At 50.0% G+C, this 261689-nt stretch overlaps 9 protein-coding genes and 1 long non-coding RNA gene across 23 annotated transcripts; 7 read left to right on the top strand and 3 right to left on the bottom strand.

Annotated features, from left to right (window-relative positions):
• The first annotated feature begins 3103 nt into the window (after positions 1 to 3103).
• On the top strand, positions 3104 to 41665 carry LOC115612529 (mucosa-associated lymphoid tissue lymphoma translocation protein 1-like). 8 transcript variants are annotated; one of them, XR_003993061.1, is made up of 14 exons: positions 3104 to 3319; positions 3598 to 3716; positions 4937 to 5090; positions 5737 to 5915; positions 7479 to 7575; positions 9246 to 9641; positions 10449 to 10652; positions 16322 to 16499; positions 20030 to 20104; positions 20729 to 20856; positions 21095 to 21226; positions 21372 to 21523; positions 22280 to 22447; positions 28130 to 28207. XR_003993061.1 is itself a non-coding variant. In XM_030496829.1 (14 exons), exons 1-14 carry the CDS (start codon positions 3310 to 3312, stop codon positions 30101 to 30103), a joined length of 2313 nt encoding a protein of 770 aa, XP_030352689.1. In that variant the 5' UTR covers positions 3106 to 3309; the 3' UTR covers positions 30104 to 32844. The 8 variants fall into 8 exon arrangements, 6 of the variants coding, with proteins under 6 accessions (XP_030352693.1, XP_030352692.1, XP_030352689.1 ...); XR_003993060.1 differs by having other exon boundaries at positions 21372 to 21592; XM_030496829.1 differs by lacking the exon at positions 22280 to 22447 and adding an exon at positions 29741 to 32844 and having other exon boundaries at positions 3106 to 3319; positions 28130 to 28255.
• Positions 41666 to 50902: 9237 nt separating this feature from the next.
• ZNF592 (zinc finger protein 592) lies at positions 50903 to 89991 on the top strand. 5 transcript variants are annotated; one of them, XM_030496822.1, is made up of 11 exons: positions 50930 to 51031; positions 51978 to 52089; positions 54358 to 54569; positions 55044 to 57367; positions 72240 to 72418; positions 77072 to 77248; positions 79102 to 79261; positions 82147 to 82425; positions 83815 to 83927; positions 87413 to 87548; positions 88889 to 89991. In XM_030496822.1, the coding sequence occupies exons 3-11, from the start codon at positions 54536 to 54538 to the stop codon at positions 89405 to 89407; spliced, it is 3921 nt and encodes a 1306-aa protein (XP_030352682.1). In that variant the 5' UTR covers positions 50930 to 51031; positions 51978 to 52089; positions 54358 to 54535; the 3' UTR covers positions 89408 to 89991. The 5 variants fall into 5 exon arrangements, with proteins under 5 accessions (XP_030352683.1, XP_030352682.1, XP_030352684.1 ...); XM_030496823.1 differs by lacking the exon at positions 54358 to 54569 and having other exon boundaries at positions 50903 to 51031; XM_030496824.1 differs by lacking the exon at positions 87413 to 87548 and having other exon boundaries at positions 88889 to 89382.
• Positions 89992 to 90916: 925 nt separating this feature from the next.
• Positions 90917 to 98383, top strand: SEC11A (SEC11 homolog A, signal peptidase complex subunit). 3 transcript variants are annotated; one of them, XM_030496835.1, is made up of 6 exons: positions 90917 to 91045; positions 91150 to 91259; positions 93168 to 93317; positions 97035 to 97154; positions 97699 to 97756; positions 97919 to 98383. In XM_030496835.1, the coding sequence occupies exons 1-6, from the start codon at positions 90995 to 90997 to the stop codon at positions 97967 to 97969; spliced, it is 540 nt and encodes a 179-aa protein (XP_030352695.1). In that variant the 5' UTR covers positions 90917 to 90994; the 3' UTR covers positions 97970 to 98383. The 3 variants fall into 3 exon arrangements, with proteins under 3 accessions (XP_030352695.1, XP_030352697.1, XP_030352696.1); XM_030496836.1 differs by having other exon boundaries at positions 90939 to 91045; positions 91162 to 91259; XM_030496837.1 differs by lacking the exon at positions 97699 to 97756 and having other exon boundaries at positions 90937 to 91045.
• A 12103-nt stretch (positions 98384 to 110486) lies between these two features.
• NMB (neuromedin B) lies at positions 110487 to 114908 on the top strand. The gene is made up of 3 exons (XM_030497462.1): positions 110487 to 110670; positions 111138 to 111340; positions 114627 to 114908. The coding sequence occupies exons 1-3, from the start codon at positions 110535 to 110537 to the stop codon at positions 114672 to 114674; spliced, it is 387 nt and encodes a 128-aa protein (XP_030353322.1). The 5' UTR covers positions 110487 to 110534; the 3' UTR covers positions 114675 to 114908.
• A 10991-nt stretch (positions 114909 to 125899) lies between these two features.
• Positions 125900 to 131318, top strand: LOC115613059 (dual oxidase maturation factor 1-like). Its single transcript, XM_030498082.1, has 6 exons — positions 125900 to 126055; positions 126943 to 127000; positions 127566 to 127700; positions 127853 to 128066; positions 129346 to 129560; positions 131104 to 131318. The coding sequence occupies exons 1-6, from the start codon at positions 125909 to 125911 to the stop codon at positions 131316 to 131318; spliced, it is 984 nt and encodes a 327-aa protein (XP_030353942.1). The 5' UTR covers positions 125900 to 125908.
• Positions 131319 to 135631: 4313 nt separating this feature from the next.
• DUOXA2 (dual oxidase maturation factor 2) lies at positions 135632 to 140296 on the bottom strand. Its single transcript, XM_030497793.1, has 6 exons — positions 140150 to 140296; positions 139968 to 140025; positions 137991 to 138125; positions 137610 to 137823; positions 136281 to 136495; positions 135632 to 135831 (listed from the first exon to the last, which is right to left on the bottom strand). The coding sequence occupies exons 1-6, from the start codon at positions 140294 to 140296 to the stop codon at positions 135632 to 135634; spliced, it is 969 nt and encodes a 322-aa protein (XP_030353653.1).
• Positions 140297 to 143346: 3050 nt separating this feature from the next.
• On the top strand, positions 143347 to 167284 carry LOC115612850 (dual oxidase 2-like). The gene is made up of 34 exons (XM_030497649.1): positions 143347 to 143375; positions 146718 to 146809; positions 147492 to 147575; positions 149117 to 149281; positions 150620 to 150807; positions 152075 to 152276; positions 152869 to 153035; positions 153589 to 153649; positions 153776 to 153872; positions 154040 to 154127; positions 154478 to 154586; positions 154917 to 155080; positions 155524 to 155690; positions 155882 to 156000; positions 156944 to 157081; positions 157383 to 157496; positions 158129 to 158331; positions 158586 to 158771; positions 159169 to 159394; positions 160366 to 160459; positions 160698 to 160873; positions 161126 to 161195; positions 161642 to 161737; positions 162587 to 162765; positions 163624 to 163854; positions 164085 to 164184; positions 164295 to 164344; positions 164460 to 164587; positions 164801 to 164954; positions 165437 to 165669; positions 165823 to 165981; positions 166141 to 166296; positions 166381 to 166509; positions 166957 to 167284. The coding sequence occupies exons 2-34, from the start codon at positions 146746 to 146748 to the stop codon at positions 167077 to 167079; spliced, it is 4620 nt and encodes a 1539-aa protein (XP_030353509.1). The 5' UTR covers positions 143347 to 143375; positions 146718 to 146745; the 3' UTR covers positions 167080 to 167284.
• A 1655-nt stretch (positions 167285 to 168939) lies between these two features.
• Positions 168940 to 191760, bottom strand: SORD (sorbitol dehydrogenase). The gene is made up of 9 exons (XM_030497650.2): positions 191515 to 191760; positions 187002 to 187035; positions 186110 to 186274; positions 182814 to 182973; positions 180129 to 180247; positions 179587 to 179652; positions 172643 to 172818; positions 171723 to 171844; positions 168940 to 170147 (listed from the first exon to the last, which is right to left on the bottom strand). The coding sequence occupies exons 1-9, from the start codon at positions 191572 to 191574 to the stop codon at positions 169982 to 169984; spliced, it is 1068 nt and encodes a 355-aa protein (XP_030353510.1). The 5' UTR covers positions 191575 to 191760; the 3' UTR covers positions 168940 to 169981.
• Positions 191761 to 193856: 2096 nt separating this feature from the next.
• LOC115612849 lies at positions 193857 to 219606 on the top strand. The gene is made up of 6 exons (XR_003993180.1): positions 193857 to 193869; positions 197858 to 197861; positions 209369 to 209456; positions 210896 to 210900; positions 218005 to 218009; positions 219596 to 219606. It is a non-coding gene; the product is annotated as an uncharacterized LOC115612849 (long non-coding RNA).
• On the bottom strand, positions 218901 to 246967 carry RBPMS2 (RNA binding protein, mRNA processing factor 2). Its single transcript, XM_030497647.1, has 8 exons — positions 246624 to 246967; positions 234104 to 234181; positions 233381 to 233419; positions 232735 to 232797; positions 231028 to 231178; positions 230245 to 230393; positions 219611 to 219680; positions 218901 to 219334 (listed from the first exon to the last, which is right to left on the bottom strand). Exons 1-7 carry the CDS (start codon positions 246681 to 246683, stop codon positions 219618 to 219620), a joined length of 603 nt encoding a protein of 200 aa, XP_030353507.1. The 5' UTR covers positions 246684 to 246967; the 3' UTR covers positions 218901 to 219334; positions 219611 to 219617.
• Between the last annotated feature and the right edge of the window lie 14722 nt (positions 246968 to 261689).

Raw genomic sequence — 261689 nt, 5'->3', positions numbered from 1 at the left:
ATAGACGTTAGGAAAAGAAATTGCCCCATGAGGGGGTTCAGAGAATACAACAGGGTCCCAGAGAGGTAAGTGATCTTTATCCTGGGAAACAACCAGCTGTGGATGGGACAAGGTGCCAAGCAACCAATCGATGCCCTGCTCGGAGTGGGAGGCTGGACCAGAGACCTCCAGAGGCCCCTTCCCACCCCAGCCACATGATGGTTCTTTGCCTCACCTCAGTAGTAGAGGGAAACCTGGATGTTGAGTGAAGGTTTACCTTGGCTATGGTGAGATGAAGCCTGCTGTGGTGTTTGATCCTACCCTCACATGCACGGTGGATGTATTTTTTCCTGGCCTTTCAGGCTCTGAATGCTTCTTGTGCCCATCGCCTGTTGCCCTGCTGAGACGTCAGCTTCCTCCTGCAGCATCTGCTCTCCTGTCGTTTGTTCACAGAGAGTGACAGTGCCCTCTGCTCTCATCTCCATTTGGAAATGTGTTCTCTCATCATTTAGTTTTTGAAGCCTAAGACAGAGTCAGCCACAAGGCTTCAATCCCTGTTAGCAAAGCTTTCCTCCTCTGCCTGCAAATCCAGCACTGACTCACAGCGAGAGTGGCAGATGTTTTCTCACTCCTTTCACACAACATATCCTTCCCTTTCCACCCTGCATGCATACACAAGTTCCTCCCTTTCTAATATCACAGGCTTCTTCCTGCTCTCCAACATGATGTGCGCAAGTTCTCCCCTCCCGGTTCTTCACCAAATATTCAAGCAGACTGTGCCAGTGCAGGGCTCTTACAGAGGACGAGCATGACAGATCTTTTGTCTGGATATTTGATGGAGGATGCTCTTTCCAAAGCCTAGAGAAATAGTCTATAGGGAAAGCAGCAACGTTCAGCTATTTGAAGACATGCTGCATCAACCAGAAGTGTCATCTTTAGCTCTGGGAAAGTGCCAGGGTTAATTTCATGATCATTTTATTAGCTACCTGCACTGCATTTATAATAACTCTGCATGACAGGCATGACTCGGAGCTACTGGCACATACTCAGGTAGAACCTTCATTTGCAATATGTTTATTTTAAATCTGCAAGGGTGTATTTCCAAATGCCTGGCTGGACCCTCTAGAAATCAAGAAAATGAGGATCTGTGTGATCTCAGAGACATCTGGGGATGTAAGCACAACGAAAGGCCCTACAAGACTATGCTAAGCATCATCTTCCCTGTATTCAGGAAAGAAAAGGACTAGTCTCTGTAGGAGCAGGGATTGCTTTGGATTGTGTTAGATGTAGCACATTTTCCTACCTTTGAGAGAGCACAGTGTGACCACCCCACCCTGCACAGAGGAAAGGATGTGGAGGGGAAAGGATGTAGAGGGAGAAAATCCTTCCTCCATCTACCAGTTGGGTTTGGCTTTTTCCTACCCTCTTCTTTCCCATCCCTTTTAAGAGGAAAGCAGCAGGTAGAGGCTCATCCCTCAGCCTTGCTTAGTCACTCTGACCCTATGGCATGGCTCAGCTCTGCCCTACGGAACCCTGTGGAGTTGATCCATGATTGCTCTCAGCCATGACTGCTTCTCCCTGCCATCTCACAGAACTGCCTGCACCTTTCCACACTGCCACTGAAGACACTTGGGAGAGGCATCCCTGATGGCCTTGCTTTTCCTTGGTCATACCGCATCATAGCCACTGCTGCAGCCCTAGCAGGGGGAAATATCAGCAGGAGAGCAAGAGTGTCTCTTACACCTTCTAGTCCAGATGGTCTGTGGTCCCCCTGGTGCTGAAGTCCTGGTCCCACCACTCCTGGCACCATGGGGACCTGCTGCCCAGGACCATTGGCTTGGGGAGAAGCCAGCCTGGTGGGAATTTGTCTGCCCTGGGGCTGGGAACCCATCAGTGGGGCACCCCCAAGTCCTGAGCACAGACGTGCTTCATCCCAATTGGCTTTGTGTCACACTTCCTCCCCAGTCACTTTGAAGTTCTTTGGGAATGACAAGCAGTCACTCCCTGATCACCTCCGTGTCCTCTTCATTTCTAGCTCCTTTCCACATGGTCATAGAATCACAGAATCACAGAATGATTTGAGCTTGAAGGGACCTTAAAGCTCATCCAGTTCCAACCCCCTGCCACGGGCAGGGACACCTTCCACTAGAGCAGGTTGCTCCAAGCCCCTGTGTCCAACCTGGCCTTGAACACTGCCAGGGATGATGGGGCAGCCACAGCTTCTCGGGGCAGCCACAGCTTCTCTGGGCAGCCTGTGCCAGCACCTCAGCAGCCTCACAGGGAAGAACTTCTGCCTAAGAAGTCATCCCAATCTCCCCTCTGGCAGGTTAAAGCCATTCCCCTTGTCCTGTCCCTACAGGCCCTTATCCAAAGCCCCTCTCCAGATTTCCTGTGTGACCACTTCAGGTACTGGTCCTCCCATCTCTCCAAAAGTTATGAGTTTTGGTTTAATGAGTTTGACCTTACTTGCCCTAACTTTGGAAATGAAAGTCACAGTTGCAGCAGTAACAAGTCCTGGTGCTCACTGCCGCGTCGTTTCCCCTGTGGGACCAGGCCATCCCCAGCCGCCCCCGTTCTGCCCCGTCCCAGAGGGGCTTGTGCAACCCCCAGGCGGTCTGGCCCAGAGCCGCGTCCCCTGAGCCCCTCGTGATGCCCGGCCCAGCTGGCAGGGATTTCTCAGAAGCAGCCCAGCGGCGTTTCCATCTGCCCGTCGGAGGAGAGCTGCGGCTCCACCATGAGTCTTGGGGCTGCAGCCCCCAGGGGGAGAGGTGAGGACACCCGCAGGGAGTGGGGGCGAGGAGCGCCGTGGGGAGGAGGTGGGGACACTCGTGAGAATGGGGAGAAGGTCACCAGAGGAAAGGGGGCGAGGATCCCCGTGGGGAGGGTTGAGGACACCCGCGCCGGGGGAGGTGCGGGCGGGCAGCCGTGGTGCCAAGCGAGCGGAGCCTCCTGCAGCATTCCCGGTCGAGGGGACAGGGCACGGACGGGCCGTGCTGGGAGGCAGCCCCGGCGTCGTTCGGCACCGCCCCCCGCGGTTCCGCTGTGGGAGCGGGGCGGGCCCAGCAGCGCGGAAGTGCGGGGCCGGCGGTGCCTTCGTCGGCGGCGGGTGAGTGTGGGGCTGGGGTCTTGCCCCGCGCGGGGTGCCCGGTGAGCCGAAGCCCGCAGCCCGGCCCGCTCGGAGGCCACCGTGTCCGACCGCTGCCGCGCCGGGTGAGCGGCCCCGCCGCCGGGCCCGAACCGCCCCCCGAGCGGCCCCTAACCCGCCCGCCGTGGGTGCCGCCGCTGCCACTTCGCCGGGAGCGGAGCCGCTGAGGAGCCGCCGGTGAAGCGATGCAGGAAGGTGAGCGGCTCCCTGGGAGCCAGCGGGCAGCGCGGCCTGAGCAGTGGCCCCCTTTGCCCTGCAGCGCGAAAGGGGCCCCCCTTGCATTTGGGCCTGGGAGATGACCCAAAAGAGCCCCGTGACATTCCCAGGGCACGGGAGGCCGAGCATCCCTGGTTTTCCAAATGTCCCGTCGCCCTGGAGTGGGTGCTGGGACCCCTCTTGCAGCCCATAGTGGTGGGAGGAAGTCTCTGACGAATGCCGGGTTGTTTCCACCTCCACATACTGTTTCTCCACAGCCATTGTGATCACGGAGCAGCCGGTGTCCGTCTCCGTCCCCTTGGGATACTCTTTCATGCTGCGGTGCAGAGCCGAGGGACAGACGTCGCTGCAGTACCAATGGTTTTGTCAGCACCAGGTAATGACAGGAACAGAGGTGGCCCTGGCGTGGCACCAGCCTGGGTCTCTGCCCACAGTGATGGAACTGGCCCTCTGTGGGCTGACCTGGTGAGAACAAGGAGGCTACAAGGAGAGGGGGAAAGGATGCATGTCCATGACAAGGGCCTCTGCGGCTCATAGTATCATAGAATCATCAAATGCTTTGGGTTGAAGGGACCTTAAAGCACATCCAGTTCCAACCACGGGCAGGGACACCTTCCAGTAGAGCAGGTTGCTCCAAGCCCTGTCCAAGCTGGCCTTGAACACTGCCAGGGATGGGGCAACCACAGCTTCTCTGGGCACCCTGTTCCAGCATCTCAGCACCCTCACAGGGAAGAACTTCTAAGAGCTCATCTTAATCTCCCCTCTGGCAGGTTAAAGCCATTCCTCCTTATCCTGTCCCTACAGGCCCTTATCCAAAGCCTCTCTCCAGGTTTCTTGTAGCCCCATTAGGCACTGGGAGCTGCTGTTAAGTTCTCCCCTTCAGGAGCCTTCTCTTCTCCAGGCTGAACCAGCCAAACTCTCTCAGCCTGTCTCCAGAGCAGAGCTGCTCCAGCCCTCGCAGCATCTCCGTGGCCTCCTCTGGGCTCACTCCAGCAGCTCCACGTCCCTCTTGTGCTGTCGTCCCAGAGCTGGATCAGGACTGGAGGGGGGGGGTCTCCCCAGAGCGCAGCAGAGGGGCAGGATCCCCTCCCTGACCTGCTGCTGATGCTCTGGGGGTGCAGCCCAGCATGAGCACACAGGTTATGGGGAGCTTCTCCTCACCTAACACCTTCAAGTTCTCCTCAGGACTGTTCTCAGTCGAGTCTCTGCCCAGCCTGTGTTTGTGCTGGGGATTGCCCCGACCCAGGGGCAGGACTCTGCACTTAGCCTTGTTGAACTTCGTGAGGTTCACATGGGCCCACCTCTTAAGTCTGTTCGGGTCTCTCTGCATCCCATCCCTTCCCTCCAGCGTGTCAACAGCTTGGTGTCGTCAGCAAACTTGCTGAGCATGCGCTCAATCCCACTGTCCATGTTGCTGACAAAGAAGTTAAACAGCGCTGGGTGGGGTGTGCATTGAAAAAGCTCCGTCTCTCACATCCCTGTGGCTAGAGGAGGGGAGGATTTCCACTTTTCCTGGTCTTACAAGGTGCCTGCTCGTGCCTTCTGCTACCAGCAATGAAGGGGACTTGCTGCCCACCACCCGTGTTTTCCCTTTAGTCTGTCTGCCGCCAGATTCCTGGTGCCACCAAGCAAGATTTGCCCATCACTGCACAGCAGTCCCAACTCTACACCTGCAGAATCAACGACCTCTACAAAAATTCCATCTTCTCTGACTGGGTGAAGGTGGAGGTCCATCACTGTGTTGCCAGAGGTATGAGCATGTCTTGTAGCTTTTCCACATTTTATGCTTTGCCCACCCTTGCAGCAGTGATCCTATGCAGTTCCTGGGGCAGTGTGTCCTCCCAGCTCAAAAATCACAATAAAAAAGCATTGCTTCAGCGACATGAGCCTGCAAGCCTAACCCAGACCTCTGTGTCCATTCTCTGGGTGGTTCGGTTCCTTGTCATGGTCTTCATAACCTCGGCTGTAGGTACCTGATCCTCTTTCCTAGAGTTATACTGGATGTTTGACTGTTCGTGTTGGGCAGAGGGACTGGACAAGGCAGTGTGGCTATTTCAAAGCTGAGCAAAAATAACACCAGGTGTGGTTGATCTCAGCACGTTGACTTCGTGCCACTGGCAGGAAAGGGCGAGCATCAGGTTTGGGAAGCCGGAGGCAGGGTTTTGGTGTGTCATTTACTATTATGGGTGTCGCTCTCCAGGATTCCCTGCTCCCAAAGCAGAAAGGTGCAGTGGTGATGCTGCAGTCACAGCCATCCTGTGGGACAGCACCTCTTGGAGTGGGTGGAAAAGCTTGCTTTTCTGGCAGTGCACACAGGTTCTTGTACAGGGAGAAAAAATGACCCTTATTTTCTGTCTTTGCGGAGGGAGGACCAGTTCTGTGTTGCTGCTTCACAGGACTGCCCCCTCGGCTCTGGCAAGGAGAACCAGTCATCATCCTCAACCCCACTGAGCAGCAAGTGGAGATGGGGAAGCCGCTACAGCTGCAGTGTGCTGCCATGGGGGTCCCAGCCCCCAGCTACCAGTGGTACCAGAATGGAAACCTGCTGGAACACCAGAAGAAAAAAAAACTCTGGGTAATGTTGCCTTGGGATAGTTCAAACACTTTGGCTGCTGAGGTGGGTGATAGCTCGTTGCTGGATGGTGGGCATGGGAGAGCCTCAGAAGCCTTGGAGAGACTGTTGAAAATTGTGTCATTGTCATCCTGGACATGACAGTGTCAGTCCTTAAGCCTGGCTCGTATCTCCCTGGCAAGCTCAGGCGTGTTTTGATCTGTGTGATAGGTGGATGCTAGCAGAAAGCAGTGTCTGGTTGCCTGTCCTCCCAGTCTCTCCAGCCCTTTATAAGCAGCCTCATGCTCAGCAGTTTTCCCTGCTCCTCCTGTGGGAGAGCACTCCATGTATCACCCCACGTGCTTTGATAGCTGACTGAAGGACTCCAGGTGAAGAGAGAATCCGTTTTATGGGCTTCTTTCAAAGCTGCGGATGTTTCTCTAAGAAGTAACCGATTCATAGCTATGTCAAGGGCTCTTGGCACGTGTCTCGTTACTTTTTGCAACAGTGGCACATGAACAGCTATTGTATGTCAGCGCAGGGACTGTGGACTGATGATGCTGCAGGAGTGCTGCCTGCCTGCAGGAGAGCTAGAAGGAAAAGTGGTTAGTCCTCACAGAAAAGAGTCAGGGCCACAGCAAAAGGTGTGGCTTTATTTTGGGTTACTGGCTGAATGCAACAGTGCTGTCTTCTTGAAGCAAGAAAGGCAGATTTCCTTGTGGACCATCACGGGAAGGGTAATGAAGACAAGAGATCCAATCTCTTCTCAGGAGTAATAGGTGATATTAGGGGACAGTGGCCTCAGATTGCACTTTTCCCAGGCAAGTTCAGGCTGGGGATTAGAAAGAGGTTCTTCATTTGGAGGTGGGTGGTGCTGCTTCCGCCAGAAAGGCAACAAGATGTCTGTCCTTAGAGGTTTTCAGTACTTGACTAGAGAAAGTCATGGCCAACCTGACCCAGTGGTGGCTTTCTGAGTAGGAGCCTGAGCTGGAGAACCACAGAGGTCCTCACCAGCCAGTACTGCTCCAATTCTTGTCCCATGTCAAGAGAGATGCATAAGAGTTGAAAACTTGCCAGAAGAGAGCTATGATCAGAAATCTAGAAAATGTCACCCAAGAGGAAAACCAGGCAACCTTCTGATTTTGGCCACACACCATCCTCCCAATGTGGCTCCTAGGGCAGAGTATGGCTATGACACAGGGTTTTGGGGCTGCTGAAGAAAGAAGGGAAAGCAATTGGGCAAGAGGATTCTTGCACTCTAGAAGCTGGGGTCAGCAGCAGACCTTAGCGTAGAATCATAGAATGGTTTGTGTTGGAAAGGACCTTAAGATTGGCTAGTTCCAACACCCCTGCAATGGGCAGGGACACCTCTCAGTTTGCTCAAGACCCTGTCCAACCTGCCCTTGAATACCTCTGCGGCCATTGAACTTCCTAGAAAAGACAGAAGTCATGGGAAACCTTAGCTTTGTGAGGCAAGGAATGAAGAATAAAGACTTCATTCCAGGAACACAGGTGCCTTTGGCAGATACCATCAGGGGCTGTAAACTTTCACAATAAATAATGTGATTTAACTTTTGATCTGTCTAGATCTCCCATGCAAAGGTCAGTGACTCCGGCACATACCTCTGCTGTGCCTCCAATAGCCGTGGCGAGCACTGGACCAATGCAGTGGATATTCACATAGGTGAGCAGAGCCAACCCACGTGTGTTTTGCTGCAAATCACCTTCTAGCATGAAAAGTAATTGGAGGGCAGAAAGGAATTTAGTGGTCTCGCCTGGAAGCGCTGAGCTGGTGAACAGGGAGCCCAGTGGTGGCGTGTTACACTGTAGCTCAATCAGTGCAGGGGGAAGCTGGGCTCCAGGGCATGGGATTAGGGGAAGTAGGATGTGTGGCTCTGACACTTGCGTCTTCCCCTGGCTTGGATGGATCTTGCATGCTTTTATTAACATAAAGAAAGACCACAGGTTTAAAATACCTCTTCTGCAGGGAGACGAAGGTGTGACACTTCAGAGTAGAGAAGCAACACGCTTTGCAGAACTGGAGTGTCCTGGCAGTGCTGTGGCAGCTGTCAGGGGAAGAGCCTGCAGAGTGCAGTTTCGCACCCTGGATATACTGGATGCGATGATCTCAGCAGAGCTGCACAAGCCCTGCTGAGCAGCAGGCACAGGCATCCGTCACACCATGATAAATAGGATTCTTTGATAACAGGGTTCAGACGCAGTGAGGGAAGCAGCGTCTGTAACAGAAAAAACCCAAAAGCCAGTGATCCATGGTGTGGGATGCTCCTGGGTCCTGCAGTCTGTCACAGACCTCCCACCTGAGGGCAGGTTGAGCACTCTCGGATTCCTATGTAGTTTTCTTGCCTTGCCAAGGTGCTGGTTTAGTAGTTTCTCGGCCAAATTGCAGCAGGCTCCTAAGCTAAAACTCATTTACAGCCTTTCTGACATGAAGTGATGCACTTAGATACATAAAGATGGAGAGGATGGTGTTGTTCTGGGGAGGTTCAGGTCCTTTGGGCTCACAGCCCGGGCCTGATGCTGCATGCACTAACAGGGAAAAGATGGGTCCCCAGAGCCTCAGGCATGCTCCACCTTCGGTGTGTTGCAGCTGCTTTGGCCCTCTGCCTTTGCCCTGCTGCGAGACAGAAATAGCATGGGCTAGCTTTTCTGGCTCTTTACTCCATCTGGAGATTTTTCTATGCCATAAGCTTCTCATCCTTGCCTTTTAGGCTGGCTTTAAAATTGCTCCAGAGTGTAAATTGGCCCTGTATAGCCAGAGAGTACACTCCCTGCTTCCTCACAGATGGCAAAACAGCATCCAGGGAGGATAGACAGTGAGAAGGGTGCACTGGATTGGGATGGGTTCAAGATGCTACAGCTGGGTAGCTTTACCATGCAACAGTTGGCTCTGTCAGAGGCAGGAAAGGATGAATGGCTTTCCAGGCAACTCTGGTGCATTAGCGATACTGGTTTGGGTACTAAACTCTTCCAGACCCGAGTTTTAGGCAATTAAAAATATGCCCTTGATTTCTTCTTTTTGAGCTGTAGAACTTTAGGGTTTTCTCCTGGGCTGGATTATTTTTTGAAATTTAAATAGGAAAAGCTGGAGCTGTTGGGTAATGATGATTTCAAGAGACTGGGCAAGGAAACTTGTGGAGGTCATGAAAGTGAGTCACATTTAGGGTGGCTTTTCTGAGCCAGAACTGCTAAAAGGCAAGGAAAGGCTCTGGGAATTTTATCTCAATCAAAAGCAAACAGGTGGCTTCCTCTGCACTGGCTGCTCATGGGGAGAACTCTCTGTTTTGAAGCTTATGCTGAGCTTGAGTTGTTGTGTTGCCTTTGCTTTTGCTGCAGTGAGGGAGTGGGCAAGCCACCTCAGGAAGCACGGCAGCCCAGGCAGAGCTGGTGTAAGTAGTGCAGACCTGCTGATGGGTTCAAGCTCCTCCATGCTGCTCTCTTTCCTCTGGCCTGCCCCTTCTCCAAGCTTTGCTTCCCAGCTGCTCAAGATTTCACACATCAGGCAGGATTCCATACATCCTTCTGAAATCACCAGACCAATGTCTTTAAGGTTAGCAATCAGGCCTGAGGAGTGTTGCTTGTGTGGATGCTTGTGCTGTATGATCCAGCTTTGCATTGCTGGAGGATGTTGGAGCAGGTTTCAGGCTTGTGGGAGCTGGCACTGGGTTGCTGGGTACAGGCTTATCATTTCTTCTTCTTTTCCAGGTACATGTCACTCTGAAAAGTTTTTTGGTGAGTCCTGTCATCTTTTCTTCCTGAGCAATTGTTCCCTTAGTTAAAAGTCAGGCTCTAGGGTAGAAGGGAGGACAAGGCATAGGAGTGCTTTTCCTGCAGAGATCACTTCAAGCCTCTATGCCCACATTGTCATGGGCTCTGTGCTTTTGGGATCAGAACTGCAAGGCACAGGATGAGTCCCATCCCAAGCCCTGCTCAGTCTCCACAAGTGGAGTAAGATTATTCCTAATGAGTAATCCAGTCTTCACATCTATGCCTACCAAAGTGAGTTTAAAAGTGTTCACATGACACCTTTTCCCTTCCTTGCAATACCTCTTGGAGCAGGGAAAAGCTCCTTGCTCCCACTGCTACTGAGTGCCATAAATTTTTTTTTTCCTACAGTGGAAGGTGGGGATAAAATGAAAGCAAGGAGCCTGGGATTTCTTGCCTTCAGCCTCGGGAGGGGGAAAGGAACTCTTACCCTGGCTCTGCATCTGGGCACCACTGGCATGCAAGACCTGTGGTCATGGTAGGGTAGGTGCTGAATAGCCTCAGTAGTGTGGATCCTGCTGCACTCCTGGGATTTTGGTTGTCAAGTGAAAACTTTCCAAGTCTTTCTTTCAAAATGATGGTTTGTGTATTTTGTGAAAGTGTTCAGAAAGCCAAAGGCTTTCTGCAGGGTGCTTCAGGCTTGTAGCAACATAGGGGCTATCCTTCCTGCCTAGATGTAAGAAAAGATTTCTCTTATCCTGACTCCAACAGAAGGAGGTTAGACCTTGCCTCCTGCTGAGTGTTTACAGCTTTGTCACTTGGTATTTCTTTTAGCTACAGGCAAGATAGCACTTTTAGTGGGCAACAACCACTACCAGCATCATCCCAACCTCATGGCTCCCGTCACGGATGTGTTTGAGCTGAGCCTCCTTCTGGAGCAGCTGGGCTTCCAGGTTGTCTCCCTTCTGGATCTGAACAAGACTGAAATGGAGGCAGCAGTCAGTCGGTTCCTGGAGCTTCTCGGGAAAGGAGTCTATGGTAAGACAAAGCCAGCCCAGTGCCTGCCAGTGCTGAGCAGGCAGCAGCTGATGTGCAGGCAGCAGCGGTTGAGGACAGGGAGGAACAGGTATTTGGCAATTTTCTGAACAGCTGTTGAATTAAAGAAGAAGAAATTGAACTTTCCTTTGGGGGATATGGGGGTAAGGGAGACCTGCAGCACAGTCTGCAGTGATGCCAGGCTTTTAGGGAATCCAGAGCTTCTGATGATGAATGGGAGAAGTGTCGTGGTTTAAGCCCAGCCGGTAACTCACTCCCCCGCTTCTTCCTCTCCCCGCTCCCGGAGGGATGCGGAGGAGAATCTAAAGATTTTGCCTTAGATGATAAAATCGAGATTAACTATCAACTGCCCCCACCACTCTCCTTTGTGAGAGGGGGAGCTCCTTTTGAGTGGTGACTGCTACAGCTGACAATGATTTCCCTGTTTCTCCTTCCTGATGGTCTCATTTGGGCCTCTGACCACCTTTTTTTCAGAAGAGCATTCCCAGCTGCAGATGGCTTTGAGGTTGGGCTCTGAGCTTATAGCACGCTGTTCTCAGCAGGAAGCGTTCCTCAAACAGGAAACCAACTAGCAGATCTTGTGAGTCTTAAAGCAGGTGTTCAGATTTGGTGGTGAAAGTAGCTTCTTCGGTGTTTCTGAGGTTCTCTCAACCTGACAGATACCCTGAAAACACCTTGCAGGTGTGGGGTTGTTTTTGCTTCCAAACTGACATGCAAGGCTTATCTTCACCGCCTTCCCAGTTGCATGGCATAGCAGGGCACTAAGTGAAAGTTAGTATGGGACAATTCCAGCCCCATGCTCAGCAGGAGGTTTGGAGGTTTTGCAGTGGACAAGGACGCAGCCCTGAGTGAAGTGCTGCAAAGCCACCTTGTTCCGGGAAGCACTGACTCACCCCAGGAGGCTGAGCTGGTGGGGAAGGGCAGAACATGGTTGTCACCACTCCAGCTGAGCACATCACCTGATGACAACATATTTCTATGACTTAACTTGCAGCTTCCTCTTGTGGTTGCTCTCTGAAATCCATTTGTACCTTGGGCTTTACCTCCTCTCCCAGGCCAGAGACATCCCTGGCGGGCTTCTCTGCTTTTCCCATGGCACTGCCATTCCTACTCTCTACTCATGTTCCATGAGGACTGAATAGCATTTTATCCATGGCGCTTTGCTTGTTTTCATAAGCATTGGACAGAAAAACTATTTGGAAATGGCAAACCTTTCATGCTGTCATGCCCTATTTAAACTTCTAGTGCTTTTCTGCATTTGTGGCCACTGAACCTTCCTGGAAAACTGATTTTGTCCGCTGGCAGGAAAAACACTAACAGCTGGGTTAGTGAACCTTGAAGCCTCAAGTGTTTGCTAGGCATAGCCTGCAAGTGGTTTTCTTTGGATGGTGGTTTTCTTTACAGCTTTCTAAGCTGAATGGTCTTCTATTATTTGGAGGCAGTGAACCCCAGCGCAGGCTCATCCAGCAGCATGATTGAATTGAGGAGTCTTGCTGTAATTGGTGGCATCCAGACTTAATGGTGGGGCATTGGGTCAGTCTGCCTGCTGGTTGCCCCTGGGTTTCTCCATCTGAAGTGTAGTGCCTCTCACTGTGATGCTTTTTCCAGCGTTTCTTCAGCTGTTTTCCTTCCATAAAATGTAAAGAACCAGGTGAAGTACAAATCACTTAAATTAACTTGTCTTATTAATAAAAACACACATTAGGAAAAAGCAAACGGCTCCTAAGCTCTATGTATTTTTCAAAGCACTAACTCCAGGATAAACGTCAAGAACTGACTGAGAGGTTTAGGGTTCACGTACTCGTATGCAGGACAGATCGTGGTGAGAGAGCAGCTTCAGAAACAACCTAGGCAGCCTGTTAAAACTAAGAAGCCCCCCAGGGGCACATGTGATAGCCAGTCCTGAATGTCCGTGTATGTATGTTGGACAAGCACCCGCACAGAGGCATTCCAGTGCTTCTACCAGTTTTTATTTGTTCAAGGAACCTGGAGGTGCCATCTGCTGTGTAGCAACCACCAAAGCTGAAGTGAGGAGAGCTTTGTTCAGACATTCAAGTGAAGCAGGGAGCTGGGAGGAGAGGGCTGACTGGTGAAAGACTGTCACTGGGCTGAAGTGAGAGGCTCTGGTCTAACACAGACGCCTCTCAGCATGCTCAAAGAGTGAGGCTGGCTGTCTTCTGAGATTTAACTCCAGCTGGGGCATTCATACATCTTTTTGCTGGAGCAAATCAGAAGAGAGGACATAGCCACATGGATTAGTGTTTGAGCATGGTGCTTGTTGTTACTTCTAGAGTTTTATTTAGCTTCAGGATGCTGATAAGAGCTGAAGATGTGCCTGTCCTTCCTAGAATGGCAGGGCCCTCTGGATGGCTGTCCTCCCTTGCGTGTCCTTACTGACCTGTTTGTGGTTTACACTTGCACACGGGTTGGTGAGAAGGGACTTTGGAGTCATCAGCACAAGGTCAGGGTTGGTTGTAGCTCTCCTTATCAGGTCAAGACTTCGAGGCATGGAGCCCTCCGTTTATCCACGTGCCTGTCCCAGGCTGCACCACTCTCCAGGGAGGTCTTTCCTCCTGTCAAACATGACCCTCCAAGGGTTGGTGCTCATTGTCCCATGTTGTTTGGTCAACTCTGACAGGAGAGTTGAGCTTTGTTGTCTCTGTAACTGCTCCTCCAGGAGCTGTTAGACCTTCCTCTGCCTCCACGTCTCCAGCCCAGCCCAGCTCCTTCCCCTTCTCCTCACAGGCCCTGGACCCCAACATCTTGGGAGCCTCTGCTGGCCTTTTTCCAGCTTCTCCTTTTCAAGACTCCTCTTGAACTGAAGTCCCTAAAACTGGACACAGGATCTAAGAAGCATCTACCTGGGGCCAAAGAGAGTGGTGACAGCTTCTCTGGCGATCCTGCATCTGCTAGCATAGCCCTGGCCCCAGTCAACACTGGCTCATCTTCAGCATGAAGATGGTGTCCACTGTGACTCCAGGCCCTTATCTATAGGCTTGCTGCTCAAGCAGTACTCAGCCCCAGCCAAATGCTCCCTGGATTTATCTGCCTCAGTGCAGGATTTTGTCATTATTATTGAACCTGTTCTTGGATTTCTCAAGCCCAGACCAAAAGCTGGTTTAGTTTTCAGGCACAGGAATATTGTTTAGCTGTGCGTTTAAGGTGATCCACAGGCTTCTCTAACTCACTGTATGGACATAGTGGCTCGTCTGACTGGTTTTCCTCCAAATCTCCTCTTGGAAGTGCTGCAGAGGATTTTTGAAGGCCTCAAACATTGAGCGATCTAATCATGCAGCCTTCAGGCAAACAAGGAATCCCCCTGGATGTTATTTTGAGGTCCTAAAAAGTCCCAAGTCAAAGAAGTGCAATGAGAGAAGAAAGCTGTGAGTGAAATACTAGGAATATGCTGTCATGCCTTAATTAATCTGCATGCTGACACTTCCTGTTTTATACGTAGTGCCTGGAGCTTCCCCTTTTTAATTTAGTACTTGGAAGCTTGTCCCTGATCAGCAGATTTGACCCACGAGATGTGCGAAGAGCATTGAAATATTAGCATGGAATAAAAAAACCTTTCCTTCTCTAGGCCAATCATTGACTTTCCTGTTCAGAAGGAGAGATGAGGTCCAGGAGAGGTTTGCAGAGTTGCTCAGCTGATGTGAAACTCATGTCTTGATTTGAATGTGAATCTTTGTGGTTTATGTAGTGTGGGGAGCACTTGGCAGTACGTTCAGGGTGCACAACAAGGCTTCAAAAGTTACAAGGTTTAATGATTGATCATTCTTTGTGGGTTTTTCAATAATATGTTTTTTTTTACCAAGTATCAGTGATGCTGCCTGGTAATGGATGTCATCACCTCCCTTGCACGTACATACACCTCCCTTGCTCGATAACTTGAGGGGCCAAACCTGAAGTGCCTGCATCTGATTTTTGCAGAAGAGTTCCTGTTTTATACTTTTATAGTCTCAGGAGGGGTTTTTGTGACTTTGATTTGCAAGCTCTGAAAATATAAAACTTCTGCAAATCAGAGCCCGCTCCTTCTGGCTGGTGATCCACAAGAAGAGGAACCCAAACCCTGTGGGCACCTGTTAAGACAGCCATTTGAGTAACTTTCCATCATCCCCTGAGAATAGAAACCAAAGATGACTTGAGGCCTTTTTTACTATACGGTCATGCTTTCCATCCTCCATGCAATGAGATCATGCTTTCAGTCATTCAGCTCCTGCCCCATTCACTGCATCCCTTGCAGCGTCAAAGATCAAAGCGAGTGTCCTGTGAACTACCAAGACAGGAATTGTGGAGGGAAAAGAGAGGAGAGGTTACTCGGTGAAGTTTGGGCTTTGGCAGCAAATCTGACTGAGGAATTTCTCCTGAGGAATTTGCCTCTTAGCCACTTGTTCCCATTTCTGACCTCTCATTCTTCACTGTCCCTCAGTTGTGGTAGTTTGCGTCGCCTCACAGAGCTATTTTTAACCTGTTTCAGTTCCCCAGGTTGGCTTTCACCAGCATCCCCAAGCAGTGGCGTCAGTGCTGTGAAGGGGTAGTTGGCCACTAGACAGCTTCCTTTCAAGAGGCTGTAGCCCATACAGGAATCCCTGTGCAGCAGGAAAGCCCTTCGCCAAACACATGGGTTGGAGAGAAGCACCAGCTTGGACTGTGCCAAGCTCCTCAGTGCTGGCTTTCCAAGCTGGATGTGCCCGTGTTGCCATCTCTTGTGAAGGTAGAAACCTTTTTGAAGTGTCACGTGCTTAAGAGTAAAACTCACAACCAAAATTCTTGTTGCGTATTGGTCTTTCCACCAATACCTGGATAAATCTGACTCCTCATCAGCCTTATAGGGCTGGTATCCGGTCTGAGGTTGTTGAAGCATGTGGTCCATGTGTTCTGGACATCTGGAGAATACATCTCTGTCTAATTTTTCACCAGCTTATAATATAGGTGAGTAAATACAGGCAGACCTTTGAAATTTGGAGAGTGTTTCCCATCACCTAATCCATTGCTAGTCTCTTTTCCAAAACTAGGAAGCTGACAAATGTCTTATTTAAAAGGCTGTTAATGTATATTTCATAATGATAAAATACTTTGTTATTCTATGATTCTTGCCAAGAGATGATGATTAACCAAGACTTTGTACAAAGGTGGCATTCAGCCTGGCATTCTTGAGAACATGAAGTTCTCTTCAGTCCACACCTTTCTGATGATTATCAGTGGGGGAATTACCAATCAAAGTTCACCTTTTGAAGGAAAAAACTTCCTACCATCCTCAAACTTACTATTATCCTTCCCCATTTACTGCATTTCTCCTCCTATTTGGATTCTTTCTTTGGTTTTCCCCCCAGTGCTACCTAGATACTGAGTTTGGGTGTTGTAGCACAAATGGATATGGAAAGGAGTAAACCCAGTGACTTTGGGGTCTCATGACAGATGGTGCTGAAGACCACAAGTGCAGGAGAGCCTCTCAGGGCTGCTTCTATCTCTGCTGAAGGGAACAGACTAGGAAAAGTCAAAATTGTGAGGCCAGCGCAGGTCCAGTTTCATAGGAGCACTCTGCAGCAGTATCCATTCAGGACAGGAGATGGGACATGGCTGTGCAGAGCTGGTTACAGACCTGCAGGTTCACACCATGGCTCATCCTCTCCTCTGCTTCTTATCAGCTATATTCTACTATGCTGGGCACGGGTATGAACATCTGGGGAGGAACTACATGGTCCCAGTTGATGCTCCACAGCCCTACGCCCCTGAGAACTGCATCAGTGTGCAGAGGATCCTCCAGAGGATGCAGCAGCAGCAGACGGCCTTGAATCTCATCCTGCTGGACACCTGCAGGAAATGGTAGGGTGTTTTTCCCCCTTCCTCACCTGCAATGGGCAGAGCATGGCATTGTGAGGGGTCAGGGAAGACAGTCCCCACTTCAGCATGGGCTTCTACACAACCGCATGGGATGATCCCTTGGATTGCTGGGACCACATCCTCTGTTGTGCTACTGACCACAGTTTATCGGGCTGTAAAATCAGCAAGACTGTCAGGTCTTGCAGGATGTCCTGGGAAGACCAGTCTTTCCAGATGCAGAAAGCATCAGATGTTGCCTGAGAGAAAGGGGTGGAGACCCTCCTATGATTTTGGGGGGTGAAAAAGCAAATACAGGCAAGTCGTCTAAAGCCTGTGGAGGGATGGGTCTACCCTTACACAAATTGTTGGCTGAAACTTAGCATAGCGTTTGGCTTTTTGTGCTTCAACCCCCTGCACTGAACCACCCGACCTGGCAGGCTGTAACAGCATCTTGTTGACCTCATGCTTTCATGGTGCATGTTGCCCACATGCTCAGGCTCTCTTCTCCTGGCTCCGTTTAAGTTAACATCTCAGTGAAAAGAGTGCAACATGATGGGGTAAATATTTTAAGCCATGGTACTTGGTTTTTACTGGCCTTACATGCTTCTGAAGTGCGCATGTTGTAACGTGGGACCCAGGCTGCTGCATTTTTCCTCTGAGATCAGCATTTTTCCTCTGTCTGTGGGAAGTTCATCATCCTCCCTTGGCCACCAGATCTCTACCCTGCAGCTTCTGGACTGCAGGAAATTACTACTTGTCCATTTTCAGCAGACGTAGGTGGACTATTCCAGTAGAAGCTGTTATTAGTCCACTTATTTCAGTTTCCTGAGGCAGATTTACAAGTCAGAAAAGACCTGGAGATCAAATGCAGAAGTTTCTCTCTTCCTTCTGTGATTCCTGCACTAAGAACCATAAAGATGACAGGGATTTTTATACCATTGCCCGAAAAGAGCTGCCAGCCCCTGGAAAGTTGTGAAATATTAGATGCCTTTTAGCTGGAGAGGTGGGAATGCTCACTTTGAATAGCTTACACGCTGGCTGCGCTGGGACTCACCCTGCTGCCACAGCTCTGAGTTGCCATTGTCACTGGAGGTTGATGTCCTTTTATATCTGCCCTGAAAGCTCCACAGTGAAGCATCCCCTTTCTCCCTTCTTGCTCGCCACTGCTGCTGAGAGCGTGTTGCTTCCCTGCACTATCAAGTGCCACCGTGGCACACATAGCAGCAACTTGCTGCTCTCCCCAGCATGATACCAGGCAGGGGATGTCTTGCAGCCAAGCAGGAGCACTTAGCTTTCCTGGATGCACTGGTGGAGCTGGGCTAGTATGCCTCTGGGATGCTGGTAGCCAATGTGAGGGCAGTGTGTGATGGAGAGGCGGTGTGGTGACACGGAGGCTGCACAGGGCTTGCTAACACAAACAGCGACCATCTATGAAATAGCTTTTGAGCTCATGTCTCTTTTCTTGGTGTTGCCAGTGGTTTCTGTGCTCAGTGGAGCCTTAATGGCATGTTGGGAAAAGGATGCAGTGTGAGATCTGCTGTGACATTTAGGCATTGTTGTGTGGCTGTTTTTCCTCCTCTAAGCTTCATACTTCTTCCCTCCCCTTCCCCACAGCAAGCACAGCACCCAGTGCAGTAGGTGTTATTGCCAGGCTCATGGTGATTGCTGTAAAAGCTCTTTCCTGAGCTCATTTTTCTTGGGAAGTTGCTATTTCAGCTCAGTGAAGCATTTGGATTTCATAGCTGCATGTGTTTACACCGCTCTGTAAAACAAGGCTCCTGGGGCCTCCTTTTCCAAAGCCCTTTTAGTTGGACTGGTGCTGCAAGTCTGTTGACAGTCCACTCAGCTGTGCATGAACTGGGAGGAGCTGTGTCTGTGCTAAGAGGATCTCACCCAGAATATCTCTCCATCCCATATGTTGGCATCAGAAATGCCAAGGCGATGAGAAACACATCCCCCTTTGCCAAGTCGTAGCAGATGGTCAGCTTCAGCAGAGGAGGAACTAGGAACATGGAGCCTGTGTGTAGCCTCATACATTTATATGCTGATTTTGGGTGGATGCGATTGCCTCTTCTAGGAATTCCCCGATTTACGAGGGTTTCTAGCATAGGCCACTTAGGACAGAAGGAGGACACCATTTCCTATCTGGGATGCAGATCAGAAACAGATTGCATGGGATGCGCTGTGTAACCGAGACCGGTTTTGGATCTGGAGCAGGAGGGACGCTGCCACCTTCTCCGCTGTCAGGGTTACAGTCTGGAAATGCCACTACTGAAGCTCGCTTTTTGCTGGATGGGATCGCAGCCAGCATTTCTGCTGCAGGCACTAGCTGGCCTCGCTGGAGCCATGGGTGCCTGCTGGTGCCATCACAAAAGGTTTGCATCAGCTCGTGCCAGCAGCTTTGCGTAGATGTCCTCAACATGGGAACAACAGGAGCTCAGCTTATTTTGGGATCCCATGATCCTTGGACCTGGAATCCCAGATTTCTGCATTCATTTAGGAGCAGCTGAGGAGCAGATAAATCTCTCTGCTCAGTGTTCATATTTAGAAGCATATCTCCTTTCCCACATTTTCTCTTCTGATCATCTTTAGAGAACTTACACAAGCCAGATGAATGCTGCCATTAAACATCACCAGACTGCACCACCAGAACTGGTAACTTGCTGACTGCTGGCAACACAACCATCCCTTCTGCTCGCCTTAGCATGGCAGCTTCAGCCCCAGGAAACTGTGCTGGAATTGAATAACAGAGAATAATGCCACCTCTGTGCCTGGCTCTTATCCTCGTGTGACTGGGAACAGTTCCAAGTTACTGGTGTAAACTGGAGGCAGCCAGTCCCCATTCTGTTCAGTCTGGCTGCAGTCAGGTGGGCAAGGCTTGTCCATTACATGCAACCATAATATCTTTTTTGGTGGAAACCAGAACCATCATCCACATCTACCTCATTTTGGAAATAACAAGGTCTGTGCTCATTGAGCTGCATCTAGACGAGTGTTCCGGAGCCAAGTTTGGGTTTTGAGACCTGGGTGTGCATCCTGATCCCATCACTCAGTGAGATCTGGAGGTGCACCAGCCGTAGTGTGCTTTGGTTTTCTGGGGCAGAAGGTGTGTGCATGGTCTGGAAGAGAACTGTGGGGCACCCCAGACCCCCAGGACAGGTGGTTGAGCTGTAGCCATGCAATGTGCACACCTCTGACTTCTTTATGGACAGTTGTCCCTTGGGCAACAGTGAACCTCTGTGTTCTCTGCACTGTTGTGCTGCCTGGGCTTGTTACAAACCAGCCTCAGGAAGGAGGAGGCATGGTTGTACCCACAGCCCAGGCTCGCTTGCTGGGCAGGGAGCAGCTCACCAGTGCAGATAGGTCAAAGCTGACCCTATCTACTCACTTCCCCATGGTTTGTGTTCTCTGTGGGTTGATCTTATTGCCATCTGTAGGAGATGGACTTGGTGGAGCTTAGGGGCTCTGTCCGCTCCAGGCACATGCTGATGGATGTCCTTGACACTGACTAGTGCCTTTGTCTCCTCTTCCAGGTACAACTCAGAGTGTGCCCTTTCACAGGTACAGCCACTGGAGCCCTGGGGCAACACTGTTTATGGATATGCCACGTAAGTAGTGGCAAATGTAGTTTGGCAAGCCCACGCCATGACACAGGACCAAATGCTGGCACAGCCACATCTTCTCACATCCTTTCATGCATGATGGCTTTGAATACTTGAGAGGGCTTTTCTGATGTTTCCTCTGGCTCTCACCTTCCACCTCTAGCATTTGCTGTTCAGCCAATTCTATCCTTCTTCCTGTCATCACTAGTGGCAGCCTGTGCATCAGTTACAGGTTATGCATGAAGGTGGCATCAGCTCCTGACATCTGTCCTTGCAGGCCTGAGTCTGATGCCCAAGGTGCATGTGCTATGAGGAGATCACCTAAAGCCTCTTGAGGTGATCAGTGTTGCTTACTGCTCTAGTGCTAGTTCTGCTGGCTTTTCAACTACTGTCACTTGCCTAGGTTGGCAAAAGAGGCTTTACTGTCCTCTCCCGTCCCTGTCCACTGCTTTTTTTCCATCCTGTGTCCTTCCCACCCTCTCCTGGGCCAAAACCAAGCACTTCGTGTCATTGCTTGAGAAGCCAAGTTAGAATCAGCCAACAGAATCTGGATGGAGTCAGCAAGCCCTGCCTCACGCTAGGGCTTTATGCCCCTTGCAGAAATGTGAGGACAATTCCTTACTCTTCCAGGAGTGAAGATGCAGAAGCCTATGAGTTGCAGGATGGGGAGTTCAGCTCTGGGATCTTCATGAAATACCTGAAGAAACATATTCTGCAAGAGAAGAAGGTTACACATATGCTGGAGGATGTGCTAGAAGGTAAGGGATGAGCTAGAAACCATTTGCTTCATTAGCACAGGTGAGAACTGATAGCAGTCACCCCATCCCAGCCAGCCAGCCAGTCATCCTTCCCTAAAAAAACAAATCACAGGCCATGTCCCATGCAGGCTTTTAGTAAACTGGCAGCAGGACGAATATGATAATGTAAGGTATGAAAGCTGCTGAGATAAATAAAGAACCTGGAGTGACCTTTGCGCTTAAAAACTCTCTTCCCCAGACATCGGCCAGGATCCCTTGGTTACTGGGAAGCAGGTGATGGAGATCAAACACACTCTGAAGGAAGCCCGGTCCCTGACGGATCCTATCTGTCCCTTGGGAGCAGGGGCCAAGCGCTGGGGACACGGCCATGGTAAGCCATGCATGGTGCAGGGAGGGCTACCAGGTAGGGGGGAAGAGAGTGTTGGGGGTCCCTGTGCCCCTCAGGGACACTGGTCTGCATGGAGTTGTTGGCAGGATGCTCCAAGGAACTGACCCATCTCGTCTTTCCCTTCCAGAGCTGCTGAGCAGACTGGTGACCTTCCCCTGCGGGGCACGGGTGGAGCTGCGCTTCCACCGGCTCTTCTCCAACCTGATCTATGTGTGTGCCAAGCTGCAGCACTCCCCGGCCCACATCGCAGATACCCGCCTCCTGCTCTGCCAGCCCACCGTGAGTCCTCCCTTCCCTGGATTCCCAACGGGCTCCTTTCCCCAGAGTGGAGTTGGGAGGGTGGCAAAGGTGAGCTCAAGGGGTCCTGAGGGCTGGGAAAGGCTGAACCCCCATGGAAACGAATCCCCTCCTCTGCTACCTCTGATGCAAATAATCCTCTCTGCAAACACCTTTTTGAGTGCTCCTTCCATGCATTAGTGCCCTGCAGACTGCCTGCCTTGCTCCTAATGCATCACAAAAAGGATTTTGTGGCAGTTTTGATGCCTTTAACCAGTTACCCTTGGACTGGTTTCTGGCCTGCCCAATGAAATTATTGCCTTTAATCTGATTGAGGTGAAGAGCCTTTCTGTTTTCTGTGTTTGGAAGCAGATCTGGCTTTTTGTATCATAGAACCACAGACTGGTTTGGGTTGGAAGAGACCTTAAAGCCCATCCAGTTCCAACCCCCTGCCATGGGCAGGGACACATTCCACTAGAGCAGGTTGCTCCAAGCCCCTGTGTCCAACCTGGCCTTGAACACTGCCAGGGATGGGGCAGCCACAGCTTCTCTTCTTCTCTTCTGAATCATGCCTTCTTAGCCCACTGTGCAACAATATATTTCTTCCCCGTTGAGCTGTACCAGCTTCCTTGCACCCCTTCTCACACCTTTCCTAACAGACCACGTACCCAGTGTGGTTTTTTCTGGTGTTCTCCATGCCACCTCTAAGGATTTAATTTGTTGCTCCTTTTTGCTAACCATATTTCTCCTTTTCTGTAGTGCTTTTGCTGAAGCATAGTGTGACTGTGGTGGATTTTTTGGCCCTTGTTGCTCATGGAGGGACCTTGCCCCTAAGTACTTTGTGGTCACTGATTCAGCGCAGTGAGTCCAGCAGGAGGTTTGGAGCCTGATCCTGCCCATTACGGAGCCAGAGCATCGTTTTCTGTTGTGAGCACCCTAACCATGCATGAAAACCGTGTGTGTGTGTGCGCACGTGTCTGCATGTGTTTGTGTGCATCCACCCCACAACAGCAATAGTCAGGAAAGGGACACCCAGCTGCTTGCTCCTGCATCCGGAGCTGCCTCAAGACATGCTCCAGGCTTGGGGAAGAGTAGCTGGAAAGCTGCTTGGTGGAAAAGGACCTGGGGGTGCTGGTTGATGGAGCTGAACATGAGCAGCTTGTGCCCAGGCAGCCAAGAAGCCACCAGCATCCTGGCCTGGCTCAGCACCAGTGTGGCAGCAGGGCCAGGGCAGTGATTGTCCCCCTGCACTGGGCACTGGTGAGGCCACACCTCAAATCCTGTGTCAGTTCTGGGCCCCTCACTACAAGAGAGACATTGAGGTGCTGGAGCGGGGCCAGAGAAGGGCACCGGAGCTGGTGCAGGGCCTGGAGCACAAGTGTGACGAGGAACGGCTGAGGGACCTGGGGGGGTATAGCCTGGAGAGGAGAAGGCTCAGGGGGACCTTATCGCTCTCTCCAACTGCCTGAAAGGAGGATGTAGTGATGTAGGGTCGGTCTCTTCTCCCAAGTAATGAGTGATAGGACCAGAGGAAACGGCCTCAAGCTGCGCAAGGGGAGGTTTAGACGGGAGATGAGGAACAATTTCTTCCCCAGAGGGAGCTCAGGCATTGAAACAGGCTGCCCAGGGCAGTGCTGGAGCGACCGTCACTGCAAGTGTTCACACACCGTGTAGACAAGGCCCTCAGTGCCATGGGTTAGTGATGGCCTTGGCAGTGCCAGGGAAATGGTTGGACTTGATGATCTTAAAGGTCTTTTCCAACCTCGTTGATTCTATGATTCTAAGAGGGATTGGCGAGACCAAAAAGGGACCCCAATATAGGCATGGCAGTAGGATCCTGTCACAGACTGACTGGAGAAAACCCCAGTGTTGGACCTGTTTTGTTCGTGATCCCAAGAGTGAAATTAGGATGCAAATGAGGTCAAGTACCACAATCAATCAGTTGGTTTATTACAAAAAGACAATTATTATAAAAAAGGAAATTACTGTAAAAAAAAGGAGATAGTGATGGGACAGATCAGAAAAAGATAGAAATGAAGCAAGAATTCAGGGTGCAGAGAGTGACCACCGTGGATCCAACACTGTCCCGGGGGTCCATAGTCAGTATCGGAGCAGAGTGTCCTCAAGAGTCCGTAGTAGTTGTCGGAGGTGGGTGTCCTCATGGAGGTGTCCTTGTGGAGTTGTCCTCATGAAGGGTGTCTGCACAGAGGATGTCCCAAGGAGGGTGTCCTCGTGGCGATGTCTTTCCTGACTATTACCTTTTCCCCCTTTTATTATGAGTTGGGGGGAGTACCTCTGTTCTTAATGTCACGTTCCTGGTGGACTAGTTTTCGCTGGCCTTGCAGCCAGCTGTTCAACTGCACGTGTCTGTGGCAATTCTTGGGATAATGGGCAGCAATTCCTCACACCAATCCTGAGATAATAGATGGAAGAATCTTATCTCAGCTCCTCCCACCCATCTCTCAGGCAATCGACATTGGGGTCTTACCTCAAGTCCTCCCACCCATCTCTGAGACAATGGTCGGTGGAATCCCGTCTCAGCTTCTCATACTAATCTTTGAGACAATGGACGGTGGAGTTTGATTTCAGTTCATTCTCTCACAGATCCCCATCTCTATCCCACCGCACAGCGGTGCTGGCTCATACTGACCTCCAGTGGTGTCTGCTGACGTGGCAGCGCATCCTCCCAATGCAGTGAATTGCAATTCACAGCAAGGGCACCCACTGTCACCTGTGGGACCACAGGGAGATGCACGGGCATCTGCAAGAGGGCGCCTGGCTTCTGTCAGGATCTGGACAAGCTGTCTGTATCCTCACTGTGCCAGCCCTCCTCAAGGGTGCTAAGGGGAGTTGGGGGGCTGAGCCACACTTGCAAGGCTGAGATGCAGGAGCTGGAGGCTGAAGGCAAACAAAACCAGGCTAGATCTGAGGTACATGTTGTAATCCCTGGCAATGAACCCAGGGAGCTGTTTGTTTGAGGAAATTGTAGTTTTCCCATCATTTGCCACATTCTGCTTATCAAAGTGAGTTAAGCAGAGAGCCTGGGCTTGCTCTAGGTCTTGTCAGAGATAATGATAATGACATTTTATAGAATTGATCTATTTTCTTTAGTTGCCCAATGGCAGTGTTCTATCCCATTCTGTGTCTTGCCCGGCTTGCATTTTTACTTGACAAGCACTGTCTTCAGAGAGAGAGGCTGCTCTGGGACATGCACACAAGGGAATGATGCTGAGCCAAGATGTTCCCATTTCTTTGCTTTGTACTGTTTAACTGCTTTTGTACTGTTTAAAACTGCTTGGTTTTTAAACTTTTATGTTGGATCTCCTCGTTTTTTAGTCACTTGATCTGGAGCTGTTTGACCTAATGGCCTCTCCAGTCATGCTTCCCCCAATTTATTTAGAATATGTGAAACTCTGGGCCAGCCAAAACTCTGGCCTTGCCAGTTCCTGGGCATTCTCTTCATTAAAGAACACATTCCACTGTGGGGAAATGTTTATAAATAGTTATGAATTATGAAATAAATGTTTATAAATAATTATGAATTGGCTAAATAATTAATTTAGAAAATCCTTTTCTCCATTTCCTAAATCCTGCACAGCCAGAAATGATAAAGGAGACTAATGGAAGAGAAGACTTACCTGCATGGACTGAAATTAGATTGTAGAAGTCATTGGCACAGGAGGCTATTGAGGCTGGGAATATGGTAGAGGGCAGATACTTGTGGATAATGAGTTGCTGGCACCTGCTTTGAATCTCACGTCAGGGCTTTAATTGACCCCTCGAGATTAGGTTGCTCCTTGCCCAGGTGAATGTCTTGAAGGTGTTTCTATGGGACATGGCCCTCCAGAGGCAAGACGCCAAGGAGAGCCGGTGAACTTTCAAAAGTCCACCTGGTGAACAAGGAGTCAAGCGAAGGTGCCAGGAGGCCTATGTGGCCTTGTTGGGGGCTCTAACTGAGCTCATATGTGAAAAGGAGGTGTACAAGAGGTGGAAGCAAGGGCAGGTGGTGGAGGAGGACTATAGAGACATGGCTCAAGCACATAGGCATGGGATTAGGGAAGCCAAAGCCCACCTGGAACTGAATCTGGTGGCAACAGGAACAGCTTCTACAAGTACATCAGCAGCAAAGGGAAAGCAAAAGAAAGTATGGGCCCACTGCTAAATGGGTCAGGGTATTTTGGATGTTCAGTGCTTCATCCCACTCAGGGAGGTTCTGTGCTGCAGAGCATCTAAACTTCCTGACGCTGCTTGGCTTTTCATGGTTTAACTTGGGATAGGATATTGTTCTGTCTGCGCTAGTCATGTCTGTAATACAGCAGGCATTTCTTAGGCTGAAAAAAAAGGGTGGTCCAACCTCAAGGGGCTCAAAATTGCGGAGCAATAAACAGATGTCTGGGAGAAGAGTCCAGTGCATTAGCACAGACCTGAGTATCCCGGTCCTGCAAGTTGAAACCCAACTGCGATGTTAATCACTGAAGATTCACAGTGTCTGCAAAGGCTGCTAGCACAATTGCAAAAGCAGGCTCTTAGAGGGCATCTGATCCAGAGCACATCTGTGCCTGCAAGGAAAAAAAGGGAGCATCACAAGCTGATGGGTCCCTGGAGGAGCCACTCTTGGAGAGGTCACAGGAGTGGGGATGCCCCAGGGGAAGGCAGGACTGCAGAAGTCAACAGACACATGGGAAATAGCAATGAGGCAGCTACAGAAAAGGTTGAAGGAGGGTGCTTACAGCATCATTATGTATGGGGATGAGAAGGGAATAGTGGTGGGGTGACTATGAGGAGGGCTTCTGGCCATGGATGATTCTCCTTCTAGTGATTAGGTTGTTATGGGTATTACAAGTCTAGCAGGGTTCAAAAATAACTTTGTCACCTTCATAGGAGTCCACGAAAGCTATTGAAAGCACAGATACCACCTTTGACTCAAAGTCACTGATTTTCCCATGGCAGGAGGCTGGCATGGTAGGTTCACGTGGGCAGGGCTGGCAGAATGCATATCCCATCTCTCCTGAAGCATGGGCTGGAGAATGGATCTGGCTGGACACAGCAGGGCCACTCCACTCCTTTTTGCAGTCCTCCTGCCAAAGCGCTGCAGTAGTGGTATCCAGGCTGATCCGGTTTGTGCCTCTCTCTGGTCTCCAGGTTTAGTTTAACCTGGCTGTTGGGCTCAGCATAGCGGTGATGGCATCAAGGTAGCTGGGAGCCAGGTGCCTGATGCAACGAGGCAGGGAAGGAGGGACCAGGAGAGGGCAGTGGTCACTTGCAGAAGTTGCTGTGCTCCTGTTTCAGGCACAGTTCAGGCTGGTGGAAGGAACAGCGAGGCTCCCTGGCAAGGAGAGCTGCTCCATCCCCATGTGAGCTGTGTTCTCCTCTCATTGGCAAACCTACCTCCCTTTCTGCCAGCTCCATTCACTGCCCTGATCTTCCTAAGCTCCCTCCAGTTTATATTTCTATTAATGGGTTGCCAAGTGCAGAGATGGGATTTGGCTTTGCTTTGTACAGAGATAAATGGTATTTCTTCAGCCTGCCTCCAGTGCAATTTTGATCAGCAATGGTGTTTACTCCTGTTCAGAAAGCCTTGCAAGCAGGGAGGGACCCTGATGCTGCAGATCCCAGCCAGCATTTGGGATCCAACATTTTACTTTCTACCCCCCATATTCTCCTGGCCAAAAAAAAGTGCTTTGACCACTTGAAGGCAGTAGTTCAGGGAAGGTCTGTAAAGGCTTCTCTAACCTCTGCCCCCCTGCAGTGTTCTAACTGCCTCCTTCATCATTATGCCCAGTGCAACTTCTCCTGCCAGCAGCAAGAACATTTTGCCAGGGTTGAACCCTCCTTGTGCACCACCAGCTTTGTCTGTGGCTGCAGGGAGCCTGACCAGGCTGCTCAGCTCCCGCACCCAAAGCCAGGCCAGGACATCCTAGTGCTGGCCAAGCCAGGGCAGCAGGATCACACTGTGTTAGTTGCCAGAGCCAGCTGCAAGAGGTAAGCGCCTTCTCATGGAGGGGGCTGGTGGACTGTGGGCTGCCGCCCGTCCTGGAGGGCTCAAATCCAAATGTTGTTTCATAAGGCCCTTATTCCCTTGTCCCTTCTTGTGCTATTAGCAGCTCCAATATATGATCATTACTGAAGATAATCCCATAGAGATCGGGCTGTTTTGGATTATTTTGAGTAATTCCTCAAGAATTGTCAGTTCTGTAGCTGGTGGGGGGCTAACTCAGCACCCAGTACAACTCTGCTTCCTCCAGCTATGTGTTTGGAAAACTTTTTCCCTCCTCCAGTTATGATACTGGCTGTTGCTGCTATTTTCTCTGCTGGAAATCCTATTATTACCACAATTTTCCCAGTAAATGCACTCATGGGATATTTAGTTAGGTCTTCCCACTGATATGCACAAGGCGGGTGTGTAAAAGCTCTGCATTTCTGTTGCTTGCACTCTGTAGTACTTCCATGAGGGTATGCAACATTTCCACCAGCCAAAGTGCCAAGGGCACAGGCCAGCCCTGGGCACTGTTGTGTGCAGAGAAGCAGCATGTTTGATGGGCAGTTGTACCTCCATGCCCAGGCTGATGCTGAAACTTCCTTATGTTTCTTCTTGTTTTCCTGACACAGGAGATGGACAGTGTGGCCATCCCAAAAGAGAGCCACTGGGACCAAGTCAAGTCTCTGCTCACCTCTGTGTACAAGTGGGAGGAGCTGGACTGTGTCTTCCAGCTCTATGGACTACAGAAAATTCAGGTAGAGAGCTGCCAGGTGCAAATATCTGTGGTTCTCCTGCACTCTCACATAGCTTGTACTCCCCATCCCCACTAACTTGAGCTGGATGTGCCCCTCTGTGTGTCTCATGACTCCGTGTGGCATGCCTCTGTTAGTGCGACATCCAGACCAATGTTACAGGGGCTTGTTCATCTTCAAGGCACAAAACCCATCTTCTTTCCCTTGGTTCGCTCTGTTTTTCTGTGCTGCCCAGCCACGGAGGCTGTTCTTTGCCTGTATCAACCATGGGGAGATCAGACTAGCCCAAATCTTTTGGATGAAGGATGTCTCACTAGGCTGTGTGCTTGCTCACGGGCTGGCCAGGATCTCAAGCAGTGGGAGGGATTATCCCCTGCTATTGGGGTGACACTACCATGCCTGACCCAAGCTATGCTGGTTTGGCACACTTCAGAAGACCCTCAAACTATTTAAAGTCCATGAGAGAAGCAGAATTGCTAGACCCCTGGCTTGTCTCTTACAGCAGATTATCTCTCCCCAAATAGCAGTGAGCACCTTGTTTCTCATCTGATTTCTTTTTTCCCTCTAACACCCATGCAGTGGATCTTGCCAGCTGCTCATCTGCTCTGCTCCATGCAGACTCCCACCAAACATTGCTCTTGAGCTGCTGCCTGGATCTGCCTACAACGAGCTCCATTTGCTGAGTGCATGACATGCCTCAGCATATGGCAGCTCTTTCAGTCCTTGATTGTTCCTGGAGCTCTTTTCTGAACCCTTCCCAAGCATTCAGCATTGCTTTTAAGTGCAGACGGGAGACCTGGACCACGCATTGCCTGCCAAAATCTTCTTGCTCTATTGTACATCTGCCTGCTTTGTACAGCCAGGCATCTCAGGCACAGCCCCATGCTCGAGTTCACAGTCAGGGGTTTGGCTGCCACAAATATGATTATTTTCTGATTTCTTCACCATCTTGTATAAAAATCTAAAATAGTCCTAGGCTGCAAACAGATCCCTGTGGAGCACTGCTGTTTAAAACCATTGGCTTTTACTGTGCAATATGTGTTTAAGTGGTTCTGTCCCTTCCGTTGCATCCTTTCCTCTCGCATGTGCAGCAGTCCTGTGCCATGGCCAGGACAGATGTCGTGCCATTCTTTGCATGGGTGCAGTCCCCCTCCAATCCTGCTCCCTGTGCCAGCATCTCAGAAGTGATGCTCTCAGTGACAGCGCCCTGACAGGGCTGATGAGATCTCCAGTGAGGTGGCCTGATTTCAGGAGAAGTTCTGAAATCAAGGAACCGTGGCCGAGGCCCACAAACATCATGAGTGTATGTAACAGCTCGTTTTCTCTGGCAGTAGCATTGCTCCATCATGCCACAGCATGGGGCTGTGAGCCTGCAGACCAGCCAGCCAAGTTCGGCATTTCGGTTGACAGTAGCAGCAGCAATGAAAAAGCTCTGCTTTCAGGTCTTAGTCTCCGACTCACGTTGCGACATTTGCTCTCCTCTTCCAGACAGATGTGGTCCTGCAGTTGGATTTGCATTATACCCAGCTGAGCACGAAGCAGAAGATTTGTGAAAGCCTGAAGACAACCCTCCAGAAATCTCTGCTAGGACAGTTTTTCAGCCAGATTAATTACTCCCAGCCAAATTACCGGAGAGCTCCTGCCTGTGAAGGTGGTGTGTGCCTCTGGGACGCGGCAGCGCTGAGCACGGACCTGAAGGGGCAAGAATCAATGAGGACAGGCTTTGGCCACAGCTTGCCCAGTAGCAACCCCTCCAACTCCAGCAGTGAGCCAGAGGAGAATGACGAGAGCGACCTGAGTGAGCTCTGCTCAGCTTTGCTGCAGGCTGGCCCAAGGCGGGACTACCCCTGACCCCATGGGCTGACATGCCCAGCCTTGGGAACTGCTATTTTTAATAGAGGCAACAGTTATTTGAGTGCTAAATACATCAGAATCCATCAAAGGGAGAATTCCAGTCTCGGCAACCACCCTGTCCAAATGAGGCCAAGGCTGCTTTTTTGGAAAGTTTTCTCCCATCTGCATGCTGTGGCGTGTGGGCCCTGAAGCCCACTGGAAATAACTCCATCCCATGGGAGAGGTAGGGATCAGCAAGGAGTCGTTGTCGTGTCTAATGGAGGACAGGGCCACCCCATCAGTCATAACATTGCCAGGAAAAACACGTTGCTTAAAGGGCACCGCCTGATGCTTTCTGTGAATTGGGCTTTGCCTGAAAGACAACGTGACAGCATTAAATGTGATGAGGAACCATAAACACCTGTGGAGAGCAGTGATGCAGCCTCAAAACCCATCTACAGCTGCTGGCTCTCATCGCACTCATGCAGGGGACACAAGGCTTGACCAAGGGAAGCAGATGGGAACTGTGTGAACATACAAGCTCTCCCTTGCGGTTGCAGTGTGATTTTCTTTCCTTGCAAGTCCTGCTTGTGCCAAAGCAGGTTTAAAGTTATGCATTTATGTATTTCTCAAGAATGTATTTATACTTGGGGCAAGACAATTGCTTTCCAGGAAAAGGAAGGTCAGATGTTCCATCAAGTGTGTGTTCACAATGGAGGCTGGTTTTCCATCAGTAGCAGCCACTAGGCAGGTACATGTGTCCCTTCTAGCATAGTACACAGGGGCATTAAAGGGTCTTATGTCCTGTGCAGTCCTGAGTTCCTCTCAGATGCAGAATTTCCTCCATGTGAGAGATGGAAAAGATCAGGATGGAGGAGGAAGAACCTTAAAAAAAGTTATTATTAGTGCAAGATTTTTTTTCTAAATGCCTGTCTGTGCATTCACTGTGGGCAAGCTCATGCACTGCGTTTCGTGGAGAACCAGCTGTCTAGAGAGACCCATGGGTGAGCAGGGCCCAAAAGACAACCCAAGTGAGCACAGTCCCCTCCCTGCCTGCTTCTCTAATATTTGTTTGATAAAGGTTACACCATAGGTCCAGGTGATTGCTCAGCAAGGGCCTGGGAGGATGGTCAAATAGTTCAGCAGGGACCAATGGCCCCATGATCTCCATCTCAGGCACAGCTACAGGTTGGGCGGAGAAGTGATTCAGAGCAGCCTTGCACAGAAGGACTTGGGGCTGTTGGTCGATGAGAAACTGAATGTGAGCCAGCTGCAGTGTGCGCATGAGCCCAGAAACCACCCATGTGCTGGGCTGCATCAATAGAAGCATGATCAGCAGGTCAAAGGAGGTGATCCTGCCCCTCTACTCTGCTCTCATGAGGCCCCACTTGAAGCACTGTGTGTAGTTCTGGTGTCCTCAACACAAGAAGGACATGGAGCTGTTGGAACAAGTCTAGATGAGGCCATGAGGATGATCAGGGGCTGAAGCACCTCCCGTATGAAGACAGGCTGAGAAAGTTGGGGCTGTTCAGCCTGGAGAAGAGAAGCTGCGTGGAGACCTCAGAGCAGCCTTCCGATATCTAAAGTGGGCTACAAGGATGCTGGAGAGGGACTCTTCATCAGGGGCTGTAGCGATAGGACAAGGGGTGATGGGTTTAAACTTAAACAGGGGAAGTTCAGGTTAGATATAAGGAAGAAGTTCTTCCCTGTGAGGGTGGTGAGGTGCTGGCACAGGTTGCCCAGAGAAGTGGTAAATACTCCATCCCTGGCAGTGTTCAAGGCCAGGTCAGACAGAGCCTTGGGCAACATGTTCTAGTGTATGGTGTCCCTGCCCATGGCAGGGGGTTTGGAACTGGATGATCTTAAGGTCTTTTCCAGCCCAAACTATTCTATGATTCTATGATCCTAAGAGGACAGTTCACTCTGGACTGGAGAAGGTGCTAATGAACTGATCTGGGAGTTGGACTAGATCTCCAGAAGTCTCTTCCAACTCTAATGATTCTGTGATCTGGCAGGGTGCTGGACTAGAGACTGCCAGAGGTCTCTTTTTTTCTGGCTGTTGTGGTCCTCTGAAAGAAAGACTTGAAGACTTCTAGAGAGGTCAGGGATGGTGGAGTGGTGAGACCGTCCAAGCTCTGTCTTCTGTCTTGGTCTAAAAGGGTGGTGTAGAGAGCATTTTCTAAGTTGTGGTTCTCCAGCAGTGAAGATACTTGCATCTCCATCTATGGCGTCTGTTGCATCATGAAAAAATAGGAAATGTTGTTTCCACATAAACCATCCTGCAAGTGCTGGAAACCTGTCCAAAGAGAACAGGGGAGGCTTTTACTCTCTTCACAGTGAGTAGAGCCAAGGGTAAGAAGAGGGGCCCCATCTGGCTAAAGTCTAGAAAGTCTCCTAGGAGAAAATGTAAAAAACAATGAATAATTGACAGGATGTATTTTAAATAAGATGGTTTGAGAGGGAAGCTAAACCAGAAAATTATGAATTAATAGAAGGGAGAACCAAAGATCAACTCAACACCAGCAGAAACTTAAGATAGGTCACTGAGAATGTCTATGCAGGCATTTAGGAGCTGTGATTCTCATTGCCTCTACGAGGATTATACACACCCTTCTATACTGTTGGGGCAAAACGTGTTTCTGGCTCACCTAGTCATGGCAAATGACACCTTGTGTGAATGTTAATCTCATTCAAAGTGAGGCTGTTTATTTTTTTCTGAATAAAACACTACTGGTGTTTTTGGATGCAGAAAAGCTTCATGTGGCTCCGAGTGAACTGTCTTTGTTTTATCCTCTGATTGCCGTAATTGCCAGGGTGTGACTTTAATATTGACCTACTGGGTTCTTGTGTTTTGAACTTACCTTCTAGGCTCTTATATGTTTCTTTTTTTAGGTAACTGCATATTGAAGTTGGGATTTAGAAGGTGGATCAAGTGACACCAGATAGAATGAAATAATGTCAGGTGAAACATGTAGCTAAAATGTCAGGATTTATTGTGAATTATCCATCTCCTTTGTAAAGTGGGGCTTTCGGGTGGCTGGGTGAGGCTTAGAGGCCTTCTGTCCCAGTGCCAACCATAGGACTTGTCCCTGTCACCAGCTCTTCTGCTCCTTCAATGAGACCCTGCAGCCAAGCCCAGGGCTACCACCACGTTTCCATGCACCTCAGTCAGTTATAACCAAGAATGTAAGCACCTGCAAAGCTGAATTGCAAAAGTGGAGTTTGAATCCTGAGCATCTGGCCGTGGCAGCCTGCTGCCCTACTGCCAGCTGGGTTCATTGTAGGAGGGGGTGAAGCTGTGTCTGCCTTCATCCACCTTACGTGTGAAATCTGAACTCCCCCATGGTGGTATAACTGTTTAGTGCCGGTCAATTTTCAACTGAATATATGCTTTCATACCCCAGCATCGAGGCTGGGTGACTCATCCAAGATTACTGTGCCTCTCTTGATCACATCCTTCCAGATCTGCATCTGTAGTCCTTGGAGGCCATAAGCTCCTTGTGGCCAGCCTGAAGAGTAGGAAGGAGAGAGCACCCATCTCCATGCAATGCACCAGCATTTCATACTCTGCTTACAGCATGCCCGTGGCTGAGTAGTCCCAACAGCCTCTGCCCACTCAATGCTTAATTCGTCTTGTCATTGCTGCTCCTTCCATCCACCCTGGCTCCTGGACAATGCTGTTTTACCCTCACATCTGTGTGACCTGACCTCACCTCTTGCTGCCGCATCTCTGTCTCTTGCCCTCTGCCATGACACTCACCTGCAGCAAGCAGCCATTCTTCTCACTGTTTCCCTTTCCCACCTGACAGAGTGTATCGTGCCCACCTTGCGGTGTCATTTCAAGGTTATCCCTCCCTCCCTGTCGATTTTGAGTACATTTCCATGCCTTTTCATACACTGAAGTAGCAGGTGATATCTCCAAACTTAAAAGCCTGGAAATCTGATGCTATTCCATTGCATTTCTTTGCAGGGACATAGCCTGCAAAGATCCTATGTCTGGACAATGCCTAGTCTTCATACTACCTTTAGTAAGAAAACCAGTCCATTACTTAGTGTGATTCTCCCAGGAGGACTACAAGACCCATTAAATGCTGGGACTCCTTCATTAGATGCATAACTGCAGGCAAAGTGGCACCAAGAAATCAGCTCTAATTCACATTCTCTCTCTGCCTCCATACCTCCACTTATCCATTCATAGCCACAGCCATTACCATCCACTCCCCACTGTTTCTGTGCCACTCTGTGCCCAGAGGCTACAAACAGCATTTAGAAGCATTTATGCAGGCAATACAGTTGCTTTTCCTATGTTTTCTTTGAGAAGCACCAAGTGAATCAAAGCTTTAAAACATTCATTAATCTCTGATGAAAACAGCAACACCGAGATCATTTTATTTTTAGATAGCTGCCCTTTTTTTCTTCTCTGCTAATGCAGATGTACTGAAGGGAAGGACCTTGCTCAGCAGCCTGATGTGCTCTTCTATGGAGTTCGGTTGGGATGAAGTTCTCAGATCTTTTGTTGATGTTTGGCAGTTCCTGACAAAACAAGGCAAGTGTGCCCAAAAGGAGTGAGAAAACAAGACAGTCAGAAGCAGGGACATGCCAATTCTGTCTGGGTTTTATTTAGTTTCTGGAAAATCACTGGCACAGCATGCAGTCAAGAAGCACGTTACATGCGCACTGGCGTATACACCCAAGCCTGGCACCCTTCTGTTGGCAGCAGATTCATTAAGGTTTGTTCTCAGTTGGCTATTTTATGACCAAAGCAAGGAAAGGGGAGATTGGTCTTGGACCAGCCACTCATCAGCCTCAACCAGAGAGAGAGATAAGTGTGAGGCAGGTCTTTCTGCACCTGAAGAATCGGTCATACAAGTAAACCAGCAAGCTAGGGATAAGAAGGCAGCAGAAGCAATGGGTTCATGTCTCAGGCCATGGAAGGACACAGCTATGGAGGTAGCTGACACCAAATCACGTCCTCATGCCATGAGGATCTTCCTGGCACCTTTGGGTAGCTGAGGCATCTGCATGTCACTGTGAGTGTTTCAGACACCACTGAGGCATTGCTGCCGTGTGCTGTTCCCAAGTATGCAAGAAGTAGCATAGAGGCAGGGCAGAAGATGGGAAGTTTCTTGGTTTGTACAGCCTCTCACTAGGCACTGAGCCATCCCTGCTGGCTCTGGACAACAGCTGTCTCCTACTGGACTCAACACAGGTGCTGATACAGAACAGAAGGGCTGGGGCCTGCTGGTGGGTACCTGTGAACATTTCCATCCTCTGTAGTGGGAAGACATATTTTCTTCCTTACCTATCTAGAGTGTGCAACAGAGGGACAAGTGCCTCCGCCATCTCCTGGGTTGTCTCTCACCATAGTCATATTAGTGAGTTCAGATACAATAAACTTTCATCCCAGCTGTACTAGCAGCCATTTAGTTCTGTTGCTTATGTAGTAAAAAACAGTGATATTCAGGTGTTTGGTGACATGCTTATAGTGGGGTTAGCCCAACAGACTAGGATGATTAGCAAGCTGTGCTATAAACTGGGGAGGTTGCAAAAAAGTGGGGGGCATGTATGGTGTCAGCATGAAGTGAAGGTAATAAGCATACCTCATAGAGTGGTAAGTGTTGTGCGTATAAGACTACTGGATGCTGTGTGATTTTAGTGGGGTGGCCTCAACAGAGCTGAAAATGCCTCCTCTGTGCAAAGCAGCAGCTTGTCATTTGCTCTCGGGGTTACGCTGCCTACTGCACAGGTCTGGTTGCTGTTAGGGCTGAGGGAGCCCCCCAGAGGTGTCTCCTCTCCTTGAGCAAAATTAGGGAAAGCCCTAGATGGGGTCACAAAATGTCTCTGCTGCAGCAGAGTGACAGCACACGTGGGGCACTGGCTAAAGCACAGTTTCACTGAAGGAGTTGTTTCTGGGGATTAAAAGTCAGTATGGGGGAATGTTGAGCCTTTTCACTGACTAGCTCACTTGTCTCCAGCTTTTTGGAACATATCTCCCTCACACAAGAGTGAATTGGAATTTACTCTTTAGAAACTGGTAGGTTCAGTTTACGCTTGGTAGAGATTTTCCATAATAACCACTACAGAACTTGCCAGATCATTTCCTACTTTGCATTACGGGGCAGAGCTAGTGGTGCTGTCTACTAAATACACTTGCTTGACACCTACCGCTACAGCTGCTGTTTGCTGTTGTGTACGGCTGTCAGAGTGATGAACTGAAATGTTCTGTGCCATGGGACAACCTCAGGCTGTTTTCTGGCCTTTCCGACCACAGAAGTATTTGAAAGTTTGTAACCTTGAGAATTTTCTTTCTTTTTTTTTCCCAGGACAGCAGGGTCTGCAGAGCTTCCTCGTATACCAACCTAGTTTAGCTGGGCCTGGGTGGCCCCTTATGGCAAGGGTGTGTGCAGTATTGTAGAACATACAGAGGGACATACAGGGAGACTGCAAGACTTAATAACGCTGTTTTGGTCCTCCCTCTCTGGTAGCTTCTCATACAGGCAGGAGAGATCCTGAAGGCATTAGGTGGCCACTCCTTCCCAGGGAAGGAAGGAGCTTCCCAAAGGGCAGGTTGTCATGTTCTTTAGCAGTTATGTTACCTTTCCTGTAGGCAATGATTGGATAGGGTGATCTCTTGAACTGACCTCAGAGAGGAATTGCTTTTTTTCTAAAATGCGCTCATTAGGTCATTAGCTGAGGATCGCTTCTGAAACACCAGGTTGTGGCTATCTACTTCCTATAAGCATAACAAGACCTTACACCAGACAGCAACTGAAGGTTTCAAGGCCAGGTTGGACAGGGCCTTGGGCAACATGGTCTAGCGGAAGGCGTCCCTGCCCATGGCAGGGGGTTGGAACTAGATGATCTTAAGGTCCTTTCCAACCCAAACCATTCTATATTTCTATGATTCTATAAGTTACCAGACTCAGGACTAGTAAGGAGGTCTTGAATCGTTAAATCCAGGCAGTGCTATCAAAGGCAGTGTGTCACAGATGGCCTTTATCCATCATGCTTTGCACATGGAGACACCCACGGCTGTCCTCTCTCCTAACGCTGGCAGTCGTCCTGCTTCAAACAGGAGGTTGGATTAGGTCCCTTCCAGCCAGCGCTTCTGTAATTTTGCTACCAGAATACATGCCCAAAAGAGTAGATGTGTTCAGAGTGATTCTGAAGAGCAAATTGGGGGATGCAAGACTCTTTCAGTGAAATATCCCTGCTCCCTGTCCAAAGAGCAAACAAGGACATTGGCTCAGCTCAGCTTGTTCCAAATTTATGGCAGGCCTAGAAAACAAGGGAAAGGTGGGAAAACAGTTCTGTGAGATGGTTCAGATTCAGTTCTTCCAGGCTTCCCCAACAGCAGATTGCTTAGGAATGAAACCAGGAGAATAGTTTTAAATGAAAGGAGTGAGGGAAGCCATTCACTGCAAAGACAATAAACCTGAGATTACCATAGTAAAAAGGAGATAAGCACCACTGATGTGCGCTCAGGCAAGCTATCCCTCTGCAGAGAGTGGGGTGCCTCTTTGGAAAGCAAAGACAGAAGCCAGTTTGGTGTCATGGTGAAGTCTTCAGACTAGGATCTTATTAATAGTGAGAAATTATTGATAGCACAGCCTTTTCATATGGTCCCAGAGTTCTCTCCCCTATCAAAGATTATTTCAACGACTGTTTTGCCATTGTTACTAATCACTTGAAATTAGTCTATGACATCATGTGGCAGTGAAGAGAGAAGCATATCATGAAACAAATGAGAATCCTTGAAGTGCTTGGCGTTGCTTCTTATCTTCACAGTTTGGATAACCTTTTGCATAATGATCAACAATTTCAAGTATATTGGTCATATCAGCTCCTCAAAGAGATTGAAGACACTCTTTGAAATCATAGACCAGACTTCATACACATGAGAAGAACTGACGTGGTGTCACACAATGATGAAGAGCTAATGTCTGTTTGATAAAGCTGTCTTCACTGAGTTGGATTTTCTTGCAGTGTGTCAGGAATAGTTGGCGAGACAGATGAGTTATTAAGTGGTAAAAATAAACAGACGGAAGAGACAAGTGAGAGATTTCAGCTCTGGCTTTCCAGAATGTTTCAGCACAGAATAACCTCCTAATTTACATTCCCTGTAGAGATAAAAAACAGGAGATACCCAAGTGTTGCATGGTCACAGCTCCTGCGCAGCAGTGGGGCACCCACCATAAGGCTGGACCGCAAGTTTCTGGAGCCAACAGCTTGTCCCTACCTGGCCACAGGGCCCATGAGATGGGGCAGTTTGTGGACCTGAAGAAGGGATGTTGGTCCCAATCTGCTGCTACTCTGCAGGCAAAGTCATCATTGTGGACACCATCAATGCATGTCCATGTGTGTGCTGACTGCCTTGGTTCCCCATGGGCATCATGACCTATTTTTGAGAACCCAGCCTCTACACCCTTCCTCTTTTCTCACTTGCACTCCCCCATCCACAGTGATCTCGTCTCCTCAGCTTTCTTTTTGTCTCACCCCTTCCCAGTGTGGAGGCTGCAGCAGTTTGGCCAGGGCTGTGCCAGCACCCTGCCCCAGCAGGGGAAGGACAGAGGATGACAAGCAGGCTGAAGGTTTTTCATCCACTGGACTGCAGCAGCTCGAGTGTCAGCTTCTGAAGAGGTGTGAGGGTGAAACAGTGTCAAGTGGCAATGTTGTGAGCTTGAAGGAGCATCTAGGGTCCTTACCACAGCAGGGCGCAACAGAAAGTCCTCTTGCCTGTAGAGTCGATAGAAAAGGGGTGTTGCTCCCAGACCTGGCTCTTGCCTAGCCGCTGGATGATACATTACTGGAAAAGTAGAGGGTATCTTCTGCTGTGTCACTCCCACCTGCTGCCTTATTCTTCTGTGTGGCTTAATATCAATTATAAAATATTAAATCAGAAAAATACCTTTGACCTTTCTGGATGATAAGAAAAGACATTGTTCTTCCTCCTAAAATGCCATTATTTTCACTGGAAATGCTAATGGGATTATGTAAAGGTTATTTCAGCCTCCTCTCAAGCCTGGAGATGTGGCAAAACAATCATGATGCCCTTTGTTTATGCCTTTTTAATGACTGCTCTTATCTCCAGGTATCTGAGGCCTCTGCATTTTCTCAGGTGCTCACTTGTGGAGTCCTTGGGCTGCTTTTTGGGGGAAACTTCCTGGGGAATATAAATGTGCCTGTGCTGTCATATTTGAGATCTGGAAGTGAGCTGATGTGGTGAAGAGATCTGGGACTCTGGCAAGGATGTGATGTGTATGTCTTTATACCTGTAGGGATGTGCCCTTGTGCATTCTGCAGTATGAGCAGCAGGGAGCTCACGTGGGTTGAACATGTTCCTGTGGTGGGTCTGCACAGCACCCACCTGCACTGGTGGGTGCTCCAGTGCACCTCTGAGGTTCTGTCTTCTGGTTTCCTTTCTTCGAGGCATCTGTGTGTGGGCCAGTGCAGGATGCATGCATGAATGCATGCTGCTCTCATGATGAGCAAGTGGCATGGTGTGGTCCCTATTTGCAGCCTCTGGTCTAGACGGACCTTCACTGCATGCGCAGAAGTGATGGGCTGAGTAAGAAGCATAGTTCATGAGCCAAAGAAAACTACATAAATAACCATGACGGTCCACATGCTCTGTTCTCTGGGAAGGTGCTTCCAAAAGCATGTTTTCCTCTAATTTTTGGTTGTTATTGGGTTTTTGCCCAGGCCTTTCATTTTTACTAAGTCATTCCCTTGTGTCCCAAAACAGCCCCAGTGTTTTGCAGGGGGCTTGTGATGGCCTGATAACCTTTCTGCTTTCCAGAAAAAAGAAGTGCAACAAGATAGACTGTTGTATCTTCTAACATCAGAAACACCGTAAAGAACTGGTTCTCAGTGGGGAACGGCTCCACATCCCCACCTCCATGTGAACTGATAAATACAATTTTTTCAATTGGTACTGTCGTGAGCATTGGGATCACAGACATCCTATGCACCAGAATCACAGAGTCACGGGATGGTTTGGGTTGGGAGGGACCTTAAGGCTCATCCAGCTCCAACTGCCTGCCACAGGCATGGACACCTTCCACTAGAGCAGGTTGCTCTAAGTCCTGTCCAACCTGGCCTTGAACACTGCCAGGGATGGGGCAGCCACAGCTTCTCTGGGAAACCTTTTCCCATGTCTCACCACTCTCGTAAAAAATTTCTTTATATCCAATCTCAATCTCCCCTATTTCAGTTTAAAGCCATCACCCCTTTTCTAGTCATTACAGTTCCAGGTAAAAAAGTCTTTCTCTATCTTCTTTATAAGCTCCATTTATATATTGAAAAGATGCATTAAGAGTGGCCTGAGCGAGTGAGGAGTCTTGGTTTGACCAGGAGGTTGGCCTGCACATCTCTTGGGCCCATCCACCCTAAGTCCTTCTAGGAGTCTATAACAATTGCTGTGAAATTCTGTTTAGCTTCAGTCTTCTGCCTTTTCACGCTCTCCTAAAGTTTGTTTTTCATGAGGAAAAGATAAAACCAGAAACGCGGCCAACACAAGGACACTCCTCCCTGCTGAAGCTTCACATTGTCCTCGGTCATGCACCCAGTTGGTGGCACAGGAGGAGGATGTGTTCAGATACCCCCTGGGGCTGCACGAAGAGTGGGATGGATATTCACATTTTTTTTAAAAAAATTCTTTTATGAACCTGGGGGAGGGAAATGGTATCTGGGAGTGATTCTTTAAAGCACAGCTTGACTGTGTGAATAGATTGAGTAATTTGAGAGGAACAAGAGGTAGTTCCTGGAGGGCAGAGGGGCAAGGAAGCTAGTGCAGCAGGTATGACATCTTTCACAGCTAATAGAGAGAGAAAAAGATAAGACAGTTGTCACTGCCTGTTGAATGCAAAAGCATTTAGCAAAGAGGATGGGCAGAGAAAGGTGGTGCATCCCTGATGTTTGGTGGAGATGTGAATTACAAATCCTGTTACTGAAAGTTGTAATTCTCTTTTTTGAAATTACTTTGTAGGTCTCCCTGGAGGATCATACCTCAGAGGTCAGAGACAGTTCAGAGCAGCTGCTTTAGGAGGACAGTATCTCACTGCGGATGGGGGGTTTCTCATGCACATTGGCTATGCAAATACATACAGTAGCTTTAGTTTTCACTTCTAGTTTCAGCGAGACCATTTGAATCCCCCCAGACAGAAGGATTTCATAGTGTGAGATGCACACAGTATAGTTTGATCACACTGTGACAGGCAGTGCTCTCGGCCATGTCTGCAGGACAGGATTCGCGTGTGGTGCTCTAGCTTGGCGTGCTCCCTGCGAATTTGTTTTGATGATCATTTTGGTAGCGTTTGAAGGGTGAAGAGGGAAAAGACTTCAGAGGATGGTGGCTTTTCCTATGTAAGTGGCATTTGTGTAATGTTTTTCTGGAGAGCTCCCAGACAAAGGTGGTATGGAATGAGCAGTGGAGGTTCAACAAGGGAGCTTGTCTTTACCCCCTGCAACAGTATCTGCTGGTCTAATGAGATTTATGCTCTCTATCTACAGCCCTTGCCAAATTATATCATAGAATCATAGAATGGTTAGAGTTGGAAGGGCAGGGACACCTTCCACAATAGACTTGAACACTGCCAGGGATGGGGCAGCCACAGCTTCTCTGGGCACGCTGTGCCAGCGCCTCAGCACCCTCACAGGGAAGAACTTCTGCCTAAGAGCTCATCTCAGTCTCCTCTCTGGCAGGTTAAAGCCATTCCCCCTTGTCCTGTCCCTACAGGCCCTTATCCAAAGCCCCTCTCCAAGTTTAGACACTGGAGCTCCTTTAGACACTGGAGCTGCTCCCCTTAAGGAGCCTTCTCTTCTCCAGGCTGAACCAGCCCAGCTCTCTCAGCCTGTCTCCAGAGCAGAGCTGCTCCAGCCCTCAGAATCATCTTTGTGGCCTCCTCTGGACTCACACAAGCAGGTCCATATCCCTTTTGTATTGGGGGCCCCAGAGTCCCTGTGTCTATCAGGCTTTGAAGTTCCTCAGGTGATGGATGCTTATCACTCGGTGAGACAAAGCAAGAGGCTATCTAATGCTCTTCCCTTTGACATCAGCCCAGTCAACCCACCTGAACTCCCCCAGCAGGAAATTAGGAAACATGTCACAAACCCCCAGCACATCAGCAAACTCCAGTGGTTTCCTTCAGGCAATTCAAGTGGCTGGATCAAAAGGAGTATCTCTGACACACAAGGTCCCTGCACAGTTGTCAGAAATGCAGCAGCTCTTCCTGAAGTACTTGTGTGATATGCATCCATCTCTGCTGGCCCTGGCTCTGCAGGCCCTGGCTCCAAAGTCAGGGTCTCAGCCTGTCTGTAGGGCAATTCGTCACTCCCTGCTCCTGCTCCCTATCCTGGGAAGGCTGGTGGCCACTGAAGAGAAATGCAGAAGCCTTGGTCTGAAAAAAGCCCACCATCCACCCCAGACCCACAGCACCATGCTTTGAGTGCAAATGTGTTTCAGGCATGATGTGCAGGTGCTGATCCTGAACATGGGATCTACAAGATAAAACCCTCTTAGGAAAGCACCTTGAAGGTTTTGTAGGTGATGGCAATAGCAGTGGCATTAGAGAGCAGCATGCTGATGCTCAGAAAAGATTCTGTCCAGCTTGGGCAGCATTGCCCTGGGGAAAAGGAATACAGGGATGAAACAGAGGTTCACCAGAAACCCCTTCAGCCCAGTACATTACCTCTGGCAATGTGACATGGCAAGATGCTCCAGCAGAAGATGAGAAACCTGCTGCCTCCCACACAGGCCAATTCCTCTACTGCTCATTTCCTTCCTACCTCAAAGCTGTAGGTTATAATTTTACGCTGTCTACTCCATCATAATTTTATTCTTTGTCTTCATCAATGCTTTAACGAGCCCTACTCAGCCGTTTCACAGGAGGAGGTTTTTTAATCCCCAATGCAATAAGGCTGCTTATTCATTCCTGGCTCCCCTCCACTATTTTCTCTCACAGGAAACGCTTCTGCTCCCCTGTAGGCTGCAATAAGAGCGCTCAGCACATTTCTGCTGCACCGGGATGAGTCAATATGAGTTCAACCTTTGGAAAATTGTTTCGTGAAGGCCAGAGACATTTGTTTGTCCTTTACTTAAACGTCTTTCACTGACACATCAGAGCAACCACAGACCATCGTTTAGGATCTTGAGTGACAGCACAGCGTAACTGAGGGCCCAGTGAATGTCTAACAGGATAAAAAAGAACATGAAAATACCCTAATGTCCACAGTTAATGGGGTCAAAGGAGGCCTCCTATGGAAAACTTCATTTTCAGATGACTTTTGGCTGCTAGTACAGTGCTTTCTTATCATCACAGTCCCTAGTGATTTTAAGGCATAAAAAGATTTTTCTCCGTAACAAATCTTACAATTGTTTTTGGTTTGTTGTTGTTTGGGGTTTTTTTCCTGAAAAGCCTGTTTGTCACAGTCCCTTATAGTTTCCTCTCTTTCTTCACCTTTCTCTCAAAGCTTGTTTTGAACAAAAAAGTACTCAGCATCCTGCAGCTCTTATGAGATGCTGTGTCCTGATACACGGTGCTATTTTTTCCTTTCTCCGCACCCCAGTCATCTTTATGGAAAAGTAATCATGTGAGATAGATAGCTTCTGCTGTTAAACAAAACCTTAAAAAGTGCCTTTTGGTGCCAGGACCCTGCCATATTTTGTTGACTTGTAGCCCAAATTTGCCAACAAGATGTAAGCCTAAGAAACCTCTGCTGTGCAGCCCCTTCCAAAGGAGGCAGGAGCTGGGAGGCAGACAGTTCCATGGGCTGCTGACAGCACTGCAGTTCCATGTCACTGTACAGGCTGCAATTCCTCGGTTACAGCCTGACTCTGTGTTCAGGAGCTTGCTCTTTGTGCTCTTTGTTCCAGGGACATAGGAGTGTGAAGGCAACTTATCAAAGGCAGAGCAGAGACCAGCTCTGCCCGCTCAGTCTTATAATGCAGCAAAAGCCTCCAGGACACACATGACACACCACCAGTTGTCCCAGCTAAAGCCAGGTTTTAATTTAAGGACAAAGCAAGGTGAGAGAGGAAGGAAAGATATGGTGTGTAACTTCCCAAAGTCCCTCTTCCTCTAGGGATAAAAACCCCAAAAGTCTGGAGGAGAAAGAAGAGAAAGTAATTGGCAAGGAAAGATCAATTTTTAGGAAATAGATTTTGCATCTAAAACTGCTCCTCAGAAAGCACTAAGAGATCTTGCTGAAGGCTGTGACCTCTCCAGGGGAGTAATTACTGCTGCTTAACACCAGCCTTCACCTCCAGCTTTTTCTCAGTAAGGTCTATAGAGGGGCATCGAACTATGTCCTATGTGGCACTAGTATTGGCTGCCCCAAGCTGAAATGGCTCTGCCCATGGCCCCTCATTGGGGAAGATGATGCAGAAACTAAAGGTGATACAGGAACTAAAGGCAATGTGGAAATGAGAGACAATGAGAGGCAGAAGAGATGCAGGAGGGAGAAGGATGCAGGAGGCACAGGAGATGCAGGAGGGAGAGGTGATATAGGAGGCAGAGGTAATGCAGAAGGCAGAGGTAAAGCAAGAGGAAAAGGAAATGCAAGAGAGGCGACGCAAGAGGCAGGGGCAATGCTGGAGGCAGAGGCGATGCAGGAGGCAGAGGCGATGCAGAAGGCAGAGGCAGACATGCGCCAAGCAGCAGAAGCAGAGGAGTGAGGAAGAAAGCAAGATATGCGGCAGCTGCAGTGATTTGTCTGCAATTATCCCACTGCTACACGAACATGGGGTAAGTGAGCAGATGTGGGGCCTCTGCCCTCATGTATGAAATAATGGACACAGAGATGAAGGTAAGACATTTACGTTACTAAAATACAAACCAGAATGAAAATTCAGCAGTTTTTCTGAGACACTGATCTTTCCTTTGATTGAGAGCTTGGTGGAAGGACTAACCAGGGAGAGAGGGACAGCAGAGTGCCCTGGAGCACACCTCCAGACACATTGGGGCACCACAGAAGTGAAAACCAGCTTCTAATACAATTGCATGAGCCAAACTGCATTCTGTGTTGCTAGGGGACTGAACAGCCCTCCTGGTGTTGTGAAAGGGTGATACGGATGCGGCCCACTTCCCAGAAAGTAGTGTCAAGCTCTGAGCCGTGGCCTCGCGGTCCATCACGTTGTGGGTTTTCCTGGGAGAAGCATGAAATGCACTGAATGAGTTGCACAGCAGCTTAGTATTTCCTGATATGATGGAGACTATCCTGGCAAAGGGAACAGTCTGGTTTAATATGTGCTCTTAAATAACTGTGTGATAACAAATACTTGGAGACTAATGAACAGAATTCATAAACTTTTCCAGGTTCAGCTGTGTTTTCCTACTATTGTGCTGAGAGGCAAAATAGTAACGCACAATTCTGAAAACGAAAATGCACTGAGTTTTTAAGTTTCAGATGAGTGAAAAGGTTTTGTTAATATTTTCTGGGGGAAAAAGAAAGAGAAGAAACTATGACAGGGTGGAGATCAAACATGGAGGGGTTTTGCCTCATCTCTGGGATTCCTTGGAACTCACAATATTTGGAAAGCAACAAATAAAATCCTCTGGTTGCTAGCTGTCCTCTTGTCCCTAGCTATGCAGAAATGCCTCTGCTCCAGATTGGGTAGAGTTTAAAATCTGGCCATGCTCCTCAGTGCAGGCCGTGGGATAAAGCCTCAACATGTACCACTCTGCCTCAGGCTGGAACTGTCCTGCATGCAGCCCAACTGCAGATTAAATTGCTCAGATGCCTCACAGGCCCTGGCGACCTTTCACTGTGCCCAGGGGAGGATCAGCAAGTCTCCTGTGTGCACCTGAGAACATGCCTGAGGTCACTGCAACATCAAGAAGCACAAAGATGGGTGCTCACATATGTATAGGCGATGGCGCAGTCAGTGGGGCTGTGCACCAGAAGCCCTCATTTTGGAGCTATTTTATTCTTACTGAAATGAGGTTCTGTATATTATTTCAGTTTTAGCATTTTAAATATGAAAACTCTCTAGCCACTGAATGGTGCCAGAAGTGTCAGATTCGCTTTAGGATTATCAATGTATTTTCACAGAAAGCAAAAAGGCCTACACCTCATTTTGGGGCTACATTGCACTTAATCCTTGTTTGACACCTGGAAACATACTCATACATTCTAAATCCTAATTGTCTCTCCTAGCTGTATGAGATAATTTGCATGCACTGCAATTTCATCTACTCATCTGTTCTTTCCTACCTTACCTTCAAACATGGCCATATTGACTGCTTGTTCCTCTTGTTGGAAGAAAGAATAGTTTATTATAACCAAAGGCTATTGTAACGTACAGAGTCAAGCTCTGCTTCCCCAGCAGATGCATCTCAAGAGGGTAAGGATGAAGCGAAAGGGCACACTGTTAAGGTTTCTGGGGAAGAAAACCTAACAGAAAACCCTTTTCATCTGTTTGATGTAAAGATTTTACTGTTACTTGGAGAAACTGATTGAAGAAAAGGCTTTATGCAGAAAGCCCAGTCTTGGGACTGAGCCTGCCTATGCTGGACTGCCCTGTTACTGTTCAGGGCGTTGGTTAAACTCCAGGATTACACAATGGCTACCACCAAGCCCACAACATCCTGCGTGCCCCTCAGCTGTGCCTGCAACATGGACTGACCTTGCACTGGCATCTGCATTACTCTCTCTCTTTTCACAAACATGCAAAGCAATTTCTCAGCAATCTTGGTGAGGCTTTTCGAGATACAACTGCACCGAAATTGCTTGGAGGGTGCTACAGGCAGTTTAGGACAGAGAACTCTTACAAAATTATTCTTCTTGAGGCTTTCTCAAGCTTTGATTAAACTTTCTAGCAAAGTTCAGGACAGTTTCCTGGAGTAACCTGGGCTGTGGCTTGATGCCACTGGTCTTTCTGCTCCAGCAGCTTTCCATCTGGCTGGTTCCCACCTGGTAGCCAACTACCCCAGTCTTCGCCCACACAACCGTTTATGGGGCTATGCGCAAGCTAATGTGTGAACTCGTAAGTTTAATTTCTTCCCTAAAGAGGTGTATAAAGCCTGGATCAATTCTCTCTGGTTCACAGAGAGACTACTATCCCATGGGGCAACTGGAGGCATAAAGGCAAGATCAACTCAAGCCAGTCTTTCACCTTAGGAAACATGTGGGGAAACCACGGTGTGCCCCAGCCCCCCTAGTGAATCCAGCACTCACGTGCAGAGCACTGCAAGCAGTTGCATCAGTGCTACTCAGGCGGAGTAATATGAAGCCCAGGGCTTTGCACTGTCTCTGCTGTCAGCACAGAGGATTGCGCAAAGGGTCCTTGCTTGCCCAGGCCTTGGAGCATGTCCATACTGCACCAGAGCCTGCAGTTCTCATGGGTGAAGAAAACTGGCTGTCTGGAAGTTATCCTCCAAGCTTTCTAGTCGAGTAGTAAAACGGGTTTGCTATTGCGCTAGCGCAAGGCAATATGGGAAACGTGCATCCTTGCCATTTCAGCAGGCTTTGACTACAACCTCCCCATCAGAAATCAGTCCATCTCAGCACGTCTCCAACTCCATTAAATGGGAATCAGAAGAATGGCAGGGCATGAAACAGTTCTTCTCTGACAGGATTTTGCCAAATTAGGGTTCTTATTCCTATTCTCATCCTTGCTGGGATACTCGCTTTGTTCTCTTTGATTTGATGCAGGAATTTAAGGTCAGGTGTCCATCGCTGCAAGCGAGTACCACGGCCACTGACTACAAGCTGCCTTAAGCATGGAATGAAGGAAAGCCTTTTTCATGTTCATGGTGGATCAGTCATTGTGCAGAGGGCTCTTTGTTGAAGAGATGTGTTGGCTCATCATCATGTGTGTCCAGAAGCAAAAAGGGAGGGGGGAAAATCTGTTCAGAGGGCATGCCCTGGGCTTCAGGGACACCAAAAAGCCGGAGTGAAAGGAGTAAATGGTTTAAAATGTATACAGATGACATCCCTGTAATTAATTACCCTGATTTAAGTTATACTGATTTTTTTTTTTTTTTTTTTTTTGTAGATAACGCCAAAGGCTATGCTGTTATCTTAGAGGAATGTTGGCGTCTGGAGATTCATTCTCACTCTGCCAACAATAAACTTTCCCCGGAGTTTCTGAAACATTAATTATAGTTTTATAACACGCAAGTTTTGCAACCAGCTCAAGGTAATTCTCTGTAACACCGAGCTCTGACAGAAACAAATTAATCGCTGATTTGAAAGCTGACAGTTGCCTAGGCATGAGTGCTCAGGACTTTATTATGTTTGTTGTGTGTAAATAAAATGCGTCTCACCGTAGCTGCCAGCCTGCCTGCCTACATCACTCTCTGACACAGCTAGCACCTGGGAAGAAGCAGTTTCCCCCAGCTAAGAAGCAAGTACCAACAACCCCAAGCAGGAGGAGAAATGAAAAGTGAAGATCTTGGATGCAGCTGGACATCACTTGAGAGTATTTCATCCAGGGGCTTTCCTCACTGAGGTGTCACCAGGACACAGGGGTTCCCACCACTGCAGCCTTGACATGTCCCAAGCGCTTTGTAACCACGTCTCCTTTAGATCCAAAGCTTCTGTCTCTTCCACATCAAATCCTTTAGCTCAGATGATGAAACAAGCCTAAAGGGACAAATTTAAATCTCAAAAAAAGGGAGGAATATTTTTTTATTTCCAGATTTGTGAAGTCACCACATTGGACTAAAAATAAATAAATAAATTTAAAAAGTGATTTTTAGATCATACAGAAGAATATAGATTCTCCGTAGTCCTTTTTGTGTATCTAGTGTCTTGAGGAGGGGAATTTAGCTACGCAGCCACTCTAGGGCTGCCTCTCCTCCTTGGCCATCTGGGATGGAGCTAAATTCCCATTGGCATTATATTTCTTAATTAGCACAATCCTTCAAATTACAGTGGCTTTCCTGCAAGCCACAACTTGTTCAGGACTGCAGCAGTTCTTTATAAATTGTGTAAGAAACGTCAGCTCTCTTAATAGATACAACCTACAGTTCCTGAAACAGCTTTTCATGGAGGGGTGCTGAAAATACAGGTAGCAGTTGCAATACTGGAATTGTTTTCTCTTGACTTCCTTTGCCTTTCTGTTGGTCTTGAGGCAGTCACCTCCAAAAGAAGAAAGGTGATGACACCAATTCCGAAATGAAGTGAAGCTATGAGTGTCAATAAAAGAACCCAAGAAATGTTTTTCGCATGGGACTGATCACAAGGAAAAAAAGAATTATTTAACTCAATGAGAAACAAATGCATTTTGAACAATGCTGCATGTCCCGTGCCAGGTGTACATAGTAAAAATGTCATGTTACAGGAAAGACAAACTCAGGAAATACTCATCTTTTCTTACAATGGGTGACATATTCACACCTGAACACAAAATACTTCACAGCATCACAGAGTGACCGAGGTGGGAAGACACCTCCACAGGTCAACTGGTCCAACCTCAAGCAAGGTCACCAGCTTGCCCAGGAAATCTAGATGCCTTTTGAAAGCCTCTGACCATGGAGACTTGCAACCTCCCTGGGCAACTTGTGCCAGCGCTTGGTCACGCTCACAGTGAAAAAGTGTTCCTGGTGTTCTGAGGAAACTGGCTGTGTTTCAGTTTGTGCCCATTGCTTCTGGTCCTGGCTCTGGTCACCACTAAAGACAGTCTTCAGCTTTGTAGTCTCCCTTCAGCTATCTACACACATTGGTAAGATTCCTGTCCCCCCCAGCCTCCTCTTCCCAGGATGAGCTGTCCCAGTGCTCACAGCCTTGCCTCACACATGAGGTTCCTTCTTCACCTTAGGCACCTTCTTTTGGACTCTCCAGTCTCCCTCACAGCGGTGAGCCCAGCACAGGACACAGTGCTCCAGGGGTGTCCTTGCCATCGCTTCCAAAGCCACCAACTGTGGAATATGTGAAGCACAAACTGCTACAATTTTTTTGTTTGTTTGTTTTTTTAACTGTAGGACTTGCTAGTGCGTGCCTGGGAATTTCATCATCTGAGGAAGAGGCTGAGCAATTAGCATCGATGGTCAATAAATACTAACAGCCTATGCCAGCTCGTAAGATGGGGCAAAAATCCAACCCTGTTGCACATTTGTGAACAGGAAGTGATTAATCCGGGAGACTTTACAACAGTATTCCAATACCTAAAGGGGGCTGTCAAGAAACGTAGAGAGGGGCTTTGGACAAGGGTGTGTACGGACAGGACAAGGGGGAATGGCTTTAACCTGCCAGAGGGGAGACTGAGATGAGCCCTTAGGCAGAAGCTCTTCCCTGTGACTGTGCTGAGGCGCTGGCACAGGGTGCCCGGAGAAGCTGTGGCTGCCCCATCCCTGGCAGTGTTCAAGGCCAGGTTGGACACAGGGGCTTGGATCAACCTGCTCTAGTGGAAGGTGTCCCTGCCCATGGCAGGGGGTTGGAACTGGGTGAGCTTTAAGATCCCTTCTAACCGAACCAGTCTGGGATTGTATGATTCTACGAATTCCAGGTCAATTCGCCTAATTCTAATTGTAAGCAAAATCACATCGGTGTTGATGCAGGGTACCGTGAGGAAGGAGATAAAAGACGAGGGGAGGTGACTGGCAGCTGATGCCTTTCTAGAAGACACGTTTTGGTGAGAAAACGTTGAAAATGGAGAAGGGCGGTCCCTCGGAGGCGTGAGGAGCCCGCGGGGCGGCCCCCGGCAGGGCCTCCCTCAAGGGAGCTGGGCACCGAGACCGCTGGCGGGGCTGCGCCGCGCTCCCGCCCCGGGTGACAGAGGCCGCGGCCGGGCCCTGCGGGACAGGGAGGCCGAGGCGGGGACAGCCGGTGGCGCCGCGGGCCCGGCGCGGGAGGCGGTCCGCCGTGCCCCGGCCCGGCCCCGCCCCGCTCCCGGCCCCGCCCGCCGCCGTCGCCGCCATGTTGCGGCCGTTGGTGCCGGGTGCGGGGTGAGGCCTGCGTGGGGCCCTGGCGGTGGCGGGGCCCTCAGAGGAGCCGTCAGCGTGGGTGAGTGCCGCCCGCCCGGGCTCGGCCGTGCCGGGGCCCGCCCCTCCCGCTCGCCCTCCGCCCTCCCCGCGCCCTCGCGCCGGCCAGCCGGGCGGGTGCTGCCGCCCCGCGGGCAGGGCGGGCGGCCCCGCCGCCGGCAGACCGAGCCCTGCGCGCCCGCCTGCCCGCCGCACCGGCTCTTCCGGCCCGCGGGGCGCCCGCCGCCTTCTCCGCACCCCGCGGCCCCCAGCTCCGCCGGCGCCTCCGATCACGGCTCCGACTGCCGGCCCCGGCCCCCGCGGCGGTGCGGCGCGGCCCGGCCCGGCGGCGCTGGGACAAACTAACTTCGGCGGGGTTCGCCCACGTGCGGCCGGGGCCGCGGGGCCGCGCCGGGTGTCAGCGCCGGGGGGAGCGGGCGGTGGCCGGGGAGGCCCCGGGCCTTTGTTTCGGGTGGGTCGCGCGTGGGGACGACGGCGGCGGCGCTGCCACAGGCGGTGACCCCGAGCCCCGAACCCGCTCGTACCAGTCATCCCGTACAGGGCTCCTGCAACTTCAGTGGGTGTTGCAGCACCGGGGCCCGTTTGGAGCCTCCGGTTTAACCTCCCTCCCACCAGCTGCGGTTCCCCATTCCTGTACCCTCCCCACGGCCCTGACAGCCCGTGGGCGGCCGCTGCCTTCGTCTGCTTTGCCTGTTGCCAGTTGGCATGTACTGCTCGCGCTTCCTCAGGCCCTGCTCCTGCCATCCCTGCCTTCCCAGAGGATTCCCTGGCAGGCAAGCCCTCTCCACCTCCCTTCTGCATCCCTCCAGGAGGTGCCTGCCTCTTCTGGGCTGGTGAGAGCAGCCCTTGGCCGATGTTTTCCCATGTACCTCACTGCTGTCTTGCAGATTTACCAATATTTACTGTTAACGTTACTTTCCTGTATTATTTAACCTTGGTGTAATTGCATTTTCATGCTTTCCTTTTAGGTGGCAATCTTGAACCTCCTTCTTGAGCAGCATGGTACGCGCTGGTTTGAAAGCTCCAGAGGAGCTACTGCAGAGCTTTGAAAAGCCCCAGGAATAGCACTGCTAGCGAAAGGTTTGTACGGTGCATGTGTGGGATGCTGGTCCTGTGGTGCCTCTGTCTGGCTGCAATGTTGAAGCTTAGCCACAGCCCTGGGGTTGTACAAACTGCCTCAAGCAAGTTCACAGGGGTTTTTTTGGTGGCTTGGAGGCTTCTAGGTTCCATGCCCCTTGGAGAAATGTGCTATAGCAAGATTGGCTTTGCACACTGAAATATACATGTTCTACTCTGTAAATCCTTCTTTGCTCATTTTATTCACCTCTTCTGTTGCTTTGCAAATCTCAACCTCCATGTTTTCATAGGTAAGCAGAGAAAGAAAATTGGATTTCAAGCTTGGGTTTGAAGGCAAGTCCTTTGCACAAGAAGGATGGAGGTCTTTATTTTCATCTTTCCTCACAAAATAGTTTGCAGGAGGCTTTGACATAATTTCCTTTAATATGCTTCTGTTTGTTATCTGCGAACAAAATGGTGTTTAGTCAAAATTTTAAATTTGTTTCACTTAAAAGTCGCTTTTGTCAGCAAGGTACCTACTTGGTCTTCTCTAGAATCTGAGTCCAGTTTTGCTTTGAGAATTGTAGCTTCATGTGTGACACGTTTAAGATGCAGTTTTGAGTTGAAATACTTGAGTAGAGACTCGTGCTCTCATAATAGCAGAATGTAAGCTAGTCTTTCATAGGACTCAAAGAAAGCTTCTGAAAATGCACCATTTCTTCCAAGAAAAGCATATTTTGTAATGTTGCAGATATCTCAGGTTTATTTTGTCTGGTATTTTAAAATAGTGCTGTGTCCAAAGATGTGGATAGGTGGAAAAGTCAAGAGCGATTGGCAAGCTCCCTTTTCTCTATATAAAACCTGAGCATTACAGGTTATGGATGAAATGTCTTCCTTGTGGAAGGGTTTGTGTGCCAGAAATTTTGGGAGCTCAGTGGTGCCTTGCTCTCTCCCAGCTGGCACAAGTTTTCCCACTAAAGGAAGGAGAAAGTTTTAGGTCAACATTCTTTGCCAACTGCAGTAATCTGTGATGTTTCAGAAGTCTTTATCAAGTGCTGGTGATGTGAAGCATACGGGTAATCTTCTGGTAATGTAACGCACAGCCAAGCTACCTTGCTTGGGGATGCGATTGTAAAGCGCTGCACAGCCCTCTGTGGACATTCCTATTTGTAGTTTAATTTAAGAACAAGAACAAGTTTAAGCTAAACCACAGCGAGCCACTCTTAAGCCAAGTAAATGTCCACAGAGTGTTTTGCAGTAGATTAACCAAAGCAACACCTTTGAGGCTTGTCTGGAGGCATGGCTAAACTAAAGCTCTAAGACCATTGTGTCCTCTTGTTCCAAGCTGAAGTGTTTTCTCCTGGCCCAGCTCTGTAGAGTGTTCCCCATACCTGCAGTTTTAATGTGACACTTCACAAACTTTTAAACCCAGTTGTAAATGATGAAAGCAGCCTTAAATCAGTGGCCTTTATCAGACAGCTCCTTTTTCTCCCTCCGCTTTGTCCCAGGGTCCTTCTTTCTACCTGCCCTTCTCCTCCCAGCTCTGCCCCTTTCTCTTTGGCTCTTGCCACTCTCTGTCTCCCTCACTTGCCACTGGCTTTGGCAGTGCTGATGCAGCCCAGGTCAAGTGAGCATGTCAGGACTTACCTTGCCTGTGGGTGCTCTTTGCCAAGCAGGAGTTGGTGCTCTGCTTGCTCAGTTGATACTCTTTGGGGCTTTTTTTTCACCCTCCACTGCATACAGCATACGTCAGTTCACATAAATTAGGGGTTTAAATGGAACATGTATTAAAAGGATGTCTTATTAAGTATTTGGGAAGTCTGTATATTACCCCAACTTGAAAATATTTTGATTAAACGGGAAAACCACTATCCCTGACAGTAATGAACACAAATGTTCAAGTAATTCTGTGCTGTCAGTTTTCATTATGCATCTCATCAGAGCTTCATTATTGCTGTCAGAGGTCGCTGTGGTGAGTGTCTAAGTCCCCACTAACCTTCTGGAGGGCTTACAAAGAGAGAGCTGGCTGGGAACACCATTTCCTGTTATGATTTGGATATGATCCTTTATTCTGTCTTTGGGCAGTTTTGCCTCACATCCTTACTTAATTAAGGATTGCCCCTGTTTCAGATAAATCCTGGTTCCTTTACCATGCTTTAAGCTGCTGTATTGAAATATTTACTGAAGACTTTTCTTCTATTGTACAAATTGTTCTGGGTGGGAGTCATCTCACTTTTCTGGCCTATTTCTCTTGGGCCACCTGTTTACTGCTGCCTTTTTTCCTTGAAGCAGGACTGAATTCTTCAGAGAATCTGTTGAGAAATCAGCAGTGATTGTTGCCTATTACCTCTGAAAAAGCCCCAGCCAAACGAAAAAGAAACCCAGCACTGATGTACTTCTGGATCTTTTCTGTGGAGGCTCATGGCAGTGGCTGTTTTTGGAGTAGAGCTGCATCTGACAGGTTGAAAAAATGTCCCCTGCACGAGCTTGGTGTCATTTAAAAAGTCATGTTTGAACGAGCTCTGTTCTCGGGGACTCACCATGTTGCTTGAAGCACCAGGAGCAGCTCTGCTCACAGTCCAGAGGGGGCAGGTTGTGTTGCAGGACAGGCTCCTGCTACTTGTCGCCTGCCCTGCCAGATCGAGCAGGATGAGACCTGAGCTTTTGCTGATCCTCCATGTGCAGCAAGGGCAGGAGAGGTTCCTTCTCAGCAATACCCTACAAATGGCACTTCTGTTTTGAAAGCTGTGTTGAAAAAGCTGGGCTAATATCTTTGTGTATAAACAGTCAATCTTGGAATAGTTAAAATGGAAATTGAAGTGTCTGCTGCAGATGTTTCTAGCCTTTGTACCTGCTGTGTTAGCGTTTTGGGCAGTTGTGGGTTTTGTCACGTAAGATATTTATGCGAATGAGTCTTACAAAGTCTGTCCTTGGGGAAAGATGTACCTGACGAAGTATTTTTTTGCCTTTAATTGTAGCTTTCATCATGGGGGACATGAAAACCCCAGATTTTGATGACCTCTTGGCTGCTTTTGACATCCCTGATCCGACAAGCCTTGATACCAAGGAGACGATCCCACCAGCTGGGGAGGAGAATGAGAATCACCTGAAGTCATCAGGAATCTGCATCGATGAGAACGTGTCCTTATCCCACTCTTTGCCTCCCTCTGATGCTCCTGTTGTGAGTGTGATAGTGAAGAACACGAGTCGTCAGGAGTCCTTTGAAGCAGAAAAGGAGGGGAATCACCTCGGGACTGGTCTGCTACACAATGGGTTTCGTGGGTCCGATCTGCCATCAGAGGCTCACACTTTAGTCCATAATTATGGCAAGTTTGAGTCAACTTTTATAAATGGCGACAGCTCGAGAAGTTATTCTGATAAACTGGAGCAGTCCAAGTCAGAGCCTTTGCCAACATTTAGTCAGTTTAGCCCAATTTCCAGCCCTGAACCAGAGGATGCATTCAAAGAGAATAGCATTGGTGATAAACCCAAACATGCCCAAACACCGTATTTTCCACCACCTTCAATGTATATACCAACAGGAGCTTCAGTACTAGATCATCTTAGAAAGGTGCCAGAGCCTGAATTAAGCATGTTTGATCAATACTGTAAAAAGGAACAAAAGATGGAAATCCACTGCCAGCCAATGAATAGGCTGGAAATGAGCAGGAGAGAACAAGACAAAGCATCAGAGAGGTTTGTGGAGTCAAGCAAGGAGTTGGTAGATACCAATAGCTTTCTTGGAGAAGGCTTGGTGTTTGGAGACCTCCCTTACAATAATTTAGGAGAAAGTAAGGGGTCCGTGCCCGAGCTGAACATGTCTTCATCAGTACCACCTCGCCAGAGGTTAAAGCCAACTCATTCAAAGTTGTCATCCTGCGTGGCAGCGTTAGTAGCTCTTCAGGCCAAAAAAGTTGCATGTATTCCAAAAGGCGAGCAACCAAATCTTACCAAGGAACCTGGTCCTTTTAAAGATGGGATGAAGGGTAGTCCAAAAATGCCCAAGTCGCCAAAGAGTCCCCGAAGCCCCTTAGAGGTGGTAAGGAAGGCCAGCAAGCAGCCCGAGAGTCCTCGAAGCGTGTGCAGCGATAGTAGTGGGAAAGGCTCTCCTTCCTTGGGAGCCGGCTCTCCGCCAGCTATTCCCAAGGTTAGAATAAAGACTATCAAGACATCTTCTGGTGAAATTAAAAGAACTGTAACAAGAATTTTGCCAGAAAACAATGAGTTGGGCAAATCTTCAGAAGAGTCGCCTGTGGAAACCTCATCTGCCGAAGAGTTTATTAAATCTTTCCCATCCCCTGACACTAGTGCAGTTATGGAAAGTGAGGCCAGCAAGAACTCAACCAAAAATGGGGCTACTGTGGCTATCCAGCTCTCAAGCATAACAAGTCCTTATGCAGACGGTATGAAAACAGATACTGCTGCAAACAGCATGTGTGCTGTGTCCTTATCTCCACTGCCAAACTGCGGCAGTGGTGCCATAAAAGTAGGTGTTAAGAGGCAGCAGCAGGGTATCGTGATGCAGCCATCTAGTGTCGCCACCTCCAGCCTTCTTCCCAAAGCCGTGCACTTGGCAAATCTCAACTTGGTCCCACATAGTGTTGCTGCTTCTGTTACGGCAAAGTCATCCACACAGAGGCGAAGTCAGCCCCAGGTGACACAGGTGTCTGTGCCTCTAGTGCATCAAGTCAAGAAAGCTGCTCCTGTCATCGTGGAAGCTTTTAATAAAGTACTACACAGTGCCAATCCGGTGCCGATATATACTCCAAACCTTAGTCCTCCAGCTGACACCAGTATTAATTTACCTGCCTCTGGGTATTGTTGCCTGGAATGTGGGGACTCATTTGCCTTAGAGAAAAGCCTGACTCAACACTATAGTAGACGAAGTGTTCATATCGAAGTCATGTGCACTCAGTGTTCAACTATGCTACTTTTTTTTAATAAGTGTAGCTTGCTTAAACATGCCAGAGATCATAAGAGCAAAGGATTTATCATGCAGTGTTCTCAGCTGCTAATGAAACCGATTTCCTTAGACCAAATGTTTTCACCTTCTCCTGTGAGCTCTTCAGCCTCTCTGGCTCCTCAGACTTTGCACTCACCCTCTCCTTCGTGTAAGCCCAGTGCTGCCTCAGGAGGTGGGGTAGGAATTTCTGCTAACACTCAGCCAGCCTTGCCTCTCTATACGGACCCATTGAGACTAATCCGTCATGGACTTAAGTGTTTAGAGTGTAACAAGCAGGCGCAGGATTATGTTGCTTTAGCAGCTCATTACCAGAGAACCTCAGAAGATAATGAGAGACTGGTAAGTCATTTTAATGTTATTAGTTAAATCTCTCTGAGTTTAAAGAGATTGTCCTCTCAGCGAAAAATAGGCATCGTAGTGGCAAATGAGTCGCTTTGCCTAAAAATGCTTGTGGAGAGGATTTGGGATACGCATGAGCCCAGGCATGTGCGTATGAAGAGCTTTCAGTGTTGCTCGCTTGTCTTCTTTTTACCCTTTGCCAGCAAAAAGAGGGTAGTAAGAAGGCAGTGGAGATCGCTGGCATCAAAGGAAGGTGTTGGAGATCAAAGATCACTTGGATGAGGCATGCAAGAGTGGTGTAGGGGAGGACCAGCAGAGAGTTACCTGAGGTTTTTGTGCTGCAAGCATGGCTGGAGGAGTTCTGACACAATTTAATTTTACCTTTCCTAGAACTTGTGCCAGAATCTTCTGTGTAACACTTTGAACACTGGGTGCTGTTTTCTCTGTTACTGAGGTAAAGCGTATATCAGGACAGGACTGGCTGAGAGGCAAGAGGTGCAGTGTGTAGGGTAGAAGGTTGGTTTTGGCTATTTTTGCCCTTCGGGTGGGAGAGAGACAAGTCATGTTTCTAAAGGAGGGCTCAAGAGTCTTATTAGTGGCTTCCTGCCTTGCTCCAGTGCTGCCTTGCTTGGGTCTCCATCACCTTTGCGGACCTCCCTCATGGGTGCAGATGCAGGGTCCGAATCCTCTTTGAAACTCCAGCCTAAGTTTCTACTGATTTAGAGGAGGAGGTGCTCTTTGTTCTGTACCAACACCATACACAGTGTTTGTTTCCCATTTTGGAAGATAGGGTCAATCCTGTTTAAATATAAGCCAACTTCAAGTTGATCAGGAGGAGGAATCCTTTCTCCTTATCTCTTTAGATGAGGTGAAAGCTTTCCATGTTGGTGTGGCTGCCAGCAGAGCTGGCAGGCTCCCAGTGCAGTCTCCTCCACAAGCTCCGCAAACAAGGACTCTATGCCAACATGAGACGTTTGAGGAGATGACTGCCAGTCTCTGACATGGCCATTGTAGTACTTGCATACTCCAGAGCTTCCCTTTGCTTGTTAAATGGCTTGCAGGAGTATTGAGGTAGCTGGTGGTCGTGTTCAGATTCTTCATTATCTTTCTCTTAAATTCAGCAGCAGCAAAAAAATCCCAAAACAAACCCAAACGAAAATCTTAAGGCTGTATATTTTTTATGTTGTAAAAAATGGTGAGGCCAGAAGGCATCAGCGTGGCCACATAACTGCGTTCTGAGCCCGAGGCAGAGCAGCGAGCACTGTGCTCTGTCAACACCCAAACTTACTCTTCAACTGTAATGCAGTTTCAGGAAATGTCAGCAGTCTGGAATGAAAACCTTCAGGTGATGCTAAAATGTTAATTGGTCCCGTTAAAAATGTATTTCCTATTTTTATTGTGGGATTATCAATTCAAGAGCTTCTTAAAGAGAGAAGGAATGTCTGCTAGTAAGTATTTTTAGCTTGTAATCAAATAATTTATTCTGTAACTTAATGAAGAGTTTAAGCCTCTCACTTCAAGTTAGCTCTGCTAGATGGGAGATTATTTTTGTAGTATTTTTCTGAGTAGAGGCATTGACAAACTGGGAAAAGAGGCAACGTTAGGTGTTGTAAAACCATCTTCTCCTCCCTGTTTGATCTTCCTATGCTTATTATGCTCAACGGGATGCATGCATTGCTCTGGGAGTCCTTTTCCGCTGTATCTGCTGTCCTCCAGGCTGCCCGGTGGTCTCCATGCTGTTCCCAGAACATCTGTTTCAGCAAAGCTGTTTCATTTCTAAAGGAAATAAGAGTTTGTACCCGTATGCCTGTAATTGTGTGCCTCCAGATTTAGCAGTAGCTAATGGAAACCATCCCTCTGCCTTCTAGCAGTACCCACAGTATTTGGTGTCACTGGACTAAGAGGTAAAAGGATGGGTAAAATTCAGCAGTCTGCAGTAGATGGGTGCCACGCTCAGCTTCTCTGAGCGGCTTGAGGGAGAAGGTGTGGATTGCCAGGTGTCTCACTTGGGCAGCACACTGCATAACAAGGCATGAGAAGCCAAAGGTTTTGCAGATCAGGGGTGTTAATGAATGTGAGTCTGATATTAGACATGGTGTTAGAGGGACATAGGTAAGGCTGTTGGAGTGTGCATCGCAAGCTCCTGAAACAGGAAAATATGAACTGGCTGAACCCATTCCGAGAAGATACTGTGAATATCCCTGACTCTGCATTAATGAAGCTGATTTCTTGGGTTGCTATGTTTATTTTGGTCAGAAAAATGAAGAATATTGGTAGGAGCTGGAGGTGATCAATGAGTGTTTATAGAACACTTTTTATGTGGTGGAAGTGGTTGAAAACTCTGGTCTCCATCTCTAGAGTGTCAGTGAAATTGTGTTGCTGAGGAAGGCATTGCTGTAACATCTGTATTCAACATAACAAATCTTTTGGTGCCCCCAGTAGTGGATCAGACTTTTATGTCTACGTGGCAGAAGGTCTTGATTTCTGTACTGGTACTTCTAATTAAAAAATGAGGTACCCACTGGTTGTCATGTACCCAGCCATGATCCAGAGCACGCTGCTGTTGCTGGACAATCTGCAATGGTATTAACAGTTGTGGGCAAGCTCAGATGTGAACTGCATCCCTAGATCTCAAGAGACTGTTTAGTATTTATCATGATTTTGCACATTTGAGCAAAAAGCAGTGTGTGTTTCTTCCTTCACACCTGATCTTTTTCTCTAGATTCAAACACTGGTTTAGAAGCAACTGTATGGGGTTTAGGGGAGAGATTGCAGTAATTTCTTAAAGCTAACAAAAAATTGCACTGCTATATTTTGGATTTTTTAAATTTTAATTTCTCACTCAGTCCCAGAATTTAGACACAAGCTCTTTGCCATGCCTTCTCCTTGAGAAAGTATGGAGTATCTTGATATTTTCTATACAAAGCTATGGCTTGATTAATGCCTTTTAAAGAGCTTCAAGAGGTAGCAGGGCAGGTCCCCAAGGTATTATGGCCTAAAGCTTATCTGTGACTATTCAGATGCCTGGTACCAGACTATCCCAAAAAAGAGGAGTCTTGGGAAGGCTAGATGGATGCATAAGGGAAGGAGCATCTTTTGCTGAAGATGAAGGGTCAAAGTGATTTATCTGCAGCACCTGGATTTGTAATAGAAGATGGAGGCCCCTGACCTACGGAAAATAGGTGGATTTTTGATCGATGTTCTTAGAAGCTTTTCTGTTAAATGATCCCAAATCTGGATGATTAACCATGACAGGCATATCTAACGTGACTGTAACTTGAGAAACCGAGCAGATTTTGAAGTGCTCAGTTATAGTGCTTTTAGCTCAAAAACCTTTTTAGACCTAATATGGAATGGGTGCGTCACCTTGTTAAGAAGGAAGGGTTGATCCAGCAGGCTTGATGAAGAAAAGAAATAGCAGGAAAAAGACTTATTTTTCAGTGTGATGTTTTCAGTTATCCAGAAGCTGAAGGACAAGCAAACTGTGGTCAGAGGCAGCAGTGATTGGATCGGAGAGGGGGAGCAGCCTAAGCTGGCTTTGCTCCATGAGAAGACTTATCCTGTGTTGATACTTAAGACTTCTCACTTCAGTTGGCATTTCTTACCACGACTTTGTGAATTCCTTTGACATCTTTACACTTCCCCATAGCTGTTTTAAAGGTGATTGTTGGGTTTTCTGTCTGTTCCAGTTGATGGCTTGGTAAATAACTTGCTATTACATTTTTGAAGGGCCTTGAGTAAAGCCCATATTAATAGGATAGATAAGGGGTAAATGACTTTTCCAGGTGTGTGCAAAATGCGAATGGCATGGCTGGGTCACAGTTATTTTGGAGGAAGGAAGAAAGATATGGATGTGGCAGCAAGGAAAGGAAGAGATTTCGAACAAGTGAATAGAAGAGAAGGAGATGATGCCGTGATTAAGAAGGTGGAGTGGAAAGATGTTCAGAAAAATGATTGAGAGCTTGGCCTTAATACTACATTTTAGACTCATGGTATCTACGTGATTGCAGTTGTTCAAAGTACAGCAGGGGAATCCTACCTGGCTAATTTTTATATTGAATATGTATAAGATGAAGGCAGTTCCTCTCAGCTGAATACCGCAGTGGGATCTCTGTGGCTTACAGTGAGGATACAGGCTTTGAGAATTGTGAGCTAATCCACTTCAGAAATAGAAAGAACTGGATTTAGTGGATGTATGTTTTGAGTGGATCATCTCAAGGGCTCATAGTTACTTTGCCTTTTTTTGGAGACCGGTGAGGCCAGTTTTGCAGTTTTTGCAAGCTTGTGTAGAATGGGGTCTGTTTATTGTTTTTCAATCATAGAACAGCAAGAAGAAAATGGTATGTGAATCTGAGTATCTGATAGGTTGGCTTTTGTTCAAACTAGAAGCTGTGCTTTATGCAGACATTATGCTTGCCCAGATATTCAAAAGGTGGTAGCAGATGTTTGGTGTAACTTCAGGTCTGTTTGGTCTGACTACGGCAGCATTACATTCTAGAGCAAGATTTTTTTGGGGGGAAAGAAAGGGTAATTAAATAGGTGTAGTTAATGCCAAATCAATCTGATACACATCTTCTGTAATTTATTTTTGGAATAGAGAAGTGAGTAGATAGTAATCTCCTTGATGTTCAATGAGTTGGTTGCTGGAGTGCCACATGGGGAACAGCTGTACTGAAGAAGTTGAACCATGAGGAGCCAGGAGGTGGCTGATCTCTTCTCTCAAGGGACGAGTGATAGGACCAGAGGAAATGGCCTCAAGCTGCACCAGGGGAGGTTTAGACTGCTGACCAGAGGGTGGTCAGCACTGGAACAGGCTGCCAGGGCAGTGGTCTAGTCACCATCCCTGGAAGTGTTCACACACTGTGTAGATGAGGCCCTCAGTGACATGGGTTGGTGGTGGCCTTGGCAGTGCTGGGCAGCGGTTGGACTTGACAATCTTAGAGGTCTTTTCCAACCTGATTGATTCAATGATTCTATGAGGGGTTGGAGCAGAACCGGGTAAAAGGGAGGTAACTGCAACTGGGGATGGGTTGCATGTGAGACCTCCCGAGGGATGCTTACAGGATACCTCTGCAGTGAATGTTTGTATTAAGGACCTTGGAGCATGAACATGTGGATAAAATTTGCTGAACCAACAGAGTAAGAAATTATGGAAAATTGGGAATATTTTTCAGGAGGACCTAGATGATCCTGACGACCAAGTAGGAATGGGATGAAGCAACTGAAAAGCAGGGTGCCTTAGTTTGGTCTGAATGACCTGGATGATACTTGTGCAGGGGATTTATGTCAACCTGCAGTACCAGTCCAGGCTGCATTAATACTCCCTGTCACCGGTAGAAATAACCTAGCTGGAGAAAAGTGTATTGTTTTGTTTGTTTAGGATAACCTCACTAGAATAAGTGAGGGAAGAATGACCAGAGAGCTGGAAATAGGATCTCTTGAGGGGAAATAAAAAAAACCTTTGAGTTTAGCTTGGCAAAGACCTGGTAAATTTGGGTGAGTTTCCTTCAGTATTGAAGTGGACACAGTCTTAAGGTGAGGGTTGTGGCACTTTTCCTCCCCCAGAAACTATATCTGAAAATAAGAGCTTCCTGTACTTGCAGGGATCACCCTGGGTAGTTCCTTAGCATTCGGCAGGTTTTTGTAGCTTTTTCAGGGCTGGGCTCAAATTACAGGAGATGAACAAAACCCCTGCAGCTCTTGGTGCCTTCGTCTTAGATGTGCTTTTCCTGATGGAGTGAGAGTGGACACAGAGGACGCTGTGTCTGGTGTGATGTTTATAGAAAAGAGCTTTTTTTAAATTTAGGGGCAACAGTGCTGAAAGAACTGACTGAAATAGATTTACACTGAAAACCAGAGGATGGTTGACAGTCATCAGAGGAGTGAATTCTGGAAGAGGTTTGCAGCAGAAGTAATGAACAAAAGCCACAAACTGGTTTTGAGACAGAGCTTGTTTGTTTTTTTGGCAATGACAGACCAGTGCACAATAACGTGCAAGAATTCAAAGTACTTCTGACTCTCTTGGGCATAATTGTCCATCTACTGGTAACCAGAGATGGTTCATACTTTTTTGTGTGTCTTTTTTGACTTGGCCACCCAAAATCCACCAAAGTAGGTAGGAACTTGAATAAAGTACAAAATGCAAATGAGGGACCACTGAATTCTCTTGCATGTTTTGTGCTTTTGTTCTCCCTGCCCCCCCTTTCTTCTTCTGTCACCTTTTATTTGTCCGATAAGAACTATTCAATGAGTCGTGACATATCCTGTTTATCTACCACCTACACTGGAGTTATTTAAAAGCAATTTTATTGCTGTCTTTTCTTTTTCTTCTTCCTTCCCCCTATTAAATCAATGTTTTATAATTTATTGGCTAAAACTTGCCAGAAGCTAGTAGGACCACGTGCTGCACTGGTAATTTCCCAGTAGCAAAGTAGAAGGAGAAAGACAGCAGCCATATCTTTGCTATTTTTCTCTTTCTTCCCCACCTCTAACTCTCCCCTCCCCATGTTCATGTTTTAATTTAGAAAACAAGAGGACTGAAAATCAACAAAAGTTCCCTTGGCCCCATCAAGCACTGCTTTCTCCCTCTCCCAAAGCAAAGGTGGTTAATGCAGTCCTTGGGTACAAGTGAGGACAGATTTTGGTTTATATGGAGATTTTCCTTCTGGGTTTTGCAGAAGCAAAGGGATGGAGGGTGTTGTGATGAAAGCATGTTGAGGGAACAGAGCTCCAGGCAGGGATTGCTGGGAGCACAGACAAAGAGATGAGTGGCAGGATAGGAGCCAGAGCTTGCACTGAGGCCAAAACAGAGCATGGGGATGAGATGAAGGAGTGGACAGGGAGGAAGAAAACTTGGGTGTGGCTCAATGGTCTGCTTAAATCAGTGTGTGATCACTGCCACACAAGGCGACAGTCCCTCTCCTCCTTCCCTACCCAGGCTTGCTGGCTTGGCCCTGGTGGTCCTACAGCCTCTGGAGGAGTGAGACCAGCTTGGGGGAAGAAGAGAATGAGCATGGGTGCAAGCTGGGGTCCAGGGCATGGCTGAGAGCAAGGAGGAGTGGACAACTGGAGACAAAAGCAGAGTCTGTCTCGGGTAGGGTGGAAGCTGAAGTTGGAAGCCGGTGTCTTCTGGCACTGAGAGGAAAGCTCCTGCTCTCCTCTTCTTCTTCCATGTGGGCATCAATGATGCTGCCAAGGGCAACCTGGAAAATGTCAAGACTGACCGCAGAGCTCTGGGAGCGATGGGCAGGGGATGAAAGCCCAGGTGCAGGCCTGCTCAGTGCTGCGGGAGAAGGAAAAGGGTGCAAGGAGGAGATGATCCTCTGAAGTATCTAATGCTAATGCACACAGCATGGGCAATAAACATGAGGAACTGGAGATCTGTGTGCAGTTGCCAAGACAAGAGCCTGCTCCAGTGCAGGCTTCCCATGGGGTCACAGCCTCCTTCAGGGCACTTCCACTGTGGTCCTTCATGGGTTACAGGGGGACAGCCTGCATCACCATGGTATTCATGATGGTCTTCAGGAGAATCCCTGCTCTGGTGCCTGGAGCACCTCTTCCTTCTTCACCCACTGTAGTGCCTGCTGGGCTGGGCTGTCTCTCACATCTTCTCACTCATTTCTCGCAGGAGTTGCACAGCGTTTTTTACCCTTTCTTAAATATGTTACTACAGAGGCACTGCCCTCATCGGTGATGGGCTCGGCTTTGGTCAGTGGCAGGTGCATCTTGGAGCTGGCTCTGTCCGACATGGGGGCAGCTTCTGGTGTCTTCTCACTGTGAACTAAGAAAATTCTGAATTAAGCTTATTTGATGCAAAATTGCCTAAGATCTGTGATGCTGGTGGCTTTTTTCCATTGCAATTCTACTTTGTTTCCTAAAACTGTCAAGTTTCTAAGTCTACACTGACACTTTAACCAGGGATTTTTCCACATACACAAAAACGTATTTTATGTTTATTGAACAGCATTATTTTCCAGCAAATAAGGTTTTAATTGAATGCCTTATTTTATTGAGGCTTAAGCACCCTGGTGTCCTGGGATGATTTAAATGTGTGTGTGTGTAGGAGTCAGTCTTGGTGAAGGTCTGAGGAGGACACAAGGTTTGGGAGTGTGTTGGACAGTGAGTGAGGTGCAGGAATACAAATGAGGGTGAACAAGGTCGACAAGAGGAGGTGGGATGCACCAGTGAGGCAGAGGATGAAAGGATGAAAGGGGGAGTAAGCTGGACGTAGCAGAAGAGAGGACGGATGGGAGAAGTTTTGGACTGAAGATAGTCTTGTGGTCATGTCCTTTAGGCTGAAGGCCAAGCAGACTCCCTCAGTGGCATTGGCTCCACAGGCTGACGTCTTAAAATAGGCAAATATAACCAAGGAGATAAACTATCTTTGCTGTGCTTGGGTATGACAGCATAAGAGTGTATAGGAGTTAAGGACTGGACTTGACACGTAGTCTGTCACTGAAACTTGAATGCACTGGTTTTAGCTTGTCAGTTGGGTTCTGGATTTTTCTTCTTCAAATTAATAATCTCAAGTTTCTGTTGTAGGTTTTTTTCATCTACAAATTGAACATGCTAATGCAGTGATTCCTGTTCATTTAAAGAGAGTCTGGGGAGGGGTATGGTTTAGTTATTACAATGATAGCAAGAGAAATTCTCTCCTCGCCACTTCTCACATTGATAAAATTTTTTGTAGCAGCGTTGTAACCTGCATGGTTGAACTAAAGCAAGTCAAAAACAATCTTCCAAGCATCTGGATCTTGGCTGTAGTGTGGCCCAGCAAGTCATACTGGTGGGAGGTAGGTAAAGAGAGCACAGAGTTGCAGAGATGAAGGTGTTGAGACTAGCAGTGCTGCCAGAGCCAGCACATCATGCCGCTACATGCTGGAGCATCTACAGTGAAGGATGCAAGTTCCTGGCATTTATCCCAGTGAGGCAGCAAGTGAAGGCTAATGTGAAGTTAAAGGTTAACTTTAAGTAGTTTTTCGCTGCTGTTTTTTTAACAGCAGCAGCATCCTCCTTATCTCCAACTGCCTGCGATCCCTTGGTTGCAGAAGTATCAGCTGCTCCTGCAGCTCTGCCTACAGTGGAAAAATCAAAGCTCACAAAAGGCTGGATTTGGGAAGAACTGGGGCTTTGGGGCAGTGCTGGCAGGGGACTTTTCGTTTGAATATGTAAAGGACAAGCACTCTTTAAAACATTTACATTCCAAAAATATAATTTCTATTCCCGTCTGACTGTTTCACTTTGAGTCCTTAGCATTTTTTTTTCCTTTTAATTCAGAGATCATTAGGCTTATGAATCTTTTACTCTTTCATAACCTTGATCCCATGCCTTAGGGTTGGTGCAGGCCAGTGTTTTTAGCTGAAGCTGCACTGCATGATGATCATATCAAGGAGGACCCTTGTAGTCTGGAGTCATCTCTTAAATAGGCATGAAATTCATCATCACATGACTCTATAACAGCAAAAACACTCTAAACCCAATGTAAAGTTTCTGTGCTTGTGCTGAAGCCATTCCCTTTCCGCTTGTGCATTGCGGAGAAGTGAAAGCGAAGAGTTTCATGCCCCCGAGTTCATTTTTCAGTGGTGCGTTGATAGGGATCATGCCCTTGCTGCTCACAGGCTTTATCTGAGTGAGAAAACTGGCCTCAGGAATTCTGTGGTGATCCCTGCATGTGAGAAGATGGGAGTTGCTCTGTCTTTCTGATCTGATGGCAGTTAGAAGAAAACATGCTCATGAATGGATCAAATTTGATGCCAAGTTATGTGGTCAGTCGTTTCAATGAAACAGAAAGGTTAGTGATGCCACGTCTACACAAGCACTTTGCAGAGCAAAACTGTTAACTATAAATTTCTTGATTTACAAACATGTCTGTGGCCACAGGGTTGGGTTTAACAAATGAACCTTTTTGGAGCAGTGGGTTTTTTTCAACCTTCATTCTATTTCAGTGAGTATTTTAATTTTTTCCCCCTTCTGAAGAAGCTTGCAAGTAAAAATGGGAATAAAATCAAGTATTCTGCCTCGGCTGAGCTTCTGAGCATTTCTCTCTCTGTGAATGTGACTTCTGGAAGAAAAGCCCAAATGAGATGTGGCAGGCAAACCGGAATTAAAGAAAACTTGTAATAAATAACTCTTGATTAAAGTGTAGATTATGGGAGTGTATGAAAAACACAGACATTACACAACTCAAAATCATATCCTGGTAACATGCTTTAGAAATAACTGGCTAATGGATGTCTCAAATTGCTGCCAGACTTCTTTGAGAAGTCATGGAAAACTAGGAGAGAGATAAAAATGTGACATCTGGAACCAAGATACAATTTCTCATAAAAAGCAGAAGAATTGCAAAAGAAAAAGCTGCTCCAGCTCCAAGATGAAACCTTCGGTGGGGGAGCCCACAGACGGCTGCGCGTTTGCCCTGACAAATGCAGCAGCTCTTGGCATGGAGTGGACAAGTGGACCCCATGTCATACTCCTGGGCAGGATTTCTGGCCTCACAACTTCTGCAGGTGTTAAGAAAATGATGACTGTGAGTGTAAAAATGCCAGTTATAATTTTTTACCTCTACTGTACCTTCTTCAGCTCTTCTATCTTCCTTGGTTGATTCAATAGGAAAATACAACCTGCCATTTCATCACCCGGTCACTCAGTGCTGTATGGTCTTTTTGCATTTCTTTGTGGTCAGCCCTTATCTGTAACCTCCTGAGTTACTGGGTTATGATCATCAATCTTTGCCATTTCACTGCTCATTTCCCTTTCCCAGATACTTTGAGACTATTTTAAAGAGCCCAGTTTCCATCAGAACTCCCTGGGGACCTCCCTCCATCAAAGAACCGACTGTTTATTCCTTTCTTCTTGCCACTTATTTATTTAAGCACGAACCTTCCTCTTGTGCTGTGGCAGCTTAGTTTCCTTGAAATCCTTTCATGAAGGGTGTTGCAAAACCATTTTGGAAATCCAGGTAGCCTGACCCACCTGCAGGTCAGATCTTCCTTGCCCACATGATTGCTGATTCATCTGGAGAGCTCAGATAGGTTTGTAAAGCAGGAGGGGAGAAGCTTGCATTGACTTTTCCCAAGTACAGAAGTAATGCTTGTTAAAGATGACAGTTTTCCTTATTCTTACTAATGTACCCTTGTGACTCATCGCTCTTCATTTTGTCTGTTTACTCCCCAACTTCTTGATACTTCCACAAGATGATCTGAACTCGGAGGCTTGGGCTAGTTTTAGTCCCCCCTGCAGAGCATGGTGTCAGCGTGGGAATCCTTCCAGCTTCTTCCCCAGCATCTGCACATGCAAGAAATTCACTTTTTTATCCTCATTGAGTATTGCTTTTTATTCCCATATCGTGTGTACACACTCTCAGGCTTCCTGCTCTTGTGGAGCCTGAAGAAGACAACCTCTAGTTTTGAAGCCTCTAGCTAGTCCCCCAAACTTTTCTGCCCTAAGCTGGCATGGGTTTGGTACCTGATGAGCCTTTCATGTAATGAGGGAGGAGTAGCGAGCTCCCTTTTGCTGGACCTGACCAGGAGCTGCCTCCTTTGCCTCTCCACTTGCTGTGCAGGTAGCTGATGGCATGGACCTGCCCATGCTGTGCCCCATGGGCCACGTATTCCTGCATCCTCCATTGTGTCTTTGTTGTTATATGTGCCATTTGGAAGTAAATTCTAGTGGCTCTTTTCCACATCAGCCCTGGCTGCTGTGTTTAATCATCCTGGGTCTGCCGAGTGGTGCTGCCAAAATGCTGTGTTTCCAAGCACAGGCACCAAACACAACTAAATGAACAGCTTCATGCTCCATCAGCAGAGCTGGCATAATAAACCTTTAATTAAAAGTAATTTATAGAAGAGTATTACCTATGACAGAGTAGTATTTGGAGTTCATTGCCCCTTTGTGCCTTGGTTTGTGGCAGGGTCAGCTTGTGTCTTAAGTCACCCCTTCACTTCAGTTGGGTGGGCACAAGGTAATAGCAGGTGCACAAGCACGGTGCAAAGAGTGTAGGATTCATCTTTTCCACCCCAGCAGCCCATAAGCCAAAAGGACCAAACACCGTGAGATGATTTCCATTCCTCAGCTGAAGCTTGCTTTATGCTGAGTCACACATGGCATTGGTTACTCTTCAGATGCAATGCTCTCACAGGGACACCTCCGAAAATGAGGGAGTTATTCACAATGCCAGGACCACCAGGTCTGCTGCACCCAAACACAAATCACAGAGCAGTGCTGAAGCTCAGATCTCTGAGCTTGATGCTGGTCTGCACATCCCTAGGCAGCAGTGCCCAGGCCTGGAGCCCATTAAATATGGGGTGATTTTGGCACATTTCAGATCCAGCGCAAGCACGCACGGCAGTGAAAATTCAGGTTTTTAGTGTGTGCTGATTGCCAGGGTGTCCCAAAGGCACCCTGGAAGCTGGGGAGGAATAGATGAGCCCCAAACTGTCTCTTTGCAGACTTAAAATCAAAACTAAATTGGCTTTGACAAGGCAGGATCTGGAGAGGAAATGTGTCTCACTAAGCTACAAGGGCAAAGGTGCTTTCAACCTGTGCTTGTGCTGAGTCTACCTTAAATTCTAGGTGGGATCAAAGCGAGAGGAGTCCTGTTTTAACAAGGCCAAGAAGTTAAATTTCCCATTGCAAGTCAATACTCAATTAGAAAAAAGTGCCATAAACCACAATAAAACTGCCCTGAGTGTTATTTTCTTCTTGCAGCTCTTATTCGGAGATTTGAGAGAGCTCTGGAGAATTTAAGGTCCCATTCAGCAACTCAGAGAGATATTATGGGGACTTTTCTATTTCCCATTTTCCTAATTATGCCCATACGTCACCGCTCAGACCATGGCTAAGTAGCGCTGGTTTTTTCTGCTGAAATTAAGGGACTTCTCCAAGCATTTGGGGAAGGGCTGAAATACTCTTCAGTTTATTTCAATTGCATTTGGGTGCACCCCCTTGTAGTGGTAGGACAAGGGGTAATGGCTTCAAACTTAAACAGGGGAAGTTTAGGTTAGATATAAGGAAGAAGTTCTTTACAGTGAGGGTGGTGAAGCACTGGAATGGGTTGCCCAGGGAGGTTGTGGATGCTCCATCTCTGGCGGTGTTCAGGGCCAGGCTGGACAGAGCCTTGGGCCACATGGTTTAGTGTGAGGTGTCCCTGCCCATGGCAGGGGGGTTGGAACTAGATGATCTTAAGGTCCTTTCCAACCCTTACTATTCTATGATTCTATGATTATTTCAATTGCATTTGGGTGCAGGCGTGGGGGTCCTATAATGTGATTTCTTTCACCCATTTCTCTCTTTCCTGGGAGAAACCTTTTCTCTTCTAAACTTCAGTTGTAACATGTCTCAGATCATGTGTCTGAGGCCTGTGATGTGTTTGGCAATTTCTGCAGTTTCCTCCTTCAAGAGCCTGGTTTTTTAATCCCTCCGCTCCCTCCCTCATGAACCTTTTTCAGATTTGTCATAGCTTTGCATTTCATTATAAATGATGCATACTGTTACCTGCAGTGTTTTTGACAGTTCCCTGGTGGATGTTGTATAGTGGAGCATCACAGAGGTGCTGCATGGAATAGCAATGATACAGAAAATGGAGTTGGCCCTTAATCTTTTTTCTTTGTCAGATTTAGGTGCTTCTCTCCCGGGTTTTTGGGACCTGGTTGCCAGCAGTGATGCCTGCAGGACTTGGTTTGGTCCAGCTGCGTAGGCACATGCTACATTAAAAGTTTTGTTTGACCATGTAGGCATACCCTCTGGTACAACTTTTCACCATCTCTGAGCTAATGAGCCCTGTAACCTTCTTTAACCATAGCGGAAGAAATGATGTAGTTGAATTACCTGATGTGATAATCCATAATTAGCTGCTTGCTGTAGTTCATTCTTAAGCAAGAGTTAAGAGCAGAGGAGTAATTTTGAATGGGTTTAAATGACAGAAGAGAGTTTGAGCTCCTAGAAGACTCAAGGCCGGAGGGCTGGTATTTGCTTCAGCTTTACTTCTGCTCCAGCTTTACTCCTGCTTAGGCATCAAGTAATATGCATCCTAGAGAGGATAAGTAGCTGCTCCTGGGCTTTGAATGAATACAGAGGAGTTGAGGCATCTGTGAAAGGGAGCAGAAGTTTGACAGCTGTTGAAACTGGAGTGATAGGTCCACATGAAACACTTTACATGTCAAGTAAATGATGCTTCTTCTGGAAAGCGGTATTGATAGTAAGTGTGGCTCTTGGAAGGGTGGGGAAGAAAGTGGATTTCGTGAGGAGTGCAGAAATAGGGAGAGAAGGAGCCTTTCTTTGCATCATTTCTAGTTATCATGTTTCTGTAAAGGTATCATAGCACATGTAGTTTGTGGTCTTTGAAAGTTCAGATTTCATCTGGTCCAGAGAAATTTTTCAAGAGACACAAGTGTGATTTTGGCGGGGAAGGCTGCTGCGTGTCAGGGCTGTGTTGTGTTCAGCAGTGAGGGTTTGGAGTTGGGGTATAATGGGGTATAATGGCGTGACCTTGGTGCAGGGTGGGGACTTGTTGAGAAATGCGCTTTCCTTCTCAAATGCCTTAACGCAGAAAGGAAAGCAGTGACCAAGCAGAACATCAGCAGAGCTAAAGGTGAAAGATTCTGTTTTCCTTTTTTAGGAGGAAAAAAAGGAAATAAGCCGCAGAGAACATGGCTTAAGAATGGACACTGCCATCGGGAATAGCTAATGTGGAAGTTGTTAGGGTTGTCGTGGATAAAGGTGCTGAAGAGGCTAGCCAAAGAGCTTCGTAGCATTTATGTTTCTACTGGAAGAATGTGCTAGAGCTTCCTCTAAAACCTGAAAGTTTTCTAAGGTGACTTGGGGGGACAGTGACACAAATGAGGGTGACTAACTAATGTAACCTTCCTTTCATCAGACATGTCAAGTGTGCCAGATGATGCTGCCCAACCAGTGCAGTTACTGCGCTCACCAGAGGATCCACGCTCACAAGTCTCCGTACTGCTGCCCGGAGTGCGGCGCCGTCTGCCGCTCTGCCTATTTCCAGACTCACGTCAAGGAGAACTGCCTGCATTACTCCCGCAAAGTGGGATTCAGGTTTGTGCAGCTCCAGAGGGTCTGTGCTGAGATGGCAGGGGGGAATGAGAAACTGGGATTTAGATCTTTGGAAATGTGTTTTCCTTACACCAGAAACAAAAGAGGATGTAGCCAGGGGCTGGCGTGGTTTGCTGCATGATAAAACACATTTCGAAATGGGGAATTACTAAATGGATTTAAGAGGATGTTTCTGAGAGCAGAAATTATTTGGAGGCAGCTTTAAGCTGAAGGAACCTTTTGTTGAATTGAAGTTGCAGACAAGCATCTCAGGATTGATATTTCCAGAAAAAAGATTGCAGATCTTAATCCTCTGCATCTCTTTAAGGTTTGCACTTATATTTATGTAAGTTATAATGGTCCGAGCGATGTGTGCCTGCACAAGAAGGGCATAGATTATTTTCTTGTATGTGCCTACAACTCTCCAAACACTTCTCATGAACTGAGACAAATGGAGGAAGGCTCCCAAGGCTCTGGATGTAGTTGTGTGTATCTGCGTGCATGTGTTGTCTCTTCTCCAACCAAATTGATTGCTTTAATAAAAGACATTTTAATAAAAGACTTTTTCCTACAAGCCTTTCCTTCTTGGCATGTTTAGATCACCTCACCTGCAGCACAGCTCTTAAGACAGAGACAATTTGCCTGGGAGATGAGACTAGGTGACCTTTTAAGATTCCATAAGTTCTGGTTTTTCTCTGATTGCCATTAAATACTTTGAGGTTTAAAATGAATAGGGCAATTTTTGCTCTTGGAGCTGTTCTTTTAAGATGGCTGCAAATTCAGGAAACCTGTGTGGTTTGTTCTGAAATCACACTTAGGTTTTCAAGGGCTTTTTCTTTCAACTGCGAAGACAAGAGACACGTAACAAACTGATTCCGAATTAAATTATATACAGAGAAGGTTTTATTATGTGGGATTTGATTGGAGGGGGCACAGCCCACAACAAAGGATTAATTTCATAGCAAATTAAATGGCTGTGATACTCGGGCTGTTTGAAAATGAGTTAATCTGAGAGAGGGAGGAAAGCTGAAAAATAATGTTTTCCCTGAAATGGAAAAATTGGAATGGAGATGTCAGAAAACTAACCATGGGTTTGGTGCAGTTCTTTGGACTCCACTGGCACCTGAGAATCCCAAATGCAGGCACAACTTCACACTGAGCTGCTTGTGCAGCATCCCCATCCCTGTTGATGCCTCAGTCAATAACGTGTCACAGAGTTATGTTGGCCCGAGCTGCACTATATAGGAAGCTCAGTCTTTTAGCAGTGATCCAGTGCAAGTCCTTTTGCCTCTATCTCTAAGTGATGGGCTTGCAGTGTATAGCAGAGCTTGATCCTGACTCTTAAGTGTATGACCTAGCATTTTTTAAAAACATTATTCATTCCAGATGTATTACAGTAATATCTTTATGATGCTGTCAGCAGCGAGAGCTTCTACAGCAAATTAGCAAATACCTTCTTTCTATTTCAAGGACATTAAAGAAGATCTAAACCAGGACAGAGCTCAAGAATGATACTTAGAGTTTTTAGCTTTACCCAGCTTCTCTAGAAGCTAAATTTCTTTAACTTACCTAGTTTGCATCTGCTGAAGCTCATCTGTGAAAACTGGTTTCACCAGACAGGTAAACTTCTGGCTGTGCCATCCTTGTTATCCTGCCTGTCTCCGCTGTTTTGGAAAAGGTAGAAATAAGCTCTAGTTGCAGAACCATATGTGGATAGTCCGTGGCATCTGCCCTGCGGTCATGTAGTGACTTCATTTCTTTCACTTTTGTTACTTGAAGAGCTGAAAAGTTGAGAGGTTCTTTTAAATCCTTCCCAGGATCAGCTCGATTTTGCTGCTTCTCGCTATATCCTTGTTTTTATTGATTTTCTGATGCATAAGTTTGGTTTGGTTTTATTTTTGTGATCAGTCCTTATTCTGTCTCCTTTTCTCCTAATACCTCAATACATTCAGTGAAGTTTGGAGTAAGACTGTTTAATTTGAGTTTTAGTCATGGCAAGTGATTGCACTGAAAATGAGAAAGACCTTCTGCAGTTAAAAATTAAAATCGCCAATGCTAAATGCTTCTTTTCACTTGGCTCCAAGTGTCACCTCCCCACCTTTCCCAAGCACCTTCTGACTGTCTCCACTGATCTGGGGCTCATTTTCCTGCTTGGTGCCATCTGGAGAGTTGAGAGGCTGGAAGGTGACAGCATAGGAAATGTTCAGAGGGTTAAGACAACATCTTGTAGCGTTATCTTCTCTTGCAGGCTGCTTTCCAGGACTTTTGCACCACCCCTCCTTGCCCTGGGGCTATCCAAGAGTCTTCTCTGGCAAATTATTCTCCCTCTCCTCCTTCCTGGGGAGATGATAGTGGAATTTGCAATTTGTAAAAATTACATGGCAAGCCTCTGACATCCTCCATCCACTTTGTTCTGCTAATTGCTTTACTTTATCAAACTTCGTCCTGCTGGCACTGGAATTCTTGATTACAAAGTGCCTGTTGTTTAAACTTCCATTTACTGTAAATTAAATCAACTTGTAATCATTTGACCTTGAGCTAGTACTTATTTCATCCTTAATTCTAATTGAAGTACTTACCGAAACTAAGTAGAATGCAGAACCATCTATTGCTAGTTCAGGGAGCACTTGTGGAAGAAATCTGTTGGATATTCCTGGATGTTCCAGCCAGACCTTACTGTCAGGATTAGCACTTGTTCTTCCATTTATACTTGTGGAATTTATTCTTCCATAATAACATGGTTCCTGATGTTACTATTCTAGAAAGTCTCTTTCTCCGTCTCACATGAGGATCAGGCTTGAAGGCAGAGCTACCCGGGCAGGATGTTTTCATGCTTCCTCAAAGCTGTTGTCATCGCTTCCCTCTCTAAACTGAAGAACACTGCATTTGTGTGTAGATTTTGGGGGGAGAGGGTTTGGCTCCTTCAGGAGGGCTTCTGCCTAATGATCTTTTGAAGTATAACTTCAAAGCGTGGGCTTGATTCCTAAACACTGTTGGGAGGCTCGTTTGGAGGGAAGGATAATCTAGTGGCTTGTTTGGTTTTGATACAGGCTTGGAGCTCTTCCAGTTGCTCAGTAGCTGGGATCCATCTGCGACGGCAGCATCTGTGCCGCGGCACTGCTGAGCACACAAATGGCAGACCTCAGAACAAGGCAAAAAAGATATTTCTTAAGGCGACTGAACTCCAGGTTTACTGGAGGAAGTTATCCCTTGTGTGTCGCTCACATCCTACAAGCACAAGCATTGGCCCCATGGATTGCCCGGCTGAGCTTCTCCACTGTAATGGTCTGTATGTGCAGTGCTGGCTCAAGCGGAGGTCTGCCACTAGTCATTTTGAGTGACTTTTCTTAGGAGAGGCTGTTCTAGTCCCTGATCAGCATACATGCTCCTGTGGGCATGGTGAACCCCACAGCTGGTGTGGCCAAGGCAGGCGAGGACAGAGTCTGCATCTTCGTGTGCCCTTGTAGTGGTGTGTGGTTGCTCTCAGAGCACAGCAGGCGGGTGGGTTCTTGAGAGGAATATTAGTTAAATACAGTAAGACTGCTGGTGGTTTCCATTCTGGGTGAGTACCAGGCAAGGTCTGTCACAGGGTGCACTGGGAGGAGAGGCAGGCGGGGACCAGTGGCGTGACCCTGGCACTCTGCCTGGCCATGTTTTCAGCAGCCAAGAAGAATCCTTTGGCTCCATGTGCAACCTCTGCTCCTCCTGGAGCATCCACCCAGCTCCCAGCCAAGCACTTCCCAGGCAACACATGTGTCTTAATGATTTTAATGAGTTTAATCAGTTCCTTTGGTGTTTCTGTTACTGTTTTCAGTATCTTTGCTGTTGCTGTCGTAATTTTCTGGTGCATAGTGGAGAACAAGAACCAATTGTACAGGCTTACTGAAGATTTTGTAGCTGAATATCCTTTTTGTTTTGTACTGGGGACTAACTGGTATTTATGCTGAGACCTCATCAGATACTTTTACTTTAGTTCTTCACTTTTATCTGTGGCAGAGTTGGTTTTCACAGATATAGGGCTGGCGTTTTGCTGAACCACATCTTCCTTTATTCTTTCTGGGTCGTTTTAGTTTCTGAAGGCTTATTTTATAGATCTTGTTCACTTGTCACTAACATCTGATAGTGACATCTGCCCAGCCTGTGAATTCCTGTGTCATGGCTTAACCCCAGCCAGCAGCTCAGCCCCATGCAGCCGCTCACTCACCTCTGCCTGGTGGGATGGGCAAAAGAATCGGAAGAGTAAAAGTGAGGAAATTCATGGGTTGAATTAAAGGCAGGTTATTAGGTAAATAAAAGCTGCACACACAAGCAAAGCAAACTGAGGAATTCATTTCCTACTTCCCATTGCAGGCAGGTGTTCACCCATCCCTAGGAAAGTTGGGCTCCATCACAAATAACAGACATCCCTGAATTATCAACACTGTTTTCAACACAAATCCAAAACATAGCCCCATACTAGCTAGTACCAAGAAAATTATCCCAGCCAAAACCAGCAGACCTGTATTCTGTTCCTCCTTGACTCTTCCATGTTGCTATTGAAAGTACTAAACAAGGACCTACCATAGCCTCATGCTTGCCCCTATCTGTGCCACTTTGCGTGTACCTTAGAAGCAGCACTGTGGCTGTAATTTGGTTCTTTCTTTGTGTGTCCCCCAGGTGCATCCATTGTGGAGTTGTCTTCATGACCCTCGCCATGCTGAAAGCGCACATCCACGAGAAACACTGCGAAGTCTTCCACAAATGTTCTTTTTGCCCGATGGCCTTCAAGTCGGCTGACAGCACCACGACTCACATGACCAGCCAGCACCCAGCAGAGCCTCACAAGACTACTCAGTAAGTATTCCGGGTTTATCATTTCCTCTTCTCCCTTGCTGGGTAGCTCCAGGATTCCTTCTTTCCCTCCCAATTTTTTTTTGCTATTTCTGGTTTCTGTCCTCATATGAGAAGATCTGCTGCTTTGTGTGCTGGTGGGGGTCTGTTCCTAACCACAGTGTGCTCTCCTTGGTACAAACATGGTCCCTGGGTAGAAGAGCAGGAATTTAGGCAGAAAAGAGCTGAATATCAAGGAATTATAGAATCATAGAATGGTTTGGGTTTGAAAGGACCTTAAGATCATCCAGTTCCAACCACCTGCCACGGGCAGGGACACCTTCCACTAGACCATGTCATCCTGGCCTTGAACACTGCCAGGGATGGAGCATTTACCACTTTTCTAGACAGCCTGTTCCAGTGCCTCACCACCCTCACAGGGAAGAACTTCTTCCTTATATCTAACCTGAACTTGCCCTGTTTAAGTTTAAACCCATCACCCCTTGTCCTATCGCTACAGTCCCTGATGAAGAGTCCCTCTCCAGCATCCTTGTAGCCCCCTTCAGACACTGGAAGCTGCCCTGAGGTAACCACACAGCTTCTCTTCTCCAGGCTGAACAGCCCCAACTTTCTCAGCCTGTCTCCATACGGGAGGTGCTCCAGCCCCTGATCATCCTCGTGGCCTCCTCTGGACTTGCTCCAACAGCTCCATGTCCTTCTTATGTTGAGGACACCAGAACTACACACAGTGCTTCAAGTGGGGTCTCATGAGAGCAGAGTAGAGGGGCAGGATCGCCTCCTTTGACCTGCCCAGGATACGGTTGATTTCTGGGCTCAAGCACACACTGAAGCCGGCTCACATCCAGTTTCTCATCGACCAACACCCCCAAGTCCTTCTCCACAGGGCTGCTCTGAATCACTTCTCCGCCCAACCTGTAGCTGTGCCTGGGATTGCGCCATCACACCTGGCTTGGTTGAACTTCATGAGGTTGGCATTGGCCACCTCTCCAGCGTGTTCAAGTCCCTGTGGATTCCATCCCTTCCCTCCAGCGTACCCACCGAACCACATAGCTTGGTGTCATCACAAACTTGATGAGGGCGCACTCAATCCCACTGTCCATGTCTCCAGCAAAGATGCTGAACAGGATCAGTCCCAACACCGACTCTGAGGGACACCACTCGTTACCCATCTCCAGTTGGACATTGAGCCGTTGACTACAACTCTCTGTGTGTGGCCATCCAGCCAATTCCTTATCCACCGGCTGGTCCATGCATCAGATTTATGTCTCTCCAATTCAGAGACAAAGATATCTGTAAAAGGAACTTAACTGTCACCTCATTGTCCAGCAGGACCCACAGTGGCATCTCTTGGTAGAGGGCTCCAGAGTAACTGCTGCATCTGGCACGTGAAAGAAAGAGGAGACTTACGCCATGCATCATTGCCCCCAAAAATCACTAGAGAGAAACCTCCTGTGTTTTCTACTCTGTAGTTCTCCCCTCCAAGGCTTGAGCTAGTGCCAAGATTGTGTGCTTTAAGGGAGGAACTATGGAAAGGTGGGATTGAAAGTAATGTGTAGCTAGCTGGTATACTTTGAGTTTGCTCCCATCTGTCTGCACTTACACACACACAGAGTTATGCATATGCATAGAAGTAAACCTATTTTTAGAAAGCTGTGGTATGTGCCTGAGGCATTTTGTTGTTCTTCCCAGTTGAGTTAATGGTTCGGTTGTCCACGTGGGTGTGTGTTGACAATCCATTGAGAGCACAGCCCTTCTCAGAAGCCCATCCCTTTCTGAAGTTGCTGAAATAACTTTCTGCACTATCTTCTTAAAATAACTAGCAAAGAGAGACTGAGTTTACATTTTAATTGTTCCAGGGTGATCTACAAATGCTCTTGTGAGACGGTCTTCAACAAGAAGAAACTGCTCCAAGAGCACTTCCAGCAGAACACCAACAAGTTGTTAGTGGGAGTGTTCAAGTGCCCACAGTGTCAGCTGGTGTATATGCAGAAACAGCAGTTAATGCAGCACGTTAAGGTAGGTAACACCCACCACTTGCTGATAGCAGATCCTCTTATTTGACTTCACAGAGAGTTTATATCAACTGCAAGAGGAAATAGGTTGAAGAAGTGGAAGGTTCTTTAGGAATATATTAGTGGAAAAATAGACTACAATGATTTACAGTATTATCTGGAAACATCAGTGGAGCATTTTGTGTTAGTTGGTAATAATGCAGGCAGTTACTTTCATCTATATGTAATTTAACCTTATGACAAAGGCTCATTTTCTATGCGTACATACCTTTGATTTTTAACTGTTCTATATTAAACCCAAGGAAGTGATTAAGCCAGAGGGGGAGCTTTATTGTTGGTTGGGAGACAGGGAGAAGTATTGTTTGCCCACAGTGTTACTCGATTTATAGAATGAGAGCTGAATCTCCCTCTTCTGGGTGCTCACTAGAGAGTTTTGGCCCTTTGCAGCTGCCTCAGGGAGGCTGCATGGCATTTAACATCCCGCTTCTCTGGCTGCTCCACTCACCTGAGAACAACACCAGACTGCAAAAGGGGAGTGACAGAGGCAGAAGTGGTTGCTCTGAAGGTTTACCAGCCTTCGGGAGGTGGGATCCCCACTTTGTCCATATTGGCACCACTAAGGCTGTTCCAAGAAGATGGTCTGAAATGGATAATTGTGTGCAACCCCAACACCTAGGTGGAAGTGATGGTCTAGAGAGTGCTTTGGACCTGTTCTCCATCAGTAATGGCTCATATTGCAATAAGCACAGCAATTGCCTCACTGTCATTCATCGCTCTTTTACACATATGAAAAAACAGTTACTATCCATTTGGTGGTGGTTCTAGCAGGACGCAGGTGAGGACTTGCAGGTCTGCTTATCCAATGAATGTGCTATGCCACATTTTTCTGTTGTCTCGGTGAGCGTGTTTCTATGTACAGTGTCTAACAACGCTGCTGTGGAAATCCTCTTGGAAGATTTCTTGGTGCCATTCTGAAGCAAGAGCTCGCAAAGTCTTATTGCCCTTTGATTAGAAAAAAAAGTGACATTTTTCTTAATCAGTAACTTGACTTTGTTTATACTTGCACTTGAAAAGCCAGAAGATTGATTAGCTCGCTGCTAAAAGCAAAAACCATTCAAAACTACTTCTTTGCTATCTCCTCCATGCCTTTAACTTGCAAATCTGGAACTGCTTTGCATGCAGTAATGAATTAAAATTTGAAGCCCTCTTGTGAAGTTGATGATACCTAATCTTCCTGTATTATAGCTAGGAAAATAAAGTTGAGATTAAGGCTGGGACCTTCAAAGAGGCATTCAACCCCAATGCTGAAAGACAGGCTTGAGTTGAGGTGCACAACTTGCTGTGGCTCATTTGCAAAGCCCACCCCCAGGGACCTGCCTGCAGCAGTTTGTGCACCAGCACCCTGACATCTCCATACAAAACTTTTGTCTTTTAACTGAGAGGCTGTATTTGGCCATCAGCATGTCTTTGAGATGGTAATTACAGACAGCTTTTTGGCTGTGTCAGGATACTAACTGCACTAACCCATCTCTCCTATCCATCTCCTCTCCTATCGGATCCTGCTCCTTTATGCAATATAGAGTTTATAGGAGGTGCAGTCTAATGTGTGCCTAGATGCAAAATAAAGAATCTGTGTGCCTCCTCATCCTTCCTGGCTTTTCCTTGTTAAAGCGTAAGAGTAGGAGTTAGAAGGTCTGGTTCCTGTTATTGATTCTGCAGAGAAGACAGTTCATTTTTCTGTGCTCCTTTCCACCACTTCCCCGTGGTGTAATAACAGGAGAAATGGAGTGATGGGCACTAATGTACTCTGCTCCGAAATCACTCTTGAGATTTCCAGATGGGGAGAAAGGTGAACTGTTCCTGTTACCCTGGCAATGCTACGGAGCTGCTGTCATTGCCCTGCCATTGCATGACAGAGCTTCTGTGGACATCAGCTGGATCAGGTGCAAAGCACACAGGCTTCTCAGATGAGACACTGTGTTTTGACATTTGTTTGGTGTCTAACTCCCAGAAAGACTTCCAAAGGCCTGGGGCCTTCGTGTGTTGAAACTTTACCCGTTATTAATTACAGTGCACAATTAAACCTCTAAATTATCCTTTTGTGTGAATGAACTGTTCTTGTTCCTAGGGGAGTGTCTTGAGGTTTGTTTGGTATGTTGCTATTTTACTTGCTTTTGCTTTTCCACAGCTCTTCATTTCTGGATTATGTTCCTTATGTTCAATTTTCTTTGTTGAAATAACTTTTGGGGGGATCTTGGCCTGTCGAACAACCAAAGAGCCTGGAGATATGTGCCTTGTAAGGCTCGTTTCTGGCTTTATGCTTGCTTTTATTTGTCAGGAACCAAGATTTGAACTGTGAAAATGTAAATAGCAATAGGTGGTGTGGAATTGAAGAAGGTGGGGTTAGAGAAACTGAGAGGTTGTCTCTTCCTGTCCCTTGAGCAAAGATGAAGCAGCTTTGGAGCCCCCAAGATAACAGCAGATGTTTCATTCAGAGCTTAACAAAGCTCTGTGGTTTTGGAGCTTAGGCTCTTGCAATAATGACAATTAACATTTCTCTTCCATTACATCTTCCCTGTTTAACTGGATTTCCTAGAGCTCATCCAAAATATTCAACAGGCAGCACCAAGGAGCTACTATTGTCATGCAGGGAACATAAATAGAAGCTTCATGTTTCTCTGGAAAAGCTCTTGCTGGGGAAAGCACTGTAGCCAGCTTCAAGGGGAAATTGGAAGATGTGTGGGAGCAAGACATCAAGATACTGTTTTTGGGGGTGGGTGGGCTTAAATTATTAATTTAAACAGTAAATGTTATTTATTTATAAATAAAGATTTATAATACGAATTGCATATAAACGTTATGTGTGATTCCATTATTATTGTCATCTAGGGTGTTCATGGAGTCCCCCAAAATCCTGAGGAGCTCTCAAACTTCCGACAGAAATCTGAGAAGGCACCAAGAAACCAGGTTCATACCCCACCAAAGGAGCTGTCAGTGGCCAACGGGACTTCCCACTCCCCTCTGACGAGGAGAGACATGAGGGTAGAAGGATACAATCCCAAATCCAAGTCCAGGCTGAGAAGAACTGGTTGGACTTGCAAGGAATGTTCTCAGTGGATCCCCGATCGGGAAACCTATGTGTCCCACATGAAGAGAAGTCATGGCAGGGTAAGGACTCAGATGAAACACTCCAGCTAAGGAACAAGATATTTTTAGCAAAGGAGTCTGGTAATCGTTAATATTTGAGGCAAAAAGAAACTGCGAATCGGTTTGCAGCTCACTGAGGAATAAGCTCAGGGTCAGAACAAAGGAAAATTATGTAGCTTATTGTAAGTACATTTTCTGTCCTTGATGGTATACTCTACAACCTGCATACCTCATCCTCTTTGCTGCTCCCCTTCCACTGCATCTCATGGTAGGCCTCCTCTTCCTGTCATCTGGGTAAATGGATAGAACATTGTATCTTCTCCAGTTGCTGGTTCAAGTCTGATCTAAACTGTCTACACTCAAAGTTACAGAAGGACACACAGTTTCCCTACATGTTGTGGTGTTTGGTAGACATCACTACACCTAACTGGGGAAGAGTTACAGACTCATGCAGTGTGCAGAGCTCTATCATTACAAGAACTGTAAATCTCAATTTTGTTGGTTTCATCCAGCTCAAGCCTTGTGTTGCCTTGACCTACTTCTGTCAAGCTAATCTTGCTGACAGAACATAGGCCAAGATGTTGTGTGCAGCCAGATTTCGTAGTACTTTGGCATCAGGACTTCTTGTTTGGTACACTGACTCGGCCCTTCTTGAGCCTGTAGAAATCTGGATCATGGACTTTGACTCCTTTTAGCTTGACTTGGGGACTGGTAGATTGTTCCAGTTGAGAAGTATCAAGACTATGGGGGCAGGGTGAGGATGCTGGATTTTCCTATCTGAATTCTGTAGAAGGAAATTTGTCAAATACTGAAGTTGAATACATATATGTATTTATTAAACAAGTCTAAGAAGATATTAAATGGAATGCATGCAGGTTATATGAAGGACTGGAGGGAAAGGAGGATAGTTTTGGGGCAGAGTTGCGTAGGGGGACGTGGACAGCACACATGGTTAACAAGTGGGACTATGTGACACTCTTCAACCTCTTGCCCTTCTATTATGCTGAATTATGAGGAGAGAGAAGGGTAAGTGAACTTGTACTTCACACTGGGGTCCTGCCTTCTTCTTGGGCAGAAAGGTGCTTCCACTGAATTAATTCTGCAGAGAGGCCTGCAGTGAAATGAGCCCCCAGGAGAAGAAGCTAATGCAATTCCTATTAAAAATAATAAATAAAATAAAAATCAAGCATGTGCTTTAACTAGTCCTGGTTTTCGTAAGATGAGTGCTAGCATTAGCCAACTGTTGGGCTGAGTATAAGTGGGACCCCAAAATCTCAGGGATGTTTATTAGTGGAAGAGGGATTATTTGCACCCGAGGGGTAAGGTCAAGCTGGTAATCATGGGAATGTCAGAATCCAGCCAGTGCCTTCCTCTCCCTGTTATTAAAAGATATTTCTGTTCTTCTGCTAGTCTATGAAGAGATATCCCTGTCGACAGTGTGAACGCTCATTTAATGCCTCCAACAGTCTGCGCAGACACATCCGCAATAATCACGACACAGCAAAGAAAGTTTATACTTGCTGGTACGTATTGGAACACCCCTTTTCATGTTTGTTTTCAACGCCATGCTAAGCCTTCGAGTTTGGAAGCCCTTTTGTAATGGATTGTGTTTGCTCCTATCTGCTCCAGGCTATAAGTTACTGAGGGAGAGTGAGAAGAAGAATATGTTAAACCTGAGAGACTTGGCTAAAATAAGTCCTTGCATAATGCCCTTTGGAAACTTAGGGTAAGGTGTGATTTGAGATCTGCAAGTGCAAAATTCAAATTATATTGGACACCCTTGTGGAACAGCCAATACAATATTAGGCCACTCTTTTGCTGCTTTGTGGTTGATGTGGTCGCTCATCACTCTTGTGCCTTTCCCATGAAAAAGTGGTACAAAAGGTGTGTAAAGTCCTAATGAACATGGGCACTAGATCTTGCCACTGTTGTATACAGGCAGAGCTGATTGCACAAGCTGCAGGGCAATGGAGAATTAAGCCTGCTGGATTTGCTTGGGAAGATGCACCTCAAAGTTGGAAAATGGATTTGGGGACATGAGATGAGCTATGTGAATCAGCAGTGAATGAAAATCATTGCTGGGGAAGATTTTTTAGCCGTGAATAGAGTCTCAGTTCAGGACAAAGCCCAGTGCTTACAAAACTGCCTCTACAACAGCTGTGTTCTCATCTGCTGTTGCAGAATAAGTCATATCTGAGCGACTGTGCAGACTTGCTTCCTGTCTCATTCTGAGGCATCCTTCTGAAAAAAGAATTAAAACACATTTGTGTTGAAGGGAAGTTTGCAGTAATGGAGGTTGGGGGATTTTCTTTATTTAACTTAGATTTTGGCTTAACACAAGCGTTTCTGAAGAGTGTCCTGTCACTTTACTGTACTTAAGTTACTAAAAGCCTGTCTTGAAGAGTACATCCTCATGTGTTTTATTTCTTTGGACTGCCTAGTGAGCCACAATAGCTTTCAGTAAATGGATAAAGTATTGGTATCACCACTGGGGCCTGATAAGAATATATTCCTGATGCATTTTTCAGACAGGACTTCTAAACTTTCCATTTCTTGTAACTGTGCTTTGACTTGGAACCTCTGGAGAAGATGAAATGTTGGCTCCCAGTATGTTTGATTACGTGCCTGATGATCTTTGGAGTTACGTGCACCTGATTTGTATCTTATCTATTCTCTCTGGATCAGTTGTTTTCAAAGTGGAGTGTATCAGAATCAAAATGAACTTAAGGCCTAGCTGGGAAGAAGGATTTGTTTAATGGCCTCGGATGTGTCCGCCTGCTGTCTGCATGTCCAGGCCCTGGAGTCCAGCTTCTCTATTACGTTTCAGAACAATACACAGTTGTGGATGCACAGCTTCACGCAAGGGTCATGTTTACAGCAGAGAAGCCACAGCTGAAAATTCAAGTGAATTGTGGTTGTGTTTAATTCTCAAGCTTGTAGTTGCTCCTTCTCAGAATTTGTTGATGAAGTCTTAATTGGAGAGTGGTTGTGCTCTTTAATCATTGCAGCGGGAGACTTAGTGAAATCACAGCACTCTTCAAATGAAACCTCTTCCTTGAAGTACTTGTGCTGGCATCTCCAACAGCTGCTCTTTGTCTGGATCCGAGGTGTTCTGTTCAGTCTCCCCTTTGGTCCTTCTTAGTTTGTCCAAAGTGCTGTTTTAAAAAGCTCCTCTGTGACTGTTGCTTGGAAATCCTGCCATTTCTTCGAATTCCTCCTCAGCTCCCTTGTGCACTCTGTAAGGCATCACGTCTCTGCTGCTCCTTTTCTTTTGCCTTGGTTGCTGGTGTCTGTTTTCCTTTTTCCCACCAGGCAGTTTGTATCAGTCTCACCTGTTACTCTCTTCAGGACTTCTGATGCTTTAACTTTTTGTCACCCTTTTCTCCTCTCCTGGATTTCCATGAGTAAATGAGTAAAATTTGTCATTGATCCGGCAGTTGAGTATTTTGGTGACTTCAGCGTGCTGTCTGGTAGGTCACCTCCCTCTGGCTTCTAAGATTTCAAGCTGTGATTTCCCCTTCTCCCCCTGCCGTGCTTAGGGCTCTGCCTTCTGTTAAATTCATAGGGAGAAACCAGTGATGGAGGACTTGCTTGAACACCCTCCTGCCACTGGAGTAATTCAGGTTAGGAAAGTATCTTTCCCTGCCCACATGAAAAGAATTCTAAATTAGGACAAATTGCAAAGTATTCTGATGTGTTGTGTATTTTCTTTCATAATTCATTTGGTTATTGTTACAAGAACTTGCTCTCATTTTCCAAGGCTTAAGTACAAACTGTCTGGAATGCTTGATTTTCAACATGTTTATTTTTGATAAATACCACTTAATAACCTCTCATCTTTCCTCCATGAGGAAGAAAAATTCCATCATTATTAAATATTGATTTATCATCTAAGCGGTTCCTGTTAAAACCAGAAGTATTCAGGGAGCACGTCTGCATTTTCACATCATTACTGACTGTCATTTAATTACTGGAAGCTCAGGAGGAATCTTCTTCTCTCCTTTTAAATTATATCTTTGTTGCCCAGAGACACTTCGTCTCCTCGCTGATGCTTTTCATCCTTTGCTGCCTGCATTTCAACTGCAATTTGTGCATTTCAGAGAAGTCCAATGTAACTTGCCTCATTGCTCGGGTTGATGTGTAGCTGATGAACCTTCCCCATGTCACACTGCAGGCAGCAGAAGGGTACAAAGTCAATCTTGGGCTTCACAATTGCTAACAGAGACCTCTGTGTACTTCACCGTGCTGTGGGGGGTGGGGGGGGTGTTACTGTTTCTGCAAGACATGGCACTTACTTCCAGTAGACCTTGGTCATCCCGGAGTCAAGGTGGCGCATCCACTTCACATCTCCTTTTGAAATGGCAGCTCTTGAAATGGCAGCTCTTGAGTCCTACCAAGTTTTAACATGAATAGTTACATACATGATGCATTCCTGAGTGCTTCTGCCTAGCTTATTAATAAAGTTGGAAGTTCAGCAATTTTGTAAGAATTTTCAGTGTGCTATGATACGGATGGTCTTGCGGATGGGATGCTGCAGTGGTGCTTGGGAACACTATGTGCGGAACCCGGTTCTGCTGTCAGCCTCCTCGGTGCTACACAAATCATGAGGTCCCTCTGTGTCTACATCTCTTATCTCAGAGTCGTTCCCCCTCGCTGCGTTTTCCATCTTGATTATTTATCTTGTGTAGTGTGTATCACAGTGAGGCTGATCACCACTAGTCCCTCTATTTACTTAATACTGAACTGTACATAAGATGTGCCCTACTTTCATTCCCATTCATGCTTACTGTGGTAAATTCTAAACTGTTCTAGAGTTCTCTCAGGGGTAATGTTTTATTATGAAACCAGCGATTTGCTGCATATTTTGGTAATCTAATCATACATTACTCTCCAGCATCTCCACTCCAATGATACCTACTGGTTTGGCACATAACAAAGAGCTGTTTGAATGGAACCAAAGAGCTGGGATTTCCTCTTAATAAATTTTCTTCCTTTTTCTATTTCCAAGGTACTGCACAGATGAAAATCAGACATTTCCTCAGCCGTTCATGCTGGAGAATCACATCAGCCTCATGCATGGCATCAAAAACCCAGACTTATCCCAGATGGCCAAAGCAAAAGCTCCAGAGAGAGACACAGCAGAAGTAACTGATATATTTTCATTGAAAAATAAATGTACCTGGCGAGTAGCTGTTCCCTTGGGGTGTTATGTCGAGCCCTCTCATCCACATGGCAGATTTTCTTGTCCTCTTCTTGACTCCATCCAGTTTGCTTCTCTCTGGCAGTGTCAGGATCAGAGCCGAAAGTGCAGTTGAGCTGCAGCAGCACCAGCACGACATATCTTGCATTTTTCAAGATATTCCTGAACGTGTGGCCTTATGTTTTACTGGCCTTTTTGCAATCTGCTTTGTAACCAGGTCTAATTTAGATTGTTATTATCCTTGTTTGACCCTGCTGCTCTGGTCATGAGCCTGCTACATTTTTCCTCTTTCTTCCTTTTTTTTTCTTTCTGCTAGTTACAAAAGATTTTTTTTTTGTCTTTTAAATTACTTATTACTTAGGTCCACTTCTTATGTGAACTGCCTTCCTCCTAAGTAGGACTGTGTAATTTGTTTTCAGCAAGTGTAACTGGTCAGCTGATTGATTTCGGGTGGGTTTGGAGTGGAGGCTTGGCTGATTGAGCTTCTTTGCTCCGTTTACTTTAAAAATAGATGTACCTTTTCCATATCACTGTAATTTATCATTCACCTGATCCCTTGAGGGATCACAGCCAAGACTGACTCCCCTCTGTATTTATGCTGTAAGGAAACCTGGGCTAACCCAAGAATTCACTTCCGTGAGCTGGTGGCTGCTTCCCCAAGCAGAGCCACATGGCTAACCAGGGACAGCCAGAGGCTTCCCATGGCTCCAGCGGGTCTGCAAATACAAGCCTATAAGCTGTATTCTAAACAAAAACTGCTCAGTGCTGCTCGATAAGGAGATAAGAAAATCATGTGAAGGGACATATGCAAGTGTGCCATCCTCGTGGGAAGAGAAGCACGCTGCAGGATGAGGGGATGAGTTAATTAGAGATGCCATGAAGAAAAAGCCTGAGTGGAGGGGAGAATGTTCAGAGTTAAATCTGAGCAGCATTGTCTGGGCTGATGACCATCCCTGTGTTCCTCAGCTGTCCCTGCTTGGTGGGCTCCTCCTTCCCGCACCAAGTTCACATTCTCTTTGTCCATCATGTTCCTGCCTAGGCACCCCTTCCCAGGTCTCCTGTCGCAGGACAGCAGTTGAGATGATGCACATTGGGGTGAGGGGTTTGGGTGCTGGGAGGAAAGGCCATGTGACAGGAGTCCCGTGGCACAGTTTTGTATAGTTTGTTTCAAAATATCGATGTGGATTCACCCATGGGTGTCTTCAGATACGTGTGTGGGATTGAGCACTTGCTCTTCCAGGGGCTTGAGCAATGAAGTAACTTTTTAATCTTACTTTTTTTAAGGCAAAATCTCCAAAGAGGATGGCAATGGATGAGCTGGGTGAGGCAGAGACCACTGCGGGTTCAGGTGTGCCGCCAGCCAAAAAACTGAGAGCAGACTGGAAATGCGCCAAGTGTGGATTCGTGACAGACATCAGCACTGAGTTTCAGGAACACATACCTCGGCACAAGACAGACAGCTCCACCTACCAGTGCTTGTTCTGCGGCTTGTGCTACACCTCTCACATCTCTCTGAACAGACACCTCTTCATTGTTCATAAAGTAAAAGATGAGGAGGAGGAGGAAGAGGAGGAAGAAGAAGAGGAGGAGGAGGAAGATGAAAGGCAGGAGTTAGAAAGGAAGATAGGTGAGAATGGACACGAGGGCTATAATGGTGAGATGAACACTACGGCAGAAGAAGAAAACCTGAAATGCAAAGACTGCAAAAGTGACTCAGCTCTTTGTGAACACAGTCAGACGTGTGGCGTGGAGGGTCCTAATAGCACCTCGCAGAACAATCATTCAAAGTCTCTTAAGACTTAAAAACAAAAAAACCCCTTTTGGTTGGTCAGGGTTTTTTTGTTGGGGGGTTTTTACTCAAAATACAGGGTGGGGATGGGGCAAATCTTTGAAATATTCTGTTGATTTCTTGGAATGGACATTGCTTTCCGTTAACTTCTATTTGTAAGGGAAATTTAAAAAACCCAACCCTGCCATTGCATCCTAAGCACTAACTCTCTGCCAGACCAGAGAGGTGAAAAGGGAAAGCAGGGCAAGAATCCTCGCTGGAGCTTGTCCAACTCCTGAGGATCAAGGAGCACTTTCTGCAGCTGCAGTTTCCTTAAGATGAGCTCTCCTCCAAGTGTGCACTGCCTCAGCCTCTGCCTGGAGCCCGAGCCTTGCCTTCCCTATCGCTTTCTTTCTCCTATTTATGGCTTATTTTTTCTCTTCCCATCCTGTCTTTGTTTTACTCATTTTAACTCATAATGCCGTCTCAGCAAAACACGCTTGTCAGGACCATGCTGGCTGATCCGGGATCTTCTGTGTTACACGGGACGGGTTCAAGCTGTAAGTTGTGCTGATTTTTCTTTAATTGCCAGAATAACAACCCTATTTTCCAAAATGCAGTTTAATGAAATGTCTCAGACCTGAATCATCCTGAAAGAGAATTCTGTAGCCCACATGCTCTCGGGTGAGCACAGCTCAAAGTCACATGTCGTGTTAAGGAGGGCCTTGTCCCCTTGGGGATTTGTTGGCCACATGTCAGTGGAGCTGTGCTGCTGGAAGTTGTCCCCAGGGTGGGAGCAACCAGGCCCGGTGCCTGGTGGCTTTTCCCAGAGGGGAGCTTGGGCAGAGCAGGGTGGCAGGGTGGCACCATCCCAGAAGGGGGAAACACCCCCCCCACACCCCATCCCTGTCCATGGCATCAGTTGGAGCAAAACCGCCCCAGCGCTGCTGACGGTATCGCCTGGTACCAGTGCTCCGCGTCAGCTCGGGCTGAGCTGTGGCTGCAGATGGGGGTCGCAGCCTGCAGCGAGGCTGCCGGTGTTCCATCCATAGCTCTTCTCCCGACACAGCTCAGCATTACTGCCACTTGGTAGACGTGTCCTTCCACGTAGTCATATTGACTCTCCCTCCTCAGCCGTTCCCCCGTCACACGTGCTTTGTGTAGTAGAATTATCTCCTATGCCATTATTTTTTTAATTACTTTGAGCCAGAACCCCACTCATTATTGTTTACTATGATGATGTTTAAATAATTTAAGAACTATTTATCTTATTGCATTCGGATCGCTCACCCTCTCGTCTCAACATGTTTTGATACGAACAGTTTGGACTCTTTGTATTTTTTGATACAGTGTACGTTAGCCTAGGGGATGTTTTACCAGGTAGCCTACGTAGAGCTAAGGATAGCAGGGGGCACCCCCAAGCCACCACGTATCTATTTAACCCGCAGCGGCGTCCGTGCCTTGCTATGATGTTTACTTCGAAGTATCGCAAATAAAATCATCCAAGGGGCCCTGCCTGGCGTCGTTCTTCCCCCTCCGGGGCGGGCCCGGAAGCGGCGGCGAGGCGGGCGGAAGCGGAAGCGGGGCCGGGCGGGCTGGGGCCGCCGCGCTCGGTGCCGGCGATGCTGTCGCTGGACTTTCTGGACGATGTCCGGCGCATGAACAAGCGGCAGGTCCGGACCGGGGCGGGGCGGGGCGTCGGGCGGGGCGGGGGGTGGATCGGGTCTGCCCTGCCCTGCCCGGGCGCGGGGCCTGACCGACACCCCCCCATCTCCAGCTCTACTACCAGGTGCTGAACTTCGGCATGATCGTGTCGTCCGCCCTCATGATATGGAAGGGGCTGATGGTGGTGACGGGCAGCGAGAGCCCCATCGTGGTGGTGCTGAGGTAAACGGGCGGGTCAATGCGGCGCGTTCGGTGGTATCGGTCCGGAGAGGGGGGTGAGGGTCGGAGAGCTGCGGGCCGGCGGCGCTGAGCCCGCCCGAGGGGGTTTTCCTGAGGGATGGGGCAGCGGGAGGCTCCTGTCCCGATCCCGGCTCACAGAGAACTCGCACTGCCGTGTAGCGCGGAGGAACAGCGAGGGAAGAGGAAGCAGGTAAGCATGGCCGGCAGCCTTCAGTGAAACCAGCATCTTATCCTTCTGCTTCTGTCAGCTGCTGCGTTGTACCTTAGCGAGGTGGTCCAGAGGATGGGGAAAGGGAGGAAGGACTTCAAAGAAATACGGTGAGAGCAAAACTCTGGATCGTATCAAACCTCCTGGAGAAATGCTTGGTGGTGTGGGTGAAAGAGCCTTGAAAAAGGAAGGCCTGGAAGCAGAGAAGCTTGGGAGGGTTATCCCTGTATAAACACAGTGTTTGTGGCAGACCCCATCCTCTCATCAAGGGTAACAGCACTTCCCACAGCAGAAGTTGTGGTAGTAGAACATCGCAGCGCACTGGTACCTCCGCAGTGCTGGCCGGTCTTGCTGCATGGGTAGGTGAAGTATCAAATGAGTCTTGGGGAGTGAAAAGGGAGTTGATTTGAGACACCAGGGAATAAAGTTTTACAATGAAAAGGATTTGATGTTTTCTTGAAATGCCTGGTGAGCTTTATTACATTACATCCTTAAAAATACTAACTCATCTTTCGCAGTGGCTTGGTTTTCCCCTGGCCTTCTAGTGAGCTATAGCATGGCCAGAGAAAGGGGAGCCTTAGCTGTACTCTTTTATATAAGGGTTATTGCTCTCTGACTGGATATGTTTTAGGTATTGTACGTTGCCCTCACAGAAGTGCCATGCAGTCAGTACCACCAGTGTTAGGGGTCCCACCCTCCTACTGCCTGGGACAGATTCCTTGGGCAGCCGTCGGCTGCTGATGTGGATATTGCACAGGGCCTGTTCTGTGGCTGCACTGGCCTCTCTGTGTGTTTCTATATTGGTGTTAATCACCACATGCCATTTAGCAAAACTGCCTCCCGAAGGGTCTGTAAGTACAGGGTTGATATTTCATGTTGTTCTTCCAGTGAGTAAGAGAGGGGCTGTTAGGTCACATCCCTTCTTCAGCGATGTGATCTTCTGTTCCAAATAGCAGCTTCTGCGCTGCCTCAAGATAAACCACGAATATACGTGATACTTAAAGTTCATCGTTTTGTTTTGGACTGCATTACTTGTTTGGAATGAAGAAGATTAAGTATTTTGTAACAATTGCCATTTAGAAGACAGGACTAAAATAAATGAATAGCAGTGCCTGAAAGGAGATCATGAAGCAAAGCCATGAATCACAGTAACAAATTTTTAGCACACCCGTCTGTCTGTTCCCGATGGGAACACAGAGCCTGTGTGTGTTCAGAGCTTTGTTAGTGAGGAGGATCTACCTGACTGCAAAAAATAAAACCAAATGAAATAAAAAGATTGGACTTGATGATCCAAAAGGTCTTTTCCAACCTCACTGATTCTCTAATTCTATGAAAAGAAACTTCCCACCACTGTGGAAGCTCTACCAGTGAAGAGCTCAGAAGTCAAGATGCTGCTTGTCATCAGCTTTGCTGTTATGAAGAAAGCAGAAGGGTGTTCCTGTTTGGTGTGATTTTAACACTGGCTGCTGGCAGTGCTCTTTTCCCAGCAAATCTAAACTGCTGGTAGGACGGCAATTTAAAATCTGATTGTCATAGAGGTTCAACACTGCCTGGTCTCCAGGATGGTTTTCTTAGGAGTTCTCTGTTGAGGTTCTTGTGAGATTTTTCTTAAAGGACTGTAATCTCCAAAACCTGATTCTGAGTGTTAAATATGGTTCAATTGCTCCTTTTCTCTTTTTCAGTGGCAGCATGGAGCCTGCGTTTCACAGAGGAGATCTCCTGTTCCTCACAAACCGAATTGAAGATCCAATCAGAGTGGGAGAAATCGTGGTCTTTAGGATAGAAGGAAGGGAAATTCCTATAGTCCATCGTGTCCTGAAAATTCATGAGAAGTATGTTAAGAATTTTGGGGGGTTGTACTGCAGGATGTTTAGCTAAATTATGTTTTTCCTCATCTCCTTGGGTAAATGAATGGGTGTGATGTCAGTAACTGGTATGCAGGTGCTGTAGGAAGCAGCATAGAAGTTTCAGACAGACAAAATCTGCCCTCCTTGGTTTACTTGTAAAGGTAATCCAGCAGAATGCACAAGGTGGGGAGTCTGTGCGAGTAACCTGGACTCCCCATGTCACTTAATGTCTCCTGTGCCATCATTTCCATCCCAAGGTACCACGTGTTGTCACCTATAGGCACAGCTGCACTTACGTGAGTGAAGTGGCTCTTGTTTGTGGAGGTAGAACTTACGGAAGAAGGGTATTCTTGTGTGTGGCGTGCGTTATTTTAAAGCTTGTCTTTGTGGTCCTGGCTTCTGCTGTCATGCAGAGAGAGGGTGTTTCTTTTCTTCTCTGTAGAAAGTCCGGTGGTGTTACACTCGCAGTCTCTATGCGCTGGGCTGTCCATGTCTGGTTCATTCTCTGAACATCTGTCAGGTTGCATGCCTGAGGGAATGAAGCACACTCACTCTGGTTGACTGCTGAAAAGGGCTTAATTTTTCAAGCAAGGCTTCCTCAGCAGCCACAAGCCTTTCTGTTTTGCTGGATGCTATGACTGCTTCAGGCCAGTCTGTGGGGATACAAGCCTTCCCTGTGAGGCATTTGAGCAAAAACTAAATCTTGCACTGAATCCCTGGTTCTTCAAGCCAGCTTGGAGAGGGCAGCAGTTGGATGGGGTCCCAGTATCTGTTTCTGCAGAGTAAAAGCGTGCTGCAAGATGAATGAACTGGAACTATACCAGCACTTGGATATCTGTTCCTAGGTTAAGGGAATCACTTGAATCATGTGTAAAGGTGGCATTTGATGACTGCTCCAGTCAAGTGAGGTTGAGGGGATAGAGAAGGGTCCCTTCCCCCAAGCATTTGTGGCAGCCACAGCTGTTGAGGCACGCAGATCGTTTGTCTGGCCCAACGACAAGGTCAGCCAGGTTCATGCACACAAATAGTCCAGCTGAAATCCTGGCTATGAGAGGGTGGCACCTCTCCCAGTAGACAGAGCAGTCTGTGCTGTTCAGATTTATTCTGTACCCAAATCTTTTAACAATGTCAGTTTTCAAAGTACCACTTTAATACCAGTAATTCAAAAATAAGGTCAGTATAGTTGGTAAATCTGTAATGTAATGTTGCACGTGCACTTTTTGTGATGTCTTGGGAACTCTTAAGTGAAATGCTACTTTCCTCCTCCCCTATTGCATGCTAAAGGCTCGGCTGGGCTCCAGTGCTGCTTGGGCTCATTATTGAGGAGGCAACAAAGTTCAAGGTCTTCTCTCTCCACTCTCAGCCACTGTTTGGGAAGGAGAAGCAGAAATGTGCATTTTGTGTGTCAGTTCGTCTCCAGATGTTACCCACCCTACACTTTTTGCTTGGCTCTATCTCAGCACTATTAAGGTATCCAGGGCTTTTTTTATTTTAAGTAATAGGACCATAGTGCCAGTCCTCGATTCTCTGAAGTAAAACCATTCTCCAGTATTTTAGATTTCATTTAAATAAAACAACCAAATACAAACCTGAACTTTACGTTAGGAAAGACAAACTGAAAAATCCCTACTGCAACCTGAAGCCAGGCAGAAGCCAGGAGAGCTGAAGGCAGGGCTTGGCTATCAGTTGTTTTTTTCACTATTTAAAGAATGTTTTTCTGGTGCCAGATTGGAGTTCAGGAGTATCCTCTGAATGGATGGAGTTCCCCATTTGTTCCTGTAGTTATGGACTGAATATGAAAACTGTGAAAAGTCTCTGTGAAAGCTGACAAGACTGTCAAGCTGAGGGAGAATAGAAACCCTGTTCTCTGTGATCTTCTGGTGTTTTGGGCTCCAGTTCACATGAGTACTGTCTCAGGGAGAAAACGTGTTTTCCTTGCTGGTCTTTTTTTCTGTGTTCAGACTGAAATTGAATTCATTCTTTATCACTAAACACAGTCTGTGGTCAAAACTTACTTGCTGGTTTTGGTGCAGGACAGCCAGAGCAGATTTCATTCACCTTTCAGACAGAGCAACTGGGCTGTGGGCTTCTTGTGCTAGTGCGTGATAGAGCATTTAATCTACTTAGTAAGATGGTGTGTGCCTACACCATCAGTCTGCATAGATAACTGTGTTATCTGCACATTTGGATATCTTCTTTTTCCAGACTGTATCTCAAAGTCTAGAGTTTGGTGTCCCCACACAGGGAGACAAATGTGCTTTGAAGAAAGATCTGTTCTTCCCCCCCCTTTTTTTCCTTTCAAGCTTCTCCTGTTGAGTAACACATGCTGCTATTCAGGCATGATGAAAACAGCATGAGCTCAGACGACCTTCTGCATGCTTTCCTGTGTTGCATTTGATCTCTCATTTCTGTGAGTAAGCCGACAGAATCAAGCAAGGAGAATGCTCCTGCTCAGCATCTGCTTCCAGATGCCACAGGGACATGACAGCGGTCACTGAACCCCGAGCAATGGCACAAGCTGCTGCTTAGAAGCCAGCAGGGCTGATTGCCCAGCATGCTGAATGGAAATGACTGGGAAGGATGCACAACGTGGTGTGTAGAGCTAGAGCATAACAGCAGCTGTTTCCAAGTCAAAGCAAAGGTTCATCTGCTCCAGGATCCTGGTTTTGGCAAGTTAACTAATTAATCTCAGGATGAATTAAAGACTAGAGAGAGTATTTAGTGATAGTTTCCCTGCTTTAGCACATTATGATTTCAAGCACAAAGTCACAGTTCATTATTAATGGCCTCTTTCACTTTTTCGCATGGAGTATCTGGTCACTTTTTGAATTGACACAATTTTTTGGCATCCAAAATATCCTTCCAGTGAGACATTTGCAGTGTTGTTAGTTCTACATAGTTCCTTCTCTGGCTTGTTTTAATCTGTTATCTCTGAGTTTCATTTGATGCCCTCTCAGTCTGGTATTGGAAGAGGCAGTGAAAAGCTGTTTTATTGTTGTTGTCTGTGTCATTTGTATTGGACTACCGTCATATCTCCCATCAGTTCTGTCTTTTCCAGGCTGAAGAGTCCTGGTCTGTTGTTTCTTGTATGGAAGTGGTTCCAGACCTTGTTATCCATTTCTGAGCCTTTGCCAGTTCTTCTCTCCATTTCAAAAAAGGATGTAGGGGGTTCAGAACTGCACAGAGCATTCAAGATGTAGGCACATTGTGAGTTCATGCAGTATCATAATGGTATTGTTTGCTTTGTTTTATCCCCCTTTCCTAATAATTTCTAAGTTTCAGCTTGCTTCTGACCACTACTGTGTAGAACTGTATGCTTTAACCGCAAATCTCATTTTGGGTGGTAATACAGAGCCCAGCACCCAACATTTGTATATGAAGCAAGAGAAGCATCAACATGAGAGAGGTCAAAAGCAAAGAGGTGGTAGCTGCACCTTTGCTAGAAATGGCTCATCCTGCTGGTTCTGTTCTTCAGCTCTGCTAGAAAGCTTGTCTGGGGCCAGAATTCATTCTTTCATTGGCAGTGTTTCTCCAAACTGTGTGCTTTCCACTGCATTTGACAGAGTTTCCCTTTTTCATCTTGCTTGACATGTAGGACATGATTGCTTCTAAAACCTTTGTGTAAGTCTCTATGCGCTCGCTCTAGAACAGCTTTTAATGAGTTATTTTCTCTGACTTACCTGGCTGCCTTTCCTTTGCTAGGCAAAATGGTGACATCAAATTTCTGACAAAGGGAGACAATAACGCTGTTGATGACAGAGGGCTCTACAAACGAGGGCAGCACTGGTTGGAGAAAAAGGATGTAGTAGGACGAGCAAGAGGGTAAGTGAAGTTGAAACAGATGCTGCTTTTTACGCTGCCCTCTCCCAGTGCCATCTGTTAATCCCCCCCTTCCTCTTGAACTCTTCCTGCTGGGTTTATGTGACCTGCCTGAAAGCATTTCAAAAGGTACTGTGGAGAGTTAAAAAACAAAGATAGTTCAGTTCTTGGCTGGGCTTAAATGAAGGTATCAGTCCCTGAACTGCATCCTGAGGTTTTGATGCTGGGTGGACACTGATGCAAAGGCCACACACGCTCAGGCGTGATCAGAATTGCTATCAATATCAGTCTGCAAGGCACAGTCTTTGCAGGCAGGTGAGAGCTGAACAGGGCAGAGGCTAAAACATACTCTGGGGCTGGTTGTCACTTGGCTCCCACTGCCATGGCTTCCCTGCTTGGAAGGAGGAAGTCCTAAGCCTGTTACGCCTGTTGACCATAGCCCTCAGCATACTTAAGTGGCTCTTCCTTTGCTGAAGTACCAGGGCAGTGCTTCTCCAATATGCAGCCATGAATAGTATTTGTTTTAATAAAACCTTTATTCTTGTAGATTTGTGCCCTATATTGGAATAGTGACTATCTTAATGAATGATTATCCAAAATTTAAGGTAAGAGCTCTTTTCATTTTCTGCCTGCTTCTCCCACCCCAGCTAAAATTACTTCATGAGAACTTCACATGTACAAGCAGAACCATTTGCCCTGTATGTTTGCTGCTGTTAACTGCATCTTTAGATGTGAATGTGCGTTCTTGTGTCTTCTTTCTCTTACAGTATGCAGTCCTTTTTTTCCTGGGTCTATTTGTGCTGGTCCATCGAGAGTAGCTTCTTGTACTGAAGTACGAGGTGAAGGTGCCATGGATTTTTTTTAGATGAACGTTTGAAGTAGATGGCGGTCTGATGTGCCGGGAGGAAAAAGAAATCCATGCATTTCAGAGCTTCTTGGGTTTGTTTTGTTTTTTACTGTGTAAGGGCAAATGTTTGTCACAGTATTTCCAATGGTTTGTCACATTTTAGCATTTTTAGTGAATTTTTATATTAAAAATTTAAGCCAAACTGGTCAGTGTTCGTACTTTGAAGCTGAGCTTCCTCTCGAAGTGCCTACAGGACTGCTTCTAAGTCTGTGCCTCCGCTGGGCAAGCATGACCTCTCCCTGTGCTGACTGAACTGTCAAACGCTGAGCTGTGGAGGTGGTGTTCTCTCCAATTCAGAACTGGAATAAAGATTTTGCATCTCGCCCAGTATTAGCCCTGCCACATTCTTCGTTACTGCTCTGCTGAGTGCAGCCTCCTTGCCCGGGGAGGTGCCTAGGCTTTGCCGTTGCAGACTGACTCCTAGAGCTTCGTGAACTAACTTGTCCTGTATTTATAGAGCAATAGCAGCTGCTCCTCATTTCTTCATGGAGAGTAAGCAGTCCTGAGCCATAGATCCATTTGATATTTCTATGTTTCTGTAAATCACACTGAAATAATCTGCTTGAAGGCTGCAAGGTGTTTAGGGCAGAAGATGGCAAAGGATTACTTCATACTGGCATTGCAGCACTAGGTAACAGAAGAATTGAGATGGGAAGTAGCCATAGCTGTTGGCAGGGACAATTTAGTATGATGCAATAATAAAATTTTCTTAGGTTTGGAAACATATTTGAGGTCGCTAATGGTCCCTGCAGCTGGCCACCTCAGGAGCTCACCTGACAGGCACAGAAAGGCTGTGCCCCCACTGCCCTGAGGTCTGAAAGAAGTCACTTGTCACCATGTGCAACAGCTTTTTTCTAGGCTTCTTATTCAGGATGGTGATCCTGCTTGTGTAGATGTGGTGTCACAGGAGAGCCCAGGGAAGAGACTCTGCAGTTAGCAGCTTCAGTCTAAACTTGCGCCACTTGCACTGAGTGGTTGACCATTATAACTCATGTCTGTGGTGTTACACTGCCTAATGAAACCATTTTGCTTCCCCTTTGCCAGGGCAGATCTTCACAAGAGCAGGCAGTGGGAGCACAACCTCCATCCAAGGCTGCCTGGCCCCTCTCCTGCAGTTTACTTTCTGGTTGTCTTGCTAAGACATCTGCTGTGTGTTACTTCAGATGCATTTCACCACATCCTCCATTCCCTCTTCATGACTGCTCCAAGAATCCACAGCAACAGGGATCATTCAGGATGATCACTGCTGCCACGCACACAGCTAGGCTAAAAGCAGTCGGGAAAGGCAAGGACAAAACCCAGCGGGATGTTTGTGGTCTATTTATGTTTCTTGCATATGTACCTCATTAGCCTTGTCCCTCCTAGGGAGGTGAATTGTGCCATTAGTTATGTCCCTGGGACCATTTTGCTTGATGCTCAGGAGCTGGGCTGACCTATGGTATCCCAACATGAGTCGGTTTAACCAGTTAGTTTGTAACCTGGGTAGCATGAAGCAAAAAAGCTTTGGGCCTGTGGCTCTTTGTATAATCGTAACTCAGTAATAAAAAATGGTAATAAAATCCTTCTCTCCCAGTGCTGGAGCTCTGGGAAGAGAATCTGGATACAGTTTCTCCAAAATACTTGGGTCACGGATGGAATGTTTTGTCTTTAAAAGCCAAACCTGGGCAGCAGTGAGGGAACACAAAACCACTCTGAGAGCTGCCGTCATTGTAGAGCACTTTGTTGAGGACTTAGAGCAGCATTTCTGCCTTCACAGGTCACACTCAGGGCAAGTCTCTGTTCCCTACTTTGCCTTTAGCTTAAACTGCTTTTGTGCATAAATTGGTTTTTAACAGGGGCTCACAGAAAGGACTAAGTTGAGCTCTTTTGAAGTCTGCTAATCAACACCTCCCAGTGAAAATGCTGAATGCTGCTGTTGCTGTTCTCCAGGTCCTCTCACTTTCACACCTTTTAGCAAAGATCAGAGCATGCAGAAGCAGTTGTGCTACTGTCAGTGAGTTCATTTAACAAAAAAGTTTAAAATATAATGGATTTATGATTACAGAGCAAGGATTAGCTCCATAACCCTCTCTCCAAAGCAGCTGCTGAATGCCCAGTTCTGAGAGGAGAGAAAAAAAATGGTCATTTTGAGATGTTAGGAAATAGTAATGTCCCCGTCCTGCTCGCAGCAGGGTTACTCTGCAGTGTCACTAGCTACGGGCAGTGGGTGTCAGTGCGGCTGAGGGGACATGCTCATTGCAATGTGGGTGCACACCTGTGCTTGGGCACTTGAAGGAAGGTGCCTTGCCCAGCCCTGCTCTTGTGTGGCGCTTTGTGAAGGAACTGAGCAGGAAGCGCTTAAAAACCGCTTGGCTGAAGAAAAGGGTGGGATGAAGCCTGCTACAGCCCTGCTTCAGCCAGTTGCTCTCTTCTGGGTTTGCAGGCACTTTAAGAACAGAAACAATTGCCCTAAATCAGGGGCTGTGGTGTGAGATTTAGGAATTCATCTTCGTGGCCTGTGTTCAGCCTATTTTCAGCTCAGTGTAGCTGAGAACGTGCTTCTGTGTTACCTGCAGTCGTGAAATGAGGTGTTGGCTCTAATTAAAGTGAGGATAAATAAGCAGTTAATCCACTTGCAGCTTGAGCACCCATCCACCCACCCACACTGCCTCCCACATCCCCAACCACATCCCTGTAACGCCTTTCCTGCTACAGTGGGAAGATAGGGTGCTGGGGATGAGCCTGCACAAGCTGGAACCAAGGACGTGGCGGCAGGATGACAAAGAGTTGCTGCTGGCTCTGTCCCCACCAGACTTATTCTGCTTTGCTGAGCAGAAAAGCTACAGAGCGCGCGGGATCTGGTTCAGCTGGGTGCTAATGCTGAAGTGTTTGGTGAGCGCTGCTGTGCTCCCGCAGAGCCAGGGGGTTTGCTCCTACAACTTGATATATCTTTGGATTTTATTTCAGTTTTATTCTTTTTGGGTTTTTCTGTTAATCTGCCTGGCCAGCTCCAGCAAAGCCTTTGAGACTTAAGGCATTGGAGATGGATGGAGAACTTTGTGTCACAACAGGAATGAGATCTGTTTGTAAAGTATGTGGGTGTTGAAAGGGCTGCTTTATAAAGAAAAAAAAAAAAAAGATGAAATTCTGCCAGGGCCAAGATATTGCCACTGTCTCTGTTGTGGTTACAGCCAAACAGCAGGTTTTCTGGTTGGCAGTTTCATTGCTTAATTACTGTTCAATCACATCTGCAGCTCAGGGCACAGATTCCTGCACGAGCAGGAGCTGTTTCACACAGCAAAGTAATCTGAGCGTTGCTAGAATTTTGTTGGGTGACTCTTTCACATCAAAGCTAAATGCATGAGCAAGAGCGTGGTGGATGGGAGGTGAGCTGTGAGGAGCAATGTGCTGAAAGTTGAAGCTCCTTGGGACAAAGGCTGTCTATATATTTATGATGCTTGAACACACGGTTGTCGGTTAAACAGTAATAAGCATTACTGGAACTGCACTTTGCTTACCAGAGTTTCTAGGGCTTGGATTTGTAAGACGATCAGTTGCATGCTTTCTTCAATGAGAAAATGTAATCTCATAGTGGTTTTCCTGCCCCTAAAATCTGAACAGGACAAACTTATTTTTTTAAGGAGACTCTGCAAGGTGAAGTCTTGTCCGTGCATGGTTAGAAGACCACTTCCTGCTGGAGAAAGGCAGGAATGCAAACGCAGCTCCTAGAATGGGCTCAGCTCACTAGGCAAGAGAAGGAGAGGAGGCTTAGCCAGAGTACATCACTTGTGGTGACTCCTTTGCTGGATCACGGGGAATGCAAAACAGGTTTATGTATCCCAGGCTGAAGACCCACATGATGTCAGTGGCTCAGGGGCTGAATCAGATGAGGAGTGTCCTGGTTCCAGTCCTCAGACTACAAGATGCGCCTGCGTGATGCCACAAAGGCACAGCCCTCACAGTTCCTGTCAGTGTCAGCAGCTTCTGGTGGTAGTTGATGCATAGTAGATGACTGATGTGACCATCTCATCAATGGCTGCTGGGAGAATAGCACCTACATTGTGTTTTGAGCCCCTTGAATAGCTTCCTGCCTCTTTTACCTTCTCCCCTCCCTTGCAATACCTCCATCCCGTTGTCATCCGCACCCAGGTGCTGCCGCTTGCTCATGCATCGGGAAGCTGCAGGTCTCTGCAGAGATGGTTCTGCCAGCCTGATGCATGTTGGATTCAGAAGGGGCACAGTGGCTTTCCTGGCAAACCTGGCTTGTTGGATCTACTTAGCCATAGTTGGTGTCTTCACTGCTGGTTGGTAGTCTGCCCACCCATAAGGAGCTGCTCTTCATGGCAGCAGCTCTTCTGCTGTTGTGTGTTCCTCCCTGCTTCCCCCTCAGCTTCTGTAAAAAACACCAGCTCCTTCAGACACAGTCCTGCTTCCCTGTGGAGCAGGGAATGAGCCTGCCGGGGATGTTGAGCACATTGTTGAGCACATTGTGGGTTGACTCTGTTCCTGCTCATGGGGCAATTCATACACCTGTACAATTCTAGCAGCTCCTGTGAATGCCTGATCTAGTAGAGCTAAACTTTGGGGGAAAACAAGTATCTCCACAGATAGTATCTGTACCCAACAGTGCACCCTTGAGCCCAGAACCCCCCGTGTGCTGGGCTGTGTCCCCAGAGTGTGAGCAGCAGGTCGAGGGAGGGGATTCTCCTCCTCTGCTGTGCTCTGGGGAGACCCCCCCTGCAGTCCTGATCCAGCTCTGGGGCAACAACAACAAAAGGGACGTGGAGCTGTTGGAGCGAGTCCAGAGGCCACGGAGCTGCTGCGAGGGCTGGAGCAGCTCTGCTCTGGAGCCAGGCTGAGAGAGCTGGGCTGGGGCAGCCTGGAGAAGAGAAGGCTCCTGAAGGGGACACCTTAGAGCAGCTCCCAGTGCCTAAAGGGGCTACAAGAAACCTGGAAAGGGGCTTTGGACAAGGGCCTGTAGGGACAGGACAAGGGGGAATGGCTTTAACCTGCCAGAGGGGAGACTGAGATGAGCTCTTAGGCAGAAGTTCTTCCCTGTGAGGGTGCTGAGGCGCTGGCACAGGGTGCCCAGAGAAGCTGTGACTGCCCCATCCCTGGCAGTGTTCAAGGCCAGGTTGGACACAGGGGCTTGGATCAACCTGCTCTAGTGGAAAGTGTCCCTGCCCATGGCAGGGGGTTGGAACTGGATGAGCTTTAAGGTCCCTTCAACCCAAACCAGCCTGGGATTCTATATGTGTTCAAGAACAGTCTAAATAGGGATGGTGTAGAAATGCCTCCTCTGTTATCCAGGATGGAGCAGATTCTCTGTCTCCTGCTCCCTTTGCCCAGCTCCTCATCTCTCAACTTTTTTTGTTCCTTCTGTGTGATAATTTAAAACCACTTAGTGGAGCTCTCACTGCTGCACAGCTTGATACCACCTTTCTTTCCCAGTGTCTCCTTCTCCTGTAGAAACTAACCTTGCAAGGGTTTCAATTTCCAGAGAGACAGAAGTAAAAATAATGTGGAGAATATGAATTTCAATTTAATGTCTCTGAAGCTCAATACACTCGAAGTGGGATGTCACTTCATTTCTGCCACTTAATTCTGGGCTGGGATGCTTCTGAGCTGGTCCTGGATTTGTCTGCAAGGAATGATTTTGTTCGCTAGGTCTTCTTGCAAAGCGGTTATTTGTACAATGTCCAGTGGGTGCGTAGTGAGCGGGAAAACTCAGGAAAAACCACAGCTCATTTACAGCTTAGATGAACACTGAAAAAGTGTTGAAAACAAGATGTGTGAGATTTCAAATTTTATCTTTTATAAACAACAGTTGTTGCCTGTGGATGAATGAATGTAACAGAGGGATTTAATATTTGTAAACAAGAGACAAATGCATCAAAACAGACCCTCTGGCATATGGCAGGACTTTAAATTTGACCTGGCTTTGGAGGACCAGTGAAGAGGCTGAACAACTTAACCACTATGAAGAGATTTATTGGCAACAGGAGCTCTGTAAAGGGACAAATACGGGGGGTTGAGGCTTTGCTCTTTGTATCTGTTTTTTATTAGAGCCATCAGTTTTGAGCATGCATTTGCCTGCCCAGGTGAGTATCTGCAGGGCCTGGGAGTGCCTGTGCTGTGTTCTAGAGCTCTACAGCTCAGTCTCTCCAAGGCTTAACTGGTCACCTCTCTGGGAGATGCTTCAGTCAATGCCAACCTGTCAAAGCAGAATTCAACAGAGAAGAAACAAAATGGACCTTGCTTTAAGACACAGTATCTCCACCTTGGTCTGTTCTGTTTGTCCATTATTAGCTCAGTGTTAGCAAGGTTTTAGATGCATTTGTTTTGCATAGTTATGGAAAGTTCTTTCTTTGCCTGGTGAAATCTTTCTTGATCTTTAGGTACATTTGGAGGATTTGCTAATAGCGCCTGTTTCACAGGTCTGTTACTACTTGTATTAGCCCTACACAGACAACAGTTGCTCTTTGATAAGGAACAGGACACCCCAGGTGTCCTGTGCTGCCATCAGCTCCTGGACACCAGCAGTGGAGGAACCACGCTCTGAAGAGACTCACACCTGAGAGTATTGACCTATTTGCCGTGGTGAGCACCCATTCTGCCAAGCCCACCATAGCACCAAGGGACAGAATGGTGGCTGAGGTGGAGATGCAGGGATCTGAGGGCTATAAACGAGATCTGCGGACTGGAAAGGAGTAGGACTGCTTTAAAGAGTAGACTTGGAGCTTGTTGAAAGAGTTAGGAGGTGTGTGGGCAAGGTGAGCCTACTGAGATTATCCACCTGGATTTCCAGAGGTATTTGGCAAGGTCTCTCAGCAAAGGCTCTTAAAGAAAGGAAGCAGCCATGGAATAGGATGTGAGGCCCTTACAGGGAGAAATCATTTGCTAAAAGTTAAGGAACAAAAGGTAGGAGGCAAAAAGCTGTGTAGCAGAAACCACCAAGGAGCTGTGCAGGGGCTGCCTTCAGCATACTCAACAGTAATCAGCAAATGCAGGCAAATACTGAAGTTTGCCGCTGATACAAAGGGTTGTGTGGATGAAGGCCAACTGTGGAAAGAGACTGGGCAATAAAAAAGATTAAATTCAAATGTACATAAATATAAAATGGTGCACAGGGGGAAAAAACAATTTTAACCCTATTTATAAAACAACGGGTTCTGAGTTAAGTGTTACCATCTGGAACGTCAGGGCTGGAACAGATTGTGCTATGAAAATGTCAGTTCAGTGGTCAGTAGCCATCGAGAAAATAAATCGCGTGCAAGAATTACTAGGAAAAAACAGAGCAAAACAATCACTGCTTCCTCCAGCTGGAGGCAGCTGGGAAAACTAATGGCACAAGCTGAGGATCCCTGGAGCTTTGAGGCTGCTTTGGGTGAGAAGGGACCGTTCCTGCAGGGCGTGGATCAATGCAGGGCTGCAGAGAGGTGGCTGCAGGCTGCTCTCACCCAGCTCCAGAGGGTTAAATCCTACTGGGAGAAGGGATGGTCAGCTCTGTGGAGTATGCTCTGGCACAAGGACATGCCATTTTTCATAAGCCTGGTGTTTTCTGAGTCATCCCTGTCCTTCCCTGGTTCCATTGTGAGGCCCTTACAGGAAGCTGGTGGCCAACAGGCTGACCTCCTGCACCACTTGTTGAAGCCGGAGTGGTGACCTTTGCCAGCAAAATCAATTTCTGCAATAGACTTTGTAATCTCTGTTTTGACAGATAAGCTGGGAAATTCCTTTGGTGGCCGGGAACAGTTGCGGAAGTGAACCGCTGCTGAGCTGGAGAGAACAAGCAGAGGAGGAGCACTGCAGTGACAATTCCTGCCCTGGATGCTGATGGTCTCAGCAGGATCCAGACCAGAGCTGTCACCTCAGCAGGCTCCAGCCTCCTCTACCACCAAAGGCTGTCCCCAGCTGCATGGCTGATGGGTGTTTAGGTGCTGGGGGGAAAGCAAAGGCAGAAAATCTATCACAAGGCTGGTGATCGAGGGTTGGAGATCAGGTTGTGGTGCCTCTCCCGGGCGGGTCCAGGATGCCGGTTACTTTTCCCAGATTAGGAACAACATCACCTACATCAGAGGAAACCTGCTCTCTGTAAGCAAGGCCACTTTTGTTGCTGCCATCTCTCAGGCTCCATTTGCTCCGGCTCAGGGTGACAAGGGAGGGGACAGCTCTCTTGCTTTCCCAGGAATGGAGGAATTTGGACACCGTGCAATCAGCCTGCTCCAGTCCCGTATGACTGAAATGTAGTCCTTATTCCCAGGTGCATGAAAAGACCGTCTGGATCGATCCCACTCATCCACATCTGGCCCAGGGGCTGCTCAGCACTGCAACATGTTCACTGGTAAACTCACTCAGCTATAATGACACCACTGAAGAGGGTGAGCTGTGCTGAGGCTCCTGCTCAGGATCTGTCTGTTCATGTCTGGGGCTGGTTTGCAATGAGGCTGCTGCAGAGGATGAAATCAGTGTTCTCAAAGCCCTGTCTGTATTACAGCCAGGCAGTTTCCTTTAGCACCAATGCTGTTGCTCAGTCCCTTTCACAAGTTGTTTTTTACCATAAAAGCCCCACTGGCTGTTCTGAACTGTGCTCCCACTCCCAGCCTCCATCAAGTCCCTGAGCAGCTATTCCATTGCTCTTCCCAGGCTTGAAATCAGGGTTACGGGCTAGGATCTCCCACACATGCCCCATGTGGCCAAGCCTCCATACTCAGCAATTAATCTGGCATCCTGTCAGGAGCCCCCTGATTTCCTCTTCTCAGCCTTTTCCGAACGTGCCTTGCAGTCCCTCATCAGTACCACAGGGATCAGAAATAACAGTTTCTCCACTCCCACCCTGACAGAGGTAAGGCATGCAGCCTGAAACCACCAGCTGAACAAGAGGGAAGCTGTATGTCAGTTCGCTTGTGTATCTAGTTAAAATGAGATCAGCACAAAAGCCTTCACCCTACTTGAAATGCTGTGCTGACTGCCACTATCCCCTGTCCCTGGAGCTGCCTGCTGCCGTCCAGTTAATCTCCAAGGAGCAATGTGCTGCCCTGCAGAAGCCGGACTTAACCCCTGTCACGCCTTGGTAAGTGCTGTAATTGCCCAGGGCTCTTTTCTCTGTCCTCACTGTAATTGGTATCACTTTATCCCTGGCTTCATTCTACATAATCCTACAGATAACCCATTGTCTCACTTTTTCCTCCTTCTGGCTGCTGGTGTGCATGGACACAACAGCTACAGCAAGCACCAGGACAGACACAGCCCTGACACAGCACTCTGCAGCCGCCTGAGTGAAGCCCTGGCATTTTGGGGAGCAAAGCAGTGGACAAGTTGTTTGCATGTGCAGTGGAGGCAGCAGCTCCAAAGCACTGGTGGAGGAATGCAGCTCAGCTTCCCAGATAACGGCCTTTCCCCAGCCTGAAGAGAAATCAGTCTTCTATGCTGGTGCCGGGCAGTACTAGGCTCCACCTTCACATCCAGCATCCTCTCTGGGCCTCATATCCTCCTCCTCCTGCCCTGACAACATCCCAAGGCCTCTCCAGACACTCCAGATTCCCAACATTTTTGCCACCATGAGTGAATTTAAAAGGTTTGGAAAAAAACGCTTGAGATCATGTCAGTCCATTTCAAGCCATGTTTTATCAGTACATAGCGACAGTGCAGAACATTGGAGGGGGGACATGGGCTTCAAGAGGAAATAGAGCAGTGTGTGTGCACACGTAATGTGCACATGTGTGTGCGTGTGGCATACATGCAGCTGGAGCACTGGCTGCAGCAGCAGCCTGCAAATACCCCTGCCTTCTGCAGAGACTGGGCACTGGGCCCCTGGACATCAGCCTTTGTGTTCCTCCTCTTACCCCCTGTCCAAGGGAATGTGTGCAGCCTGCAGCTACTAGCTGAAAAAGAGACCAACTCCGTGTCAGTTCTGGTTGTGTGTCTAGTTCAACATCAGATCCAGGTGGAACCATGGGCATCATCCCAGGCAGCCCAACCAGACGCAGTGAAACTGTCCCACAAGGCTTGTGAGGATTAATAGGGGACATCAGAGCCCAGGCAGTGGTCACAGCCACCTAGCACCACCAGGACTTAGGGCCTCAGGGCGCCTCCCTCAGCTGACTTGATGGAAGAGATGAAGGTGCCACAATGCAAGCAGGAGGGTCAGGGCTGCAGTGCTACAAGTGCCACATCCGTAGTTGGGCATCATATTCACACACCCCACACAGCGCATGGGGAGCACCCAAAAGGGCCACCTCCTCAGGAGGCGAGCAGAGACTTGGCCCAGCACTGCCCTGCTCAGCAGTACTCCTGCTGAACATGCTCAGGGGAGGAGCGTGGGGAGAAAGTGGAGTGAAATTCCCCGTAGCATCCCAGGCCCTCCAGCACACGTCGACACAAGGTGAGCAGAGGCAGCCACCTCTCTCATGGGTGGCAGACCGAAAAGAAGGCAGCATCTCTTGGTCAGCCATGCCTATCCTCATTGCACGCCTCCCAGTCAGTAAGGGAGCACATGCCAACCAGCCAGGTAGCCACCAAGGGGATACACACACTGTTTGGAAGGATGCACCTCTAACACGGGCGTACTTTTTAATTTTTTCCTCCCCATAGCATTAGAGCTGCGTTTGCAGTCTGGACTCTAACCCCCTGCTCTTGAAGGGGAACGAATCTCCTCCAGCCCTGTTCTCCTGAACACCAGTAAATGCTGAGGACATTGCTAATACATCTTCCCTGTGCCAGTTCCCAAGAGAACTGGGTCACCTCAGGCACAGCCTCCCCCACCAGCCAGCACCTCCTTGCAGAGTTATGAAGCTGGAAACTTGGCAGAAACAGGCAGGGCCCTGAGGACACTGACAGGCTTTAATGGGTCTCATGTGGGGCCTCCACCCCCATTTCAGCTCAGCCCTGGGCCTTTAGTATCTGGTTAACCTGTGTTGTAGAAGCATTGGCCTCCAGCACAGCAGGGCTTGGCTGTGGACCTGTCTGGACTGTGTCTGATCCTGGTTACCCCCACCAGACCTCGTTCTGATTTGCAGCTTTTCCTGGGACCTGTTCATCATCATGAACGTGCTTGATGACCTGGACTTCCTCTGAATGTGGTGACCATCTCTGAGACTGCTCTGCTTGCCTCAGGTCCTGTGGCTGATGAGAGCTGCCTTGCTGGCCATTGCTGGTCCTGGTCAGCCCCCAGTGCTTCAGACCTTCTGCTTCCTGGGAGTGGTCTGTGTATACAACACAAAACAGAGGTAGTTTTAAGACCAGCTTGCTAGGTGAGATTTCTGGGTGCTCTTACACCTCTTTTCTTTACCATTTCAGACACACAGGGTTTTCCCATCAGCAATCCAATCCCTGAGAGCGCCCTACAAGTATGGAATCTGGAAAAGACTGAAAATCCCTGTGGGCTGCAGGCAGGTGACAAGAAGAAACAGCACAACCTGTGTCTTGGGGCCCTTTGATCAAATGCTCCCAGTTTTACATGGATTTCATATCATCTGAGCCCTGGGTATACGCAATCCATGTCCCAGGCCCCCACTATCTCTGTCCCTGGCATGGCTGAGCACAGTTCCATCCATGCTGTTGCTGGGCATGCACGGCTCCATCCCATTAATGGAAAGGGATGAACTGTTCTTCCCTGTGAGGGTGCTGAGGCGCTGGCACAGGCTGCCCAGAGAAGCTGTGGCTGCCCCATCCCTGGCAGTGTTCAAGGCCAGGTTGGACACAGGGGCTTGGATCAACCTGCTCTAGTGGAAGGTGTCCCTGCCCATGGCAGGGGGTTGGAACTGGATGAGCTTTAAGGTCTCTTCCAAACCAAACCATTCTATGATAGTAATTCTATAGTTTTAGAAGTACTACTTTAGTTATAGAAGATCTGATGTCCCTTGCACATCTGACAAACTCCTCTGGCTGTAGAAGACGGAAGGAGGAAGCTCTTCTCTACGGCACCACTTCAAACAGCAGTGGACACGGACAGGGCTGAGGTACTCCAGGCCTCCTTTGCCTCAATCTTCACCAACAAGGTCTGCAGGCAGTGTCCCTGGGTTCAAAGAGAAGCACCAGCAGTAGACAAGGCTCAGGGTGGTTGTTACTGGGAGAGCTTGGCCCATAAAATCTGTGAGCCCGGAGAGGCTGTGTCCAAGTGTGCCATGGGTGCTGGCTGGTATCCTTGTGAGGCCACTTGTAGCACCATGGAGCACTTTGCTGGGCAGAGAAGTGGGAGGTAGCGGGGAACTGGCAGCCTGGGCTGAGAAGGGTGAATCCAGCCTGGCCACCTCCTGCAATGAGACCATGGATTTGCGAGCACGGGCTGAGCAGCGACAGCGTTCACGTCGGCGGTAGGTCTCGCACCGTGTCCGTGGCCGCGGTGGCATGGCTCGGGATGGTGGGGACGAACAGCGACGTGAGGCGGCTGAGGGGGGGACGGGCGGGCTGAGGGGCGCCTCAGGGGCGGGCGGGAGGGCGGGGCCTGTCCCCGCGGTCTATAAGGGCGGGCGGTGGCGGGTCCCGGCGGGGTGGTCATGGCGGTGCTGCGCTGCCTCCTGCTGCTGCTGTGTGGCGCCGCGCTGGGGCGCGCCGTGCACCTCGACTTCGCCGAGCACCGCAGCCAGGCGGCCAAGATCAAGGTCAACCCCCGCGGCAACCTCTGGGCCACAGGTACCGCTGGCGGGGGACACGGACACGCGTGTTGTGGAGCAGCTGAGGGACGCGCGGAGCACGGAGCCCTCCACGCAACCCTGTGCCGCTGCCTGCAGGGAGCCCCCTGCTCCCCTTGGGACCCTGCAGGGCGGAGGGGGATGCTGAGGGGCGTGGGGTGGGCAGGAGAAGACCTGGGCGGGGAAAGGGCAACCTCCTCGCATGTCTCTTGGTGACAGGTCCGGCAGTGCTGCAATCCCAGAGATCCCACGAGGGATCACAGCACAGGAGGGGGAAGTTTCCCCGAAGTCCCATGTGGAATGAGGACCTGGGATTTCTGGGGTTCTACTCACTTTGATGTACTCAGCTAACTCATTAGGTTTGCTCGGTGCTTGTTGCCTTGTGCCAGTGTGAGGTAGTGGATAACAGCTTCTCCAGAGCCTCTGTCGCCCTGTGCTTGTGCAGACACCCAAGTGTGTTTGTTGCAGGTCACTTCATGGGGAAGAAGAGTGTCACGGGCTCCCCGCACCTGGCGCCGGCAGAGGAGCCTGCAGTGCCCATGGTCTTTGGTCCCTCTCTCAGAGCTTTGCTGGAGGACATGATGGAACTGCTTACCCGTGAGCTCCTGAAAATCCTCTTGCAAGAGAGACTTTTGTATGAGAATCAAGGAAAATACGACCTCGCTGACCAGGTGAATACTGACTAAGACGGGGATGCTCAGAACAGGGAGGTGGTGGAGATCTTAATCTGCAACAGCCAGCTTTGCTGGAGATGGGAGCATCTGAGCTGCTAGAGGTGTATTCCCCCCTTTCTACTCCTGTTAACCCTTCTTAAACCACTTCTTAACAGCAGTCATAAAGGGACAGAGAAGCCTCCCTAGGCATGTGCCTAGCTGGGCAGTGGCTAGTAGTCCCAAATGCTTGAGAAGGGTGTGAGGATGAGCAAGAGATCGTGCGGTGGAGCTGTAGCAGTGATCTCTAGCCCAGAGTTTGTTAATAAACTTCTGGGTCTTCCTTGGCCAGATGCAGACGAGGATGGCTGGCCACTGTGGCTATGAAGAAAGGTCCCCTTTTCCAGTCACTGTAGGGACTGGGAAATTCTTCTTCCCCTCTATTTCTTTGGAGAGAGGCCAAGAGAGACACAGCTCCATATGTGAAGGGAAAGGAGTCCATCGTGCAAAGAGGTCTTAGGTTTCTGATACCCCCACCTTGGGTATGTGTTGCTGTGGTCAGGATCCCTCATTACTGAGCAGCACATAGCTCTGTGAGCTTGCCTGGTAGAGGGGAGGTGTGTGTTAGTCGTGCTGCTGCAGAGTGGGACTCGGGGAGCAGGCAGGAGCTCCAGTAGTCCGCTGTGCATCAGCAGATCCTCAGTCTTGGTATGGTTTTTGCCTAACAGCTCACACAATTCCTAATGGAAAACCTGCCCCTGGGAGCAATGCACACACACAGACCCTCACACGAGATGGAATTGCTCAGTCTGTGTGGCGCTGCTGTTGGTCACCTCATGCATGCTTCCCTGATGTCTCGCCTTTTCTAGTCACTGCAGGAAGTAACTGAGCACCTAAAAGGGGTGGAATCCTCTTAAGTGGGTCCTATATGTGTTGCCCCACTGAGCTGCTATACTCGAGGAGCTATTCAGTAACACTGCACACAGGTAAAACTACTTCTGTTATCCACGTGTAGGCAGTGCTGGCTCCTCTTTGCTTTTTTGGGAAGGCACAGCTGGAGCACAGTTGCAGGGTTGTAAGCCTGAGTGGCATTGATTGTTCAAGTGCCTTCTTGACTTGGTTTCAGTAGACTAAGGTAAACCAAGGCTTTCCAAGAGGGATTTCTCCCATCAGGATACAGCTGAGCATGAGCTGAAGACACCCTTAAGATGGTGTGTGCTGTGACTGCTGTGCTGCTGTGGCTTTTGCTGCTTGGATGCAGCTGAAAGGGGAGAGAGGGCTGTGAAGGTCCTGGACCTTTCTCCATCCTCCCTGGAGAGCCTTTGAGGAGAAGGGTATTTGCTGCATTACCTGCCCAAGATGATGGAAGGGCTGGTGGATGTGCCACTCTGCCTTGTCCACTAAGGTGTTTGTGAGCATGTGGTCTGAATTTGGTAGGTGGTCCCTGTGGCTCTCCTCTGTGCATGTAAGTTGCGTGGTCATGGCTCACAGTGCAGATGTGTTTGGGTGGAGGCTGCCTCCAGCACTGGTGGTGTGCCTCAAGGCTGCCAGCTGGATGCTGGTGCCCTCCAGCAGTCACTGCCAGGACTCAAAGGCAGGTCCTGGCCAGGGGTAGCACCCAGCTCTGGACATAAGCCTTTGGCGTGTGTGTGCTGGGTGTCAAAGCTTGTCACTTTGAAATGAAAGTGATTTAATCACTGCCCCGATCCCTCCCTGGTAGGAGATGGGATGCCCTGAACGCATGGCATCACAGCTTAGGTGCCTGATGTGCAACTGGCTCATACCCCTCACCTTCTCCCAGCCTCCTGTTCTCCTTAGCCAGTGCCCTGGTGTGCTCATCCTCTTGGTGGCTATGGAGACCTTATTGGGTGATAGGTCTGGTTCTGCCCTTCTCCTGAGCACCTCACGAAACTCAGCTCCTGCCTTCTTGCTCCTTTCTTCACCACCCATTCCCCAGGGCATCCTTGCTTCTGAGCTGCTGGTTGATATTACAGGACTGCTTCTCCTGATGCTTTGAGTGGTGTCTGTGTTCTACTTTTCTGTGGGACCTTATTTTTCTTGCTTCTGGGGATGACACAGTGCTAGTGCAAACTCCTGCCACCCTGGAAACTTTTCCCCTCAGTGTGACTTGTTGGACACATGGGGTCAGCACACAGCCTGTGCTTGAACTGATCTGTGTGCTGTGTTCACCACCTGCCTGATAAGCTGTTTAATAGCTCTGCTCTGTGAAATTCTCTGTCTGCCCCCAGCTCAGGATCTGTCACTTGCATCTCAACTCGATTTAGAAAAACAAAGATGCTTCTCCCTTCCTTGGGCTCCCCTGGTCAGCAAGGCAGAAATGAATGTGCTCTCCAAGTGCTGCTCTGCTGCTGCAGCACATGGGATCAAAGGAACTTTGACTTTTGTTGAAAAACCCAGTGGGCTTTTCATTTTCTGAGGGTGTCACTGATCATTCACAAGTGGGCTCTTGCATTCTATGGGGTGCTTCTAGGCATGAAATGAACCCCAGGACTTGGTCTTTTTGCATGCTCTTCCTTCACATGGGTTAATCCTGCTTGCTGCCCTTTGGTTTTTTTCTCAAGATGTTTCCCATCCCTTTGTAAGACAGGAGCCCATGTGCTGGTCCATGTTTGTGATGGCAGAAGTCACACAGTGCAGAAGCGGTTTGCAGACCGGGGTTTCCGTTTTGTGCATTCAACCACATGTGGCAGGCAGGGCTCAGCTCTCAATGTGCTGGGGCTTCATGGTGTTCATCCTGTTGCTATGTGTGACCAGGATTTGGCTGGCAGAAGAGGGTTGTCCCTATCCCTTGTCACCTTCTTGGGTGTATGGCAGTATTTCTGTAGGAGACAGGGCGAGACCATGTGTGGAGTGGAATAGCTCCAGGGATGTGGGAAGAGCCCCTTCGCATGAAGGTAGATGCTATGCTGTGCAGCTCTGGGACCTCTGGGCAGTACTCAATCCAAGAAAATCCCTCCATAACAATTCCTTGCTGTGGTTTGTGTCTCTCTGCCTTCTCTGCTGAATTGGGCATTGAGGCTGCTCTTTTTCCTGAAGCCCAACCTCAGTGGGTTGGTGAAGTTTGTTTCTGATGTCCATCAGCTGTGGTCCAGCTGGTGGAGTACAGGATGGGAGGCAGGAACCAGGCTTCTGTCTCCTATCCTTTCCTTCTCATGTGCTGTCCCCAGCCACCCCTGAAAGTGGTCCAGTATGGGACATTTGTCTGATCTTCTGCCCCGTGGTACCCACAGATGATATTGGTGGAAGCAGTGTATGAGTGTTCTCACCCTTGTGCCTTTTCTTGTAGGAGACAGGGCTTTTAACAAAGGTGCTGGAGAAGTATTTTTCAAGCTGAGGAAGTACAGCCGTGGAGGATGAGGTCTGCAGCTTGGCCATGCATGGCACACAGAGGAGAGCATCGTGCTTGTGGGTCACTGTAGCAACATCACTTTTTATTTATTCTCTTTGTAATACTGTTTTTAGTGAGTGCTTGTGTGAAAAGCAGAGCCTCCCTCTATATTGCCTGTGTGTTTTCTGCAATCCTCATGTCTGATGCACCCCTGGGAATAAAACTGGCTCTTTGCACAGACTAGCTCTGACTTTTCTGTGGGTGTGGGAAGGCTTGTGCAGGGAGCATGGGGAGAGGGAGCAGCTCGGTGGGTGATGGAGGGAAGCTCCTGGCAGCCAGGAGAGGGGTGGATTCAGTCCCTGCAGCCTCTGCTCGCTGAAGGAGACCTGAACTGCTGCATGACAAAATTACAAGCTTGATTGAGCTGATGCCACCACTCACTCCTGGAGCATCTTTATAACCCTCTTTGCTGGAAAGATTAGCAGCGTTACAAAAAGCATCTTGGTCATGGTATTGCTGGGATTTCTGATTCAAGCAGTGTCCCTGCCTTGTGGGACCCTGGGGTTTACTAGGGGCTCGTTGGCCTTGGCTTACTCCTTGAACCTTCTGCTGTCCCTCATGTGCTGATCACTAAACACTCAGCCTGTTTATGTGCCTGGTTTGGGATGGCTGCTTGGTACACCTTCACCCTGTGCATGTAATTAAGCACTCACAGGGGCAAAGGTTGAGTTTGGTGGGTAAAACCCAAATGTCTTACGACTCGATTGCTCCAAACATTGCCTTCAAGACCTGGTGCTCCCTATTAAATGCCCCAGTGCTATGGCCCTTCATCCTTCAGGAGAGCAGGACCAAGCTAGGAGGGAGTTTTCCAAGAGGCATGTAATGATGGTTCAGATCATGCCAAGCATGATCAACTCTGACGCCCTGGAGCAGTTGCACAATGGCAGCCCTGAGGGAGAGCATCACCTTGCTACCTCTTGGAGCCCTCCCAGGTTCTTCAACCTGCTGCTGAACAACTGACCTCTAGCACCACAGCAGCCTCTTTTTGTGTCCTTCATGGTCTCTGACCCACCAGCTTTGCTGCAAGAGGTGTCCCACTGTCCTTCTGCAGTCACTTGAGCCCAGGACTGCAGAGCCCGTCCTCCAACCTATGTTGTTTTGCCCAGGCTTGCTATTGTGTGCTGGGGTGTGGGTGGCCCCCCCCCCAGCTTGCCTTTCATTAGCTGTAGCAAAGCCTTGGCTCAAAACTAATTATAAGCAAGAAAAATAATGACATAAAGTATTGTGCTTGACACTGGAGCAGACCAGATGCCCCTCAGCCAGCAGTGTGATGGACTGACAGCCTAATGGCATTCCTGTCCTGCTGTCATGCCACGGGGCCACCAGCTCACATCCCACCCAGGCAAGCTCATGGGAGGGCAAGCAGGTGCCTGACCATCACAGCAGAAACTTGCCATGAGATACCTGAATGAGATCCTCATTCTCCCACCCATCCAGCAAGAGCCTGTCTGTCTGTCCCCCATGTCCCCCCTTCGCTATCTTGTGGGTTGAGCTAAAGATGGGGGGGTCACTGGGTAATTACTGTCATGGGCAAAAGAGACTCAACTTGGGGAATTTCACTTAATTCATTGTCAATGAATATACTATAATTATTTGAGCACTGATTCAGGTTTTTGGAACCAAACAAAAAAACCCCAAGCATTTTCACACCTCTTCTTCCCTTTGCCAGGCTCAACATTGCTGCCAGCACCACTCCCCTTCCTTGGTACCACTGCAGGTTACATGCAATCACCCAGGTGAAGGAATAGGCAATGGCAGGGGGATGCAGTCAGGCCATAGTAGGTTCCTGTCGTGGTTTGAGCCCAGCCGGTAACTCAGAACCACGCAGCCGCTCGCTCACTCCCCTCCTTCTTCCTCCCCCCGCTACCAGAGGGATGGGGAGGAGAATCAGAAGAATGTCCAGAGGGATGGGGAGGAGAATCAGAAGAATGTAACTCCCACGGGTTGAGATAAGAACAGTCCAGTAACTAAGGTGTAATACAAAACCACTACTGCTACCACCAATGATAATAATGATAAGGGAAATAACAAGAGGAGAGGATACAATTGCTCACCACCCGCTGACCGATACCCAGCCCGACCCGAGCAGTGATCTGGGCCTTCCGGGTAACTCCCCCTGGTTTATATACTGGGCATGACGTGCTGTGGTATGGAATACCCCTTTGGCCAGTTTGGGTCAGGTGTCCTGTCTCTGCTTCCTCCCGGCTTCCCCTCCTCCCTGGCAGAGCATGAGACCGAGAAAGTCCTTGCTCAGAATAAACATTACTTAGCAACAACTGAAAACATTGGTGTTATCAGTGTTGTTCCCAGGCTGAAAGTCAAAAACACGGCACTGCACCAGCTACTACGAAGGAGAAAAAATGACTGCTGTAGCTGAACCCAGGACAGTTCCTCTCTGCTGCTCCTTCCTTCTTGCTGATTTCCTGTTCTCCACTGTGACCGCTCAACACACATCTTCATTTGGGGGTGTACCTGCTCTGTCATGGGCTTACCCACAGGCTCCAACATGGATCCTTCATGGGCAGCAGTCCATTCGAGGGGTGCCTGCTTCACCATGGAGTCCTGCTTCATCCTCCTCCTCTGAACTGCTATGTAGATGGCTGGAGCAATGTTACCTCCTGAGCCATGTGTTACTCAGAAGCAAGGTGTCCACACCTGCCTTGGACAACAACCTAGAAGCACAGGATAGCTCAGGCTGGAGAGAACCTCAGCTGAAGTCCAGCCATCTGCTCAAAGCAGGGGTTCAGCTCTGGGGTCAGACCATGTTACTCAGGGCTTTGTCCCATCAGGTCTTGAAACCTCCAGGTATGAAGTCTGGGTGACCTGCTCCACTGCTTAACTGTTCAATGTTACTCCTTCTCCCACACAGTCAAGCAGCCACTCGAGTCCAAACCCACCGATCCCTCTTCAATTTAAATTACAATCTGAGAGGGACAGAACAACTTCTGAGGGATGCCATGGTTTGGCAATTTGCCTGCTCTGCCCTCGCATCTGTCACCACAATGCCCATTGCTCACCAGGTCACACGTGTTCTTTGGGGATTTCCAGGAGCAAAGCTGGGGAAAGGAGCAAATTCTTCAGTTTATTTTTTGCTCGTTTTGGGCTTTTTTTTTTTCCCCAGCTCTGCTGCTGTAGTTCAAGGCCCCTCCGTGCTGCTGCATGGACACCAGAACTTGCTCACAAGAGTTTGCTGTGCTTCTGCACAGCACCAGCAGAGATGCAGCGAGGCCACTGACTCAACTGAGGTAGCACAGAGCACACAGCACAGACCCTCAGCAACAGTGACAGTTCAGAGCATGGATCCGTGCTCCTCGCTGCTCTCCCAGACTTCCCCCGCAGCCTGTGGCCATGGTATGACCCCAGGGGTAGGAAAAGGATGTGAAGTGTCATAATAGAAATGGAGACAAGGCATCTTCACCACATTTGTTTCTGTTTACTTGCCAGACTGCCTCCTGAGGAGGAGCTGGCTCAGAAGGATGTTTGTGAAAGGCCGCTGCCACCACTTGGTGTCATTGCTGTCCCAGGCTTAGTGAAGTTTTCCCTGTCATACTCATTCACAGAGCACTGGTTCTCCGGCTGTGTCCTCAGTAAAGAAGACATCAGGCTCCATGCTGGTGTGCTCCTTCCTCTGAGGTGTCTCGAGACCTCTGTTCCATAGGAGACCAACAAACCAGGCAATGAAGGAGGGCAAGAAAGAGGCAGAAAGGAAATTAGGTTGCTATCAGGAAACAGAACAAAAAGTTCCCTATGTTGCCATGCTCAGGATGATATTCTTACAGCATGTGTGCACCAAATGCTGCTGCTTGAGGCTAGAGAACTGCAAAGCCTTTTTTATGGTCTTTCTTTGCAGCACTTCTTCCTGGCAGACATGAAATGTTAGTCCTCAATGCATGAAAGCAGTTCTAGAGCAGTAGGGACAAAACCAGCCATGGAGCTGGGTGAGAGCCCTCCTGTGACAGGACCTTCGACACAGGGCTCCAAAAACTTACAGAGTGCAGGGAGAGGAGGTCTAACTCAATCTCACTTCAATTTTCTATTAGTTATGATGCAATTTTAACCTTTGCATGGTGCTGAGAACCAGCCAGGAATAAAGTGTTAATATATGAAGTAGTTCTTCAAGCTCATGGTGTATAAATTATAGTGAGCAGGACATTGCACTGGGAAACTACTTTGCACTGGTAATAGCTCCTGTGCCTCCAGAGAAGATGGTGACATAAGCTGAGTCCACCTGCCAGCCCATGGACTCCTTTTACAATGCTGAGGTTGTACCAGGACTGTGGAGATGGCAGAAGTTCTGGGTAATCGATGGTTTTTCAAAAGCACATGCAGGTCAGAACTGCTACACTGAGGTGTTCTCCTGGTGTAGGAAAACAATTCAGGCAAGAGCCCTTCCTGATGCAGTAGGCAGAGGTGGACACAGTAAGACCCCTTCCTACTTCATGTAGGATCTAGAAAGAGTAAGCTTAGAGCATTCCTTTCTTTCCATTTCCAGCTCTCAGTGTGCCCATGGTTGTGGCATCCTCTATCCTCTGCTGTGCCAGGGAAAACTTTGCCTCCAGGATGAAATCTGTACCCATTCCAGGTGTTTTCAAACCAAAACCTGTTGCGCAAACTGGTCCAGGATGGTGGCACTGACCAGGGAGCCACCAGCCTCCAGCACCCCCTCAGGAAGCAGCTCCAACCTGGCCATGCTGCTAGTGTGGAGGGCAGAAACCTGCTCCAGAACTTGGATGCAAACACCATGGGAAGGGAAGGGCTAGGAGAGCTCCCAGCAGGGCAGGAGGGCTCATGGCAACACATATCTGGGACTTGGGCCAAGGTGGACTCTGTTCCTCTTGCCTGAGAAGATCCATGTGACAGTGCTGAACCTCGAAGACCATGTCCTTTCATGAAGGGCCAGCTTCTCAGCTTCCTCACCAGCCATGTGCCCTTTCTCCAGAAGGATGGGAGCAGATGCTCTGAAAGGCTTTAGGGAACCAGCTGGGAGGTCTTTGAGACTATGGTAGGAGGAACAAGGCCACTTAGATTTGTATAAATGTTAGTGGGAGGACCTCTGAATGTCTCTAGTTCAACCTCTCACTTACACCAGGACTGTCACCAACTGTAAGACACTATCCCAAGGAGATGCTTGGTAGGGCAGGACCATTGGGCAGGAAGAGCTCTGCACCCTAAGCCACAAGCCCGTGTGACACCCATAGCTGGTAGAGGACATGCACAGGAGACCTGGCCCAATATCTGTCTTAGACATCTTCCACCACAATGTTTGTCCTCCTGCTTCAAGATTTGCAAGCTCGCCCCAGCAGTGGGGTGTCCAAGTCAAAGTAGAGGGACTCTGAGTTTGTAAGAGGTCCTTGGAGGGCTCTCGACAGCAAGGGTGTCTTGCGAGACCTAAACCAGGTGGAAGGTAGTTCCACAAACCCTACAAAAATGTGTGTTGGTTCCAGCTGGATTGAACTATTTGTTGTACATAAGCTAAGGCAATGTCACCTCTGCTTGCAGGCTACCTTCACTCCATGGATTATTATTTTAATGTTAAGCAAGCAGTGGGTTGTAGTTTATCTGAAACTACCTGACAGGAGGTTGTAGTGAGGTGGGGTTGGTCTCTTCTCCCCAGGAACAAGTGACAGGACAAGAAGAAACAGCCTCAAGCTGCACCAGGGGAGGTTTAGATGGAGATGAGGAACAATTCCTTCCCCAGAGGGTGCTCAGGCATTGGAACAGGCTGCCCAGGGCAGGGCTGGAGTCACCGTCCCTGGAAGTGTTCACACACCGTGTAGACAAGGCCCTCAGTGACATGGGTGGCCTTGGCAATGCTGGGCACGGTTGGACTTGATGATCTTAAAGGTCTTTTCCAACCTGGTTGCTTGCATGATTCTACGATCTTACGATACCTCTGCCCACACACTGCAGAGCAGCTATCGATCCTTTCCACTGGTTTTCAGACCGATGCATTATTCCTTATTGCACCATCTGCTTTTGGCACTTTTGCCTGGATGGAAGAAACAGACACTCAAATGACCTTCTCCCCACAGCCAGGATACAGGGTGCAAAGTGCTTGCCTGTGCTCACACACTGCATTGCAGTCCAAGGTGGGGTAGCATTGCTTTGTGCATTGATTTCAAGGCTGGCAGGGAGACACTGGAGACAGGAGTTCCATGGAAAAATGTGTATCATTTTAATTGGGCCTCTAAGAACAGGGATTACAAGAGAAAGCTTCTCTTGCAGCCTGGGACCAAGCAGTGCATCATCAACAAGCCCTGGCAAAGCCCGGAAAATTTCAACTGATAGTTACGTCAAAGTGGCAGGAATGGCTGTTATGTGTGCGGACAGGTTCCCCAAGCTGGGGTGGCAAAATCTCTCATGAGATATGGCCCAAAGAGTAATGTGCTTCCCAACGCTCATGCTGGGGCAGCAGAGCTCTGTCACAGGAGTGGGGCCCTCAGACTGAGGTTGGGTGGCAATCTGGGAGCTGGCAACCCCATTTGCTCTTTAGTGGAGAGGCAACGTCTCTAACACAGATGCAAGATGGGCAGTGATGCCATCCCCCTCTCCTACATTCTCCCAGAGTATCAGGGCACTTGCTCAGTCTGCTCCCTATATCCCTCTGCTCCAGCAGCTGTTGCAGAGCTTCAATGCCAGGATCAGGGCAGCCTGGAAGGGGCAGGGCACTTGGGGTCTGTGAAACAAGAGAGAAGTGATGGACCTGATGCCCCTCATCCAGGCTGGGCAATCCCAGCAAGGGTACGACACTTGGGAAGGAACAGGAACCAGCCCCAGCACCACATCAGGGTGTCCCTTTCGCTGGCACAGGCATTGGTCTTGGTGCCCATGGGGTCAAACATGGGGTCTCTAGGCAGGCTGGAGACAGATACTCAGAGGGGCAACGGGACAGCCAGGTTTCTGTCCTCTGGGTCTCTGAGCATATGTGGAAAGCTGCAACAGCACTGGCAGGAGCTGAAAGCCTGTTTAGAGCAGGAAGCAAAGATAATCAAGCAGTCCCAAGATGCTCTTCCTGGCATGTACCTCTGAAGGTCCAGGCCATAGGATACTTGTTCCTCTCCTACCTGATGGCTCTTGAAAGGGGCAGAGGGCTGGTCACACAACATGATTTCTGGATGAGGATTCCCTCGAAGTGTTGCTGAAACCTCTCCTGTTTCAATTCCCACTAGGACAACGGGTGGCTCCTGCTGAGCTCTGCATCCATGTCCTGGCAGCCTTCTCTATTGACCTTGACCTTGAGCTGTCTCCATGAGGAGATATGAAACCCAGCTCACTGGGCAGTGTAGTGGGCAGCAACACCTTCCCCTTCTCTCAGAATCTTTAAGTAACTTCCAAGTAGAGCTGGAAAAATAGATCCTTCTTGCAAATGTATCTAGAGCCAAGCCACAGCCACAGCACTGTGAACCCTGCTCCTCCATCTTTCCTCCTGTTCCTCCCTTCAAGCTGTTTCATCATGGGTCATTCAGCTGTTGCAAAGAATCCCAGGCAAGGATCAGCATCCAAGTGTCTGGATGGGACATCGAATGGGCTCCATCAAACAGAGCCTCATCGTGACCCAGCTGCAGCATCTGCCACATCGGGGACCAGGATAGAAGTGCGATGAGGACAGGCAACGGGGCAGGGTGGCACCTGGACATAAACATCATGGCTGTCAAACTGGCACCAATGGGTCAGGCAGAAATCCCCTGAGCAAAGGGTGGCTTCTTGGGGCTCCTGCTCCATCCCCAAAACTGCCTTCCTGCCCAGGCATATCCCCATGCCTTCCCTGCCTTGGTTCCTGGCACCATGAGTGACGGTGGCTGACCCAACACTGCGTGGTTGCTTGTGCAAGAGGTGATTGGTGCTGCTGCCCTTGTCCCCACCTCCCCCAGATGACCTGGATTGGGCGGCTTATCCTTAATTGCCACATCCATCGCTCTCAAACAAGCGAAGCAGAAGCTGCCTGATAAAACCCCAGTTACCATCATGGCATCAGGCTTTCTGTAGGACCTCTTCACAGATGCAGAGTGCTTGGTGAGGGGGAATTCCAGCAATTTTCCCACACTTGCCAGCCCACGACCCCATCAGCACTCCAGGGAAGTGGAGCATCCCACCACCCCTGTCACACACTGTTTCCATCACTGCTGGGGCCAGATAAGGGAAACAGAGAAGCCCACCAGCTCCCCCATTGTCCTTGCACAAAAACGCTGTGTTGCTGGGTACATCCTTTAGAGAAGGAGGGAAACTTCCCCGCTGCACACTTACATTTTTGCCAATAGGGTATCTCCCCAAAAGACATATTTGTGATGCTTGTCTGAACAGCACAAACCTCACAATGCCTCAATCACTTCCCCAGGAAAACCCCATACACCGGTTTGTCCAAGCCAGTGCAGAGCCCATCTCTCTGCTGCCTCTCCCAGATCCAGGGGGTGCAAAGAATGTTGGTCTAGCCCCTGGCCAGACCACTTCTCACCCCATACACCACCTCACATGGTATGTGGGATGAGAATCTCATTAATTAATCTCATCCTGCCAATTATCAAGCATTTCCTCAGTTATCCCTCGCCCTTGCTGGTATTTCCATCTTTTCCAAAGCCCCACATGTGTCCACCCAGCTGTCCCGAGGATCTGTGCTATTTTCTGTGAAGTCCATGTCTTCCTCTGCTTTGCAGATGCTTCCAGAGCTGACACCACTCCGCCAGCATCACCTGCACCAGCAGACACCTCTGCATCATGGCTCTGCACACACATTTCCCAGCCCCAGGCAGGGATTCAGTGTTCAGACTGGGTAGCACTAGCCTGGGACTTGAGGGGAAATAGCAAAGTCTTTGCCCAGAAATGCCTTTATTTCCTGCTAGGCATGAATTAAAACTTGGGTTTACTTCCCCCTGCCAAGCACAGCTTTCCAGGGCACCTAGCCAAGCCTTCTACTGGGATGCACAAAGAAGTACCCAGGGGACTGCAGTAATTGTGCCAGCTTTGGAGGGAAGCCCCAGATGTGGGTCAGGAGAGTGTTTCTGCTGTGCTGGGATCTCTTAGCATCAATGCAACCTGCTGCAGCCAACCAGAATGCCAAAGAATGAGAGCAAGCCCAAAAAGCTTGAATCTTCATGATCTCCACACCATGGCCAAGTGAGTAACTTGAGTATCTTCTGCATAACAGGGCATTTTGACCCTATGGATCACATTGGGATTCCCTCTAGATCTGTGTCTCTCTGCTCGTCCCCTTGGCCAGCCTTGTCCAGTGACTGGCAGGTCAGGCAGGACCTTCCCAGGGAATGTACCAGGGAGATGGAGTCAGGAGCAGGGTCAATAGGGTGACTGTGCAGCCCCAACCAGCTAAATGACCTCAGCTGGAACGCTCCACTGGCCAGTGCAGGTGAGGGCTTTGAAGCTCCTGAGGAGCCTATTAGCACCATGGTCTTCATGCTGTAAGGAACAGCTGGACTTCTCACCACTCTGCAGGAAAAATTGAGAAGAATCAGAGAATCATGGAATGATTTGGGTTGGAAAGGAACTTCAGATCATCCAATTTCCAACCCCCTGCCCATGAGCAGGGATGCCTCACCCTAGACCATGTTGCCCAAGGCTCTGTCCGACCTGGCCTTGAACACTGCCAGGGATGGAACATTCACCACTTTTCTGGACAGCCTGTTCCAGTGCCTCACCACCCCCACAGTAAAGAACTTCTTCCTTATATTTAACCTGAACTTCCCCTGTTTCAGTTTGAACCCATCACCCCTTGTCCTATCACTACAGTCCCTGATGAAGAGTCCCTCTCCAGCATCCTTGTAGCCCCCTTTAGATATTGGAAGGCTGCTGTGAGGTCTCCACGCAGCTTCTCTTCTCTAGGCTGAACAGCCCCAACTTTCTCAGCCTGTCTTCATACGGGAGGTGCTCCAGCCCCTGGTCATCCTCGTGGCCTCCTCTGGACTTGCTCCAACAGCTCCACGTCCTTCTTATGTTGAGGACACCAGAACTGCACACAGACACAGTGCTGCACGTGGGGTCTCATGAAAGCAGAGTAGAGGGGCAGGATTGCCTCCATGACCTGCTGCTCACGCTAAAAACAGAAGGCAAACCCCGCCCGGGATCACTCACCTCAGCCACGCTGCACAGCGTGGAGCCACCCGCATCTCCCTGCCTGCCCTGGGGCTCAGCAGCAGCACCAGGGGCCTGTCAGCTGCGGGTAAAGCTGGATCCAGCCACCTCTGGAGGCGGGCACCGTGAAAACACTGGGAGAAACACCACTGTGACACGCTGGTCTGGCTTCTTGCCCGCAGCCCTGGGTGCAGCGCGAGTGAGCAGGCAGCATCCCGGAGCACACTGAGGCTCCACAAAGCAGCCAACACAGCAGCCAGCCCTCAGAATCGGCGCGGCACAGGTAGGATCAATGCGGGGAAGGGAACCGGGTGTTTCTGAAGCTGCTGCTGGACGGTCCCCACTCTTGAGGGTATGGTGAGCAGCCCTTTCCTAGCAGGGAAGCAAGGAAGAACAAGGAAGAAATGTTGGCCAAGTGCCATGGCGAGAACCCAGGCATGGCTTCCTGAGCAGCATCCCTCTGCCTGCCATGGCACAACACTGCCTCAAGCCAGCTCCTGGGACAGAGGATTGGCACCTTGATGCCAGGGACAGGCAGTTTCTCTGTCCCCTCTGGGTTATTCCTGTTCCTTTGGATGGTGAGGAGTTACCTCCAGCCAGGGCTCAGTGAGGAGCAGCCGATGGGGCGCAGCCTGTGTTTTCGTGGTGATTCACCAAGCGCCCCGAGCACAACACTCACAAGCGGGAGCCAGGTTGCTTGATAAAGAGCTCAACCAGGGAGGGTGGAGGCACAGGCAGGAGGCCGGGGTGGAGAACAGGCAGAGGAGGGGAGCGAAAGGCCCAGCAATGTGTGCAGTCTTGCTGTCCCATCTTGGGGACAATCTGAGCATTGCAGTGCATGTCCCAGTGACTTCAAACCTGTTTTGCTCTGGGACGTGCTCCCCATCCCAGCCCCACAGAGGTGGAGGGCTCCCGTGGGAGATGCCTGAGTGTATGCCCAGATGCGGGACTGCAGTGTGCACAGGCATTGGGGATGCACATGCCAGCAAGTGGGCAGCAGATGGGTCTGTGGAGAAAGCTGGGTGGGGTGGAAGTGGGGAGGTGATTTTCTCCTCAGTGTCTCTCTGGGGTGTCTGTTTCCAGCCCACCCAGGCAGCAGGATGACACTTTGGAATGGCTCCTTCCCCTTCTACCCTGGTGCCAATGCGTGCTTCCCGTTTGACACCACCCAGGCTGTCATTGTCTCCATCTTCCTCTCCCTGTTGGCCACTTTCATCATCATCCTGCCAGGGATCCGTGGCAGGGGGGTAAGTGGAAGGCCAGGGGGAGCTCAGCCCTGTGGTCCCTGCCCTTTGCATCCCACATGCCTCCTCCTTCCCAGACTCAAAAACAGACTCGGGGAGCAAACATGCCCACGCGCTCATGGCCAGGCCTCTGGGATCTCTAACAAGCCATGGGGGTGAGCTCCAGCCCACCCCAACTCAGCATGTACCCCCATGCTAGAGCCACTAAAATCCACAGAAAATTTACAAGGCACCCAGATCTGTGCTTGGCTGGATTTCGCTGTGAGCAAGCCTGAGTGACTTCACAGGAGTGGAAAAATAGGGTGAGGCTTGAAGACCTTGCTCCACTTTTGCCAAAACCTGAGTAAAAGAAGGAGATACTCACTGTGAGTGCCCCAGCACTGCTCATGGGGCTCTGTGTGGCCAACAGACCCTTGCATGCTACACTTGCATGCTTGGCCCTGCAGCGGGGCTGGCCGAGTGACAGCTTGCCCCCATGGAACACACTGTGAACTCACAGCAACTGCTTTTGTCTCCAGCTGTGGCCAGCTGCCAGCATATCCAAACACATGAGATTTGGGGAAATGTGGAAATCCCAGCTCAGGACTATTAAAGGGGGTGTCTCCATTCTCCTTCCCAGAAAGGGGACAGCATGACTTTCTCAAATGGGCTGGTTTTGACTTTTTTGCTCTGCCTGGATCTCCCTGCTGCTTCCCGTACCCAAAGGCAGGGATCCCTCAACTGCATGTGTCCCCGACGCCACCCACTTGCAGAGCCTGTGGGGTGACTCCCCAGGGGAGGGACAAGCCTGTTTCTCACTGTCTGTCATTTCTAAATGACACACTTGGTGCTCAGGTCCGCATGGCACAATCTGACTGAGGCCTGTTCCCCTCCCTGTTCACCCCTTGCAGCGACTCTTCTGGTTCCTGCGGGTGGTGATGGGTCTCTTCGTGGGAGCAGTGGTCCTCAGTGAGTACCAGAGTCCTGGGGGGAAAGCTCAAGGATGCCCAAGACATGGGATGAGGAGCAAGGCAAGGGAGGGTGAACAGAGCAGCCCAGCACCAAGTCCAGCCCACAGGATGAGTTTATGGGGAAGACTGATGCCCATATGTGTCTGGGACCTGGCTCCAGCAAGTTGTGGGAGCTGCAAATACCCATCTGTCTCATCTCTGAAGGCTTGCAGAATGCACAGACCACCTCCAGAGCAGTCACTGGAAGCCTACCACCAACTGCCAAGAGCCACAGACAAATTGGGAGGTGCTTAGATAAGAACCAATTCCTAGACAGTGCCCACACATCAGCCCTATTGCCTATAGCGTTGCGGACTGCACTGGGTCTGGGGAGAAACCAACCCAAGTAGGGATATCAGGGTCATGGGTCTGGGTTGATATTGGGGAAGGACATACAAGGCACCTTGGGGTTGGCTCTTGGGATGGGGTAGATGATGGTCAGGCTATGGTGACCATCGTAGCAGGTGCTTCCAGCACTAGGTGTCTCACCGTCAGACCATAACTAACTTTTGAAGTCTTCACAGCCTTACAGTTCACCAGGGACTGGGAGACCGGCTGGGTGACAGCAAACACCTCCTACAAGTCCTTCAGCCGTGCCCTGGTGAACATGGACATTGGGCTGCACATTGGCCTGGCGGGGGTGAATGTCACGCTGGTGGGTGAGTGTATATCACACCAGGAGAGGATTGGGTGCAAGTCTGGCAGCCATGCACCTGGATAATGGGGCTGTGGGCCCTTGAGCTCCCACACCAGGAAGTCTTGGAGCTGCCTCTAAGGCTGAGAAAGGTCCTTAGTCTTCATCATCTGGCAGGAAACCCAGTGTATCAGCTCAATGAGACCATCAACTACAACGAGCACTTTGCCTGGAGCTTTGATGCAGACTACGATCACAGCTATGATGAAGGCCTGGAGAAGGGGCTCCCCACTCCCATCCTCTACGTGGCGGAGAAGTTCACCTCACAAAGCCCCTGCGGCGTGCACAGGCAGTACCGCATCTCCAGCCACTACGCGTCCCTCACACTGTGGTAATTCAGAGCAAGAGGTCAGCCCTATCTCTGCTCACTGGGGAGGTGGAAAGAACCAGGTAGAACACAGGGAGCTTGATAGAGCCACCCTCTTCCCTGTAAGGCCATGTCAAAGCCTTGGCTGGTCTCTGACGTCCACTGTTCTGCAGAATCAGGGATGCTCATGCTTCCTGGACTGCTTATCTCCCCAGAGTCCTCTTCTGTGTCCTCTGCCCTGATGTGTAAAATTTCAGTTGCAGAAAAATCATTCCTCATTTAAAGGAAAGCAGATGCAATTGTGTAGGGTGCAAAGTCCTCTCCCAAGGAAGATGCAAAGCCCTAATAAGATGAGCTGGGGTTGAGAGGGTTTCCTCTTGCATGCCAACGAGGGCATAAGACTTGCTGGTGGGGAGCAGGAGAGACTGTCCAGAGGGTGCTCAGAGGCTGTCTTGTGGTGGTGAGCTGAGAGCTCTTGTGTGTGTTGTCATCATGGAGTCTCAGAGCATCCCCATGTGTCTCAGAGGTCGTGGGAAAGGCACTGCAGGGAAGAGTGTGTCCTACAATTCTCCCTATAGACGTAGGCTCCAGGTCCCTGCCCACATCTCCTTTTTTATTTCCAAGAAAAACAACTAGCCCTGCCCAAACTTTCCTGCCATTGAGAAGGAACATTTCAAGGCAGGGATGTTGATGTAAACTTATTTTTCATTATTATCCTTGGAATCAGAACAATTTGTTAGGGTCACCTCCCCAGTGAGCTAAAGCCAAACCCCATGCACAGGGCAGGGCTGACAGCTGGGCTCACTCCAGGTGCTGAATCAGATGTGGGCATGGCTCCTTGTGTGGTTCTCCAAACAAAGGTTTCCCTTGTTGCTGTTCTCCCTTTGAACAGGTGAGAACTGCCTGGGAGTGACCACTTGTGGAGGACCACAAGAGTCAGAGAAGGAGAAAGAGGGACCACCAGAGGTTTCTACTCCAGCCCCCTACCCAGAGCAGGGCTCATGTCAAAGCCGTATCAAGGTGCTTAGGGCTTCGTGAACTTCAATCCTGAATGTCCCCAGGCATGGAGACCCTTCTCCAGTACTGTGGTACCTGTCCTGCAGCTCTGCCATTCATGCAGTTATGGAATTGTTTGGGTTGGAAGGGACCTCCTTAGATCAGTCTGTCCAGCCTACCTGCTCAAACAGGACCAGCTAGAGCAGGTTTTCCAAGGCAGTATCCTTCCATTGGGATGTGGAGAGGAGACCCTGAGAACAGTCTCCAAGCATGACACCTTCTGCTTGGTTTTGTGGTCCTTTTGCAGGATGGCCTTTTGCACATGGCTCATTTCCATCCTGTTGTTCTCCATGCCCATCCTGCTCTATGGTGGCTACATGCTTCTGCTCACTGCTGTGCTGATGCTCTTCTCACTGCTCTTCTTCTTCACTGCAAGGAGCACCGCTAAGTGCCCCATCCGTTTTGGCACAGCTTCCTTGAAAACAGACTATGGAGGATCCTTTTGGCTGACATTAGCAACAGGTGAGTGCTCAGCTTGCTCCTGGGGCTTTTGTTCTCCATCCCTGCAGCAATGATGCTCAGTGATACCCCAGCAGCACCTCATCCCTTCTGTCTTCATGGCTGGTTGCAGAAAATTATGTTTGATTTTGTTTTGATTTTGATTTTTTTTTTTTCCGAATGGAATACAAGAATACAAGAATTTAGAATAACATCATCAAGACTGGGATAAAAAAAGCTGAGCAGCCGGGAGACCCTAATGGCCAAAGTTATCTGCATGGAGGTGTGCCCAGAGGAGTGCTGTGAAAGTCAGAACTCAGAGTCAGGGAAAGACCTGGCCTGGAAGGACCCTCGAGGGTCTCTTTCCCAGCCCCTGCTCAGAGCAGGGTTAACCTTAAAGCCATGTCAGCCTTGTTCAGTCTCGTGGTGTTTGTCCACATGGCTAGAGACCCCCTCTGCCTTTCAGGACTTGCCCCACATGGTCCCACTCATGGGCAGCAATTGTTTCCTTTTCTCAAAGTGGAATTTCCCATGTTACAGCTGTGCACTGCCGAGGAGGAGAGTGGCTCTTTGTCAGTAGCAGAAGGTGGCGATTAAGTCCCCCTGAAGGCTCCTCTTTTTCAGGCTAAACAAGCCCAGCTCCTCCAGCCTTTCCCTATACATGGTGGGCTCCAGCCCCAACTCTTTTGGCCATTTGCCCCAGTTCATTGACTTCTTTGGTATCTCTCATGAAGACATATTGTTTAGATCCCATCAGAGGCACTTAGGACTTTATATCAGACCCTTATCATCAGATTCTTACTGAGTCTTCTGTTAGAACTACTGAAATAGAAATTGAGAAAGTTTGTGAAGTTTAGAAGCCAGATAGACTACATCCAAAGAATAAATAATAGAGAAATAATAGAGATAGATAAAGAAATAACTCTTCTTTTCAAGGAATTGTGAAGAAAAAAAATATATTGTCTAGTGCCATATATAGAACCAGAAAAAACATGGACATGTCAGAAGGAGCAGAGCAGTACAGTCTGACAGACACTGAAATGTCTGTTATAATCTCAGCCCTTTCAGATAAAGAAGGAACTTTATGAAAGTAACTTCCAAGTTATCTGGTAGTTGTGTAAAACCAATCACTAGGACACATGAGAATCAGGTCTATGCATTGATTAGTACTAAAGTAGGGCCAGACCATTCTGAGGTCCTTTTGTGGAGGAATCGTGTTTTGTAATTGTCTTTGCCTTTAGTTTCTCCACCTGTTAAAGGGGATAATTTCCTCAGAGACATGGGTTAGTGATGGTCTTGGCAGTGCTGGGGTAATGGTTGGACTTGACAATCTTCAAGGTCTTTTCCAACCTAGTTCATTCTATCGTTCTATTCTATGATTCTCTTTTGTACTGGGGAGCCCAAACTGATGGCAGAGTCCAGATGTGGAGATGGAAGTAACACCTTCCCTTGACCTCCTGGGTGATGCCATGTGCCGTCGGCCTCCAACTGCAGATCCGGGTCTGGATGGGGCTGAGACACAGCAGGAAAGAGGTGCTAATGTGTCTCTCCATGCTGTGCATTGCAGGGCTGCTGTGCCTGCTGCTGGGGCTGGGTGTCATCATCTTCAACTCTGTGCAGCCAGAGAAGCTGAAGCTTGTCTTTAACCTGGACGAGGGAAAGAGAGAAGAAGAGGAAGGGTGGGACAAGCCCTACCTGCCCGCTGAGCCCAGCTCCTCTGCGCAGGACATGCTGATGGCACCCCTGGGTGAGCTTTGCGAGGTGACAGCCACTCAGCAGTAAGGGTAAAGCCCAAGAACACCCCTTCTGAATCCATGCTCCTGTCCAACCGCACCAGGAGCACGGGTGGGAAGACACATAAGAGCCAGGTGACAAGAACATCCAAGCCTGGAAAAGTGTCTCAAATATGACAACTTGCCCTCTTTTCTTTTGTTTTTGTTTTTTTTTTTTTTTTTTTTTTTTTTTTGTTTTTGTTTGTTTGTTTGTTTGTTTTATTTTCTGTTACTTTACTCACCAGCACCTGGAAGAGGTAGAGACCTCTTTGGGGTAGAGATAAGCCATGTCCCAGCCCTGATCGTCCAGTTACAGGCACTGGGCTACTGCCCTTCCCCTTAGTCCATCCCCAACAAACCTTAAGAGTATTAAAACAGACACCTAACCAGAGCAAACTGGGGAGAAATAGCTGCAGATGCATAGATACGAATGAAAGGAGTAGAGCTCCTGCAACAGCACCCCCGCCCTGAAGGTCCCTGAAAAGTCCCCTCTGCTCAGGGATGGTCTTTCCAGCAGTGGCCAGGAAGAGTGAGGGGAGCTGTGCTCACCAGGATGCCCTATACCTGGTCTCGGTTGGAGAGCAGTTTGGCAAGGAGGCCCACAATTTAGTAGGATACTGGAGGTACCAGACCTTGGAGGACTCCTGGATTTCAGACCCATCCTGACACCCCACAGCTCAAGTTCGATGCAAGTCCAAGATGTGCTGGGCTGTACATTGGGCTGGAAATGGCACAGTCAGGGAGTTGGTTGGTTGGCTCCTGCTTCTTACAGTGCTTATAAACACCCCATACCACAGCCACCAGCCTGTGAGCAGCCTGTGAGTTGTTGATGCTCTTGTAACCCTCTGAACAGAGGAAAATATGTTTCGGTGGGAAGGAAGGAGAGGAGGAGATGGGAATGGAGGTGCTGCAGTGCCCCGGGAGTGTCTGTAATCAATTAACAAGAGGTGAGCATCACACCCGGCCTGGGAGGGAGGGGAGGAAGCATGTTTCAGGTTTGCACCCCTTTAACTCTGTGCAGGTTTTGCAACATTTTTGTTTGGTTGGTTTTTGCTCACTTATTTTCCCCTCTACCTCAATAAAATAAGTTGAACCTGGTCTTTCTCTTGTCTGTTGATAGAGGTGTCCCTCTGAGGGGTGACTGGCTGGGGATGCTCTGTTGCTGTGACATGGCAGCCATAAGGAAGGGAAGAAGGCCAAGGCAAAGGCAGAGCCCAGTTGTGGTCCCATATAGGGCATCTGACCATGGCTAGTAGACACAGGGCAATACAGGCAAGTCAACACACAGTAAACAGGGTAGCAGAGCATCCCCAGGAAAACAAGCAGGGGGTATATGGGAGGGCTTTAGCTCCTGGAGTGACCCAGGGCATGTGGGAGGTTTGATGGGAGCAATCCCTAGCTCAGCAGAGAGGTTTGCAGAGGGACCATGATGGGGCAGGTCGTGCTCAGATGTGGCATCCTGCCTCATCCCACTCTGGATGGAAGAGCCTCCAGTGAGGACCCAGCAGGTCTATTTAAGAATAGATAGGAGCTGAACAACTTGGATGTTCCCAATGGCATCTGTGAGGTGATGCTTCAGCCTACAGATGGACTAGACCAAGGTGCAACAAAACCCTTTTATTTCACAGAAACATAGAATGGTTTGGGTTGGAAAGGACCTTAAGATCATTTAGTTCCAACCCCGTGCCATGGGCAGGGACGTCTCACACTAGACCATGTCAGCCAAGGCTCTGTCCAACCTGGCCTCGAACACTGCCTGAATTGCGTTGAACACTTTACCGAACTGAAATTCAGCCCTCATAAACTTCTGCCTTTCCCTGGCATGTTCCCCTGGCATCCAAGCCTGGGGCAGGGGAGACGGCAGCTCTGCATGCCCTGGTGCAATGAGTGCCTCCAGGAATAGGGACCACCATCCTTGCAGAGCCCCAGGATGTGCTGGCTGAGTTTGCTCCACTGCTGACACTGACTCTCCGGTTAGACCCCAGATTCCCTGGACACTGTGGGGTAAGAAGCAGCCTGGGCCGAGAGCCAGGGATTTAATGGCAATTATTTTACATCTTGTTGTCCAAGAAAAGCTCAGTCCAGCAAGGAAACTAAAGCCTGGAGCTGAGGTGGCCGTAGGAGGTAGGACCTGCAGCAGCACAACCCAGGGGCCTTACAGCCACAGCTCTTATGGTGCATGTGAAGAAGCTACTATGACGACATGTAGTGAGGAACATAATCATCCCTGAGCAATGGCCCTCCTGTGTGCTCCTCCCTGTGGTGGCAAGGAAAGAAGTCTTCAACTTGGAGATCACCAGTCCCATGACACAGCCAGCCCCTGTTGTTCTGTCAGTATTCAAGGCTAGGCTGGATGGGGCTTCGAGCAACCTGGTCTAGTGGAAGGTGTCCCTCCCTGTGGCAGGGGGCTGGAACTGGATGAGCTTTAAGGTCCCTTCAACCCAAACCAGTCTGGGTTTCTGGGATTCTGGGATCCCCTGCTCTACCCAAAGCTCAGTGTGTGAAGGAGTCTCTGCATCCGCCCTGATGTATTGCCTCTGCTCAGCTGGCCCCATGCAAGCCCTGCTGCAGAAATCCCAGCCGTCCTGTGTTTGCTAGGAAGTGGGTAAGACACACAGAAATCTGGTGTCTCTGTGCTTCAAATAGATTGAATTTTGCTTGTTCTGTTGATTTGGGTTCAAGGCCCTGTATATCTGATGCAACAGGACAAAGCTTTTCTTCTGGTGAGGATGCTATTGGGGGGAATCATGCCTAAAAGCAGGAGGTGAGGCTGGAGAGTTCCAGATGCAGTGGCAGAAAGGACGGGAACACACACCCCCCCAACCTCCTGTGCTCTCAGGGGACAGGATCTGTCCCACACCAGCCCCAATAACTTGTGGCTGGTTGTAGCATCTTCCCACGATGCCTCTGGACATGGCTTGCGTTTGGACGCAAGAAAGACTCGAGAAAGGATCCTCCTTTTCCTGAGGCAGTTTTGTTGGTTTAATCTTACGGCTTCTGTCCTGCTGCTCAGCTAGTTAAAGTCCTTTTGGAACTCTCCTACATCCTACAGTGCACTGCTCCCCAAAACAGGGGTTTTACCTTAACACATGTTAACGAGCCTCATCCTTACGATCATTTAGTTCCAAACCCCTGCCAGGGCAGCTTCCCCCATGGGAAGGATGTGTCTGCAGGGGGCTTACGATGAGCCAAGCCTCACAACTCCACTTGAGAAACCAGCCCCCCAGCATGCCCAAAGTGTTTCAAGGGAGTGGGTTTTTAATGAAGTTTTATTGAAAATAATAACTCATGCCCATAAGAAATCACATTAGTGCAACACAAATGGCACATGAAAGAAATAAGTAACTTAACAGTGAGGGCCTTTTCTCAGAAAGAAAAGAGCCAAAATACTGCAATTATGTCCTTTACAATTAATTGGACTGCAGTGGCCCAGGTCTCTGGCATTCAGGCATTCAGATATGGAGATCTCCTATGGAGACTTCATCAGGCTGGTGGGTTTGGACCCCATCTTCTGTTTGTAATAAAACAACTTGATGCACATCCTGGGTCTGACTCCTGGCCTTGTCTTACATTTTGTGGTGAGCCCAGCCAGCCCAAGTGTGCTCCAGGTGGACAGGAGTAATATCATTCTTCCCTCTCTTTCCTTTCCTGTAGCATCTTTTTGGCCCACACTAGGCTACAAGTGTTATCTAACAAAGTCCAAGTTGGAAAGCGAAAATAATCACATCACCACATTCCCCACTGGAAAACTCCATGGCATGTTCACTCAGTCTTTACTTCTGGATCGTTTTTTTTAGTCTAGGTCATGCAGCATCCAGCCTTACTGCCTTTGAGTCTGTGCCTGGCCTTCCTAGGTAGGCCTAAAGGTCTACACTAAATGTCAGTGCTTGGGAAAGAAATGAGAGGATTTAATCACCAGCTTTTTGAGTTGTGGGTGCTCTTCGTAAGCACCAATGAGCTCAGTTTCTGGGGTGGTAACTGGCCATCAGAGAGCCACTGCACAAAGCTGTGCCAGGGATGGAGCAGGAAGGGCATTTCTGTTGGAACAGAGATCCCCAGGTGAGTGTGCAGCTCGAGCCACTGGAGCTGGGAGCTGCTCTGACGGCAGCCTGCCGGCTCCCTGCAACGCCTGCCCTTTCCCAGAGGGCATGGTCAGGGAGTCACAGTCTGCACAGGTACTTCTCAGGAAGTACTCATCCCAGCATGGATCTGTGCACTCTTCAAAGGCAGTTGGATAGAAAAATAGGTCTCTGGGGACATCAAGAAGTGTTTGCGCTCTGCCCTTTCAGGCCTACTCCAGGAAATGAGTGAAAAAACTTTCTTCTAGATGATGTTGGGGTGGAGTTTGGAGGGCTGAGAGGGAGAGAGTTCTCCATTCGCAAAATGAGGGTTGACATGCGCTTCAGCCATCTCCTGGCACTCTTCTGCTTTGTCCTCATGGAGATCAAAGAGAGTTTTCAGGAGGTCCAAGTTGCAGTAGTGCAGTGTGACAACACTGATCCCAGCCACAAAACAGAGCAAGCCTGAAAGACATGCTCTCTGAGAACATTCCTGTCAACCCCAGCATGCTTGCCCCCTGTGGCCCTCCTTTGCTGGCCCCCTGCCAGGCGACAATGCCTTCTCTTATGGAAGATGGCCTTCTACTGCATGAGGTAGCTTCAGCTGCTGTGCCGAGCATCTTAAAACCCAGGTATGGGTCTTAAAACCCAAGCAAGTGATGCCCATCTCTTTTTTTACTGCACCTCAGGGACTAAAACTCCCTCCACCACTCTTGAGATGGGGATGGTGTTCCCCCACCTGCCAGCCCTGTCCACATCTCTGCCAGGATCTGTTTTGCCAAGGCCAAGGCTGGGTCTCTGGTGGGCTGCAATCCCCAAACTCTCTCACTTCCATTACTGGGGTGAAAGCACTGGGACTCTGGCACACCCAGAGAGACGAGGTGCTGTGCCCTGATGTAGCTTGGTGTCCTTACCAATCGCCAGCGTGAGCCAGAAGGATCCTCCATAGCCTGTGTGCAGGATTGCAGTTCCAAACTGGATCAGGCACAATGGGGAGTTCCTCACAGTGGAGAACGACAGGAGCGAAAAGATCATGAAGGCCCCTGTGACCAGGAGCATGTAGCCTCCATAGACTAGGACAGGCATAGAAAAGAGCATGTTGGAGATGAGCCAAGTGCAAAAGGCCACCCTGGAGACAAAAGAAGACCAGTGGATGAGTTGTGCTAGTGTCACTCACTAAGATGCTCTGTGTGAAGATTTCCATGTGGGAGGAGGAATCTGGGCTCCTCGTTGCATTGTATGAGGCCCAGAAGCTCTGTGGCAAGCTGCAGTGTTCTTGAGCCTCCCAGGCTGAGCAAGCAGATGTGCAATGCTCATGCTGCTACACCCAGAAGGCAGAAGCTGCGATTTCTTCTTCCCATTGCTCAGTCCAGAGACCATACCAGCCTCAGAGAGGCCACAGCAGCCCACTGAGTGTGTCTAGACCATCTCAGCTCCCTGTCCTTCCATGTGTGAGCCAGTGCAGATCCCAGAGAGTAGCTCACAGGACTGGGATGATTGCAGAAGCAGGCACAAGTCATTTGCAGCAGCTCTGGACTTGGCTGAAGAGCTGGGTGGCAGGGGAAGCCTTCAGCTATGGCCCAGGAGCTCTTGCTCCATGGCATGGCCAGGCCCCTTTTCCAGCTTCTTCATCCCTGCTGTCAAACCCAGAGCAGAGTGAACAGAACTGCAATGGCCCTTGCCCTCCATTACCCATAGTAGAGGCAACCATCTCCTAGTCCTGTGGACTAGCTCTCTCTCAGCCCAAGTGAGCAGAAACATGTTGCTGCTCAGCAGATCCTGCTAGAGTTGAGCTTGGCCCCAAAATAACAGCATTATCAGCTGTTCCTCATCTGGTCCCACTCCCAGACGTTACATACCCTCACAGATGGGAATGGGATCGTTCTGCACATACCCATGACCCCATGGCCACTGAGGACAGTAGCTCCAATTCCCTCCATGGGGATGGACCCCTGTCATCATTACTGCGCCATGGCAAGGATCTACACCCCATTCCTCTCTTCTGTGCCCAGCTGTCATGGAGTTGATCAGCAAGCGAGAACCAGAACCTCTTATCTGCTCACGCCAAGGTGCCCACAGGGTTACTGGTTTGACCACAGACCTTGCAGAGGCCCCTCCATGCACATAGCTTTCTTCCTGGCAGTGTGCAATCACCATCCATTTCAGAGGCCTAGGGACAAGGCAGCAAAGCCCTTCCCACATCCTTGCATCTCCCCTGCCTGCTCCAGGAAAGAAAGCCTCACCAGAGAGTGGCGGATGCGTAGTGGCTGGAGATGCGGTACTGCCTCTGCATGCTGCAGGGGCTTCGCGTGGTGAACTTCTCCGCCACGTAGAGGATGGGGCTGGGCAGCCCCCTCTCCAGTCCTTGGCTGTAGCTCTGGTCATAGTCTGAATCGAAGCTCCAGGCAAAGTGCTCATTGTAGTTGATGGTCTCATTGACCTGATTCACTGGGTTTCCTGCCGGAGGGAGGAGAGCGAGGTCCTGCTGTGTCCCAGCAGCCTGGGTGCTGCCAGTCAGAAGCACAGGCACCCCAGCAACAGCAGGACCCAGAAGCCTCTGTGCAGACCAAGGCCACCTAGACCTCCAGGGACATCAGAGCTGCAGATGGGGACATCAGACTCACCCCTGAGCGAGATGTTCACCCCCGCCAGGCCGACGTGCAGCCCGATGTCCACGCTCACCAGGGCAGTGCTGAAAGACTTGTAGGAGGTGTTTGCCCTCACCCAGCCGGTCTCCCAGTCTCCCGTGAACTGCACAGCTGCCGGGAAGAGTAAAGCTGGGGTTAGAGTGGGGCTGATCTTGGGCTTTGCTGTGCCTCAGGGGGGAATCACCAGTGAGCGGATGCAGTGTTCCCATTGCGGCACTGCAAGGGAGCGTAAGGAGGGCAGGATTGCTGACTCAGCTGCCAGGACGTGCCTCAACCAGCTCCCACGCCCTGGCAGAGCTCCTGTCCTTCCCTCGTTGATCATCCACTCCCTTCATCCGGGAGCGGGAGAGCTCAGATCCACAGGGACGAACCCCGTGACCTGGTTCTTCCTTGGACATCCTCTCCAGGACTTCCATGCAAGCTCCCCAGCATGATGAGCACCGCAGTCCCGGGGACCGGGCTCTGAAAGAAGTCCGTTGCTCAGCCTTGGGAACAGGTGAGTTTCATTCCAAATATTAAGCTGCCGGATTGCACTATGAGTGAATAGTGAAAAGATCCCTGTCAAACAGAGGGGGTGAGAGGGGTGGTGAGTGCCGTCTCAGCTTTGACAGTCATTTCAGCAGGGGAAAAAGAAAAGTTTGGAGCATTTCAGGTATACGTTTTTTGGAACAAAATATCCTTTCCAGAAACACTTTCACTTTGCAGTGGGCTTCATTTTCAGCACTGAAAAGAGCTGAAAGTGAAGGCAATGATTCAAGCTCAGGCTGAACAAGAAAACCTACCCAAAAGCTCAGCTGCTGAATCAACTTATGGGGGCACTGATCCAGTAGCAGCTCTGCAGGAACATTTTCTAGCTGCAGGGTTGATCGTGCCCTGCTGCTGCCAGACAGAAACCTGGACGCTGGCTTTGAAACAATGAATTCCTCCTGTGTGCCCAAGCAGCTCCTGGCTGCATCCTTATAACAGGAGTGGTGCTGGAGGGCTCTCCAGGGCTGGGCTGGGTAAAGCTGTGGAGCAAGCCCTGACCTCCAAACTCTGCCATTTCCACCCTGGCACCATGTTCCTGGGTGGCTCTGGTGGCATCTCACAACACATGGGCATCCCTGGGTGAGCACCATGTGCCAGACCATGTGTCAGTCGGCCAAGTCGCATGGCTGGTCATACTTCTATCTACTTCTATTGCTGGTTGAATCAGGGCTGCATCATTTAGGTTGTGCTTCATGATCCCTCACCAAGCAGCCTTGTGATCTGCCTTGTCCTTCACAGCAGAATTTCTTTGGTTTAGGGCCAGGGCTGGTTGCTTTCCACATCTGGCATCTTCTATCCTCTCAGTACATCTTCCACTTACATGCCCTGTCTGAGTTGGAAATCCCGCAGCCTGGTTTCCACCACCAGTGCCATTTATTACAGGAGATTTCCTGGTTTGTACTAAACCAAATCCTCTCCTTCATCTCTTTCCTCCTTCCTTGCTCTGTGGAAGGTCTTTTACTGCTCCCCCCCTCCCCCCAGCCCCCCTGCCTGTGTTTTATTTCAACCTGCTCTCTTCACATCACAAGGCTCCTGTCATCCTTCAAACATACCTGGCCGCACTCTGAGCTGCTCAGCCATGCTCCCTCAGCAGTGGACAGCTTGTATAGTTGGAGGAACATGGGGCTGTGCAGCCCACCAGAGCTGGGGCTGTTCCACCTCTATGGTGCAGTTACAGTGCCAGCAGTACAGTGCAGTTTACAGTGCCAGCAAAGCTCCCTCTCAATTCAGAAGTGACCACAGCATCTCCAGGTGCCAGGGATGAGGAAGCCCTTTGTGGAAGCTGACAGCTTTGCAGGGTGGGTGTAGGGTAGACCCTGCAACCAGCCTCAGCTGTGACCGCCAGCTCACATATCCTGGACACAGACCCTGCCCAAGATTTATTCATGCCCCAAGCCCACCCGCCGTGGGATGAGCAGCACTTACTGACGATCACCACTCCCATGACGAGGCTGAAGAGAACCCGGAGAGTCCAGTACAACCTCTGAGGGGACACAGGACATCAGGCAGGGAGGAACAGCCCCGGCTCACCCCAAACCAGCCAGGAGTGTCCCAGCACCCAGAACAGGGGGAGCAGATACTTATCCCCAGGGAGAGGGGTCACTCACCACCCGTCCACGGATGCCGGGAATAATGAGGAGGAAGCTGCAAGCAAATGTTAGGAAGACCACAATCACTACGATGGTGCTGATGTCAAACACAGAGACCTTCCTCTGCTGCAGGTAGAAGGGGTAAACGCCATCAAAGAGAGTCATTCTGCACTTCCAGGAGCCTGCGGGAGAGAGGTGATCACAGCGGGGACCCTGCACTGCCCTGCCCACTGCCTTGAGCCTGTGGTGGCTCAGCTCTGGAATAACTGAGGTCCACCTCAAAACTCCCCAGAGGGACAAGGAAATGTGACAGTGCAAAGAAACAGGCAGGGTGAAATACTGTTTGGGTTGGAAGGGACCTTCAGAGGTCATCTAGTCCAACTCCCCTGCAATGAGCAGGGGCATCTTCAACTAGACCAGGTTGCCCAGAACCACATCCACATGCCACCCAAAAGTCCTCGGTGGAGGAGTGAAGGTGCCTGGGGCAGGGCTCCACAAGCCTGGAGGGTTTGTGGTGGTCTGGGAAACCTTGAGCTGCTGTCCTGCTGCAGCTTGAAGAGCAGCCCAAGCCCAGAAACCTGTTGAGCAGCTCCTCCCCACACAGAGCTGGGTCTTTCCCTCCATCAGACTCAGTCAGGTTTCCACTTTGTGGACTTAGAGGAAGTCCACGAGCCAGCAACCACCAGCAGATGCAGCCTTCTTCCAAAGCAACAAGGAGTGACTGATATTGATTTCACAGTAGCCAATTCATCCCCAAGCAGGGCCCACCATTGCTAAGTGGAACAAACAGCACCACCACCACCACCCCCCCTTTCCATGCCCTCTCCTCAAGGCTTTTCCCCAGGAGCTGCAAAGTGCAGTCTGGGAAGGAGCCAGAAGCAACCCCTAGAGCTGGGGTGTGGGTCCAAGGAACATACAAACATCAGGAGGTTAAAGGAAACCGAGTTACATGAGACAACGAAGTGTATAATTCCCATTGGCAGCTTTGAACTCCTGCTGACACTTTAGTTCTAGCAGCTATGCAGCTCCCCCCATTTCTGGGTTAGATCTTTTCTACCCAAACTGATTACATGCTTAGTCCTTTTATTTTGCTTATTTAATGGCATCTCTGCATGTAACTACCCCAGGAAGTCTTCTAAAGTCAGGGAATGCCAAAGCTAATATGACTCATGACCCAATATAATTTCTTCCTGTCCCCGCATGGAGGAGTTGATTTAATTCTCATTTTCTGAAAACAGTATTAATTGTAATTTTAGGTAAGATACAATCCAGAGCAATTCAGCCACAAAAAAGTGGCTCCCAAATCCCTAGAAGTGGGTAGGGATTACAATAACAATCATAATAGCATTTACCTGGGCAGTTTTCAATGCATAAAGCAATACTTGCTTTCAGAATAATTCTCTGTTCAGTGACCCAGATCATTACAGCAATCAGATTAATAGAGGCTGGCTCACAACTGATCTGGACCTGACCAGATTGACTCTCTTCTCTGGACTAACAAAGATATCATGTCTATTTATAAATATTGTTTTGAGCTATTTTGCTGTAACTGTTTTGGGCTATTTCCCTGGAAAGCCATGCCCAGAGAAGGGCAGCCTTCTAGTGCCATCCCTGCTATGATTACCTGGCAAGCAGGAGCTGGAATTGATTCCCAATATTACACTGTCAGACTGAAGTGAGCTCTGGGGTCTCCAGCCCTGCAAACATGCCCATAACACCACCTGAGTAGCTGTGAGAAAAGAAATAAATGAACAGCTTAGCCTAGGACAAGTTAAATCTTGATCACTTGAATTCCATCAGTTTCATTATATCTTTGCCCAAATTTCGTATGAGAAGCAATGAGGGAAGGAATGATTTCCAAGCCTGTATTCACTGAATCATAACTCTACAGCTTAAAACAGATCAACAATTGAAAGCCCAGAACATAACATGGAAAATGTTGCCTTGTTGAATCTAAATTTAACTTTCAAACAATATCAAGGGATATTGGCCTTTCCTCTACACTCTGCATCATCTGGGAACAGTTTTATAGAGAATTTCCAGGGAAACAACCCTTTCTGTTGCTGTCTGCCCAATCTTTCTCACTTGATTACCCTGCACAGAAGACTAGCTCCTTGGCATTTTTGCAGCTTTGAAGTGCAAAACTGGTGCCTGCAGAACAGGGCAGGAGAAACTGAAGTTGTTGCACCTTGGAAAGCACCCTCCATGCAGAAGTGTGGCTGTGGCCATACAAGTCCTGTGCTTTCTTCTGATGCAGTGTAAAGAGAGGGAAAGGACTAGAGACATCTTCAAGGAAGGATCAGTATTTTAGCAGAAATGGACAACTTGTCTTTTGTTTAAAATATCCTGGACTGGCAGGAGAGAAAGGCAAATGAGGCAGAAAGTTTTCCTAAACCCGGCAGTTTCTCCTTACAGATACCCCATTTTCTTCCCCCAGAATGAATCAGACCTTTCAGAAGTGCCCAGCCAAAACCTCCTCACAGCAGAGCCAACAGCAGTCCTGGATGGGGTTGCTCAGGGCTGCAGATTGGTATTCTCAATTGAAAAAGGGAAATCACCTGGAAACTAAATGATCAGAGCTAGAATTCAAGGATGGGGAGTGGGGAGGGGATTTCCCTGCACTTTCCTGCTCCTGTGAGAAGGTCAAATCGGGATAGGAAAAGCAGCCAGGTCAGCTCAAGATGGGAATACACCCTCTCCTCCCACCCTCACCTGGCACTCCCTCAGCAGGGTGGGCAGCATCCGTGAGCTGCTCCCCGCGCACGCCAAGAGCCGTGGCAGGAGCAGGTGGGCAGTGGGGTGTGGGCAGGATGGTGTGGGGGGCAGCGGCCCTTTCCTTCCATCTTCCCACCTTCCCATCTAGTTATCTACCTACCTACCTTCCTATCTAGTTATCTGCCTTCCTATCTATCTGTCTGTCTGTCTGTCTGTCTGTATCTCTACCTACCTACCTACCTACCTACCTATCTATCTATCTATCTATCTATCTATCTATCTATCTATCTACCTACCTACCTACCTGCTGGCAGTGGCAGCGGCAGCAGCAAGGCTCAGTCGGCACCGTCCAGTACCGTGCTGTTTGTTATAGGCGGCGGTGGGTGCGGAGCCCTATGTAAATCCTGGCGCGGCCCGCCCTGTCGTACAGCCCCACTGCACAGCCCCGCTGTATCGCCGCACGGCCCCACACTTCCGCACCACTGCACGGCCCCGCCACACCGCCGCACCACCCCGCACCGCTGCACCGGTGAGCGCCGCGGCCACGCGTCTCCCTGCTTGCGTGTGTAGGGAGTGGGTCTGGGGTACCGCGGCCACACGTGTTCCTCTTCCCCCCAATGGGGAGCTGGGAGCTGGGGTTACACATGCTGCTACCTGCGGCTGGGTTGGGCTACGCGCATTGTCGCCAGTGGAGGGGACAGGGGTCCGTGCTACACCCGTCTTGGGAGACAAGCTGGGAGCGGGACCTACGTGCAGCGGTGGAAGGGATCGGGCCACACGTTTCTTTCCTGTGTGATGGACAGGGTGGGGTGGGATCATGTGCCTCTCCCCATCCACCTCCGTGGGAACCAGGGTCCTGGGCTACTGGTGTCCCTGTCTGCTTGGGAACAAGGCACAGGGTGAGATGGGGGCAGATGTCCCCATCTGCATAGGGGACGAAGGGGCCAGGGCCACTGGTGTCCCTGCCTGCTTGGGGCACACATCTGCATGCAACACTAGGAAGTTGGGGCTACTTGTGTCCCTGCTTGCATGGAGGACTGGGGGCTGTCTGGGTCATGTGTGAGGACAGGGTGGGATGGGGTAATGCACGTCTTCACCTGCAGGGTGCTATGGAACCACGCACATCCGTGCCTGTGAGAGAGCAGGGCCACAGGACAGTGGGTTGGGACCGTGCATGTCCCTGTCTGCATGGGCACAGCACATGGAGGAGTACAGGAGCATGTGAAGCTGGAGCTCTCAGCTGAAGCATGGAAAAGGAGCCTGTGCTTCAGTTGAGTGCCACTCATGCCCATCTTCCTTGGGCATGAAGTCCCCTAGCCCAGACCTGCATGCTCCTCCTACTGAATGCATCCTGTTAGGACTGCTGTGACTCAGCCCTGCCTGTCTGGATGGTCCCAGCAATTGCTGGAGAAGGCTTGATAGGCAGGGGAGACATGTCTCCTTAGGCCTTTACAGACCAAGTTCTGCCAGGGAGAGCTGCCCCTGGGGAAGGAAAATAGTTCTTGAGGTTTTGTTGGAAAAGACCAACTGCTGATGTGCCCAATAACTTGTAGGAGGATATAAAGGCAGTGTAGAGGCATGGAAGAGAAGTTCCATGTTGGTGGGAAAGGCCTTCAGAAGTCTGTGGCCCAACCTGCTGCTTGGAGCATGACCACTACTGTCACTGTATCACATTAGCCACGGTCGAGGTTGGAAAGCCTCCAAAGACCTCCCCACAGTCTTGGGTTGACTAGGCAAAAAGTGGACCATGGACAGATGAAAAGTTCGTTAGAATTGGCATGTGGTCTCATGGTTTGGGTCAAGAGCAATGCACAGATCTCAGGGAATGGGAAGTTTGCTCAGTGACAGAAGGAATTTTAAAACACATTTTCTGCTGGAGCCCTGCAAGAAGACCTAAGGGGAAGGGGGAGACATGCTCTGCTGTGGCTGCGGTGATGTGCTTTAAGCCTTGACTTTGCCTCATGTTTACTGAATGACTCTGGTAAAACTTCTGTGGCATCTTCACGCCTCAGCTCTAGATGGGGACTGCAACTCTATGCATTTTGAGTCAGCAGAAGATAAATACAGCTCTGTCTATGGGGACTCCCTTCCTGCAGTGTGGTGGTCATGTGGACCTCTGTGCACAAGCAAACCACAATTGCTGCAGGTTGCTCAGGGTGACTCCAGATGCACAGGCCTCCATATTGGTTTCAGCAGGCTGTTTCCATGGGAAGAGCTTTCTGGCAGGAGAGTCCCATGTGGTGATGGTGACTTGGCTCTGCCACTTCTGGCAGAGGTCCTGGGCATCTTCATGCTTCACCCATTGGCCGAACTTCTGTGTCCCTCCTATGGGATGGGGTTCATGGAGCCTCTGGTTCCCAACAGCTGCTAAATCCAAATCTCACGTCCACAAGACCACACTCAGCAGAGGGCTGTGGGGTGGAAGAGCTCTGTGGCCCCTTCCACAGGAGCATGTTCCAGGAGGACGGGGATGGCACTGGGTGACCAGGAACACCAGCAGCAACTCTGAGGCTTTCAGCATCTCCCATGCACATGTTGGTGAGGCAAGAAACAAAAATGCCATCAGTGAAGAGGTATTTCAACAGTGATTTATCCATGTTATGGAAAGCTAAAAAAAGCAGTTTGCTTGTAATAATGTTTTGTGAGGTGTAGAATCCAGGTGAGCTCTTGTGGTGGAGGAGGAACGTAAAAATGCCATTTCCTGAGAAACGTCTTGTTTTCTAAGGGAAAATACTGAAAGCATAGAAATCTCTGGTGGAAGAGAGTTAACAGAGGTTGTGTGCTATGCTCACAACCTGTGAGCATATGGCAGTGAGTGCTCAGTTATATGAACACAACTGAAGTGAGCACAAATGACTAAATCTCAAACCACTTCATTTGTGGTTTGAGATTTAAACAAGTGGACGGTGTATTTAGTGACTCACATTTTACAATCTGTGCCACCGCAATTCCCAGTACATCAAAAATGAATCCTACATAGCTGCTGGCAACGTGTAAGCCTTTCTGAAGCCATTGTTTCTTTAAGTTTTGATTAAAACAATGAAAAAAAGCCAAAAGTAGTGTTTTTGCTTGTGAGCAATGTAGGAAAAGCTGAAACCTGTGCGTCACCGCATCTCTTGGCAACACAGCTCCTCTGAAACGATGCTAGTCTTTGGATGCATACCCACAGGCTGGAACAAGGGACAAAAAGCCATATTTAGTGGAAAACCCTATCTTGGAGTTAAATCCAAGTTTGGCATTCCAGTGCATGGAAAGCCAGTGGCAGCATTGTATCATTTGTGACCAAAAAATGTGGCCTTCATTGTCTGTGGCTGGGAGTCCCTCTCTTTCAGTCAGGCATTGGATGGGGTTTTAAAGGTTCAGGTCCCACTGATGAAACTTGCTCTGGATCCAGGGCCTTTGTGGAAAATGAGATGGCAAAGAGTCATGAGAAAGGCTGGTCATGAGAGAGTGCTGTCAAGTTAGCCCAGAGGTGACTCAGGTCTTCATGTGTGATACTAGCATCCCTGGGGATGCAGGGGAATTGCCAGCTGAAAACTGTCTGTTTCTGTAACAAAGAGCGTGTTTCTATAGCAGAGCTTAAAGTCTTCCTGCCAGGGATGATGAGTTGTGAGCCTACAGCTGGGGTACCCGGAGGCCGCAGCACTGGTTCTGCTGTACTTCTCAGGCCAGTTGACACCTCCTGACAGAGCTTTCCCAGGGTGACGGGGACCCAGCCGCCTTCTCACAGCCCACATCAGGAGATACTGCTGGTGGATGTCAGGGTTTTACCAGGCAATAGAAAACACAAGAGGGAGCCAAGATTCTGGTCTGTGCATGTTCTCAGCCTATGAAGCAGTCTAGCTCCCTCCTCCTCCTTTCCCCTTTGTAGGTCACTGCTTCCAAAGACTTCGTGGCCAATGCAACCTGCAGAAATGATGTTGAGTTTGACCGTGGTTCTGCTGGTGACATGGACCTTGGGGAGTAAGTATGGTTTCAGGGAAGGGAATCCAAGCAGAGATCCTGGATAGTTTCTGCCCCTCGGAGGAAATTCCTCTAACTCATGGGGGATCATATCAGAGATGGGGATGATTCAGCTTGTGATAAGAAAAAAATTATGCAAAATGCTGAACTTGCAAAGCCTGCAGGTTGGGAGACTCACCTCCTGCCGTTTATAGGTGTACACAGTTTATAACCGGGAATTGGAGCTTCTTGCTTGTATTATAATAAAAAAAAAGCAATAAAAATTAACACAAAGAAAAAAAGTATATATTTACTGACAAAGGCTGATATGGGTACGCAATGCACAGAGGAGAGCATAACTCCAGTGTTAAGGCCTTTGCTTGCTCACGTGGACATTGGGGGGATCAGAAATAGAGAGATACCTGACAGGATGAGAGAGAGGGAGAAAATGAAGATCCTTTGGGAGTAGACTTGTGGGGGCCAGAAACTGATTTGGGAACATCAGGATCATGAGCATGAAATTCTGATTTTAGACATTGCTTATCCCTTAAAAGGACTGAAAAATTTGTCTAAAAAACTGTTTGTAAAGAAAGTTTCAGAAAGAATATAGGAAAATGCCACACTATAAATGTAATTCTGTAATGAAGGTGCTCGTTTCATTCATTTTTTTTGTTCCTCACCAAGTGGGTTTGGTCTCTTCCAGAAGCCCAGGAAAGCATCTCCTGGGAGGTCCAGCGCTATGACGGCTGGTACAACAACCTGCTGCACCACAGCCGTGGCTCGGTGGGTGAGTGCCAGGCATGGGATGGGGATGGTGCAACAGGGCAAGCTGGCACTTTGGCATCTGGCTCACTTTACATCAGAGAAAAGCCATTTCTGACTTGGCCTGGCCCAGGCAGGTGACCAGACGATGCCACCTCCCGTGGCCCTGCGAGGTAGCTGTTGGCCCCAATTAGAGGTAGTCAAGAGCCCCGTTAGAATAGTGTGGAGGGGTCAAGCAGCCCAGCTTTGTCGCCCACATCCTGGCCTTGCCACTTTTATCAGCTGCCCGGGCACCGTCTGCAGACCATGCTGGTATTGGATCACCCCAGGGCAGAGCTGTGCTTTCACAAGGCCATTCAAAATGTCCAAAGTAAGGAGGACCCAGCTCTTCCCAGCAGGCATTTCGGTGATGATCAGGTATTCCAGAGGTGAGAAAAGGCATCTTTAGCCAAAATCAGCATGCAGTTCAAGCAGTATTCAACACAAGGCCAGAGACAGAAGAGTTCATGCTGAACCTACTCCTTTTCTACTCTGCACAGGGCAGATATTGTGCTGTTGGGCTGCTGTGCAGCATGTACTGGTCTGTACTGGGACGAGTATGTGGGATTTGCCTGTGCGGAGTGGCAAGTTGCTTCCTCACACCTACAACCAGCCCATGAGCCTACCTCCAGAAGATGTGTCTGAGCCAGAGACCAGGGCAGATCAGGCAGGATCTTATCTGGAATATGAAATATTATGAACCCTCCTATTTCCCACAGCCCAGATTGGTCTGATGACACATTGTGGTGGCAATTACACAGCTTCCTCTGAGTCCAAATGGCTCTCCAACACGACATGTGTGTCATCAGCCTGTTAGTTACGCCAAAACCTGTCACAGAGATCCAGTAGGTTCCTGGCAGAGAAGATCTCCCTCTTCCAGAGCAGACAGATCAGGCCTTAACATTTGCAAACAAACCTCTGGAAACTAAACCTGAAACTAAACCAGTAATTCAGGATTTCCCCCAGCTCTGGGGAGCTCCAGCTCAACACACTGGTGAACAGCCTTTCAAAACGAACTTGCTCATCAGTGACAAATGACCTCTTGCCTCTCGGCTTTTCAGTTACAGAACAGGCAATGGGTGCAAAATCAGGGTGTTTCTCTCTCATATTCTCCCTTGTCTCTCTGCCTCTCTGGCTGTTCCCTCTCCTGTTTCCTACTGTGTTGGCAATCACCATGCTGTGTAGAATTGCATAGTCAGCATGGGCAGCTTAGCATCACTCCAGTTACCCACTGGAGCACCAACTCAGACCTCCAGGAGGCAACTAGGATGCACATAGACTATAGAAGGACAACTGGAAGGGAACATGCATGTGGACAATCCCTCCTAATTTTAAGAGGACTGATCCCAGTGTTGCAAGAAGTTTTGGCTGCTGGTACCAAGATTTGCATGTTCTTGGCCAGTACTAGAGTCTATGCCATCCTCTTGCTCTCTTCTGGGACCCTCACACATACTGGTGTGCCCTGCTATTGCCCTCTCCTGCCTTTTGGGTGCCACCGGACACATGCCATGTTGTTTGGTGCTGCAGGTGCCAGGCTGCTCCGTCTCCTGCCAGCCAACTATGCAGATGGTGTCTACAAGGCGCTGCAGGAGCCCCATGTGCCCAACGCTCGCGAGCTGAGCAATGCAGTGGCGCGGGGACCCTCCGGGCTGCCCTCCCACAGGAACACGACCACGCTGGCTGTCTTCTTCGGTATGAGCTGGCATCTAGCAATGAGTGCAAAAATCATAGAATCCCAGACTGATTTGGGTTGGAAAGGACCTTAAGATCATTCAGTTCCAACTCCCTGCCATGAGAAGGGAGACCTTCCACTAGACCATGTTGCCCAAGGCTCTGTCCAACCTGGCTTTGAACACCACCAGGGATGGGGCATTTACCACTTCTTTGGGCAGCCTGTGCCAGTGCCTCACCACCCTCACAGTAAAGAATTTCCTTATATCTAACTTGAACTTCCCCTGTTTCAGTTTAAATCCAACACCCCTTGTCCTGTCGCTACAGTCCCTAAATGTTGGTTTGGGTGGAAAAATGCTGGTTTCTGGCAGCCCAAGGCTATGCATTGGAGTGCTCCTCATGCACTACTTCATAGCAAACCCACACCTGAAAGGTAAAATACCAAAATACAGCACACCAAAGTACTGTCCAGCCAAGAGAGTCTGAAATTCCAGTGACCTTTGGCAGTTACCCAAAAGCTTATATTTGTCATTTAATAACTTGCTCATTTGTTTTAGTGGTAGAGTTACTCCCACGCAATAGAGCCATGCTGTGACTGGTGCCTGGGCAGAACTGCTGCAAGTGGGAGTAGTTTTTGTGGTTGCTCAGGAGCTCGGTGGAGTCTTGGGTCTGCAAGCCCAGGGATGTCTATCTCAGGGAAATACTTTCAGGTCATTGAGAAAACAGGCTGAACTTGCCAAAGAAGTGGAAACAATTAGGGCCAAGCACAGCTTAAGGTTCATATACATCTCTGGACACCCAAGCTAAGGTGCTTGGCCTCAAGTTGGGCCACAGCAGGGCCAGACACAAGTGTCTTAGGTTCTTATCACTTAGGTTCTCCCTGGAGGTAGTTTCTCCCATCATACCAAATCTCAAATGGGCCAACAGCAACAGCAGCCACCAGGGCCAGCATCAGCAGCAACCCTTGACCTTGAAGGCCACAGGCAAGGAGGAGCTCAGGGAAATAGTGGCCAAATGCAGAACTGTGCTCCTGGTGAAGTGGTGGCCAGCAGATGATCCAGCTGCTGGTGGTCTCTGGACATCCACTGGCTGAGTTTCTCCACCCTGGTCCTTGAATGACCCTTCCCTACCTGTGAGATCTGCCTCCGGGATCCCTGTTCCTGTGGTCTGGATCTCAACACATCTGGGCTCCAGCCCACAGTGACTTTTCAAAGCTGTGGAACAAACCAGCAGTGAAGGCAGGAAGGAAACCACTGCACAGAGAGTTCTCCTCCGCCCATGTACAGCTCAACTGCCCACCATCACATCCTGGTGCTGGTGCCAGTCCTCCCATGCTTACCATGCCTGGGGCTCTGGCAGGTTTCCATGTGCTGTCGGACATCCTGGGGACAGAGAAACCTGGCTGCCCTGCTGAGTTCCTGAACATCCGCATCCCACCCGGAGACCTTGTGTTTGACCCTGCAGGCACTGGAGATGTGGTTCTGCCCTTCCAGCGCATCCACTGGGCGATGGAGACAGGGCAGAGCCCCAACAGCCCCCGGGAACAGGTAGGTAGCATTTCCTTTGCTCCTTGCCTTTCTGCTGAACTCCTCTTTACCCCACACTAGGAGCTGTTGCAGCCAAGATAACGTTTTCAAATATAAAAGGAGAGAGCACCATTGGTTCCTTAAAAATACATATCTCTCAAGTGTTTGAACCAATTGCAAATGCACCTAAAGGACAACCTTTACGTACCGATGCGCATGAAGCAATATTTGTGATTGCTCAAGGTCAGTGATTTTCTTGGGCAAAGAAAATGTAATAGCTCTAGGTCTGCCTGTGCCATCTACATGGAGGGCAGAAGAGGAAAAGGTAAAGCAGGAGCAATTCATGGCATTCCTTGGCTGCCAATTTTTGTCCCTTCAGCCAAAACGAGCAAAGGGAGGGATGTCTGTATCTGCTGAAACAAGTGACAACTGGAGCTTCTTTAGTGCCACTGTAATGAACTCCCATAACCAATTCATGCACTTGTGCTGTTCTAGGTCAGCAATTATGACACATTTTATTAGCCACCAACTCTTATCTTTAGAAACATACCCCAGAACTGAGCCAGGACTCTTATAAAGCTGTAAAGCTTCTCTGGATTTCAGTAATTTTGGAAAATATTCAGATTTTTCCTCAGTTTGTCCGTATTTCACTGTGCTGAGGCTGGATGTGTTCCCAAGCCCATGTGCTTTTTGTTTCATGCTGGAAAGCTTCCCAATCAAAATCACCAAAGTAAAATATCCCCCTGAACCTTTCACGTGAAACACCACGATGAGACCACAACAGCAAGACATGTTTTTAGCAGCATTTCAAACTTTAGAAAAATGAAAACTCCAGCATGTTTTCAGACTAAAAGGATGCTTTCGTGAAAACATTAGGCAGGGGAGATGTTCAACAGGCTGCCAGGGCAGGGCTGCTCAGAAGGGGCAGCTTCAATGCTTCTACTTTCCCCAGAGCTGTGTTTAGCCCCCTTCCAGCTTGGTCTTGCCTACCTGGGGGTTCACCGATGTCAGATGTATTCTGGGCACAGCTGAAAAAAATTGGGAAATAAACCCCCAAAATGTCCTTTTAAAAAGCCTGTAGCTGGTCTTTTCTTGCCCCAGGCACTAATTCCTGCAGTGTGCATAGAGATTGCTGGTGTGTATACTTGCATATATAGCTCTTGTTAAAACTGAGGATGAGCGAGCTGCTTTGCAAGACCAAAAGGGCTGGGTTGGTGCTTTTCAGACCTTTTTTTTGCACCTTTCCACCAAGATCCTGGTTAATGTGCATTCCCTGTGCCTGCTGTAGACCAACGAGGTGACAGGCTGGCTGGATGGCAGCTCCGTCTACGGCCCCTTGAACTCCTGGAGTGATGCCCTGAGGAGCTTCTCAGGGGGGCAGCTGGCGTCTGGGCCTGGCGGGCGAATCCCAAGGGAGACAGACGGGAGAGTCCACATGTGGAAGGCACTGGATCCGTCCACGGGACAGGGTGGTCCACAGGGCATCTATGGTAATAGTGGCATCCTCAATGGGTTTTCACCTCCTTGGCTCCATCGCTGACCGTGAGCAGGAGGAGCAGGAGGTCCCTGTAGCTGAGCCCAGAGGGGACCCTGGGAAGGGGCAGGGGGGTGTGGTGAGCTGGAACACCCACATTGGGACCCCCGTGGGAGAGCAGAGGGTTTCCCAGCCCAAGCGGGAGGCATTGGTAAATGTTTTCCCCTCATGTAAAGGGGAGATCGAGATGAGCTCTGAGGCAGAAGCTCTTCCCTGTGAGGGTGCTGAGGCGCTGGCACAGGGTGCCCAGAGAAGCTGTGGCTGCCCCATCCCTGGCAGTGTTCAAGGCCAGGTTGGACACAGGGGCTTGGATCAACCTGCTCTAGTGGAAGGTGTCCCTGCCCGTGGCAGGGGGTTGGAACTGGATGAGCTTTAAAGTGCCTTCAACCCAAACCATGCTATGCTATGCTATAATAAGGTGCATGCTCTGGCAAGTGGATGAGGAGATACTGGGCTGCAGCCACAGGGTGGGGGGTGCCCCTACAGCCATGGGAAAAGCTAGACCCAGTGGTGGCATTCCCCACTGATGCTCCTGACCGCTCTTGCAGACCTCGGCAGTGCCTGGGGGAATGAGAACCGCTTCCTGCAGGCTGTGAGCATCGCCTGGTTCCGGTACCACAACCACCTGGCTGTGGCGCTGGCCCAGGGGCACCTCACCTGGTCTGATGAAGACCTCTTCCAGCACACTCGCAAGCGGGTCATTGCCACTTTCCAGGTGAAGGATAGCACGTCCCTGGCTCTCCCAGGACCCCTGTAACCATCTCTAGACATGGCACTGACCCAGCTCTCCTGTGTCCTACAGCATTGTGCTATATGAGTGGTCTAATACTAACTCTAACCCTAAACTCTAACACTATCCCTAGCCCTTAATACTAATGCCAACATCCGAACACTAACCCTAAGCCTAACACCAACATTAACACCCTAGCCCTAACCCTAACAACCCTAACCCTAAACCCTAACCCAAACCATAACTATAACCCTAATCCCTAACCCAAGCACCTACCCCTAACACCTAACCCTAACACGCTAACACTAACTCTAACCCCCAACCATAACACAAACTAAACCTAATGCTAGCCCTAAATCTAACCCTAACCCAAACCCTAATCCCTAACCCTAACACGAAACCCTAACCCCAAACACTAACCCTAACCCCTAAACGTACCCTAAATCCCAACCCCTAACCCTTACCCTAACCCTATCCCTTAACCTAACCCTGACATCCTTCCTGGCACTGCACTGATGCAGCTCCCCTTATGTCCTAGAGCATCGTGATGTATGAGTGGCTGCCGACCCTGCTGGGGACACAGGTCCCAGAGTACGAAGGTGAGGGGCAGAGATGGTGTGCTGGGAGCAGGGGTAGAACCGGGGAAGCTGGGGGATAGCACAGGAGAGGGGGCTCGTCCCCCTTTCCCTCCAGCCTGGATGCTGGACCGTGGCTGCTGCCTGCAGGTTACCAGCAGCACCTTGACCCCAGCCTCTCACCGGAATTCGTGGCGGCTGCAGGGCAATTCCTGGCTACTATGGTGCCACCGGGCGTTTACAAGAGGTAGGAGCAGCCCATACCAGGGAAGGGGATGCTCAGGTTGGGGTGGTGGCTGGGGATGGCCCCTGTCTCTTCCCCACATCCTGCCACTTGCTGGGACAGCCAAGCCCTGTCAACTCAGGGCAGCCCTGGCCGGGGGCTGTGGGTCCAGCCATTCTCTGCTGTTCCAGAGACCCTAAGTGCCAGTTCCAGAAAGTGCCTGGCCCTGGTGGCTCGTTCCCAGCATTGCGCCTCTGCAACAGCTACTGGAGCAGAGAGGTACGGGGAAGGGTCCTGAGGATGTGGCAGGCTGGCTGAGGGGGCTTCACTGCTTGCTTTATGTTATGGGGACCCCACAGGGGTCTGAAACGGAAACTGGGTGCAGAGCATGACAGCCAGCCAACAAGTGAGAGATCCTCCCTATCCAGACATCCTCACATGCCACCTTCAGCTGTGGCAGGCTCAGACCTCAAGGTTGAGCTGACGTGGAGAAAATGAGCCTGGAAGAAGTCCTTGGTCCCCTTATGTCCAGGGTCTGCACCACTATGGGCACCAGTTCAGGACTGTGGGGCTACTCCATGTCCTCACCTCCAGGTGAGGAATCACTTGCTCTTCCCATCTCCCCTCAGAGCCCCAGGCTGCAGCAGGCAAAGGAGGTGGATGTGGACAACCTCCTGCTGGGGATGAGCTCTCAGATTGCAGAGCGGGAGGACAACATTGTGGTGGAAGATCTCCAAGGTCTGCACTCCCCTGCACTGCAGGGCACATCGGTGGGGAAACCTCTCCCAGGGCTGTGCAGGGGCTGAGGCGGGGAGGGAGGTCCCATCACCACCACCAGCAGCACCCAACCACACACTCAGATCAGCTTTAATCTGGTTAATGGAGGTGCAGAAAAGCTGCAGGGCATGTTAAGAACATTCATGGGACCGTCCTGGAAAGGGCATGTAGATAATCTCCATGTTTAGCACGGCCCATGGCAGAGGGATGAGGCCGGCCCCACAGCTATGGCAATTGGGGTTCCTCGTCTGGCTCTGTCTTGCCATCATTATGGCTTCGAATCCACCACAGATTACTGGTATGGGCCCCTGAAGTACTCCCGCACTGACTACGTTGCCAGCTGTCTGCAGCGTGGGAGAGACCTTGGCCTGCCCACCTATAACCAAGCCCGGGAGCGATTTGGCTTGGAGCCTCTCCAGAACTGGTCAGACTTTGCTCCACACCTGGAGCAACAGGTAACACAGAACTGGTCTGGGCATGGAAAGTGTGTGTGTTGAAGGATGTCAGGGCAGTCCAAGCAGTAACTGGCTTCTCTAGCAACATAGGAAGAGGGACATCAATGGGCATCCCAGCTTATTTTCATGCCTGTGGGGCCGTTGCATTGGGGTAACTACATAATTACAAGGCATCAATAAATATATCCTGCCCTAGTGGTAAGCTCCTGTGCCACTGGGTGCTCTGCTCCTCCTGGAGCTGGGATGCTCTGGGAGTGATTCTTAGTTGCTCAAGTCCAAGCCATGACCTCAAGGCTGTGTGGGGCTGAGCATCCTCCCAGCCCATGGACATGAGATGCCTGGGAAATGCATGTTCCTTGCTCCTCCTGAGGCTTGCCAAGATTTGTCTGATGCCCTGGCAAATTCTCTCTGCTCACATGTGTATGGTGGGGGTTTCTGGACAGGTCCTGGAGAAGGTCGCTGCCCTGTATGCCAACAACACAGCTGGGCTGGAGCTGCTCCCTGGGGGCATGCTGGAGGCTGACGGCTCCCTCTTCAGTGCCATCATCCTGGACCAGTTTGTGCGCCTGCGGGATGGTGACAGGTTTTGGTTCGAAAACGCCAAGAATGGGTAAAGGCTTCATCCCCATCTGTCAGAGTGCCCACTGCTCTGCAGGCCCCAATAACACACAAAAACTGGGGCTGGAGGAAAAAGCATCTTCCAGCTTCCTCAATGCCTAAAATGATGCAGGGAGTGAATCCCTCCTGCTGCCAGCAGGTAACACCCAGGGCCACCACTTGGCCCTATGTCTTTTTCTCCAGGCTGTTCACAGTGGAGGAAACTAGGGAGATCCGTAACACCACCTTCCACGATGTCCTGGCTGCTGTCACCTATGCAGACCCCACAGACCTCCAGCCTCACGTGTTTGTCTGGAGCAAGGGTGAGTGCTTTGTGCAATGGCAGGGTGCAGGAAGTGAACAGCACCAGCAAGTTAGGGAGGAAAGCAGACCCATCTTGGTAACTCAGTGACACAGAGAAAACATCGGGCTGGCAGTTTCTCAAGCAGGACACTTGCTGTGCCCCTCAGCCAGCAAAACACATGCGAAATGCAAGGGTTGCTCATAAGCAAGGCAGGCAGCACTCCTCATGGTGGTCACACTCCTTGCTGACGTGTCCTCTAGCTCCTACACACACACATAGGTCTGCAGGTTAAACTAGTGAGTGACACAAAATGTGATGGAGTTGGCAGATGAGTTAAGCTTTCCATACCATAACTGCGTAATGTTACCTACTTGCCTTTAATTGCAGAAGTTATTAGCCCCATATGCCCATTCTGCCTGGCTGCTCCACTGGCAGGGTTGTTGGTCGAGCAGAGCTGTTGGGAGGGTTGGACAGACTTTCCTGCAGATGTGGTTGCAACAGCAGCATGAACTTCCATTTGCTAAAAGCATTTTATTTACTGGACATTCTAGCCCTTGCAAGGCATTTTGATTCCCTTGGCGTATGCTCCATGCAATTGCACCAGGAGGACACCCTGGATTTGCAGCACCTGGATGAGCAGAGGCTCTGAGCTCCATTGTACTGTGGCCCAGAGTGCTTCTTGCTCAGCCAATCCCACTGGAAGAGATGATGGCGCTGAAGACCCAGAGCACTTGAGTCCAGTTCTGTGCTTGTTCTGCTGCAGCAGGCAAAGGTTCAATCTGAAAGCAAAGGCTGTCCCCTAAGATGTGGAGTTTAACTCAAGCATCCCAGTTTTGCAGTGCTCTCTGGGTCACTCAGCAATGAATCCCACCAGCATCTTAATGCAGAGGTTCTTGAGGATGAGGAAGGTGAGATGGATAAAAGGTTCATGACACTCACAGTCTGTCTCCCCCCCCATGCAGGGGACCCGTGCCCCCAGCCCCGGCAGCTGACAGCTCAGCAGCTGGCCAACTGCACACCTATGATGGTGCTGGACTACTTCAAAGGCAGCGGAGCAGGCTTTGGGATCACCATCGTTGTCCTCTGCTGTCTGCCTTTAGGTTTGCCACTCCATTTCCTTACCCATCTCCTCCTCTACTGGAGAACGGGGCTTAGTGCTCATGGACTAAGGAGCTGCTGAGTCTTGGTCAATCCTGAGGTCGTTGAGGTGGCAGGGTCCTTGGGCACCAGGAGGGAGCTGGGCTTTCATGGAGTGGCCCTGCATTAAATAAATCCATGCAGCATTGAACTGGGAGCGATGGGGAAGAAATAAACCCTTGTCTGACCCTGTCACATGGATGATCCTGCCAACTGTGAAGGAGCTTGTGCTATCTCATGCCTCACTCTCCCCTGTGTCCCCAGTGACTCTGCTTGTTGCCTGGATCGTTGCCATTCTCCGCAAGAGAGATTTCCAGAAGCTGCAGCAGAAGCAGGGCCCCAGTGTGCAAAGGGAGGTGACCGGCGAGGCCATACACGGTGAGGTGGCACTGGTGATTCTGCGGTGGCCTGTGGTGATGCTGCTGAAGTCAGGGCACATACTGGGGCAGGTCTGGGGTTGGAGCTTATATCCAGACTGGACGTAAGGAGAAACTGTTTCTGCGGGAGGATAGTCAAGCAGTGGAGCAGGAAGCCCAGACAGGTTGTGCAATCTCCATCCTATTCAAGTCCTGCTGATCAGATAAAGCCTTGAGCAGTCTATCCTGATCCTGTAGCTCATCCTACTAGGGGCAGGAGGTTGGGCGAGAGACCCTTCTAACCTGAGTCATACTACGATCCTCTAATTCCAGATCACACCCTACCTGAAGGAAACCTATGTAGAGCACTTGCACCAGTAGTTCCAGGACACATAGGTCTGCAGACATATAGGTCTGCAAGGGAATGTATCTCCTTGCTGTGGACACTGGAAAAATCCTTCCACCCTGCTCCATGGCCTATACTCCTCCTGTCTCCATGCGCTTGAGGTCTGCAGTTCGGAGATCATAATGTTTCCCTTAACATGTGCCTGGTCATGAAATCGCTCCCAAACTGCATCTTAGTGAAAGAGGTGGTGGGGTGAATACGAGCTCAGGTGCAGCTTTCCAGCTGAGTCCTGTGCTCTCTCCTATCAGCCATGGAGTGGCACGGTCCCAAGACAGACAACTCTCCTGTCTACATTCAGCTCCAAGCTGATGAGGTGCTCAAAGTGCTGGACAGGACAGGGTCTATGCTCCGGAGCATCAGTTTGAAAGCTCACCAAAGGGTGGAGGTTGTCCTCTCCAGCAATAAAGGGAACAAAGCTCTGCTCCTGAAGAGCCCCAAAGAGTATGACCTGGTGAGTACCATGATGCCTGGAGTTTGATACCTTCCCGCAACCCTCTACAGTCCTCTGTTGCTGGTCACAAACACCTTGCACTACTCAGTCCCAGGCACTGGGAGCAGTGTAGGTCCCTGGAAGGTGGCTGTGGCCTCCTGAGAACCACCAGGTCCAGCTCATACCATGGAGCAACCACTGTGGTGAACAGCAGCAGCACCCATGTCCCAGCCGAGCCTCTGTTGCTCACCACCATTTGGTGGGATCTTCTGCAGGTGCTGCTTTTCAGTGAGGAGGCAGAAAGGAGCAACTTCATTGGGAAGCTACAAGGCTACTTGAAGGAGAGCAGCCTCGATCTGCATATGTCTGAGATGAAGGAGCAGAGCCTGATGAAACGGGCAGTCACACAGGAGCAGAGAAAACAGACTCTGGAGACTTTCTTCAGGCACCTGTTTGCTCAGGTATATAGAGGCGTGGCAGGCTCTGATGCATGGGGGAAGATATTTCTGTATTGATTAAGCAATGAATGTTGCTGCTGTTGCTTCCTGTAAGTGCTGGTACCATGCACAAGGAAGCTGCCAACACTTTGGAGACAAAGGGAGTTCTGCTGTGGCGATGTAAGTGTCTAAAATTGTAAAGAGTCTTTTGGATGATGTAACTGAGGTCTCCATAATGGTCAGTGGTGTTTAGTGTGAAAGTCACACTGCGTAGGAGAGACACAGGACTTCCCCATGGTATCTGCCATGAGTTTTGTTCCAGGTGAGCTACTGGTCTTTGTGCAGTAGGTCAGACAGATGAACATCATCCTTCTGCTCTGCCAGCACTCATGGGATATCTTTTGTGGGATACAACCTGCAGGTGCTGGAAATCAATAGGTCCGATGCCGGAGAGCTCAACTTTGAATCTTCACAGAAGGCAAAGGAGTCTCTAACATGTGAGCTGAGCAGGGCTGAGTTTGCTGAGGCCCTGGGGCTCAAAGCCCACTCCATGTTTGTGGACTCCATGTTCTCTCTGGCTGACAAAGATGGCAATGGCTACATCTCCTTCCGGGAATTCCTGGACATCTTGGTGGTCTTCATGAAAGGTGGGAGCTGGAGCCGGTTAGTGTCTCCATCTGTTGTCCTCAGTCCTGTTTCTAGGTTCTGGCAACACCACCAGCAGAGTGAGGGACAAGATCCATCCAGCAGGTCAATCTGTAGGCACTCCTACAGATAAAAATTCACTTAGAACAGCTTCAGCTTGAGTTACAGGGCAGTGACAATGTAATTGTTTTCTGAAAGGCTGTTCACAAAGGGAGCTATCTTTCACCATCGTAGACAAGTCTGCCCTATCTCCTAAATGGACCATGTATCCTGTCCTTGAGACATCATAAAATCCCAGACTGGTTTGGGCTGGAAGGGACTATAAGATCATCCAGTTCCAACTCCCTGCCACGGGCAGGGACACCTTCCACTTGAGCAGGTTGCTCCAAGCCCCTGTGTCCAACCTGGCCTTGAACACTTCCAGGGATGGGGCAGCCACAGCTTCTCTGGGCACCCTGTGCCGGCGCCTCAGCACCCTCACAGGGAAGAACTTCTTCCTTATATCTAACCTGAACTTCCCCTGTTTCAGTTTGAAATCATCACCCCTTGTCCTACAGTCCCTAATGAAGAGTCCCTCTCCAGCATCCTCATAGGCCTCCTTCAGATGTTATATGTGATTCTGCCTAAATGACCACTGGAAAGGTGGATTCATAGATGGAGGTGAATGCCAGATCAACCAAAGCAGAGCCCAGAAAAATCATTGCTGTGCAAAAGCACATTTAAGTCTGCAAAATAATGCATAAGAATGTGCACATATCTGATTTTTCACTCTGCACTTGAGAAAGTCAAGCAGAAGGGTGGCACACTATTCGCTTCCAGTTGCTATTTAAGCTGTGATCAGCAGTGAGCTCTCAGTCTTTTCAGAACTGGGTGAAGCTTCACTGCTGCAGGTCCAGACTCTCAAAGACAATGTTTGAAAGCGTCTTTATTGATGAAAATAGGATCTTACTTCGCCTCTCTCCCTCCCCACCAGGGTCCTCACAGGAGAAGTCCAAGGTGATGTTCAGGATGTATGACATTGATGAGAATGGGTTCCTCTCCAAGAAGGAGTTTCTGAGGATGCTCAGGTATTTCTCCTCGCCTTTATAGATGTTTTCGCAATGTCTGTAAACACAGACGTCTTCAAAAGCAATTCGCAGTTTCTGTGCTTCACTCCCCAAGGGTGCTACATGAAAGCCCATGGGCTCAACACTCACAGCCAAGAGCCCGTTTCTCCCATGAAACTGGTCTGGGGCTCTGCCCTGTGTTACGTGAAGGACTCAAGCTGTGGTCCTCTGAAGTCCTCATCTCCCCTCCTTGCTCCAGGTCCTTCATCGAGATCTCCAACAACTGCCTGTCAAGAGATCAGGCAGAGCAGGTGACTGAGTCCATGTTTCGGGCCTCAGGGTTTCAGGACAGGGATGAGCTGACATGGGAGGATTTCCACTACATGCTGCGGGACCACGACAGCGAGCTTCGTCTCACCCAGCTCTGCATCAAAGGTCAGTGGGCAGGAGCACTGGGACACCCCAGGCCCTGCAGGGCTGGAGGTGATGGGCAGTACCCAAAAGGTAGCTCCCATTGGTCTCTCCAACCCCACTGCAGTAATAGGGGATCAGCTGTTGCTCCATGTACATGTTTGGGGCACCTCAGAGCCTCTCCTCATTGCATCCCTGGCAAAGGGAGATGCCTAAACCTTGTCCACTGCATCTCACACATGCTGAACCACTGTTTGTCCTTCTGGATCTTCAAAGGTGTCCCCGAGGTGCTCAAGCAAAACCTGCACAACCATGCCTCCTTCATAAGAAAGAAAGAGCCAAAAAGGTAAGCTCTCCTCCTTAGTCTTGCTGCTGCATCTCTTTCTGCCCTGATGCACATCCATCCGTCACCTCAACCCCTCCAACAAATGCTCCCACCAGCTGTATGCAAACCCAGCGCTGGGGAAGCGGGATGACCATTGTCAATGTGCCTGTGAGCAAGCTGGATGCTGCACTGGGGCTGTTGCCCTCCTCCCCTAGCACCCAGGCAGGCAGAGGGGAGGAAATGCTTCTTGCACAGCCTCAGCTGCATTTGGGATGGGAGTCCTACCTTGTTTTTCAGAAGGGTGTGTTGTGTTGAAGCGAATCCAGCCCATGTACCACGCAATTAAAGCAATGCAAGCAGGGTTGCAGGACAGAGCTTGACACCTTCTGAGCCTGAAAGGGGAGAAAATGGGGAAAATTTTGGCAAGCAGTTCCTGCAAGTACAGCTTTGGGCTCTATTTCCAACAGAACCATCTTGGAGGAAGAGAATGACCCAAATCTGGACATTGTGAACCACTACGTGAAACGAGAAGGGCGAGAACTGAGGAAGAGACCAGGCAGAAAGTAAGTGCACCCTCTCTTCACTGTGTGTGCTTCTCGGGTTCAGGTTCAGCCTGTTTGCTGTTTCTCATGTTGGTGTGTCAGACTGGGTAGCCTCCCAGTCAAATGGCACCACTGCAAGGACGCAGCAACCCATAATGGTACAGCATAAGGAGAGGGTGCTAGACCATCCCTGCAGGAGACACCTCAGCCCAGGCAGGCACAACACAGCCCCTCGCAGGCACATTGCCCTGGTGGGGACAGTGCTGTAGCTGGGTCTGCGTGATGTGCCTTTATTTAAAAAAATGAAGTGGCCAACTCCAGAGCCTGTGATGTTGGATTTCAGAGTGTATGCCTTGCCTGCAGAGAGGGGCTTTGCCTGGCAGGTCCTGCCTGCGTTTCTCTTCCCCTTGGGACGCTGTCCATAGGCTGCCTGCGAGAGCTGCAGGAGAGACTCTGATCCTCACTGCTGTGGCAGCAGCAAATATTTCTACAGGGAAGTAGATAGGTGGTTGTTATTTATGGCCAGAATATCCTGATTTGCCCTAATAGCTCCAAGAACCTTCTCCTACCCTGGAATCAGTTTGGAGGGTTGAATTTTACTATGGGAATTATCTTTTACAGTTCTTATCTCTGGTTTCATTTATGAGTCATTATCTGCACATTTGTTACCAGCTTTCAAAAGTGTATAGACTGTGGGATGACCTGAGATCAAATGCTGAAACTGTACTCTGAAGGTCACCACTGTCACTGGTGTGCAGAGGTGGTCACAGAGCTGTACGGGGAGGAAGACTCGAAGCTGGGCAGCGTGGCCCTGAGCCATACCTTACTGGCTAAACCTTGACATGACAGCAGCCCTGCTGTGTTTGCCAGGGTGAATCAGTACCAGCTGCATTTGTACACTGAAGCACAACGGAAGAAGTACGAGCGGAACAAAGTTCAGCAGAAGATCCAGGAGTTCAAGCGCTTTGTTGAGAATTACCGGCGCCACATTGTCTGTGTGGTCCTCTTCTCCGCCATCACCACCGGCGTGTTTGTGGAGAGAGCCTACTGTGAGTGCCCACCCAGCCCTGCTGCCTCACATGCAGAGGGGTGTATGGGCTTGGCTTCTCAAAGCTGCTGGTTGCATGGGGCATGCTGGGACATGAAAAGTCCTGGCACAGCTTTGGGCAACAGTATCGTTCCACCCCTGGAATAAACAAAGGTTTACTAAGGTTGGGAGGCACCTCTGGAGGGGTCTGATCCAATGTCCTGCTCAGAGCAAAACCAATTTCAAAGCTGAATGAGGCTGCCGGAGGCTTTATCTAGAGAAGGTTTGAAGAGCTCCGAGGTTGATGATCCCACCACCTTTTGGGCCTGTGCTAGTTTTTGACCATCCTGCATGTGGAGAGTTTATTTTACATCAAACCTGAATTTCATTCAGTGAAACTCAGGCTGTTGCGCCTCGCCCTTTCACTGTGTGTCTCAGAAAGCATTTAGCTCTCTCTCCTCTGTAATACTGTGATTGTAGACAGCCACAGGGTCTTTGTGACCGATCTCCTCCAGCCTGAACAAGTCCATGTCCCCCAGCTTTTCACCTACATGATGTCCTTCAGCTCCCACCCACCCTGGTGGACTCCACTGGACTCGTTCCAGTTTGTTAATGCCTCTCATTTTGGGATGCCTGACTGAGGACACAGTACCAAGGTGCACAGCAGAGGAGGACAATCCCCTCCCTTGACCTCCAAGGAGAACTTGTCACCCAGCAGCTCTGGGGGTTCTGACATGGAGAATCATGCCCCTGTCCCCACGCAGCCCCATCCCCACTGATCTTTTTTTGGTGGAGCCACACAGGCAGTTGTCCCTTGTTGCAGGAAGGGTCATGGCCCTCAGCTCCAGGCACGTTGACACCCCCTCCAATCTCTCCCCAGACTACGCCTTTGCATCCCCCAGCACTGGAATTGCACAGACCACCTTTGTGGGGATCATCATCTCCCGGGGATCGGCTGCCTGCATCTCCTTCATGTTCTCCTACATACTGCTTACCATGTGCCGCAACCTCATCACAGTCCTGCGGGAGACCTTCCTCAACCACTACATCCCCTTTGATGCTGCCGTGGACTTCCACCGCTGGGTTGCCATGGCAGCCCTCATCTTCTCAGGTAGGTGGGCTGCTGGGGAATGTGCCACCCAGGAACCACATCTGGAACAGGAGGACCGTGACACAGCAGGACCAGGCAGAAGCTTGAAGAGCCGTGTGAAGCCTGCAGAGACACAGATGCTTTGCACCAGAGGAGGAATTGCCGGGTCCCTGTCCACATCAGCAGAATGTGCCGCATCTCCATCCACAGCAACGGTGATGCTTTTCTCTCCTGATTTCTGTCTCTTACAGTGCTCCACACTGCAGGTCACATAGTGAACGTCTACATCTTCTCAGTCACACCTCTCAGTGTGTTGTCCTGCCTCTTTTCCAATGTCTTTGTGGATGATGGGTAGGTGAAAATTAAAGCACAGTCCAGGCAGAGTGTACTGGGCATGGACAAGAATGAAAGTGGAAACCAGGAGTTTGCTCTGGCCACTCCATGGTGCAATTCCTCTTCAGGTCTCAGCTCCCAAAGAAGTATTACTGGTGGTTCTTCCAGACTATTCCAGGTGAGACCACTGCAGGTAGACCTGCAGGTCCACATCCACCCCTCTGCTGAGCCCCAGAGGATCCCCTGTGGGGTTACCCTGATTCCTCAGGACTTCCTAACCCATCCACTCACAGGCATGACAGGATTGCTGCTGCTTGTGATCCTGGCTGTGATGTACGTGTTTGCCAGCCACCACTTCCGACGCGTCAGCTTCCAAGGCTTCTGGATCACCCACCACCTCTACATGCTGCTCTACGTCCTGGTAAAGCATTTTGGCTTGGAAGGAGGGGTGGTGGCAATGCACCACAAGCCTGTGGGTCAGCCCAGCTGATGAAATCTAATAGCTGGGAGGTCCCAAGAGAGCGGGTGGACCAAATCCCAGCTCCCTGCTACTGCTGAGCTGCCACCAAACCAACCCTGGGGCAATGGCTTGCTATGGTAAATGCAGTGCTGATGGGGGCTGCTCCCTGCCCAGGTCATCATTCACGGCAGCTACGCACTGATCCAGCAGCCCCGCTTCCACATCTACTTCATCATCCCAGCTCTTATCTACAGCGCAGACAAGCTGTTCAGCCTGAGCAGAAAGAAGGTGGAGATCAGTGTGGTGAAAGCCGAGCTCCTGCCCTCAGGTACCACAACATCCCTGGCCACACGGCACCAGCTTAGCCCAGGCTCTTTGCACAAGCATTGGGGGCTGCAGTAATGCAGGAACCTCCACTACTCAGTCACACAATCATAGAATCACAGAATGTTTGGGTTGAAGGGACCTTAAAGTTCATCCAGTTCGAACCCCCTACGACAGGCAGGGGCACCTTCCACTAAACCATGTCACCCAAATCTCTTGAATACTGGCCAGGAATGGCGCATTTACCACTTCTCTGGGCAACATGTGCCAGCACCTCACCACCCTCACAGGGAAGAAATTCTTCCTTATATCCAACCTGAACTTCTCCTGTTTAAGTTTGAACCCATCACCCCTTGTCCTATCACTACAGTCCCCGACAAAAAGTCCCACTCCAGCATTCTTGTAGCCCCCTTCAGACACTGGAAGGCTGCTCTGAGGTCTCCACCTTAAAGAATTCCTCATCCCTGGCCTCCCTCTCCCTCCCAGGTGTCACCCACCTCCAGTTCCAGCGGCCACAGGACTTTGACTACAAGTCGGGGCAGTGGGTGCGCATCGCCTGCGTGGCCCTGGGCACCACTGAGTACCACCCCTTCACCCTGACCTCAGCGCCGCACGAGGACACACTGAGCCTGCACATCCGCGCTGTGGGGCCCTGGACCACCCGCCTGCGGGAGCTCTACTCCCCAGAGAGCCTGGCCCTTATTGGCAAGCTGCCCAAGGTGAGCACCACGCTTCTCCAGGGATATCTGAGCCCAAAAGCATCTGTGGCAATGGGTTGTGCCCAGCCTTGGTGCTTCTCCAGCCTTGAAGGCAGCCAAGACCTGGGCAAGCGGACGCAGGAGGTGCTCTACTGATGGCTGGTTCCCTTCCAGCTCTATCTGGACGGGCCCTTTGGTGAGGGCCACCAGGAGTGGAACAAGTTCAAGGTGTCAGTGCTGGTGGGAGGAGGCATCGGAGTGACACCCTTTGCATCCATCCTCAAGGATCTGGTCTTCAAGTCATCCATAAGCTCCAAGCTGCAGTGCAAGAAGGTAAAAGGAAGCATCTGAAGCACAATAAGCCCTCCCGAGATGCCTCCTCCTGCTGCTGGCCTCTTTGGGGGATCCTCCATGATCCGTCTGGGAAGGACCCCCATGTGGGCATGCACAGGGTACTGACCCTGCTCTGAGCCTCATCTCCATGTGCCACAGATCTACTTCATCTGGGTGACACGCACGCAGCGGCAGTTCGAGTGGCTGGCGGACATCATCCGCGAGGTGGAGGAGGCGGACAGGAACAGCTTGGTCTCCGTGCACATCTACATCACGCAGCTGGCTGAGAAGTTCGACCTGCGCACTACCATGCTGGTGAGCCTGGCCACCTGCTGGGGAGGCTGCCGGGCCATGCCGGGCCATGCCGGGCCCTCTGAAGTGCACTGATCTTTCTTCCAGTATATCTGCGAGCGGCATTTCCAGAAGGTGCTGAACAAGAGCCTGTTCACAGGGCTTCGCGCCATCACCCACTTTGGACGCCCTCCCTTCGTACCCTTCTTCAGCTCACTGCAGGAGGTGCACCGTGAGGTCAGTGCCCGGGTGGGGACAGGAGGAGGGCACCCACCGGCCACTGTGGAGGAATGGTCCCAACCTGTCCCTGAGGCCCTGGAGACCTTGGTGGCACCCGCAGGGCAGGGCAGAAGGGGCATGAACCGCGCTTTCCTTCTGGAGCCAAGATGAGCTGCAAGAGTCAGAAATGCCCCATACCAGCCAAACACGCCCTCCTATGGCAAGACTCTGGCTGCAACCACTGCCCAGAGCTGGCAGAGACCCTGGGGGATCCCATCCTTCCTCCATGGCCCCAGCAACTCCATGGGGAGGTGACAACCTCCCCAAAGGCCTCCTTAGGCTGGAGCACACTGCTCGGCCAGCATCTGTGCCCAAAGCTGCCAAAGGGCAAGGGGCCAAGGAGGGGCTGGGCTGGGGGAGAGCTGGTGCTGCTGGTTTGACCCCTTTGGCTCCCTCCTTTTGCAGGTGCAGAAGATCGGGGTGTTCAGCTGTGGCCCACCCGGCATGACGAAGAGTGTGGAAAAGGCTTGTCAGCAGCTGAACAAGAAGGACCAGACCTACTTTGCACATCACTACGAGAATTTTTGACTCTACCCAATGCTATTTCACCCCTGGGCTGCAGTCTTCATTGTTCAGCATCAGTGCCTGTGTGGCAATGTTTTGGGTGGTCATGGTCCTGGGCCCACACCACCATCCCCAGGAGAAAGCCATTCATGGCTAAGAGCACGGGTGCTGAGACCCACAGGGCTGAGACCAGCACGTGATGCACCAGTGAAATGTTGCCATCACAGCATCGCCCCACACAGCCCTAGTGTGAACCCCCGAGTCCAGGGCATCCTGCTACTACCTACATACTCCTGCAGCTCCACCCCCATAGTCAGGCTGGCACGGCCCAATCCAGAAAACCCAGGGGTTTTTTTAAGGCTCTGCCACCTTAATCCCGCAAGAGGGTAGACTTAGATTAGACATTAGGCAGTTCTTCCCTGTGAGGGTGCTGAGATGCTGGCACAGGGTGCCCAGAGAAGCTGTGGCTGCCCCATCCCTGGCAGTGTTCAAGGCCAGGTTGGACACAGGGGTTTGGAGCAACCTGCTCTAGTGGAAGGTGTCCCTGCCCGTGGCAGGGGTTGGAGCTGGAGGAGCTTTAAGGTCCCTTCCAACCCAAATCAGTCTGTGATTCTACGAAGATAGAGCTTGTGCTCTGCCTGGTGGCTTGGGGAATGACTCTGAACAGCTTTGGGGAACAGCTTGGTGCCTGCACAACCTGAATTCACAGCACTTTTCCCCAAGATCTGGGTTGTTTGCACATGTCGTGAGGAGCAGGTGAGCTCCCCACCACCCTTCTCCTTGAAACAGGTGCAGCTTTCCTATCGCACTCGCTTGTGCTTATTAGCACCCCGAGCCTTCCCTGGGCTTGCAAAGGACCTTAGTTGTTTGTGTCAGCTTCTTTCAGCAGCATCACCATCCTTCTGTCAGGGATCTTTGTGCTTGTTTAACTAATGCCTGGCTTTGCATTGCTGGGCTGCTGCTCTTGCAGGATGTATTTGAGCTTAAATAAAGCTGATATTGAATTTTTAAAGCACTTTCTTGCTCCCTGTAGTTGGGTTTCCATCACCTGGAGACTTGCAATGCCTGAGCCATAGTGTTGGCCTCGTTCCCATCACAGAGTATTTATGCAGCCCACTGGAAAACGAATGCGAACAAGTTTTGCCCTGCACTGGTGATGCACATGGTGTGGAGTGGGGATACAGGCACAGCCCCACAGCAATGCCCCCAGCAAGACCTGGCATGGGAGCAAATTATAGCCAAGGAACCCAAAGAATAGCTCCAGCCTTTGGGATATTAAACAGCTCCCAAAGACTGCAGGGAATAGGTCTCAATCTCCCAGCAGTAACAGGGTCTTGCAATGGCCAGTGCTCCCCCAGCGATGCCAGTGGGGCTGTCCCAGGGCTCAACAAGCGGCGCTGGCTTACTCCCACTGCCACACACTGGGCACCTTCCCCTCCGTAGCCACCACAAACCCTGCAGCAAGGTGCATTTCAGCAGCTCTTGGATAGGTTCTGCTCACATCACAACTGATTGCAGGGCCAGGCTCACAGGTAGGTTTCACCTACTCAGGCTGCCACATTAACAACCCAGCTTACTCTAAGCATTACTCTGACTGCTTCCCCTTCTGGCTATGGACAGTTCCCCTGGGCTGTCTCAGCCCCGCAAAACACAGAGTGGACTTGCAGGCTTCTACTTCTGCCAAGATTAATTTAGCCACAAGAAGTACAAGCTTTGATTTGTAAGTGGTTGTTAAAGGTTTCCTGGTCCTGCCAGCACCGCACTCACCTGCAGCCTGGTGAGACCCAGCAGAGCAACAGCCCAGGAGTCTGCACAATCCCCAGGGCCCAAAGTCACAGACCCCTTCAAACCCCCCACCCGAGGCTTTAATGAACACAAGACACAGCAGGTAGGTAGCATTTATTGAGGAAGGTTCAGTACCGGCCCAATAAAGGGACTGATCTCTCAGTACTAAAATTAACATGATGTAATCAAAGATTAGATTTTTGTTATCTGCAACCTGCTACCTTGGCAGTACCTCGTTCATGGCTCACAAACTCAGCAGGAAGGCCTGATATCCCTGAGAAGTTACCATCACCATTCATTTGCAGTGGTAAAACCTTTGAGTGACGCTGTCCCCTTACTCTCACCTGTGCCCCCTTGGGACCCATGTCAGCACAGGCCGCTCTGCGGTCCCAGCCACAGGCAGGGCATTTTCCCCGCCCTGCAGTGGTCCTTCTGCCCCATGGGGAGCTGCTGGGGCGATGACACAGCTGGCCTCCAGGCTGGCTTCTTCAAAACAGCCCCAGGCTCTGAGCTTTGGGCCTGCAGTTTGCTGTTTGCAAAGAGCATGGGGAGAATGACCTGAATGTGCAGATGCTTCCCATAGAGGGTGGGCTGGCCAGGCTTTGTTCCACAGGCTGTTACAGTCCCTGAGCATCCCCGAGGGAAGGTGTGATGGAAGGTGGAGTATCCATGCACCCTGTGATTGCCAAGGAGGAAGAGCTGTGGCAGGCACAGCCCTAGGGCAGTGCTGGGGCAGGAAGGTGAAGCACCAGCACTTCTGTTCTTGCTTCACCCATGTGGCTGGTGACATCCTCCTCCAGTGTGTCTGCATGGACAAACCTTGTGCCATGCAGAGACATCCAGGCTCTTCTGTGCCAAAGAGCCAACCACATGAACCACCATCTCTAACCAAACAGCAGTATTTTGATTCAAACTATTCCCTACTGGTTCTCTATGTGTAGTTACCTGTTAATACCCTAACGATGTACCCCTCAGTGTCATTCACCCTCATTATCGTTTGATTTTGTAACTCTATCACAAAGCAGCGCCTGCATAAGGTGACTGTATAACCGTGCAACAGCCATACATCAGCCTTTCGTGGCCTCATCAGTGCATCTCAGGCAGGCGGTGACAAAGGGAAAGGGCCGGGCACCGTCGCATCTCAGGGGTTGTGGTCACTGGGGTCACACTTCAGCATGACTTTGACCCCTTCGCCCCTCTTGGTGGTCTCAAATGCCTCAAGAGCCTTTTCCAGGGGGAAGCGGTGTGTAACTAAGGGCTTGACATTGATCCGCTTGGATGCAAGCAGAGCAATTGCCACAGGCCACCTGCAAGGGAGATGGAGAGCAGCGGATCAGAACAGTCACCAGTTTGAAGCCCCACATAAAAGGCACAGAGGAGCATGGTTTCATTACAGTAATTTCCTTAGCCTAGAAACCATGGGGAGCTTTTCCTGAAACAATCTTCCAGGGGTGGAACCTCAAGCACCAGGCATGGGAGATGGGACAAGCCAACTCCTCTCACCTGGCCTCGCTGCCTGCAGACTCATCACTGTGGAGTTCAAACTCAGCGACTTGGTGCAGGGAGAAGAAAAGTCTTAGGCAGCTTCCAACCTCTTCTCTGGCAGAGACTCACTCAATTTGATTGCCTTGCTGCTCCATTTGAATGGGCCAAATGAGAGTGGTGGAGATACAAAGGGATGCAGCAGCTCACCTGATTTCCAAACTGCCTACGCTTAAAGATATTTCTCAGTTTAAGGAGGAGGTTGACTACATCTCATAAATCTTTCCTGGAGAACAAACTCTACAGGCTAAGCAAAGATTCTTGCTCCACAAGAAACTACAGCTCTGAACAGAGCAGAATCCAGGCTGCAAATATGTAGTGCTGGATCTCAAGCCCCGCGCAAAGAGTACAAGATCTAAGAGAGGACAGCTGAACTTCTGCCCTCAGGGTATATTCAAAGACCTCATGCCTGTGCACGAGCTCTGCAGTCCAGTTCTCTGTAGAGAGCACAAACACCTTCAGACTGGCTCCTGATGTATCTTCAGCTCCAGCAAAATGAAAACTAAACAAGGCTCTTGCTCATGCCAATATTCCCTGATCTCCAGCAAGACTGATGATGTGATTTCCTTCCATAATCAGGGAGGAGAGCAGAGCTGGGCATCACCTGATATAGGATGCAGCACTTGGGATTTTGACTTTGCCCAGAAATAAGATTCCCCACACTCTCTGCCTCAAAATGGACAATATAACATTTAGGAAGGTGGATGCCAGGAGGCAGCTCCAGGTGGGGCCAGGCCAGGCCAAGCTGCTGCTTAAGAGATCTCCCAGCACAAAATGTTGAACCAGCTAAAAGCTGTGTCTTCCTCCCTGCCATACTATGAGCCAGCCCAGTCATGGACAAGCTGATTCCTTCCGTAACACCCCCAGCACCTGCTCTTCCCTTTCTACAGGACATAAGAGTTAAAGGCACAAATCACTGAATCGCAGAAATAATGAAAGAAAGATTTGGGTTGGAAGGGACCTTAAGGATCGTCTCGTATCAATTTCCCTGCCACGGGCAGGGACACCTTCCACTAGACCAGGTTGCTCAAAGCCCCGTCCAGCCTGGTCTCCCCTTTCTTTGCACCAAACGCTGTATGAAATGGGCCAGTAGAACAACCCAGCTGGGCTGCTTTGTTGTGGAAAAGTTTGCAGTGCAGGGCTCATCCAGGAACCAAGGCAAAAATGCAGGATACATCAGTCAGACTGTCTGCATTGCTGCGCTGGCCTTTCAGAGTGACATGAGGTTTAACCAAGTGTAAGGAAAACCAGCCTTTTCCATGTCGTCCCTCCTTGTGGAAAGCAAGAATTTCTCAAGGACAGACTTGGAGACACATGAGCCCACCCTGCATGAGACTCACGTGTTGCAGTAGCGGAATATCCCCCGGATATCCACCTCCCGCACGGCAGCGTTCACAATGGGCACAGTGACCATGTCAGGCCCCAGTCCCACCAGCACCAAGGTCCCACCAGAACGAGTGGCCTGGAGAACAAACAAGTACGTTATATTTTGAAAAACATCCTGAATAAATAACCCCACATTTTGTGGCTGTAATGGACTGCCTGGGGCATGGCAGAGAAGCAGGGGAAAGGCAGGATGCTGTCAGGACCCAGTAAACATGAAACACACAACACATCTTATATAGCAATCTTTCAAAGACCTCAGAAGGATTTCGGTACCTAAATCTCATTCTGAAAAATCACTGGCATTTAAGAGTATGAAAGGTACTTCTGGATTTCAGTGGGAGGGATTTAAAACTAAAAGTCTGATGCTCCAATGGAATTTCTTTTTTTGCAGCTTGTCCAATTTGCCTCCTGTCCTTTCACTGTGAAACTCTGCACTACCTTTGCCACATTCTCCCATTAGGCAGTTCAGAACAGCAAAATTCCCCCCTTAACTGCTTGACCTGCTGGAATTGTCTTAATTATTCTGTTTATTTGGACATAACTTCAACTTAATGGCGGATGCTGTCCTACTGTGCCAGCTCCTTGACACTGCTGTGTAGCCATACTTGGGGTTTGAGGTCTTACTGTAGTCTCTTTTGTAAGTGGTTAAGCACCTGGGCATGAAACCAGACATTTATCCCTATGCTGCCTGCAAAGATGTTAACTCTTTATTCATCTCTCTTAGTTTGTTGTCTGACAAGCACCTTCTCTCCCCACACCAAGCCCACTGCAATTAAGCACTATGGGAGTGAGGTAACTGTCATTCACTGTGGCATCCCAGAAAAAGAAAAGCCATCGCCATTACTGTTCTGCCTTGAGGACAAGTGGTACTCACATAAATGCCAGCCTGGATGCAGGCCTGCACTCCTGTGCACTCCACAGTTATCTCAGGCATGCAGCCAAGCAGACCTTCCACTTTGGAGGCCACCTCCTGCGGGGTCTCGTTCTTCACCTGAATGGTGAAATCTGCCCCCACCTCCTTGGCTTTTTGCAGGCGAGAGGCAGATAAATCTGGGGAAAGACAAAACAACTCAAGAACTGGAGCACGATGTGAAGCTGAAGGGGAGAAAGAATCTGCTTCCTTTACTCCATCTGACATCTCAACAGAACCACCTTATTGGGTGACCAGCTGCCAAGTCTCACAGAATACAGCTTTTGCCATGTCACAGAACGAAGCGCGGAATTGCAGCCCACTTGTACCTTCTCAAGAATGTATGCAGACCACCAAGACCAAAGGGCTTCCCACCCTTGATGGAGGTAGGCCACCATCAAGGAGCCCTGATGGAAGCACAGATGTCTGGGGTCTGAGCACGGTTCACAGGGCAGCATGCAACCAGGAGAGGAAAGGGTCTATGTTCCCTCCCTCAGACTCACACAGCCTTTGGTGAGGAGGCAGAGAAGGACAGAGAAGGACAAGCGATGAGGACAATTTAAAGACACAGGAGACGCCAAAGGCTTTCCAGCTGCAGATGAGGGTGTGCTTCAAAGAGGCTAAAGCATAAACTCACAGATTAAATCCACACCATTCAAAGCAATGTCTGAGTGAAGGAACAGCTGCCACCACTAGACTTGAGGGGTGTTTTCTAAGACGATTGGTTTGTAGATCTCCTAGTTTCTCTTTGGAATACTGAGAGTGTGCCAAGACAAACCGGAAGGCCAAGCTTAACTCCAAAGGGCATGCACATTGATGCCACAAGCAGGAATCACAGCAGGAACAGCTGTAGCTGAGCACTGCCAAGCACTGGCAGAGCAGAAGAACCTTAGCGGAGGCAAAAGCAAAAGGCAGCAGGAGCTCAGGACAGACAGGGCAGTGCTGAGCTACACTTGCCCTGTTTGAACAGTGTGGATGTGTCTTACCAAAGCTGCAGCTGTCTAAGACTGCACTGCCCAGTGTCTCCTGGCAATGACTCTTTCATGAAGCAGCTTCACTAATTCACACAGGACCTTAATCCACTGGTGAAAATGGACTGTACAAAACCATGTTACACACACACCCAGGGAGTTAACCCAGGGAGGAGCTTACAGTGAGGAAAAAGACCACCACTCACCTCTGCATTTTACTTCCCTGGCTTTCAAGATTATTTGCTATTGCTCACACCCTCAAGGATACCTCTCAAAGGGCTCTAGGCAGAGGCAAGGTTGCTCTGACCTTCCTCCCTGATGGCCCAGAATCACCTGGCAATGGACAGCACAGCACCGAGAAGCCTTTCTGACAGGAGACATCGGGCTCAGAGGATCATTAATGTGGCTATTTCACTTCCAATGGTACAGAATGAGAGCAGATCAGGAGCTCTCTGAGGGCTTCCTTAATGAACCATCTGCAGATGCCTTCAGCTGAGAGAACTGCAGAATGCACTAGTTGTCAACACTAAGTGCGTCCCTGCTGTTACAAACCTCTCCCATCTCTTCACCCTCCTTCTAACAGCATTGGAGGCCACTGAGCATCTCTTCAGCAGTTTGCGTCACAAGCGAACGAGCAGGCAAGTCCATGAAAAAAGGGAGTGGATCTGGTAATACAGCGGACCTCAGATACCCCACTAACACAGAGCAACAAAGCTGGTGATGATAAACGTCTGCAAGCGCACAGCTGTACTCTGGTACTCTGTCCAGGGGGTTCTCAACAGCAATGTAATTATCTCTTGAATATCCACAAAATGGTTTGTACCATGGGGTAAGCTGCCCTGTTTGGTAGCCACACTGTGTCTTCTCTTTCGCATCCCCTGGAAGGGAGCCATCCATCCCTCTCCATGCACCACGGGTGACCAGGACGTCTCTGGAGAGGAGGTGGAGAGCAGAGGAGAATGGCATTTCCCATGCAGAAACAACCTCTTTGTCTTCCACTGAAGCAGTGGTATAGAGGGGCCTGTGTGCTGGCACTGGAAAAAACACCTGGATCAAAGGTGGAAACTAAGCTGTAACACCCAAGATTTCCTAGACCCAAAACTGAAGGGTGAGCAATGCTTCCTGCCAGAGGTTCTAGGCTTGAAGACTCAGAAAATGATGCCTTTGCCAGGGGCATCGTCCTCTCCAGGGCACACAGTGCACCCACCCACCACAAAGAGGAAAATACCTTTCTCACCAGGGCACAGTCTTCAGAGAAGTCAGAGATGGGCATGGTGTGCAAATATCAAGGGAAAAGAGAAAGAGGACAAGGCCACTGCTCTGACATGAGCCACTGACTCAGCTCCAGTGCTGGAAGGAAGCCAGGCCCCAGGACCTACCCTGCCCATCACAATGTGAACCTGACATTACTTAACTGTCAGGGCAGGCGAAGGACATGCCCCACCGGCAGCAGGAGGGCTTGGGACGCTGGGTGTGGACACAGCCACCAAGATGAGCACCCAGGGACCTCTGGAAGGAGTTTCAAGAAGGGATAACGAATGGTAATAAAATGCAGATGAAAGACGAAAAAAAAGACTGAAAAGTAAGGGCAGCATCACTCTGTAATACGGGGTCTCATTCCTGTAGCTGCAGGAGGCATCAGTCACGTCTGTCCCTCCCATACCCTGAGCATTGGGCCTCAGGCCATGTGTACAGTGATGCTTGATCCTCTGCTGCCCAAGCTGGAGACCCTCTGCTCTTGCTGCTGGAGATCCTCCATGCAGCATGAGCATGGACATGAGCATTTTTGAGGCACCTGAAGTACTAAGAAACACTTCTGCCTGGCATTGCTGGTGTCTCCCAAATCTCAGTGTTCAGCAAGGAGACTGCGGGGGCTCAGCAGTGCTCCCAGCAATGGACCAAACTCCCCATGAAGTTTGGTCTCAAAACATGAGCTTGCAGCAGACACAGCTGGATTGAGCCACTTAGAATATTTGCCCCATCACTATATATTTTATAATGTCTCTTTGGCAGAAACACATCCAGAGGCAGCGTCCTGCAACAGGCCAGCCAGTGCATTTCAAAGTGGCCACAAAAGTCATTCTCATGCAACAACCCTCTCACATTTCCTATAGTTGGCCTCTGGTTTGCTGACCTGCTTGGGAAGGAAGTCCTCACATCAGAGAGAGACACAGGACACAGCAATACCATCCGAGCCAGTCAGGGCTGTGATAACACCCTGGTACACCTGGCCTAAGCGAATCACCACTGAGCATCTACTGAAGCTGACATATGCGCAGGTTATCAAATGAGGTTACTGTATTGTTTAGAGCTCCAGACACTCGTGAGTCTCAAGAAAGATCAAGTCGTTCATATTTTAAACCTTACTGTGGCTGAACCCCACAGAGCTCTTGGGAAATTGGTCACTTATACAGCTAAAGAGTTGCATCTTGCCTCTAGGCAGAAATCTGCTTTCACCTCCCGGCTCCAGGAGCTAGTGAAAGTTTTGGCTGCCAGGATAAGGGCAGTCCGTTCTTGTATCTCTGCTCCCACAGAGTTATCAAATTACACTTAAGCTTCTTGTGATTGTCTTAAACCAACTTCACAGGAAAATATCCTGACACTCTCTCACTTTCTATGCTGATCTTCTTTTACAAAGGAGTTGAACTCTGTCCAGTTATTCGTCTTCCCTGACTCTGACTCCATGGGTTCTGGGGGCACCGGCATCCAGGACTTCAGATTTAGACAGCACAAGGGGAAGTTTCCCTTAAGCAGGAATTGCTAAGTGTACCTTTAGCGACAGACAGAGTAAGACACAACAGCCCAACACCTCCATATGAATACCCAAACTGTCACTTCACTTGCTGGGGAATAACACTGCTCTTTTACATGCCTCTAGGAGAAAAGCAGCTTTTCAGAGCAACAGCAATGTACACAGCAAGGCAAGAAGGGCAGAAGGTTGCCTATACATATCAATCACACTCACTCAACAGCAGAGTGGAGAAAGCCATAGACCTTAGGGAAGAGTAGATGAGGACCCATGAAGCAAACCAATCTTTTGCACCCAACTGCAGTCCATTAAATACATCAGCCCCCCCTCCCCACAAAAGGCAGAACACTAGTCTGCCAGGAATAAAGCACTTCAGGGAGAAGAGCAAAAGTTATCAGAAGCACTAATATCTTTTATCAGGAAAGCTGCTGTATCTGGGAGGAAAGGCAAGCTTTGACACACATGTGCCTTTGGAAGGGTAGCGCTGAGTTTAGTCTCTACCTACAGTGCCAGCTGGTCTCAGGGAGTCCCAGAGAAGGGACCCGACCCCTTGGCAGATGTAACTGTCCAAAATTCATTGACTCCAGGTGCGCTACAGACACTCACTGCAGAAGCTGCAGGAGGTCACTTCTCCCCAGGTCACGAAAAATCTCTTCTAGGTATTTCTCTATCTGTGTGCGGTTTGTCAAAACACACACGAACATTTGAAGCCTGAAGTGCTGCTAAAAGCGCTGCGTAGACAAATCTCCTCACAGACAAACACGTCATAAAAGCTCTGCGTGATGAATTCAAAGAATCAAAGTACAGCAAAGTACAAGAGGGCCTTTGTGGGCAGACAGCTGCCTCACCTCGTAGGTGTTGGCTCTGAAAGCTGATGCAAAAAGAGTTCGTGAGAAGGACAGCAAAATCCCCAGCAGCAACAAGCCAAACTAAACTCATTCCTCAGCTTATGGCACATACAAAGATCTGACTAGGGACTGCACCTCCACGGGTGCCTCTGAGCGTCTCAACCAAACACCTCTCAGGTGGGAGAATTCTACAAGTCAGGACCATTACCTAGACCAAGGTATAAAGATAAGAAGGGCTTAATTCCATGTAACCAAGCTTGCTGACCCTACAAACCAGGTATCAAGAACTTCCTATGGCCACCTGGAGCCCTATGGCACATGCTACACAGATCTGCTTGCCAAAGGTCCCCAGGAGCAGTCTACAGGCAGAGGCAACAGCAGCCACAGTGTTACAGGGGAGAATGCACCCAGGCAGGACTGGAGATGGGTGGGCAAGCTGGACCAGCTCCCTCAGCCTCACCAGCCCCTGCCAGCTCACTAAGCTCTTCCCCACCCAAAGACCTGGTCACCCACCAGCTCAGCTCAACAGCAAGGTTCCTTACACATGACTCAAGAGGCAGAGCTGCTTCTCCTGCTATAGCAACCAGCATCCTCAAACACTTCACAAAATCTGGACTGATCATGTCCACCAAGCACATATCTGCAGGGTGGGGCCAGCAGAGCCAAAAGTGCCCTGGAATTGGCAGCAAGAGGATTTAGGGAGGAGAAGGTAATGATCTGCCTTAGGTTTTCACATGAGCTACTCCTGAAGGATGCTTATGCAAAGGCAAGAAGGTGGGACATGAATTTTGTCTCTCAACTGAAGATGAACACAGTAATTGAGAGTGCAAAAATACTCTTGGCCTGAAGTGTGGGAGGTGGAGTAACAGCCTTCTGCAAGGTTCAGGTTGGGGCTTTGGCCCCAAAACGCTGCAGCAACCTGTGCTCACTGTCTAGTCATACCTGTAACTGCTCCTCCCAGCCATCACCAGTCAGAACAATCCCAGCAGGAGCTGGAAACACCACTTCTAGGTGTTCAAACCCCAGGTGGAAATTTCAACCACGGAACTTCCTGAGGTTACTCCCTCTCTCCATTCTTCTGGGCAAGCTATGCAGAAGAGCCTGAACTTTTGAGGAGATGGAGAGAGTTGGGCTGGGTTAGCATGGCAAAGAGCAGGGGGGATCAAACAGCTGCCTGCAACAACCAGAAGGGCAACTGCAAAGATGATGAAGACTCATTTCAGTTGTTGCAGACAAAGGGAGACACCCACAAATGACAGTTTGTGAGTGGACCCCAGAAAAAGCTTCTTCATTAAGAGGTGGTACAATCCTGGAGCAGGTATCCAGAAAGGTGATCTCCATCCTCAGAGGTTTTCTAGATGCAGCCAGACAAAAACATGGCTCAAGCAGCAGCTGGACTAGAAACCTCCAGGACACAGTTATTCAGGGAAGGCCTACTCCTGAAATGCAGGAACCCTGAAAAGGCCATTTCAGTCATTAAGGATAATCAGTGGAAAAAGAACCCTTCAGCAGGACAGCAAAAAGAAGGGCAGCAACGGAGGACTGGAGAGGTACAATGTGGTTGCACACAGAAAGGACTGTGCAAACACTGTGTCCGTGCTATCACCCAACACTACAAGAGAAAAAACCTGCTCAGAGCAAACCTCCAAGAACAGCTCCAAACAGGGCCTCAAATATGGTGTGTTGCCTGGTCTGCATGCCTAGGTGAAGACTAGAGGCAGATATAATCAAGGTCTATAAGCACTACAAGGAAGACAAAACCCGATCCTCAAGACTTGATCTATGAGTTAAATGCAAAACACAAAGTTGAGGTCAGAAAAGCTCAAAAGGGAAAAAACCCCAAACCAGTCAGTGATCAGAGGCACCAGGAGCAAGCACAGCTCCTGTAACTCAGAGCTTTGTCATACAGACAAGACACATTGACTCTTCCCAGAAGACCTGCTCACTTTGAAAAAGGTCTCTAGACTTGACTCAAGGACCACTCATTTTACTCTGGTTTACTCTCCCGGAAGCACTGTAGCTACTTCACCAGCACAACTTGTCTGTGCTAGAAAGCAGAAGTTACTACCCTGGGCCGCTAACCTGGCAGAGAAGCACAAGTTGCAACCTGCATCTTCTTACAGATCCCAGTTAGTGCAAGACATCAAAGACTTGTCTTGGGGAATAATGTGTTTATTAGGATTCCCTCCAAACAGGCGCACGCTACTACTCCATTCATGAACAGACTTTCCACTGTGCTTGGGCTGCCTTCCCCAGCAGTTACCTTGAAGGAATAATTTGGAACTAGTCAGTGTTGTACCGTGGGAAACAGGCACACTCTTAAGGGTTAAAAGGACTTACCTGTAATTACCACAGCCGCTGCACCCATCATCTTAGCAACAAGCACATTTACAAGGCCGATTGGTCCTGGATACAAAGGAGAGAAAAGAGAATACATACAACTGCCAGACAGCACCAGCCGCAGGCTCTGAACATGCCCAGAGCTCAGCATGTTCCTAGGCTAAAGGAGGCTCTGACTGCGTTTCAGAGCTGTTCACCTGGATCACAGTATCACCATGATCCCAGGATAGCGAAACGAGCTGCTGAGAGAGCAGCTATTGCTATACAAGGGGCTCTGCAAGGAAAACCACCACCTGCTCCTCTGCTCCCTCAAGCTGGTAGGCTCAGCACACCCAGAGACTGCACTTTGCATTTGGACTGCTCAAAACGCAACACTGTAGCTCAGCATGGGTAAGGACAGCCTCATGGTCCCGCTCAGCACCCCTGTAACTCTGCCATGAGGCATGCTTACAGCAGAGCTCAGAAGCACATCTTGCATTCTGTCCACTGCCTTCCATATCACGGCAGGCAGAGAACCCCAGATCTGAATACGTTCACTGTACCAGAGCCAGACACGAAGACTTTGCTTCCCAGAGTGACTCCCGCTCTTTTGCAGGCATGGATTCCCACTGAAAGGGGCTCAATAAGGGCTCCTTCTTCAAAGGTGACATTATCTGGAAGCCTGTGAGAACCAGACACAAGCAACAGTCACTAAAGAGGTTTATGAGGGTGATGAGGAAAGCCACAGAACTCAAAGACCAAACACTGCTCTAAATCATGGTGCCAAAATACACTCTTACGCCTGGTCTGAGAAATACAGGGCGGGAATGTGTTCAAAGAAGTTATACTGCCTCTTTCCCTCCTTTGAAGCAGCACAGAATCATAGAATGGTTTGGGCTGGAAAGGACCTTAAGATCATGCAGTTCCAACCCCCCTGCCATGGGCAGGGACACCATGTCACCTAAGGCTCTGTCCAACCTGGCCTTGTACACTGCCAGGGATGAAGCATTCACCACTTCTTTGGGCACCCTGTGCCAGCGCCTCAGCACTCTCACAGGGAAGAACTTCTTCCTTATATCTAACCTGAACTTCCCCTGTTTTAGTTTCAACCCATTACCTCTTGTCCTATTGTTATCGCATCAAGTGCACCTAAACCAGTTACCAGTGAGGTCTGCCCCACAAACTTCCCCACATCATCTCTCCAGAATGTGGTGAGTCAACCCAAAAACTCCTTTGATACTCATTTGGAATAACCCCCACAGTTGCCTACCCCAAAGGCTGCCCTATAGCTGGGATGTACCAGTGAGCTCCCAAATCCCTCACCTGGGTCAAATAATTCAGCTCCACACTTTTAGAAAACATCTTACTGCCAGTGGTGATGCCACATAAAGCAAAGGCAGCCAGATCCAGGTCTCTCATCATGTCCTGGATGTCCTCCCCTGATGCACCAAGTGTTTCAACTAGTAGACTGATCCCCAGCATAAACCCTCCTAGCAGTTAGGGAAAATGTGTACAGTGGGTATCAACTTTTGGACAGAAACAGCACCATAACACATAAGTGATGGAAAAAAGCAGAGGGGATGAAACCTTTCAGAACTGCTGACAGAAATAAACCTCAGCCCCACAACCCAGTCCTCCAGAAAGCCCCCAGCATGGGCTGTCACACTGCGAGAAAGGTCCTTCTGACAGCCCTGGGAAGCTCAAGGTCCAGCCAGGCCAAAGTAACAGAAACGACAGCTGTGGGAAGATATCTGTAAGATACCTCTATGTCCCTTATCTCCAGGAGACATTAAAGGGCTGACTCCAAGAGTTCAGTTATCTCAGAGTTTGGCATCACATTTGCTACTAGTGGGTCTGGGCAGAGCCCCATCATTGGGAGGGCAGCTTTGCAGCATGATCCCACATTACCCAGAGCATCCGACACAGTCTGTCCACCAGCAGAAGGACAGATAATAGCTGCTTAAATCTATGAGAGCCCACTGAGCTCAGGCATCACATCTTCTAGGCAAATCTGTGCTGGCAGAGCCATTTCATGCCAGGGAATCTGCTCTGCATCAGACAGGCCTGCATTGCTGATCTGAAACTGGGAGCGCTAGAATCAGGCTTTGCATTTCAAAGCTTAAAAAAATAAAATTAGCCAAAGCGTATTTCCTCAAATTGGAGAAAAAAAGACAGCTACAAAGCAGCCACTGCCTCCCAAGCAAAAACTCGTGATGTTGTCAGAAAATGTTACCACCACACAGGAAACCAGTGACAGCAAGTCTGGACAAGTTGAGAAGTGAGTCCCACCCAGCCCAGCACGTCATCCCACAGCAGCTGCTCGGGATCCACTGTGAAAGAAGCTTCCTGCCTGAGGACTCTCATGAGAAAAGCATTCAAGTGCCTCATCCCAACCAATGTGACCCTGAACACTTCCTCTGCAGACACCAAGGACATTCCTGCTCATGGAAGCACCAGCTCCACCCAGACTGAGAAAGAACAAGCTCCACAGGTACACAGTCTCAGGGGGCCACTACCTTAGATTGGTTTTAAATCCTTGTGTAAATGCACTTATGTGGGTATAATGTTTCAGAGCTTTATTCAGGTTTATGGTGTATTTGCCAGAGTACATAAGTACAGACTTGCTTTTAAGCAAATCTGTCATCCTGCCACAGTTAAGCACATACTCAAGTTTGCTGAACTGGATATGAAAACAGATGTGTAATGCTGGCAGCTTAGTGGGGCCACTCAGCACCACACAAAAAAGCAGCTTAGCGGGGACATTGCTTTCTGTTGCTGCTCTGCTCTAGGTAGGATGACTGTTCCAAATGACAGAGGGAGGTGTCAGCAGTCAATGTGGTGTTTCCTGAAAAGCAGCAGTAAAGCTAGCTCAGCTCAAAGACCTTCAGGCACTGTCCTGAAAAGGTAAGGATATAGAAAAACAGCAGAAAAGAAACTAAGAGCAGGTAACAAATATGAAAAGGAAAATAATTCAAGTGTAAAACAATGGTGACATCCAGGAAATATGCAAGACATGTTTGTTTATGTCTAGCACCAGAGGGGATAAACTACATCTGCCTGACAAACTCTTTGCAAAGTGGCAGCCATCCAAGCCTTATACATGTTATTAACGGGTCAGAAAGCAATAAAACCTGTTGTGTGCAAGTAAAGGGTGCTTGCTGCAATACTCAAAGGGGCCAACAGATGATTGTTTCAGCTAATCCCTCCCAGGGAATATATATTTCTCTGCAGAGGGAGCACCAACTAACTTGTAGCAGTAGCTGGCACTGTGCTTATAGTAGCGGCACAGGTTCCCATTATCAGGAGGCGTCGCGCAGAAGAAGATGGTTGGGGACAGGTTGTAGCGGCCTGTTTTGCAGAACTCATCAATTTCTCTTGGGACACCAGGCTCGATGGCCACTCGATCACCTGCCAGAGTGAAAGCACGCTGTGTTACTTGGGAAGAACATGGGCACATAGGTAGCACCAAACAACCACGGAAGACAGCATGAAACCCTGGCACAAGAGAAGCATGAGGGACATCTGCTAACTGAGAAAGATCACACTGCACACACCAGGCGACTTCCTAACACTTCCTTCACAGTGGCCTCATCTCCAAGATCTTCAAGTTACTTGAGCCAGTATTTCAGAAGCACAGACACATAAAAACACATCCAAACCTCTCTCCAGCTGCCTTGCACTCAACCTTAGCAGGTGCAAAGGCAGCCCCTACCCCAGTCAATCACATGGTGACCAGAGCTTTTTCAGAATCTGTAGTAATTGGAAGAGGAAATAATTAGGACAAAGCAGGTGAGCTCTGCTGGCCACCACGCTGCCAGCTGGAAAGGGCTGCTCCATTGGGAACAAAGCTTATGGTGCAGAAGCACATCCAGGAGTCAGGCAGAACTTACTGGGGAACAGAGACATCATCATGCTCTGATGGAGTAACCAGACTGCTGGAAGGACTTATGCTGCAGGACAAAGAGCAATTATTTAATTGCAATCATGAGGCAGGATGGGCTAAACAAAACAAGTGTGTGACTGCAGTACAAGGGCCACAAGACAGCCCATTTTATTTGGCAGAGGAAGACAATCAAGGGCAAATCTCCCAGCAAATCTCTCCACCAACATGCTTTCAGTCAGACACAGGAACAAGCAGGAGGATGGATCGAAGTAAAAAGCCATCCAGCCCACTGCACCACCTCTGATATGGCTAATGGGGGATGTCTCAGGGTGAGAGGAGCAGGACAAGCACATTCTGAATGTTCTCCCAGTCCCTCACTATATTCAGCTGTGGGGCCTCCTAAGCTGCATGTGGCTTCTTTGTATTTAGTAACCCTCAACATTTCTCTTCCTCCTTCCACCATGTAAAATTTAAGCATCCTTTGCCACACAGCCTGCAGGTGAAGCTGCTGCATCTTAGGTAAATGCTGCACCTGGCTCCCACTGTCCCTTGCCGTTGTATTGGAGGAACCAGAGGACAGGCAATCTTCCATAGAATCATGGAATCCCAGGTTAGAAGGGATCTCAAGGATCATCTGGTCCAGCCTTTCTTTGCACACAGTAAAGACAGTATGGCCCAGTACCCTGGCCAGCTGAATCTTAAAAGTACCCAACATTGGGGAATCCATGACTTCCCCAGGGACATTATTACAATAGCCGATTGTTCTCATTCCGAAAATTTTTCCTCTGATGTCCAACCGAAATCTTCCCGGTAGTAACTTGTGCCCATCACCCCTCATCTTTTCCATGGGACTCCTTGTAAAAAGGGAGTCTCTCTTGTCTTTGTAGCCACCATTAAATACTGGAACATGGTGATAAGGTCTCCCCTGAGCCGCCCTTTCTCCAGGCTGAACAAGCACAGCTCTCCCAACCTTTCCTCACATGGCTTCCCATGCCTTAGATCACCCTTGTGGCCCTTCACTGGACCCTCTCCAGCCTGTCCACATCTTTTTTGTGCAGCGGGGACCAAACTGAACTCGCTATTCCAGGTATGGCCTGACAAGTGGTGAATAGAGTGGGACAATGACACCTTTATCAACAAGGTGATGCCTTTGTTGATGTTCCCCAGCATCCTGCTGGTTTTCTTTGCTGCAGCTGCACACTGTTCACTCCTGTTGAGCTTGTGCCCCCCAGGAGCCCCAGGTCCCTTCCCACAGAGCTGCTCCCAGCCAGGCAGATCCCAACCTGTGCCGCACTCCTAACACTTGTCCTTTTTGAACTCTATGATGTTCTCGTTAGCCCACGCTTCCAACCTATCCAGGTCATCCTGCAGAGTGCGTCTCCCTGCCAAAGTGGCCACTTCCCACTCAGTTTGGGTACATTTGATCCCACCTTCCAGATCATTTATGAAGACACTGAACAGCGCTGGGCCCAGTATCGATCCCTGGGGACCCCACTGGTGACAGGTCCCCAGATGGAGAAGGAGCTGTTCACCACCACACTCTGGGTGCCCATCAGCGAGTTGCCCACCCACTGCACAGACCACTTGTATAGACTATAACACATCAGTTTCTCTAGGAGGCTGTGGGCAACTTTATGTGCCCTCTCCCTGCCCTTCATGAGCCTTCAGACCTGTATCTTCAGATCCTGTCCTTGACTTGTCTCTCCAGCTCCTAGGCTCAAGTTCCTTAGTCATTTGTCATAGAGACGCTGCTCCACATCTCATCATCTCCTTGTCCTCTGAAACTTTTTCACTTCTTTTATATCCCTTTGGAAAGGAGGAGACTTGCATGCAGAGCTTCAGACGTGCAATGATGTCCTCTGAGTCTCTATCCCTCTCCTAACACTGATTTGCATTTTTCGCCATTACTGAGCCAACACTACCATGCACTGTGTTAGAGTCAAAGGTCTCACTCTTCAGCAGTGATGGTCAGCCCATCTTAGATATGAAGCTGGTTTTGTTTCTCCTGTCATGGACACAACTTTCTGTTCACCTGCACTGAATTTCACCTGCGTCTTACTGCCCCAGCATCCTTAAGGTCTCTGTAACTCTTGCTAGCTCTCCCGTGTCCTCTTCACCCTGCCTATGTTGCTGCCATCAGCAAACTTTGACAATTCACTACTCAGCCCATTTTCTAAGAAAGACATTCATGAGCACAGTGAAGTGTAGAGGTCACACTTGGGGCCTGGTACAGTTGCTCCAGTGACCTCTCTCCACTGCAGGAGGCCATTTGCTCCTTCAAAAACACACACAGCAAAGAAACATTAACAGCAGGTTGCTGGCAAGAGCAATGTACATGGGTTTTGAGGCTTTATCTAGCTTCTTCAAAAGGCATCTTCTACCAGCATACATCCCGCTCTGCATTAAATTGAGGTCAGACCAGCTCAAAATACTCCAAGATAAAGCATACCTAAGAAATACCATAAACTACAGTGGCCAAACTGGGTGATTAATTGCAGCACAGTGACAACTTCTCTTTGAAGGAGAAGGTCACACTGTGCAATTCACAGCTAGGAACATCAGATAAATGAATGTAACAGAAAAGCACAGCCTGTTACCAACGAATTCTCCAGAACTGATCCACAAGAAAACAAATAAAAAGACAGTTTTGATTCCAGTTACCTGGCTTCAGGTGAGTCACCCCTGATCCCACTTTGGCCACAGTCCCGGACGCTTCGTGCCCCAGCACCATGGGATCCTTCACAACAAAATCCCCAATTCGACCATGCTGCCAGTAGTGAACATCAGAGCCACAGATCCCCACAGAATGCATCCGCAGCAGGACCTCTGTGGAAAGGGAAGAAAGGTTCCTTGTAGAAAAACTTCCCTTCTTGGGCACTGGGAGAGCAACACATGTGCTGCCCCTGTGCCCCACATCAAAGGCCAAGCCAGCATTGAAACATTATATATATTTAGTATATATACTAGTATATATATTTACTAGAATATATATACCCAAACTGCATGGGCACACATCAGGATTCATGAGACCCCTGAAAATACAAAACTATACACGGATTTACAAATCAGGAATGCTTAAAACATGGTAAGGCCCCTGTCAACAAAAGCTAATACAATCTAAGAGGGGCATTACTATTACTGGAGCAAGAATAAAAGAGCGAGTCCATTTAATTTTTCCTTCTCCCTAAGCTGATTTCAGCCCTGCAGAGCTAGTGAATCAAACTTCTACCAGCTCATATGCCTGGCCTATTAATATATAGTCCTGCAGTAAAGTCATCTGACATGTCCCGAAAGCTACTTAATGTGAAATAGATGAACTGATGAAACAGAAGCAAAAAAAGCCAGATAAAGAGGTTTATCCGTGACTGCTCCAGCTTTTCTTTTCTAGTGGAAATGCAGCATTATCTCTTTCAGCCACGCATTCTTTTTTGGATTGTTTTAGGCTTTCTCGTGGTATTTTATCTCTTTATAATATTAAGGAGTGACAAAAGAGAGTGAGAAAAGAAAGAGATTAGTAAAGAAAGCAGACAGAATCAGTCATCTCTAGACCTACCATTGGGACCCGGTTCCGGGATCGGACGGTTTTCCTATGGACAAAAAGGAAGAGAGAAATCATTCAGCTGCCTGTGCATAGACATGGGAATTCCTCATGGGAAGTCAGTCCAGGTCACCTCAGGTAAACCTGTAAGCAGACTCAATTGCTGTGCAATGAGGAGGGATAAAATTGTGCAGTCCACACTTCCTCCGTAAGCTCACCCCATTTTGCTTGCACAGCGGAGTAAAGTGGGCATCTGTCCCGAGTGAGCACAGAGCCAGCTTGTAAATCCACTCTCCAAATTATTTTGCAGTGATTTCCCCTTCCCTGCCCAGACAAGAGCCACAAACTAAATATTCCTGCCCTGGAACAGCCTCAAGTTTCAGTTGAATTCTTCATCCCACTGGCTGACAAAAATTTCCCCTTCTGTAACCAGGAAGATTCTGAACCAGCTATTTCTGTAAAGCGTTAATATTGTAACATTTGTATTAAAAGTATTAGGAAATATTTTTACTACAAAATAAGCACTCATTGCATAAATCAATTGTAAACATTACTATAAATCACATTTAAAGTCACATCCTCTCATAACTGGCATGACACCTCTTTATGGGATGAATGATAAAACCAGAACGATAAATGTAGTCACTTGGCTCCAAGTCACCCTTCCACCCAAATGGTCTGCGGGCCTCTGACTTCACTGAACTCCCTCACCTGCCTCAAAACACAAGGGAATAATTTTGTTGGGTTTTACAACAAGTCAGCACGATACCAACCTAGCACCCACCTCTAGGATCATGTCTCTAAGAAAAGCCCAACCAAAGCAGTTAGTACTAACAATGAACTCTTCATAATCTCCTTGCTACTCATATTTTCATGCAACTTAGACTCCTTTACCCACAGCCCCAAATTGGGTGCAAGACCTTTGAGCAGACCTCCTATTCACACAGTTCCTCTTCAAAAATGTGGTGCATATACACTAGTGAGACCAAGAGTATCTTCAGTTAGCAAGAAAATCGACCTCTTGATTTCAGAGATAGAATCATAGTATAGTTAGGGTTGGAAAGGACCTTAAGATCATCTAGTTCCAACCCCCTGCCATAGGCAGGGACACCTCCCACTAAACCATGTCACCCAAGGCTCTGTCCAACCTGGCCTTGAACACCGCCAGGGATGGAGCACTCACAACTTCCTTGGGCAACCCATTCCAGTGCTTCACCACCCTCGCTGTAAAGAACTTCTTCCTTATATCTAATCTAAACTTCCCCTGTTTAAGTTTGAAGCCATTACCCCTTGTCCTACCACTACAGTCCCTAAGGAAGAGTCCCTCCCCAGCATCCTTATAGGCCCCCTTCAGATACTGGAAGGCTGCTCTGAGGTCTCCACGCAGCCTTCTCTTCTCCAGGCTGAACAGCCCCAACTCTCTCACCCTGTCTTCATACGGGAGGTGCTCCAGCCCCTGGTCATCCTCATGGCCCTCCTCTGGACTCGCTCCAACAGCTCCATGTCCTTTTTATGTTGAGGACACCAGAACTGTACTCAGTACTCCAAGTGAGTTCTCACGAGAGCACAGTAGAGGGGCAGGATCACCTCCTTCGACCTGCTGGTCACGCTTCTTTTGATGCAGCCCAGGATACGGTTGGCTTTCTGGGCTGCAAGCGCACGCTGCCGGCTCAGGTTAAGCTTCTCGTCAACCAACACCCCCAAGTCCTTCTCTGCAGGGCTGCTCTGAATCTCTTCTCCACCCAGCCTGTAGCTGTGCCTGGGATTGCCCTGACCCAGGTGTAGGACCTTGCACTTGGCTTGGTTAAACTTCATAAGGTTGGCATCGGCCCACCTCACAAGCATGTCAAGGTCCCTCTGGATGGCATCCCTTCCCTCCAGCGTATCAACCAAACCACACAGCTTGGTGTCGTCAGCAAACTCGCTGAGGGTGCACTCAATCCCACTGTCCATGTCACCGACAAAGATGTTGAACAGGACTGCTCCCAACACCGATCCCTGAGGGACACCACTCGTTACAGGTTTCCAACTGGACATTGAGCTGTTTACCACAACTCCTTGCGAGCGGCCATCCAGCCAGTTCTTTATCCACTGATAAAGATGAGCAATCACATTATAGCAGTCCTCCATGTAGAAGCTTCACCAGTTAGAAGCTGCTACAGAGCAATGAACACAAGATTTTCTGCTGCCTTCCTGCAGAGAAAGCAGAGTATCCTGTCCTGCTTTTGGGGTGCACTATTTGGAGTTTTAGCTAATTAATACATTCTCAAGCCCAGCACATTCCTCAACTCATACTTTTTACATCATCAATTTAAACATCACAAAAAGACAAATTGTGGAAACACATTCTCAAAGCACTGCTCTGTTAAAATACCTGCTGGAAGTGGGCAGGATGGGAGCAAGTCAAAGTACAACTCAACCTACTGAACTTTTCAATGTTCAGGCCTGTATCTGCATTTTGCTATGTGGGGTATTTGTTCTGTCCCACTAAGGACATAGCCCAGAGTATTATTTTTAAATGAAGTGGATCTAGATGTAACTTCTTATATAGAAACGTCCAGTAAGCATCCAATCTGGTAACAAACCACCTTCACTATCTGAAACAGAACAGTCCATGGTGAGAGATAAAGCAAGCTAACTTCTAGCTGAAAACAGGTATGTGGCATTCCTCAGTCCAGAAAAAAACCCAAACACTATTTTCAATAACAGCTGTGCCAAAACCCACGTATCTTGGTGGAAAGTAAATCCTCCAGCCTGATTTGCAGAAAACAGGGAGTGACTGAACTGGAGGATGTCGAAGTATTTCAGGATGCACGTTCTGCTTGCTGTTCATTGTCCACTGAGAAGTTCAGAGACAGCAATTGGTACAACTGAAGATGTGAAGGAAATGCAGCAAATATTTGCTGTGAAAGGAGACATAAAGAGAGGATACGGTACATTCATAAAAACCAATAAAGTCTCAAGGGGCAGCAAACAGGAGCCTGTGGCAACCACCTAAGATCAAGAGGAGTCAATAAAAATGAAGCCAAGACATTTTTGCATAACGCAGGTCAGTCATGGTGACCCTCCCCATGGGAAACACATCCACAAGAATCAAGGAGGGTGTGGGAATTACGGGAACACAATCTCACCTAACTTTAGGTACCAATAACGCAGATAACAAGTTCAGAGTTCACTGCCTACACTCCTTACACGACTGGTGGGGCAATGCAGTGAGTGCCATTGACATCGTGGCAAAGAAACTTTAGAGAAGCCCAGGAGGGTCACACCCCGAGGGGCCGCCAGTAAGGCCAGGGGAGCACTGACAACCACTTCCAGTGTCTCTAGCAGTACGAACATCCCAAGGAAAACTAACGCATCTGGATGTAACCACTTTAGAGACCAGCAACAGAGATAGGATGGAGCCAGCATCCACCCTCACAAGTCTCAGACACCTTCTAGTTTTGGAGACGCATTCTTGAGCTAGAGAGACCATCTCAATTCTCACTCACTGTGGTGATGGCTTTTATTTCTAGGAGAAGTCAGGCTGCACGTGCTTCTAGTGAAAGTGCAGTTATATCAAAGGAATTACCCACACGGACACCGTTTGGCCTTTGGCACATGCCGCCTGAGCTGTGCAGGAAGTGTAAAAAATCAACTGCTTCCCTGATAATCATCCCCTAAACAAGCTGCTGCACACAGCCAAAGCCTGCATGTTCATAAGAGCCCTTGTTCGTAAGAGCCCTCCTGCCAGAACTGTTTGTACAGAAAATTGCCTGTCAATGTTTGCTCATGTTAATCTTCCTTCTCCAGTTTGGCACTTGCCAAACAGGCAGAGACCTCCAGCAGCGCTGCAATGATACAGGACCCAGGAATATCCAAGCGCTCACAGTCAGAGAAGCAGAATCAGTCTGAAGCACCCACTGAAAATAAAGGTCCCTGTCTCCATGAGGGTACTCCAGAACAAGCACAGGCATGACCTGTGCAGCTGCTCCCTTTGAACCCTCCTGCCTGCTTCTCACTTGGGCTCTGACATTCAAAGCAGCAACGTGTCACCCTCCAGTTGTGCCTTCTGGCACACAATGTCCAAGGGACTGTCAACCGACCAGCACCCACCCCCCGTCCCTCCGCTCCACGTAGCTCCTTCCCCCTACACGACCCAAAGAGGGGCTCGGGTGGTCCTTAGCCAAGGGGCAGCCCCAAGCTTTGGGTTCCCTGCACCCTGCTTGGTCAGCCCCCTCGGACACGGGTGCAGCCCTTCCCGCTCCCAGCCCGGAGGCAGTTCAGCTCTCTAACCAGGCACCGCTCGGGGGAATCGGATGCCCTCCACCCCTCAGCGCCAGCGGGCCCCCGGGAACTGCCTATCGGCCCGGCTTGCCCCGGCTCCCCCCCAACCCAGCCGGGGCCGCGCTGCCGGGCCGCCCCCTCCGCCGTCCGACCCTGCCGCCCCGGCGCCCTCCGCCCGGGCCCTGCCGAGCCGAACCGAACCGAACCGAACCGCACCGCACCGCGGCGGCCGCGGGGCAAGCCCACTCCTCTCGGCCCGTACCAGGCGCAGATCCCCGGCTCGGTGCACCACCACGGCCAGGTTCTGCCCCGGCTCCGCCATAGCTCGGCTCGGCTCGGCGCGGCGCCCGGGTTCAAGCGCCGGCGGCGGGGCCTCCCACCGTTGGGCCGCCCCTCAGCCCCCGGCCGCCCTCTGCGCCAGGCTCGGCACCGCCCCCGCGGCACGGAGCGGGCGGGCGCGGGCCAGGCCCGGGCTGAGGCTGCAGGTTCTGGCCTGGGCTCCAGCGGCAGGCCTCGGGCCACAGATCGGGCTTCAGGCGCAGGCCCAGGCCCAGGCCCAGGCCCGGGGGGCCAACCCCGCGGGGCAGCCAGGGCCCAGCAGGCCCCAGATTCCCCCCAGTACTTGCATCGCCTGGGGAGCAGCTTCACCTAGGGTCCCGCTGGCTGCCCTCCCTGCACCCCCACCCCGGCCAGGCGGGCCTGCGGCACAGCCGCAGCGGTCCTAGTGTTTCAGAGTGTAACTGGGTGCCAGCGGGCACTCTACCCTCTCATGTCGTGTCCATCCATGTGTGTGCTGCTGCTGTGCTAAGTGCAGTGGGTGGGTTCAAACCACCGGTGGTGTGAAGCTGGCAGCGACAGGGTGCTGCACTTTGGCAAACATTCAAGCAAACATGGGCCTGTGGGCTTGCCTGGACCCAATTGGACACAGGAATGGGGCTATCTCAGCTGTGGAAATGCCTTACTGGGGTTAAAATAAAGATATTTCAGTGATTCTGGGTTTCAGGGATGAAAGGTTTTCCATCCAAACAGACTTGGCAAAGATCTCAAGATTGTCCGCTCCAGTGTCCTCTGAGAGCATTCTGAAGCTGAAAACTTTCCGAGCTTGACTTCCTTGGAAAAACATAAAGTGGACAGGATATGTCATGCAAAGTTGCCAGAACCAACTGAAAATAGCCTGCACTTTTAATATTGCTGTTTCCTCCTGCTTGCATGAATGGGAGTACCTATGAATGTCCTTTTCTTGCAAAAATGTTTCGCCTTCCAGGCAGGCGAGGGCATTTCTTTTCTCCCCGTCAGGGTCATTCCTTGTAACACATACCTGAGTTGGAGGGAGCATCAAAATGAGTGGCTGTGAGCCACCCTTGTGGCTACTCTGAGGGCAGGGGAAGAAGCTTGCGTGTGAGGAGAGCTGTGTCAAAACGCCTTATTTAGTATTTACGTGGTAAGGCAATTCCTGCCCCACACACTGCCTCAGTAGGTGAAGCAGGGATATTTGCATTTCTGCAGATATGGAAAGATGGGGAACAGCCTCTCTTCCTGGATACACTCATTTTCTCAAGGCACCCATTCGCCCCTCTCCTTCTTAGGATGTATTTGCAGCCAGCCTCCAAACTTGACTTGCTGTGCAAATTGTCAGTCTTACCCTGTCTGCATCCCAGCGTGGAAGGTGCTTTGAAATCTCCCAGCTCTAGCAGCAATGTGCAGCCTCTTTGGCTCCCTAAATCTGAAGAAATGCTGGAGGCATGTACTGGGGGCCTTGCTGGGAACTTGGTGCTCTTGCTGTAATACGAGTCCTTTGGGATCTCTTTTGCTCCCCAAGTGCATTGCAGGGTGTTCCCCTGGGAGCTGTCACAGGAGTCATCTTCAATTCCGGCATCACTAAGTCTTGTTCTCCTGATGGACTCTCTTCCCCAGTATTGCTAATTTTCAGATAAACCCCTGAATAAGTGGAGTTGCCTCGACTTATGTGTGTCTGGGGATGCCTGGGAAGCTGGTGATTCCTATGCAGCCTTATCCGTCCTTTTTCTGGAGGGAAATTTCTCAGAGGCTCAATGTTTGCCCTGGATTATTTATGTCCTTTTGAAACCACCTCCATTTCTTGGGGCACAGTTGCAGACTGCTGTTGCAAAAGGAGAGCTGGATCCTTGCATGCTGTAGCACACACTGGGATTTCCTTTGTGTGCATCAAACAGACCAGGCAGGTGTGTTGGGCAAGCAAAAAAATGTGTGTGCTTCAATTGCCACAGGCTGTCTGGCTGTGAAAGTGGCTTCTGTGCTGCTTTGATATGCTTTTGTGCACCAGGGGATGCTCTGAAGAAACTGGCCTGTGGCTACTGCTGTGCCTGGGTGTCACTGCCTTGACAGGGTAGATTTAAAGTGCTTTGCTTCTGTCCCAGGAGGAACCAGTGGTGCTGGATCTTCTCAAGGGACAGTGATGCCCTTGGCCAGCATGGCATTGTGGCCAGACAGCCTCTTCTCCTGCCCTGTAGCATGGTGGGGAGAGAGGAGGTTCCTTGCCAGCATTTGGGCAGACAAGTGGCTTTTTGTTGGGGCAGGAGAGTTGGTTCCTTCAGCTATTCTGCTTCTCCCTGCCATGACTCTCAGCACTGTGTCTTCAGTTTCCTCACCTTCTCTTTCCCACTTTCCTTCTGGATTAGATCCACTTCATGTTTTCCATCTACGTTTTCTCTGCCAATATTTGCTGCCTGGCAGCTAGCTTCACTGTGCAGACTGGGTCTGCCGTGCTTCAAGATCACAAGAACTTTGCCAGCCACTACAAGTCCTCCGAGATCCTGGTTTAAAAGAAGTTTCAAAGTTCTTGCCGTGCTCCATTTCTCTTTGTTTGCCTTCAGTACTACCTGGCAAGCTCTTCTGACTGCCAATCAAAGAACTCTGTAAACAAAACCTACTTAGGACTTAGTTGCATATGCATTTCTTTTTCACTTATGCTTGTGGGCATCCAACCTGTACTGACCACAGAGGTCATTCACGTTCCTTCAAGCACACAATAGAGGTGCTATAAAGATTGTGTCATAACCGTAAGTTGACTTTGTAAAACAATACTTATTGCCAGAACAGTTTCACTTTGCATTAGCTCAACAAAAATATATGTTTGCCTTTTCAGTCAATGATCAGGATCATTGCTGCCTCGCTAAGTAAAAAGATGGGTGCTTTGTTGACATGACTATAACTCAGTTCACTTATAGCAGTCAAACTCAGCATGTATTTTCTTTTTTTTTCAAGTTGCGAAATACCTCTTTGGACCATCTCAGGTGAGGAGAGGGGTGGCATGACCTCAGGGCGACTCATCTCCGTGTCTTAGAGGAGGAGCTCCCCTGAAACAGAGGGCAGCATTGCAAGCTGCCCACTGGCTGGTTCCCCATGGAGGATGAGGACAGTGTTTTGGAGCCCAGATCCTTCAGCAGTCCCACATGGTGGGACAGCCTCAGGTGTAGTGTTGTCTTGGGGGCCCTTTGTGGAACAAGTATCTGCTGTAAGCGTCACATGTCAGTGCAAGTCTCTGCCTGGTCCAAAATGTAACTAAAGGACTGAATTCCCTGTACCCTGAGCCCAGTCCCTCCACCTTCAGGAGTTCTGCATCTCCATGCACAACTCAAGCAGGACTTACATTGGAGGCAGCTCCTTCTTTTCCCCTCCCCCTATTTACCCTAAAAAGGATTTCTGTGTTTGCGTGGGAGGTGCCGTTACCCTCAACAGGATTGCTCTGAAGCTCTTTCACATCCCAGCATAGCAATTCTGCTTCTGACCAACTAGGTCAAATGTTTTCTCCCAGATTTATGCAGAAAACTCTGTCCAGACCTACCAGCACCATTGGTAGAAAACAGCACCAACAGTTAGAAAAATACAATAATAACTTGTTCTCCCAAAGAGAGGAGATGCCATAGCAGCACCTCAGCCATAAAGCCACCATCCTCTAACAACCTTATCTCACCTCTGAATCAAAGTGAGCATGAGTATTAAGGCTGCATAAGGTAGGTCATGGCCACCGGACCTAGATTCAGATTAAGCCTGCAAATGAAGTTCAGTAATCCTGTGGAATAGCTCTAAGTGTGGGCAGTTATGTTCTGAAATAAAAACTGTGTTGTATTTTTAATATTACTCCCTGCAGAGACAAGCCCTCAGATAATTTTATCTTGGGAGGATTTCTTCCGAAAACAAGAACCTCTGTTGCTGAATGTGTCGACAGGGATGATGCAGCTCAAAATAGCTATCAACAATCCTTATTTTTAAATATCAACTTATACTCCAAAACCAGTTCCTTTGCTGTTTTGGGTTTTGGAGTGCATGACCATAGAGCTTGTCCCTGCTGTTTGTCCTCTGAACACTTCACAAGATGTTCCACTGGGAAGACAGGACCAGAAGTCCAGTGGCTGAACAGCCCCTCAGAAACATGGAGCTTACAAACAGCCTCTTTGCCAAATGAGCTTTGTCCACATGGCAGCAGCGGCCCTGGGACATGTCTTGTGTCACAGGGTGCTGGGGCATGTGTCCACCTATTATTTTTGTGTATGTCCTCCCCTGGAATGTCCCAAGCCCATGTACACAGTAGACTGAGTTGCCCAAGAGGCTTGCAGGCTGTGCAAGGGCAGGGTACAAACTGCCATGTAGTCACAGAATCATAGAATCAGAGAACAGTTTGTGTTGGAAGGGACCTTAAAGCTCATCCGGTCCCAACCCCCTGCCACGGGCAGGGACACCTTCCACTAGAGCAGGTTGCTCCAAGCCCCTGTGTCCAACCTGGCCTTGAACACTGTCAGGGATGGGGCAGCCACAGCTTCTCTGGGCACCCTGTGCCAGCGCCTCAGCACCCTCACAGGGAAGAGCTTCTGCCTAAGAGCTCATCTCAATCTCCCCTCTGGCAGGTTAAAGCCATTCCTCCTTGTCCTATCCCTACAGGCCCTTGTCAAAAGCCCCTCTCCAGGTTTCTTGTGGACCCCTTTAAGTACTGGAAGCTGCTCTAAGGTCTCCATGGAAATCAAGCAGTGATGTTACTTCCCCCCACTGCAACATGCCTTTCTCCATGTACCACCCTGAAGCCATCTGTCTGCATAAGCACGATTATCTTGCTTGTATCTGGCTTTTTTCCTGGGTTTTGGTGGGTTTGGGGGTTTTTTTGGTTGGTTGGTTGGTTGTTTTTTTTTTCCTGCTGCTTGCCACACACCATTGACTCCAGAACGGTTTTAAGACCCAGCCACATGGTACTCAACTTCAACCCTGGAGAAATGGCTTGGTCTAGACTCACCAGAGAACTGAACAGCCTATGTTTTGGACTGCTAGTATTTCTGGTTTTAGTTTATTTTCATAAGAAAGGACCATGATTTTTGATGAAGGAAAGTCAGAAAAGCTGCATGAATGCTTTTCAGAGCTTTTCCCAAGTTTATGATACAGCCATCTCTGAAAACATCATCAAGTCCTCATGGGCTGCTGGTTCTGGGGGAGTTGTTTCATACCTGAGAGGCTGGCTAAAAGAACAGAAAGCTCCCTGTGAGTGAAACAGAGAAATGGGACAAGAGAGCAGAAAGCAACTGGGGCTTGCTGAGAGGTGCAGATTGGTAGCTGGAGGACTTGCCACAAGGAGGCCTGAAGGCAGAGAGGGGACCCTGGACCGTGGTGTCATGGAGACAGGGATGGTAGTGAGAAACAGGGACAGAACTTGGATAATGCGTAAGGAAGTTACCAGATTCTTCACAAAGGAATCAAGCTATGCGAAAGATCCAGCTACTTCACAGCACGGATCAATACTCCAAGACAAGCTCTGGGTGATATGAGATTTTTGCACTTTGTCTGTCTCTTGTGCTGGGTCGTTCCCCAGGGTGTGTTTCCTGAAAGAGCCTTTGTAGCACTAGCAGCACTGGGCTGGAGATAGTTGTTTGTTTTGTAGCCATGTCTATTCCATGCCTGCACCATCCACCACTAAGCTCAACGCCAGCAGTATGAAGGAATACTATAAAAAACCCACACGTCTTTAAACACATCTCAAATAACTAAGTGCTGTGGAATGAATCATAAACCACACTCGCTCACATGAGGAAGCACACGGAAACAAACCCATCAAGTGCAGCAAGGAAGCTAGACACTAGTTTGTTGCCCTACCCCTCAAGGTTTGTTTGGGAAGTTAATAAAAAGGTGTTGACATTCTTTCTTGTTAAACAAGGTGACCTATTTATAATAAATTCAGCCACCCAGTGCTAGAAATGAATGCTAAATCTCACAGAGCATTGACTAACTTCCTCTTCTCCAAGGGGTCAGGGGGTGAAGCTCTTGACTCTGATGCGGACCCCACTTCTGAGACAGGCATGAGCAGGAGGGCAAGTATTGGCCCCAGCAGAATCTTGGCTCTTGAATGGCATTAATAGCCCATATAGGCAAAAGAGATTGAGACTTTAACAAAAACAATTTAGGGTATCTGGGTAAATGTCCAGCAGGAATATGCTGAGAGGAGAAAGAAGATCTGCACCATAAGCAGATGCGATGAATGCAAGTGGTCCATGCTGTGAACATCCCCAGGAACAGGGACTTGGATAGAGTAGGAATATGGACAAGCTCCTGAAGGCCTTCTGGGTCCACGGGAGATTGGACATCAGTGGGGTAGGATGACACCAACATAAAAATCTACCCAGACAGCAGGAGCCATGCTTGGAGACTAAAACCCAAAGAGAGATGGAAGACATGTTGTGAGTCCAGTGATAACCTGGGTAGCTGCAGCATCCAGGTTTCTCCTTCCTCTGGCAGCACTAGATGCCTGGAGAGCTTGCCTGATGTTACCAAAAAGTCCTCAGACAGCACAGCAGTTCCTTGTTCAGTGGTCTTCCCAGAAACATGAAGAACCTAGCAGTGAACTCCGGGAGGCTTTTCCTCCGTGTTTAATCTCATCCTGAATACATAGAGGTGTGACATTCTTGTCCTTCTCTTCTCTCTTCATAAAGAGGGAAAAGATTAACCAAACCAAATGTTACACATGGTAACCGTTGGGGTGGATTGTGGCAGTGCTAATCTGTGCTCCAAGCCAGATGGATGACAAGAGCAAATAGCATCTCATGACACTTCTGCAGAAAGCCAGAGATTGCTCTAAAATTAAACAAACAAACACGGACAAACCCTGCTGCCACCTTATGTCCAACTGATTGCTGCACAAAACTCCAGTTCCCAAAGCGTCAGAAGGACTCTCAGAAACCTCTCACAGATAAGAACAGCAGGATCTGGGGCAAAACAAACTCTTCCTTTCCAAAGGCTGTGGATCTTCTAACACCAGATGTTTATGCGATTCTTGCTCTTGCTGGCCAAACTGCTGATGACTTGAGGAGCACCTCTGCCAATGGGAGGGAGCAACCCAGGGAGATCACAAAATCACTGCCCACCCTGAAATCTTCAGCCACAGAGGAGACATAGTTCCCATTCAGGCCCTCTCATGTATACTGCTAGATGGCTGTTCCCATTTATAAGCCTGGGACAGTATCCTAGGGACAGGAATGGCCTGTCTTTCTTACACAAATTTCATAAAAGTTATGCATTGTTTCTGCCACCTTCTAATACAAACACCTTATAAAAATGTTGGCATTAGATGGAACAAATGCATAACAAAGCTAACATGAGAGTTCAGCAGCTTCTCACCTCCAGAGGTGTCCAGAGAAGAATGTGGGAACACTAGGAACATCCCACTCCTTCAGATCTCACCCTTGGAGAAGTTCTTCCCCTTTCCAGTCCACCCCAAGTGTCCTTCTTGGCAACCTGCTCTTGTCCTGAAAGGCCTCCTCTTTTTCCTCTTTTTTGCCCCTTTGGAGTCTTGTACAGAGTCACAGGCAGCCCTGTTCCTTGCTCTCACCTACACAATAAGCATCTCTCCTTGCAATCACCCCCTGCCTCATTCCCCGCACTGCCAGACTTCTCCCTTGGCTTGCCCTTTTGGTTCCTCCTGGTCTTGTTGTCACCTGCAGGCACTGGGCAGGTTTCCAGTCTCCCCTGCAAGAGGTGGAGAGACCCCAGACATCAGTGTCTCCTTTATGCTACTCAGCATGGCTGAGGGCTACAGAAAACATTTGCTTTTTCAGTCTTGGGTGGTTCGTCACCTACCTGGACTTGTGCAAAGCATTCGACACTGTCCTGTATGACATCCTTGTCTCTAAATTGGAGAGGCATCAATTTGATACATGGACCACTCAGTGGATAAAGAACTGGCTCGATGGCCACATGCAAAGAGTTGTGGTAAATGGCTCGATGTCCAGTTGGAAACCTGTAACGAGTGGTGTCCCTCAGGGATCAGTGTTGGGAGCGGTCCTGTTCAACATCTTTGTCGACGACATGGACAGTGGGGTTGAGTGTGCCCTCAGCAAGTTTGCCGACGGCACCAAGCTGTGTGGTTCGGTTGATACGCTGGAGGGAAGAGATGCCATCCAGAGGGACCTTGACACGCTTGTGAGGTGGGCCGATGCCACCCTTATGAAGTTCAACCAAGCCAAGTGCAGGTCCTACACCTGGGTCAGGGCAATCCCAGGCACAGCTACAGGTTGGGTGGAGAAGAGATTCAGAGCAGCCCTGCAGAGAAGGACTTGGGGGTGTTGGTTGACGAGAAGCTTAACCTGAGCCGGCAGCGTGCGCTTGCAGCCCAGAAAGCCAACCATATCCTGGGCTGCATCAAAAGAAGTGTGACCAGCAGGTCAAAGGGGGTGATCCTTCCGCTCTACTCTGCTCTCGTGAGAACTCACTTGGAGTACTGAGTACAGTTCTGGTGTCCTCAACATAAAAAGGACATGGAGCTGTTGGAGCGAGTCCAGAGGAGGGCCATGAGGATGACCAGGGGCTGAAGCACCTCCCGTATGAAGACAGGGTGAGAGAGTTGGGGCTATTCAGCCTGGAGAAGAGAAGGCTGCGTGGAGACCTCAGAGCAGCCTTCCAGTATCTGAAGGGGGTCTATAAGGGTGCTGGGGAGGGACTCTTCCTTAGGGACTGTGGTGGTAAGACAAGGGGTAATGGCTTCAAACTTAAACAGGGGAAGTTTAGATTAGATATAAGGAAGAAGTTCTTTACAGCGAGGGTGGTGAAGCACTGGAATGGGTTGCCCAGGGAGGTTGTGGATGCTCCATCCCTGGCGGTGTTCAAGGCCAGGTTGGACAGAGCCTTGGGCAACATGGTTTAGCGGGAGGTGTCCCTGCCCATGGCAAGGGGGTTGGAACTAGATGATCTTAAGGTCCTTTCCAACCCTTACTATTCTATGATTCTATGATTCTTTCCCAGTCTATAACCATTGATTAAATTTTCTCCATCCAAGTGTCATTCAACAGTGTCATTTTAGACAGTCTTAGAGTATCTCCATTTGCTGGAAACCACCATGATGTCACGTTCTGACGTTCCTAGTGTTCCACATTCTTCTCTGGAGGTGAGAAGCTGCTGAACTCTCACATATTCATTTCGTTATGCATTTGTTCCATCTGATGCTGACTATTTTTGTGAGGTGTTTGTATTAGGAGGTAGAGGAGATTATGCATTACTTTTATGAAAGGTATGTAGGATTTGCATATTCACCCTTACACTATGAGCAGAAGGAATGATCTCGAACATCCTTTTCCAAATAACTAAGAGCTGGGTGTGGTTGAAAGGCACGTTAGGCTTGGCATGACCAGCCCACTGTCCATGTACAAATGGCGTTCCTTCAGAAATGCAATGGAAAAGAAACCTCTGAAGGAGGAAGCTGAGCATGGAAAGCTCTCTTGAGTTGAGCTTGGAGAAAGCCTAGTACCAACGCTAGGAGTAGGCTGGAGCCCTTCAAGCTGCAAGCTGGAGATGTTGGGCTGCTGGCTGGAACATGAGGTAGCTCCCACTTGAAGACTAGTGTGGCTGCAACTGATGGATGCTCAGCTTCTTCCAGCATGTCAGGTACTGACTCTCACAGTGACAGAAGACACTCATGGGCTGTGACTTACAGAATCATAGAATCATAGAATGGTTTGGGTTGGAAAAGACCTTAAGATCATCTAGTTCCAGCCCCCTGCCACGGGCAGGGACACCTCACACTAGACCATGTCGCCCAAGGTTCTGTCCAACCTGGCTTTGAACACTGCCAGGGATGGAGCATTTACCACTTCTTTGGGCAACATGTTCCAGTGCCTCACCACCCTCACAGTAAAGAACTTCTTCCTTATACCTAACCTGAACTCCTCCTGTTTAAGTTTGAACCCATTACCTCTTATCCTATCGCTACAGCCCCTGATGAAGAAAGAATCCCTCTCTTCTTTGCTGACACATGGTTGAATTGACCTGCACATGCAGAGTGATGCATCTGACTCTGGTATTTGCTCTGGAGACCAATCTTACAGATTATCTGCAAGGCTTCCCCCAAACAACTCTCAGCCCTGTGCAAATTGCTTGTTCTAATTTTGCACATCATGTTCCTTTTGGAAAGCAGTGACTGGATGGCTCCTTCCCTGGAGAGCAGCTGAGCCCAGCTGGGGATAAAGCCCAGGAGTGACAGCCACAACAAGGAGATGGGAAGCTGCATCTCCAGAAGAAACTGCAAGGTGGACCAGGAAGCAGGCATTGGGATGGTGGAGAAGGACTAATGGTCTCACACAGGGTTGAACATTAAGCCACAGAGCTGACTAAACCCAAGTCTGGAAGCAGAGACTTGCAAGGACACAATGCTGGCAAAAACTTTTATAAACTTCTCGTTTTTGTATGCCAACTTTACTACTTTGAGTTGCTTTTAGTTGAAAAGTGCTATGTTCTAATTTATACCTGGGTTTGTCTTTGTGGGGTTGCTGGGTCCACGCCAAGGGTTTGGCTGACTCAGGGTCACAACATGCCCTGGCAAGAAGTTGAAGCCTGGAGCCAAGGAAGAAACAGGATGATGCTTTGAGAAATCCCATATAGGCTACATCAGACTTGTTTGGTGGATTGGTGACACAGGACAGTGACTGCTCTTTTAACCCTTGGCAGATGGCCATCCTTTACATCCCTGGGCTAAGATGGAAAGCGGCCACGAAGTTGTCAAGTCTGGCCCTAACTTGTAGGCCAATTTATTAATTGGTCTTTAGGATATCGAATACGGCCTGTTCGTTCCCTTCTTCTTTCCAACATATCAGTTGGCTTACGCAGGAGATTTCAGTGTTGATTCACTCCTGCATTTTCTTCTCTTCCAAAGCAGTGATTGAGTTGGAAGTTGCTGGTCCCATTAGAGAAGCTGTGTTGTAACTCAGTGCTAAGCCCCTCTCTTTCAGGGTGGAGCACTCCTGCAGCTGAGTCCATTGTTTCTGCTTACCACCATCACATCTGTATGCCTGTCCTGGTTTCAGCTAGGACAGAGTTAATTTTCTTCCTAGTAGCTGTTGCAGTGCTGTGTTTTGTCTTTAGTCTGAGAATAACACTGGTAACACACCGTTTAGTTGTTGCTCAGTAGCACTTACCCCTCTCAAGGACTTTGCAGTGTCTTGTGCTGTGCAGTGAGGAGGGGCACAGGAAGCTGGGAGGGAGCAGAGACAGGACACCTCACCCAAACTAGCCAAAGGGGTATTTCATACCACAGCACATCATGCCCAGTGTAGAAGCTGGGGAAAGTTGACTGAAAGCTGCCAATCGCTGCTCAGGGATGGGATGGGCATTTGTCAGTGGGCAGTGAGCAGTTGTACTGTGCATCATTTGTTTTTCTCTCTCACACCCTCCGTTTCATTACAATTGCCATTATTATTATTATTGTGAGTAGCAGTGCTACTACTTCTATTATATTTTACTTTATTTCAGTTATTAAAAGGTTCCTATCTCAACCCATGGGCTTTACCTTTTTCCCGTTCTCCTCCCTGTCGCACTGGAAGTCAGGATGGGGAAGTGGGTGAGCAGCTATGCAGCACTTAGTTGCTGGCTGGGGTTAAACCATGACAGTCCTTTTTGGCACCCAGCATCGGGCCTGAAGGACTGAGATAACGACAGATCTGTTGTAAAGTGGAGAACAGTGATGAGTGGCGTTCCCATGGGGCTGGTGTTTGGACCAATCCTCTTCAACATCTTTGTTGGCGACATGGACAGTAGTATTGGGGGCACCCCCAGTACATTTGCTGATGGCACCAAGCTGTGTAATGCGGTCAACAAGCTGGAAGGAAGGGATGGGATCCAGAGGGATCTGGACAGGCTGGAGAGGTGGGACCATGCAAACCTTATGGAGTTCAACAAGGCCAAGGGCAAGGTCCTACCCTTGGGTTGGGGCAATCCCCAGCACAAACACAGGCTGGGGGAGACTGGATGGAGCAGTCCTGAGAAGAAGGACTTGGGGTGTTGGTCAATGAGAAGCTCCCCATGACCCGGCTTCAGTGTGCACTTGAGCCCAGAACCCCCCCGTGTGCTGGGCTGCACCCCCAGAGCATGAGCAGTAGGTTGAGGGAGGGGATTCTGCCCCTCTGCTGTGCTCTGGGGAGACCCCCCCTGCAGTCCTGATCCAGCTCTGGGGCAACAGCACAAGAGGGTCGTGGAGCTGCTGGAGTGAGTCCAGAGGAGGCCCCGGAGCTGCTGCGAGGGCTGGAGCAGCTCTGCTCTGGAGCCAGGCTGAGAGAGCTGGGCTGGGGCAGCCTGGAGAAGAGAAGGCTCCTGAAGGGGACACCTTAGAGCAGCTCCAGTGCCTAAAGGGGCTCCAGGAAACCTGGAGAGGGGCTTTGGACAAGGGCCTGTAGGGACAGGACAAGGGGGAATGGCTTTAACCTGCCAGAGGGGAGACTGAGATGAGCTCTGAGGCAGAAGCTCTTCCCTGTGAGGGTGCTGAGGCGCTGGCACAGACTTTTCCCAGAGAAGCTGTGGCTGCCCCATCCCTGGCAGTGTTCAAGGCCAGGTTGGACACAGGGGCTTGGAGCAACCTGCTCTAGTGGAAGGTGTCCCTGCCCGTGGCAGGGGGTTGGGACCGGATGAGCTTTAAGGTCCCTTCCAACACAAACCAGTCCATAAACCTATTATATTAGTTTAATAGTTGCTGGTCACAATGTTGATTTATTTGCTCTCAGAGTTGTTGCACGTGTTCTTAGAGTTCCATTATGTAGTACCTTACTTGCAGTATATGTTGCCTGTCATTGTGCTTACTGTTGCTGGGGCCTGGGCTAAGGTCATTGGTTTGATTATTTTTCAGTACTGGTTTATGATATGATAGAGTTGCTGGTTCTGACACTAACCTGCTATGTGTACGCAGCATTACCATCACCTCTCTATTTTGGGAGCCATCTATTGGGACCTATGATAATTACACATTTTATATTTTCTAGGAGACACAATCTGTGGAGGAGATATCTCCTCTTTCTTCTCAGGAAATAGCCTTCGGATGTTGAAACCAGCATGGTCCTATTGCTAGGAACCATCATCTTGCTGCATATAGTTCAGATTTTGTTTAGGGTTAAGCAACTATTTGCAGCTACTCCAATTCCCATGACAGGCACTGTGCCTACTGCTACCCTGGTGAGAGGTACTACAACTACTCAGACCCTGGCAATAGGTGATGCAGGTGAGCCAGAGGACCAACCCATGTTGGTATCAGATGCCCCCATACACAAGAAAAAAAGAACACAAAAGACGGCTCATTTAGTGGAGGAGGACAAAGCAGAGCCATTACAAGAAGATGAGGAAGAGGCAGACCAAGAGGTAACAACTTGTTCCCTATCTCTGAGTGAGCTGCAGGATATGTGAAAAGATTTCTGCCATCATCAATTTGATTTTGGATTAAAACAGACAACGAATTTAATTGTATGATATGAATTGCTATTTAACACTGTATCTTATCATTTCTATGGTAGCTATATGCTATATCAAGGATATTCAGTAAAAATCACCCAGATTAATGAAGAATGAACTTTGATGAAACTGAACAGTAGTGATGTACTCAGAACTGGCTTCGGCATGCAGCAATCCAACAGCACACACCATCTTCCCTGCCCTGAAAGACTGTTATGACAGATGGAGCCCAAAGTAACCAACTAAATGAACTCGATGGACTTTTATAGAGATGGTTCGTAGACTAAGGGAATATATCTGTGTGTATATATCAAAAGACAGGAAGGGTGATGGTGTGTGGGCCCTGGCATGTCAGAAATAGTATGGAATAAGGGGTGGATACTGTCCTGGTTTTAGCTGGGATAGAGTTCATTTTCTTCCTAGTAGCTGGTGCAGTGCTGTGTTTGGGATTTATTCTGAGAACAATGCTGGTAACACGCCAGTGCTTTAGTTGTTGCTTAGTCTGATCAAGGACTTTTCAGTCTCTTGTGCTGTGCCATTGAGGAGGGACATAAGAAGCTGGGAGAGAGCAGAGACAGGGCTCCTGACCTGAACTAGCCAAAGAGGTATTCCATCCCACAGCACATCATTATAATTGTTATTGTTACTGTCATTGTTATATTTTACTTTATTCCAATTATTAAACTGTTGTTAGCTCAAGCCAGGGTTTTACCTTTTCCCAATTCTCCTTCCCATCTCCCTGGGATGGAGCGGGGAGTGAGCGAGCAGCTGTGTGATACTTAGTGCCCCGCAAAACAACCAGCAGCCAGCACCCATCTCTCACATGCATATTGGTGAACAAAGCTGTTAAACTGCCTGACCTGCTAGGTGTCTCTTTACCTGCTCCCCACTTAACTCTACTCCTTACTCTACAAAACTAACTCAGTAGAGCACTTCAGCTCTCGCCTGTAGTTTGCATCGACAGCCCATTTTGGCAGGGCCACGCCATTCCTTCCCAAGACCCGCTCATTTCTGCAAACAAGTGTTCCCTTGGTGGCTACAGCCATGTGTGCCAACCATGGCAGGGAGAGGATTGATTTTTCTGCCAATTTTGTCATTATAGTTGTCAGGTTTTTTTCCAAAAACTGGTTAAAAGCACACTTTTGGTTCCTTTGAAGTGGCTATTTACAAGTGGCTTTGTGCAGCTAGTACTGTGCTAAGTAGCCTCAGAGGCAAGGAAAACTGTCTATTAAAAACTTTTAAATGCAATTAGCTCAACTCAGAAATCATCACTAATTTTCTTATTTTCAGGTGCAAACCTGCTTCTCTCAACCGTACCTTTCTCTAAGAGGTGTTTCAGAACTGCACAAAATCCAGAATATATTGGTGGTAGAGAAAACGTAGTTTTAGATTTGAGTACAATACGATTCAAATCTCAGTCCAGCCGAGCACATGACCACATACAGCTGTCCTCCAAAGCCTTCATGATCTTGGCAATGGCTCCTTCCATGCCATAGTCTTGGCAGCTAGCTTTAAAAGCCTACAGTGAGCCTCTGAAGGTATCATAGGTTGTGTTTTTCTAATGTTGTTCCCCCAGCCCTGCCAGGAACCCATTTGGTAAAGATGCCTGCGTACCCATGGTGGGAGAAGATTTCCACAGAATGATAAAGATGACTTCACAGATGTCTGTTGCCGCAGGACCTGGCATTCAATAGGACAAGCCTTTGTTTTCTATCCAAGACTTTAACAGAGGTTTTTATAGAGAGATGATTCTTGCGTGAGCCTTGAGCCAATTCTCTAGTTGACAGAGTTAGTGGTACCAACTTCTCCAGCAAGACATCCTGGAGGATTAGTGTGAGTAGTACATGTGGAGACTCCATGTTCCAGGCACAGCCTGGAGCACTGCCGAGACATATAATAGCTCCTTGCTGAAGTCCCTGTTGACAGTCATATAACCAGGATTGTGTTTCTTAGCTGGGAAACAGCTGAAAGGGAAGGGGAACCATGTAGATTTGGAAGAGCAAGGCCAGGAAAACCTCAGGATGCAAAAGAGTTGCTGAGTTGGAAGAAAATGGTTTCTCGGAGATGTGAATCAGCCCAGAGCCCTCCCTCATTGCTGGAATACTCCAAAAGACTTTAGCTGAGGAAGATGAGAGGATCCTAATCTTGCTGCAGGCAGGGATGACTCAAATGGAAAGGCATGGTGTGGCTCCATGGGTGGAGGAGGATGCTCCCCTCCTAGAAGGCAGCAGAGGTATTTTTGTTGCTACTGTGAACTAGGCTGAGTTGCCTGTTGTTTTCATTGGACTGAAGCAGAGAGGTTGTTTTGAGACATCGAACGAGCAAGGTGGTGGCTGGGAGGCACCACCAACCCAACAAGTATCTGCTGTTCCACATCACTGGCCAAGCACTCAGCCTCCATCAGGTCCCACCTACTCTCGTCCCTACTGCTCTTCTAAAAACTCCTGCTCCTCCACTTTGGCACTGTTGGCACTGGGATGAGCAACCCCTGGGCAGAGCTTTCACTCTGGTGCTTGAGCCTCACTCAGGAATGTTGGTTCTGCTCTACTAGGGCAAACAAGGAGCCATGAGAGCAAGGCGAGGGGCAGGACAGAATCATAGAATCACAGACTGGTTTGGGTTGAAGGCACCTTAAACTCATCAAGTTCCAGCCCCCTGCCACGGGCAGGGAACCTTCCACTAGAGCAGGTTTCTCCAAGCCCATCTACCCTGGCATGACTCACAGACTGACTTGCCCGCAGCAGCCTGAGAGTGCTCATCTGTGGCAAGTGAAACCCAGTCCTTTAGTTTTGTACTTTTTTCGCACTGGAAAATATCTGGAGTGGCCACTTGTGTGTAAGTCAAGCATGGCCCAGGTCCTGTGCACTGTGCGTGACTCACCAGCTCAGCTCCTGCTCGAGGTCTTTTTGCAGTTATTAAGAGAAATTTTATTTAAACGCATAATGGCACAGGGAGGGTTTTTTGTCCTAAAATGAGGACAATACATTCTGTGTATTTGCTTTTACTTTTCTATATTCATCTTCTTACAAGATGATTTTCAATTACCTTATTTAGAACCAAATTGTCCCTGTAGCATTTCCCTACTAAAATACACGTTTTCCTGCACAACACTTGTAGCAAATCCTGATTTTAGGATCTTGCTGACTGTGCCAATTTGTCACAAATCCTGATTTAGGATTGTGTTGACTATGCCAGTTTGTTGTGAATCCTGATTTAGGATCTTGTCAACCATGCAAATTTGTTGCAGATGAGTTATTTAGGTTGCTTGAAGAATCACCGTCAAAGGTATTAGCCAAAGTGGTTTTAATATGATGTTGTAAAAATGAGACTTCAGTGGCAAGGTTCACTCTATTACTTAGTACATGAATGACACATGCAAAGAAAAATCAAGTTAGAATCAAGTCTGAATGATTCACAGAGACACCAGAGCACAAAAGGTAAGGGAGACTTTCCCACTGAGTCACGAGTTTCAGAGTGGACCCCCTTGTTTTCTAAACTCCTGGTGGAGCCTAGGTGTGGCTAGGTCCAATCTCAGTCTCAGTCTTGGACAACAGCTTATATCTAATGGAATTTGCTCCAGGGACTTATTAGTATTAATTAAACATTCTGTTTGCAACTTACCGAGTAAGAGATCTCTCTGGTAAGGAAGGATCTCTTTGTCAAGTAAGGAATCGCAAATCTTGAGAGGCGTCACTGCTCAAGGGGGCAGTCACCTGATGTGGAGTCCAGTTGCAACTTAGAACTTGAATTGGATTCATCCAAAGATCCATCATTAGTAGCAAGGTCTCTCTCTACCCCTAAAAGCAACCTTAAGAGGCATCCCAGCTGAAGAGGAGATCACTTCCATGCAGCCACACTGCCTGCCAGGGTTTGCTCAAAAAAGGCTCACTTAGGCTTTATTTATGGGATAAAGAGCTTGGCTTGTAGTCAGATTGCACACAGTGGGAAAGGTATGCATGAGACTCCTTGCGCCCACAACTTTCCTTGTTTCTTGATAAATGAGTCTTAGAAAAAACCATCTGTTATCCGTGTGTTAATGGCATGATCAGTGTTCCGAGCTCATACACATTGATGCTCACTGTGTCCTCTTCATCGAGGACTGTAGTGATAGGACAAGCAGTAATGGGTTAAAACTTAAACAGGGGAAGTTCAGGTTAGGTATAAGGAAGAAGCTCTTCCCTGTGAGGGTGCTGAGGCACTGGCAGATGGTGCCCAGAGAAGCTGTGGCTGCGTCATCCCTGTCAGTGCTCAAGGCCAGGTTGAACGGGGCTTGGAGCAACTTGCTCTAGTGGAAGATGTCCCTGCCCATGGGAGGGGGTTGGAACTGGATGAGCTTGAAGGTCCCTTCCAGCCCAAACCAGTCTGGGATTCTATGACTCTATGTCGCTCCACTCTTTTGTGAGTTTCTTAGAGGAGTTCTTGGCCCAGCTACAGCTCAGGCCTTTACCTCCTTCGGAGCCTGTACAAAACTACTGCTGGTTTGGTTAAGGGGTCAAGTGCGTCTGTCACAACCCTTTGTTATTTGCTAGCCTAAACTTTGCTCCTGATGGCCTCAGTCATGCAAGCATCAATGCTGGTATAAAATTCATGTTTGTTCTTCCCTAGAAAAACACTCTTAGAATGATTTAAAACAGGTGACCATTTTCCCCTCAGAGTTAACATGTATTTGAATAGTGACCAGAAATACCCACAGTAGCAGGAGGTCCTAGAAAAAGAATAAAAGAGTGGGGTGCAGGTGGCAGAGAGAAGGGGTATGGAAATCTGTCCAAAAGCCATGAGAGGAGAGGTACAGAAGAAGGCACATGTAACAATAACAGCACATTCAGAGGCTGGACATGAGTTTGTGCATTTCTCGTGCACAATCGTCACAGACCAGGTTGGGTTTGCCCATGTTTACTTTAAGGCTCTGCTTTAAGCAGCAATTTCTGTGGAATTTCTGTGGGCAAGTCAGGACACCTCTACTTACATCTTTGTAAGTAGAAACAAAGATTGTTAAATGCTTTCTTGATACCAGTTGCATTTTTGAGGAGTATCTGCCATTGAGATCTGTTACCAGGTAAGAGTCAGGCCACGCACAACTTGCTGGGTTGACGTGGAGCTAGTTTCCCCTAGTGGATTCCTCTGTTCTTTCTGGGGTGGTTTCATGACCATCTTGTCCAAGGAAGGGCATGCATCCCTGCTCCATTATCTGAGGAAGGCAGATGTCTTCTCTCCTAGTTCCTCTCCTTCATAACAGGCTCTGGAGACCATGTTCCTCACTATTCTTGGCAGTGCTCTGTCACTTGGGTTTTCTCCTGGGACTGTCCCAAAACGCTGCCTCACGCCCAGCCTTGTCCATGCAAGAAGGTTATACTGGGAGGAAGAAACATGAACTTTAATGGAAGTGGTTGTAACAATATTGTTTTCCACAGTCTACTGCGAAAAGCATTAGATGAGGTGGCTCAGGGCTGTTTTTACCCTGAGCATCTCAGCCCAACTCTTACCTTTCCCATCTTGACTTTGACTTTGGCCAGTTTCTCTCTGTCCTTGGGAGCTGCAAATGCTTCAGATCTAACATTCATGCCCAGACTTTGCCCAGAAAGGAAAGGTCTGTAGCTCTGACTGTCACCACTCAGAAAACTGTGAGAAAACCCACCTTGTTTTCTCCTGGGCTCACCCAACCCCATCCTCTGGGAGTGTCACCAGTGTTTGCTTCCACTCTCTAGTCCAGGAACCTTCCGTGCATCACAGCTTTACTCTGATCCAATACACAAACACACACTTCTGGGAGATCACCTTTCTCTTAACCACAACTTACTTTCTTTAGACAGCCAAGGTTTACTTGCTGGCTTTGGATTCATGTGTGTGATTGCAGTCATCTTTTTTAAGAACAAAAAGACTTTAAGAAACTGTTAGCTTCCGGTTTTCTTTTATGTAGTGCTTTTTTTAAGGGTAGGTGTGAACACTCTCTTAGTGCTTGAACACTAAGAAATGCTTAAACCCTCTGGAAAACATTGGCTGCATTCAGTGGGTATAATAAATTTAATCCCTAAAATAAGAAGTATTTTTTGTTCTGAGCTAAAAACTTACTTTTTTTTTACAAAAAGCTGTTGATCCACATCTATTAAGTGATAAATGACTGAGTATGGCCAGAGATCTGCAGGGCCATTTCAGGTTATCCCCTGTCCCATGCAATGTCCCCATAAATTCATAGAATCATAGAATGGTTTGGGTCTGAAAGGACCTTAAGATCATCCAGTTCCAACCCCAAAAATTGCAAGAATCAGAGACGGTTTGAAGGTTGAGGGAACTCTGGAGGTCTTGCTCCAAGTGTGCATGGAAGGTCTCCAAGGATGGACTTGCCCAGCAGCTTCACTGCTCTCAATGTGATATTTTCCCCTTGTATCTGACTGGAATTCCCCTCCCATTCCCAAGGGGGGTGGTTGCTTGTTCCCCAGCCTCTCCATCAGAAATAAAAAATAATCATTTTAAACTGTTAAATTTTAAGAAAGGATTTTTAGCCTCAGTTAAAGACTAAAATAGTTTTTAAGGCTCCACTACCAAAATGTTTTACATCTACTGCATGTAAGTTTTCCTATATCTGTTCAATAAAGCCAAATCCATCATATGAACACAGCACATCTTTCCCAAGGTATGCCCTTGGAACCTTTAATCTGTAACACGGGCAAATTTTTCAGAACTAGCCTTTTTTTGAGGAAAGAAACCCAGACAACAGGCCCAGCCATCCCTGGGGTCCCAGGTAAGCTTATTTTATTCTTTAAATAGTAAGAAAAGAGTCAAAGGGCTCAGTTCAAGCCATTTTAAGACACCTCAGTTGAAATCCAGTTGACGCGTTGCAGAAAGATCCTGGCATAGGCAGGCTGATTCACAAAAGAGAAGCATTTCTCTCCAATTCCCCCAAACTGCCCGAGAAGAGGCAACGTACCTATAAGTGGCAACTTCCATGGAAAAGCAACATTTTCTACTGATTCCCAGCCCATGTCTAAATCCCTGCACCAGAGAGGTAACCCCCAAATAGGAGTATTTAGTTAAACTTTAATCAAATTTTACCCTGTTTGGTCCCAGTCAGCATTTTGAAGTGCTCAGGACACAACTGCAAGGGCTGGTTTAGGAACAGGATAGGCATGACTTGTGGTCAGTGATTAGTTTGGGAGTGCATCAAACAGAAACCAGAAAGCAGCAGAAACCAGACCCTGGGATTGGAGGTGCTCTTCTAAATTAACATCCCTGTAAAGACCACCCTGCAGGGTGCAAGGTGGCCTTGGTGAGGCTAATAAATGCATTCATTTCTAGAGGAACAACTTGCTATCGAGACATAAGTTTGTAGTTAAGACCAACTAGCTTAGCTGGGAAACAGTAAACCATTACAGCTGCAGGAGCATTGCCAAACACTGTACTCGTGGCAGCCAGATCCTTTCTGAACCTAGGATCCATTTTTGAAAGCAGATGGCAGCTGGCAAATCGGCCAGGCAGTGATTCCCATTCCCAAAGGTCTCAGCTGCTGTCTGTGAAGCTCTCACCATGATTGGTCCTCATCCATCCGAGAGAGAGGATGAAAACCAAAAGGTTTTTGTTGAGTGGTTTGGCCTCACAGACAAAGTGGTGGAGATCTACAGGGGTGATCGGTTCCCAACTTCCAGTCAGCTGCGACATCTTGGAAAGGAAGACCTATGCCAGGGTGCCATTCCAGGTCCCACTGCTATTGCTCACCCCTGCTTTTTCAGCAAGTGGTTCTCCAGCAGAGAATCCGTATTTCCTCATGACAGTCAGGTCTGTGTTTCAAAAGCAAAAACGCTGGCTACAGGTAACTGCAGGAAGGCAGGTGAAGGCACAAAGTTGCCTGCAATGCAGGGATGTCCTATCAGGCTGTCTGTCAACCCACCAGGGGCCCTATTGAGTCAAGCACACGGAAACAGTGCCGAACGCTGCTGACTTTGGCCGGTGACTCAGACTGACTGCATCAGCAGAGCCTGTTCCGGAGGTAAGATACTAGGAGAAAATGGTTGGCAGGAACCTTGTAAAATGCCACATGCGGCCACCCACCAGTGCAGAGACCTCCTGGGAGCATTGGCAGGGATGAACCAGCCCTGCCCCCTGGCAGGGAAGCGGCAGCTACTTGGTCTCTCTGGATCTGGGCAGCGATAATGTTTCTTGCTGGAGGAATCAGGGCATAATGCAGCTCAGGTTGAAACCAGGGACTCTGTGGAGACAGCAGAGCTGATGACCTCTCCCAGCCATTTGAAAGGTTGAAACCCCTCTAAGCTTAATTGTTCCCTTCAGCTTTCTCTCCCAGGTGGCCATACGCACATCACGGCCACTGCTGGTGCTGAGAAGTCACAGTAACCTGAAAGTCAATGATAACCCTAAAATGTAAGTACTTTCTCCATGTAGGACAACTCTGTACCACCTGTGAAGAAGCAGCATTAGTGCTTTTAAGTGCAGCATTAGTGCACAGTGATCCAGACCTGTGTGTACAGCTTTTCCACTGCTGTCTTGGGAAACATCCAGAAAAGCCAGTTGCAGGAGGACTTCCAGCACTTGTCACCAATATTCATGATTTCCAAGCTGGAAACACCCAACAGGCACTAGTATAGGTCATGGTACCAGCTGTACCAGCCATTTGGCTTGGGCATGTTGGTGCAAGCTAGCACCCTCCTTTTTCCTGTTGAAACACCTGTCCGGGGTGAGATTTGGTCTCCAGGAGAAGTTCAGGAGTTCCCACTCTTTTCTGTGACCCAGAGGAGGGTGAAAGGACTGTGTCAATCACAGCGAAGCCCAGCAGATGAAGCCCACCAGGTGAAGCATGCTCTGTCTGCCATGCTTGGAGAGCGTGGGAAATGAAGGGGAGGGAAGAGCTACAGATTCCCATAGCAGGCCATACACTCTGGAGACTCCAATCCAGTTGCATTACAGAGACAAAGCTGGGATTTCTCCTGATTTGAGTGCCACAGACCTTGGGAGCAGGACATTTGGGATGTCTTTTGAGATACTTCTAGTTTCTGGATGGAAGCTCTAGGCTGGTGTTTTCCTGCTTTTTCTGTCCCAGGGGCCTGAGCTGCTGCAGCTGTTTCCTTCCTCATGCTGTCCTGCCCAGCAGCCCTACAGTCTGTGCCGGGCTGAGATCTACAAGTCCAGTGGTGGCCTCTGCTCCCTCAAGGCTTCCCAACTGGCTCAGTGCTTCCTCAACTGATCTCCTAGTGCCATCTGCCGTCTGATCCAACACGGTCGTGGCGTGGTCGTGATGTTCCCGTCCATCTCAATCCTCAATTCGCAAAACGAGCTGGGCGGGGCAGCCTATTGCCAAGCTTGGGTGGCCGCCACTGCCCGGTGTCTAATAAAGAGCTGAACGTGCCATTGCTCTCTCACCATATAAACTGCTGTATTTTCTTGAATTTTAGTTAAATGAGTGATGCCAGAAGCTGTGTACTGGGAGAGGCACCTGCAAGAGATCTCCAGCCCCAGGGGTTTCCCAGGCTCCGATGGACCAAGCCATGACTGAGTGGCAGGTGACGGTCCTACCGCAGCCAGGTTGGGCTATAGACAGCTCCCCCCCGCCCAGCAAGCCCGTTGACATTCAGTGTGGTTTTGGTAACAAAGCTATAGCTGAGCAGAAAAGTAAAAAAGATTTTCTTCTATTAACTTCAATACTGAGATTCTTTGTGTCAAGACCCGACACTGCCCCCATCCCCGGGGGCAGAGCATGGTGCAAGACAAAATCTATGCATTTTTCTATGCAAAAATCTGTTTTTTTCACTGTCCCAAGCTGCAACCTCCTGTTAAGCTCCTGCATGGGAGAGTCCTGGTTTCTCACGCTCAGGTCTCGGATGCCACCTCCTGGCTTTCCCACTGTACTATGCGTCTCATCAACATGCTGCGACTCCTGACACAGAGCGGGAGGACCTTTTCCATTGCACTATCAGATATAACAAAGCCATGTCAAGCCTTACTGGTTAACAGCAGCTTTTATTCTTTGCGGCTTGACCCAATCTCACCTATTTTTGAATCAGGATGGAGGTAAACCCTCTAATAACCCTCCAGCCACCCGCCCACAGTTAGGACAGTCTAGGCTTTTGCGCAGAATCCCATTGTGGCAGCACCTTGGCTCCCAAAGTTCCTCTGGCCTGTGACGCATCGCTTTCAGGTGGGCCCTGGCACATCTCACCTTTCACCAGATGTTATCGTGGAGGGTGTATTTTGCTGCTAAAGCCAGATGCAGCCTGGGTCCGGGTCTACTTGAAACGTCTCCTCATGGCTGTGGCCAGTGATGTCTGCCCAAACAGACAAACAACTGGAACGACATCAGTGATCTTTGAAATATAGTCTTTAACCATGAAAGGCTTCAGCCTAAGCAAGGAGGGCTGCCTTGGGGAAAGGAGATATGACAGACTCTTCTCCTTGCACTGCTGGTACAGACCAGCAGATGGAAGTTGCTGGGTTTGCAGGGGCCATTTTGATTCTTTGCAGAAGCCGTTTGAGTCACTCTTCAGTGCATTTGCTGTAGAAATGGGCTGAAGGCACCAGATCATGGAACCTGCGTGACTGAGCTGCCTCTGTGTACCCTTAATCATCAGCAGGACCATGAGGGGCACATCCTATTCTCGGAGACTCTTGTGACCAGCAGGTCCTTGGATGAATGCAGGTGTTGAATGACCTGCCTCCTTTCCTACACCTCTGGCTTCAAGCAGGGACTGAGTTTTGCATGTGGCCTCCCTGAAGACACCCTGGCCTGTGACGCGTCTGATCAGTCTGTGGCCATTTGTCCAGTGCAGCTGTTCCAAGAGGCCTTTTTTGTCAGCACAGCTGGATTTTCTATTTATTTCCAAAGTGCTCCTGGACCACAAGCCATGCCAGAGCACAGGGCTTTCAGGAGATACAGGTTCAAATGCTCCCACATTGATTTATCTTTTTTGTCCCACTTTCAAAACGAGACAAAGAAAAGGGGAGTTTCCAGTAAAATGTAAAATTAAAATGCGCCAAAACCAGCCTTTTCCCTTATTTGTGCTTCTTCCAGCTCTGATGCCCAGAGCGCATCCCTTTGAGCAGGGCGCAAGTGAAAGCAGACGGGGCAGGGGGAAGGAGGGAGCAGGGGCATCGCACACACACACGAGCAGGCACAGACACAGGCAGCAAGTGCACACGTGTGCACATGCCTGTGCCAGGTGTGCATTGGCCTGGGGGGGGGGACGCTTGGGGACCCTCGGCACAGACATGACCTACTTCAGCTCTGAGGCGAGCCGCGTTGTGCGGGCCTGTGTAAAAGCTTGATAGAGCCGGACATGAATTATTCACGGCCCGGGCATGTTAATGCACGGACTAACAGTGCTTTTCTGTAGGAAAAAAGTCTCCTCTATAATTTAAAGCCTCGCATGCTCCCATCATTGGCCTCCCGCACTCTCTGAGGTATTTCCGCTTAGGTGAGCAGGGCGGTGAGATGTGGATAGACCCAGCAGGGGAGAGCCGGCCCGGCAGGAGCTGGGATTTGGGCAGGAGCAGGGATGTGGGCAGGAGCCGGGATGAGGGCAGGAGCGGAATGCGGGTGGGAACCAGGATGAGGGCAGGAGCAGGGATGCGGGCAGGAGCTGGGATGCGGGCAGGATCCGGGATGCGGGCAGGATCCGGATGCGGGCAGGAGCCGGGTGCGAGCAGGAGCCGGGATGCAGGCAGGAGCCGGATGCAGGCAGGAGCTGAGATTCAGACAGGAACGGAATGCAGGCAGGAGCCGGGATGCGGGCAGGAGCTGAGATTCAGGCAGGAATGGAATGCGGGCAGGAGCTGAGATTCAGGCAGGAACGGAATGCAGGCAGGAGCCGGGTTGCAGGTGGGAGCTGGGATGCAGGCAGGAGCTAGGATTCAGGCAGGAGCCAGGATGCAAGCAGGAGCAGGATGCGGGCAGGAGCCGGGATGCGGGTAGGAGCTGGGATTCAGGCAGGAGCGGGATGCGGACAGGGGCCGGGATGCAGGCAGGAGCTGGGGTGCAGGCAGGAGCTAGGATTCAGGCAGGAGCTGGGATTTGGCAGGAGCCGGGTTGCAGGTGGGAGCTGGGATGCAGGCAGGAGCTAGGATTCAGGCAGGAGCCAGGATGGAGGCAGGAGCAGGATGCGGGCAGGAGCCGGCATGCGGGCAGGAGCTGGGATTCAGGCAGGAGCGGGATGCGGGCAGGAGCCGGGATTTGGGCAGGAGCCGGGGTGAGGGCAGGAGCCAGCTTTGCCTGAGCCACAGGCTGGGGTATCCCGCGGGAAGGGGCTGGCAGCACTGCTCTGGCTCGGGCAGCCTCGCAGCGAGTCACTTCCCGGAGCGGCAGCGCTTCGCGGAGCCCATTCCCAGGCGCGGGAGCCACTGGGGCTATTTTTAGACCTGCCTTTTGCTTCTTATTTTTTTATTTTCTTTCGCTGCTCCTCGCCTTCGCGCAGCGCTGCCCTCCCAGCCCCGGCAGAAAGGGAAACACTGGTCCCCGGGGCGGGAAGCTGTGTGGGAGGGCACCACAAGGCAGGGACAATCTGAGCTGCAGGCACCCCTTCAGCACAGCAGGGAGACCCCCCAGGCCATCTCTCACCAGGACAACCACCCCCTGCCCCAGGGGTGCCATTCCCACAGCCCTTTCAGCAGGTACAGATAAGGCCACAAGAAGACATCGTCAGCCCTGGCCAGGGCGCCCTGCACCGGAGGAGGAGCTGCGCGACGCTGTAGCTCCAGAGGACGTTTGCCTTCTATGGACATCTCCTCGCTGCACCACTGGCAAGGAGGAGAGGCCTCAGCCTCCGCAGGCACTGGGGAGGAAAACAAACACACCCCAAAAAAAGCTCACCGAGGCCTCCAGCAGTGCTCAGCCTCAACAGCCCCTTTAAGACGTGCCTATGCAGGCAAGGACTTGCCCTGCTCCTATGGGGACAAGATGCCTCAACCCCAGTCACAGCCCTCAGTAGCATCCCAGAGCAGCCTGCACCCTTGTGGGCAGGGCTAGGGCCACAGGCAGGAAGGGGAAGGGGTGTAGGTACCACCAAGCCTGAAGCATCCCCAGAAAAAACACAAGAGACCACAGAAAGAGTCACAGCAGCCTCTCGGGATATATTTTTGTCTTTTTTTTTTTTGGTTGCATTTCATATATTATCCAGTTTCACATTCTCATAGGATCAGCAATTATATAGCAACTTATTCTCAAATCTCTTAATACAAGCAAGACAGCCATGGTCATATAATACTGAAAGCACTTCAATACCAAGCAATAAGATGCTAAAACAAAAATTGCACAAGTTCTGGTTTACTATGTCCGACTGAATCATTGTTACAGAAGACAACCCTTCTCGTTCAAGCTTTGAACTAAACATTAACTTATCTTACAGGATTACAATTTTTCTTTAATAATAATAATTAATTGCACACAAACACACAAGAAATTCTTTATGATGCATAAATATTTCCTTATTACACATGGTACAAAAATACTCGCACTTCTTTTTTTGTTCGGTATTCCCATAAGGATGGCTGATGTTTGGCAGGACTGGATGCTCTCCAATCAGAAGGATGTGGAAAACAAAAACCAAAAAAAAAAAAAAAAAAAAAAAAAAAACCCCCAAAAAAAAGGAAAAAAGTTTAGATCTTTTACAGCTGTTCTATAGATAGAAGTTTGAAGAAGAAAAAAAGCTAATAGAATAACCCTTTCAGAGCAAAGGAGAATGGCTGAGAACAGAAACCCAGTGCATTGTACTTGGAAAAAACCAAAACAAAACAAGGAAAAAAAAACCAGAGCATTTCTCGAATTTTTCTAGGCGTACTGGGAAGGGGAGGGCAGAGGTGGGAGAAGGGGTGAGACAAGGACAGTTTAGTATTTCTCAAAGCCAAGTCTTCACCGAAGCAAGATGAAAATGTTGATGGGTCAATCTGTTGGGCCAAGACCTGTTGCTAACGGTTACACAAACGCTAGAACAAACAAACTTACACTCACACATACACAAGTTAAGTGTTTTAATTCATGCCAGAAAACATGCAAAACTCATTGCCTTTCGTTCCCTTCAGCTGAGCCGCTGGGGCAGGGCGAGCCCGGGGAAGCCCAGGACCGAGACCCCCCAGCTGGGCTTCAGCACAGCCCCACGGCGAAGCTCAGCCAGGGAGAATGTCCTGGGGAGAGAGAAAGGGAGAAAGGGAGGGAGGGAGGGAGGGAGGGATGGATGGATGGATGGATGGATGGATGGAGGCGGCGCATGGCCCACGGTGGCTTCACAGTCTGGAGATGGGGGACGCTGGCAGCCCCCAGCAAGCACGCCGGGGCCGGGTGCCTTGTCACCAAACCAAACCGAGAGGAGTCTGAGCGATCGTCCCTGGCACATCCCTCCAGAGAGGCAGGGAAGAGGAACACAAGCCGAGGAGAGACGCTGCAGGAGAGGAGCAGCAGTGAGCAGGGCCGGCTGGATCTGCTCCCCAAGCAGCACCCACAGCCCCTTCCCCACCCTGGGGCTTGGGGGGTCTCCCTGAGGATTCACTCCCCAGGGTGGATTTGGCTCCATCATCCATCACTGTAACCCAATGGCATTGGGTTGATGTGAAGGGCTGAGCCTAAGCTCTGCTCCCTTCCCTCCTCCCCAGAAGAACCCAAGGAGCACAGGATGAGCAAGACAAGCACCTGACTCCAAGAGCCATCAATTACTTACTAACAAACTAACAAAACTGACGAGACTTCCATCCTTGCTGGGTAGCTTCAGAGGGAGGATACCAGCGCATCTGGAAAAGAAAGCCATGCCAGAGGTCCATGATCCAGGATTATCTCAACCAGAGCCCAAACTATCAGCTCCTTGAGGCCATGTACAGAGTCCACTGAGTTAAGGATGTCTCCAGTATGGAAAATGAGGCTATAGGGTGAGCCACAAATACTACCCGAATAGCATCTCAACCTGGGGCTGCACTGTGCCAGCCCTACACTGGCCAGCTCTGGTGGCTCATGCAAGGACAGGCTCAGGCTCACCAGGCACTGGGACCTGCCCAGGTCCTCCCCTAAGGAGCACAGCAGGGTCCCACACATCTCAACTACTTTCTGCCTATTGGCATAATCAGAAGACAGCCCCCAAATACACACTCATGCCTGGCCCCTGGCCACTACAGCACACAGAATATCACCCATCAAGCTGGGAAAGCTCCTCACCAGCAAGTTTTATATGAAGTTTACCACTGCAGAAGTGTGCACAAGGAGGGGCTGTCCCCCCCAAGCATGCTCCCACTCCCACACACCCCCCAGATTTACATCCTTCCCCCTGTTCAGGCTAAGGCAGGCAGAGGCAGCTCACATTGGGCATTCAGCATCCCAAGGTGGTGGCTGCTCTGCCCTCAGCCAGCAGAAGGAGGCATCTCAAGACCACACATTTAAACCAGACCACCTCTACACGACACGCATTGGGTAAGAACTGGCTCATCCACCACAGAGAAGACCCATGAAGTTTTCTAAGCCACAACCACCCCCATCAGAAAAGGCTCCAGGCAAACCACATCATGGGAAGAACTTGGTAGAGCTGCAAACCAGCAAGACTTGGAGGCTTCCCTAGCAGGTCATTGCTGCCACATCTAATGCTCAGGCCTGCTCCTTGCCAAGGAAGGACTGCTAGATAGGGACCCAACAAGAGACATGGGGACAGCAACTGAACAGACACTTTTCAGCCTGTCAGTAGATGCAGCAAGCTGGCAATGTCCAGCAGAATAGCAACAGACATCCAGATGTTCCCATCCAGTCTGCAAGACCGGTAGGTACATCAGGCTGAGCTGAGACAGCAGCTTCATGCCCAAGAGCCGCAGGAAAAGTCTGTATCACTCGACTGAGCACAGATCAGAGCAGGAGCAGCTCATGGTTCAGTCCTGCTGCTGCTGCAAATGGAGCTGACACACAGCAGCCAGCCCCACTCTCCTCCCTCCGCAGCTGATGCTGACAGGCATCAAAGAGCAGCAGCTACATTCAGGGCTCTGGGTACCAGCAGAATGATGGACTTTAAGATGGGCAGAAAGTGGCAGAAAACCCTCTGGAGCGTGGTGTGAACTGTTCCCCCTGCTAGACCATCCAGGCAAGGTCGTCCCCTTGCCTGAACAAGCCTGGCTGGACACTCTCCTCCCAGGCACATGCACCACATACCAGAGGAAAAACAACAGTATTCCCAGAGCAGCTCCAACCTCCATGCATGGCACTCTCCCACTAAGAGGGACCCTTAGTCAAGGACATTCAGGCTTTCTGGAAGCAAGGACTCGAGTCAGTCAGGCAAAGGAAGAGTTGCAGCCACAGCCAAAGCATCTAGTTTGGCAGAAGCTTTAGAGCTTCTCTAACCCCTACCTGGCTGCACCCAGCAAGGGTGAATCTGCCAGGCAGGACTCTTGCTAGAGTCAGGTCCCCCCTGCAGACTCTAAGCATGCAAGAGACCTCAAGAAAGCCAGAGCAGGTTGAGATACAGCTGGCAGTGACGAGGAGACAGAAACTGGCTATGTTCTAACGAGGCACGCTGTCCAACTGATGCACTGCACGACTTCTGCAATGCAAGTCTTGCTGCAAAGTTAACCAGGAGGGGAGATGCAGACCTGTGTCCCCAGTCCCAGCTGTCCAGAAGCTGTACATAGGCCTTCAGAAGAGTCAGAACTGAAAACCGGGACACCCAGAGTCTCAGTGACAGCCCTTGGATTACTCCTCAACCTAGGCACATGCACAGTCGGTCCCTTCAAACCCTACTCCCTTTACCCCTGTAAGAAGCACACATCTGGCACCCAATGGGGATGCCAAGCCACAGGCATTGCATTCACTCCTTCATGTGAAAACATGCAGCAAACTGCCAGGACCTTGACACTGCAGCATCCTTACAGGAGCTCAAAGGGACAATAAGCGCACACCTCCCAGAAAGCATAGCTGCCTGTGATGGCCAAGTCCTCCCTCCACAAGCACAAGGGCTGCAATGCCAGTAACTGAACAGCTTCGAGCATGATTCAGTGACCTCAAGTCTATCTTCTTGTGATGGCTCCCACAGGGAGGAGCCCTGCACATCAGGTTAGATTTGCTGGATCCCAGCTCCTGTTCAGGCACCAGCACCGCATTTGAAGCTGTCTATAGCCTGGCACACTGGGATGGTCGGACTCCTTGCCAGACATCTTCACGAGGCAAATGTCACTAAGTCAGCTCCCACCTGGCCCCATAGCTCGCTCCACGACACAGCAGCCAGATGTGTCCCATTCAGTCCAGCCTTGGGTGGAGGGAATCAAGGGCATGGACTTGACCAAGACTCTCCCCCCCAGTCCCATCTAGTGCTATGAACAAAAAGCTATCTTGATGCCATGCACACCATGCCTTATACTTCTCCATCAACCTGTAAGAGGGACCCAGATCAGCCACACCCTTGCTGCCCAGCCTGAGACCACCACGCTGGTCTGGGGCATGGTTATCTCCTTCCACCAACACAGGCCAGGAAGGCAGCAGCCTGGTACGAGCAGCAGCATCACTGACAACTATGGGTCCTACACAGTGCAAGGACAGGGGTTCCTTCCTCCCCCCAGCCCTGTCACCAGGAGGTGCTTGCTCAGCAGAGCCACATCTCCTCAGCAGCCACAGTCCTCCTCCAGGGCCGAGGTTTCACACTCCAGCACCCTCCTCTCCGCAGCTGGAAGTAGTTTGTTTCCTCCTGCCCAGCAGCAACAGGAAACTCCCCCTGCATTCACAAGGATGAGCGTGCTTAACCCTGGGAGCTGCCTCCATCCCACGCCAGGCTCAGTGTGAGCAGCATGGCTCTGGGTAAGCGGGCACAGCAGCCACACACATGCAGGACAGTCATCCCCCAGTCCAGCTCCTCATCCTGTCCTCAGGGGTCTGAGCCACTTCTGCCCCATACGCACACCCCTAGGCCTGGCCAAGCTTCAAGTTGCAACAGAAATCCTGGGGTTTTTTCCCTAGAACATGCACTGTCTGTAGTTCTGGCATTAATAAGCCTCCACTTCTGACAGAGCACCTCTCCTTGCCTTCCTCCGTAGGTCTTCAATGCTCATACACTAAATGCAACCACCCTGACTCGCGGTGGCCCCACATGCCAATAGCTCAGAGGGGCTCAGCCTGGAGGCTGGCAGGAGCTTGTGCAGATGCAGTGATCCTGGGCACAAGCCAAGGCTCGGACATGCTGGCAGGGTGAGAAAATGACCTGCCAGGTCTTTCAGCCCAGAGAAAGAATAAGGACTTGATGGGATGAGGCAGGAACACCCTTCACTAGGGGGATGTTTCTGAAACCAGCAGAAAGCACTGGCAGAACCAGACTGGAGGCAGCAGCTAGGCAAGAAGACAGTTTTCTCTTCACATCTAAAGTGCCTCAGCACCTTGCTTTTGCCACAGGAGTAGAGAGACTCTGCAAACAGGGGGCTCCTGGAGCCATCTGGAAGAGACCACCACCACCACCACCACCGGAGAATGTATAGGATTGTCCCAAGAGGATTACACCCTGGCAGGCCAAGCCAGAGCACTTGCCCATGGGGAGCAAGTTTCTCCAAGGGCTTTCAGATGATCTCTTATCTCTCAAAATAGTACGTCTGTCAAGGAGGAAGATGAGAAAGAGTGAACTTGGTGAGGAAAGCAGAGCAAGGGAGGCTTTACTGGAAGAGACATAGTTGTTTCTGTAGCTGCATTAGCTTACAGTTGGAAAGGGGTGTGGCCACACCACTGCAAACATCACACCCGCCTGTGGGGATAACGCAGACACCACCAGCTCACTACAGCCAGCCTTGAGCTTCCATGTGCAACATCTGTCCCAGAAAACAGCTGGAGAACATGAATTTGTGCCTTTGCCTGCCACCTTCCAGGGACCAGATGAAACATGCAGAAGCGAAGAGACTCTCCCTTGCTGCAGTGCAAGACCAGCACTACCTAAATGGTAAATGGGATACACACCCCATCAGTGCTTCACTTTCCTTGTCAAGTCCTCCATTGCCTCTCCCAAATACCCTCAGAATTTAAATTTCCCATCTTGCCCACCATCCTTATGGAGAGCAATTCCTTCAGCAGGAAAATAAGAGGAAGGATGGATGGCCTGAATACAGAGATCCATCCTCAAGCCACATTTAGCTCGGGCGGCCTGCCTTTCCTCCTTAGTTACTTCTAGGTCTGCTTACCTTTGCTTTGCTCAGCATCTTGTGGTGCGCAGAGCTATCCCTGCTACTGGAATGGACCCAGCCACCTCCCAAGGTACAAGAAAGGCTCCCTGTGCAGGCAGGGACAAAGCACAACATTGTGCTCCTGGGAGCTGGTGGGACCCCAACCAACATGTCCAAGAGCTGTATCTAGTTACCAGCTGCTGATGTGCAAAGTGGCACCTTCAGCTGTGCTGCTGAGACAGCCTGACCCTGGAAAGCCACTGGCACATTACGATCACCGCTTCCCCCAGGCTGCAGGTCACTGTGTGCAAGCCTTGGGCACACCACAGTGGTGGCCAGCAAGAGCTGCCCTGCTCTGCTCCAGGTGGAAACACAGCTGACACGGACACATCCCAGGGCAGGCAAGGACAACCTGCAAAGGTGCACCCATGAGGTACTAACGTCACCCATTAGCACTCTCTGGACACACACTTCCAGGCTCAGCAGTAGGCACTTCACCCAAGCCACATGCTTGTAGGGTCCTTCAGGGGGCTGGGTTAAGCAGAGGAGCATCCAAACACTTGCATGCTGATTAAGACCCAAGCCGCTCAACCCACCACCAAGAACACCTGGCTGCAGTTGAGTCAAGCACATACATCCCCCAAGGCAGCTATGGTGAGAGAGGCTTTGAGGACATCTCACACCATGTTGAGGAGCACAGAGAAGATGACAGGCACTGATCCATCCTGTTGCTTAGGAGGAATGTTTTAATAGGCATCCATCCAATGCTTTGTACCCCTCTGGGCCTTGAGGCAGCTTATGCTGCAGCTCATGGAGCCATTCCCATCTCAAAGGCCACAGCAAACAAGCATTTTTCCTTTTCCCAGACTGGACATGAGTTGTGCTGCTTCCCTTTGGGTTGAGCTAGGGAGAACCCATGCTGGCCACAGGTCAGGGAGTCACTTCAGATGGCATCTCGGTCCAGCTCACTCATCAGGTGTGATTTAGCAAGAATGGCTGCTCAGCAGGTACCTGGAGGAGCCAAGAGCATCTCCTGCCTGCTCTTCTCTGAGTAGGAGGAAAGGGCTGGCTTAGGGAGAGCTTGCTCAGGGCTGCCTGGCCAGCTATGCCAGCACTAAGTCACTGGAGTTTAGAAAGACATGAAGGTCTTGAGGAGTGCTTCACAGCTCTGGGAAGCATGAAGGTTGCCCAGAAAGAATAATCCTGCAAAGTCCTACACAACAGCTCCAACAAACAGGCAACAAGTTATTAGGTGTGGAAAATCCATCACTGTCTGCAGCCTCCCATCCAAGGAAGGTTCTATCAGAGCTCAGCTGACACAACATGAAGTTCAGGAGATTTTTACAGATGAGACCATGAAGCAAGTCCAGAGGTCAGTGGTGCACAAAGGCAGATCCCCATTGTCCAGCAGATCCACCATGGCCATTGCTTGGTGCTTCAGGGCTCAGCCAGGCTGGTGGTACCAGGCAGTCACACACCCAGCAAGTAGCAGCCTCCAACAGTACGGTACTGAAGGAGGAGCACCTGAGCCTATGCCAGCACATCTTCCCTGTACTCCCAGTTCTCACCAGATCACAGCCACCATGATCTGCCTCAGTCCATCCACAAGAGCAGCCACTGCTCAGGAAATCCAGCTTGCTCTGAGCCAGCCCCCACAGTGAACAAGAGGGGAAAGATTTTTCGGAGCACTGTGTTCTTTGATCACTGGGCTCTGCCTCAACTCAGTGCTGGGAAGCCTTAGGGTCCTCCTGGGCTCCTGCACCACCACCATATAGCCATGGTCCAGGACTGCTCCATTCACCCACCACTTGCTTGTTCAGGTCCTAAGTTCAGACACCCACCTCCACCACCTCCTCAAAGCCTCCAGACAAGGCTGCTGCCAGCAGCAGCAACATGGATGCTCTGAGGTCACCTTGGGCAGGCCACCCCCTAAAGGATTAGCATCTGCAACCTGCTTCCTGCCTTGAAAACACCCACCCCAGACAGTCTTCTGGGCTCTGGGTACCCAACATGTCAGCCTAGTCTCCTACAAGCACCACATGATAACCACCACCAGCACCAGTCATGTTCTTATGAAGTCTCCTACTGCCCACTCAGAGCCCGGCTTAGCAGCGCTCCAAAACAAAAGGTTTCCCATCAGAGATGCAATGCAGCCCAACTTCATCACAAAGGCAATAGTTGTTCACCTGGTCCCAGCAGAACATGACAAGCTGCATTGTTATCTCTATGACTGTGTCAAGCTCTCCCCATGAGACCAACTCTGCACATCTTTGCACCTCACAGTCTTCCAAGGGCAAAGGCAGACCTGGCCTCCCATCTTTGTTGAATTCTTTCCCCAACATCACAACCACACAGAGGAAAAACCACTACCCAGTACCACTGCAAGGAGAAGCGAGCCAAGACTCAGTTCCTTCAGTTAGAGCTGACCACAGTAACCATCCTCCCTGACAACCAGTCCCAAGCCAGGCCTTCTTCCCCCTTCACCTGTGATGTCAGGTTGCAAGGGAGAAGCCAAGCTCCAGGTAGGAACTTGCTCCATTTCCAGTAACTGGAGAGGAAAGAGGTGAGATTAGACCCATGATTAAGGGCAGGGTCTGTCCCGGTATGCGATTCTGGAACAAAGTGACCGGCAAGTGCTGTTGTCTAATGTGCCCGCTAGAATTTAGTTGTGTGCTATTACTATCACGTCACTCACCTCCCCCACCGTGTGCCAGGAGTGAGATCAAGCTGTATTTCTGGTTGCCCTTGAAGGGTCATAGTTGGGGAGAAACCAGGTTTCCTTCACACCAAGCGGCAGGGTTGCCTCTGCCCTGGCTCAACCAGGCTGCTCCCCTCCCACCAGCGGGACCTGGCTGAGCCTGGCTCAGCTGGGAGGAGTTGATGTAAGATGGTGCCATGCTGTGTGCGCCATGTCATGTGCTGCCAAGTTGGAGATGTGGGTTAGAAAGAAGGCCTGGCATCTCATTCCCCAGGCTCTGGTGGGTGGGTAGCGTGAGGCCCATGCACTGGGTTGCCAAGGAGATACGGGCTACAGAGATGGGCAGAAGCTTGCAAATCCCATGGTGCACCTTGGAGGAGAGATGGTTACCTTACCAGTCTTTCCAGACGTGGCTGCCATCATGCTTAACACTTCTAGGAATGGAGCTGTAGTACAGCCACTCCACTAGCTGCAATAAGGCATCACTAGGGTGTCCCATCTTCAGGGACAGCTCTGAGCTTCAGGGCTAGCCTGCGCTGGCATCATGGCTGGAGTTCACTAGGGACATCAAAGGAGGGATTTGAGAGAGGGTGGGAGGGAGGGAAGGCAGAAGGGACAATCTTAAAATCAGTAGAGTCCCCACAACTAGAGGCCCTCAGTGGCGCAGGGTCAGGCCACAGTCATATCTGCAGCAGCCAGGTGCCTGCTGGGAGCATCACCAACAGTGCGGTCTACAAGCAGCTCACCGACAGCTCCCATTGCGCCAGGCCAGCCCCGCACCATCTCCTGCCCCTCGTCACCCCTGTCAGCCATCTGGACAGCTCTCAAGAGGCTGCATGGGTGCAGAGAGCAGCTACCTCCGCTCCTGCTCACTACCAGACTTGAACACAGATACAGGAGGACAAGCACCGTGGGTTTAAATCTTCTGCACCAACCTCTTAGTTTAGCTACAGCCTCCAACTTCACACCTGCTTCCGGACTGATTGCTATGGAGCTGCTACAGCTCTGGCCATCCCCCTTGAACATCCTCCAGCCAACACTAGTATCAGGAGGAAGAACTGCAGCTGTCCTGGAGAACAACTCATGTGCCCACCACCCCACCAGCAAGGTAAACCAGCCCCTACCAGTGCGAGCAGAGGGCTTGGCACACCAAGACTAAGGTTAGCCCAGTTTGTGAGCAAAAGTCACTTTGCTGACTCGCTCCACCCTGCCCCAGCTCTGCAAGGGAGAGGGCTCCAGCCTAGAGACTGGGCAGCTTGGACCTGCCAGTCTGAATAATGTTTAACCCCATAAAACTTTATTGGTAACATATACTGCGCCAGAACGTCTCCCTGCGAGGTCACTGCCAGCTCCAGCCCAAACCAGCAAGGAGCTCCTGTAACTGCTCGTCCAGCCCAGGTACTCTTGGAAGAAAGCTGGGTCCAGCCACGTCCTGGAGAGGCTACGCTGGCTCCTTAAATGCTGACATGCCCCCAGGTCTTATGGACCTCCTTGGGCAAGGAGTCCTACCTGTACAGGGAGCTCCCTGGGGCCTCAGGGTAATCATTGTGGCCAGAAGAGCTCTTTGAAAGCTAGTAGCTTGCCAACTAGAGGGCAGGAACTAAGACCCCAGAGGGAAAAGATGTGGCTGAAGGTGAAGGCCTCCTTGACACCCTCCACTTCAGGAGGGTGGGTCCCCCATCATGCACCATAAAGCTTGGGGTCTAACCTTTATGCTCAGGGTCCCCATACAGTCACCAATGATCATCCTTGAAGGAACTGCAGTAATGGTTTCACCTCCCTGGTGAGGGTGGTGAGGTGCTGGCACAGGGTGCCCAAAAAGCTGTGGCTGCCCCATCCCTGGCAGTGCTCAAGGCCAGGTTGGACACAGGGGCTTGGAGTAACCTGCTCTAGTGGAAGGTGTCCCTGCCCATGGCAGGGGGTTGGAACTGGATGAGCTTTAAGGTCTCTTCCAACCCAAACCATTCTATAACTCTATCATCCCCTCAACCACCTCAGCCAGGGCAGAGGGGCAATTCAACTGGCCACAGCCCTTAGGCTCCATCACCCTACACAAAAGGGGCAGCAAAAAAGAAGACATCTGCTCTCTTGGGCTACCACAGAGCACACACCTGTAGTTGTGGGCACCATCAGTAACTTTCAGAGAACACCAGCAAGCACCAGCCTCCTGGTGAGGGACCAGCCTGGCTCTGGAGGCCCTTGAAGAACAAGCCAGTGCCTGGCCCTGCCTTGGGCCCCGTGAATGTCTTGCCTACCCTGCAGAAGCTTCAGCCCATAACTAGCTCACCAGTAGAAAGGCAAAAGCGGCAGAGGCCTGCAGGGGTGCAAGGGGCAGGACAGACAAGCCTACACAAGCCAGGAGCTTGCATCCCCTCCACTGCCTCCATATTGCATTTGGGAGACAAGCTTGGGTTGAAGCTGGGCAGTCACAGTCAAGACACTTGCAGGAAACAAGAGGATGCCAAAGGGCCAACCAAGCAAACCACTGGCCAGGTGAACAAGGTGAGGGGACACAGCTTTTCCTCTCAATTTGAGCAGGGAAGCTAAACCCCCACCAGAGAGCAGAGGTCTAAGCCCAGAGTCCCACTGCGCTAGTCCCCCATGGCATTACTACAGGAGCAGAGACCAAAGCAGGCAGAGCACAGCTGGCTGGTAACACCAAGCAGGGCAGGCACAGGGCCTCCAGTTTCTCCTGCACAACTGCTCTAAACCAAGCACCTTAATCTGGAATTAGGACACTACTTCGCTGTTTTGGCTTTCCCTTTGCATTTCCATGGGTTCAGGGGCTTCATGCTTAGCAGGAGTGCTGGTCTTGGTACATTAAACCATTCCAGTTTCAGACCAGTACAGGCATCCCTACATCTCCAGCTGTCAGCAACAGACCCTGGGACACCAGGCAGTGGGTTGAACCACCACCAGCATTTCCAGAGGCTCGTAAACAGAGTGACCCTCCCTAGCCTGCATCCAGGGTATATAACACTGCCCCATCAGAGCTCCTCACTGTGGCAAGGACTCACTCATCTCCTGCAGGACCTCCTCCTCCAGCTTCAAGAGCATTTGAACTGCTTGGCCCTAAGGGGGTCCCAGCTGAGCCCCTCAGCTTCAGCACCGAGCTAAACCTGTTGTCTTTGCCATGACTTCAAGGAGGACATTTTACTTGCTGGCAGGTAGTTTTTCTCCCAGCAGTCCCAGCCTCTGGCCACAGGGACCAAAGCAGCCAGCCCAAAACTGAGCCCTGACTCTCCCATCTGCCTGCCTCCTGCCAGGAGGCAGGCTGGACCTCCAGGTCAGAAGTCATCATCCAGCCCCGAGAGGCCACATAGACCCTGCGGTTTGCCCCAGGCTGGGGGGCCCCAACACACTTGGGCCAGGAGAAGGCTCTGCCCAGGAGCCAAGGTGCGGAGGCCAGGGTCGGACCAGCCAAGCAGAGCCCACGGGAGTGAGCTCCGGGGCAGGGCAGAGGGGAGCCAGGTTCTGGCACAGGGAGCGACTCACCTGAGCGTGAAGAGCAGCAGCCGCGGCGGCGGCCGCTGGGTAGGTGAAGGCAGCGTGGGGGATGGCAGGGGTCAGCTCCGTGGTGTACAGTGGGTACGGAGCCCATGCCTCTGGCGACGCTGGAATAAGAGCTGCTCCAGTCAGGTCATCTACACAGCAGGAGACAAGGCGGCAGCAGCTCAGTCGCTGGCCCCAGCAGCTTGCTTCAAGGGGTTTCCAACCCCAAGCTGAAGCTTTGCACTGAGGTATAAAATCTTGCACCCCTGCAGCATCTCTGTGACCAGCTGCTCCTCCAGCCTTGCCAAGAGAGGCCAGGAACATGTTCCATCACTGCTCAGCTCCCCACATGGGCTTTGGACAGGCTGGGTCACACACACAGGACAGGGCTGCTGCCACAGGATGGCAAGACAGAGGACAGGGCTTTCAGCACCACATTACAGGCTGCCCAACAAGCCTCAGCAGGGCTGCTCACCCCACCAGGCTACACTGAGGGCACATGACACAAAACCCATCCTTTCTGCTTGGCACCTAGGGATGATTTAAAGGACTTATGATATCACTTGAACTACCAAAACCAGCTCTGCTCTCCCAACACTTCTAGTGTTGGCCAGAAGCCTTACCAGATGCCTGTTACTCTCTTGCAACCCTAATATGCTGGCCTTCTTGCACCAGGCATATTTCAGCCAAAGCATACATGCATATGGTTCTCTTTCCACCCTGTCAGCATTCCCGGGGTTGGGCATCTCCCATGATGGACCAGCCATGACTTCAAAGCATACTCACAAGGGTCCCGTGCAATGAAGTGTGCGCCCAAGGCAGGGTGGATGTTGGTTGGGTTTGGCGTGGCCATCAGCTTGCTCTTGGCCATCTTTGTGTTGGCTTTTGCAAACTCTAACCGCAAGGTCTGGGGGTTCTCTGGGTCGAAGCGGATGCCCTGTCACAGAAGAAAGCACAGGAATCTCTCAAAGGGGAGGTTTCCAATCCAAGCACAGGCTGTGTCTATCCATAGAGCAAGGCCCAACCAGGGAACCAAGGCCACCATGCTGCAGCCACATGCCCAGATTTTTGTCACCTCACTGCAACACTCGAGCTCCCATATGCTTGTATTTCTATGTTTGGCTGGCCTAGGACCACTGTTTCCAGCACGAGGGACACAGTTTTGCTCCTTATGTGCAGTTCACCAACCAGCATAGCAGTGATGTCTACCAGCACTGGTCAGGAAATATCCATCTGCTGGAGCTGGGATAACCCATCTGTACTGGAGCTCCTACCTGTAGTGCTGCTACAGGCAGAGACACTAGCACATGCTGCAGTGCCCAAGGCAAGGTCTACAGCAGAGCAGAACCAGATCAGCAAGTCTTGCTGCCTAGCTCCCACATGGTATGGGGATAGTTTTGAGTATGCCTGCCATGTCAACCATCTTCAGGTCTTTTTCTTGAGCTGCAGCAGTTTGGAAACACTGTGAATGTGCTAAAGAGCCTATACTAGACAGCTTTGGCCCTGCCATGCAAACAGCAGCATGTGTGTTTCCTTCCTTTCTGAAAAAAATACCTTCTGGCTGCAGAGGTCTTGGCAGATCAGAGTCCAGGACAAGGACCTGCTCTGCTGACCTGCCACACACTTGTCACCTGGGCATTTGGTAAGCGAGGCTTTAACAAGGCCACTAGCATCATGCAAGTCCTACGGCCACATGACAGACCAGCTTTGAACTGAGCCTGTTTCTCTACCCTCATATGCTGGTAAGCTTGCCTTAGAGCTTCAAAAAGCTGATGTCAAACACAAGTTGAGCTCCACATGCCTACTTAAAGCATTACAGGGTGTCAACTGGGTATCACCCTGTGCCTGGGAACCACGTATGCCCACAAGACCTCTCTTCTCATCTGTTTTCCAAGGATTGGTTCCCCAGAGAAAATCTGGCTGCTCCAGGTACCCCAAGCAAAGCCCAAGTCAAGCAAGGATGAGCGCCCACCTTGGTGCTCAGTGCTCCTTGAATAGCAGCTCTGGCCACATGTTGACACACATAGGTAATACATGCTGATTTGAACAAGGGGGCTCTCTTAGTCCATCACTCTTCCTCATACAGGAGGGAGCACTTAATGGATAAGAAATAGACTTTACAGACTGGATCTTGTTACCAGAGGCCAACTGTTGAGTTGCATGCCAACTCGAGAAAAGAAATAGATGTTCTCTCCTCATACCCTCAGAGGCCCTGAAGCAGTCTTCCAGTGGTCAGAAACTACACCTACACTAAGTGTAGAATAGTTTGCATTCATTTGCTCACGCTGATGTCAGCCTTAAACAGCTCTCCTGCCTCCCTGGTGAGATGCTGCAGGACCATTTAGCTTCTGTACCCAACGGCACAGCTGAGACACCCTGACCCCTTCTCATGCTATAGGCAAGCCAAATACAACTTTAGCCCACAGCTCCAGGCCTAGCTACAGCATATGGCCCCCAGACTTCCAGGGGCCTCCCAGCATATCAGGTACTCACATTCAAGGCGTTCTTTGCTGCTTCAGCACCAGCCCGGCTGTCAAAGGTCACAAAACCAACTGGCTAAAAGAAATAATTCTGATTTTAGTTTGGAAACCTCTTCCAGCTCCTCAGGCTACCTGCTACCCCCCCTGCCCCAGACAGCTTACAGCAAGCAATAGAGACCACCTAAAGCTGCAGAGGGCCTTCACGTAGGGTTTGAAGGGTCTTAGGTCATCTGCCCAAGATTCTTGCTCTGTGTCTGCTCCCACCACACCAAAATGCTTTGGCATTCCTGCAGGCAGGGGCACTGCTCATACTGGTAGCCCCCAGCAAGGGTACCCCTTGATGACAAGGGGGACTTTTTAGGTTGGGGATTAGGGTGGGACTGGGGAAGGTTGCTGGCAGCACAGGGTTTGAGGCTGAAGCATCAGGTCTCATCCAGCCCATATGGCCCCTAGGAAGCAATAGAAGATATGGAGCCATTCAGCATATGCTGAGAGTCTGGGGCCACCAGGATAGTGGAGGTGAGCAGAACCCTGCTGTAGACATGGTGCTAAACACGACAATGCTTTACATAGTGAAATAGTATCCGTCCCCCTCCCCTCCCCTCATGTCTGGTTTTCTAGCAAAAGCCAAGAATACCCAAACTGGAAGGAGGAGATACCTGCTTTGAAGTTAGCTTGATCAGTGACCCTTCATAACCCTGCAGAAGGGAAGAAAGCAAGTCAGTGTCAGGTTCCTGAAGGAGCCAAACTACAATCGAGACATGACACGACAGCTCCAGGAGTTCGTATAGCACTGAATCCTTCACGAGGCAGGGTTTTGCAGGAGGAGTAGGTACATTAACACTTCTTTCCGACCAAAAAAGACTTAGACTAGACTAAGGGCAGAGCAGGTATCTTAGCTAGTCCATTCTGGCCCTTCGGGAAGAAATCCCATTTTCTAGCCCTTCATCAAGCTACTAAGATGAGCACCCTGCTGGGCTAGTGCCTAGAGAATACAGAGCACCCCATGCTAGAAGAGTGCAAATAAGGAAACCCCGCTTCCCCCAAGGCAGCCTACATGTTGATCTAGTGAAGGATGGAGAGTTAGAAGATCAGGACACATCCTCAAGGAAGTACTGATCCAGTTCGGCAGCAGAGCTGGTCAAGCAGCCTTCATCAAGCTTGGAGATGGCATGATTTCAACAACTGTCTCCAGGGAGGTTCCCCAGCTGAGCACAAGCCATAGGCTACTATGCTGGTTTCGTAGCACGCTCCCCAAGCTTTCACAGAAGGCCAACCTTCCCACTTCATCTTTTCTGCCCCTCCAACAGAGACCCTGACTGCAAGGTTGGCCACAAGACAGCATCTTTCTTACTAGAGACCAAATTTGAAAACCTTCTTACCTTGAATGGTCGGAAGAGTAGGTAGAGCTCTCTGGGCTTGATATCCACAGGAAGGCCACTGACAAACAGTGTCCGTACCTAGGAGAGAGGTCAACGAGGTCTACTGAAAGGAGATGCTTAGCACGAAAGCAGAAGTACAGAGCACAGCTCCGAAGCTAGGTGCAACAGCTAGGAGTAAGACAGCTTGCACCAAAGGTGGCGTTGCAGGCACCAGCCTTTCCCTACTGTAGAGGAGCGCTGGCCAAGATAAAATACACTCACTCCTTTCCTCCATGCCACAGGGGATTTAGACCTTTACAAATAGTCCCCAGCAGAATAGTCTGGGTTGATCAGGGCATGGACACCAGCCTCATAGCCTGACTGGACTTTGATGACTAAAACTTGAAAAGACCATAGACTGCCAAAAGCACTAACAGAGTTTGACACATATCGATGGTCCACAAGAGACTAGCACCTCTCTAGATCTTTCTACAGATCATACAGTAGGTCTCCTTGCCTTAGCCTATCCTGGCACTTCTGCCACTGATTCAAAGAGAGCCCTCAATTTTGAACAAAACCTCACTGCTATACTCGCATCTTTTGACTCCTGCAATGGCCCCAGAACATCACTGGGAGGATAGGTTTGGGGTCCGTTCCAGCTCCTTCACCAACATGCATCAGATCCTTCAGAAGCTGCTCCCAAACCAGCTCTGAAGAGTGTTTGTTCTATTGTGCCCAACCAAAAGCCAGCTGTGCTGCACAAAGTCCATGGAGGCTGCCGCTCTTTCCAAGCTGTAGAAGTCATGTACTGAGTCCAAACACACTCAGCATGTATAAGCAAGAATTCAGTACCAGAGGAAGATTTCAATCTGAAGTCTTGAAATTATCTATGATAGTTCACATGAATAGCCAGGAAGAACAAACAGTACTGAAGGCTCATGGCCTGGGAGAACTCAGTCAGACCATCATAGCCACCTTCTCCCTACACACTGGGAGACATTGGCCTGGCAGCGTGTTTCCATAGGAAGCAGCATGATGAAGCCTCCAAGACTTCTCATAAATCAGCACAGAGCTACGAAGGGAAGTTATGCACAGAGGTCACAAAGACACTGGTGATCATTAACAAGGACCACGAGACCACAAGCACAGCTCAGCCAGCACTGATAGATACGTGAGGTGAGATAGAAGACTATAGTAATGAGATGGAGCTCTGTATTCCTCACTTTTCATTGCATAGGGATGTCACCCTCTGAGCCAGTCCCAAACAAACCATGAGAAGTTCATGGAGCAATACCCAAATGCTCAGAATGGCACCAAATAGTGCCACTTTTGAGCTGCAAAACACACAGCCAGACCAGGAGCTCTAAGCGAGACCTCATCTCCTGGACTGTTCCCAGGCTGGAGTAACCCCACTGCATTCGCAGGGCAGGAAAACTCTGCTCCCACATTTTAGTTTCCACTCCACCATTGTCCCTTCCCAGACAAAGTGAGATGCATCTGACACATGGTTAAACCTCTTTTGCCATCCAAGTGAGCAGCACACACTTGCCCTGCTCCTGGGCTAGAGACAGCAGACACCTGAGAGCACAGGAGCATTCAGCAGAGCTTCTTCACCCTATAACTCTGAAGGCAGCCTCCTCCAAGCAGGGAACTTTCTCCTTTTTACAGGAGAAAACACACAGCTCCTTGAGCTCCTGTGCCCAAGACGGTCCTGCCAGGGCAGGGAGTCACCCTTCACATCAACTCAGGGCAGCTTAAGCCCTCCAGGACAAAAAGTAATCATGAAAGTCTTGGGTCCTCTGCCCCTCTTGCTCTCTGTGCACACCAAGATTAAGGGCTGCCATCACCCAGTGAACACCCCAGTGGGCTGCTACCACTCCCATTAGTATGCAGAGCCCTTCTCCAGCCTGGTGTGCCTCAAGACTGCTGCAGAATGCAGCCACTGAGCACCCTTCCCTCCAACACTGGCTTTCTTCCCGTCCCCTCCCTGATTCCTCAGTATGAATGGCCCTACCACACACCCCAGCTTTTGCTGTGCCCTGTCTAGGGAAGCAGGATGCTATCTGAAGCACTCCAGAAACACTTTCCATGCCCAGGCTCAGGCTGACAGTATTCCCACCCTGCCCAGCCCCTCATTTGATGCTCCGATGGATCACTCCAGGGCCACCTCATGCCCAGACAGAGCAGGCAATGGCACTGTCTCTCATCGCGCTGGCTGCCTCCAAGACTTTGGCGCTTGTGCTTCAGCATCAGCTACATGGAGCACTCACAGTGCACAGTGCATTCCCAGAAGACACACGGCCATCTCTTGCAGGGGAGAACTGTGCAGTGTGGTGGCACACATGTGCCTTAGCCATGTGAAAGCACCATCCCTTTTCAATATTTCAGGATCTCAGGACCCCAGAATGGATGTTTCTTCCAAGCAGATAGAAATCTGCATCCTGTTGGGTCTCTAAATGGTCCCATGATGCGTCAGTTGATAAGTCCTTGCAACAGGCGTGCCAGAATGGAAGACGCATGGCTGCTCAGGGAAGGGGAACTCAGCTACTCAGAGCCCTTACAACAGCCTGAACAGAGCAATGCAGGTGCCTAGAAAAGCTCTTTGTCAGAGTAACAAGCTCCTAATGCTAGTCCCATAAGTTGCTACCAAAGACAGGAGCAAGAAACCTTTTCTCAAAGGCCAAAAGCTTCCCTTGGCCTCCACCAGTCTGTCACCATACACTGCAGAGGGAAGGGTACCTCAGACAACCCGCAGAACCCACCAAGGGCTGGCATCACCCCAAAGAGAGCCTGGAAACCACCAAATGCCACCAGCTAACATCTTCAAACAAGGTTTCCCCGAAGGGTCTCAAGAAAGACTAAGGAAGGTCCCCGTTCAGAAGAGCTTGTTAAAGGTGATGAGATCAAGTGGTTCGTTTTCCGAGATCTCCGCAAGTGGTCTAGAAAAGGGTGAGGGGAAAGTGAGACCAAGTTACCCAGGGAAGGGAGGGTGAGGCTGGTGGGACCCGAGGACAGAGCGAGGTGAACCAGAGGGAGATCGCTTCAGAGGCAAGGTGCAAACATGGCATCAGCAGCAATCAGAAAGCAAGGAGATCTGGGTTATCCCACAGGACAAAAGCAGGAGGCAACTTGCGCATTGTGGGTAGCTCTGGTCCAGCCTCCTCCCCCTGCTCCAGAAAGAGGGAACTGTAGATGAGAGCAACAGGGTCTGGACAAGCATCTGCCAGTGGATTAGCTGAACTAGGACCCTCCAGTCACCCCTCTGCAGTCCTGCAGGCTTTGGGAGGCCACTAGGACCAACTAGGGCCAATGAATCCCACCTTCCAGCCTTTGCACTCAACATGCCAAGACAGGGTAAGCTTCTGCTTAAATAAGTTTGCCCTGCTTCAACTCCCTGCCACCAACCAGCAGGTTCAGCCTCCCCACAGAGCAGCTGGAAAAGTCACATGACAATAAGAAAATCCATCCTGAGCAAGATCTGGAGCTGCCTGGGCCAAACTGCGCGTTCAGCAGGAACTTGGAGAAGATACAGCAGAAGCAGATCTCCAGGAGTACCCCATTCTTATGCTTGCTTTTAGACTCCAGTGGTACCAGCCACTCAAGATGTCAGGCAGGAGCCACCCCATCTCGCCCAGGATGGCTGATCTGAACAGGACACACATACAGGAGGGAAGCAGGGCAGGGAGCAGCTCATGCTCCAGACAGCCCCACGGGGTCACACTGCTGCAGGCCCTGCACAAAACACTTCCCTTTCCCTGTCCTGCCCCCTCTGGGGATGTCCCCAGTCCAAGCACCTGGCAGGGATGGAGGAGAGCCATGGAAAACAGGACTATTGCCAGGAGGAACAAGACCATCTAGGCCATCTCTTTGAGAGGGAGGATCCCAGCATAGCTTCCCACGCAGGAGGGAGGGAGGGACAAGGACAAACCCAGTTAGTGCTCAAGTGGCTCTGAAGCACTCACACAGCTGTGTCTTCCAGAAGATACACACATCTAGTGTGAGCACAGCCAAGTTCTTAGCACCAAAGCTTTAAGGAACCCAAGCAGCAACACCTGCCTCTTCCTACCAGAGGTCAAGCAATGCCAGGACATCAGCATGGGTCTTACAACATCCACATCTCCCAGCCATGTCTGCTTTTAAATAAGAGCTCTTGAAAGGGCCCCAAGAGGAGCCAGGCACTGCCGTGGAGGCCAGCAAGGGTCAAGTTATGTGAGAAACATTATATGTGAAGGCATGAGTACCCAGCTCCAGCGAGGCTGCTCTGGTGGGTTTCCAGCACCAGGCTTCTGTTAAGAGACTGCTCCAAATCATCCCAGAAGCCAACAAAGCTGACCCTCCCCTCCTGCAGGATCAGCCCTGCTTTTGCATAGCTGTGGCTTCTCCAGCCCCCCAAAATCATCTGGTCCTGGGGCCATGCTCCCAGCACCTGGAGCACACAAGCCTTTACCACCAGCAGTTAGGAGATATCCAAGTACAGCTACAGCAGGAACATGCTCTAGTGCCCACACTATACCTCTAGACACCCCCTGCTCCAGGAAACCACCCCAGCTACATGCCTGGACACAAGCCATCTCCCACTCGTTCACACCAATACATCCACTGAGACTTCTCCCTATGCCAGCAGCCAAAGGGAGCCCCGTGCCATCCTGCCGGCGACAGGGACAAGCTCAGCCGCAGCATCCCAAAGGCAGTCCTTGAGGTGACAGCAGCTCAGACACATGGGCTGCAGCTCTTCCCCGGGACAGCATCGCAGTGGGGTGCCCAGTGGCACCCGGGGCCACCAGCAGAGCCGCAGGGGGAAACAGAGCCCAGGCCACTTGACGCGAGGCCGCTGGAATGCAGCGAGGCTGCCCCAGGAGCCAGGACTTATAAGGCAGGGAGGCGAGCTGGCAGAACAGGGCTGCAGGGAGCGAAGCACTCAGGATCCCAGCCACAGGGCTTAAAAATGGGACAGCACCCACATCTCACTGCCCCATATGGGACATGGGGCTGCAGGGTTCCTGTCCTGGGAAGGTTTGCTCCTCAGCACATCAAACTGTCCAGGAAACCCAGCAGAGGGGAAACTGGGGCAGAGAGATGGCTGGTCTGGACAGCTTGGCAGAAAAGCAGGGCAGCCACAGTGCCATGGAGCATGCTTCCTGAGGGGAAGAGGCTTGCTAACAGGCTCTGTCACCACTCCGTGCCTCAGTTTCCCCCCCACCAGCAGGGCTCAACAGCAAGGAGGCTGCAGGAGCCTGCTTGCAATTTCAGCACTGGGTCCTCAATCTCCATGTCCTCAGGCAGCTCACAGGCCAGCAGGCAAGGTAGCCCTGAGTCCCAGCACAGGATCAGACCAAGAGCCGCTCCAGCCAGTAAGCCCCAAGCAGCAACATGGCATCCCACACACACCAGAAAGGTGTTCACCCATCCCCAGAGGGCAAAGAGAGCCTCATATAATCCCCAGCACTTGAAGCAAGGAGGCATTTCCCTCTGAAATCAGCCTTTTGTACTAAAGGCACCCCAGGACCCACATCCTGCTCTCCCAGAGGGGAGGAAAGCAGGCTCACCACAAGCGTGCAAGCAGTTTGCTCCCTGAGGCTGGGGCATTTCACATGTGTCGCCACTTGTAGCTGGATCAGCCCACCCCAGCACAGCTCTTCCCAGTGTCAGGCAGGGGGGTGTCAGCAGGGCTCAGCAGCCCCTGTGGTCAGGGTAGGAAGGCATTGGAGCAAGGGGGAAGCAGGGAGAGGCACCAGCCCTGCCGGGGGAGCAGGAAGCACATGTGAGCCGATAACCTTGGGCACAACGAGGCAGAACCCAAGAATAGTCCGTGGCCCTTGCAGAGGAAGTGCTGCTGGTGCAGCTCTGCCCTGCTATTGAGTGCCATCCCCTGCATTGCTGCAGGACCCCATGGAACGGATGGCACACCGTTTCACCCAGGGGTTCAAAGCTGTTTGGGGAGGTCAGCTCTACAACTCCCAAGGAATTACTGTCCCAACAGGGCAGCTCCCCAGCTCAGAGAGATGCTGGTTGAGCATCCTCAGGATGCCATTGCAGCCTTCCACCTTGCCAAGAGGTGCCTAAGCTAGATTCTGTGCATGAGAATCACAGACAATATGCTGAGGGATGCTCACACCCATGCATGTGCTGCCCAACCCATGGCACTAAGCCCCTGGCTCCAGAGACCTAGCAACACACATGCCACCCTCTGATGTTCAGGGACCTACAGACCCCTTTCTCCATCGGCTGGAGCCATGGACCCTACCCACAGGTCTCATACCAGATAAACCTGCTGCAGGCCAGCTCCTGGCATTTGTTGTCCTGCCAGCAGACAGAGATGAGACAAGTTCCTGCCAGCCTCTGCCCAGAGAAGAACACACTGGTCTGGATGCAGGACCCTCACAAGGTACATTCTCACCTCTTAAGCAAGTAGATCTGTTTTGCCCTGCCACAAGGTGATTTCTGAGTGCTTTTCAGTCCTGTGGCTCCTCTGCCCACAAAGGCACTCGAATATCTCCTTAAACCAACCTGATTTGGGGCAGCACACCAATAGCCATGCCACAGCCCCACGGAGCATGCCTAGTACCTCCACAACCCAACAGCAAGCAAGTCTCTCACAAAACCCAAGTGATGGCAAGCTGAAGGCTTGCAGCAGCTCTCTGCTGTTGACAGTGGTTATTGGAGTGTCACCCCAATTACAGGGAGACCTATGGGGACACCAGTAGGATGACAAGCACCCACAGGACTAAGCCACCATTGCATCAATGCAGTTCTTGGCAAGACAGCCCTCCCCACTGCCCAGTGGCCCTGTGCTACCCAAATATGGGCCAGGAATGCCAACCCCAAGCAGCGTCATGCCCTGATCTCCCGGTGCACCACAGGGCAGCTCCACACAGACCCCAAGCAGCCCATATAACATAGATGCAAAACAGAGGCAAGACAATGATCCCAGAAGGAGGGCCTGGGGAGCAGGGTAGAGCACACAGCAAGAATGGATACAACCCACAGCCCAAGCTTTAAGGTGCCCACAAGGAACAGGTCACGTCCCAGCCAACTCTGCACTGGCAGGCAGCGAAACCCTGGGAAGTGAAGTTTACTTCTCTCCTCCAGTACTCCCTAAAGGAGCTGGGTGCTCTCAAACTCCACAGTTTGTTCTGCACTTCAAGCCACTGCTACAGGTGGCGTGGGGGAGTCACACTTTCAGACAGACACTGGCCTCCTGCCCTTGAAAGCAGATGGGACCAACACACATCCCAGGCCAACAGCTTCTGACACACAGCTGTGCACCAAGGGCCAACCCCACACTAATGCAAGAACCCATCATCATGTCCTTTGTGGCACAGGATTGAATGTACCACCCCAAACTAGGAGATGCAACATCTTCATAGCCTCTTCTGGGCTATGCAGCAGGGCTGGAGATCCTCCTCATGTGTAAGACTGCCCTCCTGGGTCCTTGGGTTTCCAGCAACCATAGCCTGTGGCCGGGTAAGCTTGGGCTCAGTGATCAAGGGAAGCAATGTGCAAGGCCAGCACATATGGTCCCATGCAACTGTCCTCTAGAGAAGCCCACCCCAGCAGCCACTGGGCTGGCTGGAGGCAGGAGCTCATATCCCTGCTTGGCCACCCTGCCCTAGCACAGGACAACAACTGACCCGTTGGGCTTGAAACTGTTCCTTCGCATAGAGCGCACAGCAGAGGTCAACATCTTGTCCCTGTCCACAGAACTATGTGCAGGTGATGATGTTCACTAGACAGATGGACAGAGCAAGCCTCAGCACCATCCCTGCTCCCATCTCCAGGCAAGAGCCAGTGGGTGAGCCCTAGGGCTGAAGGAAGCCTCACCATCTCAGACACACCAAGAAAAGCCCAGACCCTGCATAAGCCTCTAGCTCTACATGCACTGCCCTCCAGCCACCATCCAAAGCACCACAACACCCCTCTGCTGGGGTGAGCTGAGGAGAAGAGGCCTGGGGACAGGCAGCATCTCAACCACATCATGACCTCCTCCTTCTCAGACATGCTGGGCTAGCTCAGGATCACAGCTACACCAATACACCTCAGCATGGCCCTGGTTCAGCAGCTCCAGTGCTGGGGCTGACTCCCACGACCCTGCTCCCTCACCAGGTCCAGATTCACAGCACTGGGAACGCAGGAGGAATTTGGCTTCAGCCATTCCACATGGCACACAGGTCTTTTAAAGCACAAATGAATCTTTTCCATTTACAGCCTCTGCCACATGAGACTGCAGAGAAGTCTACCAAGAAGGCTACTGGGTCCCAGCCAGCGCCTGGTACTCCTGAAGAGAAGGTGCTGACCACTGCATGAGATGCTGACCACCTCACCTCCACACTCACAGCCTGGTGAGGCTTCAAGCTGAAGCCTTTACTTCAGGCCCCCAGAGGTCCAGGACAGGCAGAAGCATTGGTCCATGATCCAAGCAGCAAAGTCTTCATGACTTGGCATGGCCAAGACCAGCAAGCCTAAAGGATCTTTCGGCTCCAAAAGTCCTCTGTACCAGTTCCAGCGAGAATCATACTGGACCTTCCACACTGCTAGTTCCTCTAGCAGAGGCATGAGGAAGCACAGCAAAGCCTGAACGACTCTTAGCTCCCTTCCAGACACCTCCAAGCATTTCTGAAGCTGGGCCTCATTTACTAGACCAGCTACACAGCCAGGTAGCAGGAAGACCAGTTACCCATCACAGGGTCTAGCTGGGATATCGATGCTCCAAACAACTTAGACTCATGTCAAAAACTTAGATTTGAAAAATCAAGAAAGAAGAAATAAGCTTCTTTACAGGGTATTTACAGAGGCACCAGGACTTGAGGAGATAACAGGGAGATTCCCACATCCCTCCCCCAGTAAAAGCAATCATTGATACACCAAGAGGAGGTCTGGGAACGCACCAGTTCCCAGAACCTCTGTGTGCATGGTGACTTCAGGGTATTTGCTCAGCCAACAATCTGTCACTAACAGAAAGCTGCATCTAACATTGAGGGGACTTTTATGATGCATGAAAACAGTTCTAAATCACCATCCTGCTTCAGGAAGACCAAGTACAAGATGATTAGCAAGCGGTGAGCATAACTACTACACCCTCAAGTTCTTTGTAGCAAAGAGCAGGATCACAGAGTTATTCGGCTTCAGAAATTACATTAACCTTATTTGTTTCAAGACGGAGAGCTAGAATCCATGCATGCAAGAGGTATCCAGGTCCACTCAAGCAGAGATTACAGAAATCAAGAGATGCCTGGCACCTGTCCATGAAGTGCTACAGACATCCAGCACGTAACACAGGCTGCTCACCACTGGCATTCCCATGTGGTTCTGGCACCTCCAGTGTGCAACAGCTACAAAAGGCCAGGGATGAAACACTCACTACTGCAGAGGCGGGCTGGGAGCAAAGAGCCTTCTGCCTCCCCTACCAGGGCATCTTTAACGGGTAACATTGCAGCCTTGCTGTGGACCAACAGGGAAGATGATCCTTTCCCAGCAGAGCTTCACCAGTTAGCTTCTCCTGGTACTCATCTTACATTTGATGCTTTCCACATTCAGCAGTCCATGATGTCCAACCTACCACGATAGCAGCAGCCACCGCCTATGGAGTTGCAAGCAGGCCCTTGAGACCAGCCAAGGGAAGGAGGCAAGAGGGCACATGGGATAACCACATACTTCAGCCACCTGCTTTGTGCATCTAGACAACCAGCTCCAGATTTCCCCTGCTCCCCATGAACCCAAAACTGTCCAGTGACCTCCTGGGAGAACAAGGATGAACTTCTAGAGTAGAAGCAACACTTTTACATCAGACATCTGAGACAGCAGGGTGAACACACAGGGTCCTTACTGCAACACGGCCACAAACACAACACATAGTGTCCATGGAGAGCAAGCAAGGTCCTCCAAGGGCTGGGGAACGCTCTGCCTGCAGCAGGGGTGCGCAGCACCCAGGCAGCTCCCGTCTCACACCACCCCTCAGGAGTGCGGGACATCGGCTGTCACGCAGATTGGCAGCTGCCTGGAAAACTAAACAGAAGATAGTAGCAAGTGGGGAGGGAACAAGCTTGGGGAGGTGTCTGGTGAGGAACAGCAGGGACTGACATTAGGCCCTGTTTGTTTAACATTCCCGTTAACGACCTCGAGAGGAGCAAGAGGCATTCCTGTCCTCCGCATGTCACCGGGCAGGAAGCGGTTGCGAGATCCAGAGGCTTGCAGATAAGATAAAGGGAAAGGCTGAATTTGGGAGCTTAGCCCCACACCATATCTGGGGCACATGGCACCCTTCTGCAAACACTCAGGGGGGCGGCAAGGGAGGCTCATGGAGGGGGGGGAATGGAGGAGTGTCTGCAGTGCCAGGATCTGGCTGCATTATCCACACAATACGGGAAGATATTCCAGCACACCTCCTGCGTACGCTGGGACTGAAAGATTCCACTTTGCACTAAATGTATTTATCACTCTGTATCAGAGGAGGTCCGGGCAAGAATTTGGGTTGGATCTGGAATTAAGCCCCTCAGACCACATCAGGACCCTGAACACAAGGTCACTCCTTCTGCCACCATTAGCTGATTCTGCAGCAAGGAATGGCTCCCAGTCAGCCAGGAGGATGTACAGGGAAAACAAACCATCAGAGGGCTCCCACAGGCTCAGGGTAGACACCACAAAGCCCAGCCAGCAGCTCATCACCCACAGTGCTATTTGTGATAGATCCTGGCAGAGAGAGTGCTTTCCAGCAGCAACCCCATCAGGGATGGGGATGCCCCCATTAGTCCCATCCCACAACCTCTCAAGCATCCTCAGCCACCTCTATGGCGGTCAGTCCTTTGCTGCACTCCTGGGTGCAGCACTCAATGAGGCTGCAGACCATCTAGCAGGGTGGATGGAACCATTCCCCTCCAGCACACACCCAGAGGTAGCATGATGGAGAACAAGGACTGCTTCTGTTCAACTCCTGCCCCATTCCCAAGGGATGTAGTCTTTAACTGTTTTCCAGCCACTAAGCATCGCTCCAGAGAGGACTGGCCTCCCCAAAGGGCTGGGATTTCCAGGCTCCCAAAACGCAATGGCTTCCAGCACCCGCTTTGCCAGACCATGACCCAGCAGCAGGGAACAGGCCAGCACCAAGAGCTCATCCAGCCACCACCGGTGGGGCACCAGGCCAGCGGGAGCAACGCCACTGGGATGCACCAAGCAGCATTGACCTCGGGGAGCTTTGCAGGCCAGTGAATAATTGGATCAAGGATCCGCATTGTCCTGTGCACACACGTGCAGATCCCACAGAACCCTCGGTACCAAGCCTCCAACACCGAGGAAGCGGCACGGGGTCCCTGGTGCTTGGTCTCTCCCCACCCACACCAGTGCCACGCAGTGAAGCTGGGACATGTCACCAGCAGCATCACATCATCTAAGCCCTGCTCCGCGCAGGGTGGAGAAACGCTACAGCCACCACCTGCCAATCCATTCCACCCCATTACCCACATCCCCCCATGCTGGGTTGGAGACGAGTGGGTGCAATAGCCCCAGGACAGCTGGTGCACGGGGACCGTGTGGCCCCGGTGGGTGGTGGAGCAAACCAGGCGCCATGTTGCGGTGGTGTGAGCGCACGGCGCTCTGGAGCCAGTGAGGGGAGGGGACATGGCACCTCCCTGGGCATGAAGACTGCAGCAAAACGCTGCCGAGGCCAGGCATTTTCCAGCACCCTCTCCAAGATGGATGGCAGCGGGTGACCCACTGCGCCAACGCCTGCTGGAGGGATGCAATGAGAGAGGCACAGTGCTCGCAGTGATGCTACCAACAGCCAGGGAGCAAACATGCTGGGCTGCAAGCTCAGCTTTGGCATGGCGCTATGGACAAGCGACCCTTGCAAGCCCTCCTAGCACAGAGTCCAGCAGCAGCCAGGCTCCAGCTTGCAATGGCCATCTAAGGGAAGGAGACTGCTGGCAAGGCAGCTAACAGCCCTCCAGCCCCAACTAGGCTGCCAACAGAGAGCTAGGCAAGATCTCCCCCACCATGGTCCAAGTGTACCCACATGGGCAGAGCAGTGCCTAGGTACAGGAGCCTGGTGCCCTCCAGCCACAGGGACTTGAGGACAGGATGCTTTGCCCACGGGCATAAGCTGGAGGGAGCAGGGACCTGCCAACCCCCTGCCCCGCAGGGCTACAGGGACATGGGGCTGAAGAAGGGGCTCCCAGTCCCTGCTGCCTCCCCGGGATGGCCCAGGGGTGCCAGTCCCAAGAGCTGCTCCCAACGCCCTGCCCGAGGTGCTTCAGCCCCGGACCGCGACGCTTTGTACCCCGGCTCCCAGCTCGGGGCAGCCCCAGCATCCCTTCTGTGGGCCCCGACGACCCAGGGTTGCCGCTCCGACGCCGTGTGCTCAGTTCCCCGACCACGGCGTTGCGCCCTGGCCCGAGTTCCCCGATGCCGCGGTGCTTAATCCCTGACGCCTCATCTCCAATTCCCCGACGCCACCGTGCTCTATCCCCGGTCCTCCACCTCCGACACCCCATCCCCGGTTCCCCAACGCCCCGATGCTCCAGCCCCGCCGTGCCTCGTCCCCGGTTCTCACCTCCTCTTCGACGTTGCCGCTGCCGTTGGTGTGCTCGGTGTCCTTGTTGAGGTTGCTCATGGTGAGGTGCCGGGGTAAGGAGGCGAAAGGGGTGGGGGTGGTACCGGCTGCTCCGGAGCTCCGGGGGCCGGTGCGGGGCCGGTGCGCAGGGGCGGTGCGAGGCGGTGCTGCCCTCCCGGCTCACATGCGGCGTCCCGGGACCGCGCCGCTGTTAAGGGCCCGGTCGGGGGTAGCGGGGCCGAGCGGAGCGCAACGAGCCGCAGCTGCGGGGCCGACGCGCCCCAGCCCCCGCCGCCTCTCCCGGTGCCGCCGCCGCCGCGCACCGAGCAGCGGGGCCGGGACCCGCCCGCCCCAGCCCCGCCCGCGCGGGGCCGCCCCCGGGCCGCCCGCCGCCAATCCCGGCCCGGCCCGGCCCCGGGGGAGCGGCGCCGCTTCTGTCTTCTTGTTGGGAGTTATTTTAATTATTTTTTTCCTCCCCCCTTTCTACGAAAAACTTTCTCAACTTTGATGAACTTTTGGGTTTCGACTTTCTTAAAGGGCCCGCACGCCCCTCCGCCCGCAGCAGCGCCGGGCTGCTCCCCCCGGGCACCCTCGGGGCGGGGGGAGGTGGCTGAACCCCGCGGGGGTCCGAGCGCCCGAGACCCAGAGACACAGAGGGGGGCCCCTCTGTGACCCCCTGAGGAAATCCCCAAGCCCCAGGAGCAGCAGCCTCAGGAGCTTGGAACACGGGTCCCATAACCGCGGGACAGCGGCCCCGCATCCCCCCAGATGTGACGCTGAGACCCCGGGAGAGCAGCCCCAAATCCCCCTAAACAGCAGCGCCTGGTTCCCTGGGGACAGCAGCCCAATTCGTCTTGCCAGAGCTGCCCCACATCCCCACAGACAGCCGGTGGGTGCCAGGAGCACAGCCCTGCTCTCAGGCCTGCGAGGACAAGCGGGGTTGAGGCACGTTCATCTTCCTGCCCTTCTCCCTGTCCACATCAGTGCCTCACCAGCCTCATCCTAACAAAGCAAGCAGGAAGATGAGCATGGGTTGGGCTCCCAGCTCCTGGACAGAGATCCCCACCAGATCTCTGCCCGGTAGCAAGGGAGAGAGAGGGAGCAGCCCGACCCATTCCCACCTCTGCTGTGACAGGCCCCTGTGCGATGCAGATGTGCAAAACCCCAAGGGTTTGGGGTCAACCCACCAAGTACAGTTTGGAACTAGATGATCTTTAAGGCCCCTTCCAACCCAAACCATTCTATAACTCTAAGTGGGAGATGCTCAGGGAATCTGAGCCACGTTAGCTTAACCAGCATTGCTTGTACCCAGTCCTTGCTGCTTCCTCAGTGCTGAGGCTTGGTGAAACATCATCCCTACCCTGCCCTAGTGATCCATAGCCCCCCTGAGCTGCCAAAGCAACGTGTACTCCTAGCCTTTGGCTTGCCAGGATTAGCCCTGCCTGGAGCTGCTCTAATGCACTCATGGCCTGTGCTGTCCCAGTTTGCATTGAATGTCACTTCAAAATCAAACTGACCCCATGACCACCCCTAAGCCACCATTAGCTGTAGCTGAGGGATAACGTTTTGCTCATGTGCATGTCATGAAGAGGTGTGAGCTTAGCTGGGGACAATCATAGCTGATTTCTCCATTCACACCTGGCTTTAGGGTCCTGTTCAAGCCTCAGCCTCTGTCTTGCTTTACCAGCTGGTTGTGCAGAGGCTGTCCATGAAAATTTAACCCTAACCTCAGCCATCTCCATGCACAAGCATCATCCAGCACAACCCATGGAGCTTCACGTCCAGCACCGCAGGTGACCTGCAGGCAGCACCATTACTGGGGTGGTTCCTGTAGTCAAGCAAGTGCCTGCGGCATGGTGCGGTTTCATTGCAGGAGGTGTGTTGGAGGGGAGGAAACATCCTCCTGGGAACGTTGGCTTTGCATTTCCTTGCTTTCTAGGTTAGGGCTTTTAGCAGCAGCTGTTTGCATGTGGCACCACGGATTTGTGTATTGAGTTCTCATGCAGACAGCAGCAAAGCGCCTATTTCTTTTTGTAAGGCTGTGTAATGAGCTGTTCAGCCAGAGAGCCTGGTCCCTGACGGGTCCTGCAAGAGGGGAGGAAAACCCCACACGTTTTAACTTAAAAACCAATCTACTTATGTACAGTGATGTCCTGCAGCATGTTTTTTTGGGAGACCTTTCACACCCAACCCTGCCAAACCACAGGGAAAGCCCCCCAACCAACCCACGGAGTTCAGCACAACGGAACTTCAACGGAGCGAGGGCTTTCTCCGGTCTTCAGTGGTGCTGCACTTCACCATAACCTCACCCCAGTGTAAGGCTGCGCAGGAATAATTCACAGGATCAGCATTGCCTGTGTGCTGAGAAGACTCGAAGCAAGCCTGCCCTGACAAAGACCAGGAATATTTGCTTCCTGCGCTAAGCCAAAACCAGCGTAACCTCGCAGAGCTTTCTCACTGGTTGGGGTTGTTTTCTTTTACTTTCTACACAGTTTAAGTCATGAGATGTGGAGCCTGTGGCAAGCAGAGGGAGACACAGAGGGTGGAAGTCAGAAGCAGCAGCAGGATTTTGTCAGACCCCCAAGGAGGAAACTGCTGCCTCTTCCAGAACAGCAAAAACACCCACTGCAATTGGGAGAGCTGCTGCGTCCATCATGCTGGGGCAACGACAGTGGGTCCAGACTGATGGCCCATAACATGTGGTTTATTCTGTAGGCGAGATCATGGTGTGACTGTTGGGCAAGAGAGAAGTATCTTCCTTGCATCACTGCTCCTCAGAGCTGCATCTGGTAGTGGCATCCCTAAGTCCCTTCAAGGTCCCCATAAACATCACACCCAGGCAGCCTCTCCCCTCCCAGAGCACTGCAGTGAACCAGCATGCGCTTCAGCACATGGAGCCCCTGATGGTCGAACTAACTGCGCAGGGAGGAGGTGACTTCTGCCTCCAGGAGCTTGCAACAGTGGACAAAAAGTGGGACAAATAAAGCAGTCATTGCTGCCAGCTTGTGTGAGCCAGTCCACCACCAAACGGCAATGGCTCTGCAGTGGTTTGGCTGAGGATTTTTTCTTTGGGTGGTTCTCCACTTCCATGTGGAGATGCTCAGCTTTAACTGTGCAATCTGAGACCGCATCAGCTGAAGCAGTGCAGGACCAGGATCACACTCTGGTTTGGACCATGGCTATCCAAGTCTTACAGCAATGTATTTTTGCACCAGCACTCATCACCCTGAGGCATCTACCACGCAACAGTATCTACCTCTGCAGTCCAACCAAGGTCTGCATCTGATACCCTGTCCTTGCCATACCACATGCACTGAGATCCCCTGGTTAAAGAGCAGAGGTGATGCTGTGACTATCCAGCCTGCACCCACCAACCTTTCCCACATTAGTTCCCATTTGGGGTGAACAAAGCCCAATCCACACTGGTGAAAAGCACCTGAGAGAGACCAAAAAGTTACTCATATGCCCAAGATTGCATCATCTCCTATGGTCATTTGAACATGCACTTCACTTGCAGTGTTGTGACCTACTTAGTTTGCACGAGGTAACTCATCAGCGATGCCCACCTAAAACCAACTGTGCTGTCACCAGCATGTGCTAGGGCTCAGAAAACAGCTTGCAAGGGAGGCCTCCAAGCCATGAGCCCCAGACAGGTCACTGCCAGGTGGAAAACAGCATCTTCACCACCAGAGCAGCTTCCAGATCTCCTCCGTGCTACTTCACATTGAGAGATGAACAGCATGCACAGAGCTATACCTGTCCCCAACTGCCCTGCCACAATGCCCTATGCAAGCAGCATTAATAGTGCTGCAAATGATGGAAATTGCAGTGCCTTGCCAAGAGAAAGAAGTAAAAGCAGTGAAGTGCTCACAATCATCAAGCAGGGTCTAGCAAGGGGGTTACTTAAGTATTTGAGGTAGAAACAGATTGTAATCAGCTGAGAGATCAAGGTGGGACTTGAAATGACAACCACCTGCAGACAATCATGTGTATTCACACAGTTCCTCAGCTTGATGTTATCCAAGGGCTCTTTCTCACTCCTGAACAAGCAGGTTACCAGCTCAGGGGGCCGGAGAGCCAGGAGCAGGCTCCAGCTGCTATTACAGGAGACAATGAGGGATGTCCCTCTCCAGCTGGGCTCCTACATCCTGTATCTGCTGCCCATTTGTTTCGTGATCCCAGGACTCATTCATCCACCTGTAGAGAGGTAAGGAATTCCATTTCGGGGATCACGGTGGTTGTCACATGGTGAGTCTCTGCTGCCCTTAAGCCCATTGCAGGCTGGGCCACGCTTTGCATGAGGTGCTGGTTGTTTTGCTGTTTCTTGCTGCTTATCTGGGACAACAACTGAGCGTTGGTACTTGTCCCAGGGTAGAGCGGACTCTCCCATGCCACTTCCAACATATCTGAGGTATGGGGAAGGGAGGATTTCCTCTGTTTACCACTGGCTCCAACTCCCCCTCCTGTCCTTGCCTGGGAGGCCCCACGTCTCTGGACCATGCCAGCTGCTCTCCTCCACCCTGCCCCAGAGATGTCCTGTGCGCTTCTCAACTGCTGTTGCCTCGTGGCCTTAGTCTTTCTGGTTAATTATTCCAGACTGGGATCTGCAACACCAGCTGGCCACAAGCCATGGGATGTGGAGAAAACCTGATTTCCAAGCAAGCAGTGCAGACCACCTAACCCTGCCACAGGGTGGCTGGCACTGCCACAGCATGTGATGGGCATGTGCAAGCTGGGTGCTGGTGTCACCAAAGACTCTTTACAGGACCTCAAATGAGTTCTCAGAGACCTTTCTGGCCATAGGCAGGAGAAGGCTTCAGGGATGAGATGCTGCTTTTGATATGGAGTGGCATCTAAACATCTGGAGACTTGTTACAGCATCACACAGTGATGGTGAGAAGTGACCTCTGGAATCTCCCATCCAACAGCCTGCAGGACTGTCACCAGCACTGGATCAGGTTGGTCCTGCCTGGAAAACCCCCAAGGATGGAGCAACCCCACCTCTGCAGGTGTCTATGCCAAGGCTGCACCATCCTGCAGGGAGAAGTCTTCCCTAACACCCAACCCTCCCGAGCCACCATCTTTGGCTGTTGTCCCACATTATATCATCTGCAACTATCAAGGAAAATGTAGCACCACCATCTTTGTAACTACCTGTCTAGGAGTTGTAAGCTGCTAGTAGACCCCCTTTCAACCTCCTTTTGGCCAAACTAACCCAGCCCAGCTCCTTGATGAGCCCTCACTGGGTCCTTCCGTAGTTCCTCTACTTCACAGTCCCCACCTCTGCCCGATGCAGAGCCTACATGGCTATTCCTCCTGGCCCCACAACCTTCTGTGGCCCATGTGTCCCCAAACAGCAGGCATGGCACTTGGCCAAGGCCAGGCTGAAGAGCAGCTCCCAACCCCTTCCATGCTTTGGACCAAATGCCTCGTGGCTACACTGGTCCTAAGCACCACAAAGGTTCAGGTGGTGAAGGGCTGCTCCAGTCAAACCATTCAGATTCCTGCTGGTCTCAGTCCTTTTGCTGTATTTAACTGTGGTAGCTGCAGGACACATCGCTCCTCCTGGAAGGAGGGAACGGGCAGCCTTGGAGCATGTGCACACCAAGTGCAGTTAGAGGCAACGTCATCATAGGAGGCATGAAAACTCCAAAGCAACAGGAGGATGCTTGAAGGTTGGAGAGCAGTGGATCACCCCATGCAATGCCCAGAACAACCCCCTGATGCATCCACTCCATGCCCCAAACTGATCAGTGAGGCACGACCAGCCCCTTCCCCTCTGAACCTGTGGCATCCCCAGGAGGGATTTAACTAACGGGCAGACAATGAAAGTTGTGGCATGAAAATTGGTGCTGGGGACCGCTCATATGTGGGGACCAAATGACAGGATGCAAACAGCCCTATCGTGGGAGCTGTGCAGGAGTTTGGGTGGCCCAGTGTGTGCTGGGCAGAGATGAGAAGTGGGGGAGTGGCAGGGCTCATCCAACATCACATGCCTGGAGTAGCTGCTTTGAGGACAGTGGTGAGTGCTTTCAAACTTTAATTCCTTTCCGTACGTCACCACTCGTCTTCTCCAGCTCTGCCCTCCCCCAGGAGGACAAGCTGAAGCTAACTGAGAGAGACAAGGGCTCGGAGGTGTGCGCAGTGTTTGCTCAGATGCATCGCATCGCTGCAGAGCGGCTTTTATGGGCATTTCGGAGCAGCTCCCGGCAGCGCCACTGAGCTGAGTGCCGAGGACGCTCCCTGCGGCCCATGACGTGAACCCACCGAGTGGGCTTCACACCAAAAAGGGGCGAGGAGAGCTCATGTTTACAAAGTTTAAATGAAAAGATGCCACCAAACAGAAGAGCCTCTTTTGAGCCTGGAGCAGAACAATGAACCCAAACGCTTCCCTCTGATGGGTTGCAGATGCAGCATGCCAGCAATCTCCCGGCAGGAAAAGCATTGCTGCATGGAGGGCTTTTGCTGTTTGTTCACCTAGGAAATGGAGATAGTCCTTTCATCTGCCCCAAAACTCTTCATTTTTTTGCCTTGAAGATAAAATATGGAGAAAAAAAAGAGGGCAGAACTCTTCCTTGCTTGTGCAGTGCTTAAACAATGTGCTGTTATCTCTTTACTTCTATAATTAATGTCATTTGCATTGTGCAGGCAGATTAATTATGGGGAAAGAAAGCAATGGGAATTCCTTATACAGGCTTTTGTTAAAGGCCCTGGAGCCAGCCCAAGCCCATGCACTGGGTGGTTGCAAGCCTGGCTCCAGCAATCATCCTGCACTGAACTGCTGCCCAAGAGGCACCAGTAGCTGGAGGCAGAAACCTGGCTTTGCCGAGTGTGGGGTGAGGGCTGTCTCAGCGCTGGACCCGTGCAATGGGCCAGACCTTGCAGCACTCTTTGAGCACCAGGGCTCTCCCTCCATGTCCCTCCCCTGTAGCTCAGAGTGATGCCTCGTCCACAGAGGACCTGGGAGCTGCCAGGTTTGCTGTAGTCCCACACAGGCCATAGCAGAGGGACTTCTGCAGATGGATCTGTCACAGAATCATAGAATCCCAGAATGGTTTAGGTTGGAACGGACCTTAAGCTCATCCAGTTCCAACACCTGCCATGGGCAGGGACACCTCACACTAGAGCAGGTTGCTCCAGGCCCCTGTGTCCAACCTGGCCTTGAACACTGTCAGGGATGGGGCAGCCACAGCTTCTCTGGGCACCTTGTGCCAGCACCTCAGCACCCCCACAGGGAAGAACTTCTTCTCTATATCTAACCTGAACTTCCCCCGCTTCAGTTTAAACCTATCACCCCTTGTCCCATCACTATAGTCCCTAATGAAGAGTCCCTCTCCAGCGCCCTTGTAGCCCCCTTCAGATACTCTCTCCTCACTTGAGCATCACAGGAGCTGCCCCGCAGGCAGAGGGATGGGCTCTCAGTTCCATGGGGAAAGGCTTCCCCAGCCCCACTACCACAGCTCTGCTCAGCACCTGGCACTTGGCACCAACAAGGCGGCACCAATGGTCTCCAGGTCTGTGCCAGAGCAAGCCCTCGCCAGGCCAGATCCTGTCCCTTCCCACCCTCTGCGGTTGGTTGACTGAGGTTTTGACAGGGTGCACAGTGAGACAATTGGCTTCAGTGCCCACGTGGGTGGCTGCAGCAGCAGGGACAGAACGTGGCTTGATCCAGGGCATTGAGGGAGGATCAGTGTCATCGGTGTCCTCCGCCCTCCTGTGTTGTCCTACCCCAGGGCCTGGCCTGGACACCTCTGAGTATCAGGAAACCTAGGCTGCTCAAGCCAGGATCCCTCAGCCAAGTGCTATGACGTGGAGGAGCCATCCTGCTCAGCGGACCCACCTCTGACCATCAACATGGCCTCTCCAGACCAGGATCTCTTCATCCTGTGCTAAATTATCTTCATACCAAATTAACAGTCATTATGGATCATATGGAGGGCAGAAATGCTCCCAAACATTGCCATTAAGCATCTAGACAATCAAGAAAGGCCACCTTGAGGTAGGGGGTAGGAGGTGTGCAGCTTCGTACTCTACGGCATTATACGTTCCCTGGTCATCATGGGAAGGATTACCCAAACTCTCTCAAGAGAAAAGGCGCCCCATTTTCATGCAGGTTATTCATGCCCAGCCCTTCTACACACTGGAGACCTTGTCAAATAAAACAAAATGACTTGTTGTGGAGGAATCCTTGGCAACATGACCAACATACACATGACCTTCCGACTTCGAAAACAGATGGTCAAAACCCCAAGTGAGCAATCCCAGCACACGCAGCATGGCTCAGCTCCCCTGCTGCCGGTGACAGGCCGTGTGCACCGCGCTTCCCAAAGCCTGGCGGAGCAAGCCAGCGAGTGCGGGATCAGCATCGCTCCAGCCTGGACGTGGCAGAATCTCTGGCAGCCACTAGCCTGGAAAAGCCCTTTATCTGCTCATGGATCATGTCCTTCCCTAGACACTCCCTGCTCCCACGAGTTCCCCTTGGGCAGCCCTCTGCACCTCCACCCTGGGGTTACATGTCCCTGGGTGGCTTCAAGGGCAGGCAGTAAGCCTCCGTGCAGCCTCCTTCCTCCTCCCTGCTGTTCTCCAGGTGAATGTAAAGCCAAAGGCGGGCAGCCCGGGGCACCTCCATCGTCACACCCTGAGTGCTACTGCCCAGCACAGAGGAGGTTGCAGCCTACCAAGCACAGCATGGAGGAGAGCTCCTGCTGGGTCCAGGCTCGCATCTCCCCTAGTCAGGGAGGACCCATGCCCTCCTTCTGGCGATAAAGCTTGCTGGCCAAGGGTGCAACCTGCTCTGTGAAAGCCGCTGACGGCACTTTGAGGGCTGCTCCTCGGTCATGTGGATAATGAGAGGGATTAGCAAGTCAAGGGAGGATGAGAACTAAATGAAGCATTGACTTGCAGGAGGCTGCTCCATCCATCCTGCTTTGGGTGGAAAAGGAAAGCAGGGAGCAGCGTGAGCCTCCTGCTCTCCTGAAGCTGGGCATACGAAAGCCAATGCACCACAGCAGCACCCTTCCCGGTGCCATCCCCACACAGGGGATGCTGACCACAGCTCAGCCAGGCAAAGCCAAGGAACCTGCACGACCTGCTTGAAAACAAAAGGGTTTTTGAGGGCTCCTTAGGTTGAGCCTAGGGTATCCCAATAGGCACAGTTAGTGGCCTGTCCCGACCCCTAGGGCACCCCAAGTCTCACCCTTCGGAGTTTCAAGCATTGGCAGCAAACTAAAGCAATGTATCTTCCCAATTCTCAGTCCCAGAAATGCCAGACTTGTTTAAACTGGACTGTTTAGATGAATTTGTATATGTTGGTATGCTGGACACCCAGCATGAAAGACTTCAGCTCATGATTGAAGTTTGGCAAAGATCTAAAACCACAGAAAACAAAGAGTTTTATCATGGGAAGCACTGGTCCCTGGGATGAGCTATAATTACTTCTGTTCTGCTTTGACCACAGCGCATAAACCCCACAGACCAACAGCCACAAAGGCCAACTTTCAGGAGCCAGCCTATTTTCCATCGCTTCAGCTGATGGGATGGGAGGGGACACGCTGTGGTGTAAAGTGTCCATGTCCCCATGACTGACACACTGGGCTCACACCTGCAGTCCAGGCATTTCCCCTAGATCCCAAATTCCTGCAAAGCACCCATTGCATCACTGACCATTGCCAGAGCAAACTTCTCAGGAAAATTTCCTTTTCAGGCAGGGAATACGGCCTGGAAAGCTGCAGCCTCAGTGGGGAATGACAAGCAAGGGGCTGTGATGGAAACTGTTTTGCAACCTGAATGATCTTACCCCAAACAGCCCAGGCAGTGCCTCCCACCCCATAATCTCATTAGTCTCCTAGGAACGCCTGCCCCACAAAAGCCCCTCTTTGCCCTCTTATTGCTCCCCGTGCACACCCGCACCCTCCCACGCATTGAGACGAGCTCCCCATGAGGCTCGGGGGTCTGGCGAGCCCCCTGCACACCCTGCCAGGCGCATCCCGGGAATGCCTGATTTATAACCCTGTGCCTCGTTCTGTTTACGCCAGGCAAGTTATTTAAAAGGAGCAGAGTGAGAGGAGCCCGGGTTTTGTTTAAAAGTCCAGCGAGGAGATTTGCCTTAAATAGGCAAGAGCTGAGATTGGAGGGAGGCCGCCCGCAGCCCGGACCTCCGGGGCGGGAGTGGAGCTGGCACCCGCGCAGGAGCTGGATGCAGGAGAGATGGCTCCCGCTTAATCCAGGGAGCTGAATCATGCTGCAGCATTGCTCCAGCCCTGGCTTTGCGTGGCCCGTGGCACCAGAGACACGCTTCACCTCCATGACATGAAACACATGAAGCAGCAGCCTCAGGAGGAACAGCACCAGCCCTCCCAAGCTCACTATGAACACTAATGGTGGCGCTCCAAAAAGCTGCTCCACGGCCAGCATTGGTGCAGCCGCCCCAAAGGGTCTGCAGCCTGGCACAGCCCCAGCTACGAGCCCTCAGAGCAGCCCCCCTCCACTCCTCGGGGCCTCTTCCTTAGGGGTAAGGCTAAACGTGAGGCCATGCTGATGGAACAGCCTCCCACAAGGGGACAACCCCAGCTTGATTTGCTTGGTGCTGAGCACAGATCTGATTGCTCTCTATAAATACATCCGGGGTCAACAGCAGGGACAGGGAAGAGATATTTAAACTCAAGGGGGACGCTGGCAAAAACAAAAGGCTATATATAAACTTTCCATGAACAACGCCAGGCTGGAGAGAAGGTTTTAACTCCTGGAGCAGGGAGGTGGAGAAAGAGCCCTCCAAGGAGTGGGGTGAGGCAGTGGGATGGGGATTTCTCTGTGTCCCCAGGGTGGGAAACCCCGGGTTCCCTCCATCTTCCGTCCCCAAGACCAGCAAAGTCAGCGGAGGGGCCAGCAACCAGCCTTGGCTTTGCAGTGGTAGCTCCCCAGCCCACTCCAGGCAGGACAGCAAGGGGCAAGAAGCTCTTCAGATATTTTTCCAACTTGACTTATTTGGTCAAAATTGCTGATGAATTAATCAGAATAATGAGTAACTCGGGTGCCTCGAAGCACTCAGCAGCAGCGGTCGAACATTGAAAGGTAGAGCTGTTGTGCAAAACCTGGCACCCTCTGCTAATCCCTACATCGCTGCTAATGCCTGCGCCCCAGTAATCCCTGTTCCTCCTGCTCATCCCTGCACTCCTGCTCTAAGTACTGCACCGTTAGCATATGCATCATCTGCTAATCCCTAATCCCTGCAACCTTGCCCATCCCTGCAACCTCGTTGATCCCTGCGACTCCCGCGTTTTCATCCCTGCACCCTGCCTCTCCACTAAGAACCCCAGGGAGCCCTGATGTCTGCATCCCACCACCCTGCACCCAAACCCACCCTGGGCAGCACCTGAGGCACAGAGCTGCTCCCACCCACTCCCAGTGTCCCCATTGGGTCCATCTGATACTTGAATGCCAACAGTCGCTTGTGGGAATGGCATGGGCAAGAAATACTGCATTTGGGAGGTGTTACGGAGACAGCAAGGAGAAAAGGAGGAGAACGGGCTGCATGGTCAGGCAGGCCGGTGTCACAGCACCACTGAGCAAGCAGGCTCGTGGGACACCAACCTGCCTTTTTTTGCAGCCTATCTCCAAGACATCCGAGCTCAGGGACATCGCCAGCTCCAGCAGAACAGCAGCACCATTCGCAAGGTGGAGGATGAAGTATTCAAAGCAGTTTAGAGCAGTTCAGTGTCTCCCACAGAGCACCCTGATGAGTATTTCAGGGGACAGGCACCCACAGGAGGGCTGGGAGACATTGGTGGTGGAGCTTCAAACAGCCACCCTATAACTGCAGCAGCCACGGATGATCGACTGGGGGCATCAGGCCACGCCAGCAAGGATGCTTGACACAGCCAAGCTCTGGGACAGCCTGAAAAAAGCCAGCTGGGGCAGCGACCAAGGAAGACACCTCTCCTGGAGGTGTCTGCTGCCTTCCCACTTTACTCCCAGTGATGTGACAGCAGTGAGGGCTTGTTCCCATACACATGTCCACCCATCTGTCAGCTGTTCCACATCAGCAAACACTGAGACAGACCCCACCTTACCAGCTCCTCCTCGCTGACGCCTGTCCTGCTCATCCCCTCCAAGCAGCATGGTCACTGTGCTCCTACACTGTCACCCCACATTTGGGGCTCGCTGCAGTGGGAAGGTGACAGTATTCAGTACAGAGGACATGCATACCCATCATGAGAACCCTCTCTCTCCTGACACCAGACCACAGCGATCTGGTCCTTTCTAGGCTGTAAGAGGAGGAAGCCAACCACAGAGACAGTGAAGCATGGGCTCCAGCATAAGGCCCTTATTTATCACTGGAAATTAAAACAGAGCTGCCCACGTCTGCCAGGCTCCCAAATCCCCTAAGACTCAGCCCTGATAGTAGCCCCACCAGCACTGGTGCTGCAACAACCAGGGGAGTGTGTGGAGTCACGTCCTGGGTGAAAAGTTCAGGTCCGAGTTGGAGGAGCCTCTAGGGCAGACTAAAGACTGCAGGGTTTGCGATGCAACACGCGGGATGTGCTGGCACCCCACTGTCCCCAGTCACAGAGCTGCAAGCCACCAACAGATAAGTGCCCTCTTTGCTCCCAGCAAAGCCAGCCCAGGGCAGGACCTGCAGGGTGCTGGGAAGGGGCTTTAATTCATGCTACACGTCCCAGCTGTGGCAGCAGCAGGTCAGGAGCTGGTGGAGCAGGGACATGGGCAGCTGATGGGGAGGTTTGGGGTAGCAGGAGAGAGGCAGCACGGTGCCGGCGGTGCCGCCACGGCAGAGCCGCGCTGGGGCCGCATTCCCCAGGGACAGATAAAAGCTACCGTAAAAGGGGAGACCTGTCACCGGGACTCGCCTGGCTTGTCTCAGCACCATGGGGAGGGCGGTGAAGCACTCAGCAAGCGGGTGTCACCGCAGCTCCCATGGCTCAGAGCTTATCACAGCTTATCAGTCCATCTTATCACAGCGTGCCATGACTCCTGTCACTCGCTGAGCCATGCCGGGAAGGCACTGACCCACCAGGCACCTCTGAGCTGCTCCAGCCCCGTCCCCTCTGTGACGGAAACCTGCAGCCACACAGCTGGATGAAGCCATCATACCCCATCGGGCTTCACCAGCTGCTGAGCCCTGACTCCTCACTTCCCTTTGGTGGGAAGCTGGGATGGCTCATGGGAGAACCCAGAGTTTCCAGAGGTACAGCCCGTGCCTGGCTCCTTCCTTCACCCTTGTACACCCAAGGGAGCAGGGACCTGATGCAAAGGGAAGGCAGGAGAGAGCAGCCCCCTCCAAAAGAGCCTGGAAGGCAATGCTGGGCACTGCCCGTGTGGAGCAGGAGCCCAGCAGAAGCTGCAGGGGGGCCACCGACAGCAACAGCTTTTGCTTACGATGGGCAAAACGCTTGAGATCCATAAGCAGGAAGAGGCTCTTTTAGAGGTAACTGCAAAATATTGTCTTTGCACAACTCGACTCCCCCACCATGCCCTCTCCTGACGGTCTCGCAGCTCTCAGGGGGAAGGTTTCCTTCCTCCTCACCCCTCCGCAAGCAGCAATGTTCCTCCCGCAGCCAATTAGTGAGCCGGGGTCAGGGGCCAAGGGGCTTCCCGAGTTCACGGCACTCATCATGGAACCGCTGCCAAGCGGAGCCGGCATCAAGCAGCACACACGGGGCAGCCCCCCATGGTCATCCTGGGGACAACCAAGTCGTTGTGTCCCAGCCCAAGGTCTCTGAATTTCCCCCTCCACCACTGATCGCCACGTTCCCCCTTCTCTGCCTGGCTCCCTGCTTCATTCCTCCCTTGCCCTGACAGCCTCCAGCTGCCGCCCGGCCCCACGCATCCCTGCACAGAGGCTCTACCCTGCCACGGGCAGGTTTGCAGGGCTGGAGGAGGAGCATGTGTCTGCCCACAGCCACACCAGCCTGGGCAGCCCCGCTTGGTGCCAGCCCCGCCACCAGCCCCATACCAGCCACCTCTCCCCTGCAAGCTGTGCTGCAGCGGGCCGGTGGCCACTATCAAATATTCATGGCGCTGCTGGGTAAATAAGCATTATGAATTTATGACTTGCTGAATTAAATAGGCTTCATCTCAGGCCATGGCCGCTCAGTGAGGTGGAAGGAACATGGCATTGCTGGCACATGCAGCAGCAAAAGTGCCGGCATGGCCCCAGAGGCCAACTGCATTCAAACCCAAACCAAGGCCAGGCTTTGGGAATACCCTGTGCACAGAGGAGCTTGCCTCAGGGCTCCTTCACCTCCTGCAAATCCTTTGCTGCCCTTCGCAGGGCAGCTGACAGTGCAAACTTCCCCCTCTGTGGAGCTGCAGAACCTCGGAGCAGAAAGGAGTGAGTGAATTCAGGCTCGGGTTCACCGCTTTAAACAATCTTTAGTCCAGCGCTACAGTTCTGTGGCTGACCGGGTTAATGAACAACACAGTGTTTGCCCGCACAGGCAAGGAGCACAAAATGATTCTGCTCAGCACAGAGAGGCCATCAGAAAGCGGCCTGTGAAAGCCTCGGGCAGCAGCACCGATGCACAGAAGGAGCAATGCCCAGCGCTGTTGGAAGAGGCTGGTTTTTCACGGCCAATCCAACACGCTGGGTGCAAGCAGAGGGCAGCACGGCTTGATATCCAAACCCAGCCTCCTCTTGAGGAGGTGTCCTTGTGCACATCTTTGCGAGAAGGAGACATAGGGATGGGATGGGGAGGAAAAGAGATGGGATAAGCCCTGCAGCAGCAGGTGAGCCATCACCCGACCTGGGCCAGCAGTGTAAATGCCAAAGGAAAAGCCGAGAGATGGGATTTCCAGGATCATCATGACAGGGAATGCAGGGAAGTATATAAAGAGCATCCTGAAAGGCTCCCCGACAGCTCCCAGGGGACCAAGGGAGCATCATTCAGGGCTGCTCCTGTGTAAGGATCCAACCCAGAGGGGGAAACATGCTCAGCAGACAGGACCCCCACCGTTAATGCAGCACATTATCTTCTCATGGCTCTCTCGCGGTGACAGGCTGGGGCACATCCTCCAAGGAGCAGCACTGCCAGGCCCAGGCCCAGGCCCAAC

This window comes from Strigops habroptila, chromosome 9 (genome assembly GCF_004027225.2).
Source record: "Strigops habroptila isolate Jane chromosome 9, bStrHab1.2.pri, whole genome shotgun sequence".
In the NCBI taxonomy this organism is placed as follows: Eukaryota; Metazoa; Chordata; class Aves; order Psittaciformes; family Psittacidae; genus Strigops; species Strigops habroptila.
The sequence above is the reverse complement of the archived record's forward strand: the minus strand, read 5'-3'. Positions and strand labels throughout refer to the sequence as shown.

What these genes read in the sequence shown, in the direction of transcription:
- LOC115613059 (XM_030498082.1), top strand. Translation starts at nt 125,909, where the DNA reads ATGACACTTTGGAATGGCTCCTTCCCCTTCTACCCTGGTGCCAATGCG. An exon ending in CGTGGGAGCAGTGGTCCTCA is followed by an intron (nt 127,001 to 127,565) that starts GTGAGTACCAGA and finishes AAGTCTTCACAG; the next exon opens with CCTTACAGTTCACCAGGGAC. An exon ending in TTGGCTGACATTAGCAACAG is followed by an intron (nt 129,561 to 131,103) that starts GTGAGTGCTCAG and finishes TGTGCATTGCAG; the next exon opens with GGCTGCTGTGCCTGCTGCTG.
- NMB (XM_030497462.1), top strand. Translation starts at nt 110,535, where the DNA reads ATGGCGGTGCTGCGCTGCCTCCTGCTGCTGCTGTGTGGCGCCGCGCTG. An exon ending in CGGCAACCTCTGGGCCACAG is followed by an intron (nt 110,671 to 111,137) that starts GTACCGCTGGCG and finishes TGTTTGTTGCAG; the next exon opens with GTCACTTCATGGGGAAGAAG. An exon ending in AATACGACCTCGCTGACCAG is followed by an intron (nt 111,341 to 114,626) that starts GTGAATACTGAC and finishes CTTTTCTTGTAG; the next exon opens with GAGACAGGGCTTTTAACAAA.
- DUOXA2 (XM_030497793.1), bottom strand. Translation starts at nt 140,296, where the DNA reads ATGACTCTCTTTGATGGCGTTTACCCCTTCTACCTGCAGCAGAGGAAG. An exon ending in CCGGCATCCGTGGACGGGTG is followed by an intron (nt 140,026 to 140,149) that starts GTGAGTGACCCC and finishes GTGTCCCCTCAG; the next exon opens with AGGTTGTACTGGACTCTCCG. An exon ending in CATGGGAGTGGTGATCGTCA is followed by an intron (nt 138,126 to 139,967) that starts GTAAGTGCTGCT and finishes TCTTCCCGGCAG; the next exon opens with CTGTGCAGTTCACGGGAGAC.
- RBPMS2 (XM_030497647.1), bottom strand. Translation starts at nt 246,683, where the DNA reads ATGAGCAACCTCAACAAGGACACCGAGCACACCAACGGCAGCGGCAAC. An exon ending in TACTCTTCCGACCATTCAAG is followed by an intron (nt 233,420 to 234,103) that starts GTAAGAAGGTTT and finishes TCCCTTCTGCAG; the next exon opens with GGTTATGAAGGGTCACTGAT. An exon ending in TCAAGCTAACTTCAAAGCAG is followed by an intron (nt 232,798 to 233,380) that starts GTATCTCCTCCT and finishes TATTTCTTTTAG; the next exon opens with CCAGTTGGTTTTGTGACCTT.
- SEC11A (XM_030496835.1), top strand. Translation starts at nt 90,995, where the DNA reads ATGCTGTCGCTGGACTTTCTGGACGATGTCCGGCGCATGAACAAGCGG. An exon ending in GGCGCATGAACAAGCGGCAG is followed by an intron (nt 91,046 to 91,149) that starts GTCCGGACCGGG and finishes CCCCATCTCCAG; the next exon opens with CTCTACTACCAGGTGCTGAA. An exon ending in CCCATCGTGGTGGTGCTGAG is followed by an intron (nt 91,260 to 93,167) that starts GTAAACGGGCGG and finishes TCTCTTTTTCAG; the next exon opens with TGGCAGCATGGAGCCTGCGT.
- LOC115612529 (XM_030496828.1), top strand. An exon ending in CCATCACTGTGTTGCCAGAG is followed by an intron (nt 5,091 to 5,736) that starts GTATGAGCATGT and finishes GCTGCTTCACAG; the next exon opens with GACTGCCCCCTCGGCTCTGG. An exon ending in TGCAGTGGATATTCACATAG is followed by an intron (nt 7,576 to 9,245) that starts GTGAGCAGAGCC and finishes CTTTTGCTGCAG; the next exon opens with TGAGGGAGTGGGCAAGCCAC.
- ZNF592 (XM_030496822.1), top strand. Translation starts at nt 54,536, where the DNA reads ATGTCCCCTGCACGAGCTTGGTGTCATTTAAAAA. An exon ending in AGTTAATGCAGCACGTTAAG is followed by an intron (nt 79,262 to 82,146) that starts GTAGGTAACACC and finishes ATTGTCATCTAG; the next exon opens with GGTGTTCATGGAGTCCCCCA. An exon ending in AAGAAAGTTTATACTTGCTG is followed by an intron (nt 83,928 to 87,412) that starts GTACGTATTGGA and finishes TCTATTTCCAAG; the next exon opens with GTACTGCACAGATGAAAATC.
- SORD (XM_030497650.2), bottom strand. Translation starts at nt 191,574, where the DNA reads ATGGCGGAGCCGGGGCAGAACCTGGCCGTGGTGGTGCACCGAGCCGGG. An exon ending in CCCGGAACCGGGTCCCAATG is followed by an intron (nt 186,275 to 187,001) that starts GTAGGTCTAGAG and finishes CCCTTTCCACAG; the next exon opens with AGGTCCTGCTGCGGATGCAT. An exon ending in ATATTCCGCTACTGCAACAC is followed by an intron (nt 170,148 to 171,722) that starts GTGAGTCTCATG and finishes TCTCCCTTGCAG; the next exon opens with GTGGCCTGTGGCAATTGCTC.
- LOC115612850 (XM_030497649.1), top strand. Translation starts at nt 146,746, where the DNA reads ATGCAACCTGCAGAAATGATGTTGAGTTTGACCGTGGTTCTGCTGGTG. An exon ending in GACCGGCGAGGCCATACACG is followed by an intron (nt 157,497 to 158,128) that starts GTGAGGTGGCAC and finishes CTCTCCTATCAG; the next exon opens with CCATGGAGTGGCACGGTCCC. An exon ending in ACCTGCGCACTACCATGCTG is followed by an intron (nt 166,297 to 166,380) that starts GTGAGCCTGGCC and finishes TCTTTCTTCCAG; the next exon opens with TATATCTGCGAGCGGCATTT.